Source organism: Hermetia illucens, chromosome 4, assembly GCF_905115235.1.
Source record: "Hermetia illucens chromosome 4, iHerIll2.2.curated.20191125, whole genome shotgun sequence".
Lineage (NCBI taxonomy): Eukaryota > Metazoa > Arthropoda > Insecta > Diptera > Stratiomyidae > Hermetia > Hermetia illucens.
Window position 1 is genome coordinate 97,529,393 of NC_051852.1, and position 235,839 is coordinate 97,765,231.

Genomic DNA, 235,839 nt, shown 5'->3' on the forward strand with positions numbered 1-235,839 from the left:
GCACGTGTAGATGAAAATTTTCGTAGGCCGATGACGTAATTCCGGTTCATTTGAATTTGAATGCAGTTGTCTGTTTTGGGGTGAAAAGAAATTCCGTTAAAACGGAAGTGCAGGAGTGATGTTTGAGGAAAACAATACTGGAGCTCGTTCAAAAGTGAGTAAGTTCTATCACTTCCTATTGTCACTTTTGATAAGGAGGAAATCGGACGCAAAACTATTTAGATTTCTCAGTTCACACAGTTATTCACTGGACAAATCTTTTGATCCATAGATACATAGAAACCTTACTAAATCGATGAAAATCGGAGTCTGCCACACGCACTTTATTGGAAAACAGCTAAACCTCTTTGCACAAAACTTGGTGGAAATTATGAAATTTTACGGATGAATGAAGGTTATGATTACGCGTTGAGTTTAATGGGAGCTTTCCATGCATGTGAAATACGATGTAATTGTTGTTTTCGAACACATTGAGGGCCATTTTAAAATGAGCATTTCACACTAGTTGAAAAAGAGGGGGAGAAAGTGGAAGGTAGTAACTCCCACATTGAGGAAGTGCTCAACCAGAAAATCTGAAACAAGTCCTGGTGGTGCTACGTATCGAGGCGATCCCAATATCAACTCGAAGGACAAATAATTTTAATTCACAAGTTTTGTCCAACACTTTACATTAGTGATATTTAGATTTTAATGATAAAGAAAAAAGGAAAAGGTTCACTTTTCAACCCTATCCCCGGTATGGGTGGAAAGTTTATAGAGCAGCAAGGGGAGAGGTCATCACTCTTCGAAGCCGGTGAAAATTTGTAGCGGTAAACTCCCTCAAAGGGTTATAGATCCTCAAATCAGGGTTTTAAGGTTTTGTGTGAAACAAAACTTTATGGAAATCGATTCAATGTCTGTCTGTCTGTCACCTCCGATTTATTCGGAAACGACTGAACCGATTGTCACGAAATTTAGTTAGACGGTGTGACCGCTGCATATAGCTGGTGAGGCCATTTTCTATTGAGTTTAGGGAGGGCCCATGCGAAAGGGGGGTGTAGCAATGTTTTTGCACAGAAATGAATCATGTGGGATATCAAATGAGAGGGCTCGGTTAGTACTTTTCGAAACCAATCTTATTTCTGATACTGAATGAAACATAGGGGAGCTTATCTAACCGAAAAATCTGAAAAAGGTTATAGGAGGTGAATGTTTTCGATTTCATGTGAATTTATTGCACTTTGAGATGTTGGAACATTTTTGGTTTTGCTCTTTAGCTTTTTTTAGTTATTTTTATATCAATATCAACTTGAGACAGACATACAGTGTCGCTCAAATGCTTTGCAACTTACTATTCATGAAAAATCAGATTTTTTCAATGAAATAATAACCTTACATGAATTTTTATATCAATTTATTAACTTCAATTAATCCTGATTATTGAACAAAAACAAAAATATTATTCCATTATTTGACAACAACAATGATTTAAACTAAACAAGAGTAGCGAATTCAGCAGCTCAAAACATGTGCAATTCATCACAAATCAAGAAAATTTATGAGACTATTCTAATATTCGTTTTGAGAATGATGGGGCCCTAAGTCCGCATCAACTTAATGCTGGACCGGACCAAATGGGGAGCCGCTACGGTCACGCTGCTCCCAGGGCAGAGGTGAGGCAGCGTCTGACGATTTGCCTTTGCCCTGGTAAGAAACCGTAAAGCCGTCATCGCTTGACTTTTTTATTCTAATATTGTTCGGATACCTAAGTGGTTAGAGAACAAGGTTGTCGTACGGAAGGTCGGGGTTAAAATCTCACTGGTGGCAGTGGGATTTGTATCGTGATTTGACGTCGGACACCAGTCGACTCAGCTGTGAATGAGTAACTGAGTCAAATCAGGGTAATAATCTCGGGCGAGCGCAGTACTGACCACATTGCCTCCTACAGTGTACTGTAGTGTACTGTTACGGTCTTGAATGAGGTGCTCTAACACACTTCAAGGTCCTGATCCAATATGGATTCTTGTGCCAACGATTATTTTCATTATTCTAATATGCAAATGCAAATGGAGCATAATATTGCTAAAAACATTACTATAGCCAACCGCCGTCATCGTCCCTTCAATGCGTTTAATGGGCCCAATTCCATTTCCCGAGAAGCCACCCCACACCATAACATTTCCACTTGCGTGCTTAAACGTAGCTGTCGTGTATTTGGGATTATACTTTGTACCCTGAGGATAGCATACATAGAACCAAAGGTTAAATTTCGATTCATTCGACCATAATACTGTCCTTCATTGCTTTTGGCTCCAATTTTTGTGAGCGTGAGCTGAGTCGAAATTATCGATTTTTTCTGAAACAAATGGTTTTTTCGTTCCTCTGTATGTATTTAAACCAGCCTCTATAGTTCTTCTTTTTGTGGTGCTGAGACTAACATCCAGTTGAATCGCATCCTAACCTCTCTAGCAGTTGCTTTAGGGGTTTTTTTAATAGTAATCTTTATTTGCCGATCCTGAGTAGAGGTTGCAGCACGAGATCTCCCTCCTCTACACCATTCAATACTATCACTTGCTAGGACTCTTGAAATTATTGGCTTGCGAATTGAATATTTATTTGATATTTCTTTCTGTGATAATCCATTAGAAAACCGGTCAGTATCATTGATCTTATCGAAGAGTTGAATTTATATCCAACCATTTTTAGAAAAAACTAATAACTTCACTTACGCCTTAAATAACTTCAAACTTAATGACAACAATTTCACAATTCACACAATTCACACAATCAAAAGACCAAAATGATGAAGTACAGTGAATTTCGTTATAAACAGAAATGTTAGAAAGATTAAAGTGTATGCAATTCTAAAACGGCGTACCTTCGATGGAGTATAAAACTTGGGAAATGCCTGCTGAACCAACACCAACATCTCTATTACAAAATTCTATCTCCACCTCCACGTGGTGATCGCTGGGAGTTCTTTCTTCATGAAAAACTGCAGACGGAGAAGGATGAAGTCGAGTCTCCTGCGCCTAAAAACGGGACAAAATGTACCAACTGGTCCTCCAAGCTGGGGGTTGGGTAGCGCTGACAACCCTACACGGAAAACCGATGTTACGAAGCCACGGAAGGAGCCTCGGGCAGCAATGACAACGCATTAACGATTTGCGCATTTTCGCATGGAACGTGCGCTCCCTGTACAGATCGAATGCTGCTGAACAGCTATTCGATACCCTGTTGCAATATAAGGCTGATGTAACAGCGTTGCAAGAAATACGATGGACAGAGACCGGTTTCCTGGAGAAGAGCCGCTACACCATATATTATAGCAGCCATCAATTAAACCATCTGCTCGGAGTAGGTTTCTTAGTCAGCCAAAAATCAAACCTGCTGTTATCGGCTTTGAAAATATAAGCGAAAGGCTATGCACTCTGCGTTTGCGAGGCAAATTTAGAAATATAAGCCTCATAAACGTTTACGCCTCTACAGGGGAGACTGCAGAGTCGGAGAAGGATACCTTCTACGAGGCAGTTGAGCGGACCCTCGAAGCCTGTCCCAAGTATGATTTCAAAATCATACCTGAGATTTCAACAGTCAAGTGGGGACGGAGCCCGTACTCAGGCGATACGTCGGCTCCCATAGCTTACATAGGGATACCAATGATAACGGACTGCGGATTATTCAGTTAGCAGTATCGCACGAAATGGTTGTTGGAAGCGATCCACAAACATATATGGGCCTCTCCAGACCAATATAGACTCGGACCACTATCTCGTTGGCATAGTGCTCCGAGCGCGAATTACGGCACCACCTACATTCTCCTCTGACAATCAGGTGAAAATGAATACTGAAGGTATTCACAATACAGCCCACCTATAAGGGCGAAATGGATGCCGCAATAACCGCAGTCAACAGAGATGCTGGAGATGAAGCATCAATAAATGATCTTCACAACCACCTGAAGAACGTTATCATAAATACGGCCACAAATATACTTGGCCCCAACCGCAAAAAAAATCGGAACGACTGGTTTGGCGATGAATGTAAGCTAGGAACAGAACGGAAAAATGCCACATACCGAGTAATGTTGCATTCTCAAAGAATGCGAGCACGCGTAGAGACTTATCACGAACTCCGTCGAGCGGAGAAGCGACTTCCCAGACGGGAAAAGGAAGCTTGGGAGAACCGACAAGTCTGTGAATTAGAAAAGTACAGGGAGCAACCGCACCAGGCGCGGAAGTTTTACCAACAAGTCAGCCGGATGAAGCCTTATACACCTCGATGTTCATCCTGCCGAGACAAAGAGGGAAATCTGATTTGCGACAGAATGGGCATATTGGAGAGATGGGTTGAGTATTTTGATGCACTGCTCAACAACCAAAATATCGGCGAGTTGGAGGTCCCGCCAAATGAAGATGACAGACAAATGCTGCCACCACCAAGCATAGAAGAAACAGTCCGTGCAATTCATCGGCTTAAAAACCATAAGTTGCCAGGAGCCGATGGAATTACAGCCGAATTGATTAAATATGGAGGCGACCAATTACACCAAGTGGACAGCGAATTAATACCTGACGACTGGCAACGAGGCATTATCTCATGAGATGTCTCATATATAAAAAGCGGGATATCACGCAGTGAAGCAATTATAGAGGTGTCACGTTGCTGAGTACCATCTATAAGATATTCTCCTCTATCTTGCTAGGCCGGAAAGCCCCATACGCCCACAACATTGGCCCATACCAAAGAGGCTTCACTCCAGGCAAATCAGCAACAGATCTGATTTTCTCCCTGCGGCAAACGATGGAAAAACTGTTGGAATATAGACAACAGTTGCACCATCTATTCAGCGACTTTAAAGCCATGACAGAATTTGATATCCCGATGAAATTGAAAAGACAGACTAGGCTGACCCTGACCAATGTGCGAGGGCAGATAAAAGCAACAGGATCACTCTCGAGACCATTTAACATCAACAACGGTCTACGACAAGTGGATGCTCTATCTTGCGTCCTCTTCAACCTGGCCCTCGAGAAAATGATTCGTGATGCCGATGTAAATACAAGAGGCACCATCCTCTTCGAGTCCACCTAACTACTGGCCTACGCTGACGATATCGACATCATGGGAAGAACAACCCAAGACGTACAGTCTACTTTCATCTGGATCCAGTAGGCGGCGCGAGATCTTGGGCTGCAGATTAATGAAAGCAAGACCAAGTATATGGTGGCAATGTCAGCGCCAAAACCAAAAGAACCAATAAAACAAAAACAATGAAGATAGGAGACTACAACTTTGAGACCGTTGAAAATTTCTCCTATCTAGGGTCGAAAATCACAACCGATAACAACTACGATGATGAAATTCGCGTCAGATTGTTGGCAGCTAACAGAGCCTATTTCAGCATACAAAAACTGTTTCGCCCGAAAGGTCCCACCATAGGGTCAAAGCTCTTACTGGACAAGACTATGATCTTGCCAGTCCTTATGTATTCCTCGGAAACTTGGGTTCTTGGCAAAAAAAACTGCGAACTCTTGGCCGCGTTCGAGAGAAGAATCCTCCGAAGAATCTTTGGTCCCCTACATGAGGATGGACGATTCCGTAACCTATATAACGACGAAATCTATGAGCGATACCACGAGCATCAGGTTTTGGATAAAATCCGGCTCAACAGGTTACGGTGGGCGGGTCACTTAATCCATATGGACGAGGAAGACCCAGCCCGGAAAGTCTATAAGGGCAATATCTATGGTAGAAAAACAAGACAAGGCAAACCCTGTCTAAGATGGAGCGATGGCGTAGGTCAGGACGCCAGACAGTTTTTAGGGATATCGAATTGGTGGACCTCGGCGAAAAACCTTGGTGTCTGGAGTTCCTTATTAAGGCAGGCCAAGACCGGATACCGGTTGTTGCGCTGCTGATGATGATGAAATCTAAAACATGTCTAAGCATGTGTGAGTTGCATTGAATGATCTTTTGAATTTTTATTTTGTTTGTTTACTTTGAATTAATTTTGTTGCTATGTGACAAAATAATCAGGAATAATCGAAGTTAATAAAATCAACATAAACCTCAATCTAAAGTTAATATTTCGCTGAAATCATTTCATGTTTCATCAAAGGTAATTTTATAATTGTATATGTGTACTAATGAAGTTTGTGAAACTTCGTCATGTTAGTTACGTAGCAGCTCAAGTCAAGGATGAGGGTTGGAGGCAACGTACTATCTATCGTAAAACAAAAATGAGAAATGATGCTAAGATTAGGGAAAGAGACAGTTGTAGTATAGTTGGAGTTATTCCACTAGGCTAAATCTCGCTTGATCTATCTTGATGACAGATTCTGCGACAGGCCGACTGAACAAATGCATTCAATGTCGTTAAAACTAAAACGATCGTGTTGAGAGATCCTAACCCTTGGAGAAATGCTAGGGCGTTCATCTCAGCCAACATGTCAGGATGGGACCCGGTTATGTCGAGAAATTGGTAAGAGTTCTTGGCACGGAGGGTCTTAGGACGTAAATAAATTAGTCCCAGCAAAACAATTACGTCTCTGCATGCTAAATATTGGGATCCTCACTGCAAAAGCCGAGGAAATTTTAAGAGGCTTCCAGAACACATTGATATTTGTGCTCTATAAGAAACCCGATGGCAAAATAGAACGGGGACCCGGTAGGTGTGGCTATAAACTTCTTTATTTGGAAAATGTACGCATCCAATACGGTGTTGGCATTGCCATATCTGAGGGTTTCTGTGATGCCATTAAAGAAGCCGAACAACTTGATGACCGCCTAATGGAGCTATATCAGCTGATCGTACGATTCACATTCTCATCGCGTACGCACCACAGACAGGTCGACCTGATGCCGAGAAAGGTGCTTTCTGGCGAATTCTGGATGCAAAGAACTGCAACGTGCCTGCTGAAGACTAAATCATCATTGCAGGCGGCCTTAATGGTCATGTGGGTGAAAAGACAGACGGCGATAGCTGTAATGGGGGGAAAAGAGTTTGGAGCATGCAATGAGGATGGCTAGCGTATAGCCGATTTTGCCGACACTCATGAACTTGTAAAACGCAAATCGACTGAAACTGACTGCAAAACTGTTCAATATGAGACCACGAATGTGGAAGAATCGTGGATCCAAGTTAAAGACACAAGGTGGGCTTTGCAACCCTCGGGGTCACCGAGTCAGGCAAGCGGTTCATCAACCGAGAAGCATCGCCCCCTTGACATTGATTTTCTAGTGGAGGCGTTTGATCGTGTGCTACATGAATTTATCTGGTATGCTCTACGACCACACCTAGTGCCGGAAGAACTCGTGTGTTGGATTAAATTGGTCCACTGGGATTCGATAGGTAAGGGTAGAAGTGTGGTTGTTGTATGGAAACCGCTTCCTGTTTCTGTCGGTGTTCATCAAGAAGCCGCCGTCTCACCACCACTCTTGTTCTTGAGAGAGACATTTAACGTGCAGCGCCCTATACATTGCTTCATGAAGATGATGTTTTCCTGCGTAGAGTAACTTGTCCAAAAATGAAATGATCGCGTCATGCAATATGGCCTCAGATTGAATCTGAATGAAACTGAATGAAACGACTGTCAGTGGCAGTGTCGTTCGCCTTGTCACCCCTTATCAGCGTTTCGCGGTAATGGAAACGTAGATTCCACCATAAACAGTTCAAAACCGCTAATGAATCATTTGTTGTTAGCGTCCATAATCGTTTCGAGAGCTCAGTCTAATCACAGAGCCTTGTTGTTTCAAATAGTGTGTCCTATTCAACTTTAGTATATAGGGAGTAGGGAGTATAGGGTATGCACACAGTATTTGTGGGTTATGGTCTTTTTTTTTAATGAGATTCTGCTTCAGTTTTATTATCATCACACTTAACACTGTGGAAATTATAAGCTCTCAGCAACAAGACAAATACATGACGAACACATGCACCAATGAGGAATGGGATTCGAACCTAGAGCAATGAGATTGAAAGGCCGAACACTCTACTCCCTCATCTATCGCGCCGTCTCCAATGTCAGCAGGTTTAATTAAGTTTGGTTAGTAACTGCACTTACCGAAACAACCAAAATCTATGGTTTTTCATCCCCTTTTGTGGGCGGCTTTCGATTTATCCGCCGTTAAGCCTGCTGAGAAGGACTTCGAAAATCCCGTTACTCTTGCTTCAGTTCAAGTGACCCGCCCACCGCAAGCTGTTGGGCCGGATTTTATTCACAACCAGACCGTTGTGGTGTCGCGCATAAATTTCATCGTTATAGAGGTTACGGAATCATTGATCCTCATTTAGGGGTCAGAAATTCTTTGGAGGATTTTTCTCTCAAACGCGGGTAAAAGTTCGCGTTTCGAGCAAGACAGTTTTTGTAAGCTGAAATAGGTTCTGTTGGCTACCAATGAACGTACGGGGATTTCATCATCATAGTTGTTATTGGTTGTGATTTTCGACCTAAGATAGGGGAAATTATTAACGGTCTAAGAATAGTAGTTTTCCATCTTTATTTTTCTTGACCAGTGCGATTTGATGTTGCTGTTTCTTTGGTTTTTGGTGCTGATGTTGTTCATTTTCATTTATGAGTAGCCCAAGATCTCGCGTGATCCAATGTCGTTGAAAACAAAATGATAAAATTATGATATGATAAAATGATATATAGTAAGCCTCAGTAAAATGCTAAGGCGCTCACCTTAGTCGACCAGGCAGGACGGACTCCGGACCGGTCGAGAAATGGTCAACGGTTCTTGACGATATCAGGACATAAATAAATTAATCTAAGCAAATCAAACACGAATCTGCATGATAAAAATATGCGCACCCTCATTGGAAAAACCAAGGAACACGCAAGAGTCTTTCGGAAAAGATGCATTGATTTTGGCGCTCTTCAAGAAACCCGATGGTTTGGTACTGCGAACGCGGTAAAAATGGCTATCAATTTTTCTATTTTGTTGCCCAGACACTCAGTGCACATTGGCATCCCTGAAGGTTTTCGTGATGCCATTAAAGAAATCGAACGATTTAATGACCGGTCGATGAAGCTCACCATTATATCAGCTAATCAGACTATTCCCTTCTTCACCGCATTCGTACCACGGACAGGTTGACAAAAACAGGTTGAGAAAAACGCCTTCTGGCAACTACTCGATGCAAGGACCTGTAACGTGATTATATCATTATTGTAGGTCACCTTGGGGGGCAGGGGCTTGGAGCTTGCAATGAGGATGGTGAGCGTATAGTCGATTTTGCCGACACCCATTACATTGCACTTATGAATACATGGTTCACCAAACGATTGCCTCATCTTCTTACATTTTATAGTGGGAATAGTAAAACGTAAATTGACTATATTCTTATAAGACGCCGAAGTTTAGCACCGAAGCCGAGCGGTCCATTACAAAGATTTTTACGACAAACTGGACACTTGGGATGCCGAGTGAGGTCTGCATCGATTGGTCAAAAGCCAACACGAACGCACACAGGATATCGAACAACAATGACAAAAATGGTACCTTCCCTACCGGCCAACGAGATGCGACGGATAGAGACGTGTGCTATACTAACTCAACTGGTATGCTCTACGACCACACCTAGTACCAGATCCGAAAAGTAAAGTTCGAAGTGTGCCGGGTGTATCAAAACCGTTTCGTGTCTCTGTTGCTATTCATCAAAAGAAGAGCCCTCTCATCACTTCTCCTTGTTCTTGTTATGGACACTGTCACACGGGACATCCAACGTCCAGCGCCTTATGCACTGCTTTATGCAAATGATCTCGAGCAACTTGTCCAAAAATAGAATGATTGCCTTATGCAGCACGATCTCAGTTTGAAGCTGAATAGAACTGAATTTTTGACGACCGATTCCAATGAAACAGGTGCACACTGTCAATGGGACTGACCTGCCCAGAACTGAACGATTTAAATATCTCGGGTTAATGCTATCAGCCAATGGAAAACTGCGTCATAAATTGCTTCACACATTAGTGGAACCTGGATGAAATGGCGTTCCACAACTAACGTTTTCTGGGATCGACGTAAGAACGAACGTCTCAAGTCGACAATTTACTGTTGAGTCGACAGCGCTGTCGTCCTCTATGGCTTTGAGTTTTGGCTGGCTATAAAAGACAATGAACGACGTCTTGTGGCAATGTAGACGAAGATGTTGCGTTGGACTAGTAATGTGATACGTCTTGATCGCATCCGAGATGGGGATATCCCTGATCGATATTGGGTTGCAATGATCGTAGAAAAAATGCGTGAGAGGCGTGTTTGATTTTATGGTCGCGCTAAGGAGAATTCACTTGCCAAGACTGGTCTGACATTCGAAATCGATGGTAAGCGACCAAAAGGCTGGCCGAAACAACGATGGTTTGATACGCTGGACGGTGATTATAAGGTTTCGCGATTACGTCCAGATCACGACGAGCCTAACCCTCCTGTGAACGGGACAAAGGCTAAAGAAAAAGAAGAAAAAGAACAGGTGTTATAGAGGGCTTTGTTGTGGGTAGCTTCAGTATTCACTCATACCGGATTCGAGTCGGATTGGTGGACCTCGGCGCAAAACCGGGATGTCTGGGGTTCCTTATTAAGGCAGGCCTAGACCGGATACCGATTGTTGCGCCGTTGATGATGATGTAATTCGAGTCCCGACTACTATGCCAACAAGATAGTGTCCCGAGTCCGAAATGTTACTAAGAAATGTTCTGAATAATTGTGAACAAAACTACGGAAGGACTGTTCTACGTATCAATTGTGACGATAGCTGTTCCTGGACATGAATGTTTGAAATAAGCTGGGAGGGAAATTTATGTACCACAATTTAAACTTCTCAAGCTCAAATCTTTCATTTTGCGTTTAACAGTCGCACTGTTCCCTCTTACAAACAATTTTTTAGAAATTTCGTCATCTGAATGTCAGTTCGAATTATGGCCATGACTTTGCATTAAGTCAAAAATATCTTTCGATTGGATCATGGAATTACGAAATTCCTATCGGATTTTATTACAATCAGTTCAGGAATTATTCATGATTGCTAACGCTCAAAAGCCAGATCACAGTTTCGGTTTGCATAAAACTCTCTAAACCGGCTGATTGCCACCAGTTATCGACAGTAGATTTTCCCAGCGTGCGAGCTTCAACTCCACAAAGACTGATTTTTGCAACCATGTGGACAAACACAAAAATCCAAATTTGTATTCATACATAGAAAGATGTTGAACTTCTTGCGAAATCCCACAGCTTCCTTTCGACCAAGTGATCATGGCCGGGTGGAATGATATCTTTCATATTATTTCCCAGCGTCATTCATTATTTATCCGATATGAATAAAAATCATTGGTTTTTGACCTTGGAAATTTTACCGGCCGTTGGATATTCTCTGATGTTACATTTTCAAAATCAAGGCTTGTCCCCCGTTTGTTGGTCATTTGAACCCGCGACAGAATGCGCTCCAAAGTGTATGTCAGTGGCATAGAGCACCGACCTCGACCTGATGACCTCCAAGTATTAGCCTCGAGATACACTTTACTTCCAATATTATTAACAGATACGGTGTACACTTCTCTGTTGCATCTTAGATTCACAATTTGAAATTATATCTTACATTAAGAGATAAATTATTTGAGGCCTTATTGCATACCGACTTTTTACTCATTCAAATTCATGTGACCGGGACTCGGAATAAACACAAGCGACAAGGAAACCACGCTAGAGTTGACGACATTGGTTTTCCCTATAGGGCAGGTATTCAAATTGATACCACTAATTATGCTAATTACTCCTAATTTTTTTTAAAGCAAACACGGTATATTTAGGGCTTGAATACGACGAATTTTATTATGCAGATGTCTCAGGAAATGAAACTGGACACTTATCTTCTCTTTTCTCTTATTCAAAACAAATTATGAGCTTTGGAAAATTATTATAGTGCTTTCTGGGTAGTCACGTTAGATTTCCTTGACATAGTAATCTGAACACGAGTTGAATGTTACTGAAGGCCCAGGACGGTGAGGACTATAGTGGTTGACTTTGCGGCACTCACAACAAGTAAAGCCTAGTTCCGTGTATGTAATTTTATGATGACGGACTTCACTTAGCTTAAAGTATAGATCGTTCAATCCTCTGAGTGGGGTGTATGTGGCAGACATCTGCTGTGGCAATGAATCATTCTAAATTCATCATCATCATCATCATCAACGGCACAAGAACCGGTATCCCGTCTAGGCCTGCCTTAATAAGGAAATCCAGACACCCCGATTTTGCGCCGAGGTCCACCAATTCGATCAAAAGGTAGTATAGGTCCCAGGGCGAAACGTGGATTGGTACCCACGATGGAGCATAAAACCTGGGAAACGCCTGCTGAACCAACACCAACAGCTTTATTACCAAACCCTATCTCCACCTCCACGTGGTGATCGCTGCGAATTCTTTCTTCATGAAAAACTGCAGACGGGGAACAATCAAGGCGAGTCTTCCGCGCCTAAAAACAGGACAAAATGTACCAACTGGTCCTCCAAGTTGGGGGTTGGGTAGGGCTGACAACCCTACACGGAAAACCGATGTTACGAAGCCACAGAAGGAGCCTCGGACAGGATGGATTCTAAATTGCGGAAGAAATTTGAACAGCGTCTGGACCTTGTGTTGAAAACAGAGCTATTCGGTAGAAATGAAATCATGGCAATAAACAGTTTTGGCATTTTCGTCCTACAATATGCAATCAACAACAACATGCTAGACTTTCCAGCACATAACTTCTGAGTGCAGAATGTTGAAAAGTACGGAGTACACCAGCCGTCATAGCTCCATCTGCAAGATTCTCGATTAGAATCTTGTGTTGAATTATAACTTGGTGGCACACTTCCATCCTTTACACCAACATAAATCAACAACCAACATACTCCGCAGAGAACATTGACAAGTAATCGTGTCAAACTATTGAGGGATAATACTTTTGCCACCGACCACAGTGTTAATCACAACAGACCCGATTTAGTTCTGCTTCTCACGGAAGAACGAGCGTACTTCAAACCAGAATGGATGGAGTCGTACCATTAGACGGGAACACTGTTGCAAACAACAAGAAACAAGTCGGGAAAGATTTATTTGACACTGAAGAGAAGCCAAAGCAGAGCAGAGACAGTGAAGTTTGGGTCGCGGATAAGAGCGGAAAGGTAGCGATATGGATATGCGGTAATCGGGCCATAGAAGGAATCACGAAGATCCTCGAAAATGGCTTCACTAGGGCAAAAATAGGCGGAATATCTATTTACAGCTGTTATGTGGCTCCAAGCCTTACGACAGAGGAGTTCCATTCTTTGGTGGAGAGGCTAGCAACAAATGCACACAATCATAGCTCTAAGATAGTGACTGGCGATTTCAACGCATGGGCTGAAGAATGGAACCGTCGAGAAACGAACGCAAGAGGACGTACATTACTCGAAGCTCTTTCTCGTCTGAATCTTGTAGTTGCTAACACTGGATGCGGGAACACTTTCCGTAAGACAGAAATGGGGTCCGTGATAGATGTCACTTTTGTTAGCGATGTTTTAGCTAAGGATCTGCAGTGGTATGTCAGTGACGAATATACACATAGCGACCATCAGGCCATCATTTTTGAAATCAGGCATGGTAAACGAACGAAACGGTCTCGGATAAGAGCTGAAAGGTGGGCAGATAATAAGTTTGACAAGGAGATTTTCTAAGTAGTTCTGCAGCAAAATACAGCGCTTGAAGGAAGCGCAGAAAATAAAGCTTTACAGATTATCGAAAAGTTGCGACGAGCATGTGACGCATCCATGCCAAGGTATGTTGTATCACAGAAGTGAGTTCCGAACTTTTGGTGGGATTCTGAAACCGGAAAATGCAGGATACGAGCAATTACATGAAGAATATAAAAACGCTCGGAAGAAATTACATGCAGAAATGAAAAGTAAAAGCGAATACTTTAAGCGACTGTGTAATGAAGGTGACACGAACCCGTGGGGTGGCGCCTATAAAACCATAATATCAAAAGTTAAAGACAAACGCACCCCACCGATCTTTTCCCCTAATCTGCTTGATGAAATAGTAACGGATCTTTTCCCAAAGAATGTGAGTACCGCTAACCTTCCTACTGTCGAGATAGACACCCCCCAAATTCCCATGGTAAGCGAAAAGGAGGTCCTCGAAGCTGCGGATAAAATTGTTGGAAATAGAGCACCTGGCTTGGATAGCGTCCCCAATAAAGCTCTCAAGGCAGCAGTCAAAATAGCTCCAAATATGTTTGCCAAGGCGTTCACCACATGCCTTGAAGAAGGAGCATTTCCTACACAATGGAAAAAGCAGAAATTAATTCTAGTCCCCAAGCCAAACAAACCTTTGGGTGAAGCTTCGTCCTACAGGCCGACATGCCTTCTAAATAATACTGGCAAACTATTCGAACGAGTAATCTGCAACAAATTAATTCGAATTGCCGAAAAGGATGGCGGTCTCTCCGAAAATCAGTTCGGTTTTCGAAAAGGGAGGTCTACAACGGATGTACTTGTCCTAGTAGCTAACACAGCTAAGACCGCACTTAACGAGGGCAAATGTTGTGCAGTGATTACACTTGATGTGAAGAATGCCTTCAATTCGGCTAGATGGAGCAAGATACTTGAGTCCCTAATCAACTTAGGCGTGGCGAAGTACCTGGTGTGTATCGGTGCCGACTGCTTCCTGCAGCAACCAAGGCATATAACATCGGAGCGCTGATTGCGAGAATGCTACCAAATATAGGTGGCCCAAGGCCGAGGCATCGACTCCTTATTTCGAAGGTGGTCAGTTCGATCCTACTGTATGCAGCTCCAATATGGGCAGATGCACTGAAAAATACAGCAAATAAGAGAAAGATTGGAGCTGCGTATCGCATAAGTATACTCTGAACATGTTTCCCTAACAGAACAATATCCATTGAAGCAGCTTGCGTGATAGCAGGGATGGTCCCGGCTGAAATCCTGGCGAAAGAAATACAACGACTTTACGATCGAACGTACCTCACAGGAGAATCTCCTGCCCGTCGGCGACAGTTCGCACGAACTGAAACTGTCGCGGAATGGCAAAAGAAGTGGGACGAGTCAGAAAAAGTCGCTGGATTTGGAATATCCGGAAATGGATCGAGCGACCCCACGGCAAAGTAGGTTTCGACATAACTCAATTCTTGAATGGACACGGAGGCTATGAGCATATCTGTATCGATTTGAGCGTGATGATTCGCCATATTGCCCAAAGTGCCCAAATATTGTTTTGCAAACAAAACCTTAAAAATCCACAACTATGGCCTCTTGGCGAAGTAGACATGTACACTACAAAAAGTCGAAGTATTAGTCGTAATTTGAGCCACGGGATTAGTCCCGCACTGAAAATGCTCAATCGAAAGGCAGGACTATACACGGACATGCAAAAAAGTGTCATTCTTGCAACCTGAGACTTTTCCTAGGGAGTGGAAGAAGAAGATGACCATCAAGATCCCAAAGAAGGGGACCCGCATTGAGTATGACAATAGGTGTGCTCCCTGTTGTCGCAAAGATAATAGCCAAAATAATCCTAGAACGCATCAAAGAACATTTTGAAAGCGCGATCGGCACAAAGCAGACTAGGTTCCGCTCCGGATCCTCCTGCATTCACCACATCAACACTCATCATTTTTACGGATCATTTTTATTGACCCCCCAACCTCCATTAGGCCAGGAAGAATCTCAACCTGCTCACCCAACACTCTTTCCAATATTTTTGAATACGTTGTCCACCCGACCGGGTCTCTGAGCCGATTAAGCATGACATTCAACACTATATCAACACTACTGGCTCTCGTCCATTTTCACCACAGAAACTAGCAGTTTTGCGGGCAAAGTTCAAAGAACTCATTTTACATAGTTCCTAAATGCAATGGTGAATGGAGACCTTTGTGGCAATTACGGACATCTAAATGCCCAGACGATTCCAGTTCGATACCCCATTTTACTTATCTACGACTTTACGATTCTATGGCAGACTGCTGTATTTTTTGGATCTTTCACTGAGTCAAGGCATATCATCGAATCCCTGTTACTGCTGTTCTCAGAATGTCTTAAGGACAGCAATAAACGCACCTTTCGGATGCTTTGAGTTTACTAGGATGAGTTTTGGACTGTGTAGTGCAGCGTAAAGTTTTAGGAGATTAATCCGCTCTGTGTTGCGAAACTTAGACTGTCCTTTCGTATATTTAGATGATGTTCTGGTGGCGTCCTTCTCTGAGTCTAAAAATTTTGAATACCTCAAGTTTTTCAACGTCTCCTTAACGCCCGTTGAGAAATGTAAATTCTTGCAACCATAGATGAGATTCTTCGGCCACCTGATAATCGCCACTGGCATCCCACTGGATTTAATCAAATTGGAAGCAATTTCGAGCTTCCCGCTTCTGAAAACAGTTCAGGATCGGAGCAGATTCGTGGCCGGCCCCTCGCAACATTCAACACTTGTAGGTATTCCTCGGGTTCCAAGTGTTTGTTTACTGCAAACAACTATATTTTTAATTAGATTGACGGCAGGACTTTGTGGAGGCCAATTAAAGTGTAAAACCCGCGGCGATGATCCTAAAAGTTCTCGATATTTTCGATATTCGGTGAAACATAGGGGAGTGAGGACTACGGTTTGGTTTGACATCAAAATGGAGGAGAAAGGGAAAACAATACGCGAGGTTGGCTTCCTTTTACATGAATGAAAATTATTTCACATTCAGCGGAAAATACTTCAAGACAACCTCAGGTGTAGCGATGGGCAATCCTCTCTCTTTCTTTATTGGAGGAGAAAATGGAGCAGAATGGGTTATTGCCAAATGTATGGTTGAGGTGTGTCCGGATGGCTCAAGTGGTTTGATCGCTGGGCTGCAGTAGCGGTTCAAATCCCACTGGTGGCAGAGGAATCTTCTATCTATCTATGGATATCGGAGACCAGTCGACTCAGCTGTGAATGAGTACCTGAGTCAAATCATGGTAATAATGCTGACCACATTGTCTTCTACAGTATATTGTATTGTACCGTTGCGGTCTTGAATGAAGTGCTGTAACACATTTCAGAATCCTGAGCTAATTGGATTGTTGCGGCAACGATTATTATTTCCGAGTTATCATAATCTCGGGAGATGCTGGATTTTACCTAATACTAGCACTAAGTGCCAAGCATTTAGGCTCGGACGATCCTACCTACTTAAAAACTAAAGGGGCGCTGGTGGTAGTGGCCGGTGGTAGGTCAATGGAAGAATCCGTCGAGAACTCTCCGCAACATCGAGCACGTATGCAGAATGGTGTACTTCTGCATGGTTTGAACCAGACTGTGCGGAAGTCCCAGGACATGAAGCGAAGCCGTGAGGGATTTAGGTACAATACCTGTAGCTGACAATATTATGGAAACCACAACCACCCGCTCGAGATGCCAAATTTGACTTTGGATAATGCATTCGGAATTTGGACATAGTTGTCCGTATCTGCCGCTGGACGTTTCCAGATCGGTCTTCGTCCACGGCAATATTCCGAATGCATAAGACAGTCAAGGGATAGCGAATACATTCAACGCGCTTATTTTATTCTTTCCCGAGAGGTGCGATTTCAGCACCAGCTTTATACGTCGCAGGAATTCGGACAGCAAAGCATCCTTCAGATCATCAACTCGAGCATGGGTTCCTTGCAGAATTCCTAGGACTTGCAGAAGTGTGTCTCGGTCATAGCTTCGATGTGGAGGTCACCAAATCTATGTTCGGCATGCGGCTCGTGACGACCTTTGCGGATGGCTTGGATCCGAGACTAATCTAATCCAAACTCCATCCGACTATCACGGCTGAACATGTCTGTTATTCGCAAAAGACTTCTAAGATGGTCGTCAGTCCCAGCATACAGCTTGATGTCATCTAAATACATCAAGTGTGTCAGTTCGTACTTAGCACGTAGGCCATATTTTATTGCAAAACCATGCCTTCTAGCTTCATTCAGTAGCCATGAAAGGGGGTTCAGTGCCTTTCAAAACCAAAGGGGACTCAACGAATCCCCCTGGAAAATGCCTCTCCGTATACGGATGGGCTCTGAGGTATTAGCACCCTCAGATGTACGGACTGATAAAACTTTATTAGTTTCGGATCAATGCGATACAGATGGTCAGCCAGGTATGCGGAACGCTATCAAAAGCCTTGGCATAATCGATATAGCAACTAAAGAGGTTTCTTTGGCCTCTAGTGGGCTGTTCTACAACTACCGAGTTCATAATGAGTTGCTCTTTGCAACCGCTTGACTCAACTCGGCAACCGTTCTGCTCCTCGGACAGAATGTTGTTGGTCTCGAGGTGCGCATTGACCTTTCCACTGATAATGGACGTTATGAATTTGTGGAGGGTTGGAAAGCAAGTAATCGGTCTTGTATCTGCGGGGTCCTGCACCGTGTCCTTCTTAGGAATAAGGTAGGTAATCCCCGCAGTGAGGAAGGGTGGAAATTCCTCCGGCCGACTCATGACCTCATTTATACTGCGTGCCAACCGACTGTGTAGACTGGTAAATTTCTTATACCAGAAATTTTGCACCCGATCCAGATCTGGGCCCCTCCAGTTCTTCGAGCTGTTTATGGCTCGCCGAACTCCTTTATTATTATTATTATTATATGGTTGAGGTACGTGGATCACATTTTGGCAGTGATCCCAGAAACAAATATCCACAATAAACTCATGAGATTGAAGTTAATAATCAATTGCCTTTCTTAGATATATTAATCAAACGTCACAATTGATAACTTTCTTTTCCTATTTACAGGAAACCCACCAATAAACAGCGGTCAATACCGGTCACTTCGTTCCATAGTTACCAGCATAAAATGGCAGCCTATGGCACGATGATCCACCGCCTTCTGACAATCCCACTCACAGAGAAAGACTACGAGATTGAAAAACACTACATCATGGACACTGCAAGGAAGAACGAGTACATCAGCACCACCATAGCTGCGATGATCAGGACGCACGTACGATAACTGCTCAAATAAAGCCAATAATAGTGTTTTACCATATTTTAAAAATTTGCCCGAAAACCTCACTCAAGTTCATTCTAGAAGTACACAATTTGTCGCGACAAATTGGCGACAATATTGGGCATAATTTTGGAAGAGTTCGAAGGCAATCCAACTAACAAATCTATAAAAGGTCAAAATTTTGCATTTCACCGTATAAAGTGAACTCGTAAGAACGGCTGAGCTGAATATATCAAGGAATAGGAATAACTATGTACAAATGGAAAAATATGAATAGGAAATTTCTCACGCATAACCTTTATATCCTCGTCCTGCGTCCTGCCTCCGGTATTCCGACTTGTTTATACACTTTATGTATGGGATAAGGGTAAGCCATTTTCTTAAACCTAATAATTGATAAAATTACTTACTACTGGCCCAGTATGCAGTAGCACCTTATTGTCATGGAAAGTGAACTGATAATTTGCCGTAAACATTTTAACAATTGAAGCGAAAAGACTTTCTTCTACTGTGAGTTATGGTACAATTTACAAAGGCAAAGCTAACCTTACTACATTTTCTAAGGCAACCCAAGACCATTACTCCAGTTTGTTGAGGGGCTTTTAATGATTGACATGAAACTGCAACTTAAATTTACACTCGTTAGAAAACATGACACGATCCCAATCCTTCTCGCTGCATCCGCTAATCCCGACTGACATTTTTTAACAGATCTACGTCCATGAAATCCACGCTCTCGAAGGCGTGCCAAACGCAAAAAAATTGTATATTTTCAAACGAAGCCAACTTTTTTTTTTAAAACGATCCCGACGCGACAGACTATGAAGTACCCGATATTCTCTTAGAGAAATTATTCTAGGCCGTCCCGACCATTTTTTGTAGCCAGGATCTCCCATCCGCTAATACTTGCAAGAGAACAAGGCAAGGAAGAAGACAAATCACATTTTCGCAATTACGCAGTTTTTTGTTCGGAACTCAGTTGTTTCATTTTACAAGACCAAATTGTCCAGTATCCCCCACTCAACAGTTTTTTTTTCTAACTGTAAGTTTAAATTTATTTTATTCTGAAAATTGCCACACAAAATCCGCACTTCCACCTCGAAAGGTAACATTTTAAAAAAATCTCCATTGTGCGTTTTTTACCCATTAGTATATAGTATATTTTATCCGATTTCCGCAAGGAAATATTTCACGTCGTTCACGATCTAGCGCACCCAGGCATCCGGACAGCTAAAAAGTATTTGACAGAACGGCGAAAGCCGCTATAACGGCCCAAGATGACCTTTTTTGGACGCAAGTCCTACTTGGCTCCCGGACGACCAATCGCGAAGAGAGAACCTGAGACTCCCGGGCGGTCCTGTATTAGACATTAGCACGAGTCTTACCACCCCCAGATTGTAACATCTGCTCAAGGACGCAGTACGAAAACCTAAACGGAAACTATCACCACCCACCAACTACGTAAAAAACGTGATTAATTAGGAGGGACGCCTGCTGGAGAACGCTGCCGACAAGAAGTCCTCGAGCGAGGCCCAAAACATATCGGACTCGACGTCGGAGGCACGCTCATGAGAGTCTCCCTACTTCGGCTAAAGTCTTTCTTTTGGGAAGAAAATGCAGCCAACAAGAAGGGCGCCCCACGCGTCTGTTTTGATTTGGGGTAGACGAGCTAAGAAAGCATGGGCCTGGTTCCTCGCGGAATCCCATTTGGTTTCTACTGGGGTTAAATTGGTCAATTTTGAACGCTCTGGTAAGAGTCAGACAAAGAGTCGCAATTGTTGTACATTATTCTGAAACCTCCACAGGACGTTTTTATTTTCTAAAAATAACAAAAATATAAATTAAAGAAGTTTACAGCATTTAAAGACTTATTTAGAAATTGCAGTAATTAAATATTTATAATAAAGGTAATATTTTATTAAAAACTGCATCATAAGTTGTACTTAGGAGAGCTTCTACTAGGAAATCGCATCGATTTTCCACTTTGGAGGGTTTTAACCTGCCTCACGATAGTTCCCTGGGATGAGATGAGTGAGTTAAAGTCCCATACTGTGGCGTCCGATGCTTTTCATCAACATAAAAAAATTCAAAAAAGCTTAATTACTTGTAATGAAGTTCTCCACCAAAATATTGTTAATTATAGTAATGAATGTAGGACCGCCATGTGGTTGGCATAGCATGCTAGGAGGCAATGTACTTTGTACTACCTTCAGTAAAACAAAAATAAATGGCTAAAATCAGGGAATGAGATAAATGGGGTTACTACACTACGCTAAATCCTACCTGATCTTCCTTGGCGACGGATGTCGAAATAGGCAGTATTCAATGTTGTTAAAACCAAAAGTAAGTGTGTTGAATTCAAAGCCTCGGAGAAATGCTAGGGCGATCACCCCAGTCGATGCAGCAGGACGGACCCCGGTCATAGCGAGAAATGGACAAGGGTTCTTGGCCCAGGGATTATGTTGGAACGTCAGTAAATTAGTCCGAATATTGGTATCCACACTGGGATAACGAAGAAACTCGCAAGAGCCCTTCCGAAGAGGCGCATTAATATTTGCGCTCTACAAGAAACTCGATGGTGTGGTGACAAAAGCTGTGCGGTGAAAATGGCTATAAACATCTCTATTTTTGTAGCCCACACACTCAATATAGTGTTGACATTGCCGTCTCAGAGGATTTTCATGATGCCACTAAAGAAGTCAAAAGATTTCACGACCGGCTGATGAAGCTTACCACTGTATCAGCTGATCACAAGATTCATTTCTTTACCGCGTACGCCCTACTGTCGGGTCGAGTTGAAACCGAGAAGGATGCTCTCTGGCAACTTCTCGATGCAGAAAACGTTTAATGTGAATGCTGATGAATATATCGTCATTGCGGGCGACCGTAGTGATCATGTGGGTAGAAAGGCAGACGGTAACAAGTGTCCATGGGGAAAACGGTTTAGGGCATGCAATGAGGGTGGCCAGCGTATTGTCGATTTTACGGACACTTGCGACTTTGTATTTGTGAATAGATGGTTTATCGAACGATTATCTCATCTTCCTACAAATTTCAAATCATGATATGCAGGCATTTTATCACCATCACTGACTGCAAAGCAGTTATGAGACTGCTTCATCTCAATATCGGCCGTTAATTACTGTCTCTCGAATCAAGCCGCCAATAAATTAGCGCAAGGAATGCCCTGGCCCGCCACACATTAAACGTTGGCGATTACGTGAGAAAAGATCTTCTCTGATCTCACTTACGAGATTGCCAACTATTACGAATGTCGCGAAGGCGTGGAATCAAGCGAAATGCTGATCTGTGTCGATATCAACGCACACACGATATCGAACACTGCTGTAGCGTTAATGACAAGATTGGTACTTTGTTTGCCAATTGGCAGAATTTGTTCATCATTCATTTCCACAACTATTGTCGACGTTTTGACTATGCACTCACTGTGGTTTACTGGCTGTGATTCAGTAGCCGAATGCGATCGCCTTATGCAACACAGTCTCAGACTGATTCTGAATAAAACTCTCACCGACAGTGGCAGTGAATTGTCCAGAACTGAGCGATGTAAATACCCCCAATCAATGCGTTGAAGCGATGAAATAAAAAATCTACCGCAGTGTCGTTCGGCCTGTTGCCCTCTATAGTTTTGAGTGTTGGTCGACTAGGAAAGATAATGAATGGTGCCTCGTGGTAACGGAGACGAAAATGCTGCGCTGAACCAGTGGCATAACACGCCGTGGCCATATCAGAAATGCGGACATCCGCGATCGATATGAGATTGCATGAATTGTCAAGAAATTGCGAAAGACACGTCTTCGATGGTATGGCCATGTAATCTATGCTGCTGAAAATTCACTTGCCAAGATGGGTCTGAAGATAGAAGTCAATTTTTGTTTGGGGTAGAGCAGGTGAATGCATTTACGCACAGAGCGTTGGACTCTCGGTTCGGTACGTCGTCGGAATACCAACTAAACACCTCCCAATCGTTAGAGAGCTAGCCTGGAACCGTTTGTCACATTACTTCGGACTAGTACCCGAACTCTCCCGCCTTGCGGAGCCTTCAAATCAGGCAATTTCTTTCACCAATGGGAGGGTAGAGGAGGAAGGGAACTGTCAGTTCAAGGAACCCCCTGCCAACCGACTCCTCGCCGGCCGAGCTCTATCTTCTTAGCAACGAAAAGGATTCAAACGTAATGGACAACACGGCTCCGCCTGTCAGCACTCCTTAGCATCTTCTCGACAATGTTGTTTGGAGAGAGATCTTCTGTGTCTGTGGGATGGGCGTCGTCCACAACTCCATTTCAAAACACACAATCCGGAGATCATGCCATAGAAGTCAATGAGAAACGACCAAAAGGCTTCAAAAAACGTTGCTTGGTAAGCTATACAGTAATTTGAGAGCCTCTTGACCCTATGCACATCAAGCACATGACCGAGGAAAATCGCGCATTCCGGAGAAGAAGAATGAAAAAAAACGCCAAAACATTTTTTGTAAACATTGCAATCCCATTAATTCTTCTTTTCATTATCAAAAACTCCAGCAAATTCATTTATAATTTACTAATCGAAATCTTTTGCAAGTAAACAAATGGTAAACGTATTTTGTACAACCTGGCTGTAAGATGTCCAGGATAAGGAGTCCAGATCACTATACCAACAATGACATTATTGAATATATTTATTAAATTTCCTGCAATGCCAACTCTGGTCTCACGGTCTGTTTAAAGCTTGTTTATATTTTGAAAAACGTTCTCAGGTACTGCATATAGCACACATACGTCGTGTATCTATTATCTGCATTCCATTCGATTCTTACTGGCATCATCATCATTCCCACCTTCCAGTAGCGAGCATATCACACTATTGTTCATTGCAATTAACACCCACCGCCCTCCATGCGGCACCCTGAAACCTGAAAGTCAGTCAGAGCATACCACATACGTCAAGTAATTTGCAAGATGGTTTATCCAGGGATCCTCTCCAAGAGCATATCTTGTGATCTCGGTATTTCCCAGAGTTGTTGCACAATGATGCTGAGGCTTTAGAGTTGGAGCGGAAAGCCATGCTAAGACCCTGCTTTGTGTCACCGTTTGCTGCACCTTTCCGCTGGATGCAACTCGCTGCAGTTTTCGTATGAGTGGTAGTTGGATGTAAGCATGTGTGATCAGTGGCGGCTGTAATTCCTAGCTCTGTTGAAATGTGTTCGGGTAACGAGTTTTTGCCGCAAAGATATTGAAAGTTCCATTATTGGTTTCAAGATACAAGAAACAACCGCCTTTGACCTCTAAATTTGAGATCGAAACAACGCTTGTCACGGTCGTGCATTCAGCCGCGAGGTTCAGATACAGCACTGCATACGTTCGGTTTAGATGGAGTCAAGTATCTATAACCAATTGATGGTCGTTTAATCCGAAATTCACTTCAACAACCGGATTTTGATGCGCCGCAGAACATTTATTTTATTGTAAATGGTCAGCCACAGACGAGTACCCCAAAACTAATAAGTCATTTTCAAATCCAAGTCCAGGGTAATCGCGGAGGTGCGGGAAGCAAGATTCGAGTGCAACAAAAAATAGTTATTTGACGCGAAACACTTCGATTTTCCAATTTAGTTTTTGCTACATCAAAGGCTGCGGTTTAATGCGAAATGTCTTCAACTTTCTAGTTGGCAAGAGTAAACGGTGCGAGAGAAAACTGCAAACACATCGAGAAATTGGAGATTCACGTATGTAAGTAAAGCTTATCAAACTCTATTTGAAATCGATTGACATTATTGGACCTGCTCATGCTTTCCTGAGTGTAGGCTTGAAGAGTAAGGAGATACCCACTCTCTGTTTGTTTGGCAAGATAATGGTTGTATATTGGTACTTTTTAAGATGAGTGCGTATTCACTGAAAGGAAAGCATGTGGTTACCGGAAAGATAGTTACTTTGGTCACGAAAAGTTTTGTATAGCTTTCTTGGCTGATACAGAAATTGAGATAACGTTTATTGCCATCCCTAAAACGTAGAAGGCTAGTCTGACTACCACAATGAACAACCACAATCCATTCCGGATTTCACCTAATACTAAGTGCCAAATATTTAGGCTCCGACGATTCTACTTACTTAAAAGATAAAGGGGCGCTGGCGGTGGTGACTGATCAGAGGGAATCCATCAAGAAGGCCCGTAACATCGAGCACGTATGCAGAATGGTATATATCTGCATGGTTTGAACCTGACTGTGAAAAAGTCCCAGAACACTGACAACATTATGAGAAACGCCAAATTTCTTTGATTTCCCGAACCAGTGGATCACAGTTCACCTTCTTCTCCAAGTATTTCCGTTTAATGTTGCTATTATGAAGGATAGCAACATCAATAATATACGCGGAGTGACCCGTCTTGTCAACTAACAGCACGTCAACGTTGTTGCGCAATATGTGGTGATCAATTAGAACTTGCCAGTCCCAATACATGCTGAAAGCAGAACTATAAAGTACTGCTTGCGGCTTATATCGGTAATCCGGGCATGTTCCCGTGATCAGACCATGCTTGTATGGAAGGTTTTGGTGAATCACCTTACATACAGCATTGTGCCTGTTTGTGTATTACACCGGTACCACTACAGTGCAGCCAGAAATGAGATGGTCCAACGTCTCTAACCCCTCGTTCTCCACCTTTTCTTTCATGGTGAACTTTTTATAAGTTCGGGTGGCGACCACTCCGCTGTGAATGGCACATATGAGTCCCTCCGTCTCAGCAAACGGCTCATCAGCACACAGCCATCTTCGACAAATGGCTGCCACAGACAATTAACGAGTTTACCGTGCCTTCGGCTTTCATTCATCGATCCGCTCTTGGTCTGACTTCACCCCACTCAGAGGAGGAAAGATCGACCCTTCAAGTTAAGTGGAGTCAGTCTACAGTTTGCCTTTCAAACAGCCTCCTCCCTGCTATAAAAATAAGCGCGCAACGAGTCGACTTGGCGGTGATGTTGTGCCGCCATATCAGCCGTGCCCCTACCTCCGATGTCATGAGGCAGGTTCCACGATAGCGTTTGGATGACGCATTCGGAATTTGGACATAGTAGTCTGTATCCGCCGCTGAACGTTTTCCATATCGCTTTTTGTCTACGGTAATATTCCAAAAGCATAAGCCAGTGAAGGGCATTGAATGCATTCAATGTGCTTATTTTATTCTTCCCCAAGAGATGCGATTTCAGTATCAGCTCTATACGTCGCAGGAATTCAAACAGCAGAGCACCCTTCAGATCACCAACTCGAGCACGGGTTCCTTGCAGAATTCCGAGGTATTGGTAGAAATCTTTCTCGGTCGTAGCTTGGATGTGGAGGTCAGCAATGCTATGTCCGGAAGATGCCTTACCGTATATGGATAGGCTCTCAGGTATTGGCACTCCCAGATGATGTCTGTCGCCAAAAACTTTATTAGTTGCGATTCATACGTAGAACATCGATTAGCCGGTGGTACACTGTACGCTTTCAAATACCTTGGCATAATCGATATAGCAGTTTAAAAATAGGGACTAACCGTTTCGTCCAGGGCAGAGGCAACTCACCGACGCTGCCTCACCTCTGCCAAACGTTCCTTTATATATTCGCAGAAACACCATAAAGGTACGAATTATATCCAATTGAAACCGCCAATAGTTTGAGCCTAAGCTAGACTAAAGCTAAATCATTGTTTAGAATAGTGCGGGATCCTAAGTTCACATCCACTTGATGTTGGACCGGACCAAATGGAGACCAACTTACTCTCACATTTTTTAGTCTACGGATCCCTGGTTTGGAGCATGGCAACCAAGCATTTAAAAATAGGGAGCGTTTTCCATCTTTTGCCACTTGCGGTCACGCTGCTCCCAGAGCAGAGGTGGGGCAGCGTATGATGAGTTAGCTCTGCCCTGGAAGAAACTGTTAGTCCCTATGTTTAAATGTTTGGGTGCCGTGCCCCAAACGAGGGATCCGTGGACCAAAAAACATGAGAGTCAATTGCTCTGCATTTGGTCCGGTCCAACATCAAGTGGATGTGGACTTAGGACCCCTCACTACCCTAAACAATAGTAGTTTAGTTTACTGGGGGGAGCTGCAGTTCCGAGCACTCAAGCCACTCTTAGGTCCATTGTGCTATCCCCGTAAATCACCAATGGCTTCGCGCTTACGGCGTTCGCAGGCTTCAGCGAATCTGAGAACATTCTCCAGAGGCACAGAGTGTGCAACTACTTCATTGAAGAAAACCTTATCCAGATGTCTCCGTCTGAGACCTGAGGAGGTTGGACATTGGCTGCACATAGCCGAAACCACCACACCAACCTTGCCCATGTGGTAGTTTAAGGAGCAGTGTCCTAGGCCTAGGCCTTCCTAGGCTTTTCCTGTCCCACTTCTTAAGGGACAACAAAAATGCCGCTCTGGCGACTCCAGGTTCTTTCACAAAGATTTTTGCCTGCCGCCAAGAGTTCAAACTACTCCACTCGGCCGCATGAATCCTTGAAATTTCACGCTTCATAGTAGACTTGACAGTGGATGGCCCGGTTCCAAAAGCTGGTTCTTGCCCCACCACTGTGGATAAGGACCCTCGGCGAGCCAGTCTGCTAGCCTCCTCATTACCAGCAATGTTTGAGTGCCCCGGCACCCACATCAGGAATGTTTCGTTCAGTCGGCGAAGTTTCAACAGCACCTGATGATAACTCCACACCAACTGGCTTGATATGCCGTAGCTGTTTAGTGCTGATAATGCTGTCCGACTGTTGGAACAGATTCGAATAGTGCGACCCCTCCATTTTTGTCGCAGATATTCTTCTGCTGCCAATGAAATGGCATATATCTCCACCTGCAATATGGTCGTCATTTTTCCGACGTTTATCGACCATTCTTCTCTTTTGGTGATTACGACAGTCTATGTCTTTTCAAAGTCGAATTTGTAAACCATATGATCGGCCGGTATCACGGCTACCGAATGTTTGTCAAGGAATTTCCAGATGAACGTATGATTGGCGGCCTTTCCATGCTCCAATCGTATCGAGTCTACATACGTCGTTGGCTGCTTTCCGTTTCACGTCCAAGTGAAGTGGGGTATATTTAGGATAGATTTAGATTTACCGCAGTTGGCGTAGTACTCATTGCTCCAGTAATACTTAGGCAACCAAACCTCTGAATCTGCTTCCTGCTGTTAGCAAAGTTCAGTCTCGGCCATCGATGCATGCATACATCAAAATGGGTTTTATTATGGGTGTATACATCCAATATATTCGTTTTGGTGAAAGTTCCCAGGTCTTACCTATTGCATTCTTACAGCACCAGAGCAATCTGCAGGATTTCTGATATTGCTCCTTGATATGGTGCTTCTACGTTAACTTGGAGTCGAAATGCACTCCTAAATACTTGAATCTTTCTAGCGTTCACCGTGAGTCCCTTGCGGAGGCATCAACTGTGGATTTCATGCTGAGTTGCACATACACATACTGTGTCCGCAAACTTGCCGGTAATTATTACGGCTAGATCGTCCGCAAATGTTTGCGCAAAGACTTTTTGTCCTCCAGGAGGCACAGCAGGGTATCCATTAGCAAGAGCCATAACAGCGGAGGGAGAACCCCTCCCTGTGGCCAGTCCCTAAGACATCTTGGCTGAATAGACTTCTGGCCGACCAATAAGTGGACTTTTCTCCATTCTAGCATTTGAAGGATTCAACTGATTAACAGCGGCGGTTCGATTCCATGCTGTCTGCATCATCACAAATTGCCGCGAATGAGGCATAATTGAAGGCACCTGCGATGTCCATGAATGCGTCAAAGATATCGCCTTTTCAAATTTTTGCCGTGAGTTGATGAAGTGCCGTTTCCGTGGATATGCCTTTCTGGTAGGCGTGTTGCCTATGGTGAAGTGGCCACTTATTTGTGTATTCCTTATGAACGAATCTACGAGTTTTTCTAGTCCTTTTAGTAGAAAGGACGTTAGACTGATCAGTCGGAAGCGTTTTGCATCCCTATAGGTTCCCTGATTTGGGAATAAATATCACCTTCACATTATGGTTAATTGGAATATAAACACTTGCTAGACATGCATGATATATATTCCGAATATATAGACCCAGAGCCCATTATACTCGCTCAAGTGATACTGCTTTCCATGCCAGATTCCAGTCTCTCGGTTGAGGGGTGTATGCACCTGTTAGATTTTGGATTATGTCTGGGAAGTGCACCTCAAGCAAATGGTTTGCCGTTTATTCATCACTTTCTGTGTACCTCTCGTTCTGTAAACGTAAATAACCCAGCTTCTGGCTACGCTCTTTAATCAGAATCCGCTTCAGCTTTGAGGTTGCTTCAAAAGAGTCAGTCTCTTCGCAAAAGCGTCTCTATGATGATCTTTTCTTTAGAGCCTTCTGTGAGTGTTTATAGCGATTCCAGCTAGCGTCTGAATCACACTGCAGAGCACGATTGAGGAGCATCCTTGTCGTTCTCCTCTCTTTTGCCAAATCCGAGTTCCAGTGTTTTGCCATCTTGAGTGGATAGCTTTCTTCGAAAGCTTATCTCATGTTTCTCAATTCCAGCAATGGACTTGATGCGCTTCCCAGGGATCGTGACTCGGACGCTCAGTTCTATTCTATACGTCGCCCAATCTGTCTTCCGCGGATTCCGAAAAGGAGTGGGTGGAGGTGAATCCATGCCCATTATGAAATTAATGCGTTTGTGATCTGAGAGTGCGATATCGTTTGATACTCTCCACTCTCCGACCAGAGCCGCAATGTCAGGGAATACCACCATGACTGACCATGTTGAAGAAAGTGGATTCATTACCCAAATTAAGGATCTGCAGATGGGTTCCTACTAGATACTCCAACCTTTATCTTTGGCATATTGGATAGTTCGGATGAATGGAACTGGGAGCATCTTCTGCGTCATATGGCAAATATGCAGAGCACCATAGTATCACACAACACAGTCGAGATGCAATCTCATCATTGATTTGAGATAGAATTCTCGGAGTTGCTGAAGATGTATAGAGCCTGGGAATAACTGGTCTATGAAAAGGATCCATTTCTGACGGTCTTTGGAATTCGTCCCAAACCTCAGCGAAGGCTTCAGCTAGGTGGAGAAGAATGCTTCTGCAGCTATTGAAACTGCTGCCTGTAGTGCGACGTGGCCTCTGCTCCAATCGACGCTTGGTCACCAGTTTCCGCGATGACGTCCAGTCGAACACGTCACTGATGCTATTATTATTAATGCAGTATTTGTGGAATTTCAACAGAAAACAAGTTGGGAAACCGGAGGCTAGACGAGCTAGAAGAGATTTGAGTGTGCATTTGTCCCATTAAATTGTAGCACGTAATATATGCATACATTATGTGAAAATATCCACTTTCAAGTGATATTGACATTCAAAGTCTTGAATTTGCACAGAAGCGACAGATTTGACCTATTATAACTTTGTTAGTAATAGTGCGATTTTCACCAAATTTGATAGGATCATGCTCTATGATGTAGCCTATATTGCTGCATGCTTCATGATTCTAGGATGAACTTAAGGGGGATTTTCCCGCCAATTACCGCAATTCGCGCAAGTGACTGTGCAGCGAGTCGCAAACCAGTACTGCTTTATTACTCGTACGTGTTCGACTTGAGGTCATCGCCCAAGCACTCTTCTCCACCGTCCAGCTGAGATTTCCGCTGAGGTTCGGCACGAATTCTAAAGAGCGTGTATAGAATTCTCGGATATGGATCCTTTGCATAGACCAGGTATTCCCAGGCTCTATGCATCTCCAGCAACTCCGGGAATTCTATCTCAAATCAAGGATGAGATTGCATCTCGCCTGTGTGCTGATATGTCGCTGCTGCAACTACAATCACTTGTGTACTGTGGTGCAGTTGCGGCTATCAGATTGCACGGTCAGAAGATTCGTTTCCGTGTTATTGGTTTGAGTGACCAAAGAGATCCACCATGGAAAATTCGTCTGGAACGTCGGCGGGACTCACTAAGGCAGGACATTGCTAGACTGATTCAGATCAGCACTGGCAATGCCAGCAGACGGGTGAGAAATAAAGTGCAGAGGGTCTATCGGAACTATGCCATCCCCAGTGAGACACCCGTAGTTGAAATTCTGGACACACTAAAACAGAAACTTTCTGTATATGCAGTCGTTTACGACGGTATGGCGAAAGTCATTCCATACGCGTCCAGAATACAACATACGCGAGGAACCAGCGGAGTTTTATCAGATCTCTCAACGAATCCCAACAGAGCGTCCAGACAATACAGTTCTCGGTGACGGAAGCGAAAGAGTATTGGGGTGGACTTTGGGGTTACTCGCCCAACATGCTGAGTGGATCAGCGCCGAAGGCACCCGCCATGCCAATACGCCTGGCATGAATTTTACAGATGTTACCGAAGAGGAAGTTCGACGAGCCATAAACACCTCCAAGAACTGGAGGAGCCTAGGTCTGGATCGGGTGCTAAAATTTCTGGTATAAGAAATTTACCAGCATACACAGTCGGTTGGCACGTAGTATAAATGAGGTCATGAGTCGGCCGGAGCAATTTCCACCTTTCCTCACTGCGGGGATTACCTACCTTATCGCTAACATGGACACCGTGCAGGACCCCGCAGACACAAGACCGATCATTTGCTTACCAACCCTCTACAAATTCATCATAATGTACATTATTAATGGAAGGATCAATGCGCACCTCGAGACCAACAACATTCTGTCCGAGGAGCAGAAGGGCTGCCGAGTTGGGTCAAGCGGTTGCAAAGAGCAACTCATTATCGACTCGGTGGTTGTAGAATAAGCAACTAGAGGCCAAAGAAACTTCTTTAGTTGGTATATCGATTATACCAATAGGCTTATAGCGTTCCGCATACCTGGCTAATCGATATCCTACATCTGTATCGCATTGATCCGAAATTAATAAAGTTGTTGGCGACAGTCATGGAAGGTGGTATACCACATTATCAGTCCGTACATCTGAAGGTGTTAATACCTCAGAGCCCATCCGTATGCGGAGGGGCATCTTCCAGGGGGATTCGTTGAGTCCCCTTTGGTTTTGTATGGAACTGAACCCCCTTTCGTGGCTACTGAATGAAGCTAGAGAGCATGATTTTGCAATAAAATATGGCCTACGTGCTAAGTGCGAACTGACACACTTGAATGTACTTAGATGACATCAAGCTGTATGCTGGGACTGACGACCATCTTAGAAGTCTTTTGCGAATAACAGACGTGTTCAACTGTGATATTCGGATGGAGTTTGGATTATATTAGTGTCGAATCCAAGCCATCCACAAAGGTCATCACGAGCCGCATGCCGGACATAAATTTGGTGACCTCCACATCGAAGCTATGCCCGAGACAGACTTCTGCAAGTCCTAAGAATTCTGCAAGGAACCCATGCTCGAGTTGGTGATCTGAAGGATGCTTTGCTGTCCGAATTCCTGCGACGTATAAAGCTGGTGCTGAAATCGCATCTCTCGGGAAAGAATAAAATAAGCGCACTGAATGTATTCGCTATGCCTTCACTGGCTTATGCATTCGGACTATTGCCGTGGACGAAGACCGGTCTGGAAACGTCCAGCGGCCGATATGGACAACTATGTCCAAATTCCGAATGCATTATCCAAAGTCTGCCGTGGAGCGGATGAACCTGCCTCGTGACATCGGGGCTAGCGGCGTGGTTGACGTGACGGCACAACATCATCGCCAAGTCGACTCGCTGCGCGCTTATTTTTACAGCAAAAGAGCAGGCGAGTCCCTTGCATGCGGCTGTCTGTAAGGCAGACTGTAGACTGACTCCGCTTAACTTGAAGGATCGATCCTTCAATCCTCTGAGTGGGGTGAAGTTGGACCAAGAGCGGATCGAAGTCGAAGGCAATGCACGGTAAACACGTGAATTGTCTTTGGCGGCCATTTGTCGAACAGGACGGCGGAGGGTTCATGTGTGCCATTCAGGACGGCGTGTTCGCCACCCGAGCTTATTGAAAGCTCATCATGAAAGAATGGGTGGAGAACGACCAGTGCAGAATGTGTGGTTCGGCGTTCTGGCTGTACTGTTATGGCACCGGTGCAATACATCACCAAGCATAATGCTGTATGTAAGGTTATCCATCAAAACCTTGCATACAAGCACGGGCTGATCACAGGAACATGTCCAGTTTACCGATATGAGCCACAAGCAGTGCTTGATAGTTCTGCTTACAGCATGTATTGGGACCGGCAAGTTCTGACTGATCGCCACACTCTACACAACAAGCCTGACGTACTGTTAGTTGACAAGACGGGTCGTTCCGCGTATATTATTGATGTTGCTATCCCCCATAATAGCAACATTGAACGGAAATACGTGGAGAAGAAGGTGAACTATGAGCCATTGGCTCGGGAAATCAAAGAAATTTGGCGTCTCGGGCGGGTGGTTGTAGTTCCCATAATATTGTCAGCTACAGGTATTGTACCTAAATCCCTCACAGCTTCCTTTGATGTCCTGAGACTTTCGCACAGTCTGGTTCAAACCATGCAGAAGTACACCATTCTGCATACGTCCTCGATATTGCGGGGAGTTCTCGACGAATTCTCCCATTGACCTACCACCGGCCACCACCACCAGCGCCCCTTTAGTTTTTAAGTAGGTAGGATCGTCCGAGCCTAAATGCTTGGCACTTTGTGCTTGTATTAGGTAAAATCCGGAATCTGCCGAGATTGTGATAACCGGAAATAATAATCATTGGCGCAACAATTCATATTGGATCAGGGCCTTGAAGTATGTTAGAGTACTTCATTTAAGACCGTAACGGTACGTATTGTACACTGTAGGAGGCAATATGGTCAGCATTGCACTCGCCCGAGATTATTACCCTGATTTGACTCAGGTACTCATTGACAGCTGAGTCGACTGGTGTCCGACGTCAAATCACGATACAAATCCCACTGCCACCAGTGAGATTTGAACCGCGAAATTCCGTACGACTGCCTTGCGCCCTAACCATCCAGCTATTCGGACACTATGTACTATTGTTGTACTATTATTAATTTTATTTGAACAGGTATCGGTATGGAGGATATTTTGGGGCCTAGGCACCATACAGTGGCAGCCTCCTGATTTTTTCAGATTTTTCGGTTAAGTAGTTTCTGAGAATGGGTCCGTTATGGAATGGGTCCCGCCTTTCCAACAAATCTCAAAACTAAGATCGGCTTGAAAAAGTATTAACCAAGATCTTTCATTTGATTCATTTGATGACTGTATTTGATGAAAAAAAGAATTTACACCCCCCTTTTGCATGTATGGGGACCACCCCACCCCTTACATTGGACATAAAAGGATGTAACTCTCTGTATGCGTGAGCGTTCACAGTTCCCACCTTTCTACCAAATTTGGTGTCAATCACTATAACCGTCTCAGAGAAAAAAGCGTGTGATGGACAGACAGGCAGACAGTAAACCAACAATTTACACAAAACCTTAAAAAATAGTCCATAACGGAAATTCTCTTCAATTTTTATCTTTTTGTTTAGTCACTAACAGATATCCTTCGAACTTCAACTATGATAACCAATTTTACAGCATCTGCTGGTTTTCACATGGATAGTTTTTTTGTGAAAAGAAGTACTATTCCAATTAGCCTTTAAAACGACATAAAACTACTTTTAAAATTAATGATTTATGAATTCCTTTCAATCATTTGTGCCCTCTTTGACAAAATAGTCCCAATGACAATTACACACAGTCCAAAACTTTTCCGGTCTCCTACAAGTAAGTAGAGCACGTACTGAAGTAACCTTGTCGGTAAATACTCTACTTTTTATGGACCTAAGTGGCGCTACACTCTTGTGCAAAGGAGTATGACTGGTTTGCTTTAGATAAATATGTAGTTAGTACCTCAAATGAATGAAGCAAACACACTGTACATACATCTTGTCCAAAATTTTCATTCGCGAAAAGCACTTGAATGATAGTGTTCGAAAGAAAACATCCAATTCATGGGGCGATTACGACATGTTTTTGTCTCTAAAATAACCAAATTATTCTCATGTCTTCTTACGAAATCTTTTAGTTTTAAGTAGTATCTGACGCGATTTTCCAAAATTAAAAAAAGGCAATGTCAGACGGGTGAAAAAATGAAAAATGGCCTTAGTCGAAAATGATTGGTACATATTTCGTTCTATTAAGCCACCACCTGGCCACCTTCTTTATGTTACATATGTCAAGGACCGATTTTGAACGTAACCGTCTGGAGCACTGAGGAACGCTCAACATCACATAAAAAAATTGAGTTGGTTGTTTATAAATTCATCAAATTATGTGAATATAAATCCTAACCTTGATCGATTTTCACTTATTTTTAGAAACGTACTAAAAAAAATGGAACCCGGTAACCTTTGCACCACTTCAAAAAGAGAAAGAAAATCAAGGAAAATGTGTTTATCAATCTTTAGTCTTTTTATAAAAAGCATTACTTTCTCTAGCTACTTATTTCCTAACGAACTATTCGGCTATTCACCTGAAGCTAGAATAAATCTCAACAAAGTATCAAAAAGATGTTGAGGCCGCCTTTAAAAAGATACGAGTATTTCAGCCTATCTCAGTGACGGAAATAATAGAGTGGAAAAACGCTAAAAATCGGTTTTATCCGTTTGTTATCATTAATTGCTAATTGAATTCGTTTAAATATTCATACAGTGGCGCAAACTGATGAATTTTATTATTCATGACACGTTTATTTTGCATTGAAAAGCATTTTTCGGTTTCAGGCAAACAATGCTGGGATTTAATTTATTTTCCAGTCGTCTTTCCTCCATCTCGTATTCGAGTCGCTGAGTTTGTTTTCATTCGCATCACATCTGAAAATATGGTCAAGATCAAAGTTATGAATGGATATGTGATGGAAATTCATCTGATAAAATGAGCACTTTGCCATCGTGAGCTTCATTAGGAAATCGTTAGCGTTCTTGACGGAAAGAATGTGAGTTGCGTTGTCACTAAGCCGATATTGCGTTGTCACCAAGCCACGTACACTAATAGCAGTCCTCATAATTTTTACAGAAAATATCTGCATGATCGGAAGGTGGCTTTTGGGGTTACCTTGTTTGTCCTCGTCTACTTATCATGGGCCCGTAATAATTACTGACATAACCACATATAATGAGAGTAAGCTTTCCAAAGCAAATTGGAACATTTAATTTATCAAGAATAGGTTCTTCAAGAAATCGGCTTGCGGTGCACATTTTCTGGGCTACAGGCAAGTTGCAACTGATGAAACAGCTATTGTCCGGGTCGTTTGCTAAGGTGAGCAACAAGTTTCACACTTGGGCCATTTCTTGCGGGATAGACGTAAATCACCTGAAATTCATTGATCAGTTTCGCTTGGCTCCTCTACGCTCCCGGGCATAAGCAGTACATACGAAGACACTGAGTGGGTTATTTTTAAGATTTAACCCTATGAGGTATTTCAGCCTTGCTTAGAAACTTTTGCCTAGTGGCCAAAATGGAAGTGCTCTGTGATATGTGGTTTAAGAATGCATTCAAAGTATTCCCTGTTTGTCGTAAAAGAGAACTGGAAGGAATAGAGATTTGTGGGTTAGCATCATATAGACTCTAACCTGAAAATTACGACCTTCATCTATCGTTGGCCATTTTGGGCTTCGGTAAAATAAGATGTTGGGACCCTGAAGAATATTCCTCTCAATCTTGCCTCACTCTGCTATTGTACTCTAAAAATTCGGATTATTGCTGACAACTATCACTCTTTGACCTAAAAGCCGGGAGCCAGTCTCCAGCATTGCCTTGATGTCGAGATCCTGGATGAGGTTAAGGGTGTAATATCCGGTACCTTGAGGCGCTTTGTTCGCGAAAATCAATTTGCTAATATGCAGAATTTTCCTATTTCCTGTTTTGTCATCCTATAGCTTTTCCAATACATTTCCTTCAATTTCCTGATTCCTGATTCCCGACATTCTGTATAAAAAAATATTTTTAAAATGATCGTTTTAATTTTCCTTTTCACAATTTTCTTTTTAGGAAACTTTTTCCCAAAACCCTAAAATTCATTTAAATACTTCCTAATATGCATACAGCAATTTTCAAACATTCCAAAACCGATCATTAATTCTTTGTTCTTGCTTTCTTATGTTGCTGCTCCTGCTGCATATCATCAAATGCATTCCTAAGATATACGACCCGGCCCGATCGTCCGGCTTTAAAGTGGCGTTTTCAGTTCAATAGGCGGCCTGATCGACTGTCCACTGTTTTGCGTATGCCCCCCTTAACGTTTGTTTCTGCTTAAAGCAAATTGATTTCACGAGGATTTTGTTGTACGAATGAGGTTTGTTGCAGGACGGCTTCGTACAAATTATAGAGAATTCATGACAGCTTTTGTTTTTGTGCCAGCTGACGGGGAATTTTGGTTTTAACGTCTGGGTTGAAAAATTAGGGGGCGTTAGCAGCCAAGGAAGGTGAACTGCGAGTGAGTTTACTTGTGGAGTTTGAATTTGCAGGTTACAGTGGGAGACTAGCGGATGTGGAAAAAATATAAAAATTGCAGCGAGAAATATGCTAAAAAATGCAAACTAACTTTTGGTTAGTCTGTTGTGAGTAACTGGAAAGGAGGTATATCAGAGGACCCGTTCGTGGCCAAACCTGGTGATCTATTGACTTCGAGTGCATATCGAAGTGATTGCAAAACACTGGCTAATCGGTTTGCCTTGCTCACATGTAGTTAACGTAGTCCTATAATGAATAATCACAACAAAATAATGTTGGACAAATAGTACCACCAACTGGATCTGTAGTCACGAAAATCGCCGTCATCCACGATTAAATTCAATATTGATAGGAAAGTGGGGACTATGATCTCACACATACAATGAGTTATATCGCTCTATGTAGAATTTAAGGGGGTCATCCCGTGTGTTGGATCCGTGGAATCGAATTTTTTTTTGCAGATATAGTGTAGAATATATGGGCAAAGTGATTTTTTGATATTAGGAGTCGTTCTGAAATCATAGTGTTAAACACGTGATAAGTCGCATGCTAGATTTATGGCGATCACCGTAATAAAGCTCGCATTTATCCGTCCGAATGACGTTCGAATGACGTCGCTAAAAGGACAAGAATTGAAGCCAAGCCCGTACATGTGTTTCTTCAAGAAACCTAAGGTTTAAGGACTAGGTATAGCAGATTAATGGTCAGTTAAGGTTTTATGGCTAAAAATCGTATTCTACTTTTTAAATGCGTTTTTCTCGTAACTGCATGTTGAAAATCGGCTGCCACCATAGCCCAAAATTTATCCAATGAAATTCTTTGAAATTTTCACGACTTATTCAAAACATATTTCTACGGTCCGGATAGCTGAGTGGTTAGAGCACAAGGCTATCATACGGAGGGTCGTGGTTCAAATCTCACTGGTGGCAGTGGAATTTGTATCGTGATTTACCGGCGGATACCAGTCGACTCAGCTGTGAATAAGTACCTGAGTCAAATCAGGGTAATAATCTTGGTTGAGCGCAATGCTGACCACATTGCCTCCTATAGGCTATTCTGTAGTGTACCGTTACGATCTTGAATGAAGTGCTCTAACACACTTCAAGGTCCTGGTCCAATATGGAGTGTTGTGCCAACGATTATTATTATTTATACCATTTATACAAAAAGGAGAATGTACATATTTTTCGGTTTCGATTGGTACTTTTCAAAACTGATCTTAGTTCTGACTTTAAGTGCACAAGAGAGAGGGCTAAGGCCGAAAAGTGGCTAGTACTTTCACGGATTCATTCTCAGAACCTACCCAACCGAAAATTCTGAAAAAAAATCACAAAACGACCACTATATAGTGGGTAGACTCTGAAATATGCTTCATACAGATATCTTCCCAAATAATACTATATTACTATAACTTCCCTTAAGTTCGTCCTAAAATCATGAAACGCTGCAATATAAAGCATGGTGCTACCAAGTTTGGTAGAAATCACATTATTACTATCAAAGTAAAGCTTCAGTGTAAATTCTAACAGTAGCACGTAAAAGTGAATATTCTGACATAATATACACATATACATTACGCACTAGATATTAATGGGACAAATATAAAAAAACCTTTCCTACCTGAAGCGTCCAGTTGCTGCTTTCCAGACTTGTTAGTTTGTTTTTCATTATTTCTCTTAAAAGTAATTATTTTTCTTGCTTTGTTTTTCTATTTTGTCATTTTGGACGAGTTCTATATTATATTCCCTTGTTCTCTCTCAATAACACGAAAATCAATAATGGATCTTCCCTCTTGATTGCGAGCCATAATATTTTTTGTTTTGTTTTTATTTCCAGTTTTAGTTCATGTGTTTACTTTCATTAGGTACGAGCAATATCCAAACCTTTGTTTGCTTTGCGGGTTCCGGTGCCCCAACGCATTGGTATAAGGACACGTGAAGTTTTTGTGAGGGACTGAAGTTTTCAAAGCTTGTGATGGGCAAACGTTCACAGTCAATTTCCTTTAATTTTTAGGTTTTTGGGATAGCTCTTCCCTTTTGATTGACTCCAACCACTAAGGGTGCCCTCTTGGTCATCGCTCAATGCATACAGTCATTACAAGGAGCGCCACAATTATGCAATGCCACGCATGAACCGAGGTTTACCTTATAGAGTTGATTTGGTTTCCTTTAATTTTTTTTTTTTTTTTTGGCCCATTCTACAACTTCTGTTTGGGAATTTATTTTTGTTCAGTAAGTGGTAAGAGTGGTGGGAATAGCAGTGTCATCTATAAATGTCGCTATTTTGAGCTTCATCACAGGAACGCATATCGCTATATAAAAGAAACACTGCCCTGAAGTACACCAGCTGCATTTTTCAGATTATATTCCTTCGTATTTCACTCTGAATAGGCGTTCGGATAAATATGATTTTAGAATTCCAGTAAATTCTTTCGGGAGGTCTCTATGAAATTTATACAGCGTACTTTGACGCCATACGTTATCCAAAGCCTAAGCGACATCGGGAAAAATGGCTGAGCACAACTGCTTTTTTCCCATAGCGTTAACAATCGGACTCGCGTTCCTATGCCCTTGTTGAATTGGTGAATGTTTTTCATGGAAACCGAATCAGTGAGTTGGTATAAAGTTTCGGTCCCTTTAGTTAAGGCTTTTCAAATAACGACAGTAGCGAGGAGCGAAATTGACCGATACGACTCGACTCTTCTTGGCTCGTTTGTGATCTAGAGGAACCTACTTCAATCTGAACGCTGTGCTGATTATTTGCAACAATTTAGTTGGCAATTGTTTTAGCATCTTCCCTGTAATACGTTCATAGCCGGAAAAGCCATTTAGTTTTACACGGGGTATTGATTAATGGTCCATTTTTCTTACTCAGTATTGTACTTTCTAGATGCTTCGCGAAGAGATCTGCCTTATCCTGTTCAGAACGAACCCATTCCTATTTTCATGTTTGATAAGTGAGATTTGTTGTTTTGGTCATTTTATTAGAACATTCGTATCTTCCACCGTGAGTAGCCTGTGTCCTTTTGTGTCAAATTTGAAATATAATATCTATTGAAGGACTCGTTTTTATATTTGTTAATTAAGACCTTTAGCTTGTTTGTAGTTGTTTCCTTTCCGTTATGTGGTTTCATCGCCATAGTTTGCGTGCTCTACGTTTCTCCGCAACTATTATATGTAGTATGCTGACCGCAGCAGCATAGTCAGTTCGTAACGTGCAGGATTGTCTTTCCAAGCTGTTTCTTGTATTATCATCGTTGACAGATCGATTTCGATTCCCTCGAGTTGACGAGAAGTGTAGTTAGGGTTATACGCGCAAACTGATACTGTCCATTCTGTTTGTATATTATAATAGTTTGCCTGGGAGGATAGTATCCATTATCATAACAGGGAAGGTATCGAACGCTATGTTTTCATTATTAGCATTATTGTATTCTCCTAAGATTCTCTTAGTTACGAAAAATGGATGTCATCTGGCGTTATTGTTACGTCAGTCGGTTAACATGTAAGCTTACCGCTAGAATGGTAATTGCACTTTTGCCCCGTTTCAAATAATGTTCCGCCTGTAGATTTTGTTAGCCTGGATCCCTGGAATCCATTTCTCGCGCTAAAGTTACTCTCTAAAATGAAGGAGCTTCCGGTAAACTAGAAGAGTCGAAAGAAGTCTTCTTTCTTCAGACTAAATCGGGGTGGAGACTGTATGTATTGTTAAATAGTTGTACAGCAGCTGAATAAAGTGCATTTGGTTGTCTTTAATTTTCTGTTCGTCGTGGTGTTTTGTTTTTTCTTTAACATACATAGATTGGAGCTCCCCCTCTAGTTTGTTTGGTGGAATGTGCTGCACGGTATGAGCAAAAGCCGCGGATTCTGGTATTGGGGATCACGTAAGGTGGTTTCTGTAATAAGGCATATGCTTCTCTTCTGAGCATTAAGAAACACTTCCACTTCTTGTAGGTGTTGTTGCAGTCCATTTAAATTCTAAGTTATGATTTCTAGGATATTTGTCATTTGATTTCTTTGTTATATTTTTGGTTCGTTACGTTATACGGTTTAAGTTTGCTAAAATTTTGCTTTTTTACTACCTGTTGTTCATCAAGTATTTTATTTACAATATATAAAATAGTTTCCAGTGATTGGTTACCATCGCAATTAATCTAGTTACCATACCTTGCTTTACTATTTTATAGTATTCTATTTTTCCAGATCTAACAAGATCTACTTCTTAACTTCTGTAATTGTTTCGCTACTTCACAACTTCTATAATTGACCGGGTGTCGGTCCCTACAAGTTGCCCGTTTTGCCGGGGAAGCTTCGAAGATTTAGGAATACCACTACATTTCATACAGCTTAGCATCTTTTCACTGGGGTAGTAGACTTTTTCACCTCGGTTATTAGACTCGCAAACTTTCTGCAGTTGATAGACAAGGGGTACCTTCTTCCACAGTTCATCATTTCTCTTTTCATAAGGTGTTTTCGCTTCATTACTGATTGGTTTTATAGCTTTAGGTTTTCTTTTCATTAGTGTCAGTGTGATGTTTTCTGTACTTTGGATTATGTTTTGGGTCGACAGTGGTGATCTTGTAACCTTCGAATTAAAAAGGTCGATCAAATGCAGCAAAACATCCTTCCCAGAATTTATAGCACCGATCTGGGGTGTATAATCCATAGTCTTGCCCCATTGCATATATGTGGGAGTAGTTTAAACCTCTTGTTAAGTTCAGCGGTCTCTCTATGAGGTTGTGCTGGGACACCGTTCACATTTGTTCACCACACAACGGTTGCCTAATGGTTACCTAGTGATAACTTAAGGTGTGAATCGACTTGATTCAGACAGGGGCTTGCTGAGATAAAGGCACAAAAGACCGTGATCGGAGATAGTGAGCAAAAAAATAGTCATGGAGGCCTAGTTTAGTTTCGAAAACTCTACAGTACGGTCTTTTACATGATCACACCCTTCGTCAGGAAGGTGTAAAGCAATACACCTGGAAATAAAGTTGACGAAATGAATTCAGCTCGCAAACAGAACCTTCTATTCGGTCCTGCCGATTTTAAATGCCAGCTGCATATAAAGTAAAGAAAAATTGTAAGAATACAAAATAATAATAATACTTGTGCAGTCTCACCTTTTTCGCGTTGAAGACACTAAAGCATGTCCTGGGCATCTACTTAATGGCTGTTATGGAGAGAATGCCTTTCTCTAAGTCCCAGTATGGGCACCTCCAAGGCAAATCCACAGAAACCGCTCTCCATGAGGTAATTGTCACGATTGAGCGATCACTGCAGTAGAAGCAGTGTACCCTAGCTGCCTTCTTGAATATAGAGGGAGCATATAACAACGTTAGTACCAACACCACCAAAGAACCCTTGGCCAGTATTGAATTGGAGGGGTATCACGCATGGGATTATATCCATGCTAAGTACTAGGATAATCCAGTCGGATCTGGGAGGCAACCACTTGACCAGAGCTGTGAACATAAGTACGTCCCATGGTGGCGCCATCTCTTCGGTACTCTGGTTGATAGTGATTTACGAAATTTTATTAATATTGGACAGCAGCGGGGTGAAGGTAGTGGCGTATGCCGATGACTTGGTGATATTAGAGCCAGGGATGTTTCCGTTTTTTATGAGCGACATCATGGCAGCCGCGAGTCTTAAATGGCGAAGATTTACCACCCATGACAAGTGAAGACAGATTTGGTCCGCTTATAACAAAATCCGATCACGAGAGCTCCTGTGCCAGACGCGTGCAAATGCGTACAAGATTACGGCGGTCTGCACGGGGCACTGGCCAAGTTCAGCTTACTCTAAAATTCGCTTTGCCGAAGGTGGGGAGAAGAGGGGAAACCCACGGTCACTTCCTCTACGATTTCCAAGCTCTAACTAGAGTCAAGGTACGGGCAATGGGTCAATCATTCTTTGGGGGCCTAAGAGAGATTTCTAGTTGCAGGGTGGGAGAGGTGCTATCCTTCGTGAATGCTCCGGGCTGACTTTGAAGATCTGAGCCAGCTGGACTCTGCTTCTGCCTCACCCTCATAACAACAGTCACGATCTTAGGAGTTTGTAGCATCAAAACTCGCACCACAGCGCTCACTGGGCCCTTCGGAGTGGCCACTGATACCTACCTACTTGCCTACCTGTGCTATGCAACGAATGTGAAACATGAACCCTAACATAAACTTAATATCGAATCAAATACAACCAAGAGTTGTATCAAATATTTGACGACAATGAAGTCTCCAAATTAATTAAATTTCGGAAGTTACAATGGGCTGGCTAGGTTGAACGTATGGACGTGACTCAGATATCTAAAAGGGCTCTCAAAGGGAAGCAGAAGGACGAAGACCGGTGGGGAAAACCCCGAAAGTGTCGGGCAGATTCTGTTGACGAAGACAGTACGTCACTGCTCGGATTTCAAAATTGGAGGATGCGATTGATAGATCGAGATGGTTGGAGAAAGGACGTTCTTAAGGGAAAGGACATAGGATACTTTTTATCCCGCTCGGCCGCGTTTCCGTGAAGTCCCTATAAAACGTGGTATAACAAAAACGCATCTGACATGGAATAACAAAATGCAATTGACAGCTAAACGTAATTTTGTCTATGGTTAAGTAGAAAATTTGATAATATAAATTTTCTCAGAAATATATAATCATCAGTAATTTGTATTCTCTTTGAATCATTATTAACAATGCCGCGACCAAGACGACCGAATCTTTCCCGACAAAGCCGTAATGCAAGAAGGATACGAAACATTGCGAATTAAGTGACTGAAGAAGCACCAGGAATTGCCCTGAAGAGCGCCGCGTTGGTATGGCTCGACTTCGTGCTTCTCAATGACAAGAGCAAAGCAAGGCAGCTCGTGAAACGGCTCGGTTGGCAATGCGAAATCATCGAGCGAATAACAGAGATCAACAAGTAGATAATTTTCGACGTACAAGAAGAGATTTATTAAGTGCTGATTTGAATCAAGCAGCGTTTCGATATTATCGACGGCAAGTATTCCAAACGATAACCACGGAAATTAACGGCGGAGACCGTCACTGGCAACGATGGTGATCCATCCATCCATCCCAATGATAACGGTCGAACTTTCACAACAAAAGTGAAAAGAATGGATTTCGTTTTTCGTCGATTTGGCATCCATTCCTCCAATACCAACGATGAAATTGCGCGCTATCAAGTTGGTCGTTATGTGAACTGCAATGAAGCGATTTGGCGATTTCCCTATTCACGAACGTCATCCTATTGTTGTGCATTTGACGGTGCATCTGGAGAATGGTCAACGAGTATATTTCACGACTTCGAATGTTGTTCAACGTGCTGAAACACCTCCAGCGATAATATTGACCAGTTTCTTTGCGATCTGCCAAAGCGATCCGTTTGCACGAACTTTGCTTTACTGGGAGGTGCCACGTTATTACACTTGGAATGCTTCATCAAAGAATTTTCAACGACGGAAGCAAGACGATACGGTTCCTGGTTATCCGGATGTGCGTTCTACGGATGCTCTTGGTCATATGTATACAGTTGATCCAAAGAATGATGAATGCTTCTATTTGCGGTTGTTATTGGTAAATATGCGTGGACCAACGTCACTACGTTGATATACCGTGCTGCAAGTGCAGAACTCAATTTACTAGAAAACGATGCCCATTGGGATGCGACTATCGTTGAAGCCATTATTTCTGCATCTTCAAGTCAGATAAGCACATTATTTGCTATCATCATTTCGACATGCTTTCCATCGAACCCATCTAACCTGTGGCATAGATACAAGGATAATGTGCGAGAAGATATTTGACATCAAATACGTGTCAGTTCCAGAAATCCCGATCTTGAGATAAATGAGGAGATACATAACCGGGCTTTACTCTTGATCCAAGACATGTGTTACCTTATGTGCAGTAGTTTATTAGTCAGGTTAGGAATGCCAGCGCCAAATCGCGAAATGAATGACGCATTTAATCGAGAATTGGAACGGGAACGTGAATATGATCACCAGGGATTAGATTTAGTAGTTCAAACGAATGTACCACTGTCGAATCCCGAACAAAAGGAAGTTTATGATACGTTAATGAAGGCAATTGATGATGGAAATGGTGGGGTATATTTCCTGAATGCCCCTGGTGGAACTGGCAAGACATTCCTCATATCAATAGTTTTAGCGACTGTTCATGCGAGATCCAACATTGCGCTTGCGGTTGCTTCTCCTGGAATAGCAGCCATATTGTTATAATAGAAGGATGCCGTATCGTTCATTCAGCATTAAAATTGCCGTTAAATCTTCAAACTATTGAAGAACCAAAATGTATAATAATATTTCAAAAAACTCCGCAATGGCCAAAGTTTTATCAGCATCGAAAATCATCACCTAGGACGAATGCACAATGGTGCAAAAACGTGCATTAGAAGCACTTAACCGAACATTGAAAGATCTACGCAATGACTCGAGATGTTTTGAAGGCGCAATGATTTTACTATCTGGCGATTTCCACCAAACACTGCCAGTAATTCCAAGATCAACGACTGCCGACGAAATAAACGCTTGCCTCAAATCATCGAATCAATGGCGCTATGTGAAGAAACTTCAACTGACAACAAACATGACAGTTGCATTGCTTAATGATACATCTCCTGAAGATTTCTCTGAGCAATTGCTGATTATCGGTAATGGTTGAGTACCTGTCGACGAATCGAGCGGATTGACTTTATTTCCTTAGAATTTCTGTAACTTTGTCTCATCGAAAGACGAACTTATTAACAAAGTATTCCCAAACATCATTACTAACTACAAAAATAATGAATCGTTGAGTTAGCGAGCAATTTTAGTGGCTAAGAATAAAGATGTAGATGACCTTAACTACATATTTCAGAATGATATCATTGGAACAATGCATTCATTCAAATCCATTGGCTGTGTAACAAATAAAGATGAAGCCACCAACTCCAATTGAATCTTTAAACTCCTTGGATGTGCTTGGCTTGCCATCGCACAATTTACGTCTAAAGGTTGGCTCCGTAGTAATCATGCTTCGAAACATAAACCCACCTAAACTTTGCAATGGTACACGTTTATTGGTAAGTAAATTGATGAACAATGTGATTTACGCGACGATACTCAAAGGAAAATTCGAAGGTGAGGAAGTCCTCATTCTGAGGATCCCGATGATCCCAACCGATATGCCGTTTGAGTTTAAAAGACTTCAATTTCTGATCCGTCTTGCATTCGCCTTGACCATTAACAAATCACAAGGTAAATCCTTGAAAGTTTGTGGTCTGAATCTGGAAAATCAATGTTTTTCACATGGTCAATTATATGCGGCATCTTCATGGATCGGAAGACCATCTGCGTTGTTTGTTCTTGCGCCTGATTATAAAACAAAAAATGTCGTGTATCACAAGGTGCTTAATTAAAGAGTGCAACCTATTAAAAAATCATTGAAATACTTGATAAATAAAAAAATTAACTTAATAAAATCAAAAATCTGCTTACTTTTTGCCTCTAAGGCGGAGCAAAGTTCGCAGGGTCAGCTAGTTATATATAAAACGACATCCATCCTCGCCCTTATGAAACACACATGAGCGAAATTCAATGGGGTTTACTATCTCCGGTACTTTAAAGTTCTCATGACATTCACAAATGTCGGCAATTTAATGTTATCATAAAACTATTTGCAGCCAATTTTGAAGGTCCTTGACTTAAATGTGAAATAAGTACTAAATCTAATTTAATAAGAAATCCAATGAGCAGCTACTCCGACCTTATATGCACTTGATCCAGCGATTATGGTCATTCTGGATATCAATAGATCTCCCGAGGTAACAATAGATACCTTCATATCTACACTTTGAATCTTAAGGTTAAATCGCCAATCTTTATTACTCTCCCGCTCTTCAGCAGACAGGTGCTCGTCATTGATCGACGATCCACCGCGGCATTCCGCCGTGTGCCCAGGTAAGAAAAATTTTGAAGAATGGACGTGGGGGATTGTTATGTTATTGAATTGTTGTAAAACGCTTCGACTTCGGCTTTTGTCTTGAGTCTCGGCACCAACAAAATCTTTTCTAAGCTTATTTGCTTCGATTCATCGGACTTGTAGGTCATTAAGTTTTCAAGACGAGCCCGAGATTGGTGCACTTTCCGATCGCTCCGTTTTCGATTGATTCTCTATTGTTACTGGGATATAAGACGTCGTTCAGGATAACGACGACGTTACCACTATCATCTTGCAGCGCGGGTTCTTGAGTTGAGTGCGATCCTTACTAAGTGATTCGAATCGTGTAATCTGTGATTGACAAACATGAGACAGTAGATCGTAATCTGTTGCTGAGTATTCCTATCTGCGATCGTTCCCGTTAAAATTAAGTGATAGTGCCAAATTTTTCGTTGAGTTTTTGCCATAGTTTCTTCCTAGTTACTGGAAATTCACTAACACATTAGAGAATTTTTGTGTTCATAAATAGCTTTCAGTGAACATCTTTGTCTCCAGCTGTTAAGATAATATTCCTGCCTAGTCAGTTGCACAAGGACTACACCGCTACAGCCCCGAAGACATCTACTTGGAGTACCCACATAAAAGCAGGTGATGAAATTTGCATAACCTTTCGACAAGTATCAAATGTGTATCTAAGTGCAAGTATCTTTATAATCAAGACACGTGCATTCCACCTAATGACTTTTTAATATGTAATATCGAGGCACGTTATGTAAATGAAGAATGCAAGCTAATATTCGGAAAAACGCGTGTTGGACGATGTATGTATTGCGAACAGGTCGAACTTTCGAACTTCAGCTCCAGACAAAACGCAAAGTTTGGGAAGTGACCAAGATATCGTGTATCTCTCAATCACTAAGATAGTAGGTTGCCTGATTTCCAGCCTCCCAAATGTACACATTGATGGACGCAAAAGTGAAATGAAATTGACTTTCATTATGAATTATTGAGGCTGGCGCTTTTATGCAAAACTGACTTAGACCCAAAAAATACAGGAAAATTGATGCTTTCTTGCCAGATTTGTTAGCTTACATAATAATACAAATTAAGACTTGATGTACGAATACGCTGGAAGACGTGTGCAAGCATCTGTAGAATGTATTTTCCGCTCAGGTGCTTGTAAACAGGAAATACCTGCGGGAACGAAGCCCCCGCGTATTCACATTCCCTAGCGTGACAATTGCTCGGTTTCACGCCTTGCTAATTATGCGTAATCATCTTAAGAATTGCTGGATTTATCTTAATGTGATTGGCAGCTAATTGTTGATCTACACGTCACGCTTTCACGATTCCAATAATCGGCTGGAAAATCGTGACAGTTTACACTAATTTGTTACCTTCAAACTGTTCATCGGTTTATTCACCCATCTATCCAGAATGCTCAGTATGTTTCCAATATGAGCTTTGGTTAGAAAAAACAAAATATGTGTTGAACATGACAGTGCGGTTATCTCTGTGTTTGGATGCATTCGTCCCCTTTAACAGGAAGAGGACCTTTTCGAGTTCTATAGAGGAAGCGTTTTACAAAAACAGATTTGACTATATTATTTTCCGAATTGGAGTGGAGATACCAATGTTTCGCTAACGCCTGCTCTATTGAACTAATGAATGATTATTTCTTTCCGGAACTACAGTTAGACTTTACATTCCGTCTACACGTTATAGGTATCAACCAAAGAATTCTCAAAGTAGTTTCCACACGTGCGTACAATTGTTATTTCTTTATTATTCGTGGACCGTGCAAGTGTCTTGAAATATTTCGGAAAGCTTGAAATACTCGTATCTGATAATACCGTAGTTCCTGTAACTTCTTTTTAGGACACCATAATTCTTTGATTGCTCGATTTTGAGGTGCATTTCCAGTGATAGTATTGCGAGCTCCGCAATGTGTCTATGGAACAAGCGCTTCGTAAATGATCAAACAGTTGAGTTATAACATGTCAAATATACCCTTTGAACCCTTTGAAGTTTTGTCAAAACTACAAAAAATTATAAAATTTCAGATAAACATTCAAAAGCCAAGTCACTTGTTTGGTAAAACCATGAGCTTTTCATATTTTGTCGTAATTGTTCAGTCATGTAATGTATCCTTGAGCTTCCTTCTTCACAAATGAATGTTTAAATGACTGACTATTCAATATTAAAGGCAAATACATATAGTATACCCTCAACATTCGCGAGGGTACCGTTCCAAATTTTGTTTGCGGATATCGAATTCGCGCAGGTCTAGTGTAGAAAAAGGGGTTAGATTCCAACATAAAATAAAATCATCGTCATCAACGGCGCAAAAACTGGTAGGTCTGCTTTAATAAGGAACTCTAGACATCCCGGTTTTGCGCCGAGGTCCACCAATTCGATATCCCTAAAAGCTACCTGGCGTCCTGGCCTATGTCATAGTTCTATCTCAGGCAGGGTCTACCTCATCTTCTTTTTCTACTATAGATATTACCCTTATAGACTTTCTGCGGGGGATCATCTTCATCCATACGGATTAGGTGACCTGCCCACCGCAATCTGTTCAGCCGGATTTTATCCACAACTAGATGGTCATGGTACCGCTCATAGATTTCGTCGTTATGTAGGCTACGGAATCGTCGTGGAGGGGGCCAAAAATTCTTCGGAGGATTCTTCTCTCGAATGAGGCCAAGGGCTCGCAATTTTTCTTGCTAAGAACCCAAGTCTCCGAGGAATACATATGGACTGGCAAGATCATAGTCTTGTACAGTAAGAGCTTTGATCCTATGGTAAGACGTTTCGAGCGAAACAGTTTTTGTAAGCTGAAACAGACTCTGTTGGCTGCCAACAACCGTGCGCGGATTTAATCAGCATAGGTGCTATCGGTTGTGATTTTCGACCCTAGATAGGAGAAATTTTCCACTGTCTCAAAGTTGTAGTCTCTTACCTTCATTGTTTTCGATTGACCAGTGCTTTTCGATGTTGTTGGTTCTTTGTTCTCGGCCGCTGACGTAATGTTAATGCTCTTGCATTTACGTCTGCATCGCGAATCACTTTTTCCAGGGCCAGGTTAAAGAGGACGTGTCATAGGGCATCCCCTTGTCTTAGACCATTGTTGATGTTGAATGGTGTCGAGAGTGATCCTGCTGCTTTTATCTGGCCTTGCACAATGGACAGGATCAGTCTAGTCTGTCTTACTAATTATCCCTCATGGCCATGTACAGTTTTACCATGGTTATGCTGTCATAGGTGTCCTTGAAGTCGCGGAAAAGACGGTGCAACTGATGTCAATATTGCAACAGTTTTTCTATCGTTTGCCGCAGAGAGATAATATGATCTGTTGGTGATTTGCCTGGAGTGAAGCCTCTTTGGTATGTACCAATGATAGCGGAGAATATCTTACAGATGGTACTCAGCAACGTGATTCCTCTATAACTGCTGCACTGCGTGGTATCCCCCTTTTTATGTATGGGACACATGATGCCTCGTTGCTAGTCGTCAGACATTGATTCCCTGTGCCAGACATTCACATTGCGTTTAAACGCACAGCTCCTTTCCATCTATGGTTTGATTTGCTGGGTCATTATTTAGTTTTAACAGATTTTCAACCATCTAAAAATTGGAAGAAATTTCTTTGCTGTTAAGTTTTACGCTTGGATCAATTATTTTTACGAAACTTTAGACTAAATATTCGAGGTAATTCTCCAGTTTCCTCATTAGTAGATCATAATTCTTCTTTCAAAATTGTCTGCAAATCTTCCTCTGAAAAGCATTTTGCATCAGGAGACAACAGTTCCTTTTGTAATTCTTCTTCTGTGTGATGAGTAAACTCTCCTCCTCCTCCTCTCCTAATTGTTGTGCAAGATCTACTAGACTTCTAGAATTTCATTTGAACGAGGAATAGAAATGTGTGTTTAGCTGAAGAAAGCTCAGGAAGAAACTTTTTCCAACAAGGTCGATTGATCAAGGTTGATTGTACAATTTCTTTAGTCGACTCAGCAATATCAACGATGCATTCGTTTAATGAAAATTTTTCCCAACATTGGATGACGTCTAACTCCCGACTATCTCTCAGCTTTTTGGCATCTTTTTCCAAAACAGTCCTGTCTCATCAGCGTTGAAAATCTAATTTCTCTCAAATTTCGAAGTTCTTCGGGAAATCTGGTAGCAGCTCCAAAAACGGCAGAGGCTGAGTTGAATCGCTTTCTAAATTTTTCAAACTAATCTTTTCTTGCAAAAAAAATCCTTGTTGCTAACAGTTCCATGAATGAGGTTGTCCTGTAAGAGGCACATTTTTTTTGGGAAAGGTTTCATTTTAATCGATCTCACCGTGACCCCATACATGCAAAATCGGGGTATGTACTTTTTTCACCAAAGATTGTCTTGTGGGTATCAAATGAAAGGTATCGGTTAGTAGTTTTGACACTTATTGAAAAGGTGGGGAATGCGGGAAGTCGAAAGTGATCATTTCTTGCACGGGCCCATTCTTATAAACTATTCACCCTATAAATATGAAAAAAAATGCTGCCACTATAATTTTTAGTAATTGACTGCAATACCCCCTTAAGTTCATCCTAAAATCACGAAATTTTGCAGCAATGTAGGCTAAAACATAGAGATAATTTGACTCAGATTTCTGACACTCTGTTCCTCTGAAGAGTTTCCTCCTATGTTTCTGATATGTCCTGAATGCATATCCTCCGAAGGCTATGTACGACCACATTATTAATGTTATTTCTATCTGCGAAATGCTTCCTCCGTACGCATTTCAGATATCATAAGAATTCGGATAGTCAAATAGCTTAAGGTTGGATACACAACAAAATAAATAGATACTTGAATTGAATTGTATCTTTCTCTTTTATGGCGCTGCAGCCTGAAGTCTCTTCGGTGCATTAGCCGCGTTCTTCAACTGGCAAAACTGAACAGCGTGGCTCGGATTGTCCACTGACTCTTTCCATATATTCAGAAGTGTGACTTCCACCTTTTCTCTTCTCTAGCTCTTCAAGTACACAAAACTATGGACTTATAATACTTATAGTTGTAATCGTTTAGTGTTGCATTTTGTCTAATTGGGGTGTTCCTCATGGTTTATGTCATGATTTTGGTCTTCTGTTGTTTTATTTTTGGCAAATTTCATTCGCTACTTGGTCAGGCTTCACCAGGGTCTCCTTCGATCGTGCCATCATATTACCAGGACATTTAAATCATTCGTAGGAACCCCGTTCTAGGGATGATTCGTACAGCGTACCATTTAGATTAAGTGGTATCTTTTAGATTATATAATCTAGAAGGTGTCAATTAATGTTGGGGCCAACCCATTGCCTTGCTTTAATCCAGAGTCTATGCCGAAGCATCTTTTTAGCTAGTTTTGCATCTTTACTTGAGTCAAACTTTAAATTCAGACAATATTTTGTACAGTTCGATGTACATTAACATTATATTCCCAAATTTCTCCAGTCTCTGCTTTAATGAGAATATCTTATCAATCGGAGACTTTTCATGTTGGAATCTTCCCTGATATTCGCATACAACTTTTTTAAGAAACATTCGATCCTTTTTTCAATTATTTTTGGCAGAATCTTGCAATATCTCTCTATAATTCTTGAGTTTATGTGGTTTTTCAATGAATGGGGCGAATGATTTGCGCCAATCTTCCGGTATAATTCCAAGCACTCAGGTCTTTTATTAGCCCCCCGACTGTTTGATGGTGTTCTTCCTGCGCCGTTCGCAGACTACTGCGAATCGGAGAACATCCTCCAGTGGCAGAGAATGCGCAGATTCTTCGTTGAAAAAACCCTACCGTCTGAGATTTGAGAGTTCCGGGCAGCTGCACATGAAGTGCAAGGCTGTGCCTTCCTCCTCCGGTTGAAGCTCTACCATGATTTTCATATTCAATGAAAACAAGGACAACAAACATGCCATTCTAGAGGTCCAGGATTTATTTACAAAGATTTTGATCTTCCCCTTACGTTACGTGAATCCTTGCAATTTCATCCTTTAGTAGACTTACTTGGTAGAAGACAGCCGGATACTAAATGCTGGCTTCAGTCCCACCATTGTGGATCCAGCCGTTGGCGAGCCAGTCTGTCAATTTTTTCATTATGAATGATGTTCGAGTGCGCTTGTATATCTGGGATGTGCCATTCACTCAGCTAAGTTTCAGCATCAACTGGTGGCAACTCCACCTACCACTTGGCTTGAAATTTCATGGATTTCTATTTTCGTGATAACAGTAGTGTATAATTTCTCAAAGACAAATCTGAGAACCATATGAGCTGCAGGCATCAGAGCCAACTGTTTTTTACCAATTTCAAACAGACCAATCAAAATGGGCTTTAGTATGGATGTATACATCGAATGAATTCCTGAAATTATGCCTATAAAAGTTATTATTCAATCTGAATAGCGCGTCAGATTTTGTCTGTCTCGTTTGGCTCTTGTCGATCACTCCTGATATTGTTTATATACCGCGTTTTACTCGTCGGTTATTTACTGGATCTACCTTCTATCTTCTTCAAATCACTAATTCCCTTTCCGGGGCATGAGCATACGTCTTGCATACTATATGCAGTTCACTTCTCAACGAGGACATGATCAATCTGGCTGAAATTCGTCCTGTCTGGTAAGGCGCATATTCCTGTGTGGATCCTGCGATGAGGGAAACAGGTCGATGACATTGCCATGTTTCTCTCCATTCTCGCTAGTTATATCATGGAGGTCATAACTCCTAGCAATTCTACGGTGGACCAACCCTTTTCGATTTTTACGTTGAAGTCACCGAATGAATCAAGGTGATTACAAAACTCATCTTTTAGTGAGTTGTCTTTGTCTTCCGTTGGAGCATATAGTTCATTAATTTTTTCATTTGTTGATGTTGCAGGCGAAATTCGATAAAAGCTAAGCCGCATTATTACATTGCTAACTCTTTTTCATTATTCAGTATATTCGATTAGGAATTCTTCTGTCAAGTATTGAACGTGGGAGTTCCGTCCCCACGTACTCGAGGAGGGCGACCCGAGTTTGCAAGGGACTCATCTGAAGTGGCTCTGCCACGAGGCCTCACTGGAGGTTATCTGGTACCATGGGAACTGGGATGGCCCTCTGAGAGCATATGCTCCTGGAGAATTCCTGAAGGATGTGTTCTCGGCCCGGTTATTTGCGGTTGGCCCCCTAGTGGGAGTTTGATGGTGGTTGTAGTTATGCCTACATCGCGGGCAGAGCTCCTCGGAGCTCAAGCGTGAAGTTGCGCTGTACAACTCGGGTGCCGTACTCCTTAGTTGTGGGAGAGGTGTTAGATAGGCCTCGCATCCACTGGTATGAATGCTGAGCCTGCACTCAGTATAAACCAGGACCGCTGTGCTTGCATGGCGGGGTTCTGATTGTGGTCACAAAATCAATCCGCGTCCGAAGAGGACCGTGGGATTATGCCTTCACGACAAGTACTTACGTTAAACCTCCCCAGGACTTTCATGTATTGAACGTGACCTGCCAACTTAAGCTTTCGAACCTAGTTAAAGGTAAAGACTACTGCTCCTTATGCTTACATAACTCGTCATAAGTCTATCACTCGATCTGAATAATAGTTCCATGTTAGTAGTATTGGCACCAGCCCATCAACTTGTTTTAATTTGGCATTTTGGAATAAATTTTCCACATATCGAAAGTCTAAACTTATAGGCTATAGATAGAAGACTTATAGGCTCTAGGTTGTTATTTTTGTTCGATGCTACGGTAACGATGGCTGAGGTGGAGAGACTGTGAGTTTTGATTGTTTTGAACCATAAAGGCAGAGCAATCTTAAACACCAGAAAAGTGGATAAAGTTGAGCATGCAGGCCTGTCAGCAGATAGAGGTAGCTTCAGTGAAATATCCCGTCAACACACAACTGCACCTCCATGCCAGATTCGGAAGTATGGGGACCCATTTGAACCCTTTAGCTCCCCTAACGTTATGCAACATCTGACTAACAGATTAACAGCCAATACCAAAAGAAAATAAGGCAACTATTATGTCTATCATAAAATTTCTCAACAAAGGCGGATTTCATTTCATATTCTTGTTTTGCACAGTTTCTTCAATTCTCGCATCGTCGGCCATCCTGGGATATAAAGATCCATTGCATGGTATAACCCAAAATGAAGTTGTCGCCCTTGCATAATGTGTGACTTATCTAATGTCACTTCCCCACTTTGTCAATAAGTCCATGGGTATCTGGCCGGTAGCCCGACCAAATTCTTCATTGGTTTTTGTCTTTGAATAGAATACTTCGATGGCATGACACAGGCATAAATGTGTCGAGCGACACCATGTTCGGTTCCGTCGTCAGAAGAGACGACACTTCATAATCTTCGTATATCCACTAAATTTCATTCTAATAGATGTAGTCGTTTCCGACAAAACTGTTTGTGACAGATGCAGGATTAACTACTCTTCTTTGCAGAAGCAATGTATTAACAATGGGAGACGTCGTCGTCCTAAAGACTGTGTTTCGAAAGCCTCAGAATTCAACTGCTCTTGCCTGAAAGCCATTCTTGATGGTATGGAGTGGCTCCTTTGTTTCGAAGGTACAAACCACCTACAAGCAGTCCCTAATAAGAAGAAGGGACATTCCTGGTACAAAATGGACACCAAATTCAAGTTTTGCGCCGAAAGAGAATGTCTAGTCTACATCACTGAAATGTTCTTACTAATAATGGTGGAAGTACTATACTATACACATCCCACAAGCCAAATTTTGCGTTATTGCAAGTCCATTTGGCTGAGGATGTGTCCGGATGGATTAGTGATTAGAGCGCTAGAGAGTTGAAGGTTATCATTCAAATGGGAACAATGGAATTTGTACCGTGACTAGATATCGAATAGCAACCGACTCAGCTGTGAATGAGTACCTGAACCAAATTAGGGTCATAAACACAGACGAGCGCACTGATAACCACATTGCCTCCTACAGGGTACTGTGGTCCTGTACTGTATCGTTACGGTCTGGAATGAAGTACCTTAACCCGCTTCAAGGCCCTAACCCAATTGAATTGTCGCACCATAGATTATTATTATCTTTTGCGCATCTGCACAATGGATCTGTTTTGGGCTAAATGTTCTTGCGCCATTTAAGGACTCCAAAGAAAATAAAACGGAAAAAGGTGAAATAAAGATCCGATTTTATGCCTTTTCTGTTGGCACTAAAAAAAGTCCACAAAAAAATCTAAATTCATTGGATTTTCCAAATATGAGCACTAGCGAAAAAAACTAACATGCAACTGGACCATTATTATTCTGACTTTTAAAATACCGAAAACCACACGAAAGGTAATGTGAAAATTATGACCTGCAACAGTTCTGTTATCAAGTTTTATCTTCTAATACCGGCCATCACACGAAAAAGTATTGAGTACCAGTATCAGGAGATATTTTTTTGGTCACTGAGTTTGCGAAATGTTATTGGTAGTGCTTCTTACATAATTCTTTTACATAAAACACACAAAGAAATCAAGCCTTTATTGATTACACCACTTTTCACAAATCATCTTGTCGCCTTTATTTAGTTTCTAATCCAATCTAACAGGCGACCAATCTTTTCGCGGACAAAATTATAACTAATCTTATTTGATGACAAGCTTTTCCGATTCTTCGAAATTCGTTTTGGATTAATTTAAATTTATTACTCTTACTACAAACTTACGAGCTTGCTCAGGTATCTTTCGGAATGATTCTAATTCCCGTACATAAAGATATGTCCACAACAGATGACATTTCTCCATGAATATCATAAATGAAAATGAGGTAACTAAATCAAATGCAAACCAAGCGGTTCTTGAATGTGTTTTTGTTGCCAAGGAAAGGTCCATAAAATTGCGCTACTCCCTTTCTCCTACCGGAGATGGATTTGCTAACTTTGTAAAAAAGGTTTGCGAGTATGTTTAGGCTATGATTAAAAAAAAAAGATTCAGACAGTCAATAACTCCTTCATATCTTTCTTCGGAATGCTAAAAGCAAGAAACTCAATGGACGCGTGCAGACGAACTTCCCTTTTACGTCATAAGCAACTCAGGTGAGTTTATTTTCATATGCCCTTGCTTAGGGGCAATAATTCCCCGACTGAATGGATACCAAGGCTAGAACCACATATCGTTATGCTAATTTAATGCAAATCAATCAATCTTGAGGAGAGATTGGGTAAGAATGTCGGCAAAAAAGGTGATACGTGTCAAGAACCAATCCCAACCGCATGATATTGTTTTCATTCGACTTTTCACGAGATGTAGATAAAAATTTCATTTTCGATTCAAATTCTGTATATAAAAAAAATGTAGGCCTGGAATGTGGGGACGTCTACACGTGGACGCTCTTTTTCGGACTTTTCTATAAATTCCATTAAAGGTCTATGACATTGATTGGTTTGCTAAAAATGAACTGAGATACAGATACATGGGTGCATACATACCCTGGTTCTTATGTACATGCTAGGTACTTTCAGCGTGAACATATTGTGTGAAAATTTGCATTTAAAGTTTGGACCAGCGTTGTGTCCACATACATATATCTACAATATAATATATCTATGGGAGAAGGGTAATGAATTCATATCCGACATACGAGGGGTCTCCTTTAAAATGTGTCTTCATTTTATTATGAAATCGATTGGTTGATGCTGATTAAAAAAATAACGCCTATATTATTGGGTTTGTGCAAAAGCTTGTTCAACCTTTTTTTTTAAAGTATAACTTAAAAAAATCTTTCTTTCTTTTTCACGTCGACCATTACATATTGCCAAATGTCTGATAGCAATAAAATCCCCTTTTTGTAAAATTTAAATTCCTTGTGTGAGAAGAAACTCGTAGGCCCGGTTTTTAGAGGGTCTGCGTTAAATGAAATGATCATTTCAAATGATTTCCTAAGGATAATTAAAAATATAAATAATATTTAAAGTGGTTTAATCAGTGGGTTAAGTAACAAACGAAAATCTGAAGGGCAAGGCAAGGGCAGTTCAGTCTTTAGAAATTCTAAAAAATGTATAGTATATGTCAGTGCCATAAATAATAATGCAGTTATGATTAAAATAATATAATTACCTGAATTTTTTATGTAAAAATCAATGAAAAGAAAACGTGGTTTTCTCATATAAATTGAAAATAAACCGAGAATCTACTATATTTAATCCCTCGCAACAAATTGTGAAAATTTGGAAGATACAGGGCGCCTAGTTTAAAAGAAAAATTTTAATTCATCCAAAAGGAAATTTTTTATTTTCAAATGAAAAAAATATTTTTTTTTATATATTTCAAAAAATGAAAAAGATAGCGTCAAAATACTTGGTGTAAAAGTCTGGCCTTTTAAGTTTTTCACTATCATCTTTATATTAAGGTTTTGTGTGAAACAAAACTTTATTAAAATCGATGTCCGTCTGTTCGTCTGTCACACCCGATTTACTCGGAAATGGCTGAACTGAAAAGGGGGTGCACATTTTTTTCATAGAATATGATCGTGTGGGGTATCAAATGCAAGGGCCCGATTAGTACTTTCCGAAACTGATCTTATTTCTAATATTGGGTGAAACGTAGAGGAAATAGGGCTCAAAATGTACGCTCCAAAAACTTAAACTGGTGTCGTTGACAGGACCTATCCAACCGAAAAATCTGGGAAAAAAATCACAGTAGCATTTCAGGTAAATTTATTGTACCCTAAGACATGTATGACGTCATCATCATCATTAGTGAACTTATATGAACGGCAGAGTCCATGGAACGTTTTGGTTTTCGTTTTTTGGCTTTTTTTAGTTAGTTAATATGTGTCAATTACTCGTGGGACACATGCGTATATACATACTACACATGTCCACATGTGGGGAATTCAATATTGAACTTCACCTCCAAAATAAGTATACCCCTCTTAGGAGAAAAAATAAAAGAGAAGCGTTAAAAAATTGCAGCGGTCTAAGGGGTGATGTTTATCATTGTAAGGCTTCATTCGTCAACCCAATTCCAGGAGGGGAAGAGGGTGAGAATTGTATGTATCAGGGAGGGGAAAGCCTTTTCTTTGGCCCAAATCACGGCTTACGGCTGTTGCTCCATCTAAGTTACAGCGTATCAAAAAGAGACTATTTGTGTATCATTAATATGCTTGGTGGGGGTGGTGGTATTGCGGGTGCGTCCTGATGGAAAAATTGTTAACGGAAATTCAGTTCACAGAACCTAGTTGCAGTCAACTTACAATACCAGGTCAATGGCAAGAGAAAAACCTCAAAGTTACCCCTGCTTACTTACCCTATAATTTTTTGTGTCCCACCGTCGCAAGAATTAAGGAATACAAATCCTAAGGGAGGGAAGCTGTTTGATTTTATCATTTCAGTTAGGCTGACCGTGGACGTAAGGTGCACCACTACGTTTGTGGGGTTAAGAAAGTGAAGTAATTGACCTAATGATCTACGCTCCAGTTAGAGTTGATTAGAGAATGGTGAGTGCTAGATGTCTCATCCTCAAATCACCGTTACTTAAAATTTAGTCAGACTGCTGCAGGTGACCAATCTGTAATACAAAGACGGAATCCTAGGAAAACGGGTTGGACAAAGTTCTATGAACTTCTTGGCAACAAAGGGCATAGTTGACTAAGGACTCCTTTGATAGAGGATGAATTGGAAACTCTGAATAGCATATTTTCAAAGTCCTTGGAAGAGGCTTGTCCTATTTCCTGAGACCAAAGCCATTACACGGTTTCATGGCCGAACCGAGCACTCTTAAGACTCTGGAAATGAATCAGACGACTTTTGAATCATGCTTGCAAAAGCAATAAGAATGAAGACTGATTAAACTTCCGGAACTCACAGCGCGAATATAAGAGGCTCGTAAAACGTTCGAAACTCCTTTAGAACATACTATGAAAAACTAGAAGGTGAAAGGGAGAGTTCCAGACTGTGTAGTGTTCTTAACAAGTATGAGTCAAGTTGCACTATTTTAAAAAAACGAGATGGAACTCTCGCGAACTCCAGAATTGAGTTTATCCAGACTTTCTTAGAAGTACACCATCCGGGTGAAAAAGTCTCAGAAGTGGGAGGGGAAAGATTTGGCTTTTTCTACAAACCCGTCAAAACAAAAGTATTGGAAGGGGAATTGGAACGCTGCGAGAGCGGTTGTTGCTAATGAAAACTGGAGAGCTGCTATTATATATTATCCTTTCAATACTCCAAAGGACCTGGCATAGGTGGCATCTATCCAGCCATGGTAAAGGAGGACATTGAGCCCTTAGAGCAGCTTCAAAGAAATATATTCCGGGGATGTCTTGCTTTGGACTACGTGCCTACCTCTTGGTTAAGGTAGTCTTCAGACTTAAGCCTGGGAAAGATGACTATTCAAATCTGAAGAACTTCAGACAAACCAGCTTAACGCTGAAATGTCTGGAGAGACTGGTTAAACGCCATATTCGTGAAAAGACGTAAGGTCGCACCCACACATGAAAAACAAACGCGTACCAGCGTGGAAAGTCTTGTGAGCCTGCTCTTCACTTTTTGATTAAAAAGATAGAGTACGCAACTCTGAAAGATGAGTACGCGATTGGGATGTTTGTTTACGTTGAAGGGGTGTTTGAATGTGCGTCTTTCCGAAAGCTCTAAGACACAGTGAGAGAGCATGCTGTCGGTGAAACTTCAATGATGGATTATGGTTGACGCTGCTATGCTAGTTGTTGGTCGAGATCTCGGAACGCGCCGTTGATTTGATTGACAATAGAGGCCTCAGGCATGAACTTTCAGTAAATCCAAATAAAACCACAATGGTTTCATTTACAAAAAGGAGGAAATTGAATGATTTTTGCTTTCCATAGATGATGGGTATAACCCTTCAAATCTCCAAAGGAGTGAAATATCCGGGAGTTATTCCGGACAAGAAGCTTCTTTGGAACAAACATGTTGAGGTAAAGATGAAGCGTGCTCTCACAGTTTATGGGTTGTCGAACCGGATCTCTGCTCGACATGAGGACTTAGACCTCACGTATTAGTGGGGATATACATTGCTGTCATAGAACCGATGTCTGCCTAAGCAACCCACCATATGGTTAAAGCGAAACAAAACAATTTTCGTTGTAAACTAGACGCACTGCAAAGAACTGTGTGTCTGGGTGCCGCCATGAGCACGACATCTGGGTGAGTGACGACCGGATAAAGGGCAGGCGTATCACGATCTGTAGCAATAGTCAAGCTGCATTCTTTTTTACGTTACCCCCTTTTTCCTTAAAGCCTCACGTTAGAATTATCCTACAATTACCTCTAGTACCTGTGTTTGCTTTTCTTTACTGTCTTCCTCCTACACTGCTAAATCCTGTTCGCTTTCTAGCGTAGTATTTTCGGACCAGTAATGCCCTCGTGGTATGAGTAGATAGGGTGTTTATGTTTGTCACCTATTTATTCCTTCATTGAAGCATCCGATAAACAGGCCTCAGTGGTCGTGTTTCAAAGATCTAGTCAGCGCTAGATATTCCCAGAGCCCACATCCAACCCATTCAATTGCCCATTCCGGGTATTTTATTTAATCACTTCACCAGTAAACTGATTATGACTACGTGTGTCGCGCCATACACCTTTCCAGTGGTTTTTATCGCAGAATCATTCAGTTCCTGTGTAGGTTTTCTTTGATTGTGGGCTCGCTCTAATTTCTATCCTCCATTATCGTCTCGTGTGTATAACATTTCACAGTTTACTCATCTCCTGAAATATTCCCAAGTTGACTTTGCATTTCCGACAGTTTAGGAGCCAGCCTAATAACATTGGATTGAAATACTCGGTTCATTTGCAGAGAGCGCTGCTTCCTTACTACCGCGGTGCGTCTCAGTTATGGTGACGTCCTGTGGGATGTTGTAAGTTTATTTGCCTCCATTGTCTTTCGACAGGATTCTTTATAAGCTCGTATCACGATTTTAATTTATCTATGTGCTTTATATCTATGCCCTCACAGGCAGTACTAACTATGCCGCTCATCTCTCTTAGGTGCTCCACCGTCTTTCTTACTTTTGTCTTTAAGGAGTAGGTTTGGATTCTTATCTATTCATTCAATAGTAAGCAGTGATAACTGTACACGTGCATAGGAACATTTTTCAATCATTAGAAATATCAGAATTTATAATATTACTGCTAAAATAAATACAATAAAGATACACAGAATGAGCTTCACAGCCTAAGTATGAACGTATCTATGGCAATGTTTGCTTAAAATGTTAGCTGCGGTCACTGCCATACCACCAGAAACTACTATTTGGATTATCAAAAGATTGACCGAATGGTGTCCAAAGTCATTGGAAGGAAAACACCAAATATTGGTTACACTTTATGTTGATCTTGACATCGAAAAAGTTGAGCAGATTTATGTTTTTTTTCATAGTGTCTCAGATACTTTTGAGAAATTGTTTTGTTTTCTGTAGCGTGAAGTAAAGTGAATGTACATAATTTGATGTTAAAATATATAAGATACTAGTAACAAGGTTAGCAGATTAGCAGACCAAAAAACGAGTGAGGCTTTATATTAAAGCAATGATCGATTTTAGCCAGGAAGCAAGAAAGTTAATTTTCACGGGACATGCTTTCTTCAATACTTCGATTCCACAGCATATTTCGCAATGGATCCATATGTTCACGAATGCTCTCACTTTTTAGGGCGAACTCGCCAATTTAATAATAAGTTAGAATATCTATATTCAGACTATTAGATATTTTGCAGACACAAGCGTTATTAATCGTGATTCTCGGTGTCAAGCATTTCGATGAATATTTTGTTTTCTTGGTATGGAACGCCTTGCAGTCATTTCGACCTTTGGACATATTGTTCCTAATTTGCCCTGGTTAAACTGGTTGCAAATATTTACTAGAGTGTACTTTAGTCTGATCTAAACTGGTTTTCCCGACTGGGGTTGTTTGGGATTTTCGAAGAATCATCGCTAGGTTTGGAAGAGCAGTTCGTTCATTACCCTTTGATGTAAACTGAGAGAATGGAAATTTACGGGTTGACGTCAGCTTTTTGTGCTCGCGTGCTATGCGGTTGTTAGCGTCAAAATTTTGGGTTATTTGAATAGAAATATGAGGGAAAATAGTAATATTTATTTATTTATTTATTTATTTAATTTAACGGACAACAAACAACCAGAGTAAATTCCAATTAATTATTGTCCTCAGCAGGAGGAGAAAGCAAAAAACTTATCCTACGTTTAAAACTACTTAAAATAGGGAAGTTAAAAGGACCAAGCTGTTCTGCGTTATAATTTCGGCAAAGGGGGAATGAAAGTAGACTTCGAGCTCTGTGAAGGGCACGTTGGAAGTGTCTGCGCTACGTGTGTTATAAGACGCAGGACGGCAGGTGATCTCGTCAGCGACGGAGCAGTCCATCAGACCCGAGGAAAGTGTGCATAGATCCAGATAGGATCTACGCTGTTGTAGTAAGAGAAGGTTCAGAAAGCGGAGGCAGGAGGAATAGTCCACACCAGGCAAGCTTTTCTTTAAGAAGAGGGAACGGGTGAATTTACGTTGCACATTTTCAAGGGCAAGACATTCACAGTTACGGGAGGGTGACCAGATCACGGAGCAATACTCGAGGGCATTCCTCACGAGGGAAATGAAAAGGGCTAAGGAGGGTTGGATGGAGTCAAAATCAGAGAAGGAGCGCAGTATAAAGCCTGACAATCTTGCTGCTCGATTGATGACATGGAGGCAATGGATGTCAAAGCGGAGCTTATTGTCGAAAGTGCCTCCGAGGTCTTGAGCGGAATTTAAGCAAGATAAGGATTGTCCGTTAAGGGAGTAGGAGAAAGAAGTGGGTGAGGATTTTAGGGAGTAGCACATAGAGAGACACTTTCTGACGTTTAGCGCTAAACCATTAGTCGAGCACAAACAGCTTAAGGTCGTCTGCACAGAGCAAACAGGGACAAGTAAGGAGGGGAGGAAGGTGGTTAATAAAAAATAAAAATAACAAAGGACCCAGAATGGATCCCTGTGGGACGCCAGAAGAGAGGGAGATGGAGCGGGAAGTACAGCCGTCAAAAGAGACGCGGCAGGATCGGTTGGAATGGTAAGAGGCAAGCCATAAAGCAAGTGGTATGGGAACGTTTAGGGACGAGAGTTTGGATAGAAGTATCTTGTGATTTACAGTGTCGAAGGCTTTAGCGAATTCAGTGTAAATGGTATGCATTTCTTGCTGTGAATTTAGACATTTGGCGACAAAGGTGGCAAAGTCAAGCAGGTTGGAGGTAGTGGACCTACGTTTAACGAAGCCGTGTTCCTCTTTCACTATGTGTTGGCCAAAGTGGGCCGACAACCACTCGCTGACATATCATTCCAGGATTTTGGAACAGGAGGAGAGAAGGGAAATGGGACGGTAATTCTCGGTAAGCGAACGATCGCCACTTTTGTGAATGGGGATGATGAGAGCCTCTTTCCACAAGTCGGGAAAATGATTCTCTTCGAGGCTTTTGTTGAAAATAAGGGATAGGGGAAGGGAGATGGACTTACCAGTTTTGAGCAAAAAGAGGTTTGGAAGACCATCGTAGCCAGGTCCGACATTGGCATCAAGTTTGCCAATGAGGTATTCGACAAGGATAGGGGTAAGAAGAGGAATAGTAGGCGATGCGGGGCAGACTACATCCACTATCGGGAGGGATTCGGAGGAAGGAGGGGGAACATAGACTGGCGAAAAGTAGCGGCAGAGTAAATCACTCAACATCAATTGGTATCCTGAGTTTGCCAAAAATTTCTATCGGGATTTGGAATAATCTCCGGGAACTACTTTTGGAGCTGCGTAACGTAAATTCAATTCATCCATTTGGCGTGTTGATTCCTTGTTTCCAACGTTTGATTTTCTTTTCACACTCACATCATCAACAAGAGCGTAACAAACAATCTGGTATAGCCCACTAATTCGATATCCACAACAGCTGCCTGGCGTTAGTATAGGCCAGCAATTGAGTAGGTCTCTAGAGGATAGTGACCCTGCCGTTAACCTTACCGGATTATGTAGCATCCCCTTGTCTTGTACTGTTGTAGAGAGTGAAAGGTTTCATCTGGCCTCAAACATTGGTCAGGGCTGTTAATTTGCGTGGCGCCTCTTTGGTATGGGTCGATGCAGTCCTGGAGACTATACAGCACAGCAGAGAATTTCTTAGAGGGTAATATCTCTATAATTGTCGCATTTCATGATATTTAATTATTAAGGTTTTGTGTGTGAAACAAAACCTTATTAGAATCGATTCATAACATACATGCGAATGGAGGGTGTAGATTTTTTTCGCCGAATGTGCTCATTTGAGATGTCAAACATTCATTAGTGCAACGGCCGAAAATGTGTGCCCTTAAAATGATTTCGTTCTCATAACTTATCCAACCGAAAAATCTGAAAAAAAAATCACAATGACGCATCTGTAAAAAATTCAGGCCTAAAAATACATCCCATTTCGATAACTAATAATAATAATCGTTGGTGCAACAATCCAATTGAATCAGGGCCTTGAAGTGTGTCAGAGCACTTCGTTCAAGACCATAACGGTACACTACAGGATTACAGTACTCTATAGGAGACAATGTGGTCAGCATTGCGTTCGCCCGAGATTATTACCCTGATTTGACTCAGGTACTCATTCACAGCTGAGTCGACTGGTATCCGACGTCAAATCACGATACAAATTCCACTACCACCAGGGAAATTTGAACCGCGAATTTCCGTATGGCAGCCTTGCACTCTAACCGCTTAGCTATCCGGACACACATTTCTATAACTGCTCAAATAAAGCTAATAATAGCATATTACCATAATTTAGAAAATTAAAAAATTAAATGTATGAATGGAAAAATGCACACAGAAAGTTTCTCACACAATGCAAACGCAAACACTGAAGCATCCAGCTTCCGGTATTCCGCCTTGTTTACGTATATGGCAGATAATGAATCGTTGTCAGTTGACCTACGATTTTTAAGACAATGAACTGCGCTAACATTTCCTCAAAGTCTAGGGGTTTCATCATTTTTTTCTCGTTTTCTATTGGGGGAACCACATGTTCAGAAATCAAATTTTCCACTTTATATAGGCAGGACGAACATTGATGTCTATACGAGGTTGGCTTAGTTGCTCCCTATATTTCCCGATTTCACTGACCTCGACTGAGTTCGTGATTAGGCTCTGCTTTTGCTAGCGTTCTTCGAGATTCGTGCACTGCCCGGTTGCTTGTTCACAATCAACATCCAACCATTTAAATTTTTTTTTTTCCAACAGGGGCCAAATATGTACGTTGTTTTAATATTAAACATTCTTCAAGTAGTTGTGAAACTCAATTGTTGTTACTTTGTTTGTAGAGCATTTGATAGCTGTAGCCATTGAGTGCGTAGTGCCGATCCGTGGATCTTGATCAGATCAGATGGCATTAGGCGACAGGAACATTGCTGGACAAACCACGCAGTGAAAGGATTATCCGAAGACGGCCGACGAGTGGGTCGATCCAATAACTCGACATAACCAACCAATAGAACAGACAGTTTTCCGCAACGCTTTCTTTTCTCGATTATCTGCAACAATTACACTACCTGTAAAACAAAACCCTAAAATACTATTTTTTCTTTTTTCCTATTCTTTTTTCCTTTTTTTTCACCTTCTGCTTTCATCTCTCATCTAACTTTGGGTGTCCAGTGGCCTTTTTCGAACTTATTCCACCTCTCTTGCCGCTCTGTAATCGTTTCACTGCCGCTGCAGATCAGAAGATTCTCTGACGACATACTTTCGATCATAAAGACGTTGTCCTTCTCTCGTTAGAATATCTTCATGTTACTTCTGAAGCCAGCATGTGTTCCCCGGTATTCTCAGGTAACAACAGTGTCCCGGCGATAACTTTCATCGTGGGCGTGGAAAATCTAGGGCATTAAAAGTGACATACTTCTCATCTTAGCTTGCCATTAATGAAGCAATACAGCCGTAGCTGGCTTTCATTTAATTCACTTTGAAGTCCAGCGTCCTTTAGGGGAATCATCCCTTTCGCCACTACAGAATAGATTCGGTTGGAGCTCATTGTCGATGACAGGTATGGGACTTACTGTTTGCATATGTCGGGCTATAGAAGCATCGATCCTTCGTCAAAATTTCAATCGAGCCATCTCTGCCATTGAACATGCTACTTTGTCGGATGTTCTACGGTAGGAACACGATGATAGCAGCACAATGAATCGGTATGGAGCTCCATTTTTTTCTCTATTAGATTTTTCTGTAGAGCCCAGATATAAAGCAAGATAGAACTAACCGAGATGAGGATCAGCGGGTTTACCTTAAGCCACCTATATTTGAAAACATTCTCGCCAGCAATGTATGTGCACATTGGTTGCTGATCCTGATCTTTATGCAGATTTCTGTTTTTCTTTTCTTGATTAGAACCACTTCAGTTTTATGCTCTGCGACTGCAAGGCCAACTTTTTCAAGTCAGAATCGAATTGCCTAAATAATCTGAGGATCACGGCCTTCTTGATGTTATGTGCTATGATAGCCATGCTGAAGTCATCTACAGAGCCAATAACAGTCCCCCTTTGGAGGAGCTGTAACGTCAAAATGCGTTTATGCAATATTATCCAGAGGAACGCATCGAGGACGTATCCTGGTGGTTGTCCGATAAGTTTTAGGTTCATTGTGTCAATCGTAGCACACATCTTCAGGAAAGATTCAATAACGATACGCACTAGACATTCAATGAAGCTTAATCTAAGTAAAAACTCAGTTATTTTACTACATCTTGCAGAATTAATGACACTCATCATTCTTCGATTTTCGTTACCGTGCTGGTCTCATTGACAATGACATCCACATATCTGAGACCACTTTGCTTTTCTGGACAACGTGGAGTAATCACTGCCAAGTATTCCACCATGGAGTGCCAGTCGCCTATCGATTGCATTCTCATAATCACGGCTGAGGGCAATGCTAATCACATTGGTATACTACCGCCTGTAGTGTACCGTTACGGTCTTGAACGAAGTAGTTTAACAGGTATCAGATCACAGATCCAATCACCATCCGTCGTCGCGCCAAGGGCAGTTATTATTATTATGTGATTAACTGCAGTACATTTCTCCTTGCGCGCAAACATTTCCCAATCAGATTTTCTGGAACTACTGTTCCTTCCAGACTCTTCTTTTCCTCTTTGAATCTAGGATAATAGAAGAAGACATGATCCGGATCTTCAAAAATATGAGGCAGGTAGTTAAGCCGTCCAGTTTAAACCCATACATATTATAAAACACCACGCGTTGGCTGCTCCCGCACTTTGATGCTGGTAATCGATCTGTGGATCCACCGACCCTTTTTCGTCTGTTCCTACCGTTGTTTCCACCTGCTCAACGATTCGTCTCTTTCTGTGTTTTTCATGTGCCGAAATAACCGGGCCATTCATCGATGCGTGTCATCCCGTTGGCCAAAATGTCGATCGGTATCATTTCTTCTATTGCGTAGGTCGCTTCGTTTGAGATGGTTCTAAAACCACGGCACACTCTGAATGTGGTTTTTCTATAAATCGCACTCATTTTTTGAGCATTGCATGTGGTACGCAGTGCAATTGCCCCAATTGGCGCTACATAGAGTAGTATAGAGCTCACCTCTGCAGCTATATCAACTTATGGGTGCACCGCGGGTACCCCACATTTGGCATTATCCTTGCCATGCCTTAATGCAGGCATGTTGTTAATGTTGCTTGAAATTACACCTCGTATCTATCATTACTCGACGGTATTTGATTGCTGGTTTTGAAGTGCTGATGTGGTTTCCCATTCTGATGCGGATAAACACCGCTTCTGCTTTATTTACTGCAGACCTGCATCTTTCAACTACTTCTTTATGAAAGTAATGGTTTCGGATGAATAGAACTTGATCCAGTTGAATGCAGTATTTTCCCTATAGTGTTCAATAGACATATAGGTCTGTAGTAAAATAATTCACCATGAGGAGTACCATGTCTAGTTTCGACTTAACAGCCAGTTTAGAGACTTTGTTTGGTATACCGTCGAAGTCCCTTTGTTTGATCCCAGCATACTGCAGATGCCCAATACTTCTTTCGTCATTACTGGGTACCCCATGCAGGGTGCTTATAATTTTTTTCAACGAACATAAGAAATAGACATGTCAGACAGTACATGAAATATCTCTCTTAGTTTGGGCATGGCTGATGAATGATAATGTCATCTCTATATGCCATCTGGGCTTCAAAATACCTTTCGTTACAGTAACATAGCTCATAGTAAACATCACAGCCCATACCTCTGCACCATAGAACAAAACAGACACAAGAAAATGTCTCCTAGTAATCTGCTAGGGTCCCCAACATTCGCCATTAGCCGACCCAAGGCCGAGACTCCAACTGGAGCCTTATTCGCTGCTGCTTTCATTTGCTCGAAGAAGTTCATCTGCGTTCGAGTCGAGCAATTAGCCAAGGTATTTAACAGCTAGTTTTGACTCTATAGTCAACTCGCCGATCGATATAGGACGCAGGGTTGACTACTTCGGTTTTTTCTTGCGCAAGACTGAAACCATGAGCAGTCATTCATTCGCTCACCCGTCGCATCATTATGCTTTGCGCCTGTTCATCAGTGCTTCCGGCAATAAGTACCGCAATGTCGTCTGCATAGCCGATCAAGCGCGACTCTTCGGGCATGTCGAGTCTTGGCTGACTATCGTAGGAAGCGTTCTAGAGGTCCCGCCCTAGGATGGATTGCTGTGCTACTCCCGAACTGATTTCCATCCTCCTGTGGCCCTCTAACGTCTCATAGAGCAGGGAGCGGTCTTTCACATATTCCCTCAATATCCGCAAGAGGTACCTTGGCACGTGGAATGAATTTTCTAATGTGTCTAGCATATCTGTCTATCTTACGGAATTGAAGGCATTTCTGACGTAGGGGCTCGACCCATCCGCATTCAAGGCCTCCATAACAACATCCGCCGTGAACCCAAACTGCCTTGGGGTATGTCCCCGGCAGCACAAATCGCCCCAGCGAGCGCTTTCCCGGTCGTGTCAAGCATACACAGCGGTCAGTATGCAGACGGGTCTATTTTTTGCTTGCTGATTAGCGCGAGTCTCGCTACTTTTCAGCGACAAGGAAAAATGTCCTCCTTCATGAAAGCGTTGAACGCCCCCAGCGGCCAACCCAGGCCGTTGGTAGAACACCAGTTTGTAAACTTCCACCGGGATATCATCAAAACCTGGCGCCTTTTTGCTTTTAATGGTGAGTACCGCTTCTTCGAGCTCTCTCATTGTAAAAAGGGGGCAATCCTCGATGCTTTTCACGCTATTGACATCAACCCGTACGGGATGTCTGAGGAATAATGCCCGGACAATGCGGTCCATCTGATTGGAGCTTAGTATGCAGGGCTTTCGCAAAGCCCCGATTTTCCGGGTTGCAAGTTTATAGCCAAGTCCTCACGGGTCCTTAGTCACCTCGTTGTCCAGGTTCTGCAAGCCGCCAGCTTTGCTTTTTTTTATCGCACTGCGCGTCTCCTTTTTGCTGACCTATGCTCTGTCTTTATGGCGAATGCCTCTTTGCTGGCGTGTAAACGTCGTGCCAAACGGCGGTGCTTATGACACTTCCTCCATAGGACGGCAATTTCTGCCGTCCACCAGTGCATAGAAGACTTTTCACGGCTGGGGCTCTTCCGGAGCACCGAAATTTCACACGCTGCCATCATCAGGTTCATCACTGAGTTTACGATAGTGTCAGCTGCAACGCTACCACGCCCTTCAGCGCGAGTTTGCCTGTTCCGCGAACTTTGACGAACTTCCCGATGTTCACCCTCGCGACGTTCTACAAGCAGGTAGAATGCCGGCAAGTAACGTCACTTCGAACGCGATGTACTGGTGATCACTTACCAAGAAGTCTTTCAGGATTCGCCACTCGTCCACCTATAGAGCCAGAGATTCCAACGCAAAAGTGATTTCAGGGATGCTTCGGTAATGAAAAATAAGAGCCCGGTTCTCGCCACCCTAACATTAAAATCACCGCCTACTAGAATTCGCCCATCCGTGTTCGAAACGGCGTCCTTCAGAGCATCAAGCCGGCTCCGGAAGTCCGGCATCGTCTAATTCGTCGTCAGATAAACGCTAAAAAACATTATTCCTAAAACTCCGAATCCAAATAAATCCATTTCCTCGGCCTCGGGCAAGAACACGAAGTTGAACGTCGTCCCGGACCTAAATGGCAGCGGTACCCAATAAGTCCAGATGCCCTGAAGCGGGGTTCCTGTTCCAGTATTGCTCGCTGATTAATACTAGATCAGCTTTTACCTCCGCAGCGAACTGCGCTAGCAACTGATGAGCGGTTGCACTCCGGTGCATGTCGATTTGTCATTCGCGCCCTAACATTTTCTAATTCCGCCCTTAACCCGTGTGCGACACTGTCACCAGACGCGCCACGAACCCTGCAGAGAACGCAACTTTCATTGCAGGTTTTGACTTGGTGGCCTGACCGCATCTGCTGTCTGTCGTGTCCCTTGCAATTTGCCGACATCTGTAGCACTTGATGGGGATTATCTACATTCGAACCCTGCATACTACCCAATTTTGATTTTTCCGCTACCAGAGTGTTTCAGCGCATCTTGCTCGGGGACTTCCACCACAGCGAGTTTTTAGTTGAAGCGGTGAACGACGCATTTTTGTACTACGCCCAAACGTAGTCAGCTCTTCCTCCTTCCCTGCTACTTCGCCGATTTTTTTTGTATTATGTTTGTTCTCCATGGAAATTCCACCAACGTGTGCGAAGGATGTGCGTGCCGCAATAGTCAGTAACGGGTATACCCTCGGGGATACATCCCATACCCGAGTTCCATGAGGCCTGACCTACGCTTAGCTGATCTCGGATCTTACGGACGGATCAGCGTAGGACCTGCTGCCGGTTTCGACCTCAATATTAATGAAAGAACAATATCAGAAATTAAGTGTATGCATATCCAATATAAAATTGCTTTCTCATTCTGAACAGTCGAAGAAAATATAAGGTCTCGTATTTATTACAGTCGTAAGTTCATTGCTCAATGTATAATAAAAGTATGTCTCCATTCGATCCTAGCTCAGCATAAATTGGAAACAATACAAATTTGAATGACTAAACAAAATCGTAGATTACTAGATTTATTAGCGAATATATGATTAACTCATAATGGGGTCATTATGACAACAATGCCAATTACCCAGTTGTGGATGTTTACCATTCACGAACACACATATCCATTATACTTGTGTTCACTTGATGATTTGCATTTCCGCAATTCAAGATCGGATATTACTGCTAGTACTGGAGTCACACCTAAGTCTCCTGGCGTTCTTTGTGTATACCGTAAACGCATCAATGTTGGTTCAAAACCGACTCATAAGTGGCTTTACTATGCATCTAACCACATTTATGTAACTTTACAAAGCAAATTACGAGCGTTACACAATCAACCCCGTACATAATTGTCTACTTAGCTCTTTACCTGTATGGGTTTGATAGAGTCAACTTTGAATAGGAGATGATTTCCTAGCTGAGCGAAAATACCTTCATTCACTCTAATAAATAGTTGCAATCCATGCTTAAAGATTTAGATACGTAAGGCGAGTTATTAACGTCTTCGTGCATGAACTCGAACCTGAACGGTGTAATACGTTTGACGCGATAGTGACCCAGATTTTGGGACCTGATCGAACGATTATGATTCAGCGTATAGCAGCATCATGTATCTAAATCCATGCCGTCACTGTGATTACATCGCCTGTTGATTCACTAGACGAGTTAACTCCACGCGAAGGCAACGTATATTATAAGTAGTAGCTTTCCTAGTCCAAGATAATACTCGCATGGGGGAAAGTTATCTGAATTTGACCCTGGCCCTGTTTTTGCTCTCTCCCATCGTTGTTCTCCAATTGCCGATTCAACTTGACGGTAAATCCACGAAATCGTTAACTATTACTAATTCATTTCTTCGATAGATACATAGGATTGCAGTCCAGTGAAGATTGAATGTATTAGATGCTGGTCTGAAAGAAAAATTAAGCAAATTCATCACTATCACATCGACATAAACCGGTATGGACCAAAGTAATTCCCGAACATTTTGCGTTGAAATTTTCATCTGTACGTTTCATTTTGAAATAGAGCTTTATTAGAAATTCATTGCAATAAGACCAGCTTCATTACACAAAGGCAGACCATATCTGGCGGTCTTCATCGCTCTAGTAATGTAAATGACTTCAATGTTTCCTGTTTTGAGAAAATAGTATATGAATTATTTTGTGATAATCGATGGAAACCATGCTTACCTAATATCCTTGTAGGGGAACCTAAATTTTATCAGCGAACTACCTACCCGCGATCGCCTTTTCTCTATTCTGAAATCGTTTCTGGATAACTATTCAATAGGGTGGACTCTTCTATTTTAATTTCCAGGGTTTTCCCGAAAACTTCTTTACGAAATGCATAGTAAAACTTGACACTGACAATATGGATACTTCCTCAAACTTTTATTTTTTTTCTTTCTGACACTCTACCACCAACTCTGTAATGCGGTTTCCACTTTACGGATTTAATTAGGTTTTTGGTTTTTAATCTTTAAGAACACATAAGAGCACAGAGGCAACGCCTGCGCAGGGACACAAGCAATCACGAAATCTGTTTCAAACATTTATCTTCATTTGATCTTGCACATGCATACATTATCAGAATTGGCGCCCAACGTGGGGATCCTAGTAACGACTATTCACAAGTAGTCAAGTAGTAACATAACAAATTTTTACTTGAAATATGGACATGCAAATAAGATAGTTGAAGTAATAAAAACTTGTTGTTTCTTTTTCGTTGGTGTGGGTATTTATTCTTGCAAATACCGATATTTCGGGAACCACTTGTTCCCTTCATCAATGCAAACAACAATCAGTGCAAACAACTCCAAGAATAAATACCCACACCAACGAAAAAGAAACATCAAGTTTTTATTACTTCAATTAATTAATCGTTGGAAACACCGCATAATTTCACTCCGAAATAAGATAGGTTTAGTGACTATTCGGGGGGCAATTTTCGCCGTTAAGAAAAGAGTTTACTTTCACAGCCAAGTACATTATTAGGATATTTAAGAAAATCAACCATTTTAATTGCTTAAGTATTGAAAAGCCATGGATAATACTAGGATAATAAGCTCGCCGACTGGCATATAGTATGTATTTCATATGAGATTACAGTAGTGCCAACTTTTAGAAGTTTCCTTATAAAGTTTGGCAACAAAGTGTTGACTTGTTTCAAAGTTACACTCGTTTATGTGAGGGAAAGATACTGTTCAAATCAAAAAATGACTTTAAAAACGTTACGGCAAGTCTCTCCCCTCGAAAACAATGATCTGTAAGTGATTTAGTAAATTTAAATATATCACTCAGATCATAGTGGCCCATTGTATTCCACTCCACCGTCTAACAAAATATCCCAGACACGTTTATGTATCGCAGGATTTCAGTTAGCATTTAGATGTGATACTACAAGTTGCAACTAATGTTTTCTCGATTAGGTTTCCTCATTACAGGATAGACACGTATCATTTGTTCAATTCCTATTCTGAACATATGTTCGACTATTGAATTGAGCCACTCAGTATATCTACAGTTCAGTTTGATTATTGCTGCATATTACGATGCGCCTACGCTTTAGCCGCTAGTCAATCACCCCGGTTGTGGCTTTCCAGCCTGAAAGACCGTTCCATTTTATCCCAAAAGAAAAGCCACTTCTAGTTTTTATTCGAGAGATAGACTGCTGTTACAGAATTCTGTTTTGCATTTGAGCTATCGGCGTAGAAGACCCCAGTATACCACTCAGCGCATTTTTCTAGTTCATCCCAGTTTTCTTTAAATTTCAGAATAACTTCATATCTTTTACCAAACAGATATATGGGGATCCAAAAATTAGAAAGCATTGTTAAAACTGGACTTAGTTCTCCCAATAACTATTCAGATCCTCTGTGCCCCTCACTTTGGTTGTTTCCTCATAGATCTAAATGATGCTCTCATTGTAATGCTTTGAAAATTTATATCCAAGGTCTGCAAATTGGGTAATGCGTTGCTGCAATGCCGCGCCAGATGTTGTGCTCATGACACCCATGAGCAGGCAATACCCAGGCATACAGTTTTCTACAGGGCGGCTAGTTTACAGTGAACACTCTTTCATCTCACCTTACCCTACCCTAAGTTAACATCGGAAACATGCGGTCTCAGACTCCATGTCGTAGCAAAGGTCCATCTGCATAACATGGTCAAATTTCGGAGTTCGGGTAGAAGTGGGTCGATCAGCATACTCAACAGAATTGGCGGCAGCACACTTCCTGGAAGGCAGCCTTTTGTTGCTTCTATTGCTGGTCAGCGACCGAAACTCACTTCAGCACGAAGCAAATTTTGCGTTTGCATAGCATACTTACATATTTAAAGTTTCATCGACATTATTTTCTCTGACGACATTACGACATAGTTCTAGTAATGCCAATACATGCGTCAATGATTCAGAAGGTTTCAGAAATCATCGACGAAATCCACCGTACCATTTTAAATAAATGAAAAATGAAAGTTCGAAAAAAGGCAAAACTTTCGAAAAGGCAAAAAACAGCCGAAAAGTTGTTGGCCAGTAGTTTTCGGGATGCCCATGATATCATTTTTAAAAATTATCTTAAAATAAAATAAAAAAAACAAAAGTTTTGCCACAAGAAGAAGAAAAATAAGTGCTTTATGACCGCAATAATGCACCAATTCACACATCTAAAAAAACCTGATCTGACTAAATTGGACAACCGCAAATACGAGAATCTTTCCCAACGGCCATTGTTGAATGATAGTTGTCAACTCTTGTTAATTCTTGTATCCACGTTAACAATGAAAGCGGTTTAACAAATAAGAGATTCAATTTTAACATCCTTGACAGAATTCATTTCTAGAGAGGCTACATCCGTTCGAAAATTTTGCCAGGTAACAACCAGGGTCTGCACTTCATTCGTAAAAACTAGGTTGACCCTGAACAGCGGTCTAAGACAAAGCTATGCCCTATCGTTTTCGACTTAACCGTAAAAGAAATGATCCGTGATGCTTATGCAAAAGCTATTCCATCCAACTACTGGCCTATGCTGATGATATGATATCGACATCATGGGGAGAACACAGTCGATAACAGCTACAACGTTGAAATTTGTGTACGATTGTTGGCAGCCAACAGAGCCTATTTCAGCTTACAAAAACTGGTCCGCTTGAAACGTTTCACCGCAGGGACAAAGCTTTTAACGTACAAGACAATGATCTTGCCAGCCCTCATATATTTCTTGGAGACTTGAGTTCTTAGCAAGGAAAATTGCGAATTCTTAGTCCCATTTGAGAGAAGAATCCTCTAAAGAATGTTTGGCCCCCTACATGATGATGGACGATTTCGTAGCCTATATAACGACGAAATCGATGAGCGATACTATGACGATCTCGTTGTGGATAAAATCCGGCTTAGTAGGTTTCGGTGGATGGGTGACTTAATATGTATACGTGAGGATGATCAAACCCAGAAAGTCTATAATCTCGAGTTCATTATTAAGGCAGGCTTAGACCCCTAGAAGACTATACACAGCAGGAGCAACTCCAGTGGCAAAGGGGCACGGAATCTCATTGTGCATCTTTCGGGGAGGGACGAGGTAGGTAAGTGGTACTGATGTGTCGGTGTGTCGACTCTCACTCGCCAGGAAACAGATGCATCCGAAAGATTAGTCTTGGATGCATCTACTTATTTCACCAAGCTTTCCATAAAGGTATTTTGAAGTATTATTCGCTCAGTGATTTCATCAAGATCCATTACTATTAATCCGAAATGAATCTTTAAGGAAGGTCTGCCTTTGTTTCCTGCTGGGATGTGACAATCCATGAACAACTGTGCAATGTTTGGTGAGTTAGGAAAGATCCTGATATGCTCGCGAAGGAACCGTTCTCAGCTCCGCGTGCTGACTGCAGCCAACATTGTAATGGAAACGGTTATGTGGAATCTGAGCAACCGGACGATAAGCTTATTAAAAAGTGTTAATGCAGAGAACAGACGACTTGCAGTGATCTACTGACAGCGAAGGATTCATCTTGCCGCTCAGTATCGGAGTGCGAGTGCGTTACGCCCGCCATCACTCGCAGCGATCAGCAGATTCTTCAACCTCTTCCGTTCATCGATCCGTTTCCACGATCCGCAGTCAGCCAGATCTTATGACACCCTTTCGGTATGTGGCTGACGACCTGTGTTGCACCCGAGAGAAGAGCACTTTAAATGGGGGGGGCAATGCTGATTGATATTCTCAGGCGAGTTACTCAGTATACTTGGGGTCCGTTCAGCAAGATAGCTTCTCCACTGTGGCAGCGGTGTCATATGAGATGTTGAACTTAGGCGGTCACAGCTCCCCAAACCTTCGATCCGTTGAAACCAAACTGACCTTATGGCATGTTCTGTGCTCGAACAATATGCCATCAACGACGAGGCTTAGAAGTTGCAAAAATCCACGAACCTCCCACCATTACCAAGACCGTGTGACATGTCCGAGCAAGGTGTTGTCAAATTTCTATCCCTCTTTATCGCCTTTTACGGCAAGCAGGGAAAACTTTGAGTGTATTCTTAAGCCCCAACTCATAGTTAATTTTTATTATATTCCTTTAGGACATTTCTAGTTTTGATGCGCTACTTGATCAGAATTTTGGTACCCCCGTGCACTTTGCTGTTAGATAATAATAACCTCCTGATTATGGTTATGGCGTATCTGCTGCTGATCCCAATTACGTTTTCACACTCCAGTTATTTCTACAGCCAAATGAAAATTGTTTAGCGCTACTTTATCGGAAGCAAACCATCTTCAGGAGCTAACTTCTTCGCAGAATTCGAAAAGGAATCATTTATTTTTGCATTTAGTATGTTTTTAGGATTGATATTAGTTGCTAAGCGAATGGATGAATATCTCATACCGACTCTTCCTGTTCCCACATGTTATCTCTCACATTTAATCCCTAATGCAGACGCCATTCATGAGGTACAATTAACGAAGTGCTCAATTCTATACTTAGTGCTTTTTTAAATAGGGATTAGGACACAATGCGACTATTTGTTCCATATTTCAGTCAGATACTTCCGGTATGCTAGCATCATGGCAACACATCAAAACAATGTCAATGATTGATTCATAATATAAAAATGCGACAAAATTTGACTATTCCAACCAATGATCCGCCATCTGTCTTGTTTCAAGTATTTCCTGAAATTCGAGCTTCAGTTATTGCATAGGATGCAGAATATTCGTTTTCAAGGAGAAAAGTTTATCAATCTTTGAGTATTTTAGTTCTAGAAACTATAATTCGAATTTTTTCTTCTTAACCCTTGTACAAAAAAAATCGGAAAACATCAGATTTAACTCGAAGGACGCCAATTTAAATAGTATTTATGTATAGGGGAGTAAGGCCGTCTGAATAATGTTCGGCGAAAGCTTTGTCTTTAATGATCGAATTGTTGATTTTCTGGTTTCATTGAGTAATATTTGCAAAATTAGATGGAGGAAGTGTTGTGAGGTTCAAACAAATGCAATGGATGTTACGACTATTCAGGGGACCGGTTTGAGGGAAAGGCTGAATACTTTGTGATGGTTAATTTATTTATTCGTTCGTTTCTGATAAATAACGATTGACTAGAGATTTGTGATTAGTTTAGATCTAAACTTCTTCAAGATAGAATTCCATTAACCTTTGAAGTTTTGATAGTATAACTGGGAGTGGATGAAGTGAATTAGTTCAGTTACGAAGTTTTGAAAGAGGATTATTTAAGTGAGTAGTGTCTTTTCCGATTTAATAAAAAATAAATTTAAAGTGTTTCTTCAAAATTGAATAGTCTAATTGTATTCTAGTTCTACTTTTATTTCAAATTACTGTGACGATGGTGACGGTGGCCTGGAAGCATTATTTTTTTATTAGTGATCGATTATCTTGCGCGACAAATGTTATTCGAACTATATTCACTAAAGCATAATGAATTCCTCGTTAAAAAAGCAGATAAAAAAATATATATAAAGGAATAAATAAATAGGTTTTTCCAGGATGTATTTGTTTTGTGGAATTGAAAAAAAAGACTGGAAAAATCAGGAAAATCACGGATTTTGTCTGACTAGAACGTCTGAAAACAAAGAAAAAATAAAATAAATTTACATTGGTATGGGATTGAACTAAAAGAAAAAATTTTCCTGGTTTTTAAAAAAATGGGTGTTTTTGACCAAGAAAAACTCATGAAAATAAGATAATTTTCCGAAAATTGCTGTATCTGTATTTTATTTTCCGTAAAATCATGTCTCAACTATCATCAAAGATTCAAAACGATCCGTCGAGCAGTTTTTTAACCATGCACGCCATCTCTAAGGACGTGTTTTTGAGAAAAACGATATTTTTTAAGGAAAAGGTTATAAAGGTCAATCATAAGAAGTTTCCTTAAAAATTTACGATAGTAGTACGGTGTGACGGTATGAAAAAATTGATTGTGTTTGCTTTACGTATTTCGAAAGTAAAAAATATTGTTGAAATCTCAAATTTAAATCTAAGATATTTTTAAAGGTATGGCACAAAAAATGAAACGCATCGTAGTCAATATAGTCAGTCAATATAGAGGCGGCCCCTTCTATATAATATTCTCTATCCTATATTCTTGTAAGGCATTATGCAACAATAGGACGAAGAATATTGATTCATCTCATCAAGAAACGATGTTGTGAAAAATTTATTGCGAAAATTTTAAGCGCATTTTACTCGAAAAAACAATTTCAAAGTTTAGAAAAACAAAACAAAACAAAACGATGAGTTCAAGGGGCAGTCCCCATCCATGCAACGAGAGGGTATACATTTTCTTATACCAAATATAGGTTTGGATTATTACTTTCCGCTATTGGTTGCAAAGGAGAAGAGTGTGGGGATCCGAAGAAGGTCACTTAGTTTAGGGACCCGTTCTTAGAAACTATACAATTTCATTTTCTGCTTTCCCGACTTGTTTGGAATTCGGACCACTACAAAAGGCAGTATACTTCCCCGAGTGGCGTGCTCTTTTTTTCAAGGAGTCGACTTTGACTAAAAAAAGCATAAATAAATTAATAGTTTTAGATTTCAACGAAATCGTATTAAGATTTCAAAACGATCATGAATTATTTTGTTGTTAAAAAAAGTAGTAGTAGCAGCCCTCTGTATGCTAATGAGTCTGATAACTATCCCATTAAGGATAAATAATGGATGCTTTATAGCGGAAAATTTTAGTTTTCGGCCTAAATTTATCATTTTGGCAGTTGCTTTACATGTTTCCAGACTTTAACCGGAATCATTGGATACTGGTTTCTATTATACAAAGATTTATGCATATACGAGCAAATCGCTCGCTTGATAAACCTTGCATTTTGATTCTACACCGGAACTAATCATGTAGAACGTTGTAAATTTTGGCATTTTGCTATCTCACTTAAATAGATTTTGAACGGAAGATTCCACAGCTTTCGTCGGAATATCAAGTTTCTTGCATTGCTCATTATATGTAAAACATTAGGTTTATCCATGCGAAAAGGCGACTTTTTTCTAAATTTGATATTGCTTCTTTTATCTTTGTCTGATTATTTTCCATGGTATGAGGATGTTTGGAAACGTCGACTTCCGCATTTATGCTTATATTTTTAAGGGGGTTTTTCTAGGTGACCCCCGATTTTGTAATTTTGTTTAGAATATCTTTTCTTGAATTATCATACAAAATGTTTATTTAACAAATCTGATATTCATGTGTATTTATTTCTTCCAGTCAAACTGTACAGACATATCTCCATTTTGAATATGGAATTTGAAACCAAAAAGTTAAACGGTTAAATCGTTCGATCGTTCGAAATATGATCATAATTGTACCTTACTAAACATTAAAATGGCTGTAAATGGTTGTAAAACAAAATTTTCAAAAATCTTTTTTCATTGATAATTCAGAATTAAAATGAGAAATCATCGTCATCATCAACGACGCAACAACCGGTATCTGGTCTTGGCCTACCGTAATAAGACACCACGGTTTTGCGGTGAGGTCCACCAATTTGATATCCCTAAAAGCTGTCCTGACCTACGCCATCGCTCCATCTCAGGCAGGGTCTGCCTCGTCTTCTTTTTCTAACATAGATATTGCCCTTATAGACTTTCCGGGCTGAATCATCCTCATCCATACGGGTTAATTGACCCGCCCACCGCAACCTGTTGAGCCGGATTTTATCCACTCATAAATTTCGTCGTTATGTAGGCTACGGAATCATCTATCCTCATGTAGGGGGCTAAAAAATCTTCTTCTCAAACGCGGCCAAGAGTTCGCAATTTTCTTTTTTTTTTTTTGCTAAGAACCCAAGTCTCTGAGGGACACATAAGGACTGGCAAGATCATTGTCCTGTACAGTAAGCGCTTTGACTCTATGGTGAGACATCTTAAGCGAAACAGTTTTTGTAAGCTGCAATAAGCCAACAACTGTGCGCGGGTTTCATCGTACTTGTTATCGGTTGTGATTTTCGACCCTAGATGGGAGAAATTATCAACGGTGTCAAAATTGTAGTCTCCTATCTTTATTTTTCTCGTTTGACCACTGCGATTCGATGTTGCTGGTTCTTTCGTCTTGTCTTGATTAATGTGCAGCCCGAGATCTCACGGCGCCTGCTCGATCTGGATGAAGGTAGACTGTAGATTTCGGGTTGTTCTTCTCATAATGTCAATATCGTCAGCGTAGGCCAGTAGTTGGATGGAGTTGAAGAAGATGGCGCCTCTCGGTCTCGAGAGTAATCCTGCTGCTTTTATCTGGCCTCGCACATTGGTCAGGGTCAGCCTAGTAAGTCTTATTAATTTCGTCGGGATACCGAATTCTCTCATGGGCGTGAACAGTTTTAGTCTGGCTATGTTCTCTTAGATGGCTTCAAAGTCGATGAAAAGATGGTGCAACTGATGTCTATATTCCAACAGTTTTTCCATTGCTTCCTGCAGAGAGAAAATCTGATCTGTTGCTGATTTGCCTGGAGTGAAGCCTTTTTGGTATGGGCCAATGATGTTGTGGGCGTATGGGGCTATCCGGCCTTGCAAGATAGCGGAGAATATCTTATAGATAATATCTCCCCTTTTATGTATTTTATATAATAGTAATCGTTGGCGCAACAATCAAATTGATTGATCCTTGAAGTATGTTAGAACGCTTCATTCAAGACCGTACGGCACACCCTATAAGAAGCAATATGGCCAACATTCCGCTCACCCGAGATTATTAGCCCGATTTGAATCAGGTACTCATTAACAGCTGAATCGACTGGTATCTGACGTCAAATCACGATATAAATCACATTGCCACTAGTGAGATTTGAACCGCGACCTCCCGTACGACAGCTTTGTGTTCTAACCACTCAGCTATCCGGACACCTGTATTTTGTCATATATGAAAATCCCATTAAGTAACACCCCATTTTTTGATTACTCAACTAAATCGGTTTACTATCTGTTTGTCTGCCGTTTTTGTCATTGGAAGGCGGTAACGTGCAGAACCTACACTGATATTCATAATTTTCTTTGTAGCTCCTCCTTACTTAGTACATTGTGAATCGCCTTCATGAAATTTTCCATTGCTGAATGTCCCTTGTGCTTAGGACATTCTCAGGTGATAACTTCACAAATCTTGGACGTTTATGACGGCATGCTCCACCTCCCCCGTAATCTGCTCACATGCCGGGCAATAGAGTCATCAAGCCAGAGGAGATACAAGTATACCAAATATCTGCTTATGAAATGCGTTAAGTTGTCTAGGTCGTTTAATCTGGGATAATTCTATGCGTCCAGTGTGCTTTAGGTAAATAGTCTTTTTTGCTACTCCTGAGGAGATTTAGTCGGCTCCATTTGGGTTATATAGATGTTGATCCTTATTTGCCATGCCTGCCATCACGTACGCGGCTGTGCCAGATATTCTACGGAATGGAAGATGTTCCCAATGCACTTAAACAATATGGAGCTCCAATTTTTTTCTATCAGATTTTGTCTGTAATTTCATAGCATTCTAGTAGGACTTGTATAGAGTAAAATGGAGGTAACCAGTTTGGAGATGAGGAGCCGACGGTTTTGCTTTGGCCCTCTATATTAGTAACATTCTCGTCAGAAATGTACTCACTCCCGATGCTTTTCTTGGTAAACTCTCAAAATGCGACTTGAAATTGGGAACTTATAATCCGCTCGCCAATCCTAATCGTTATGGAAGTCTGTTTCCCCGTTTCGTAATCCGAGCTACTTCAGTTTTATGCTCTGCGAGTGTAACACCAGCCAGGATCCATTTTCTCTTTGTGAGAATTTCGATCTACTTGGTATCTTGTGCCACTATATTGATTCTACTTTGAGGAGCAGTAACGTGAGAACGCTGTTATTCATTACTCTTCACAGGAGCTAATCGAGACGAATTTTTGTGGATCCCCGCAGGCCCCCACTATGTTTTAGATTTATCGTCCGGATCGTAACAGAACTGCCTCTTCGAGAGGAATTCAATAACCATACGCTCTAGATATGGCTAAAGACTTATTTATTTTGTTGCATCTTGCAGCATTTAAGGCATTCTTCACGTCGAGAGTAACTAACGCGCAATTTTCGTTACCATACCGATCGCATTGACTTTTCGGAATCTAAACTGAATATCTGGCAGCATACCCTATATTTTTACGATCGACAGAGATAGTAGATGACTCGTTAATTAGTTTGTCGATACCTTTTATAGGATGAACGATCACTCAGAGCCTTATCTGGCATCGGAACCACCACTCCCTTTTGTTGTTTCGACTTTGCTACCCTTCCTTCCAGTACGCCGTAATTATTTCGTTGAATCAATTTTGTACCACCTTGACAGCCTCTAGCAGAGCTTTCCTTTGGATCCGTGATTAGGGCATTAAATTCATTCGAATTTACTTGAACACCGCATAGGTTTGCCTTGCTCGGAATTTGTTGGAAAAAACTTAGCACATCAGATTTGGTAATCGCCGGTGACAATTTATCTTTGATTGACGATATGGCCACCTTTTATATGGAGTCGACTTTCTTACACAACTTTTTGTTACGAAGAGAATCCGGCATTGCATCAATTTTGTGCGAGATAACATGTGGAACCGGACGGCACATTCTGGAGCTTACCCGAATGCTAGAATTTCGGCGAAATGAGGGTCGGGGTTTGGTTCACAAATATTATCTCACGTTCCTAGACTCAATACTAAAAAAACTAAACCCACCCGGAGTAAACAACTCTGGTACAGACGTGAAGTCTCGAGGGTTGGTACCACCAAAAATTTCTTTCTCAAAGAAGCTAGACTGCCTCATTAGACCATTGCATAATAAGGGTGGGGACAAACTCACAAAAAAAACGAATGCACTCGAGATTGACGCGACGAGCGGTCCCCGTCTTCCTTTCTTCCTCATGGGGGGTCCGATGACATGGTGGCCCTGTGGCGACCACCTCAACCGAAATGTTTGCCCTTCAAACATAATGGGGGAACCCTAAGTACATGCGAGGACAGACGCTTCCCGAGGGAGGGCTAGAGCAAAACAACCTCAAATTAACATTTGAATATGATTTATGTATACAAATAAGGTATAATATCTGAGGTTTCTGCTTATGGTGGGAATAATGAATATTAGAAATGTAAGACATGATATATAAGATCTCTGCACAAAATCTTAAACAATTGACACTCAAATAAGAGCTTACATATTATATCTATAGAACTTATGTAATATAGCAGAGCTTCTGGTGGTTTTCTTCTATTATTTTGTTTGTTCGTTTTTTTTTTCGTATTCTGTATTTATTTATGTATTTCTCTTTTTATTTTCTTGTCTATATTTATCTCAATTTCGAAGTTGAACAAACTGAACAAATTCCAGCATTCATATCCCACAGATTTCTATAAATTAACAAATAGGTAAAAACTCATTAATGAAAAAAACCACATCTATTTCTTCCGTAATATCTCACCCTCTCACATGGTCGAAGGGTTCACCCTAGAATCATGAAATTTTGCGCGCAAAATTGGATATTCTGACAAAATATATTCTCATACATTACATGCTAGGTACTAATTAGACAAATGTATACCCAAATGATTTTATAAAAGAAATACACAATACCTTTCATACCTATGCGGCCTTTTGCAGTTGTTTCACGACTACCCCAGTCTTCGGCATATGAACCATGTATTATCGTATCATTGTACGTTCAGCTCAAAGAGGGGATGAGAAGGGGCGGGAGGTCCCCTCACATTTCCAGATTTTTATGCATCACCAAGTAAGCCTTGCTGCTCAACGGAACGATATTTGGATATGGGCGACCGTGCCGCTACCCTGTTGAAACCACATCTCGCCGGGCCTAATGTCATCCGTATTTACAAACAAAAATTATTGATCACCGTACGACAACGATTCACATTAACAGTTACGCGAGCTCCTGCATCATTTTTAGAGAAATAAGGTCCAATGACAACCAATTAACCACCCAAAACGGTGTATTTTTCTGGATATAATGGAGTCTGTTAGGTCTAGTGTGGATTAATTTCACTCACTATTCACACACCCGTTAAGCTCAAAATGACCCACATCGCTACAAATAATAATAATAATAATAACAATAGGACCAGTTTCCAACTGATTTAGAGCCCAATCGAGCCCAATTTTTGCATCATTGAATCTTAAACGCGTATAGATCAAGATCTTTACGTAGTAGACGAACAGAGCGCAATTCCTTCGACGACCGATGAATCCATAAATTTATATCTCTTACACATTTTGCTCCACAACTGGGATATTCTGTTCAGTACGCATATTTTTTGACGTGCTGGTGGTATTGAATCATCTAGAGAGAATGATCGATTATGTGACTGACTTTCAAACTAAATCTTGGCATGTTAATTTAGTGGCGCTACTCAAGCGTCAATCTGTTGATGATGATTTACCAGAGTATATTGATCATTAGCATAGTATGGCAGTTCGCTCGACCCTTAACCCTTTCCTGAGCTCCATAGGGCTTAAAGAAACACCCTATAAACATCCTATAATGATGAAAAAGGATACCTAAATTTCAGGCTGGAGTTAATCTTCACTCCACATACATATCTGTGCAGGCTAAACTGATGATTTTTTTTGCGCCTCAGGTCCACGGCAGAGAATACTCAAAGCAATAAGCCGTCATATTTGCTAGAAAAAATATATTAAGCTTTTTGTGTATTTGGGGTAAAAAAGGTTCAGGGTCAAAGATTTAAGCAGAAACCTTTCCAGATGTGGCACGATATTCGAAACATATTCCTCAAATTTTGTTCACGAGCACTACGATCCGCGAAAACTTCTGAGACAGCTCTGGCATACCCTTGTGAAGCTCGCACGCACACATAAACTCAGTTATATCACTTCTCTTTGCTTTCATTGCGAAAACTGTACTTTCAGTAAAAAGAGTGTGGAGCGAAACAAGAAGCGGATAGAGGAGTAATGGCTTCCATGTCTTGATGCCTCCGAAAAAGTTGACATCGCTACCGATAAAAAGCAAACAATTTTTTTTGCACTGCTATGGATTTTACCAGGATTTTCTATGTACTCACTGGCGTAGCTTACAGCAATTGTGACGTCCGGTTGTGCTGCCACCGACAGGCAAAATGGACTGACGACAGCGCATATCCGTCGCTTCTCTGCTTGCTTCTGTACGCATTTGCACAGTTGCAGTTCTTGTCTATGTCAGCCTACGATACCACCGCGTTTGCTTCCTTTAACTTGCTGATGCTGCTGTGTTCCTGTTCATTGTCGCATATATGTCCCGGTCTTTTAGAGGATTACCCCGAAGTGGCCGGTTAGCTAACTGAGTTGTTTATTAAAAATGCAAGGCTATTTTCGGACCACAGAACTTTGACGCCTATGTTGCCTTCTGGAGGAGATCCTTGGTGAACTTGGTTTCCCTACAGCGTTTAGACTTCGATTTAAAGCGAAGGCCAGCCAATGATTTTTTTCATTTACACAGTCTTCGAAAGAGATTTCCCTGTCTGGAGACATTTTTATGGACTAGTTGTAACATTTTTTTAAAGCACTGATTCGTGGCTTGAATGGCTCTAATTCTCATTCTGAAGAATTTTCCTCTTCTGACCGCCTTCCTTTTCGGCACATATAATGTCTGACTGTTCCTAATGAAAATGGATTTCGACTAGTTCTGATTAAAGCACAATATCATTGAAAAATTGTTGTCTATCTTAGTGGCGTGAAGGAGCTTTGCATCACCATTCGCACGTGCTTGAAATTCGTAAACTGTAAATTCCTTTGAAATCCTGAACCAGTGGTTTAGCTGCAGATTCGGGCATAGTAGATGTTCTCCAAATTAATTTTCGCCACTAAACATTTTAGCTATTCACAAGACACGTCGTGTCATTAGGTTGACAAGACACCACTGGTCTATTATAGATAGTGAAAGACATGCAGTAAACGGAAAACTCAACTACTAATCGCTGTCAATGACATACACCTTCCCCTAACTTAACGTTTTAAAATTTGTGAACTACGTTTTCAGCCAATGGTGAACAAGGCCGTAGAGAGAAAATCCAAGCCTGGGGTGAAAATTTTACCGAAAAGCGGAGACCGAGGTGAAAATTATGAGAGCCCCCTTATGACTTACCGCCCTCTCTCTCTTTCCACGTCCCTCTCGTCAGCCCTGATGGTGGACTAATGCCATGAGTATAATATAATCAAAGGAAAATGACCTAAACGCCGGTCGTCAGAAACAACGATGACAATGATTCGAAAACCTCTGTACAAAACCCAGATCAAACTTAGATGTATACGGACGAAATCCTTAATCGAACGGGGCAAAGGCCGAAGAAAAAGAAAAAAATATGTAATTTGATTAATTCGAGCTCTTGTTGATCGCGGTTAGAGGGGTATCGCATTTGGGATGTTGTTATGACTTGTTCCGTATTTTTTGCTAAAAGAATTTCTCAAAAGAAAACCTGTTAGATGTATTCCTTTATACTTTAACCGGTCTCGAAATTAAAATTTGGTTCGTATGGTGTAAACCTTTTATATCTAAGAAGCCTTCGCTCCAGGCTGAAGGTTCCATAGTCTTTCCTCCTTCGCCAAATCTGATGATAAGTTCACACGTCCCCAAATAAACTGTACGTGGCAAATAGACAAACGGGCAGATAGTATTTTAATGTCTTTTTTTCACAAAATGTTAACCCATTAACGGAATATATTCATCCGTATTTCTGTTAAGTACCCAGGATAGCGAATAAGTCACTAGCCAGCAAAGTAGCCGCCAGCAAGTTGAAGATACTATTTCTAGTTTAGTCAGATACTTGCGAAATTATAGATCAACTTTTTGATTTTGCATTCAAATGTATAAATAAATTGAAAGGCCTTGAAGGAGTTCAAACTACTACTGCAATCGATTCCTACATGTTTTCCTCCATTGATTTTTTCCAAATTTGTATTGCCCGGTTTTTGTGAAAACACGTTTTTATAAAGATTCGCAGAATGCTGTGACAAATGTATGCAAATTATTTGGTCTGTTTCTGTTTTCCGGTTTCCTTTTTTAGAAACACAATCGCACGATACGCAAATAATTTGAGCTGTTGATAGAGAGAGGTGTGTCGTATTCATATATCTACATTATCTGTATGTTTCTTTCAACAAAAGTATCACATGGCAACTAAGAACATAGACGAGATATTCATCACCTTACCTTGGCTCAAGAAGATTCCTTCAGATTAAATTTTTTTCACGATAACTTAAGTGAAACGAATATAAATAAAATAAATATGCAATTTATTTATAGATTAGTTTCTAAATAAAGTTTTTGAAAATATGGATTCATGTTAGCTCCCGGAACAAATCTGCATAATAAATCACCGGAAGCTACCTGCAAACTTTGAATAGAACTTTACAATTTAGTAAAAATCCCAGGTGAATTTATCAGGCAACTTTTTTAAGGAACTGCGGAAAACAAAACCTTATCGGTTTACTGTCCATCTGTCTGTTGGTCCGGCCATGTTTTTCTCATCATTGGAAGCCTGAAAGGTTCAAACCCTACAACCGGCATATTCCAGACGATTATGTGAGAATCTTACTCACAAAAACCACCTCCTCTCCTTCTACTCTTCCCGTGGGGTTCCTCTAAAGCATTGCGTCACGGGGCTGAGTCAGAACAGCGGTTCATTGTGGTTCTCTCCCTGCTTTGTCCTCTTCTGAAATCAATCTGCATAAACTGCTCATTAGTTGTTCGTGGAACCAAGTCAGATAAAACCCTCCGTTGTCTCCAGTATAAACTCTACGATATTTTCAGGTGTCAATCGCAGTGCTGACCACATTACCTCCTACAGTGTACTATAGTGTACTGTTACGGTCTTGAATGAAGTGTTGTAAGACACTTCAAGGTCCTGATCTAATTGGATTGTTGCGCCAACGATTATTATTATTATTATTATCTTGTTCGGTGTGCAAAAATCTTGGGGTAATGACTACAATGAATGAAATACAATATGAATCATTACCATCACCATCATCGGCGCAACAACCGGTGCTGATCTAAGCCTGCCTTAGCAAGGAATTCCAGTTTTCCCGGTTTTACGCGGGGGTCTACCAGTTCGATATCCCTAGTAATTGTTTAGCGTCCTGACCTACGCTATCGCTTCACTTCAGGCAACGTCGGCCACGTCTTCTCCCTCTGCCACAAATGTTGCCCTTATAGATTTTCTGGGCTAAATCACACTTACCTATTGATTTTATTCCCGATCAGACGGATAGCTTCGAATATAACTTCCCTTAACTTTATTCAGTCCATCCCTGGAGTCCGGAATGATGCGCTATGTCCGACGACCAGCGATGGAAGATGCTTTAGCCGTTACCCACTCAATTTGCTTTTTAAATTTAAACCTTTTGTCGATCATTACTCCCAAATATTGGGAATAAATTATTTGTTCGCCTATTTTCATTTTCAGAGAGACAACATCTTCTTCTCTTACTGATCAGAATTGCTTCTGTTTTATATTGGTCAAGTGATAGGGCAGAATTTTTTAACCCTAATCCCAATATAATCGGGGAAGCCTGTATCATATGAATTAATCATAGTAAGTGACCTATCACAGAACCTTGTGGCACACCTTCTGAGTCACAATGTAGTCTTCTCCCCAGAAGAAATTTGAAGTTTAAAGAATATATTTTCGGTTCTGTAGTTTGACTAGTATCTTGAAGATTTTCTTTCATTACAGCAAATTCACCCAAATATGGTAGTAATAATTAGAACTACTATATTTAAGTGAATTTTCTCCATATCAAGAGCTCGTTTTCTCCCATTTAATGCGTAATATTCCTAAATTTTCCACAGTAAAGCCCATCATTTTTACATGTCATTTGAAAGCTAACATAATGAGGCCACTTTTATTACATTTGCAGGTTTGTAAGTTTAAAGTGCTGTTACAATAATGCTAAATTTAGATAAAAAATCTATTTTGAAATTTCTTCAAAATTTAAACCGTTAGTTTTTGCTATTGAAAAAATATCCATTTATAAGAAATTCTATATAGTTTCCGAAAATGATATCAAATCTCATTAGGAGAGTGGGAAATTGTGATTCTTTTGAAAGGTAGGAGAAGGTAATTTTCCATGAACAAGTGGTATTATCCATCATTAAAATTTGTACATAGTTAGTATAAGTAATTTGTGAGGATCATTTATGATAGCCACCTGCAATTTCTTCGTTGCGATTTCGTATTGCACATTTAGCTCTTCGAATTCAGAGTGGTTGCTTCTTCACTGAAAGCGGCTCATAGCTTTGAGGTAGTTTTCCGATATTCCCCAATTTCGCAATTCCACCAGAAATTTGGATTTTCTGTTCGCAAAATGCTATTCCAGAGCATAGAGCAAAAACTTTACAATGTTTCCAAGATCCGTGAAACATTTTTTTAAAGCTTCCTGTTATACATATATAATGTTATATGTCTTACAGAGTACCTTTTTTGAACATTTCTGTGTCAAATATGTTAGATCATCATAATTCTGCTTGCTTATTTTATATTATTCTTATGTAAAATTGGGGGTGAAAGCTATGGCGAAAAATTGGAATCAATCTGCAAAAAAATTACATGGATCTGGAGAGAAAATTATGAATCCCCCTTATTATCTCTCTCTCTCATTGAAATTTATATTCCGGGCCTTTCCACTCCTCTCGCACGGCCTGTTCGTAAGAGGCGTGAGAATGTCTCCAGCAATATCCTCCCGCTTGTATTGGTTGCTCTGTTACTCCGTTCTTCTGCCCATATATCTTGGCACGCCAGAATCTGTCCTCTGGGTTTCCGTCCGTCTGTATGTATGTCTATCAAACCAAAAAATCTGAAAAAAATAAGGATGATGTATCTATACAAAATCTAGGCCTAAAAAACATCCCATTGCGCTACCTGCCCAAATAAAGTCAATAATAGCATATTACATATTACCATATTAGAAATTTATTCGAGAGTCCCCTTAAGCTCATTCAAGAAGTATAAAATTTGGGGTGCGTATTATTGATAATATTGGCCATAATTCGGGAAAGCTTTAAAACAATCAAACTATTATTAACAAAGTTATAGAGGGTGAAAATTTTGCAATTCTCGTGAATTTATTGCAGTCTAAGAAGTGTATGATGCCATCATTATATAAAGGGAACTCATATGAACGGCGAAGTTGGAGTCTGGAGGCATATTACGAGCAAACGCCGGTTATATCGAAATTGTTTTCGAACACGCTGAGAGAAGGCGGGTTTTCGGCTGCTCGACTATGATTCAAATTCACTTGCTACATAAACTTCATTTGAGCTTAATTTTAATCGTTTTTATGAACACTGTTCATTTACTACTTCCTGCAATATGGACGCTGTCACTATTTTTCATTTCAATGAAGAAGACGCATTGGGGTTTTTAATCTTAGCCCTCGCGAGTTCTTCTTCTCCATGTTTGTGACACAGATTGGACCTGTCTTGCTAGCAGTGCTAGCTTTTATGCGCTAGAATCTATTCTCATATCCGGCAGACCACCCATCCCGTACGTACTTGACTTGCTGCAATCGATAAGAACACTTATGGACGTTATCTGCAACGCATTATCTTCGTTCATTGATTCTAATCCTAATTAAAACTGCAAAACTTCACAAATCTGGGACTTTATAGTAACTTCTTTTAAGTTCTTGCACTCGATCACCAAGTCCTTCCTCATTTTAATCGCCGTAACATAATCTAGTGGCACTTCATCATCTTCACCCATTTTAAGCCCAAACAAAATGTGCCCTTCCTGTATTCGCCTTATATGCGTGACATTTCAGATCAGTCATTGAAACGTTCGGTATGACTCCACGTAAGATCTCGGCGCGAAGTTATGAGTATATGAACATGCTTCAGGCTAGGTTTTTAGTGAGCAAAACTTTAAATGTTTTTTTTTTTGAAACTTGTTATTTCTGAAGTTGAAAAATCGGCAAAAAAATCCTCTCTGGGTTATCTAGACTATTTATCGAGGCCCCTCCAAACGTTCACTGTCAGTTCAGTATTTTGCAATAGAAATTTCGCAAAATATTGCTCAAATGTTTAATTATTATATTGAAGTTGACCAAATAAATTGACACTATCTGTATCTGTATCTATCTGCAGCAAAAAAAAAATTCTTAAGAAATGTCATTTTTTCACCAAATTAATCTACATAGCTGAGACTTAAATACGAATTTTGGCAGTCGAAATTATAATAAAATTGTAAATAATTTATCTTGCACGGTTGGTCCTATGAGCACTATGCCATTTAAAAAGACGTTTTGTGCAGAGCTTTTTGCTTTGACTTTACAAAATAACGTGGGGTGGTATCCAATTCGTATTGACTTTTTTCATGTGACTTACATCGAAATATTCCTTCATGAATTTAATGTGTTGCTTTTCAGGTCCTTATTCTGATCCTTTTCAGGTTTAGCAAAGAATCCTTTCACGTTTCGCCCTAGGACCTATACTACTCTTGGCAGGTGGGATTGTGTCTAACAAATTGTCTCCGCCCTGGGCGAAGCCGTCTGTTAACTTTTCAAGAAATCTGGTACAATTTTCAAAAAGAGGAGTTCCTTTCATAAAATTCTTGGAACAGGCTTTCTCACCAATTACTATACCGCGCTATTAAATATATTTGGGTTCAGGACTCCCTTAATCAACAGAGGCTAATTGGCCCTATATTTGTATCTCGGATGATATCTGTTGCCTTTGCCTAGTTATGAAGATTATTTGGTTATTTTCTAGATTCATTTTAATTTTCCGGTAAGTTGATAAACTTGTGAATTTCTTAAGGAGGGAGCTTGTCAGTTTCTTTTTTATTATTTATTTTGTGAATCATTTTGAAACGTAATTTGAACACGTGTTTTTTTTTTGTGTCCATTCCATTCCATTTGTTCATGCTTCATCGAGAAACCATTTCTTTTGAGAAGAAAATCCTCACGAAATTATGTTCAGCATTATCTGTTTCCCCAAAAGCAAAAATACAATTCGAATCTTCTATTTTAATAGTATAGACTGACACCGTTGTTGCTTGTCACAGCGGGGTTTAGATCATTATCACAAAATTAAACAGACCGTGGGGTTAAGTCTGTACGATAGTTACTTACTTAAAGCCACCAGGACGTAACTGCCACAAAAGAAAGGTTTGATTTCGTGTCTCATTTACCTGAATTGTTGGAGCTTCTATTTTTTGGCACTTTAAATCTCTTGGGAGAACAGATCTGTACGAATGACGACCCTAATAACTAGAACTGCTGCCTCAGATCCTGTGTGATATGCTGAGGCTACTCTAAGTGCGAATATAACTCTGCAGTATCTTCAGCAAATATCTCTTGAAAAGTGCGCTGCCTCTATGATGTTCCGCCACCTGAGCCTATCAAATCCTATTTTTCGCGAGAAATGCTTCCTGTAAGTGATGTATTATTGATCATTGTCCCACTTTCCATTTTTCGAATAATACATATAAGCTTTCAGATACTGCTGTGATGTCTGAGAACCATATCATGAGGATCATATGCATCTTGATTTTCTGATGCTTGTAGGGTACCTATGTTGTCTACAGATTAGCCCCAGTCTAGCTACCTCATCTAAAACACATCTTCCTCTTGAATTCGTTGCCTGCATGCCCCATTCAGCCTTAGAGTTAAAATTTCTTGTTACTAGTACAGATCCTCCCAATTCAGCTGTTACGTCTTCAATGAGATCTGGTTTCTGATGAAATTTTTTAATGCGTCAAGTAGCAGCTTATCAGTGTGAAATCTTCGATTTTAACCCATACAAAAGCATTTCCAGCGTCGTTTTGTGGTGGAGTCAGTTTGCTGTTACTGGTCACCAAATCATTACCTTACCAATTTCTTTATTTTTCGCTTATTATTGCCACATCTATTTCTTTTCCTGCAACACGCTGCTCGGCTAATATATTTACAGTTTCTTTTTCTTCTTCGCCGCAACGGTAGCATAGCTTGTTTCTGTTTAGTTCTTTGCAGTCCATTCCTAGACGATCTATATTGAGGCACCACTTTCATTTTCCGGCTGAGCTACAATGTGGCTTTGTTTAAACTGATTTTCATGTCTCTTTGTTTGAGTAGTATTTCAGCTCCCTCACTGTAATTTTGCTCCATAACTTTAACGTTGGTTAGAGCCTCTCTTACAGTATTTTCCATTTCCATCTTAAATGTGAAAGGGACCAGGACCACCATGCTTCGTCGGCTTTAGTTGTTGCAGGAATTCGAGTTCAACCTAACCTTTAAAACCTCGTGTGTCAAACTTTTGCTATTCAGATGTTTTAAAACTACAGCGTTGCTTTGCCTTTCCGTTGATTGAACAAGCAATGCTTCTGTCCTATTACGCCGCCTTTGGTATCTCCTTTTTTCAACCCCTCCCTTTGTCTCCCTCTCTTATTTATTTAGCCACCTCCTGTGTTTTTAATAGTTTCTGCTAGAAACCAAATGCCACTTTTCCGATTCTTTATCCCTTGTCTCCTTGTAAGCGCAAATATTCACAATTTTTTTGTGCTCTTCAGCTATCGATACAAAATTTTATCCATGAAACAATTGAGAAAATGATATTTGCAAATTATCACATTTGACTCCGCACATTGCTAAAACGTGAATTATTTATTAGCAAGTCATGCTCATAGCTGGAGCCTATCACCGCACTTCATATAGTTTTTCACTGAATTTCTATTAACAAGTGTTCGCTATTTGGCTAACTCATTTCAGCAGAAGTGGTCAACATTGCAATACTGTTAATTCCTCCTTTAATGTTGGCGATTTTGTTTAAATTTACATTGCACTTAGACTACTCAGATCACTGAACTTCCTTGTAGGTGTTGACACCTTAGGTCAGTTATACGTGCTACGATATGCCAGGGTGATATATAACTTGCATATAGGTATAAACCGTAGAGAGAATGCGGTGTTCGACTCGGTTCACCTGTTTAGATGTCACCGCCTGTTCCATATCATTTGTCAGAGATGGAGCCTAATTTTTTGTTTATTTATCCCGGTCAATAAGTTAGCAGCTTTATCTTCCGAGTATACTGACGATTTTATGCCGCAAGTTATTATTAGGTTATTTGAAATAATTAGACGGTTTTTGCTTTTTCGCTGGTGTCTTCATATACCAGCACTAGAGACTGTTCTGTGCTAGTGGTCTTCCTTTTTTTTTTTTGAGGAGGTGGAAATGTTCAAAAGACACTGGTCTGGATACACCAGCGTGTGGGATTTTTACCCACTAAAACCACCCCCGACTCCCCCCCTGCCCCGCGGAACCACCATAAGGTATTACATCACGGGGCGGAGTCGGCTCACTCTAGCTTAATCCCATTTCTTCTATACGCGGCGCACGTGACCGCCCTTTTCTCCTTTCCTCTGCCTTTCGCAATTTAGTGCTAGTGGTCTTCCTGAGTTGCTATATGGGAGTATCACATAGAAAGTGCACTCCACTGTTACCCGAAAGGTCCAAGTATCATCGGAGTACGATAGCCTGAAGCTATCTAAAACGAAAAACTTTGTCGGCTTTGTAACCCATGCGCACTGTGATTGGAAAGTGAAAGTGGCAGTGGATATATCACACATTAAGGAGGGCGACAATTGTATTGTTCGCCACGCCATGCAGTGGAATTCCTTCTCCCAAGATGACTGACGAGTGGGCCGCTCCAAGGCCACTTGGCGCAGAACAGCAGAGGAGAAGTGCGAGCTTCTCGGGAAGTCGTGGGTGGTGCTGAAGGGCATTTCAGATAACCGCAAGCGATAGCGCGTAGGTGTGGTTTACGCGCTATACCCCACCAAAGTGTAAATGGCAACCATATATACTCGTAAATATATGTGTGTATATATATATATACTGGGGCCCGAAATAGAAATTTCAGTGGCAAAAAGCGGGATTATAAAGCGACATGCATATTTTTTGCTCCGACTGCAGTTTTCCCTCATTTTTATTGCAGACACAGATTTTCTCCCTATAGTCGTGGAAAACAATCCATTCATATGCATTGCAAACTAAAGCTTTCATCCCTGAAGCACCTAGCTACCGAGTTTCGAATTATTAAAATAGAGAAATTGGTTCCAATTTGGTTGCACGGAAATCTAGGCTTCAAAACGCATCCCATTCCGATATAGACTCAAATAAAGTTAATAATGTTATATAGCCAGAAAAATGGCATGGGTATAGATGACAAAACTTGCGGGCATTATTAACAAAGTTATAGTAGATTAAGGTTTCCTATTTCGTGCGAATTTATTCTCCCTTAAGCCATCATGTATTAAGCACAGAATACGTATATTCTATTCATATACTATAATAAAATGGATCGTCTCAGATGCTAAGAGCTGATAGATAGAGAGAACTACTTAGGTCCAAATAATTCTCTAATTTTAGTTTTTTAACAACATAAAGAGATTAGCAGTGGTCCATCCTGAGTGGACGTAGATGACCAAGAAGGGAGAGCTATCCCAAAAACCTAAGAAGTTGCTGAAATCGACCGTGAAGGTCCGCCCGCAAAATCCATCGATGTGCTTCGTAGAAACGTGCTTGCGTGCTTGCACGCCTCTGTACTAGACAGACATCGAAATATAGGAGGATCCTTTGAGCACTTCGATTCCTCATGTGTCATTATATCAAAATTCACGTAACCTTTCCGGTAGGTGGGTCCGGAATCCGGATCTTGCAAAATAAATAAACACAGGGGGTTTACGCGCGCACCTATCGAAATATTAACAAGCGAGCTAAAGCTGAAATTTCAAAAAAATTACGACTCGACCGGGCCGTAGCCGTAAAACTCCGGATTCGACTGTTGCAATCGAAAGGAATGATCTACGATGGATTGCATCCTCGATCAATGTGTTGGAGGTCAGGCCATTCCATTGGAGGTTTCCCCTTTCTTGTATGAGTTTTGTGGGAATGTATCAGAGAGTCGAACTTTTAGGAATAGAGGACCTAAATAGGTCCTCGGAATCCCTTATTTTTTGTTCACTCATATATATAAATGGCGGCCAACGTGGGGCCCGAATATTTCCTAAGTTTCAGGTGTCACACCTTTTTCCCCAGAAGCAAATGGTCCTAAGCTTCAGTTTCCCTTCCCTTCCTCGGTAGTATACCACAAGAACTAGTCGTTTCTTGTGTTTCTCGTTGAGACTTAATATTTCGTAGGTAATTTCCTTTCAGCAGTCTCCGAATCTACGGGCCTTTGCAGCTATAAGTTGAAAGATATTGCAGTCCGAGCTCCTGAGGAGTGCCTTCCCTACCTTTGTGTGAAACCGCTACCTGTTGGTTTCAGTAATTCAAAAGCTTAGTATTCTTAATATTCATCTCAGATGAAGTGACGGGTGAGATGAATCTTTGATGGAGTACGGAGGCAGTCGGCTAAATGCTGTGCCATTCCGTCCTCAATGATTGATCCTCACTTTGTTTTCTGATTTCAAACGACGAAGATTGAATTCTCGTGATCCCTTTTGTTTGATTTGGTTACCAAATGCCCTGCGAAGGGGAGCAATTCGGTGGATGTTTCCGTCGATAAGCGCTGTGGGCGGGAGTTTTCCCGCGCACAAGATGCAAACATTTTTTGTGGTTGGGAGTTTTGAGGGAACTTTTCAAAAAGTCGAACATTTAGGGGCAGAGGAGTCTTTAGAATTTACTATTTTTCTCCGAATGTCTGCTTAGTTGGAGGCCTCTAGCCACTCAGAATGACCTCAATCCTAATTGGTAATTACAGGTTTTTTAGTTCTTTGTACATCAGCCCCAGCTACTCGAATTACAAATAGATGGATGTGTATATATATACATATGTGCACGAGATGTGCGAAAAATATCTGCTTTAGATGCATATTCGTGCATATTGCTGTGCAAGTGACTACCACAAAGACGATCCTAACTCCGTTTGAGAAAGGGGGATGGACGTGCAGGACGAGGTACTATAGTTTGAATGACCGTGTAACATCTAGGCGCTTCTGAGAGTAGATGAGGCTTTCAATGATATTCGTTATTCATTTATTATATCTTTACGCCACTGAAATATTGATTCTCCTGCGGGGTGCGGATTAAAAGTTCACTTATTTAATTCCCTGCTTGTCGGAAAAGGCTAGTAAAAGGGATATGAATCTGTGAGTTAGCAACTTTTTGCTGCTATCAAAACGTTTTTCGTGCTTCGGAGAAAGGTACACCTGCTGGTAACATCCTTTGGCTATCGTATCAGGTTACGAGCTGGTTTTGGGAAAGTGTGTACGCGACGGCAACGGTATAAGTTAAATTGTGGAGCTATTGAGGTTATACCCACTCTTGCAGTACTGTGCTACTATAGTGCGAGAAGACTGATGGAAGTAAGTCCCGTTTCGGTCAGCTGACTGCAAGATTCTGGTCCAGTTGTGTGAAGCACTAACAACCCAGCGCAGGGGACAACATTATACTAGGAAATTTGATGGGAAAACACGGTTTTTGCCCGTACCGAAAATATTGACCAGTTGGATAATTCTGCCGCTTTCACCGCCTCTTCATTGATAGCACATTGTTCCTGCACGGAGGATGCCATAAGGAGTTTCAACTAACCGTTAATGTACGTGCAGATTGACCACATTCGGTTTACGAGATGCCTTTTGAATGTGACAATAACAAAGATGTTGGCATGCGCTTCGAAAGGAGTCAGCGTTAAATGGTCGCCTGCCTTCGCTTGCATGCTGCACTCACCACTTCTCGTAGGATTTAACTTTACAAGCTTACAATATCTTACTGACTACGGAATAATGCAAGTGGATGGATAAACGGAAGTAATGGAAGCAGTTGCAAGTGACGACTGTGGCGCGTCCGGGCTGCTATATCGTGCGAAATCCCGGGAAGTTCAGCGTAGTGTGAGCGTGATAACGGAGAATTTATAATTATGCAGAGAAGCAGAACCTGCCGCAGATAGTAAAACTTTAAAAAATAGAGCAACTAAAGAAGTGGAAAGAACACTACTGCGGATCTCAACCGTATAACAACCAGTGACCTCTTCTGGATGTAGAGAGCTACTCATTGCTGCTTCTGCAGGGAATAGAAGAAGGGGGCGATTCTTAAGATTTCAAACAAGTCCAGGAACCGGAAGCTGGACGCTTCAGGTATGAAAGGGTCTTTGTGTATTTTTTTTCAATGACATTTCAGTGTGCATTTGTTCCATTAGTACGTAGCACGTTATATGTGCATATATTATGTGAGAATATCCACATTCAGTCTTGAATTCGCCAAGAAGTGAAGACTTTGACCTCCATTAAAGAAATAATCACTTTCGACCTTAAACTCAACCTAGAACGATGTTACCCACTACATGCGAGAACTTCCCAATTCCCACCTTATAACTAAACTCACAGCAAATAGTAGTAATCGTTTCTGAGAAAAGTGCGTGTGACTGACAGACAGACAGTAAACCGATTCTAATGAGGTTTAATACAAAACCTTAGAGAGACACGCGCTTTAAGTGAGAAAATTGTAGGGATATTAGCGTGGTCCTTATTGCCACAAAGATAGTATCTAAAATAATCCTGAACCGCATCGAGGAACATTTCCAAGGTTTGATCGACAAGAAACAGGCTGGTTTCCGCTCTGGGTTAACCGCATTGACCGCGTCAACACCTTGCGGATGATTATGAATCAATGTACGAAATTCAGATCTCCGTTGATGGATTTCGGAAAAGCTTTCAACATTGTAACCAGGGAGTGTATCTAGAATGGTCTAGACAGGAGACACAATCCAAGAAAGCTAATACCGATTTTCACAGCGACATCTAATGACGCAAAATGTCGTATGGTACACCGGATAAATTTCTGAGGAAATTGAAGTAAAAAGTGGAGTTCTCAAATATCTCAACTTTTCTGATGGCATTTGTTTGCTCTCTCATCGGGTTATGGACTTTGGCCAAATGGTTTAGGCTAAAATTTGGAAATGCAGTTATATCAATTCCAATGGCAAGTTGACACTTTCTTGTGCTAATGTTCTTTCGGTGGTTATATAAGAGTAGAAGAGAGTAGAAGAGTAGAAGAGGGATGTAACACCACTGTTACTCAAAACTTCAAGCCTTGGTCAACATTTGGCTGCGCGGCATTATCGAGTAAATTCGGTATGACAGACAGACAGGCAGACATTGAATCGCCACTAGTTAGGTTCTGTTCCACTAAAAACCTAAAAAAAGTAATCATCTAGCTCTGTTGTACCTCGAAGTTTCCTTTTAGATATTTGAAACAGGTTTCTACAAGAATTGAACTATCTTTGTTTGGAAATTTGCATCGCCCCCAATAATGTTATTATAATACATATTAGCATCAAAAATTCAACATTAATACGAATTTCTCATATGAGCCGTTAATAATTTGAAAATTATTAAAAAAAGGTAATTTTTTGGAGCGGAAAAGAAAAACCTTTAATTTTCCAGCCAAACGAAAGAAGGCCATCACTTATGAAATTTCGACCTTCAAGTTAGTTCTCATGATTAACCTTGGCCTAAGGTTTCCGATTTTCATCGAGTGTACCTTAGAGGGAGGACCACAGTAGGAATGCTAATGAAAGAACGAAAGAAAGCCTTTTGTGGAGCATTACAAATATTTACTTTTGCCATGGCTATACTATTGCTGTAAACTTTCCTATAAATATCTGTACATATATATGTATTATAGAAGAAGAAGAGCAAAACAGGATGGGTGGAAAATTTTTTGATAATGGAAAAGTTCGATCAGTTTGTCGGCTTTTTATGTTCTTCATCATGATTTTTTTGATTCGTTTTAAATAAGAAGTAAACTTTGGTTATTTAAAAACATGTCGCATGCTTTACGCATAATTTTCTCTACTGGAACAACGTAGCTTAACCGATTCAAATGGGTAATTCATTGTGTACCAACAAAACGGATTCGGTACTTAACCATCAGCATCATCAGTGTCGATATTAAACTGCATTGAAAAGATACACCATTGATTACATCACGGCAACTCACGTGAACATTTATTACATTTATGGACATCACAACCTACTCTTATATACCTTTGGGCATCTCTGGCTTCGGTCCGATGCACTCCATCTTCAAGGTCAATAATGCAGCGATCCGTCTCCTATTTTTCTTCACTGCTTCACTCTTCACATTAACAAACGTTAACATTAACATTTACGCAACCACTGATTAACTGTAGACTTTTCCTCATTTATTGGTTTTTCTTCTGAATACCTTTCAAGGTACGAACGCATGATTGTTTAGGAATTTGTACAACCATTATCCATTGCTGGTAATTAGTGGATGATAGGCCGGCTTTCTTGTATCTGGGTAAGTTATGATGACTGTGACCTCGAATATTTTTATATGAACATACATATGCACAATAATATATTGTATGTACAGTATGTAGGGCCTTAACTGATGGTCGGTGGCACCGTTTTCATTTTCTTTTTGTACCCAGAAATATCTATTTGATTTGGTTAGTAGCTCGAATCGCTATTTAAATCTAGTGACATTGCATGATTAATTCCCTTTTTCCTGGGATGAAACTAAGTTTATAAATATTCATACTTAACGCATCTTCTGCAGACATTCCAACCTGTTCTTAAGTCATTTCCGCATGTCCTCCATTGAAATTTCCCTCAATGACAACACCACCAGTTGTTATAACTCTTTCCCCGCTCTTCTGTGCAGTCAACAAATCTCAAGCAAAATTTGGAATAAAATAAAAACGAATTAATTTGGTCTCCATAACAATAAAATCCATTTCGATCTGCCGGAAGAACGAAATACCACTAATCAATTAGAACTTATAAAGAATTTACCTCAACAGCTAGATTGCGAGTGGCATCAAGGTTAAAATTTGACTACTTTGTTTACTTATTTTGCATAAATTTCACATTAACTTGTTTAGTTGCGGTTTAAGCAGATCATGCAAATTTGGTTTCCGTTTTATTTCCGCCTTCCATTCCCATTGTGGATCACATTGGGAGCCAATTGTCTAATCGTCAGATGGAAAATGAAATTGTGCAATGCTTGGACACAGGTCAGATATGGGCTAATTTTATAAATATAAATTATGCTTTGGAACCACAATAACAGGAAGGAACTGCTCCACATTCTTCAAACAATTCAGTTGCTTAATATTTCGGCGGCATATGTACAAATTTGTGTTGAACGAAATATGACTCCACCAGAAGAAAATTCATGAAAACTCATTATGCATGCATACTTTTGTATATATGCCCTACAGCGAAGTACAATATGGTACAGAAACTCCTACAAACACATTTGGAAAAATAATGCACTTCCAATTCGACTGAACGTTTCAAGAAATTCAAATTGTTTCTTTTGCTGTAATGCGCTTTGAATTTTAATGGCGTCGAAGAATGCAATGAAAGCCATTAATTTTTTTTTATGTAGCGAAAGTGTTTTCATGACCACGTACATGTGTATATGAACGACATGTGAGTTTTTTAAGCAATAAATCATTATTTTCGGAGCGGAATTAAATGGATTAAAATGCAAATGGTTACATTAATTATGCATGTTTCTACATAAAACGTTTTAGCTAAAATTATTCTTGCAAATGCTGCCTTATTCATTGCATAGTATGACCTGCATCAGATAAACTCCTCTTTCTTAATGGACCTACATAACGTTGATACCAATTAATTGCCATCTTCATCGTCTACTTAGACCACCCGCCACTAGCTTAGCTTTAAGCGGATCTAGCTTCTTTATTCGTATATTGACAAATGACAGCAGCTTTGCATAATAGAGTAATAGTAATGAAAACGACATAACTGAAAAAAATTGGAAAGTTTTTAATTCTATGCAGGTGTAGAGCAAAATACATGCCTTTCGCACTTACATCATTATCATCATCAACGGCGCAACAACCGGTATCCGATCTACGCCTGCCTTAATAAGGAACTCCAGACATCCCGGTTTTGCACCGAGGTGCACCAATTCGATATCCCCAAAAGCTGTCTGGCGTCCTGACCTACGCCATCGCTCCATCTTGGGCAGGGTCTGCTTCATCTTCTTTTTCTGCCATAAATATTGCCTTATAGACTTTCTGGGTGAGATCATCCTCATCCATACGGATTAAGTGTCCCGCCCACCGTAATCTGTTGAGCCGGATTTTGTCCACAATCGGACGGTCATGGTATCGCTCATAGATTTCGTCATTGTGCAGGCTACGGAATCGTTCATCCTCATGTAGGGGGCCAAAAATTCTTCGGAGGATTCTTCTCTCGAACGCGACCAAGAGTTCGCAATTCTTCTAGCTAAGAACCCAAGTCTCCGAGGAATACATGAAGACTGGCAAGATCACTGTCTTGTACAGTAAGAGCTTTGACCCTATGGTGAGACGTTTCGAGCGGAACGGTTTTTGTAAGCTGAAAAAGGCTCTGTTGGCTGACAACAACCATGCTCGGATTTCATCATCGTAGCTGTTATCGGTTGTGATTTTTGACCCTAGATAGAAGAAATTGTCAACGGTCTCAAAGTTGTATTCTCCTATCCTTATTCTCTTCGTGTTTGACCAGTGCGGTTTGATGTTGTCGGTTGATTCGTCTTCGGTGTTGACGTTGCCACCATATATTTTGTCTTGCCTTCATTGATGTGCAGCCCAAGATCTCGCGCCGCCTGCTCGATCTGGATGAAGGCAGTTTGTACGTCTCGGGTGGTTCTTCCCATGATGTCGATATCGTCAGCATAGCCCAGTAGTTGGGTGGACTTGAAGAGGATCGTACCTCTTGCATTTACCTCAGCGTCACGGATCACTTTTTCGATGGCCAGGTTAAAGAGGACGCATGATAGGACATCCCCTTGTCGTAGACCGTTGTTGATGTCGAATGGTCTTGAGAGTGATCCTGCTGCTTTTATCTGGCCTCGCACATTGATCAGGGTCAGCCTAGTCAGTCTTATTAATTTCGTCGGGATACCGAATTCTCTCATGGCCGTGTACAGTTTTACCCTGGCTATGCTATCATAGGCGGCTTTAAATTCGATGAACAAATGGTGCAACTGTTGTCCATATTCCAACAGTTTTTCCATCGCTTGCCGCAGAAGGAAAATCCGATCTGTTGCTGATTTGCCTGGAGTGAAGCCTCTTTGGTATGGGCCAATGATGTTCTGGGCGTATGGCGTATAAATGGTACTCAGCAACGTGATACCTCTATAATTCAATTCGGCTGTAATTCCATCGGCTCCTGGCGACTTATGATTTTTTAGCCGATGAATTGCACGGACTGTTTCTCCTAAACTTGGTGGTGGCAGTATTTGTCCGTCGTCTTCAGTTGGCGGGACCTCCAACTCGCCGATGTTCTGGTTGTTCAGTAGCTCATCAAAGTACTCAACCCATCGCTCTAATATGCCCAGTCTGTCGGAAATCAGATTTCCCTCTTTGTCTCGGCAGGATGAACATCGAGGTGTATAAGACTTCATCCTGTTGACTTGTTGGTAAAACTTCCGCGCCTGGTGCGGTTGCTCCCTGTACTTTTCTAGTTCACAGACTTGTTGGTTCTCCCAGGCTTCCTTTTTCCGTCTGTGAAGTCGCTTCTCCGCTCGTCGGAGTTCGTGATAAGTCTCTGTGTGTGCCCGCGTTCTTTGAGAATGCAACATTACTCGGTATGCAGCATTCTTCCGTTCCATTGCTAGCTTACATTCATCGTCAAACCAGCCGTTCCGACTCCTTTTGCGGCTGGGGCCAAGTATGTTTGTGGCCGTATCCATGATAACGTTCTTCAGGTGATTGTGAAGATCACTTGTTGATGCTTCATCTCCAGGTCCTCTGTTGACTGCAGTTATTACAGTTATTCACCTCGTCCCACTCTCCAACTTTTTAAATCTCAAAACTAAGACCGGCATCGAAAAGTACTAATCGAGATTTGATACCCCACATGACTATATTCGGTGAAAAAAAGTTTTACACCCCCCTTTTACATGTATGGGGACCCCTCCTAAATCGCAATGTAGAAGGATATCACTCACTGCATGTCTGGACGTTAATTGTTCCCACCTTTTCACCAAATTTCATGTTAATCGGTATAGCCGTTTCTGAGAAAAGTGCGTGTGAGAGACAGACATTGAACTGATTTTAATAAGGTTTTGTTTTGCAAACAAAACCTGAAAAAGAGATTTTCCTGACATTTTCGTTCCTAGAACTAACGGTTTTTAAGGTTTTGTGTGAAACAAAACCTTATTAGAATCGATTCGATGTCTGTCTGTCCGTCTGTCTGTCTGTCTGTCTGTCTGTCTGTCCGTCTGTCTGTCTGTCTGTCTGTCTGTCTGTCACAGCCGATTTATTCGGAAACGGCTGAACCGATTGTCACGAAAATTAGTGGGAGTATGTGATCTGCCGTTCCCTTTACATGCAACAACTGCCGCCATTTTGTGTTAAGTTTAAGGGGGGCTCCCCATACATGTCAAAGGAGGGTGCAAAATTTTTTTTCATAAAATGTGGCCATGTGGGGTATCAAATGAAAGGTCTCAATTAGTACTTTTCGAAACTGGTTCAATATTTAATATTGGGTGAAACAGAGGGGAGTGAGGGCTCAAAATATGACCCCCAAAAAGTGTAACAGGTCTCGTTCTCAGAACCTATCCAACCGAAAAATCTGAAAAAAATCTCAATACTGCATCTCTACGAAATCTAGGCCTCAAAATATATCCGGTTCCGATATCTGCACAAATAAAGTTAATAATAGTATATTTCCGCATTTTAGAAATTTACCCGGCACCCCCCTTATGTTCGTCCCAGAAGTACAAAATTTGGCATGGGTATAATGAAGAATATAATGCACAATTTGGTCAAGTTTGAAGAAAATCCCACTATTAGTAACAAAGTTATAAGAGGTAAAACTTTACAATTTTTTGTGAATTTCGTGCATTCTACAACCTGATGACGTCATCATCAGATATCAATTCGTCAATATCAAAACGAAGTAAGTTCGTATGAATTGGGTGGAAAAGAATTATTTTGATTTAGTTCTTTAATCATTTGTATATGAATATCAATTATTCCAACGAGACATGTGTATATGTAGGTATATATTATATAATAGTATATGCGTGCTAATGAACTTTGCGGGTAGAGCCTAATTCAGATAGACATAAGAAGTAAATCGGAAATGTGGGTACGATCAATTTATATACGTGCCCATAAGTGTACAGTATTCGGAAATAGGCTGTTTGTTTGTTTAGAGTGAGCGTAACATCTACGGCTGTAATATGTACGTATGTCTCGTAGTTTTGTAGCTGTATACGTGTAGAAAAATGTGCGTTGAAATTTCTTAAATAAGATGAACACAAAACCTTTATACCCGAAGCACGAGCTTCCGGTATTCCGACTTGTTTTTTTTTGCGTAAACTTTATTTCTTTTCGTCTATATGTATGTAACTTCAACAAGCGAAAATTTAGAATTTTTTTCCCCTTTTTCGTTTGCTCCTTTGGGTCTTTAGGCTAATACAACTGGGAAAGCGCGTTGCATAATAGTATCCCTTTCATTGTTGTTTTATTTGACTTATTTTTTTTTTAATGGATGCATGTGAAAATTAAAAAGACGCTGCTGCGCCGGGTTGCAGCAGTGTGTGGGATTAACATTTACTAAAACCACCTTCTTTTCTGCGTCCACATTGCCATGGGACTAATATGAAGTATTACTTCCGGAAGAGGACTCTGCGGTTCGATAAGTACGTTAGGGCCATCTTTCAACCTTCTCAACCGGTCCTTGGGTGTAGCGGGACATTCGGAACTCGTTCCTTCTAAAGTAATGAAAATACTTCTTGTACTCGCCGTGCCCTGTAAGGAATGTGTTAAGTAGTAATTCAAGTTTCCGTCTTTTCGGTTGGCCCATCTTTCAATACACGTTATCTGTGTATGGATCCAGCTGCCTTTTCCGGATTTGTCTCACTATTGCTCTTCCTTCCTTTTTATTGACATTTCGGAGCTCCACACTCAAATCTGGTGGATTTGTCCTCCTTGTATCCTAGAAATAACGCACGTCATTCGCTAAAAGATCCAATGGCATCATTCTGGCGATGGCCCACGCTGCCGCACCTGATACTATCCTCTATCCGCGGCACACGCTTAGCGCGATTAGCCCGGATACTGAACTTACTCTTCTCCGGCTCACCGTGCTGTGCAGTGCTCTCACTTGTGCTGTCCAGTGCTTCCCCTCTCCCTCACTCACTCACAGCGGCGTCTTCTTCCACTATGGGTGATTCAAATAAACCTTTCTGCGGAATCACGTCCGATCCCAGAACAAGTGCAAGTGCAAGTGAATAAAAAAAATTCGTCCAGCTGCAATTATTTTGAGCAAGACTCGCGGGCATGCCACTTGGGCGATTTTTAACCACGAATCTTGTTCAGTACAACCTTGTAGCCAGTGTCCTATGGGTTCGTATTCCCCTCAAGACACAGCCGCTTGTAGCAATTTCGCCTAATTTCCTGTATGATCAACTCTTAATGTTCTGGCTTCCCTTTTATTTTTGAGAAAGTCTCCACGCCCGCAGACACGATGATCTCAGTAGCGAAATATCCTGGTTCCACCAGTAATTTGGTGTCCTACTGTGACGAAAGCACCCTCGCAGCATTGTAGAATTACGTGTCTCAGTTACCCGCTGACATAACCGCCTCCCTTTTTCCAGCGTCGTTTCCTTCGGTTAGCGAACTCCTCGATAGCTACAGTTGGCTGGCCAATTAACCTGGAAAATATCGTTTCCTCCGTTTCTATTGTCGAGAAAAACGACCTGATAGCATAGTATAGTATTAACTAACCTCGCCATCGAGGTACTAAAGTCGACGATCGAGCATTACTCTCTGACTCGAAATGTGTGCGCGAATCCAACGTCTGCTAATGCAATGTCCAGCTATGCGGAAGTTTCAAGTAGGATTTAGTGCCCGGTATTCGGCAACCCCATTCCAAGATCCATTTGATGAAATCGCTGTGGCCTCTAAAGTCCAACACCAAGCTATCTAGCATCTCTTCATATTGCGCTATTGTTACGCTAGGAGATATATATCTATGGATGCCGTTGACTTTTGCCCTTACAAAGCCGGATCCCGGAAATGTCATTGTTTCTCGTATGGCTTGCCTTCTGCAAGCCAATGTTGCCACGTTTCCAGATGTATCGTTCACTCATGTAACACTACAGTAATTTCGACAAGGCTCGCAGCTTACCATTATGTCCAGATTCGACCTTCAAATGGTTTGTAAGAATAGGCCTTAAGTTCGTTGGTCAAGGTGGATTTGTATCAACCTTATTTAGTCCGACAATTTAGCCTCCGATGCCGAACATCTGCCGTCACCTCCAACGCGTTAGTAGTCACCTCTTTCCCTTTAGAAAATATGCGTCGTGTATATCCAGTACAATCTTTGAAAAAAATACTTTGTCCTTCACACTTCCTGCACTGATCTATCGAGTTTGGTAGAGCATCTGTTGCAAAGTGACTGATATACAGATACTCGCCCGCGGTAATCAGTTTAATCCCTGATTTCATTATATGCCGTCTATATTCTCTTTGTTGCATTAAGTACTATTTCGTTGAGGTAAAATTGTTGGCTTAGCACGACCATGATGTATCCTCGCCTAAGTTCTTGCGTTATTATCTCCTGCTTTCCAGCTTAAACTACCCACTGCCTTCTCGCTGGATGTATTTTGTTCCAACATCAGATCCCCTTTTTGCGTTTGCCTAATATGAGTTACACTGCTTGGATGTATATTTCCGGCCGAATTTTACTTTGCCCCTTTTACTACTTTTTGCTAGATTTAAGAATTATCGATTTTTGACCTTCTCCCAATGTTGAGGCTGCGTTCACTAATGCCGTCTTTGCTCCGTTTCAATGCGTTCTTACCTACCTTATGTTGAGGAGGTATCATCAGCGTTTCTTGCGTTAGTCGTTTTTCTCCTCTAGTGCCCTAATATACTACAACTTGATGCACCATATCAGAGCCCTGATATTTTGGTGGATTTTCCCCTTGATGAAACAGGGAGTCCACTTATGCGTTTGCCGCCTTCTACGTTCGTCTGTTACAACGGCAGCATTCATGTCAATTAGCGGAGTATCCGTATTGTTTTCAGAGTTCCGCGGTAAATCTCGCCTGTCGAAGGATAACGTTACTCTTGGTGGTGACCTTCCAATCTTCAAGCTATTACGAAAAGGATACGGTGTAGATCTCATTTCCACCCCACTATTATCTCTCCTAGCATTAGATGCCATAGTAGCCAAGTTTCTCACTATTAAGACTATTAAGGCACTGCGATCGCTTGATGTCGAGCCCACTTTCCTGGGTTTCCGAGGCCGAAACACCGCAAAAAACTTTCTTTCTCATCTTCCATATTTGGTTCTGTTACTGGGTCTCCAACTCATAGCCAAGTTTTAACCAGGAGTAGGTGTGGCTTGCGATGAGCATGCCTATTCGCAGGAGACATCCGCCGGATGTTCCCTTATCTAAACGAAGCAACGCGCTTGATGGGAGATTTGACGTCGTTTTATGCAATGAAGCTTTAAAGCAAAGTAAAATCACTGAACATGACGGAACTCACCCTTTGCAGCCTACATGGTTTTGCTGAGTTATAGTCGCTTCTTTCAAAGTCCTGCTTAAATAACTAATGCTAAAAATCGACTGGTATTTACGTATTTCCTGTGATTGCGAAATTTAATATATAATAACACTAAAATACTTAAACCCATGTAACCCATTTGGACTATATCAAGATCCAGATGATGCTCGAGATTTAGATCGTTGTTAAAGCGATATCTTCTGCACCAACAAGGTATGAATTTGATCAATTCTGCATAAGATTTCATTCCGAAAAAAAACTATTATCAAAGCGAAAAACATTTGTTTACGGAGAAGTCAAATTTTAGATGGTAAAATCCAGTGAAGAATGTTATTCTGTCATCTTTTTCTTTGCAGCACTGGAGCTTCTTTCGTAACTTGATTTCCTGCAACATTTGCCTCCAATCATCTTGGTCGAGTAACCATGCCCTCCAATTTGCTACACTTATTCCACCGTTCTTTTTCTCCATTTTCCGGTTGGCCTGCCTTTTCCACCTTGAATACTCTTTTAGGTATTTCTACGTCGTCCATGCCCTGTCGATGACCCGCCCGATGAAGTCGTTGTAATCATGTCATGTTCGAGATTTCTAGCTCACTATAGGTTTCTTAAAGTTGGTTTTTGAACCTAATGTGCCACTTATCTCCCATGCAAACTGCAGCGTAAGATTTTCCTTTTTAAGGCATTCAGTTCATTGAGTTTAGGACCACATTTCACTACCAAAAGATAGCACAAGTCTGATCCTCCTGTTCGTATTTCGTCAGTTTTTTGCGTCCTTGGAAATTTTACTTCGTAGTTATGTAAAATTATACGCATTTTCAAAATTGTATTAATGAACTGCAATATTCTGTCTAGCTGACGTTTTTTCCCGGTTTACATCATAACCATTGTTCTGTTTTCATCTAAGTCCGACTTCCTTCGCTGCCGCATCAATATCGGGACAAAATGTTAATATCACCATCGTTGGCCACTATCTGGTCAGATTTAAATAGTAGGTTCCTTCTGGTATCAATGGCCAAGTTTATGATTACCTGTTCGAATACTAAATTGAAAAACATTGGTGCCAGCCTTCCTCCTTCACTTAAGCCAGTTTGAGTGATAGGGGGTCAGTGTATTCTGAAACCGGACGCAATATTTGGTAGACGCCAACATTATACTATCAGCATTTCTCTAAAATTCTCTGCTTCACCCTTAATAGTTGATTTATTGTAAATCGTCCAGTCCTGAAACTATCTAGATATTTGCCAATAAAGTTTACAGCGCAAAATCTGACACTCTCCTTCAAAATTTTGGTGAACAGTTTTTACAAACTGTTTAGTAGTGGTCAGACTTTTGATATATATATTCAAAGGCCTCAGAAATAATAGAGAATGAATGGGTGACATATCATATGACGCTTGATAATGGGCGACTTTCTATTGATTTATTAACGAAAAGGTGTCAGATCTAAAGTATTAAATCGACATTTTCCGGAAGTACTGAAACGCGTAAATTTAAAGCACTGTGGAGTTTGTAAACCTCAGGCCAATTAAGCCACAACTAAATAAGACCCCGAATTCTCAAGATATGCCTGAATGATAACTGACAATTATAAAAGCATTATAACTATTGAAGCGTCCCTGCTAGCAATTTCACCAATCCTGAGGTCCGTTGCCAACAAATAACACTAACAATTGGAGGGTGTCCTCAAATATTCGCTAAGTTCCGAAATCCTGTAATTGCTTTGCCAATGATGATTAATCGATGAAAGTTTCGTAGTGATGACGCACAACCAGGTGAGGGGAACTGCGGAGTCATCCGTTTTGGGTCTATGGTCTATTTGACGAAATTGCTGACGAATAATGACGGACTGTGATCTTGATGATTGAATATTTGAAAAGAACATAGCTCGATGTTTGCTCTTCATGATCACGCGCTTAACATGTTTGCGGGAAACATCTACGTGTACCCTGTTAACATCCAAAATAAGCAAAGGTGAATAGATACGATTTATTATAGTATCCGATAAATCTACTCGCAGAAATACATGAGTGAACGTGCTTCGATCCCAGAAAACTATTCTTGGGCTTCGATAAATGGTTGCTTTTGGTGACAATTTTCTCATTTTCTAATAATTTTTTCAGGAAACTAGACAACCGTTCCCATTATCCTTGAACCACTCTCTCCGCAACCACAAAGTTGTTCCAAAACCTAAATAGGCGGATCACATAAATATGCTTAGAAACAATTGAGTAGGAAATGCATTAAAATATTCAAAGTAATTCGTATCTTCTTATCCTTAATGAGTTTATCTAAGAGTGTTTATCTACAGTAACACGAGCAATGTTTTTGTACATAATTTAAGTAATACTATAATATTAATATGACTGCGATAATTTACCCTAAAATACCCAAGGCAGAATATCTACATAAATAAATACATGAATGCGATTTGATAATGGACATATGGGTCAAGTGCAAACAAAATTTCACTCAAAAAATAGACTAGTTGTCTAGACCTTGAATTTCACTAAGATATGCCGGTGAATATAAAGACGCATACTTGATGAGGTCAAAATGTTACAAAATCTCATCAGTTTTCTATTCACTATCTCTTAATAAAAAGTAGCAGTTTCTTGGCAAAAAAATATAAAAATATCATCAAGTATGCATTAATTGCAAATTTATTCCATGCGTTCAGTAGAGTTCGTTGCAAACTGTATTCAAAATTATTAATGATTTATTCGAATTATTAATTTGGCAGAAAAAAAGTGGCACTAACAGATTATTCGTCTAACTGAATAAATCCCAAATAAGTTACTTAATTTAATATTAAAATTATTATATTATCGATGGGAACTCATTTTCAAACTATTTTACATATGTTTTCGTGTGGCTAATTTCTACGAATTTCCATTCAAAAATAAAGTGATTGCCTGCGGTTGTATGTATAAGTACCAGAATAAACTTCGAATAGGAAGTGTCTACGAGTACAGTTGGCTCCTTTATATCAAACGATTGTTTAGTATTCTTTGAGTTGGGTATTGAATCATAGAGACATCTTTCTAGATTATGAGCTATTAAACTTTCACTTGTCCGGATAGCTCAGGGGTTACAGCACAAGGCTGTCGTACGGAAGACCCTGATCCATACTAAACTTTCAAAGCCACGGGTCACTCAGCTGGAAAATAAAAAGCTTCTAATATAATCTATGTACAATTATGAAACCTTATCCTAAGCTCTTCACGTAAAAAACAGCAAGACGTGAGAGGTGGATCTACTTTTATGATCAATAAACAAGCCCGACAAACCACAGATTTTAGTTCAAATTTTCCAAGTGACTGGGGGAAAATTTGTTGCCTGCTCCTATTGACTCTAGAAGCTGCAGAAAGGTTGTGTGAACATATCAACGCAATCAGTGCGACATCATCTGATAATATGTGGGACTCCCATCCTATCCCTCATCTCTAGAACGTATATACAGATGAGGGGAAGTTTATCAAAAAACTTTCCACATTAATACATAGTTTTATCATTGAACTTTGGAGCCTACTTGTTAGCCGGAAGCTGGACGCCGGACCGTCAATCGATACAACCGTTTATGAGAGAAGTGCGTGTGACAGACACCGATTTTAATAAGATTTTATTTTCTTTATTGGTCAAAGTTATTTGTTAGTAATTACAAATAATGTATTTCGGGAACTAACTGACCCTTTCATAAGTATGCGCTATTCCATCCCATAGCCGTCTCAATCAGTCTCCACCAAAGAAACCGTACCTTGCTACCCTCTTATATCTCACTGTGGACATAACCAAACGAAAAATTCAGAACCCAGTGGACTACGCACTACTCTATATAGATTAGGCTTCCTTGATCCTTCCTCCGATATTGCCGACACGATCATTGTCACTGACATGGGCCTATTAAGAACTAATTGCTATAAATGTCAGCGTAATAGATCTATACAAATTATATATAAATTCAAAGTCCTATAGGTCCTTTAAGTTTGTTTAATTGTTTTTTCCACACCGGTTAAATATACTAATCTCACAGAAGCCCGACCATATCAGTATTTTCACAAAGTAAAGGACATTGGTATGCTGAACAATAATGTTGAGTATCTTTGAAATAAATAATAAGTAGAGTTAGCCATTCAACCCTTGGTGGGGTAGAGCCCCTCGACTATACCTACGCGCCATCGCTCACAACTTCCCGAGACGCTCGCACCCCCACTCTTCTGTTCTGCGCCAAGTGCCATTGGGACGACCCACTCGTCGGTTATCTTGGGAGAGTGGATTCCACTGCATAGTGTAGTCCGAAATACAATTGTCGCCCCCTCCTTAAAGTATAACCTATCCACTGACACTTCCATTTTCCGATCAAAGTGCGTGCGAGTGGCAGGTCTGTGCGCCAACCAAGTTCTTCTTTGAAATAGTGACTGGCCAGCGAACTTCGATGACACGATGCAGACAGGTATTGACGAAAGCTTGGAGCTGTTGGCATATAGCAACACAGAAAGATCACTAGTACAGAACAGTCTCAACTTGATCTCGGTGTTGAGATAACTGTATTTCCAGATTTTAGACAGGGTAGCAAAAGCAGTTCTAGCGCTGTTAATGCGTCGGGCGACGTCCAGTTCGGTGCCATCGACCGCAGAAACCACGCTTCCTAGATATAGAAATTGATCGACGCTTTCGATGTTCTGCCCATTAGTGCAGATAGGGAAAGTGCAACGATTTGTCAGACTGAAAGCCTTGGTTTCAGTGGGAGGATGCCACCCTGGCGGACTCCGCTTTGGACCTCAAAATTCTCTGAGATTTTACCTCGGTGCAGCACGTTTGAGTGCATTGATGGCCAAAATGATTTCTCTTCTGCTTGGAGGAACAGTCCGTATTCGACTACGCCTTTTACAATGACTAGCCATTCTATCCACAAGAGGAGAAACTGAAGTTTTCTTTCCACCTATTCAGTTGTTCGTCATCGCGGATGAGAAGTCGACCGTTGACATCCTTCACACGACCATCAAAAGATTTGCGTCAACATGCAGGCTCTTTTGTGTTGCGGTATACATTCCTGAAATTATTGCGATCTGCGGCATCTTCCGCTTTCCTGACCAGCGCAATAGTAAACTATCTACTGTCTGACCGTACAATACGCCGAACTTCTCGGAATTTCGCTCAGTATTTGAGTTCGAACGCGTCACGCAGCCATCACTCGCAGCATTCAGTAGAGTCTTCAACCCCTTCCATTCATCGGTCCGCTTCCACGATTCTGCAGTCAACCAAATCTTATAACGCCCCTTCGGGATGTGTCGACGACCTGTGTAGCACCCGAGAAATAAGCACTTTTGATGGCGGTCCAATGCTCATCGATATTCTCACGCGGCTTACTCAGTATATCTACCGTTCGATCAACAAGAGAACTCTCCCATTGTCGAGTGACAGCTGGATCATACAAGTGGGCGATGTTAAACTTAAGGGATTGCAACTCTCCAACCTTGCGACAAGTGGCGGACGCAACACGCAAGCGAAAGTAAGCGATCATCTGGTGGTGATCACTTTGGAGGTAGCATCGGTCTCTCTTGTTAGGCACATCCAACAGACAACTCTTAAACCTACTACCGATCGCGAATAGGTCATCTAATTGGTCGTGCGGTGTCGATCAATTGAAACCCAACTGACCTTATGGCAGGCTCTGTGTTGGAACAATGTGCCACCAATGACAAGGCGGTAGAAGTTGCAGAAATCCACTAACCTCTCACCATTATCATTACGGTCGCCAAGACCGTATTTCCCCATCACATGTCCGTGCAAGGTGTTATCAGATCTCACCTTGGCATTCAGATCATTCATCACGACGATAATGTCACCCTTAGGAAGCCTCTCCTGAACTGTGTTTAATTTCTCGTAGAAAGCATCCTTCTCCTTCTCCTTCGGATGTGTCCTTTGGTGTATAGCACTGTGCAATTGTGATGCTCCTTAACCTGGACCGGAAACTTGCAGTTAGAAGTCTGTCAGAAACCGGCTCATTTAGTCAGTCAGAAGCAACCCGACACGGGATTCGCGGCTGTTACTACTTGGGTTTCGAGGGTACAAAATTACACATTGCCGCAATAGGGAGAGGAGTGCTCTTCAAAGTCCCACCATCTTACTTCGCTTAAGTCCAGAACGTCCAACTTATATCGCTGGTATTCCCGCTCAAGTTGGAGAAAGCGAGCATTCTGAGGACCATCGCTACTGTTATCGAGGAGGGTGCGCACATTCCACAAATCTATCATGTGTGTGTGTGTGTTTGGGGTGAGGGAGAGGCAAAGCCTCTGAGCACTCAGAACTTAGTGGTCCATTGTACACGATTTTCCCTTCTTACGGAATATCCCGGATTCGTTTCCGTATCGCAGGATTTCCGTTAGTGGATGTGATGCTACCCACTGTAGTTGGAGCACATCAGCACCAGAAATCTGATGCCTGATGCGTTCGTAGGCGGGGTACTCACATAGAAAATGTTCCGTGGATATCGCTTCCTCATTGCAGGATGGACACGCATCATCTTGGATAATACCTATTCTGAACATATGCCCAGCTAGTGAAATCTATCATAGTCCGTTTTCGATAGCCGCAGATTGTTGAAGTGAAGTCAGTCCCTATCCAAGGCATTGTTGATGTTTCGATAACAGTAAAATTTCAAAATTTGCAGGTTGCTAGCCCATAAATTTCTATCCCTTTTAGTCGCTTCAGACGACATAGCACGGAAGACTTTGAGTGTATTTTGAAACCCCAATTAACAGGGCATAATAGTGTTAGTTTGTGCTTGTGACGAAAAGTTGATGATCAACACGTGAGTCTCGTATACCTTTGATGACCCTTAATGAGAAAAAGAACCACCAATTACTACCCGGAAAGGAAAAAACACCAGCAGGAACAAATGTTCCTAGATAATGAATCCGCCCCGTACAATATGTGAAATTCAGTAGAAGGAATTGTGGATGGAAGCGCACATCGATGGAACAGCGAATAATTTGCAGAGGAAACCATTTTTAAGGTTTTGTGTGAAACAAAACCTTATTAGAATCGATTCGATGTCTGTCTGTCCGTCTGTCTGTCTGTCTGTCTGTCCGTCTGTCTGTCTGTCTGTCTGTCTGTCTGTCTGTCTGTCTGTCACAGCCGATTTATTCGGAAACGGCTAGACCGATTGTCACGAAAATTGGTAAGAGTATGTGATCTGCCGTTCCCTTTACATGCAGCAACTCGCGCCATTTTGCGTTAAGTTTAAGGGGGGGCTCCCCATACATGTGGAAGGAGGGTGCAAAATTTGTTTTCACAGAATGTAGCCATGTGGAGTATCAAATGAAAGGTCTCAATTAGTACTTTTCAAAACTGGTTCAATATTTGAAATTGGGTGAAACATAGGGGAGTGACGGCTCAAAATATGACCATCAAAAAGTGTAACAGGTCTCGTTCTCAGAACTTATTCAACCGAAAAATCTGAAAAAAATCACAGTAGTGCATCTCTACGAAATCTAGGCCTCAAAATATATCCGGTTCCGATATCTGCACAAATAAAGTTAATAATAGTATATTTCCACATTTTAGAAATTTACCCAGCACCCCCTTATGTTCATCACAGAAGTACAAAAATTAGCATAGGTGTAAAGAAGAACATGGTGCACAATTCAGTCAAGTTTGAAGATTATTAACAAAGTTATAGGGGGTAAAACTTTACAATTTTTTGTGAATTTCGTGCACTCTACAACCTGCATGACGTCATCATCACATATCAATTCGTCAATACCACAACGAAGTAAGTTCGTATGAATTAGGTGGAAAAGGATTATTTTGTTTTAGTTTTTTATTCATTTGTATGTGAATATCAATTATTCCAACGAGACATGTGTGTATGTAGGTATATAGTATATGCGTGCTAATGGACTTTGCAGGTAGTGCCTAATTCAGATAGACATAAGAAGTAAATCGGAAATACGGTTACGATCAATTTATATACGTGCCTATATGTATACAGTATTCGGAAATAGGCAGTTTGTTTGTTTAGGGCGTGCGTAATATCTACGGCTGTAATATGTACGTATGTCTCGTAGTTTGGAAAAATATCAAGGAGTATGTGGGATTCGTAGCTATATACGGATAGAAAAATGTGCGTTGAAATTTCTTAGATAAGATGAACACAAAACCTTTATACCCGAAGTGCGAGCTTCCGGTATTCCGACTTGTTTTGAGTTACACCTAAACTGACTTACTCAATAATGTGATTTGTTCCCTCCCAGATTCTTCTTCGCAGGCGCTCTATGCCTCAAAGTTCTTCCTAAATCCAGTCTATGGTTGGAAATGTAGTAAACATTTCGTATTCTCGCAATAATAATAATAATCGTTGGCACAATAATCCATTTTGGATCAGGGCATTGAAGTGTGTTAGAGCACTTCATTGAAGACCGGAACGGTGCACTACAGTAACACTCTAGGAGGGAATGTGGTCAGCATTGTGCTCGACCGAGATTATTACTCTGATTTGACTCAGGTACTCATTAATAGCTGAGTCGACTGGTGTCCGACGTCAAATTACGATACAAATCCCATTGTCACCAGTGAGATTTGAACCGCGACCTTCCATACGATAGCCTTGTGTTTTAACCACTCAGCTATCCGGACACCTTCTAAACAAAGCTAAGATTAAAACAATGTGAAGAATGTGCTGATCCTCCAGGAATTAAATGGTACTTTTTTACGCGATTTCCGACCACTGTCGTCGAAAAAAACGAAATGAAACTAAAAGAACGATCCAGAAAGCGCCTTATGCAACCCTCAGGGTCGCCAGGCCTGGTAAGCAGGCATTAATGAGAAGAATTGTGCTTTGCTTACTGACCGACGAGCCACGAGGAACCAATGATGGGAATATTTCCAAAAGATTTTAACGGAATCATTTCCTTATCCTCCACTTCCAGAAGGAAGACTTAGTAATCCCACCTTTCAGCGCCACAGAAGTCCATGAACCATTCAAAGGATTTTAAACGAAATCGGAGAAAATAACACTCACTGATGATCTCGCTCCTGAGGTCTAGAAAGCAAAGGGCTGGGAGCCAACAGTGTGGTGTGAGCATTCAATCACATTGTTGAGGAGGGTAGACCATCATCTGACTGGCAAGAAAACATCATCGGTCCAATATGGAGAAAGAAAATCAATCCAACAGAATGTTTATACTATCATCCGACCCAGTTGTTATCTCATAACATGAAGATTTTTGTACGCATTCTTGACATCGTTCAAATAACAATGAACCAGGCCGGGTTGCTCAAGAAATGCAAAACTACTGCTGTAATACACGTTGTTATTCGTGGAGAAACATTGTGAGAAGCATCTCCCACCTTACATTATATTTATGCATCTACAAAAGGATTGGAATAGAGATTCGAAAATCATTTCCTTTTGCTTTGCTAGTTTCTCATTTATTATGCAGTTATGCATATTTCAACGACTACTTATCGCCTTTCGCCGAAATAATGCACATCTGAAATTAAAAAACTAGTGATTCCAGGAGTAAATTTCGAAATGAGGCAGCTATATAAAAGTTCCTTCACGTTTGCCATGGACACTGTCACGCGGGGTATGCAACGTCCAGCATCCTAGCCTCTGACAACATAGCTGATCTCGAGGAACTTGTCCAAAAATTAAATGATCGCCTTATGCAGCACCGTCTCAAAATGGAATCTAAACTAGCAAAATGTTTGACAACCAACCCCAATGAAATGGATACTATGACTATCAATGGCAGTGACCTGCCCAAAACTGAGCGATTAAAGTATCTTGGATCAATGCTGTCAGCCAATGGTGCACTGCGTTATGAAACTGCTTCACGAGTCTACGCAGCTTGAATGAAGTCGCGTTCCACAAACTTCATTCTTTGGGATCGACACGTCAACGAAGGTCTCAAAACCCAAAATTACCGGAGCGTCGTTCGCCTCGTTATCCTCTAAGATTCCGAATGTTAGCCAACTATCAAAAACAATAAATGGCTTCCCGCGGGAATTGAAACAAAGATGTTTCCGTCGATCAGTAGCGTAACACGCCATAATCACATCCGAAATGAGGACACCCACAATCAATATAAAAAGATTTCCAAGGTTCTTGGAGAAACTAGCAAAGAGTCATCTACCGTCGATGGTATGGACAATTAAGTCCTTGAGGGTTTAAAGTGAGCACCTGCCTTCTTAAGACACGGATTGATTTTGTGACCACAATCAGAGCCCCGCTGAGACAAGCAACAAAGGTGCCAGTCTATACCTGGCATGGCTTAGCATTCATACTGGTGGGTGCAAGACATACCTAAATCTCTACCGAACTAAGGAGTACGGCACTCGTGTTGAAACGCAACATCACACCGAGGCCCGAAGGTCTCTTCTCGCTTGAGCATAAAAACAACCCCCATGAAACTCCCACTAGGGGGCCAACCGCAAACAACCGAGCTGTACTCACATACAACGGGAGTTCACCCGAAGTATGAGAGTCCGGGACTATCCCGGTTCCCATGGTACCAGTATACCCCTGGTAAGGTTTCGTGACCAATTTGCCACTTCAGATGAGTCCCCGTGCAGACTCGTGTCTAATCGCCCTGATTAGGCCTTTGGAACATTTGCGTACTGCATCGCGGCCAGCAAGCCAAAGTGAGTACAGCGTCTCCCAGTCCCACCACTATGGAGGTTCTTCTCGGCCACTTGGTTTTGGTTTGACCGACAGGGTGGACGCCCCGTTTTCCTCACCGCCACCGCTGAGCACCCGATGGTATGGACATGTAATTTGAACGCTTACTAACTAAGATTAGTCTGAAAATGACCAAAAACAACGATGACTTGATATATTAAAAGTTGATTCGAGAACCTCTAAATTCCACCGTAATATAGGCGGACCACTCTGAATGGAATAAAGACCAAAGCACCAGAAAAATTTAACTATAAGGTTAAAATTGATCGAAATTATGCTCATTTTTAATGGGTGCTGCTAATTCTATAAAAAATAACAAATCTTTTCGTTCACCCTAATGTTATTCCACATTATTACTTAGCTTGTTGACCCGTATATTAAGAATTAAAGTAGATATATCCGTATTTAACTTCCTCATGAAAATTAATAAAGATACTTTTATTTTTCCAGGCAAAATGGCTATTGCAACAGAAAAAGAAAATCAAGATAACAATAATACCACAATAGCAGATTTTTTCAAAGATAAAAACATATTTATAACGGGTGGCACAGGATTCCTTGGTACAGTTCTCATTGAAGGACTCTTAAGTGTCACACCCGATATAGGAACCATATATGTACTAGTCAGAGCAAAACACGGGTTTGATGCAGAGGAACGGATAAGCCGGATGCTGCAGAAAGCAGTAAGTTACGGAAAGCAAAACCTCAATTACATAAAACACTAACCTCTTTCTATTTATTTAGATTTTTGAAAAACACAATGAAAAAACCTTAAAGAAAGTCGTACCTGTCCTTGGCTCATTGAGCGATCCAAAACTTGGCTTCCCCGACGAAATATACAGGGAGCTGACCGAAAAGGTTAATATAATCTACCACGCCGCTGCCACAATTCGCTTCAGTTCACCTCTGAGGACATCAATTCTTACAAACTTAACGGGAACCCTTCGTACCATTGAATTCGCCAAAAGTCTGAAAAATCTTTCCGCTTACATTCATTTATCGACGGCATTTTGCAATAGTAATAATCGCGGATTAATCACCGAAACTGTATATAAATCGCATTGGGAACCAAAGGAAATGATCAGGATGGCAGAGGACGACAAAGCATGGGAGGATTTTACACCGGAGAAACTGAAGGAGATCATACGGGATCATCCTAACACATATACATTTACCAAAAATTTAGCAGAGAACTTAATACAGGAGGAAATGTCGGGATTGCCTGCAGCAATTGTTAGACCCTCGATCGGTAAGTTTTTCTATTTTCCCAATAAATCTCTACTTCTGAAGATTTTATGTAAACAAACCCCTATTTTGATTTCAACTTGGTACTATTAAAATTCTTCTGACAAATCTAAGAAAAGGCAAACCATTTCCCTCCATCAAAAACTCACGTATCGAACATTACCTTCCATTTTATTGCATTTCGATATCTTGACTGGGATAGTTCCCACGGCGTTTAACTTTTTCCCATATCGAAGGTAACAATTTTCGGGATTCAGGTCCCACTTGACTCCGCTTAGTCTTCGCACTTCCCCTAAATTGGAATGAATGCCAACGGATTCTTTTTATGAGTAATTTTATTTACGTGATGCAATCAATAGCATCGTAAAACGTACCATCAACTATCGTTGCATCGTAATGAAAACAGAATGTTCACTACGTAGAACTATATTGGCTGAGTCGTAAACCGGAATATCCTCATTACGAATTTCTGTATTGGTGTCAATTTATTGCCTTGCAGATTTCGGCGGTGTGAACATGTGTAATGTCTACTTTAATTGAATTTTAATCTAGTATTCATCGGATTAGCTACCATAGGCGAAATTTGCAATGTTCACATTATACAGTTGTCATTTCCAAATAAGGAGACATCCGCAGTTTTTTCATTGTTTTAAGTTACGATGGGGAAAATTCAAAATTCCAGAAGTGTGTTCGTTTTAATAATGCAATTAATATACGAGTCTATATTATACTCTTATACTTATGAATTGATTTGCTAGAAAGTATTGCAAAAACTTAGTAAAAAAGCTAAAATTTCTAATAAACAATACTAAAAGACAAAAGAGGAAATCCGAGCAGCGATATTGCGGAGCTGAAACTTCCTTACTGGATCACTAAATTATTAAATGCAGCATGTATACTATCATATCACACAGTGCAGCAATTATAGAGGTATCACGTTGCTGAGTACCATCTATAAGATATTCCCCGCTATCTTGCTAGGCCAGATTGCCCCATACGCCCAGAACATCATTGGCCCATACCAAAGAGGCTTCACGCCAGGCAAATTAGCAACAGATCAGATTTTCTTTCTGCGGCAAGCGATGGAAAAACTGTTGGAATATGGACAACAGTTGCACCATCAATTCATTGACTTTAAAGCCGCCTATGATAGCATAGCCAGGGTAAAACTGTACACGGCCATGAGAGAATTCGGTATCCCGACGAATTTAATAAGACTGACTAGGCTGACCCTGATCAATGTGCGAGGCCAGATAAAAGCAGCAGGATCACTCTCAAGACCATTCGACATCAATAACGGTCTACGACAAGGGGATATCCTATCATGTGTCCTCTTTAACCTGGCCCTCGAGAAAGAGATCCGTGATGCTGAGGTAAATGCAGGGGGTAAGATCCTCTTTAAGTCCACCCAACCACAGTGGATCTACTATAGGCAGTACCCATACTAAAATGATCCCATTTGTGCTTGCAGAAGCTTATCTGTACACATCAGAGACGCTAAACAAGGAAAAGGCATAATCTTCGTCAAATCGTATTGGTAAGAGAGAGATCGGTGAGCTTTTGCTATTCTGGTACTACGGCGTGCTCACCCATATAGCAAAAAGTTGTTTCACGTATTCACTTATGCATAAGCAAAAACTTGCCGATCTCACCAATACATTGGCAAGTCCGGGCGGTATGTCAAACACAGCTGATCGGATTTTCGTTACATCTCGCTCATGGTCAAGGGCAAAACAATTTGAAATCGTGCGTATTCGCACTGATTTCCCCCCTTGAGGGGCAAGGGGGAGTGTGGTCGCTGTCTAGTATCTAACTGTGCACCCAACTACTGGCCTATGCTGACGATATCGACATCATGGGAAGAACCATCCGAGACGTACAAACTGCCTTCATCCAGATCGAGCAGGCGGCGATTGACGCGAGATCTTAGGCTGTACATCAATGAAGGCCAGACAAAGTATATGGTGGCAACGTCAGCACCGAAAACCAACCAACCAACAACATCAAACCGCACTGGTCAAACGGGAAGAATAAAGATAGGAGAATACAACTTTGAGACCGTTGATAATTTCTCCTATCTAGGATCGAAAATCAGAACTGATAAAAGCTATGATGATGAAATCCGTGTACGGTTGTTGTCAGCCAACACAGCCTATTGCAGCTTACAAAGAATGTTCCACTGGAAACGTCTCACCATAGGGCCAAAAACTATGATCTTGCCAGTCCTCATATATTCCTCGGAAACTTGGGTTCTTAGCAAGAAAAATTGCGAACTCTTAGCCGCGTTCGAGAGAAGAATCCTCCGAAGAATTTTTGGCCCCCTACATGAGGATGGACGATTCCGTAGCCTACACAATGACGAAATCTATGAGCGATACCATGACCGTCCGGTTGTGGACAAATTCTGGCTCAACAGGTTACTTAATCCGTATGGATGAGGATGATCCACCCGGAAAGTCTATAAGGGCAATATCTATGATAGAAAAAGAAGACGAGGCAGACCCTGCCTATGATGGAGCGATGGCATAGGTCAGGACGCCAGACAGCTTTTGGGGATATCGAATTGGTGGACCTCGGCGCAAAACCGGGATGTCTGGAGTTCCTTGTTAAGGCAGGCCTAGACCGTATACCGGTTGTGTCGCCGTTGATGCTGATGATGATACTATAATAATACCCTCAGAATAAACGCAGCGACCAGATGTCCTGCGGATGAAGTATCGACAAATGATCTTCACAACCTGAAAAACATTATTATTATTATATTACATTATGCCTACAAACATATTTGGCCCCAGACGCAAAGAAAGCCGGGACGGTTAGTACGATGATGATTGTAAGCTAACACCGGAACAGAAAAATACTGCTTTCTGGGCAAAGCAGCAATCTCAAAGAACGCGGCCTTGCGCTGAAGTTCTTTATGAAGTCCATTCAGCAGAGAAGCGATTTCACACGGCTTTGTGAACCCAAGAAGTGCCGCACCAGGCGCGAAATTTTGACCAACAAGTAAGCAGGATGAAGCCATGTACATCTTAGAGATCTTCCTGCCGAGACAAGGAAAGAAATCTGATTTCCACACATATCTGCATCTTGGAGGGATAGGTTGATTATTCTGATGAGCTGCTGTAGGCTTACAACTGGGACAGCATTAAGTGTGATAATAATGAAACTGAATCACAGGCTCCTTGAAACCTGAAAGTGTGCGGATTCCCTATACTCCACAAAGGAGTGAACAGGAGATATATATATGGACAATTCCGTAGTCTATATAATGATGAAATTTATGAGCAATATCACAATCGTTTGATTGTCGAAAAAATCCGGCTCAATCGGTTGTAGTGGGAGAGTCATTTAATCCATATGGGAAAGAACATTCTAGTCAGGCAAATCTTCTTTTTCTTTAGACTCTGTCTCATTCTGCGCGGAGTCGGCTCGTTGTGATCGGTTACGCCATTTTATTTTTTCAAAAGTCTAATCTGTGTGTAGTTGTGAGGCCTTTAAATCGCGATCCAGTGTGTCAAGCCATCGTTGTTTCGGCCGGCCTTTTGCTCGCTTGCCATCGATTTCGATGTTCAAACCAGTCTTGGCGAGTGAATTACATGATCCTCTAAAAGGGCATATTTGTTGAGATTGAGATCGAATGGCGACATAGGTCAAAACGCTAGACAGCTATTCAGATATCGAATTATTGAACCTCGGACAAGCAGCGGATATCAAAAAAACACTTCTTAGTTGAGAAATTAACAAAAACACAAAAACAGATTGCATATTCCGCAAAAATTCCTTTCTATTTAACTTTTCGCACCAGCAAACGCTCAAATTGCATGTGATTATCCAAAGCCAGATCCAACTTCATATGTGTCGTATCCATAACACTACCCTAACCTTCGATCCCAGTGATCAAGATCATATGATTCTTCCGTGCAGCCGAACCTCACCCGAATAGCATTCGTCGTCGCTTACCTGAAACATTTCTTAGCTGCAATGTTCCACAACTTCCGACGGCGACACCTATCTAGCTACGGTCGAACTAGATATTAATGGCAACGTGTTTTTATACGCTGGGAAGCCGAGGGTAGTTGACGCAAATCCGATGTCGAGTTGTTTCTGACGCGCTTTCTTGTCTTGGGAGCGGGTTTCAGACAGGCTTATGAGAACCGGATTCCGACCCAGTTTAAGAAGCACCACAATTGTACAGTACTATGCACCAACGGCGAACTCCGATATAGTGGAGAAGGTGATTTCTACGAATAATTTGACGTAGTTCGGGAAGGGTTTCATGAAGGTGACATTGTGATCGAGTTGGATCACCTGAATGCTTTGGTGGGCTCTGACAACGCCTCGCTCGGACATATGATGGCAACTGTAACGATAACTGTGCGAGGTTTATGGATTTCTGCAGCTCCCACCGCCTCGTCATTGGTGGCATTGTTCGAGCACAGAGCTTCCGATAAAGTCAGTTGGGTTTTAATTGACCGACACGTGCGAGCAATCAGCAGTTGATTTAGGCGTTGTCTTCTGGATATGCGTAACAAGAGAAGTACAGAGTTGAAAAGTCGGCACGCCCAAGTATAAAATTGACGGCTTATATGATCCAACTGTCGCTCGATATAGGGATAGTTATCATACTAATCGGACAGCAGACACACTGAGTAGCCTGAGAATGTCGATGAGCATCAGGACGTCAGCAAAAATGCTCTTTTCTCGAAGAGGCGTCATAATATCCGAAGTTGAAGGCTCCACTGACGGCTGTGAGTGATGGCAATCGCGACGTGTTTGAACTGAAATACCAAGCAAAATCCCGGAAAGTTCAACCTAGCGTTCGCCGTGGCAAAATATATATATGGTTACCACTCACCCCTTGGTGGGTTACAGCACTTCCAGCTCCCACCACGACTTCCCGAGATGCTCGCTCTCCTCCGCTACTGTTCTGCGCCAAGTGTCCTTGGGGATACCCACTCGTCGGGCATTTCGGGAGAGTCACCTCCATCGCATGTAGTAACCCGAAATGTAGTTGTCGCCCTCTCTTAAAATATGATTAATCCACATCATCGTCTAAACCGCAAATATCATAGGAATAAATATGTCAATCAACAGGTCCTCCACGGAGATAGATGGATTACCATGGTGCATTGAATTTATCCACTATTGGCAATCTGCAAGCCATTAACTCATGATAAATAATATATTGAAAAATTTACCTTGAATTTCCGCTTGTCAGGACAGCCCTTCACAAAATTGTTTTCAAAATTAACCTGAAGTAAAACACCTTTGGAATCACAACCATACCTGAACTAAACAAGTCGGGATACCAGAAGATGGGCGCTTCGGGTAAAACATATCATATATATTTTGCCAAACTCCAAGATACGCATATGCACCTACATATCAACGACATAAATACTGTGTTCATCCTAAATAAACAAGCATTATCTATTACCACATTGATAAACTGATCTAACGCATCTTGATGCATTTCCACTTTACTCCGTATACGAAAGCACGTAAATTAAAAACCGCTGGTAGCCAGGTACACATATTATATTGGTTACTACCCGCAAGCTTTGTTACACATGCATATATGTACATTCACTTGTCTACTTCGAATAATTGACACTGATATGCAAATAACTAAAAAAAAAGGAAAGGAATGGTCTCCATAGACCCCCTCATTTAAGTTCACTATATATGACGATGACGAGTCCGGATAGCTGAGTGGTTAGAGCGCAAGGCTGTCGTACGGAAGGTCGCGGTTCAAATCTCACTGGTGGCAGTGGAATTTGTATCGTGATTTGACGTCGGATACCAGTCGACTCAGCTGTGAATGAGTACCTGAGTCAAATCAGGGTAATAATCTCGGGCGAGCGCAATGCTGACCACATTGCCTCCTAGTGTACCGTTACGGTCTTGAATGAAGTGCTCTAACACACTTCAAGGCCCTGATCCAACATGGATTGTTGCGCCAACGATTATTATTATATATGACGATGACGTCATACACGTCTTAGGGTGCAATAAGTTTACCTGAAATGCGAAATTTTGACCTTCTAGAAGTTTGTTAATAATAGTTGGATTGCATTCAGAATTATATCCTATATTATCACCTAAACTGACGCCAAATTTTGTACTTCTGGGGTGAAGTTAATGGGGGTTTCCCGGTAAATTTCTAAAACATGGTAATATGCTATTATTAACTTTATTTGTGCAGATATCTGAACGGGATGTATTTTGGCGCCTAGACTTCATTTAAATGCATTGCTGTGATTTTTTGCAGTTTCTTAGATTGGATAGGTTTTGAAAACAGGACTTATTTCACATTTTGAGGCACACATTTTAAGTCCTACCTCCTCTATGTTTCACCCAATATTAAAAATAAGATCAGTTTCGAAAAGTACTAATCAAGTCCTTTCCTTTGATATCCCGCATGACCATATTCTGTGAAAAGAAATGTACACCCCCCTTTTGCATATATGGGGAGCCCCCTTCAAACTCAACACAAAATGGCTTCATCCATGTAGAGGGCCACACAGACCTCATGTGTTCACCAAATTTTATGATAATCGGTTTAGCCGTTTCCAAGTAAATCTGGTGTGACAGACTGACAGACGGACAAACAGACATTGAATCGACTTTAATAAGGTTTTGTTTGACATGGAAGAAGGTAAACTGGGAGAGCGTGGCTGCGACATACGGCTTAAACCAGCAACTGATTACCTGATACACTGACGGATCCCTCACAGCAGAGAGAGCGGGTGCCGGTGTCATTGGTCCAAGGAAAATTTACTCCGAGCTAATAGGCAGGTACACTAGCATATTCCAGGCGGATATATACGCCATAGACAAATGTGCCTCCTTTAATCTCCAAAGGAACTACGGGGGGCAGAACATTGTTATTCTCACCGATAGCCAAGCAGCGATCAACGCACTTAGGTCCAACCAGGTGAACTCTAAACTGGTATGGGAATGTCTGGAGAAATTGAATACACTCGGCTCGTCCAACAAGGTCTGGATACTCTGGGCTTCAGGCCACGCTGGGTTGGAAGGCAACGAGGCAGCGGACGAGCCTTCACATGGATCAGAATCTTTCTGTGGAATCTGAAATGGTTTCATGGCTATGACACTAAGAAATGAAGAGGAACGGTTGAGGGAACTATACTGGGCGGGCCTACCAGGGATGGAGCAGTCCATGGTCCTTATTGGCTCATACACACCCATGCGCAAAAATGATTGCTTAAACCTCACCAAAAAAAGAATCTCCGAATCATAGTGGGAATTCTCACTGGTCACTGTCGGCTAAACTATCACTTAGGAAAGCAAGGGATATCTATGAATACTGCCTGCAAGTTTTGTGCGGAGTGTGGTGAAACCTCTATACACGTCCTGGTACAGTATTCGGCACTTGTGCAAAGTAGGTCGAGGCATCTGGGAGAACACTTAATGCCAGATGCAAAGTTGAAAGATCTGGAAATAAGGAACATACTCAAGTTCCTGACGGTTATAGGCTTGCTTGAGATACTATGATTAATGATTCTAGGATGAAATTGAAGGCTTTGCAGTCAATTACTGAAAATTATAGTAATATACAATTGTTAAGTTTATTTGAACAGATATCGGTACGGAGAATATTTCGGAGCCTGGTCTCCGTATGGTGTCAGCTTCATGTTATTTTTCAGATTTTTTCGGGTTGGTTTTACACAAAACCTTAAGAACAGAAGGAAAGTTCAAACGTTCTTCTCATAAATTCAATAGAAAAAAGGAGGATAATAGAACATTTAATTCCTTTTTAATATCTCAACTTTTAGGCATTTAGATTTTAATCCGATCATAATAACTTTTTATTTCAGTATACGGTACATGGGAACACCCAATTGAAGGATGGGTTGGAAATGCTACAAGTGGCCATTTAGGGTTCCTAGCAGGCTATATCAAGGGTAAGCTCTAAATTAAACGTTCTGTACGGTCTTTATAAAACTTTCTATGTAAATTCCAGGCGTGTTCCGAACAATGAATGGAAATGCATCATCTGCCATAGACGTAATACCATGTGATTACGTGATAAATTCGTCACTAGTCATGGGCTGGTATGTTGGCACACGAAAATTGGCAACACCTGAAGTGATCCACTGCACATCCGGCGAAGTGAATCCCTTAACATTAGAGCAATTTACAGATACTTTAAACAAATGCGTTAAATATAGTCCTGCTGATTACTACCTCTGGAAACCATACACTAAAATCCGCAATGGATGGCGTTATGCGTTATTCTTCTTTTTGTTCCAAATAATCCCATCGATCTTCATTTTGTTACCAGAAAAGATATTTAACTTGGGCATGACACATCATACGTAAGTAAAATTTACATATTAGTTGGTTTCTATTACATGGATTGCATAAAATTTACTCGTTATCCATTGTTTATCTAACGCGTAGCCATTACTTTTTGAAATTTTGTTCCTCGTTTTGGTACCCAGTAACTATGATTCATTTGGTTTTCTAGTTTTTAATGGAACAAAATTTTGTTAAAATCGATTCATTGTCTACCTATTTTGCACTGTGAGTTGGGCCTTAAGAATACACTCAAAGTCTTCCCTGCTTGTCGTAAGAGGTGACAGTGAAGTCCTCGGTGTTTAACGTAGGTACCTGTCTTGAGACTTAATCCTACGGTCCTCTTCAGACACGGATTGATTTTGTGACCACAATCAGAACCCCGCTGAGACAAGCAACAACGGTACCAGTCTATACCAAGTGCATGGCTTAGCATTCATACTGGTGGATGCAAGAATTATCTAAATCTCTATCAAACTATGGAGTACGGCACCCGTGTTGATACGCAACACCACGTCGATGCCCGAAGGTCTCTTCTCGCTTGAGCATAACCACAACCACCATGAAACTCCCATTAGGGGGACCAACCGCAAATAACCGAGCTGTCCGAAGTATGTGAGTCCAGGGGCTTTCCCGGTTCCCATGGTACCAGTATACCCCTGGTAAGGTTTCGTGACCAATTTGCCACTTCAGATGAGTCCCCGTGCAGACTCGGGTCTGATCGCCCTGATTAGGCCTTTGGAGCATTCGCCTACTGAATCTCGGCCACTTGGTTTTGGTTTGGCCGATAGGGTTGTCGCCCCATCTTCCTCGCTGCCACCTCTGAGCACCCGTAAGAGGTGACAAGAGGATATATAAATTTGTGGGCTTGCAATCTGCTACTCATGCCCCCGTCGTTAACAACGCCTCACCTCACGCCTACGACCCTTGCCTGTCGAAAACAGACTATGATTGGTTTCTGAAATGTGAACGCTCCTCAGCAACGGTCAACGAAGTAAGATGGTGGGAAGTATTCCTCTCTCTCTCTTGCATGCTTTTGTACGCTAGGAGGCCACACAGTATCAGACGCGAATCTGATGGAGTTGTTTCTGATAGATACTGCAAGGAGCGCTCTCCTAACCTGGGAGCCGGTTTCTGCCAGACTTATTGCTACAAAGAAGGATGCTTTTTACGAATATTTAAACGCAGTTCAGGAGGAGCTTCCTGAAGGTGGCTTTGTGATCGTAATGGGTTATCTGAATGCCAAGGTCGACTCTGACAACACCTTGCTTGGACATATGATGAAGAAGCACGATCTTGGTAGCAGTGACGATAATGATGGGAGTTTTGTGGATTTCTGTAGCTTCCACAGCCTTGTCATTAGTGACACATTGTTGAAATACAGAGCCTGCTATAAAGTCAGTTAAATTTCTACTGACCGGCACCTCATGAATAATCAGATCGACCATTTCGCGATCAGCAGTAGATTTAGGAGTTATCTACTGGATGTGCGTAACCAGAGAGTAATTGACATCGGTCTCGAAAGGAATTACCTCTGATGGCCGCTTATGTTCGCTTGCATGTTGCGTCCGTTACTTCTCGCAGGATTAGAGAGCTGAGACCCCCAAAGTTTAATATCTATCGTAGTGGGAGAGCTACTTTGCTGATCAAAAGGAACATACGCTGAGCAACCCACCCGCCTGAGAATATCCATGAGCATTTAGCCCCCATCAGAAACATTTATCGGATCGATGAACGGCAAGATTTTGAATTCATTATTGACTGCTGCAACAACCTCGAACTCCGCAACCCTGGGAAGCTCAGCATAATGTGTACCGTTACAAAAGGGATTCTATTGCGCTGGTCAGGCAAGCGGAAGATGTCGTAGAACGCAATGATTTTAGAAGTATACATCCCATCAGGAAAAAGCTTGAATATGGTCGCAAACCTTTCGATGGTCCTATGAAAGATGTTGTCATCCACGATGAAGAGCAACTGGAGAGGTGGAAAGAACACTTCGCCATGGTTCTTAACTGTGTCACATACAGTAAGTTTCCTCCTCTTGTACATGAAATGGCTATTTATCGTAACATACGGATACGGACTGTTCCTCCAAGCAGAAAACAGATCAATTCCAACATCACTGAATTCAAATGGAGAAAATCCGCTGGGCTTCAAGATGTTCCCGCAAAATTATTGTAGACTGCACCTGCAGTTACTACAGATCTGCTGCTTCCACTCAAACGGAAATCGTGGGAATCCGAGACCTTTCCCAATGAGTGAAAAAAGGGGTAATCATTAAGATTCCAAAGAAGAGCACCTGTTTGCAGTGCGACAATTTGAGAGTTATCTGCATGCTTCCTGCCGTCTAAGATATAATAGCTAAAATAATCGTGAAATCGTGCCATCAAAGAACACCTCGAAAGCTTGATTGACAGATAGCAGGCTGGTTTCCGCTCCGGATCCTCCTGCGTTGACCACACAAATCTCAGAAGAACTTGAGGTTGTCAGGGTTGCATCTTGTCAACGATATTATTTCTTTTTATTATTGGTATTGGTTTACGCTGCCTTATCCGGAGGACGTGGAGGAATTCAATATGATGACATCCTTGCTCAAACACCTCGACTATGCTCATGACATATGTTTGGTCTCTCACCGGCTCATGGACCTTGGCCTAATGGCTGTGGATTTGGAAAGAGAGGCAAGTACAGTTGGACTGAGCTAAACACGGATACCAAAGTTTTCAATCTGACGGATCATCGCGCTCTCCCTAACTGAATTAATGGACATAGTATCGAAGGCGTCTATCAATTTATACGAATATCTAGGAAGCGTGGTTTTTAACGACGGTAGCACGGAACTGTATGTAGCCCGGTGAATTAACGTAGGACTGCATGTCCTACGTAGATCCGCTTGCGCTACTTTGTCTAAAATCTGGAAATACAATTATCTCATCACCAATATCAAGTTAAGATTGTTCTGTGCTAGTGTTCTTTCTGTGTTGCTCTATGGGGGTAGCTCATGGAAAACGAACCCCACTATCACTCGAAGATTCCAAGCCTTTGTCAACGTCTGTCTGCGTCACATTTTCGGGGTACGCTGATCTAATACTATTAGAAACAAGGAATTTGGTCGGCGAACAGGCGCACCATCCGTGATCGGAAAACGGAAGTGGCGTGGATAAGTCATACATGAAAGAGGAGCAACAATTGCCTTGCTGGCAATGCCATGTAGTGGAATCCACTCTCCCAAGATGGTCGACGTGAGGAGACTTGGCGTAGAACAGTTGAGAAAAATTGCAGCTGTCTCGGGAAGTTGCTTACATTTTGCTCCGTAGGTTACAATCTTCAAAACACTCTGGCATATATAATACTAGCATTTGTGACATACCTACTAAAATCACAAGCATTTCTCCAACTAGACTTTTCGGTGCTACCGTTCTGCCAATATTTTTCCTATCCACTCCTTCATGCAGAACAGTGATCTCACTCTAGTTCTATGTTCCATTGCAAGACTTAGAGCAAGTGTGTTTTACTTGCTACCTGAGATTTAGTCTAGCGTCTAACTTCACCACAAGGTAGTAACTAGTTTTGAAATGATACTACTTTGACGCGAGGAGACCACTAGTTGACATGTATTCTCTCCTTTAGAGTTAATGATCGTCAACGTATTTTTGCTTCTCGAGACTTCTCATTGAGATTCTCTTCCGTTCACAGACACTGAGGTAATATGCACGTCAGCCGCACTTTTCGTCCGTTCTGTGTTCTTGAAAGTGGAGTCAGTTTACCTTTTAGGAGTTTGTTATCTTATTAATTTGCCAAAACCTATTCCCAGGTTTTTCGTGGTACTATTTCTGCCTCATATGCGGTACTTGGTTCATCTTTTAACTCATTATTTTTACGCTTATTTTATACAGGGCTTCCCCTTCGTCAATACGGCGTCTTTTATCATCATCATCATCATCAACGGCGCAACAACCGGTATCCGGTCTAGGCCTGCCTTAATAAGGAACTCCAGACATCCCGGTTTTGCGCCGAGGTCCACCAATTCGATATCCCTAAAAGCTGTCTGGCGTCCTGACCCACGCCATCGCTCCATCTTAGGCAGGGTCTGCCTCGTCTTCTTTTTCTACCATAGATATTGCCCTTATAGACTTTCCGGACGGGATCATCCTCATCCATACGGATTAAGTGACCCGCCCACCGTAACCTATTGAGCTTATCCACAACCAGACGGTCATGGTATCGCTCATAGATTTCGTTATTGTGTAGGCTACGGAATCGTCCATCCTCATGTAGGGGGCCAAAAATTCTTCGGAGGATTCTTCTCTCGAACGCGGCCAAGAGTTCGCATTTTTTTTTGCTAAGAACTCAAGTTTCCGAGGAATACATGAGGACTGGCAAGATCATAGTCTTGTACAGTAAGAGCTTTGACCCTATGGTGAGACGTTTCGAGCGGAACAGTCTTTGTAAGCTGAAATAGGCTCTGTTGACTGACAACAACCGTGCGCGGATTTCATCATCGTAGTTGTTATCGGTTGTGATTTTCGACCCTAGATAGGAGAAATTGTCAACGGTCTCAAAGTTGTATTCTCCTATCCTTATTCTTCTTCGTGTTTGTGTTTGACCAGTGCGGTTTGCGGTTGGTTGATTCGTCTTCGGTGCTGACGTTGCCACCATAAATTTTGTCTTGCCTACATTGATGTGCAGCCCAAGATCTCGCGCCGCCTGCTCGATCTGGATGAAGGCAGTTTGTACATCTCGGGTCGTTCTTCCCATGATGTCGATATCGTCAGCATAGGCCAGTAGTTGGGTGGACTTGAAGAGGATCGTACCTCTTGCATTTACCTCGGCATCACGGATCACTTTCTCGAGGGCCAGGTTAAAGAGGACGCATGATAGCGCATCCCCTTGTCGTAGACCGTTGTTGATGTTGAATGGTCTTGAGAGTGATCCTGCTGCTTTTATCTGGCCTCGCACATTGGTCAGGGTCAGCCTAGTCAGTCTTATTAATTTCGTCGGGATACCGAATTCTCTCATGGCCGTGTACAGTTTTACCCTGACTATGCTATCATAGGCGGCTTTAAAGTCGATGAACAGATGGTGCAACTGTTGTCCATATTCCAACAATTTTTCCATCGCTTGCCGCAGAGAGAAAATCTGATCTGTTGCTGATTTGCCTGGAGTGAAGCCTCTTTGGTATGGGCCAATGATGTTCTGGGCGTATGGGGCGATCCGGCCTAGCAAGATAGCGGCGAATATCTTATAGATGGTTCTCAGCAACGTGATACCTCTAAAATTGCTGCACTGTATGATATCTCCCTTTTCATGTATGAGACAGATAATGCCTCGTTGCCAATCGTCAGGCATTGATTCGCTGTCCCATACCTTGATCACAAGTTGATGAACCACTTGGTGTAACTGGTCGCCTCCATATTTAACTAATTCGGCTGTAATTCCATCGGCTCCTGGCGACTTATGATTTTTTAGCCGATGAATTGCACGGACTGTTTCTTCTAAACTTGGTGGTGGCAGTATTTGTCCGTCGTCTTCAGTTGGCGGGACCTCCAACTCGCCGATGTTCTGGTTGTTCAGTAGCTCATCAAAGTACTCAACCCATCGCTCTAATATGCCCATTCTATCGGAAATCAGATTTCCCTCTTTGTCTCGGCAGGACTGACTTGTTGGTAAAACTTCCGCGCCTGGTGCGGTTGCTCCCTGTACTTTTCTAGTTCATAGACTTGTTGGTTCTCCCAGGTTTCCTTTTTCCGTCTGTGAAGTCGCTTCTCCACTCGTCGGAGTTCGTGATAAGTCTCTGCGCGTGCCCGCGTTCTTTGAGAATGCAACATTACTCGGTATGCGGCATTCTTCCGTTCCGTTGCTAGCTTACATTCATCGTCAAACCAGCCGTTCCGACTCCTTTTGCGGCCGGGGCCAAGTATGTTTGTGGCCGTATCCATGATAACGTTCTTCAGGTGATTGTGAAGATCATTTGTTGATGCTTCATCTCCAGGTTCTCTGTTGACTGCGGTTATTGCGACATCCATTTCCCTCTTATAGGTGTCGCGAAGGGTTGTGTTGTGGATGGCTTCAGTGTTCACTCTCACCTGATTGTCATAGGGGATTCTAGGTGGTATTGTTATTCGAGCTCGGAGCACCATGCCAACGAGATAGTGATCCGAGTCTATATTGGCCCCCCTATATGTTCTGACATTCATCAAGGCTGAGAGGTGGCGGCGTTCGGTCAACACGTGGTCAGTTTGGTTGAAAGTGGTCCCGTCTGGAGAGGCTCACGTATGTTTGTGGACCGCTTTCCGCGCAAACCAGGTACTTCTAACAACCATTTCGTGTAACCCTGCTAATTGAATAGTCCGCAGTCCGTTATCATTTGTTTTTTCGTGTAAGCTATGGGAGCTAACGTATCGCCTGAATACGGGCTCCTTCCCTACTTGGCTGTTAAAATCCCCAAGTATGATTTTGATATCATATCTGGGACAGGCTTCGAGGGTTCGCTCTACTGCCTCGTAGAAGGTATCCTTCTCCGACTCTGCAGTCTCCTCTGTAGGGGCGTGAACGTTTATGAGGCTTATATTTCTAAACTTGCCTCGCAAGCGCAGAGTGCACAGCCGTTCGGTTATGTTTTCAAAGCCGATAATAGCAGGTTTCATTTTTTGGCTGACTAAGAAACCTACTCCGAGCACATGGTTTACTGGATGACCACTATAATATCTGGTGTAGTGGCTCTTCTCCAGGAAACCGGTCCCTGTCCATCGCATCTCTTGCGACGCTGTTATATCAGCCCTATATTGGGACAGGGTATCGGCTAGCTGCTCATCAGCTTCCTCTCTGTACAGGGAGCGCACGTTCCATGAGAAAATGCGCAAATCGTTGTTCCTTCGTCGTTACCGGGTCCGTCGTTTTAAAATCCGTCCTGTCCGAGGCTCCTGTTGTGGCTTCGTAACGAGTTGTAGGGTAGGGTTGTCAGCCCTACCCAACCCCCAACCTGGAGGACCAGTTGGTACAATTTGTCCCGTTTTTAGGCGCGGGAGACTCGCCTTCATCCTTCTCCGTCTGCAGTTTTTCGTCAAGAAAGAGCTCCCAGCGGTCACCACGTGGAGGTGGAGATAGGGTTTGGTAGTAGAGCTGTTGTTCAGCAGGCATTTCCCAGGTTTTATGCTCCATCGTAGGTACCAATCCACGTTTCGCCCTAGGACCTATACTACCCTTTGACCACCTCGTCTTTTATAGTAGCCCGTATATTCCGTTGAAAATTCTGCTTCCTCAAGTCAAATTCGCCCCTGAAAAGTCTCAATCACCTGTGTAATTAGCCATCTTTGTTGGATCCCTTCGATGTTCTGTACTGTAACGTAAACAGAGAGGGGGTGCGATGAGCCGTTTGACTCCTTGTCCTTGGCTCTTTTGGTGTTTATCTTCAGTCCGACTCTGCCTGCCTTCTTCTCCACGACCAGGGCCGTTTGGCCCAAGTGCAGAAGGAAGAAAATAGTTGTTTTCAGCATAGTCGAAGAAGAAGAAAACTACTGGCAACAAGGTGCAACCTAGTGGAGAGATTTTTTCCCGATAAGCGTGACACTTTGTATTGACTTGGTGGATTGCGGGACTACCAAGTGGTCTTTAAGGTTAGCCAAGGTCAACTGTGAAAGCCGAACTATTCCAAAATTGCCAAAATAACCAACTTCATTGTATTGTATTGTATCGAGATGTGTTAATGTTTAAACTTTGTTCCCGGCTAAACTGCACGTGTATTTGAATTAATTTCTTTAGATTTGGATCACACTGTTCCTTCCGAAGCCTCAGTGTAGAGTAGAGTTTCTTGGGCTCATCGTCTCGTTAGTGGTTACTTAAAAACGGTCTCTACATTTACGGGCCTATGCGGCTATAAGATGTAAGGTATTATTATACGAACTTCCGAGATGTACATATTGTTTCTTCGTCGGGATCCCGTGGCGGCTGGGATGAAACTTTGCTGGGACACGGAGGTAGTTGGCTTAAGCTGCACTTACTGCAATCTCACTTTTCTATCCACTCTCTCCTCCGATTCCAAAAAATAAGATCGGATTTAAGCTATTCCATTTTGTTTGTTTGTTGTTTGCGCACGTAACGCATCCATGATAACCGCCATTTGGACCCGGAGCATTGAGTTCGAGAGGCTAATGCTCTACCCCTCAACCATCGCCCCGTGAGAGCATTGTATACTCTGTGACAGGGAACAACCGATAAAATGTTTCCCTTCCGTTTATGCACTGTATGCAGAAATATGTATATCTATGTAGAAATTGCAAGCAAAACTGAGGATGGGTTTCCAATTACTAAGGCTGGAGAAGGCCAAGATGAGGTGGGGACCCCATGGTCATGCCTCCTTAAGATATGAGACAGGAGAGATATCTATTGAGGATACGATCCATTGGCACCCGGATCACGAATTTTCCGGTTCCATGCACACATTAGATAAACCTAGTATTTTTTTTTCTTAAATTTTCAAACTTAGCTTCGCAGATTTTTTCCCTACATTTGGGCAATATCCTCCATTTTATATGCCAAATTCTGGTGCGCTCCTATCGCACCGGATCAAACACATGCGAAATTTCGTTAATGATATATGAGGGACTAGAGTGACTATATTTAGCTGGCTAATAAAGAGCGTACAGGAGCGGACCAACGGGATACTTCAGAAGGTACTGGCGGAACTTCACACTCAATTTCAACGATGAACAGACCTTTAAAATTTTCCGTCGTCATGTGTCGCTCTGATAATTGCTATTAATTCCTCCAAAGTGCTCTCGTGGATAAAACAATCAAGATGTATTCCCTGCTCACGCTATCGAAAGCTTTCCCGAAATCGATGAAAAGCAGGTGTGCTGGACATCTAAACACACTGCCCCATAATAATCCGGATGGTGTTAATGAGGTCGGCATAGGAGAATCCAAAGTGGAAACCAGCCTATCCTCTGAAGATCCAATTTTTGAGGTATTCCCTGATGCGTTCCCGGACAGTTAAGGGGGAAGCCACATTAAAAGCCCTTTCTTCACTTACTTTGTTGAATCACCGCCAAATCTGGCCATTACATTAACTATATTCAGAACAGCTTTGGAGAATTTTTTGGAAAGTTTAAGTTAAAAATAAAAGAGTTACGCGAATTCTGTAACTGGAGTTCTCCAATTGCGGGACGTCTAGTGACCCAAATTTTTATCTGAAAACAAAAAGCTGACATTGCTCACTTATTTTCTAAGATTATGAACCTCAATGCAGCTGAAAATAATCAAAATCTAAAATGATGTTGTTCAAAAAAATGTTTCCACCTTTTTTCACTAAATACCTGGAAAAGCCACCCTTAAAAATATGATTTTATCCCAAACATTGGTTCCTATTCTTGATAATTTATAATGATCGATATTTTTTTTTGAGCTAGAATTTCCATAAATGTTAAAAACGTCGTTTTGAGAAAACGCGTCTAAAAAAATTGTTTGAAAAATCCCCTTTCGGATATGAAGACATTTATCATTCTTAATTAAAAACAAAATACAATTACAACAAACACAAGTGCACTCGTATAATTGACTGTCGCCAAGCATTTATAAATGGAAATGGTGGAACCTAAGCCTGTACCCCATAATCGCTGGCTTCTATCCCTATAAAATCTAAAAGACCACGAGTTTCCATTTGACATTTCTGCAGCGTATTCCGGGATAGCTAGACTAACAATATGTAATCAAAAGAGTTGATTCTGAAAACCTCCTAATCTGGTTTCCCCCTTGAAATCTTCCCGACAACAGGAAGTACCCCGCTAGTTGCCGTACTCAAGTTCGGACCCCTATTTGGATTCTTAACGTTTATCCCTTCTGCACTTGCTGAGAAAAATTTCAGATTTCTAACATTTACAAATGAGTAGAATTTCGGACGTGATCGACAACCGCACGCACACCAAAGATAAATACAATTTTAGATTAGAGTTTAAAGGCTGTTTGGACAGCAAGAAAGTTGTCCCTTTCCTGGACGGTAACTGGATCAGCCTTTGTCCCGTTCACAAGCGGGGTCGGCTCGTCGTGATCGGTTCCACCATTTGGCTCTATCGAATGCCTGATCTGGGTGTAATCTCGAAGCTTCGATACAGCGTATCAACCCACCGTTGTTTAGGCCTGCCTTTTGGTCGCTTACCATCGACTTCAATGTTCAGACCAATTTTGGCAAGTGAATTCTCGTTAGCACGAATTGCGTGACCATACCATCGAAGACGCCTCTCTCGCAACTTTTCCACGATCGGTGCAACCCTAACGATCGCGGATATCCTCATTTCGGATGTGATCAAAACGTGTCACGCCACTAGTTCAACGTAACATCTTCGTATCCATTACCGCAAGACGCCGTTCATTGTTTTTTATAGTTGGCCAATACTCAGAACCGTAGAGAGCGACAGGACGGACAACATTGCGGTAAATTTTCGATTTGAGACGTTCGTTGATACGTTGATCACAAAGAACACCAGTTGTGGAACGCCACTTCATCCAGATTGCGTTAATGAATGAAGCAATTTCATAACGCAGTTCTTCATTGACTGATAGCGTTGACCCGAGGTATTCAAAAATTCATTTTTCTTTAGATTGAATCTGAGACCGCGTTGCATGAGGCGATCACATAAGCTAAGTTAAAGGAGCATCAGACGATGGTCTCTTTCGAATTCGATGTCAGCACCTCTTTTGCTATGCCTAGTAATAGGGTTTAGAAATCTGAGGTTTCTGCTCACAAATTTCTACCCCTTATAGTTGCGTTATCCGGCAAATAGGGAATATTTTAAATCTATTCTTAAACCCCAACTTACAGGGAGTTAAATCCGCTTTGCTTTCTTGGTCCAAAATCTTGAAATGCAACACCAGCGTCTATCATGTTGTTCTACGCCAATCTTTTTTTAAAGGTTTGTTGAAAAGTGTGAACAAGCAATAATTGCGAACTAAATCTTTGGCCATTTTCCTAATAAGATTCATTTCTAATTTAATTCTGTCGGATGCTTGTAATGAATATCTTTTCAAAATAATTTCAGGACCCTCGAGTACATGCGAGTGTTCCACAATGGTACAAAAGCCTTCGACTACTTCCTCGACAAAGATTTCCGATATTCACTAACCAATGCGTTGCGGATAATATCGTTCCTGAATGAATCGGACAGAGCCCGTTACACATTCGATGCTAGTAACTGCGATTGGTCCAAATTCATGTCTAGTTGTCTCGTCGGAGTGAGGCGGTTTTACTTCAAGGAATCAGCGAAAACTACACAATGGCATCGCATCCATTGGAAAATGTAAGTTCTTATGTTATCACGGTTGGATAAATTCCAATTATTTAATTTAATTATCGTTACAGAACGGAGGTTTTATACTACCTTGGATTCATTGTTCTTTTCGGGATTGTGTACAGTATCGTCAGGCCTGTGTTTGGAGGCTATGGTCTTGGCATTTCATTGTTGGTGTGGGCGTTCTTGGTGTGGTTATAAGTGGGTTAAATTTTAGTCTTTTTATTTCAATTTCTCAATGTTTTTAATGTTAGACAATTTATGAGATAATAAATGTTTTTATTGTATTAGGATAGCTGGACGTTTTCCTTTCTTTTTATTAAAATCGGTTGGCTGTCTGTCCTTCTGTCTTATTTAATGACTAAAATTGGGAATCTTCTAAAGACGCTGTGCCAGATTACAACAATGTATGGGATTAACATCGAGTATGATCACGCATACACATATCTGGGCGAACTTATTTTTCGTCCTTGGCGCTTTTTTTACACGACTCACCTTGCCTTCATATCTCTCCGATAATGCTTTGTTATGTTAACCATCGAATCAAGGACAAAGGAGTAGAGCAAGCTATGAGTTTTCAGCAGAGTTACCATTATCAGGAGAAAGCGGAGAATCATCCACATCCTGCAGTCATTATATCATCATCATCAACAACGGCGCAACAACCGGTATCCGGTCTAGGCCTGTCTTAATAAGGAACTCCAGACATCCCGGTTTTGCGCCGAGGTCCATCAATTTGATATCCCTAAAAGCTGTCTGGCGTCCTGGCCTACGCCATCGCTCCATCTTAGGCAGGGTCTGCCTCGTATTCTTTTTCTACCATAGATATTGCCCTTATAGACTTTCCGGGCTGAATCATCCTCATCCATACGTATTAAATGACCCGCCCATGCCGGTCATGGTATCGCTCATAGATTTCGTCGTTATGTAGGTTACGGAATCGTCCACCCTCATGAAGGAGGCCAAAAATTCTTTGGAGGATTCTTCTCTTGAACGCGGCCAAGAGTTCGCAATTTTTTTTGCTAAGAACCCAGGCCTCCGAGGAATACATGGGGACTGGCAAGATCATTGTCTTGTACAGTGAGAGCTTTGACCCTACGGTGAGACGTTTCGAGCAGAATAGTTTCTGTAAGCTGAAATAGGATCTGTTGGCTGATAACAACCGTGCGCGGATTTCATCGTCATAGCTGTTATCGGTTGAGATTTTCGATCCTAGATAGGAGAAATTATCAACGGTCTCAAAGTTGTAGTCTCCTATCTTTATTCTTCCCGTTTGACCAGTGCGGTTTGATGTTGTTGGTTTTTTGGTTTTTGATGCTGACGTTGCCACCATATACTTTGTCTTGCCTTCATTGATGTGCAGCCCAAGATCTCCCGCCGCCTGCTCGACCTGGATGAAGGCAATTTGTACGTCTCGGGTGGTTCTTCCCATGATGTCGATATCGTCAGCATAGGCCAGTAGTTGGGTGGACTTTAAGAGGATCGTACCTCTTGCATTTACTTCAGCATCACGGATCACTTTCTCGAGGGCCAGGTTAAAGATGATACATGATAGGGCATCCCCTTGTCTTAGACCGTTGTTGATGTCGAATGGTCTTGAGAGTGATCCTGCTGGTTTTATCTGGCCTCGCATTGATTCACTGTCCCACACCTTGAGCACAAGTTGATAAACCACTTACTGTAATTGGTCGCCTCCATATTTAACTAATTCGGCTGTAATTCCATCGGCTCTTGGCGACTTATGATTTTTAAGTCGACGAATTGCACAGACTGTTTCTTCTATACTTGGTGGTGGTAGTATTAGCCCATCGTCTTCAGTTGGAAGGACCTCCAACTCGCCGATGTTCTGGTTGTTCTGTAGCTCATCAAAGTACTCAACCTATCGCTCCAATATGCCCATTCTATTGGAAATCAGATTTCCCTCTTTGCCTCGGTATGTCATTATACACCGGCGAAAAATGTGTCATCATTATCATCTTTGCAACAACCGGTATCCGGCCTAGACGTGCTTTAGTAAGGAACTCCAGACATCCCGGTTTCACGGCGAGGTCCAGCAATGCGATATCTTCTTCTTTTCTACCATAGATATTGCCATTGTAGAATTTTCGAACTGGATCACCCTCACCCATAGGTAACCCATCCACTGCAGCCTATTGAGATTTTTTTACATTTTTTTTTTTGTGTACAACCACACAATTGTGGTATCACTCATAAATTTCGTTGTTATTTAGGTTACGTATCTAACATATTATGTCAATGGTGGTGTGGCAGTTAATTTCATTGTGTTGTCGCTGAATCTACTTCTTAATACGGGAAATTAGCTACATCTTACGAGACGTTAAATTATTGTTGACAATATTTCAGCGACTCTTCTTATGTCGCACTTCAACATTCAACACCGTTTTCAAGTGCATTCACTGTCCTTATGCTAACGGAAAGCGTGCCTCGCTCACTCAGCAATGCACACCCTTAGTATCATTAAGCGTTGACTCGAGTCAATCTCCCTACCATTATTCTCATATATATGAGCATATAATATAAATAAACCTTTTAGATATCGGTGTACATTGTCTATGGAATGGCTTCAAGCCGATACAACACGGCATCGACTACATCCTTTCAGCATTTGAAGCATTTCTGACTGCGCAAGTGAAAGTCCAATGAGACTTTATTGGTGCAGGCATTCTATTGCGATCCTACCTCGTTTACCGATTTGGTTGTCGACTAATCTCTCACTTCGGCAGTTGGCTCACGATGGGATACAACCTCTGATGCACTCCTATTCCGACTGGACCTCCCAACCATGCCATCATCTCCGGCTAAGTACCAGGTGCTTGTCAGGCTCTCTGATCCGAATATGGCTTAGTTCTGCAATGAATTGGGCGAATTCAGTCAACTGCAGATTCTGCCATGATCGAGCATGGATATCATGGTTGCCCAGATGCTAATATATAGTCTACTGCTACAGTCGTCTATGTATATATCCTGGAGTACGATAATCAAATTTACAAGTTTTCCTAGCGCGTTTAAAGGCTGTCCCTCTGCGGTAGTGCTACAATCTCCAGATATACAACGTGCCTTCAGCGCTGCCCTTAACGGATATTGGACAAACTCTTAGGTAGTCCTTCGCTAGTATCGAAAGCACTCAACGGAGCTGAAATACTATGTTGCAAAACGTGTGAGGAAAATCTAGGTTCATCAGCGAATTCGCGTTATTTGAGATCGGCCAAAAATCTCGCTGACGCCGTGACTCGAATTCGGTGTTGTTCATCCTTCATGACCTTTCCTTGGCAATTTTACAATTAGCGCTCATGTACTCAACGAGGCACTGACCCTTGTGCTTAGAAACGAACAAGGAACGGATTTTGCAGCAAACCTCTAGGCACTCCGCGGTAATACTGGTTTGGCGAGCTCTAGTCCTCTCCCCTTCTTCACTTCTTAGCTGGATGATCAAGGATTGATGAAACGAACCCAATACTCTAAGCTATTACACGATCAGGCTTTCCGGTCATCTTGCCAGAAGTCAGCGTTTTTGCTTAGCTTCTCATTCATCAGGCGCCTCTGATCACTTCTCATGGTAAATGCAGCTCATGCTTCAGACTGGGTGTGGCAGACACGACAGGCAATTCGTACCTGCATTTACCACTGAGCAGTATGTCACCGCCATAGAAGGAGAACTTTCGACCAGCAGATAGCTCCCAGCAGTGTGCGATATTGGATACAAAAGTTGGGTCATAGTTGACGCAAATAGCGGTTGCTTTCGAATTTGTTCAGAATCAGCAGGTTTTGACTCACCTAAGAAAGGTTTGGTATTCCATCTTCAAACATGCACCTCATTAGAGAGGATTATAGGAGGCAGTGGTCAAGGCAGCTAAACATCACTTGATCAGCTTGATGAGAGGGTTGTCCATCTGGTTGGAAAAGTTATATATGGTTGATGTGGGCATAAAGCCTTACTTTAACTCTAGGTCTATCATATCTCTGCCGGATGGCCCTAACTGCGCGTCATATTCGATCGACTGTCTCTCTTCGAATTCGCAGCGGCTTTTTCCTCTGGGCGCAAATTTTGGAAATTGGTAGTTTCGAAACAGTGTTTCAGGCGGACAAGATTTTGGTAATGTTGGCAACACCACCGCTCGTAAATAGTTTGATATCCAAACCGACCCCGCCGGAGGTTACATTTCGATCTGAAGTTTCTATCTTTTTCTTCTTGTCAGGGTCGTATGATGTTTTCATTTTGTTGAGGACTATTTTTTAAACAAATGGTGTTTTAGAAAATTGTTTTCTCTATTCTGCTGGACAATTTGACGCATACCTATGAAGACTGTTTAAACATGATTCTTATTTTGGTATATATAGTATAGTATTTTAAAAGCGACAATCCTAATTGGTCCAAAATGACCTAGAGAGGAGAATTATCCTAAAAACCTAAAAACAAGTTGATCGTGAAGATCCGCCCGTAAATACTAAAGCTCCACTGAAGTGGTCCCCCACCCGTATCTTATCAAAGTGTGCTTTTCAAGATGTAACTATCTACGATCTTAATTGAGTAACAAAGGACACCTGTTTTTGCCAATCAGATCTGTTGCTGATTTGGCAGGAGTGAAGCCTCTTTGGTATGGGCCAATGATGTACTGGACATATAGGTCTATCCGACCTAGCAAGACAGCGGAGAATACCTTATAGATGGTACTCAGCAACATGATGCCTTTATAATTGCTGCACTGCGTGATGTCTCCCTTTTTAAGGTTTTGTTTGCAAAACAAAACCTTATTAAAATCGGTTCAATGTCTGTTTGTCTGTCACACGCATTTTTCTCATAAACGGCTATACCGATTTAAACGAAATTTGGTGAGAAGGTGCGAACTGTGGACGCCCAGACATGCATTAGGTGATACCATTGTACGTTGAGCTTTAGGAGGAGGGGGGGACCATACACGTAAAAGGGGGGTGTTAAAAATTTTTTACCGAATATAGTCATGTGGGGTATCAAATGAAAGATCTCTGTTAGTACTTTTCGAAGCCGGTATTAGTTCTGCGATTTGTTAGAATGGTGGGGAGTGGAAGGGTTGCAAAGTGATGGTTTCTTCAACGGACCCACTCTCAGAAACTACCCAACTGAAAAATCTAAAAAAAATCGTGAAGCTGCCTCTATATGGTGCCCAGGCCTCAAAATACTCTCCATATCGATATCTGTTCAAATTAAGTTAATAATAGCATATTACCAAATTTTTGGGGGAAATTGAGTAAAACCCCCCTTAAGTTTATCCCGGAGTTATATGCAGAGAGTTATGGTAGTAGTATAAAATATAATATGCAGCATATTATTCCCAAGTTTGATGAAAATGATACTATTACTAACAAAGTTACAGTAGCTCAAAGTTGACTTTACCGTGTATATTTACTGCAACTAAATATCAATGTCACACTAAAGTGGTAAGGCATGCTAAATGCATATACATAACAACCTTTCATACCTAAAACGCTCAGCTCTATACTTGGTAGTGGCAGTATTTGTCCGTCGTCTTCAGTTGGCGGGACCTTCAACTCGCCGATGTTCTGGTTGTTGAGCAGTTCATCAAAATACTCAATCCATCGCTCCAATATGCCCATTCTGTCGGAAATCTAGATGAGCATCGAGGTGTATAAGGCTTCATCCTGCTGACTTGTTGGTAAAACTTGCGCGTCTGGTGCGAGGGTTCATTCTACTGCCTCGTAGAAGGCATCCTTCTCCGACTCTGAAGTCTCCTCTGTACGGGCGTGAACATTAATGAGGCTTATATTTCTAAATGTGTGTCGCAAGCGCAGAGTGCATAGCCTTTTGTTTAAGTTTTCAAAGGCTATAGCAGCAGGTTTCATTTTTTGGCTGAATAAAAACTTACTCCGAGCACATGGTTTACTGGATGGCCACTATAATATATGGTGTAGTGACTCTTCTCCAGGAAACCGGTCCTTGTCCAGCGCAACTCCTGCAACGTTGTTACATCAACCCTATATTGGGACAGGGTATCGGCTAGCTGTACAGGGAGCGCACGCTACATCAGAAAATACGCAAATCGTTATTCTGTTGTCGTTGACAGGTGCGTCGTTGTCTAGTAAATCCACTCCGAGGTTCCTTTTGTGGCTTCGTAACAGGTTGTTTTCTATGTAGGATTGTCAACCACCAACCTCCTGGTCCTCCAGGACCAGCTGGTACAATTTGTTCCGTTTTTAGGCGCGGGAGACTCCTTTTCCTCCTCCTCCGTCTGCAGCTTTTCATTAAGAATGAGCTCACAGCGGTCACCATGTGGAGGTCGAGCTAGGGTTTGGTAGTAGAGCTGTTGGTATTGGTTGCGCAGGCGTTTCCCATGATTATGCTCCATCGTGTGTACCAATCCACGTTTCGCCTTATTCCTGCGGCGTGTAAAGCTGGTGCTGAAATCGCATCTCTCGGGGAAGAATAAAATGAGCGCGTTGAATGTATTCGCTATCTCTTCACTGGCTTATGCATTCGGAATATTGCCGTGAACGAAGACCGATCCGGAAAACGTCCAGCGGCGGATACGGACAACTATGTCCAAATTCCGAAGGCATCACCCAAAGTCTGCCGTGGAACGGATGAACCTGCCTCGTGACATCGGAGGTAGGGGCGTGGTTGACGTGGCGGCACAACATCATCGCCAAGTCGACTCGCTGCGCGCTTATTTTTACAGCAAAGAGCAGGCGAGCCCCTTGCATGCGGCTGTCTGTAAGGCAAACTTAACTTAACTTGAAGGATCGATCTTTCAATCCTCTGAGTGGGGTGAAGTCGGACCGAGAGCGGATCGATGAATGGAAGTTGAAGGCAATGCACGGTAAACACGTGAATTATCTTTGGCAGCCATTTGTCGATTTGCATTTGTCGAACAGATGGCTGTGTGCGGGGGAGCTCTTTGCTGAGACGGAGGGGTTCATGTGTGCCATTCAGGATGGCGTGGTTAACACCCGAGCTTATAACAAGCTCATCATGAAAGAATGGGTGGAGAACGACCAGTGCAGAATGTGTGGTTCAGCGTTAGAAACGTTGGACCATCTCATTTCTGGCTGTACTATTATAGCACCGGTGCAATACATCACTAGGCATAATGCTGTATGTAAGGTTATCCATCAAAACCTTGCATACAAGCATGGGCTGATCACGGGGACATGTCCGATTTACCGATATGAGCCGCAAGCAGTACTTGATAGTTCTGCTTACAGCATGTATTGGGACCGGCAAGTTCTGACTGATCGCCACATTCTACACAACAAGCCTAACGTACTGTTAGTTGACAAGACGGGTCGCTCCGGGTATATTATTGATGTTGCTATCCCCCATAAATTTGGCGTCTCGAGCGGGTGGTTGTAGTTCTCATAATATTGTCAGCTGCAGGTATTGTACCTAAATCCCTCACGGCTTCCCTTGATGTCCTGGGACTTTCGCACAGTCTGGTTCAAACCATGCAGAAGTACACCATTCTGCATACGTGCTCGATGTTGCGGGGAGTACTCGACGGATTCTCTCACTGACCTACCACCGGCCACCACCACCAGTGCCCCTTTAGTTTTTAAGTAGGTAGGATCGTCCGAGCCTAAATGCTTGGCACTTAGTGCTAGTATTAGGTAAAATCCGGCATCTGCCGAGATTGTGATAACTCGGATATAATAATAATCGTTGCCGCAACAATCCATATTGGATCAGGGCCTTGAAGTGTGTTAGAGCACTTCATTCAAGACCGTAACGGTACACTACAGTATTTTGTAGGAGGCAATGTGGTCAGCATTGCGCTCGCCCGAGATTATTACCCTGATTTGAGTCAGGTACTCATTCACAGCTGAGTCGACTGGTATCCGACGTCAAGTCACGATACGAATCCCACTGCCACCAGCGAGATTTGAACCGCGGCCTTCCGTATGACAACCCAGTGCTCTAACCACTGAGCTATTCGGACAGAGATATTATCCTCATCCTAAACAAACAAACTGCCTATTTCCGAATACTGTACATATATATGCACGTATATAAATGATCGTAACCATATTTTCGATTTACTCCGTGCACAAAAGCATACATATGTACATATATAGTGCGTATATTAAATACGGCTGGTTTAATGTACAGATGTATCTATGTGAATTAGACACTACAAGCAAACTTCTCTACCACGCATATACTATATACCTACATACATACATGTCTGTTTGGAGTAATTGATATTCATATGCAAATAACTAGAAAACTAAAACAAAACAATTCTTTGGGGCCCCGTTCATATGAACTCACTTCTTGTGGTATTGATGAATTGATATGTGATGATGACGTCAACCAAGTTATAGAATGCGCGAAATTCACAAAAAATGGCAAAGTTTCATCCGTTATAACTTTGCGCACTATGTTATCCCTTACGCGCATGCCAATTTTGTACTTCTGGGATGGACTGTATATACTGTTATTAACGTTATTTCTACGGATGTATTTTGAGGCCTCGATTTGGTAGAAATGCACTACTGTGATTTTTTCAGATTTTTCGGTTGGATAGGTTCTGAGAACGTGATCTGTTAGACTTTTCCATGGCCATATTTTGAGTCTCACTCCCCTATGTTTCACCCGATATCAAATATGGAACCAGAAATTACTAATTGATCCCTTTCATTTGATACCTCACATGGCCACATTTTATGAAAACAAAATTTGCATCCTCCATTCACATGTATGTGAAGCCACCCCTTAAACTTAACACAAACTGGTGTCACTTGCTGTATGTAAAGGGAACAACAGTTCACACACTTTTACCAATTTTGGTGACAATCGGTCTAGCCGTTTTCAAATAAATTGGGTGTGACAAACAGACAGACATCGACTCGATTCTAATAAGGTTTTGTGTAAAACCACAACACAAAACCTTAAAAACCGGGAACAGTTAATTATAAACAAAGGGCAGGGGATGCTTGTAAGTTATTTGCAAAAGGAAGAAAGAATGATAGTGAGTGCAATACGCAGAAAGTGATGTAAAACTAAGACTAGCACTAGGACGGTGCAAAGGACTCTAAACAAACACGGGAAAATAGAATAGCTAGGAAAAAGCCTTTCATCACTGGGGCTAAAAAACTTAAGAGAAACGAATTTGCTTTTCTACATAAAGACGAGGACATATCATTCTCGAAACAAGTTGTGTTTACAGATGAAAGATATTTGGTCACGATGGTCCACCAAAAGTTTGGCTGAAAAAAGGAAGTGCATTAGAGACAAAGAATTTATAGAGCAAAAAATGGTAAAATGGACCAGCATGCCTTCGCAAATATTTTGAAAAACAATTTACAGGAATTTAGCAATCTTCCAACAGGACAACGACCATACACCATACAACTCGTATGGTACGTAAGTGGCTACTGCATAGTTCCAAAGCAGCTGTATTCACCACCGCAGAGTCCAGACGAACGTTTATGGGACTTCCTCAAGAAGTATTTACACATTACTTTAAAGTATTCTCTAAAGACGGTTCTACAAGATGAATGTAATAGTATACCGTAAAGTATTACACAGAAACTCATCTATGTCGTCGCGGATGCAGTCACTGTTGGAAGCCAAAGGAGGCCCAATCAAGTACCGATAGACAAATATCTCAGAATAACAATAGTCGCACAATCACTTTTGTCACTTAGAATTTTGTTTTTTAAGGTTTTGTTTGTAGAACAAAACCTTATTAAAATCGGTTCAATGTCTGTCTGTCCGTCTTTTTTTTTCGATGGAAGGTGGAAAACTTCAAAAGCTACCGCAGGCTCCTGCCACACGGTTATGTGGGACTCTTACCCACTAAAACCACCTCCTTCTCCTTCCACTCTCCCCGCGGGACTCCCATTTGGTATTATTATACGTCGCCGGGCTGGATCAGAATTTATTCTGCGCTCATGTCAACAATCGTGTTCCTCTCGCGTTCATTCTTTCGGATGACTTCCTCCTGCCTGAGCTTCTTTCCGATGGCTGTAATCACTTTTCCAACTTCGGTCCATATCCCCTTGGCTTTCACCATAACCTCCATGATATTTTCGGGTGTAAAGTGCTCCCCGGTTGTAGCTTCTAATGTAGCCCTTTGGGTTTCGAATCTGGGGCAGTGAAAAAAGACGTGTTCTGCGTCCTCTGGAATGTTTGCACACTGTGGGCAATATGGCGAATCATCACGCCCAAATCGATACAGATATGCTCGATAGCCTCCGTGCCCGCTCAAGAATTGAGTTAGGTCGAAACCTACTTTGCCGTGAGGTCGCTCGATCCATTTCCGGATATCCTATATGATTTTGTGAGTCCAACGGCCTTTTTCTGACTCGTGCGAACTGTCGCCGACGGGCAGGAGATTCTCCGGTGAGGTACGTTCGATCGTAAAGTCGTTGTATTTCTTTCGCCAGAATCTCAATCGGGATCATTCCTGCTATCACGCAAGCTGCTTCATTAGAAATTGTTCTGTAAGCGCAACATGTTCGGAGTACACTTATGCGATACGCAGCTCCAATCTTTTTCTTATTTATTATATTTTCCAGTGCATCTGCCCATACTGGGGCTGCATACAGTAGGATCGAACTGACCACCCTTGAAATAAGGAGTCGACGGCTCGGCCTTGGGCCACCTATATTTGGTAGCATTCTCGCAACCAGCGCTCCAATGTTATATGCCTTGGTTGCTGCACCCTCCACATGCAATCTGAAATTCAACCTCTGGTCAATCATTACACCTAAGTACTTAAGTGCAGGCTTGGAATAAACTGTTTACGTTCCAACTTTAATCTTCATGGAAGTGCACTTTTTCCGCTTGATAATAAGTACTACATCCGTCTTATGCTCTGCGAGCTGTAGAACAGCATTCTCTAACCAGGATTTAATCTCATAGACTGCTTCATTTGCTTAGAGCTCGGCTTCCTCGAGAAGGCGTGCAACAACCGTCACACCAATACCGTCCGCGAAACCAATGGAGGCCACACCAGTAGGAACTAGGGTCAGTACCCCGTTATACATAATAATCCACAAGAGTGGCCCTAGGACAGACCCTTGTGCAACTCCGCATGTCGTTTGGTAGGATTTCATTCCTTCATCTGATTCGCAGCACAGAGTCCTATCGATTAGGAAGTCGGCAACAATACGCACCAGGTACTTCGCCACGCCTAAGTTAATTAGGGACTCAAGTATCTCGCTCCATCTAGCGGAATTGAAGGCATTCTTCACATCAAGTGTAATCACTGCCCAACATTTGCCCTCGTCAAGTGCGGTCTGTCCGTCTGTCTGTCTGTCTGTCTGTCTTTTTAAGGTTTTGTGTAAACACAAAACCTTATTAAAATCGGTTTACTGTCTGTCTGTCTGTCTGTCTGTCTGTCCGTCTGTCTGTCTGTCTGTCTGTCTGTCTGTCTGTCCGTCACACGCATTTTTCTCGGAGACGGCTGTAGCGATTGACTCCAAATTTGGTAGAAAGGTGGGAACTGTGAACGCTCACGCATACAGTGAGTTACATCCTTTTATGGCGAACTTAAGGGGGGGGTCCCCATACATGCAAAAGGGGGGTGTAAATTTTTTTTTCATCAAATATAGTCATGTGGGGTATCAAATTAAAGGTCTCGTTTAGTACTTTTCGAAGCCGGTCTTAGTTTTGACATTTGTTAGAAACTTGGAGAGTGCGGGGGGTTGAAAGTGATCATTCCTTTAAGGGGGCCATTCTCAGAAACTACCAAACCCAAAAATCTGAAAAAAATCAGGAGGCTGCCACTATATGGTGCCTAGGCTCCGAAATACCTTCCATAGAGATATCTGTACAAATAAAGTTAATAATAGTATATTACTATAATTTTTAGTAATTGGCTGCAAAACCCCCCTTAAGTTCATCCTAGCACCACGAAATTTCACAACAATATAGAGTATAATATAGAGCATGATCGTGCCAAGTTTGGTAGAAATCGCACTATTATTAACAAAGTTATGATACGTCAAAATTGTGGCTTCTTCGCAAATTCAAGACTATGAATGTCAATATCATCCGAAAGTGGATATTCTCACATAATGTATGCATATATTACGTGCTACGTACTAAGAAATATACAAAACCTTTCGTACCTGAAGCGTCCAGCTTCCGGTTTCCCGACTTTTTTAAGGTTTTGTGTAAACACAAAACCTTATTAAAATCGGTTTACTGTCTGTCCGTCATACGCATTTTTCTCGGAGACGGTTACAGTGATTGATACCAAATTTGGTAGAAAGGTGGGAACTGTAAACGCTCACGCATACAGCGAATTACATCTTTTCACGTTGAATTTAAGGGAGGGTCCCCATACATGCAAAAGGGGGGTGTAAGTAAGGTAAGTAAAGGTCTCGATTAGTACTTTTCAAAGCCGATCTTAGTTTTGACATTTGTTGGAAGGGTGGGGTGCGCGGGGGGTTTAAAGTGATCACTTCTTTAAGGAGGCCATTCTCAGAAACTACCAAACCGAAAAATCTGAAAAAAATCAGGAGGCTGCCACTATATGGTGCCTGGGCTCCGAAATACCTTCCATGCCGATATCTGTTTAAATCAAGTTAATAATAGTATATTACTACAATTTTTTGCAATTGGTTGGAAACCCCCCTTGAGCTTATCCTAGTACCATAAAATTTTGCAGTGATAGAGGCTATAATATAGAGCATGATCTTACCAAGTTTGGTGGAAATTGCACTATTACTAACAAAGTTATAACACCTCAAATTTGTTGCTTCTTTGAAATTTGAAGACTATGAATGTCAATATCAACCGAAAGTGGATACTCTCACATAATATATGGATATATTACGTGCTACGTATTAAGAAATACACAAAACCTTTCGTACCTGAAGCGTCCAGCTTCCGGTTTCCCGACTTGTTTTTTTTTGAGGAGGTGGAAATCTTCAAAAGACACTGGTCTGGACACACCAGCGTGTGGAATTTTTACCCAGTAAAACCACCCCCGACTCCCTCCCTGCCCCGCGGAACCACCATAAGGTATTACATCACGGGGCGGAGTCAGCTCACTCTAGCTTAATCCCATTTCTTCTATACGCGGCGCACGTGACCGCGCTTTTCTCCTTTCCTCTGCCTTTCGCAATTTATCTTGAATAGATGCGACCATGGAGTTAACCGCATCCCAATTCTCTTGATGTGCTAGCATTTTCGGCACCAGATTTTCTGGTACCAGCACCTCTCCTAGAGTCTCCTCTAGATTCCTCCTTTCTTCCACAAATCTCAGACAGTGGAAGAATACATGCTCTGGGTCCTCTGGGACTCCATCACAATTTGGACAGTCGGGTGAGGTCTCCAATTTAAACCTGTGAAGGTATTGGACATATCCTCGATGTCCCGTGAGAAACTGGGTGAGATTATAATTAATCTCACCGTGTCGTCTCTCCAACCACTCCTTGATGGCAGGAATGAGCCTGTGAGTCCACCGACCCTTTCCCGTGCGTTCCCACCGCTCTTGCCATCTATTTATGGATCTCTCCCTCTCAGCGTTCTTCGTCTGCGATAAGGGAGAGATTGGCTTCGCATGGTATATATTCGCCATCTCATCTGCCAAGATGTCAATCGGCATCATTCCAGAGATGACGAATGCTGCATCAGCTGAGACAGTCCTGAAGGCAGAGCATACCCTCAGAGCTGTCCTCCTGTAGACTGCATTCAGTTTGCTAGTGTTAACTGACATCCGTAATGCCTCGCTCCAAACTCCATAGAGCATGATTGAGGTCACCACCCTGGCTATAAGCAACCTAGAGGTATGCCGTGGCCCTCCCACATTCGGCATCATCCTCGCTAGGGCGATACTAGCAGTGGATGATTTATCACAAACATACTGTACGTGTTGCTTATAGCTGAGCTTCCTGTCTATCACCACCCCCAAGTATTTGATGGTCTGCTTGGTTGATCTGGCTTTTCGGAACCCATACTGCCGATCTGAAAGGCCGCCTTGGCTCTCAACAACCGGGAGTAATCTATTATAGATTATCCGCTCCAACATTTTCACCTGGAGGTTTACCAGGCTTAGGCAGAAGTACCAACTTCTGTCGCTTCCAAGCCGCCGGAAATATTCCTTCGAACACGCACGCTTCGAACAACTCCGCGAACATGTCCGGCCTGGATTTCACGGCAAGCTTAAGGGCCTTATTCGGTACCCCGTCCAGGCCCGGCGCTTTATTGTCTCCTATTCTGCCGCAGATCTCCAGCAGTTCGTCTCTGGTGACTGGAATGTGCCGTCACATTCAGAGGTGGTTGGAATATGTCGGTGCTCTCCTCTTGCTGGGGGAATAACCCCTGGATGATTTTCAGCAAGAGGGTGGGACACGTGATCTGCGGAGAGGAGCGGCCTCTGAATCGTCCCATCACTATTCTATAAGCACTCCCCCACGGGTTTATGTCCGCTTCTGAGCAGAGCTCCTTAAAGCATTTCGCCTTGCTTCGCTGGATGGCGAGCTTGAGGGTTTTGCGGGCTGCCTTATAGGCACACTCTTTCTGCCCCTAATCGACTCTACCTACCGCCCTCTGAGCCGCTCTTCTGGCTCGGTGGCAGGCTGATCGAAGACCGGTTCATCATTCCACCAGTAGTTTGGTTTTCTACTGGGGAATGAGCACCTCCTAGGCATAGACGCGTCACATGCTTTGGCGATGCATTGAGCCAGATGGACGGCTCTTTCCGTAGAGGCGCCTGCTTTATCAGGTTGATCTAACCACACCTGTATGAAGGTCTGCTCATCCAATGATTTTGCAGACCAGCCTGAAACCTTTTTCGGTTTCGGGCATGATAGCTCTTTGCCCTGTGTCTCGACACATGTCTCAAAGGAGATTGCCTGGTGATCGCTGTGGGTGTAGCGTTCACTGACGCACCAGGACATACCACGCGCCAGGGAAGGGCTGATAAAGGCCCCCCATTCTGAAAGGTGTTTACAGCACCTTCGTTAGCCAAAACCATGTCCATCTGCGCAAAAGCCTCTAATAGCATTTGATTCTCTGCTACCCCACTCTAGGGCCCAAGCATTGAAATCACCAGCAATCACCTTTGGACTTCGTCCCCTTGCGTCGAGAACAAGATTATCAAGCATTTGCTCGAATTCAGGCAGTGTCAAACTTGGTGGGGCGTAGCAACTGTATACATATACACCATTTATTTTCGCCCACACAAAGCCACTGGCTGCCTGACTTGCAGTACATTGTATGGCCTGTCGACCACAAGCCCATATCGCCGCTCCACCAGTCAAATCTGTGTAAGCCACCGTGACGGTTTCTATACGGACCACTTATGATGGCAACTTCCATTCTAGATTCGAACGTGGTCTGCTCAAGTAAATCCTGAGCGACCCTGCAATGATTGAGGCTTATTTGAATAAACCTCATTTTCTCATTGCAGTGAGCGCCTTCCTAAATTCCGGACATTTGCCACTTCCGGCAATGTGCCGGTTATCCTGTCCCTCTTTTGCTTCGCACAATAAGCATTTGGGGTCCCTATTGCACTCTCTGCCAATATGGCCTTTCTCCCCACACCTTCTGCATCGATCGGACCGATCAATGCTGCTGGTGCATGCCTTCGCGAAGTGCCCAAACATGAGGCATTTAAAGCACCTCTTTAGTGAAGTTTACTCCCTTAAACGGCAGACAACCCATCCAATCCGAACTCTTCCGGCAGCTAACAACATCTGCGCTGCCTCCGCTGGCACTCGTATGGTGGCCGTTTGAGTGCCACCATAGGCTTTCCGTAGACCGACAACAGACTCCTCTGTAAGTTCTTTCAACTTGAATTGCTCCTTCAGAGCAGTGCAAATTTCTCCTTTCAATGTAACTTCATCGAGATCCTTACATTGTATATAGATCTCATGTTTTTGGGCACGCACTGTGGCATTCTCCGCAAGTGAGTTTTTCACTTGAGTTCGAAAGTCATCAGTTTTGCCACCGCTGGATCTTTTCAGCTCGAACATGAGATCCCCTTTCTGGGTTCTTCGGATTCTGTTCACATTTCCGCTCAGATCTTTTAGGTCGGGATCTGCTTTGACCTTTTTAAGTATCTCCGCGTAGGACAGATTACCCTTACGGGAGATAACAATCGCATCTGGACGAGTTCGCACTTTTGCTTTTCGTTCCGCTTTTTTGTTGGTAACTTTAGTCCATCCATCGTTTTCGCTGGTCTTGGGCATCGCAACGCTGGTCGAGTTTCCTAGATTCGCTGTATGCTTTCCTCCGTCTGAGCTGTTGGTGTTGATTTTCAGGATGTCCTGTCCGCCTTTTTTTCTCTTAGGCGCCTGCTGATTATTTAAAGATCCCCCTCTTTTTCACGTACTCGCTTATTTCGCTGGGATTCGATGGTAGTACGGTTAGGCGTCACTTGGGTCGCTTGTGATACTGTTGGCACAGTGGGGTTCGGCGTGTTCTTATTATTATTTTCCTCCATCTGTGATTTTTTATAGAGGACTCTAATAGCCCTCACCATATTCTTTACGGCTTGGTGCACGTTGTGCTTGTCCTTGATAAACTCGGACAGCTCAACTATTTTTGCCCCAAGTTGGGTGAAGGATAATTCCTCCGGATCGGGACTCTGCTCCTTATAAGTTCCGGCAGGGTTACTCCTTTTACATGGTCCTTCACTTTTGGCCTGTACTTTATCCTTCATCGTCTTTGGCATTGGTGGAGATCTCAAAGTTGTTGAGCTTCTTTTGAATAGATCTCTTCCTTGTTCCTGGAGCACCTCCTGCTGTCGAGCATCTTGAAAATGTGCGGTGGCTGTTGTCACGGTTTTTATTGTCCAAAAAGCTGCTTTTAGTTCATCTTTGTTTGGTCTTGTTATTGGTGTTCTCGGTAAAGTCGTACTTCGCTTGAATACCTCCTTCTCCAGATCCAAATCACTTGTAGCATTATGTGCCAAGGTGGCCAAGTTGTCCACCACCGAGGCACTGCGGTCGAGGGATATCGACGACCGGGAGCCCGCTTGCTCACTCCCAAAAGTCGCCGGTACTGGGGTTCCGAGCCCCTGCACCGTAAGTTTCCTCCTCCTCTCGTCTTCCATGGTGGTTTTATGTTCTGAGTATCCTTCCCATAGCCATTTTGGTCCGCGCACCAGAGATGAGCAAACACTAGCCCATGCACAGTCAGAAAAGAAAAGTGCATGAACACATGTTTACACATCAATAGGTATGTCCCAATCCGCCTGCTGGGGTCGCGCCTGATGGGAGATCTGGCCACTCCTCACAGTCTGTCTGTCTGTCTGTCTGTCTAACACAGGCACTTTTCTCAGAAACGACTATACCGATTAACACGAAATTTGGTAAGAAGGTGGGAACTGTGAACCTCCAGACATGCAGTGAATAATATCCTCCTACGTTGAGATTTAGGGGGGGGTCCCCATACATGTAAAAGCGGGGTGTAAAAATTTTTTTCACCAAATATAGTCATGTGGGATAGAAAGGCGGGGAGTAGGAGAGGTTCAAAGTGATGATTTCTTTAACGGAGCCATTCTCAGAAACTACCCAACCGAAAAATCTGAAAAAAAACCGTGAAGCTGCCTCTGTACAGTACCCAGGCCTCAAAATACTCTCCATATCGATATCTGTTCAAATTAAGTTAATAATAGTATATCACCGTATTTTTGGGAAAATTGAGAAAAACCCCCCTTAAGTTTATGTCAGAGTTATAAAAGTTGGTAGTAGCATAAAATATAATATGAGGCAAATTATCTCCAAGTTTGATCAAAATCATACTATTAGTAACAAAGTTACAGTAGCTCAAAGTTGCCTAACCGTGTAAATTTACAACCCAAAGTACTAAAGCTGATATGCTAAATGCATGTTCTTAACGGGCTACGTACAAATGGGATAGTTCTACACTCAAATATACCCACACAAGAAACAAACAAAACCTCGCCCAGCGCCCAGTTTCCGCTTTCCCGACTTGTTCATTCTTCTATTCATTTTTCCGATAAGTGTAAGAAAGTATAAATTAATACAAAGTTTATTTGAGTTGTCTGTTTGTTGTTTCTCTTTTTGTACCCTTTATTCTGAGTTCAGATTTCAGATTTATTTATTGAGCAAAGAAAAGAAATGCATGTGCGGTACAAAAGGAATAATACCTAAAAGCTCAAGCGTGACTAATTAAGTATGTAATGCTAACCTACGGAAATATCCGACCTAGCCGGTTACGTATTATAAAGTGAAAAGGTGGTGCATGTCAATGCTCCTTTGACATAACATGTGCTTTAACCTAATTTATAACTTACAACTAAACAAACATAACACAAAATAGTACTCCGCACTGGAAAACGGGAAGAAAGGAGTTTTTAGGCAACGGTGGACAGGATTGATCGAGGGAATTGGAGCAAAACGCAGTCCTTTCTCAAGGGTGGTAGCATTCTGAGAAAGGGCTACCTTTCAATTTGGACCTGTGCTAAGACAGTGACCCAATGCGGGAGAGATGAAGAGGACTGTGGGATTGCGGGGCATGTATTGTGGAGTCTAATTGGTAGAAGGAGGGACCTTAATTTAGGGAAGAAGTTAATGCTTGGAGGTATTACATATTGTACAGGCTAATTAGTGTCTATTGTCTTAATCTGGACTAAGTAATGAAAAATAATGAAAGGTGATCTACACCTGCGCGGGGATTGACTGCCGGAACATTGGACTTACGCGTTTAGCCTCTGTGAAAGTCCGGGGAGGAGCTTTGATAAAAGGAGGAGATGAAGGAGGGAAGGGAGGCGTGATGGTTGAGAGGAGAGTTACTGTCCGAGGGGAGAGCCAGCCCTGACACGTAGTACCTCTGCTCGCGTAACAGTGCATTGCGTTTAGCGAGATTTTTTATCAGCGGGTTAGGATGGGATAGCCACTTTTTCAGTCAGACGCGCGACAATATGATCATGTGCGGAATTATGGGGCAAACCCCGGAAAGGTCGTACAGGAGAGAGTTTTTGTGAAATTTTAGGTTTGGCCTTCTGTATTTGGCCGTACATTTCCTGAGTATCGTCCTTTCAAAGCGTTGGAGGGCTTCTGCTACGTTCGGTGACATGGTAGCCCATGCTGGGAAACCGTAAGTCAGGATTGGACGAATAAGAGTTTTGTATAAAAGGGTTTTGGCGGCAGGGAACAGGGCCCGGGATGAGAAGAGATTTTTTAAGGCAGCTGAGGCCTTAGAGGCATAGCGGATCTAACGTGCGGGTTGGATTTGAGTTTGTTGTTGAGGGAGATTCCCAGGTATTTAATGTTTGACTTCGGCTTGAGAGTGTGGTTAGAAATGCGTAAATGCAGGTTTTTGCTTTTTGGTACTGTGCGCCAGTGGCACTTCCCACTGGGATTTGTGAAGCAAATAACCTCAGACTTAAGGGAATTAACGGTAAGGGCCCACCGGTTGAAATAAGCGATGATCCTATTGGTTAGGATATTGAGAAAGAGGGAGGCTATTGAGGGCCTGAGACCACTTGCGTATAGGATCCCTCCTGATGCGGGAGGACCATTTTCGTTGGGGGAAGAGGGCAGGACAAGGGCTGCCTGCGTTGCCGTTGTCGTGGGGGATAAGTTTACGGGAGGGAGGGGAATATCGTGGAGGAAGATGTTAAAAAGTTTGGCGCCTAGAATAGATCTCTGGGGGATTTCTGAGTTTACCGGGAAGTCGATGGAGCGTAGTCCAGCGAAGCGTACGTGGCAAGTTCTGTTGGAGATGAAGTTTGCGAGGATTCTAAATAAGGGGAGGGGGCAATTGGACTGGATTAGTTTGTAGAGCAATCCCTCTTTCCAAACTGAATCAAACGCCTTTTAGAGGTCTAAGGCGCAGGCTACGGTGCAATGCCTGTTTTCCAGGTGATTGAGGATATGGTCTTGCAGGTCCAGGATTGCCTGCTCGGTGGATCTGAGGTTTTCGAAGCCGAATTGATTAAGTGGAATGATGGTGGAGTAGTGTTTATTTAGGTGACCTAGTAGGATACGTTCGAAGATTTTTCCAATATTGGAAAGAAAAGAAATAGGCCTCATATCTTTGAGATCGCTCGAGCACCCCTTCTTGGGGATAGGTATGGGGAGGGCTGATTTCCAAAATACCGGGAAGTGGCCGTTGTTTAGGCAGTTGTTGAAGAGGATGGCGAGACGTTCAATGATGGTAGGCGCACACTTCCATAGAACAAAGTTAGGGATGCCATCGGGGTCCGAAGATTTTTTATTGTTGCCCCGGGAGATTGCAAGTTCGACTTCTTCTAGGGAGGTAAAGGAGGCGAACGAGTCTGTTCTGACTGTATCAGCCGGGCATCTGGGAGAGAAGAGGCAAAGGTAGGACCCTTCCAAGCTCAACCTTTTATCGCTGACAGCATTGGCGACCACCGAGTTCCAGATGGGGTCCGCTGGCGATTTGGCTCTGAATAAATGGCTGAAATAGTCTACGCAGGCGGATATTTTTTCCTCCGGGGAGTGACACTGGAGGTTACCTATTTTTATCGGGATTTGGTTGAAGTTAGTATATTTTTTTCTTCCAGTCAATTGATTAATTATTGAGAAAACTTGTGGGCCGGGTTTGAGGGATTTGAGGAGTTTCTTGTAAGATGCATTCAGTTCGGACCGAATAGCTCCGTTGATTTTGCTGGACAGGTCTTTAATGATCTCGGAGAGGAGACGGTATTCAGCGTTGCATCTGTTCCGTAACCGGTGAAATAAACGTTTCCTGCGCTGCAGTAGTCTGTGTCTGTCGCGGATTAAGAGGAGGGTTGAGAGGGAAAGGCACTCGTATTTGTAGTAACCAGGTTCTTTAACTGGAGCATGCTTGTCAATTGTAGTTTCGAAGGCAGAGTTCACTTTCCGGATGTATGTATCTAGCTCAATATTAGAGTGGATGCGCGATTTGTCCAGGGGAGGGTCCAGCACACTGTCTAAGTCGCGTTGGAAATCGTCCCAGTTTGTCAAATTGAAAGATCTGCATTTGTGCGGATGGTGAAATGAGGGGAGAATTTGCTGTAGATGTAGAGAGAGGTTGAGGGCATGATGGTCCGAGTGAGCTGCTAGGGAGGAGCAACTAGTGACACATACTGAGAGATTGGACGAGATTATAAAGCCGTCTAGGAAAGAAGATCCACGAGGAAAGGATGGCCGCGTTAATGATGTCCGCGCTAAGGAATGGGTCTGACTGGAACCAATCGAAGAGTACTTTGCCGTTTTCGTTGTTAACTGAGTCGCCCCAAGATACGTGCCTCGCGTTGAGGTCTCCGCCGAGGATGAAAGCGTCGAAACTGATCGCAATTTCCGAGATTTCGTCCCGAGTGGGAGTGAGGTGACGACCTGTGCCGCCCGGGAAGTAGAGAGAGCCGATTAGGACTCGCAAGGCGCCACCACCGCGGACAGGAAGTCTGACTACTGCTAACAGGCAGTTTGACGACAGTGAAGCCGATGGGATACTATTTGCCCTTAGTCCCAGTTTGACTAGTATGGCTGTGCCTCTGCCCGCGTCGTTGCGGGAAGTACTGTAACCGGGCGCATGTAGTTTTACGTTGGGGGCTTCCTCCAGTCTGGTTTCGTTTAGGAGAGCGAGATTAGGATTGGAATCCTCTAAGAGCTTGTGGAATTAGTGTTGAGTGTGAGCACCTTCATTTTGGTTGTCTAGCAATTTGAAGAGGAATTGTAGGTATGCTTCGGGTTTGTCTTCAGGGGGGAGGCGAAGATAGTTGTGATAGAAGTCGGAAATTGTGCTCCACAGCGAGGAGAAAGACATATTGAATAGAGACCTGGCTTCCATGAAGAAGCTGCTTGGAATGGAAGAATGTGCAGGCGATAAAGGGCTAAGGGTTTCGGGTCTTGCTCGACCCCGCAGTGGCGGCAAAAGACGAGGTCAGTGAGGGAGGGGCGGTCCAGTTGGCATGAGGCAGCGTTTTTGGCTGCGGGACGCGAACAGGTGAGGGTCTGTCAAGGTGGGGGAAGAACGAAGTAGATCGAGAGTGTGGGATGCTTTTTGCTCTTTCTTTACGCTGGATAGGTTCCAGCCTACGGGGGCGATTGGAGAAGTTGGCAGGGTGACCTAGTCGGCTACAGTTTGTACATTTGAGGGGTGCCGCCGACTTCTTTTCGGCGTTGTCTTCTACATTCGAACGGGGGCAGCCCCTGGAGGCGTGTGGCCCCGCGCACTTCACGCATCTGGGGTCGTACCCGCAGTTTGCGGATACGTGGCCAAACTGTTGGCAATTGAAACATTGGGTGACTTCCCCTTTTCGGGGCTTCTCCCAGCTAATCCGTTGATACAGTAAGGTATTTTTTTTGTGACTATGTTGGCGTCTGCATCAGAGTTGAAAGTCAAACGGAGGAGGCTCAGATTGGTGTCATTGGTTCGTGACCACGGGATGGAAAGCCTAGTTACTCGAACAGGTGTGATCTGCGTAAGCTCCTTGATTTCCGAAGCCACGTTTTCGGGAGTGAACTCATGGGGGGAGATTCCTCTGAGGATGAGGGTTGGCTTCCTCTCCTCTTTCAGCGTGAAGGAATGGTCTTCCAATTTGGTGATCTTAATTAAATGTATTAGTTTCCTATGGGTATTGGGGCAAGTGAGCCGGACTTTGGGCTTGTGGGCCGGTAGGTTGGTAATTTCAAATGTGGCCTTTTTGTCTATGTTCTTGATTAGGAGGTCCAGTGCCCTGGCAGTCAATCCTTACAAGAAAATCGGGGGGAGAAAGGTAATTATATTTTTATCTTTAACTGGAATGGCCGTGTCAGCGGATTTCGAGGTTCCGGGACATGCGTGCGTCGCTTCGGCGCGATGCTCGTTGTCAGAGAGGAGATGAAATCGGTTTTTGTCCGCTGGGGCCTCGTTGTCCGAGATGCCCGAGCCTATTTGTTCTCGTTTGAAGACAGACTTACCTGAAGCAAGTTTAAATTCATCTTGGAAGCCTTGGATGAAGTCCGAGCGTCGGGCTGGTCTCCAGGAGCGAAGCTCTGGTCGTCGTCGACAGTTATGACGGGGCAGTCGTCGCTTGTCGTTTCTTCGGCCGTAATGGTCTTGTCGGCCAGATGGAGGAATTGTGTGGAGATATTAGAATTGCCCAATCCATGGGCGGCGGCAGTGTAAGCTGGTTCCGCGTATTTTACACGCTGTAGTTTTGTGTCCCTCGAGTAAGGATGAGTTCCGCACTCGCGGCGCGAGGCTTGTACCGGCTTCACTTTGTTAACGCGAAGTCACGATTATTAAAACTCTAATTGTCACTGTTTTACCGTTAATCAAACAGTGAGTAACGATGATCGTAAACTTGGCAACAGCGCACAAGCCCGATCTGAACACAGTCGAGAGCAATCGTCAGAACGAACCATTCGCTTCGGTGGACACAAGCGAAATACAGTTTATAATAATAATAATAATAATCGTTGGCACAACAATCCATATTAGATCAGGGCGTTGAAGTGTGTTAGAGCACTTCATTCAAGACCGAAACGATACACTACAGTATACTGTAGGAGGCAATATGGTCAGCATTGCGCTCGCCCGAGATTATTACCCTGATTTGACTCAGGTACTCATTGACAGCTGAGGCGACTGGTATCCGACGTCAAATCACGATACAAATCCCACTGCCACCAGTGAGATTTAAACCGCGACCTTCCGTATGACAGCCTACAGTTTATAACGTTTTAAAATGGCATACGATGAATTATGCCACCTACTGTATGTATTGCGAATGACGGTGTCATTTCATTTTCGCTCACTGTAGATGGTGAACAATTCCTTCTACCGGATTTGATTTGCCAACAATCCTGTAATTAGTGGATTTACCTTTGTCCCAATAATCCTGAAATTATTGGACGTCAAGCTCCGAACATAAAAATAGTCGTAAGTACTTCTTCACTGATTTAAACTGATCTCGAAAAGGCAACGATGAGCCGAAAGAGACACCATTAGATCTTAAAAAATATGATAAATGAAAAATCGAATCCAGCGTCCCATCAAAAGAAACTGAAATACTTTACAATTCTAGGGGATTCCCAAAAATTCCCGACGAAGTGTGTATTTGAAAAGAACAGGAGATGGAAACAACGTGATTGTCATATAAGATAGTGATTGGTTCGTATCTCCGATGGGAATATTGTTTTCATCCACCACATATCTACACCAACTCAATTCCAAGCCCAAGCATGACCCTGTAAGCGGTCCAACCGGTTGAAGTGACTCCGTTGGAAGCCGGGAAAGTGTAAACAAACGACAAGATGTAACGGCCCGGTCGTTCGACTGCTTTTCCAGTAACGGCATGCGACAGCTTCCATCTCTGCCGTGTCTTCTTGGAATCTTTTGTGTGATCCGCTTAGATCTGCGTCTTCTCTTTCTACCTGTGTCTGGCGGTGGCCCCGGTTGGGTTGACGTTTCTCGGCTTACCTTCTACGCGCTCTCAATTGCCTTGGGTTGAATCCCGTTCGAAGTCATTATACGCAGTACCGTTCGCCGTGTTGGACGCGTTTGCCCTGTGTCGTGCGAAGAGGCCCGGATTAAATCTTTAACTAAAGTGAAAGCGCAGTTCTGTCGCGCCGAAGAATTCGATTCTAAATTCGTGTTCAACTGTCAGCGGTTAACTCCTCGATTAAGTGACATTTTGTGATTGTGTGGGTGTTGGAATAGTTTCAGCGGAACGATGGCGGAAAAGTGAGTAAAATTTTTCTTCTTATGACGATTTTCTGGCATTCCGTGCAGGCAAATACCACCTGTTGGTTAGTGGGCACATGTTTTGGGTTCATGCTGTAAGCAACTGGGACTGATCCTGGCGATTTTGTTGTTTACACCCCATTCTGTACTAGGCGTGTCTTCATTGCGCTCATTCCCAACAGTATCGCTTGTCAGTATTCCGACCCGTTTGCCAATTAGACTCCATAGAACGCAAATCCAACAGTTACCGTTTCTCGGAGTGCACCGACCCCAGGTGAATTGCGATAGAAAGCGGAATCCTAAGGTTGGCTTGTTCATAATTCAAGTGATGCCATGCCATCAACGAAATTTGATTTCATAATGCACAAAAAATACACGAAAGAGGCGAGCAAATAACAAATGGTCGCTAGGCACTGCGCCATCTCAGCTGTGAGGAAAGCGGAAAAACCGCAACTTGCTGGAGGGTCTGTGGTCGCGCATATCGCCCACTGGATGCCGACTAGCGCAGTCTCCACTTTTACACGGGCTCGTGCTTATAAGAGGAAGGGACTGTCTTCTTTGCGAGAGGTTCATTGCTCCGCGCAGCGATCGTGGATCGCATCAAGTATTCAACTTCAATCGAGGGCCAACTTGAAAATTGATGCCAGCATTACCTAACCCACACTGCAGGCTTGGAGCAAATTGCTAGCCGCCCGCATTACCTGCATAGGTAATTGCAAGTGCAAGCGGCGCGAAGGTGAGCAACATTTAATGAAACAATGATTATCACGCTGCGAGTAGCCAGTGGACTCGGCTCCATGCCTCCATCCCCCTTTCAGTGAAGCGTCTCATTTGTTTTGCTTCCACCGATCAAGAAGTCGAAAGTGCCTCGACATCGATTTGTATCTGCATTTGTTTGGAGCCACGACGGTCCCGCTTAATTGCTGTTGGGAAATGTTATTTCTTCTTTTTTGTCGAGACATGCAATCAACCCGGTTCGTTCTTGGATGCATGTGAATGCAATAGTCAACAATGTAAAGTGTTTCGCAAGAGCTACTTACGCGTACCGACCTAGGTCTCAGTCATTACGTTAAGTAATTTTGTCCAATATGCAAGAAATAATCTTATTTTTGTATCTTACGTTATTGCTTGATATAATCCTAGTTTTGCCAAGCATTCCTCGGGATAGGATATCTTTTTCAGCGTCTGTCTCGAATGAGACGATGCCGGATTTTCAGGGCAGGCTTGATACCGAGAAGAATGTTGTCTTAGACACGGAATAGCGGATTCTGGTTAGGGGAGACTTTAATGACAACATCCTTGGATCAGGTATTCAGAAGGAAAGAAGAAACAGATCCTGGAAATAACACTAGGACGGGACGTGCCCAGGCTGCGATGGAAGGTTCCCAGACGTAACCTTTCCTTCAGAATCGTTGGTGCCAGCGATTTTTGAAAACCTCAGGAAGCTACCGTCAATACACCATCCATCTCTTGGAACATACAACGGCGCAGGCTTCTATGAATTGGTGGGCGGCGGCCGAACTACAGGAGGATGCCATGTGACTTGCGGCTCAACAGTACTTCTCTTCTTGTCGTAAAGTGGCTGAAAGAGATAGAAATTTTTGGAGTAGCATCCTGCAAATTTTGAAACTCCTATTACCGAAAGGTTTGGCATAAGTGCACGCTCCTCGGCAATGGTAGCGCTGCATGTTGCCCGACGCAATAATAGCGCTATATCCGCTTTTGCTGCCTTATCTAGAATCTGGAAATGGATGGAAATTGAGTGATCCGTGCTAGTGTTCTTTCTATGTTACTATATGGGAGTAGCACATGGAAAGTGACTGCCACTACCACTCCAAGGATGCAAGCCTCACTGACAATTGAATTACTGGCTACGCCGTGCAGTGGAACCCACTCTCTCAAGATGTCCGATGAGTTGGTTGTCTTCTCTCTTGGTGCAGAAGAGTAGAGAAGGAGTGTGGACGTCTTGGGACGTCCTGTGGAGAGCTAAAGCGCATTTCAGGTAACTGCGAACGATAGCATAGTTGTGGTTCATGTGCTATACTCCCACAAGGAATAACTGTTGATAGGAGTTATTCGACGTGATGAGCAGGATCAATATAGATTTGATTGTAAATTGGTTACTTAAAAAATGTGTCCTCTGCAGAAATTCCTTTCACATGATACCGAACAGATGAATTATATTGTAACGACGTTATTCCTTGGGCATCCCGTTTGGGTTGATGCCAACAGTGTTAAGGACGCAGAAGATTGCCCACTTTTTACCATCGATGAGATAAAAGAGGCAATCCTCTCTATAAAAAATAGGGTTCCAGAAGACGTACAAAATCCTGTGTTTTATCACCGGCTGGACCTGTTGCTCGGTGCATTCGCCGCTTGTCTGATGCGAGGTATTTTTTCTGTCGGCAAAAAGTGGCAATGATCGCACTGATAGGCAAAGGAGACCCTGAGTAACTGCATACCAACTATTCTGTACACTTAACGCACCGGATAAAATGCTCGAAAAGCTCAGAAGTAGACCCGCCAAAGCGATCCGTCTTACCTGGGACTTAAACCCAAGCTCAGTTTTAGATTGGGGATGTTCAGTGAACGATGTCATGGAAGTCATAGTTTCCGTTCTTCGGTTTGTTCATTTCGTAATACTTGATGTAAAAAATTCCATGACTTCGTAAGATGGGCAAATATGCTAAGTACATTGGAAAGTTTTGCGGATATTGAAAAATTAGCTGCAAGATCAGAGGAGGTAGAGATCGCGTCGGAAGTAGCACAGGGGTCCATCTATATTCCTACGATAACCAGCTAAGTCTCGACATTCCACAAGAGCTGCGCTTGGTCGGTTATGCAGAAGATGATGCGGCACTTGTTGTCGGATATACTGTTGAAAAGACGCCGAACAGAATGGGAATATTCATGTGACGGGAAAGCGGATGGATGACTGCTAATGGCTTCAGCCGCGCGTTGGAAGAACCGAAGTAGTCATATTGACTAAAGACGGAATCTGCATCCTATAATGATCGACGAGATGGGTATAATTCAAAGTCACGGTTAAGTGCTTTAGATTGACGCTTGATTCGAAGAAGCGCATATTCGAGCAAATAAGAAGTTTTGCCCCCCTTAAGTCGGTTAATACCAGAGGTTAAGAGTCCTACCTTTAACAGGGGATCCCTTCTCATGTGTACGACCCAGATCGTTTTCTCTATGGGTTATGTGTTTTAGTGTTCTTAGGAGGAGGTGTATCCTATACGCCTTCTACAAATATAGAGACAAGGAGGTTTGCGGCTCGTTCTCAGAGCAGACTGTAGTTGTGATCGCAGAAATGATCCCTGTTGCCTTTTTAAGGAACGCAAGAATATCTGCAAGTACAAGAGGAGGACTCAAAAGAGGTCCTCGCTTATGAGGAATGGTTGCATACAATGAATGAAGCGTAACTCTCTTGGGGAAAACAACTCGAGATGGAGATGAACTGGGCAGCTAGTCGGATGGTTAAGTCCGTACTGAATTAAAAACATGGTGAGGCTAATAATTGTCATACCCTGCTTCAACAGGCCTGGAGATTTTCAGTGTTACGAACGGATTGTGTGTTTTGCAATGGTTTGGTAGAGACGCATTTTTTTTTAAGATTTTATATAAAACCAAACCTTATTAAAATCAGCTTATTCACTTTTTGTCCGTCGATCCGTCTGTCTGTCTGTCATCTTTTATCTAAGAAACAGTTATCTTATTGATACGGAATATAGTAGAAATGTGGGACCTGTAAATTCCATTGCATGCAGTGAGTAACAAAGTTCCACGTTGAGTTCAATGGGGATTAACATATAAGCAAAATGGGGGTGTAAAATTTTTTTATCGAATATAGTCACGTGGGGTATCAAATGGAAATCAATGGATCAAATGGCGACTAAAATGAATAGAAATCTGTGGACTGGCAACCTACAAATTTTGAATCTTTATTGCTACAATTGGATAGTCACTGAAGTCACGGCCACGACCTTTGGCTATCGTTTCTGGTTTCTGGAAAATGCGCTCTCTGACAACGGTGGCGACGGTCCTCAAAATGCTCGCTTTCTCCAACTTTAGCAGGAATTCCAGCGATATAAGCTGGACATTCTGAGCCTAACCGAAATAATATGGCGAGACTCTGAAGAGCAGACCTCTCCCTCCCGCGGCAATGTGCTTTTGTACTCTGAAAAACCAAGTGGTAGATATGAATCCGGCATCTGGTTGCTTCTGGCGGCTGCCGCAAGGCGCGCTTTGTTCTGGAATCTAGTTTCTGACAGACTTCTAGCTGCAAGATTCCGGTCCAGGTTAAGAAGCATCACAATTGTAGAATGCTACGCACCAACGGAGATTTTCGACATAGTGGAGAAGGATGCTTTTTACGAGCAATTAAACGTAGTTCAGGGAAGGTTTCCTAAAAGTCGTTCTAAAGAACGTCCCACCCACATCACTCATGTCGTTGTCGAAGAGCGTGCGTCATAAACAATTTTCGACAGGCAAACGTGCCGTAAGATCGGTCCCTATCCGGGTCGTCGTTGATGTTTCGGTATCAGTAGGATTTCAAAATTTTTAGGTTGCTAGCCCACAATTTTCTGTCATTTTTAGTCGCCTTTTACGATAAGCAGCGAATAGTTCCTAATCTCCCCGTAACCATCTCTTTCTCTCACGTTATTTTGAAGATTGAAAGTGTTCATGCGTGGAATTAAAGTACATTCTCATATATCGAAATCAAAACTGAATCCATACTTTTCATTATTTGAATTCAAGAGGGGAAAACAGAACATTCCCATATGATCAAATTGTTGACAAGGTGTTTGACAGTGGATGTTTGATGCACGAGCTCTAGATATAGCCCCATGTATGGTGAATCGACCCGGTAATAAAATTTCGAGAGACCCATTGTTACCACAATCTGGTAGAGAAAAAGGCAAATTTTGTTTCGTGAGTCCTTTGTAATGAATCTGGCGTGCAAGTGTGGTTTGTTATTTTCAGAACGACAAACACATCTTAATCCATCAAATAAAATTAAACTTAAACTTTCAGAATGTCAAATACCTGTACTATTTTGCAAACGTATGTTGGGTTTATTTTCTTTTTTAAAGACAAGAGGCTTTTTAGTTCTCCTCCGTCCAATCTAATCCATCGATTAACTACAATGATCGTACAAATGTGCCTGCTACTAATCTATAATTACCAACTTTCACTAACCTACGAAATTTACATATAAATTATTGACGCCAGCTATCAAAATGCAGTCCTCAATATAAGTCTTGTTTCCTAATCTTAGCAATCTTCAAAATCAGCGGTCGACTATGAGCATTCATTTGGACTTCCATTTTATGTGAAGAGAGCTTAAATCGGATTATTATTAAGCTTGAAGTAGTAAATTAATGAGTGATGCTTGGTAGATGTTGCAATCCCTAGTTGGAACAAAAAATTTCAACTGCATGATTTGGACTATTTGAAAATATATTGAAAGAAAAGTTCAAAATGGAGATTTGGAGGGATCATAATGGGAGCGAAGGCTGATTATGAGTTATTATGTCATTAACGGTGAAGATGCTAAAATAAAAAATATCCAATAGTGTTTCTCCCATAGACTTTGTGGACTATGCGATACCTTTTTTTAACACGTTTATGTTTTAGGAGGGCATTGGTCAAACTACAAAATGTTTTTCGATGTGAGTTTATCCTTTTTTCATTATTCTGCTTTGACCAGGGCTCATTGATTTATTTATGTTTACTGAAACGCTGAAGTTTTGCGAATGGGGCGGGGGGACATTATTTACCACAGTTCCTTGGAATCATCCAAGGAACTGTGGTAAATAATGCGCTTGATGATTTACACCATTTGGGCGGATAGGGAGCCTGAAGGGCAGAACGATAGTATATCTAATAAGTAGTATCCACATTCAATGGACCGGACTTGCGTATGTATTGGGTAAGCTTATCCGTACACATCATAGGCACTAAACCATATATAGATGCTACCAGATGTTGAGGGCATATGGTGTATACGTATAAGCTTCCCCAATACATTCACAAGTCCGGTGCATTGAGTGTGGGTACTGTCTACTAGATATACTGTGGGCAGAACTATAGCCGCCGAATGTGGTATGGTTCGTTAGACATTTCAATCCCTCTTCAACAATTAAAAAAAAATTCTCGTATGTTAATTATAGTGATTTGCACCAGAATGGAAACTTCCTCCATTCACGGAGGAAACCATGAAACATTGTACTCATGGCGGCATTTAAAATTTGAAACTAAAAAAGAAAGAAAATAGGTGCTCAATAGTACACGGAGCCTGACGTTTCGAATTTGACGGCGAACGAGGGGCAGGAGATCTACGACAAATCACATTCCCACGAAAAGCGTCTATCTAAATTCACATTTGTATGCATTTTCTATATTTATTGTTTCACTAATTTGAGTATTTGTTTAAGATAAAAAAAAACAAATCCGATTTTAATCATGCGTACAGCTAAGGATCCTTATATCACCAAGTTGTACATATTTATTTATTGTATTTCACTATTGCTTATATAAGCTACTTTATTTTCGCATTAATTATTCATTAAAGTATCTGGATGCTTATAGTCCTTCAGCATATACAGGGTGTGGCAGCATAACTTCCTTTTTTAAAATGCGCGCCACTCAGTTAGTTGATGTCATAGGGATACTGTAAAGTTTTGTCCCGACACGGTTCAGTCGCCATCATGCGTTGGAATAGTGAGGAGCGTGCCTTTGCCGTTGAGGTTTACTTTTCAAGCGGATGTTCGGTTATTGCAACACAGCGTGCATTTCGGAATCGCTTTAATTTTGGCTCCCGTCCCAGACCGCAAATCAATTGTTACATGGGTCACTACATTCAGACAAACTGCAAGTGCGACAAAAGGAAGAACTGGAGTCCCTCGGCCCGTTAGATTTTAACTTTAATTAATTTCTTTGTAAACCACACTTTTAGGTACACCGGAACATAGACTGGGTTTTTATTAATCAATACTCGATATATTTAACCATTAGACTTTATTAAATAATTTGTGTGACTTTATTAAATAATTTGTGTGACTGTGACTGTATGCTCGTTAGAGGCAGAAGAGAGTCTCGCTTCATGTGTTTCTTTTCTGCCCCTAATTGGAATGCTGCGAATCCTGCCGCGCCACATCACTCCGCCCCCAGATGGAACCTAGGGGTTTCGGCGACTGATCCCGGAACTTCGTTCGCCGTCAATCCACAAAACGGACACGACGCTGCTTCGGGGGGGACACGGGTTTCAGCCTGGACAGAGAGACCGCCTTCCTGCGTCCACCGATCTCGAGCTGGAAGAAATGTTCTCCCCGCTCGAGAACGCGGTACGGGCCCTCATATGGAGGCTGCAGCGGCTTCCGGACGGCATCCGTCCTGATCAGCACGTGCGTGCATGTGTCCAGTTCCTTGGGCGAACAAGCAGGTATGGACGAGTGTCGAGTGGGTGGTGGCGCTTTGATGCGTCGGAGATTGTCCCTCAGCAGACGCACCAACCCCGACTCCGTGAGACCCGATCTCTTGTCGAAGACCGGATCGCTTGGGAGTCTTGGGTTCTCCCCGTATACCAGCTCTACGGGGCTGGCAGCAAATTCTTCTCGTCGGGTTGTACGTAGGCCGAGTAGGACGAGAGGCAAGACTTGGGACCAGGACGGATCGTCACGTGCCATAATGGCGGCTTTCAGCGTCCGGTGCCAACGTTCTAGCATCCCATTGGATTGCGGGTGGTATGCAGTAGTCCGCTGGCGTTTAAAACCAAGGAGTTTGCCTAACTCAGAGAAAAGGGTGGACTCAAATTGCATTCCCTGGTCAGTGATGACCACTGCAGGGACGCCAAAGCGAGGTATCCACTCTCGACAGAGGGCTTCGGCACATGATTGCGCCGTAATGTCTTTCAGAGGTATTGCCTCAGGCCATCGCGTAAACCTGTCGATGATTGTGAGACAATACCTATAACCGTGCGAGTCTCGCAAAGGCCCTACTATGTCGAGGTGTATCGTGTGGAAACGCTTGGTAGTGCGGTGGAATGAGCCCACTTCTTTCCTTACATGCCTGGAGACTTTACACTTTTGGCATGCGATGCACTCTCTGGCCCAGGAATTGATATCCTTGTTCATGGAGGGCCAGAAGTATTTTCCGGTGACTAACCGGTTTGTTGTCCTGATGCCGGGATGCGCCAAGTCGTGAACTGCGTGGAACACTTCCTTGCGAAATGTGGCCGGAATGTATGGCCGAGGTCCCTTTTCCGAGTCTTCGCAGCAGAGAGAGAGGTTTGAGCCGAAGATGGGCAACTCCCGAAATTTGTATTTGGGGTTGGATTTGAGGCTCTAAAATGCTGCATCATCCTCCTGCGCCTTGGCAATAGCCGAGAAATCGAGTGAGGCGGGGATGTTAACCTCGGAGACACGAGACAAAGCGTCAGCAATTATGTTGTCCTTGCCGGACACGTGTTGGATGTCTGACGTAAACTGGCTTATAAAGCTCAGATGACGAAGCTGACGAGGGGACGCTTTGTCGGGCTTCTGTTTCAAAGCATACGTGAGAGGCTTATGGTCCGTGAACACTGTGAACGGCCTGCCTTCTAGGGAGAAACGGAAGTATTTGATGCTCAAATACGCGGCGAGCAGTTCGCGATCGTAGGTACTGTAGTTCCGTTGAGCGGAATTCAACTGCTTCGAGAAGAAGCTCAACGGCTGCCAAACTTGATCCACCTTTTGGTGAAGGGCAGCACCTACTGCGATGTCAGAGGCATCAACAAAAACGGCTAGGGGTGCATCTTGCAGAGGGAATGCCAAGAGTGTAGCGTCGGCCAATTGTTGACGGGATTTGTCAAACGCGCAGATAGCCTCTTCAGACGACACGATCTCTCGTGTGTCCTTAGTTTTGGGGCCACACAAGTACGCGTTCAAAATGGACTGGTGATGGGCGGCCTTGGGCAGGAAACGACGGTAGAAGTTCAGCATGCCCAAGAACCTCCTCAACTCCCTCACTGTCTTTGGACGCGGGAAGCTTGTTATCGCTTGCACCTTGTCTGGGTCGGGCTGTATTCCTTCAGGGGAAATGAAATGGCCGAGGAATCTCACTTGTTTTTGGAGAAATTTGCATTTCTCAACGTTTAGGACTAAACCGGCCTCAAGGAGACGTAGAAAAATGCACTCGAGATGGGCTAAGTGCTCAGACTCAGTGGAAGAAGCGACCAAAACATCATCCAAATATACGAAACAGAACTCGAGGTTTCGCAGGACTGAGTGAATGAACCTTTGAAAGGTTTGCGCCGCATTGCACAATCCGAAAGTCATCCGGGTGAACTCGAAGAGTCCAAAGGGTGTGCATATTGCCGTCTTTGGAATGTCTTCAGGGGCTACTGGGATTTGGTGATAAGCCTTGGTTAAGTCCAAGGTCGAAAAGATGCGGCAATTCGCGAGGTGATGCGCAAAGTCGTGGATGAGTGGAATTGGATATCGGTGAGGAACAGTCTGTGCATTTAGCCTTCTGTAATCCCCACATGGGCGCCATTCGCCGTTTGGCTTACGGACCATATGCAGTGGGGAAGACCAACAGCTGTTTGAGGGCCTGCAGATACCCTGTTGAACGAGTTGTTCAAACTCTTTCCGTGCAATAGCCAGTTTCTGGGATGGTAGAGGACGCACCTTCGAGAAGATCGGGGAACCAGTAGTGATAATGTGGTGCTGCACATTGTGCTTCACTGGTTTGGAGAGACTACACTTGGTAGTAATCTGGCTGAACTTTTGGAGAAGTGCCCGAACACGAGAGTCGGTAATGTCTTCTAAAAGAACGGAAAGATTATTGCCTGGGTGAGGTACAATATGTCCCGACGAATTAAGGTTGGTCGTGGAATCTATAAGAGACTTGTTTTGCAAGTCCACCAGCAATCCATAGTGACACAGGAAGTCTGCGCCTAGTATGGGGAAGCTGACATCCGCCAGGATGAAACGCCACGAAAACGTCCTACGCAAGCCAAGACTCACGTCCACTTGCCTATACCCGTACGTGTTTATGCGGGAGGAATTTGCTGCCGCAAGTTTGAGCGGTTGTGGGAAAAGTTGATGTTGCCGAGGTACGGGAAGAACCGAAACCTCCGCACCAGTATCGATGAGGTAGCTGCGCCCACTGAGGGGGTCGAAAATAGTTAGGCGACGTGGCGCTGCGTTCTGGGTGGCCGTCGCCAAGACCCCCCGCGGACCTAGTTTTTTGCGGTAGGAGCGAATCTACACGGTAGCGTACATCTTGTCGCTTTATCCCCGAATCTGCGGTGGTACCAGCAAATCCCTCGGTCCGCGGACTGTCCTGACGACCTGCTACCTGATCGCCCTTTTCGGGTGGCAGACCGCGAGCGTGCTCGCGATCTGGCGCCCGAACGCTGAGCGTCCAACGTCGCCCGCATCTCGGCCACACTGGCTGTTAAAGCGGCTATCTCGCGCCTCAAGTCACCCACCTCATCCGACGGTGGTTGAACGGCCGCCAAGGTTGGGCGTACGTACACCTCCTGCACCTGGTCGGCCGTCGCTGTCAGTTCCTCCAAGGAACCGGAGACGCAAGCGAGGATCGCCTGGGTGCCCTCCGGGAGCCGTCGCAGCCAGAGCGACTTGATCAGGTCATCGCCAATCTTGCTCCCACCCAATTGCCTCATTTCGCGAAGCAATTGGCTGGGAGTTCGATCACCCAACGTTAAACCCGCCAGCAAGTGGTCTAATTTTGCCGACTCGCTTGCCGACAGGCGCCTGATCAACTCGCTCTTGAGCTGTGTGTACGATGCCGACTTCACTACGTCGGACACCAGAAGAATAGACTCCTCGTCCAGGCCGACCACCGCGTAGTTGAAGCGGGTCGCGTCCGATGTGATGCCGGACATTTGGAACTGCACTTCCAAATGCACGAACCACAGCTCCGGGTTCCGCCGCCAAAACGGAGGAACGCGTACGGCGAGGGCGGTCACTTGCGGGTCCGATGGGCCTGCCGCGCCTTTACTGTCAAACGACATCTCGAGTAACAACAAAAAAAAGTAATAGTTTTCAATGAACACCCGGTGAGTTTATGATGAAACGCGGTGAATTTTGCTCCGACACGGCAGGCCGCACCCACAAATGCACGCACGAACAGAGAAATGTCGACCGAAGCGGACGCTCTCCAGCGCAGACCAAAAACACCACCAAGGAAACGGAGAACCCGCGATGTGAAACACCTAACGCCGTCTCTTGCAGCGATTTTCAATTATTATTATTGAAATATTATCACAATTTTAACTTTTAACAATTAAATTTGAAGATTGATTGCCAAATAATCTATAACCTAAGTTGCTGCTGCCAATGTTGAAAGGTGGTCGCGCTCGTTGAATCTCTGATGCGGCAATAATGCTGGTGTCAGCTACGTTTGAGATGGTGATGGCCGCGGCTGCGGCGGCAACGATGGTGGCTGCGGCAGTGATGCTAACGTCAGGCGCTGCGGTGCTGGCGTCTGGGGCTGCGGTGCTGATGTTTGGTTAACTTGATAAAACGCGCTCGAGATCAGAGGAACAGAACGAGTCATCTGAGGTATCGGCTGCACAGGTTGCTCAATAGTTATGTTTACAGGTGAGGGTCCAGCCTCTCTTTCTTCACTTTGGATACTGATAGTACTAGGGCTTTGTGCTCTTCGGGGTCACCAATTTAACTTTAATTAATTTCTTTGTAAACCACACTTTTAGGTACACTGGAACATAGACTGGGTTTTTATTAATCAATACTCGATATATTTAACCATTAGACTTTATTAAATAATTTGTGTGACTGTGACTGTATGCTCGTTAGAGGCAGAAGAGAGTCTCGCTTCATGTGTTTCTTTTCTGCCCCTAACTCATGGCACACTTTTCTCGCCGGTCCTCCACTCCCGTGGCGAGCTCCGCAAAGTGGATAGATCGGCGTCATCTATTCGTTCGCATTCGCAACATTCGAAATAAATTTCAAATGCTGCGAATCCTGCCGCGCCACAAGATCACCTGAGAACATTGAAGCAGTGAGAGCGTCAGTGTTGCGGTCGCCACGGTGTCCTGCGCGCAAACACGCATCTGCCCTTGGACTATCCGATCGTTCTGTGAGAAGAATTCTTCGTGATGATCTTCATTTTCATCCCTATAAGATGGCGATAGTGCAGGAACTTTCAGAACGTGACTTCAATTCTCGGATGAACGCGTGTGAGCTTCTTCTTGATGTCGTTCTCGAGGGTGCTATTGTTTTTTTAGCGATGAAGCCGATTTTCATTTGTGTGGGTCGCTTAACAAACAAAACATACGCTACTGGGCTGACACCAACCCTCGGGAATTGCATCAAAAGCCTTTGCATTCACCCAAAGTCACAGTGTGGTGTGCAATTTCCTCAGCTGGAATTATTGGTCCCTGGTTTTTTGAGGAAAATGAGGTTACAGTGACAGTGAATTCGGACCGGTATGTAAACATGCTACAGATTTTTTTTTCCCCACGGCTAGAAAATTTGGATTTGGGGGACACTTGGTTCCAACAAGACGGTGCAACAGAACACACTTCAAGAACATCGATGGCTGTTTTGAGGGAACACTTTCCAGAGCGCCTTATCTCAATTAGAGGCGATTTGGAATGGCCGGCACGCTCTCCCGATCTGTCCCCTTGTGATTTTTTTCTATGGGGTTTTTTGAAATCCCGTGTTTATGTGAACTGTCCAAGAACCCTACAAGATTTGAAGACCAACATCCAAGAAGAAATTGCCAACATAACACCTGCTTTGCTAACAAGAGTCATGACAAACGCCAGAAATCGGTTTACGCAATGTATGGAGAATGGGGGACATCACCTAACAGATTTGATCTTCAAAACAATGTAAATAAAAACTTTAGACATGTACCTACATTATAAAAAATAATTAAATATTTTCCAATGCATACAATAGTTTTTATTGAGTTTTGAAAAAAGGAAGTTATGCTGCCGCACCCTGTATAAATGAATGAAAGTATTTTTATCTCTTAAAGTTATGGAATAATAAAATAAAAGCTTTGCTCGCGAGCTTCCGGTGTCCCGACTTGTTTTTGCATCAATTATAATAATCATTGGCGCAACTATCCAATTGGATCAGTCTTAAAGTGTGTTAGAGCACTTCATTAAAGACCGTAACGGTACACTACAGGATTACAGTACCCTATATGAAGGAATGTGGTTACCATTGCGCTCGCCCGATATTATTATCCTGATTTCACTCAGGTACTCATTCACAGCTGAGACGACTGGTATCCGACGTCAAATCCCGATACAAATCCCTCTGCCACCAGTGAGATTTGAACCGCGACCTTGTGCTCTAACCATTGAGCTATCCAGAAACTTTGCATCCATCGCATCCAAATATAAAGAATATTTCGGCAATGTGATTTTTCGAAATTCCTAGTCGTTCCCCATACATGTGAATGGAGGGTGCAAAACTTTTTTTCATAAAATGTGGCCATGTGAGGTATCAAATGAAAGGGCTCAACTAGTGCTTTTCGAAACTGGTTCCTTATTTGATATCAGGGGAGACGTAGGGGAGTGAGGGTTCAAAATATGACCATCAAAAAGTGTAATAGGTCTCGTTCTCAGAACCTATCCAATCGAAAAATCTGAAAAAATCATACGAAATCTAGGCCTCAAAATACATCCGGTTTCGATATCTACACAAATGAAGTTAATAATAGTATATTTCCACATTCCTTATGTCCATCCCACAATTACCAAATTTGGCATGGAAGTAAGGAATAACATAATGCACAATTTGGTCAAGTTTGTAGAAAATCCAACTATTATTAACAAAGTTTTACATCCCATATCAATTCGTCAATACCACAATGAAGTAAGTTCATATGAATAGGGTCGGAAGCAATTATTTTATTTTAGTTTTTTACTCATTTGTATATGAATATCAATTACTCCAAACAGACATGTGTGTATGTAGGTATATAGTATATGCGTGTTAATGAAGTTTTCGGGGAGTGTCTAATTCAGATAGATATATTTGTACTTTAATGTACAGCCGCATTTAATATACATACTATATATGTACAAATTTTTGGTCCCCTACATAAGGATGGACGATTCCGTAGTCTACATAACGACGAAATCTATGAGCGATACAATGACCGTCAGGTTGTGGATAAAATTCGGCTCAATAGGTTACAGTGGGCGAGTCACTTAATCCTTACGGAAAGTCTATAAGGGCAATATTTATGGTAGAATAAGAAGACGAGGCAGACCCTGTTTAAGATGGAGCGATGGTGACAGCTTTTAGGGATATCGAATTGGTGGACCTCGGCGCAAAACCGGGTTGTCTGGAGTTCCTTATTAAGGCACGCCTAGGCCGGATACCGGTTGTTGCGCCGTTGATGATGATGATATATGTACATATGTTTGCTTTTGTGGACGAAGTAAATCGGAAATATGGGTACGGTCAATTTATAAACGTGCATATATATGTACAGTATTCGGAAATAAGCAGTTTATTTAGGGTGTGGATAATATCTATGGCTGTAATATGTATGTATTGTCTTGTAGTTTGGAAAAATATGAAGGAATATGTTGAGCGGATAGAAAAATGTGCGTTGAAGTTTATAAGTTATACCCGAAGCGCGAGGTTCTGGTATTCCGACTTGTTTAAGGTTTTGTGTAAAAAAACAGAATATATGGTCTATGAATCCGTTTATATATAGGCAGTGGCGCCATTTTGTGTTGAGTTTGAGGGAGGCTCCCAATACATGTGAAAAGGGGGAGTAGATTCTTTTTTCACTATATGGTCATGTAGTATATCGAATGAAAGGACTCGATTAGTACTTTTCGAAAATGGTGTTGTTTTTGGATGTACTACTACTATTATTAACAAAGTTATAGAGGGTAAGACTTGGCATTATTTATGAATTCCATGCATTCTACAACGTGTCATCATCACATATCACTTCGTCAATACCACAACAAAGTGAGCTGTTATGAATAAGGGGTCGGAAAGAAATATTTTGTTTTAGTTTTTTAGTCATTTATATATCAATATCAATGGAAAAATTATTACGTATGCTCAAAATATTAATGAATACAAGGTGAAAAATCACATTTCGAAAAAAACGTCCTTCACACGAGATGACCCTCTTAATACATTGCATTGTTTAATTCGCGCCATATTTATGGAAAACCAGGTATAGAATGAACGAAAATTTAGAAAAAAGTTCCTTTTTAGAAAGAAGTATAACATTATGGAGTATCTCCTAAATTTTCCTGGTGATAATTACAATTTTTCAGTTCCAAAAGTCATATGTGCCAAAAAGGATTTTCAGGAAACGCGAAAAACTGGTTCCCAACGCATGTGACTACTGATTCTGAAAAAAGTTTTTATACCATTCGATGCGACTTGAAATGGATTATCCAGTACCTTACTTAACTCATTTTCGATAATTTTGAAACATCTGACCTTAGGAGTTGGTACGTTGCTGCACCGAAGATCCAGCACTGGTTATTACATAATAGAACAACATGTATTAGAAGAAAAACATACATAAAAATAAATCATTAAAGATTCTTTTTCACAAAAAACCGGCCAGTTTGGTTTCAACAATTTGTATATCCATGCAAATGCTTCATATTTTTCAATTTCCTTGTTTGTAGTTAATATAATTGCCAATGTAACAAATAGTTTAGTGCTTATCAAAATGTAAACAATTTTTAAAAAGAAGTCGAAGAAGGGTAGCCTGGAAGATACTAAGAGATTATTGCTAAAATGAATGTTTTGAACGGTTTTTATTAGTAGTAGAGAGTAGTAATTTCAATTAAAATTGCTGAAGGCCGCTTGAATGCCTTGAAAAGAAACCAGAAATTCTGATGTTTCCCTGCCTTTCTCCCAGTCGATCTACTGTACTACGCTCAACGAGGTTAATTTAATTTATTGGAAAATGCATAAGATTAAAAAGGTTAATAAAATAAAAATATCTCATAGCCACATAGCAAATAGTGATTCATGGAAATTATGCGTCTAGCTTGCTACTTTTTACTCCATTTTTCGCCTCAAATTTGATGAACCGGAATTAAATAGTTAAAAATTGTATAAAGATGGTTGAGTTGCCGAGAGTAACACTTCAGTCATGTATTGCCAACGCACTAATTAGTCCTGTCTGGCAGTGACGCCGGCTCGTCTGGTTTAGGTTTGCTAGATCTCTTGGTTTTAAGCTTGCCTGGGTGGAACCGAACGATTTTTAAGTTGTTTTTTAGTCTCTCCATTTCGCTTCATAGCAGCCGCGATGTCTCCATTTTTTAGGTAATCGTAGCAAGTTACGCTTCTGATCCAGTCCAACATTTTCGGCTTGATAACCACTCGAGTTCGTTAGTCATCCAGCACTTGGAGCCATAAAAAAGAACATAACGAAGAGCCTTATGGTAGCTTTTAGGCCTATATTATTCATTGGGGCATCGGAAATAAAAGACGCTAGTACGAAACAACGCTTTATCCAGATTGAACGAATTTATTGGCCGTGTTCTATCACATGATGGATTCAATCGATAAACTTTGTTATGCGGAACTAAGAAAACACTATCCGGACGACATAATTATTCTTTTTGTCCCCTATATTTTCTCCTGCGAAAATCCATCTTTTCATGTTCTTGGGGACTCCCGAGTGTTTTAGAAATGTGGTCGTTGTTGCACCTTTCGAGTTTCTATTCGTCTTTGAATTGTCAGATATTCGCCATTGCATTAAAAAACAAGTCGGGAAACCGGAAGCTGGACGCTTCAGGTACGAAAGGTTTTGTGTATTTCAGCACGTAATATATCCATATATTATGTGAGAGTTTCCACTTTTGGGTGATATTGACATTCATAGTCTTCAATTTTCAAAGAAGCAACAAATTTGAGGTATTATAACTTCGTTAGTAATAGTGCGATTTCCACCAAACTTGGTAGGATCATGCTCTATATTATAGCCTATATCACTGCAAAATTTCATGGTACTAGGATGAACTTAAGGGGGGTTTCTAACCAATTACAAAAAATTGCAGTAATATACTATTATTAACTTTATTTAAACAGATATCGGCATGGAAGGTATTTCGGAGCCCAGGCACCATATAGTGGCAGCCTCCTGATTTTTTTCAGATTTTTCGGTTTGGTAGTTTCTGAGAATAGCTCCCTTAAAGAAGTGATCAATTTCAACCCCCCGCGCTCCCCACCCTTCCAACGAATGTCAAAACTAAGATCGGCTTTGAAAAGTACTAATCGAGACCTTTAATTTGATACCCCACATGACTATATTTGATGAAAGAAAATTTTACACCCCCGTTTTACATGTATGGGGACCCCCCCCCCTCAAATTCGACGTAAAAGGATGTAATTCACCGTATGCGTGAGCGTTCACAGTTCCCACCTTTCTACCAAATTTGGTGCCAGTTGCTATAACCGTCTCCGAGAAAAATGCGTGTGACGGACAGACAGACAGACAGTAAACCGATTTTAATAAGGTTTTGTGTTTACACAAAACCTTAATGATTGACTTAATATTGTTTTACAAAACGACAGTAGAAATTGCAGTACTTACATTAATTTCAGCTGACGATATCTTACTGAAAAAAATGTCCATTTCTTGTAGGATTATCATCAAATTTTATGAGCTCTACTTAAAAATTAAATAGAGATTAGCAGATATAAGCTAAATTACAGAGAGTCACAAGATTTTCTAATGTGGTTTTTCTCGCCCCATTCATTCGGGCAATTTTTTTATGTAGGGTTCTGGAATTTGATTTTATTTTATGATTCTAGGATGAACTTATGAGGGGTTTCCAGTCATATCAAACAAATATCTGCTCAAATAAAGCTAACTGTAATTACTATATTTCAGAAATTTATCAAAAAATCTTCCTTAAATACATTCTAGGAATTTTGCATGAGCGTAAATGGTAATATAAGGATAAAATTGAGTTTCATGAAAATCCATTACAAATCTGAACCGCTCATCGGTCATCTTGGGATAGTGTTCATTGCACGATGTAGGCACTGGGGAGCGCAAATCAGACTGCCTGTATCCGCCGAGCTTTCGAGATGTTTCTTAATGCGTTTCAGCGCAATTTTACCTATTATTTTCGACACCGCAGGAAGCACGCACGGTATTTTAACGGTAATCCCCCTGAATAAGTGGTTACTTCCATAAATATTTGCACAGACTGCAGAAACATCACGGAAGAGTTCCGCGGAGATTTCATCAAGCCCGTTGGCATTAGTTCGTTTTAGTGCTTTGATGGTAAATATAATTTCGCCTCACTTTGGATTATCATTACGGTGACTTACTACATCATACACCAGAGGTGAAACTTCACAGGATATTTTACATTGAGAACCATGGTGAAGTACTCCTGCCACCTCCTTAGCTGCTCATCAACTTGGATGACAAGCCTACCGTTAATGTCCCTTATAGGACCATGGACATGCTTGTGACCATCTCAAAATGTTTTCGTAATGTGGTAACGTTCATTCGTGCAAAGAATGTCCAAAAATCAATGGTAGATTAAAGTATGGCATTCGAAGAATATTGTGTAAAATTTCCATGAAGAAATATTAAAAAATAAAGCAGTGGCAGTAATTTCAATTATTCTTTTTTTTTTGGAACACTTGAAGTGAAACACGCGATTTTTGTAAAAAAAAAGGATAATTTATAATTACAGAATAAAAAAATATACACAGAATAGAAACAGTAATTTTGGAGTTATGAGGGGCACCAATTTCGGAAACGTGAGTTGTGGGAAAAAGTTTGAAGTTTTTAACACTAAAAATTGATTTTCGCTCCCATTCATGGACACTTGGTCCACTACTGATTCTCATGCTTTAAATAAAAGTTAATAAAGCAACTCCTCTTCAAGTCCACCCAACTACTGGCTATATTGACATTATGGGAAAAATAACCCGAGGTGTACAGTCTACCTTCATCCAGATCGAGCAAGCGACGCGAAATCTCGGGCTGCACAATAATAAAGGCAAAACCACGTACATGGTGGCAACGTCAGCGCCAAAAACCAAAGAACGAACAATATCGAATCGCACTGGTCAAACGAAAATAATGAACATAGAAGATTACTACTTTGACACCGCTGAAAATTTCTCTTATCTAGGGTTGAAAATCATAACCGATAATAGCTATGACAATGAAATCCGCGCACGGTTGTTGGCTGCCAAGAAAGGCTATTTCAGCTTACGAAAACTATTCCGCTCGAAACGTCTCACCGTAGGGGTCAAAGCTCTTACTGTACAAGGCTATGATCTTGCCAATCGATATGTATTCCTCAGAGACCTGGGTTCTTAGCAAGAAAAATTGCGAACTCTTGGTCGTGTTCGAGAGGAGAATCCTCCGAAGAATTTTTGGCCTCCTACATAGGGATGGATGATTCCGTAGCCTACATAACGACGAAATGTATAGGCGATATCACAACCGTCCGGTTGTGGAAAAAATCTGGTCCAACGGGTTGCGGTAGGCGGCTTACTTAATTCGTGTGCATAACGATGATCTAGCCGGAACAACCTACAAGGCAATATCTGTGGTAGAGAAAGAAGACGCTGCCTGAGATGGCGCGATGTCGTAAGTCAATAGACCAGACAGCTTTTAGGGATGGCGAATTGACCTCGGCGCAAGATCGGGGTGTCTGAAGTTCCTTACTAACGCAGTTCTAGATCGGATACCCGTTGCTGCGCCATTGATGACGACGACGAAAGCAACGAATCTTCATTGAAGACTCAGACTGCCATATCATCATAAGCTGTAATCTCAACGATGACAAGCTCTACTCAAGTGTTTTGGTGATATTTTCCAAATAAATTGGTTCGAACTCTTATCGTTGTTCTGTGTAAAACCCATGACACATGGCTCTTGGAGGACATCTTTGCTCAGATCTTCATAGATAAACTTGATGATATTCAAACCATTCTTGGGAAGAGTATTATACGCGTGTTTGAACAATTCCAATAAATTAGTAGCTGCAGCTTTTTGCCATTCGATACCAGCTTACACGGAATGAAAAGTTTAAAAATGTTGAAACCGGTGACTAAAATTACTCGGAAACTACTGACTTTTGCAAACTTATTCCATACATAAAAATGTAGTGTTTATTCGTGCAATTTTTCTTCGATAAAAAATTGCCACTTTATATCTCCAAAAACCACCGCTATTTTGGAGAAAAATAGAACCATTAACTTTCACTACCCGTGTTTTGTGAAAAACGGATAACTTTTTAAATCCTTGAATCAAACACTAGGTTTTACTGTTATTTAACTAAATCTATTAATAATTTTTAGTTCAGATGATGTGAGTTCGCCACAATTTTGGTCACAGCAAAACTTAACTGAAATGTTTTTCAATAATGTTTGCGTAGATATAAAATTTGGTTCACTTATTCACGCACATCTTCTGGTAAATCCAAATCCATCAGGCCGGTTTTCGAAGGATTGAACTTGATTAGGAAATAGCAAAGATATGCGCACTTCTACAAGCTTTATCTGTTAAGATTTTTTTTATATCTTAACTCTGATGGAGTTCTTATTTTTCAAAATTTTTCAAGAGTCTGTGTGTATCTTCCTCCATCTGGGACACTTTCTTAGGCTTAGTAATTTGATTCTAAGTTGTTGCTTTAACGAAAATATACTCCACGTTCCGATGAAACTTCAAGTTTTTAGGTGACATAATTTCAAGCACAAACTCATTTCAAATTAGTATACTTCCTTTGCTACAGTCTTTCTTTCCAAACTTGGTGTTCAACATTTTATTAACCAAACATTTCTATAAATTAATAAGGTTATTTATTGATGGTTCTAAGAACTATATTTGAATGATGCGCAACAGGTGAGATACATGCGACTGAAATTGAATCCGCTTAAGATAAGCTAATGTGGGCTGTGGTTCGATTTGCAAAAGTATTATTTACAGATTTTTTATACGTGCTTACGTAGTTAAGCTTTTGAGAATAAAAAAAATTCAGTTATTTAGGATTTATACCTGCATTCAAAATACTATAAATGTTAAAAAGTCAGTAGCGGATTTCAAATGACATTTATTCGAAAATAAATTAAGAATTTTACAATCCGTCATGACACTCGCCAGCTTCGCAAAAGCCATATTCGAGCAGAATTAGCTTTTGTGGGAGTAAAAATATGCACTTTCCTGGCATGATCATTCAAGAATTCAACAGGAATTCCAATTATAAAGTAATATATAAAATAAATTTGATTCAGAATATCAGTTAATATGTAGAAGAAGCTTTAGAGGGGCTTGTGCATAGCATGTATGTATAAAGACCTATGGTTTGCTATGTAAGATGCAATAAAAAATTGTGGGCTTTGCAAACAAAAAGTCCTTACAAAGGATGTAGGAATATAATAGTGCTACATATTAATTATAATAAAATAATTGAAGCATTTTGATAATTGATTCATTTAGTTCTGGAAAGTTTCCTCCCCAAAGCCCAAACTATAATGGTCATATCATAATGTCAAAATTTTAACGAATGTAAATTAGAGATCTATCAAAACTCATTTTCGCTCATAATTGCATTGACTCGTTTGAACACTTGACATTTAAAGTTGATGTTTCGAACATCTCGCTTCTCATTTGCTTATACTACTTCCCAAAAATAAATTTCGAATGACATTTACTATGACACCTGTTTGACATTTCCTACACTGAATTCGGTTGTTACCGAATTTTCTGTTTAACGGAAGTTTAACGAAACTCTCGGAGGGGAACATTTCACGACTTTCGTCCAATATAGCCAGTCACATTGAATTTTCATTGAGGGATTTCAAGTACATTGTCCCATACGCTTATTATAGTTCCGGCTTAAACTTCTAGTCTTATAAAAATGTTCTTCGTTCGCTACCAAACCCAAGACTTGCTCAACATTTCAAGCCATGTTGAAAGGCTTTGTAATTTGAGCAGGATTATTGCGTCCTGAAACGGTGAAATATATGAAAAATGTGTACTGTCAAGGGTGCTGCTGAATGTTTTTCTCATAAAACTCTGATAGCGAATACTTCGCTAAGTTTTGCCGAAAGCAAGTTCTTTAAGTGCTGTTGGCGTTGTAGTTAAACGACGCAAACATAATTCAAATAATGATGAACGGATCAGGGCCTTGAAGCGTGCTAGGGAACTTCATTCAAGACCGTAAAAGTACACTACAAGATTACAGTACCCTGTAGGAGGCAATGTGGCCACCATTGCGCTCGCCTGTGATAATTATACGCTTATTTAGCACTGAACTATTCAAGCACTCCGTAACTACTTATAGGATCCTGAATATTAGTCAGGTATATACTAGAGATCATCGTAAGTCCTTCGATAATCTAATGAAGGATTGTAACGATAGGTCCATGATGACGACCAGCTTAAATGATGGAAGAAATGTGACTCAATGGCTCTCAGATGACTCTGAATTTGGAGAAAGAAGCAACCAGAATCCGACTGAAAACAAATACCAATAAAGCCAGATTTTCAGCCTGGGGAATATATTATAGTAATCCTTCTGTGTACACTAGTTATCACAATTTGAAATCGTCGCTCGATTTATATATTTTGGTAGCTTTGTTTCTGCTGATTGTAATACCGAACTCGATGCTGCTTGACGCGTTAATATAGCTAACTTAGCCATTGTTTAAAATTCGGATGTAGAAATATCTCAACATTAAACATTAATTTGAAGTTGTTCCGTGGCAATATTCTTTCTGTGTTGCACATGGAATATTCGAAGCGCTGGCTACCATAGCAGAAGATCGCGATTCAAATCTCACTGGTGACTGAGTGATTTGTATCCCCCTGAATGTCGGATACCAGTCGACGCAGCTGTCAATGAGTACCTAAGTTAAATCAAGGTTTGTCTCCTACAGTGTATTGTAATCCTGTAGTGTACCTAAAAATTCAAATCATTTGTGGGGTTCATTCTAGTTCAAGGAGGAATTTTAAGATTTTGGTGTAAAAAATATATTTCAGATAACTAATAAAATAACTTAATTCTAGTGGAAATTGGTGTCGCTCAGAAGAATCTTTTGATGTAGTAAAAATGATAAGTTTATTTAGGAAAACGCAAGTTTTTATTCTGATATTGATCTATGAACTTCAATTCTTCTTATTTTTGAGATAATATAATAAAACACGGGGGAGGGTTTCTCTATATACTATATGTGAGATATTTGTCGGGTTATTTCTCCTATAAATCGTTTTTGAAAGCCGATTTTTATGAAATCTCATAGCGTCATTCAATCAATCTCTTCAGAAAAATATCGTAAAGTTTGAAAATATGGTTGTTGCTAAGTTCAATTAGAAATTGACGATAGACAATCCGACCATAAGAAAGTATTGTATCGCGTTCGCTGTATAGAGCCGTTATAAACGGGGGTTAATGTTGGAAAACTTAGATTTGCAGTTTTTTCAAATGATAGTACTTGCCATTGTCAGTTAAATTTCCATTAAGGATGATAAGCTCGGATTCACCATATTTAGGGGATTGGTTAACGATTTTCATTGTAGTCTTCGTTCCGACTTCAACTTTACCTCTGGTTCTCGCGCTATCCACAAAAATCCGCTACCTTAAATCGATGTTTTCCTTGTCGTAAATCCTGAATTTGTTGTCGGGTCTCTTTTGGCAATGATGAAGTACTACAGAAATAAAAATTCGCATAATTCAAGCAGACTAAACGCACAAAAAGAATCTCCTTTTCTCGACGCATTGGTTGAAATTGTATTTGGGAAAAAAGTCATTCCGCATGTTAGATAGTTTTTGGTACGTGCGCGAAAAAAAATCCGCGCACAAGGTATAGTATTAGTGCCATGTATATGATGCAGTGTTTTGGTGTGGGCCCACATGGTTGCGAGCGCAGCTGTTTAATGGCTTGTCACATGGAACAGGGAAACACATAAGAGAACGCTAGGCGCCATTGGCACGCCAATACATGCACTACAAGGAAACGAGCCACGTCGCTACCTCGCGTGTCCCCTAAGACCCTTGATTTGCGCCTCCTGTATGTAGTCTTCTTGGTGCAATCTTTAAAAAAATTCGTAACTGATCCCTAATTTGTATTTATTGTCTGCCCGGAAATATGCTTGTGATCGAATAATCAGAACAAAATTCAGGAGTTCCAGCTGTGTTCGTCATCAACTAAACTACAATTCTATATCAATATTTTGAGATTTAGATTGTCTAGATCGCATTTTTATAGTGGCGAGTTTCACATCATGGAAGGTGATTTCCTCTCTTCATCACGTTGGTTGCAGATGGATGTTCATACCTAAAGTCTGCGGTATACTGTTGTGAATTTTTTTATTTTTGACCAATCGCTTCATGGAAACATTTTATAACGCACAAATAATACTCCTTATTTGTTGTTTGACCTTCTGCCGACAAATCCGTATGTAATGTTCAAATCCGCCTGTTCTGTCACTACATTCATTATCGTCGATAGACTTACAGTCACCTCTAAAGAGTAATAAACAACTTGCCTTTAGAGAATTACTTGTTCAGCATTTCCAAAGTTTAGGTACCATTGAATTCGCTTTAGAACGAAATTTAATATAAACTCGTTGTTAGGGATTTTATTTAACCCAAAGCCCTGTGTTTGCGGTATATACTGAGAACAACTAATCGAAGATGTTAAGTACATTTTGTAACGATGTATGTATGTATATTTTCCTTCATCCCTTACACGAAACATCCAAAAATCATATCTTGAAGATTGTCATATAAGCTACATTCATTTAAAAAGTAGAAATGCACGAAACATCACACTAAGAAGTGATATGATATGAACATCACGAATATCAACTTTCATTACCCAAACCGTAAATGAGATGCTATATTACCGACACCACATATTGTGCTCAGTCGCCGATATAACCAAATATTATTCATCACTAGAGTGATGTTCCTAGTGTTTATCACATCAGCAGCGGAAAATGAACGACAACGCCAAGTTGGTAGTCAATGAAAAACAGACTTTCTTCAATGCAAGAGACGAAAAAAAGCAAAAGATATTTATATACTATATATAAATCATAATCATGATTATTGCGAACGGGCAGTCGTTTAATTTTGTGTAATACATTTCTCTACAAAGGACAGTGGGATGTACCGAATATGTATTTTTTTCGTTTGCTTTGTTCGAACCTATTTTTCCAGGCCAAAGCCAGCCAACAAGGGGAAATTATAACACTAACAGATTTGCAAGCGATAGTCGTCATGGACTTGGCACTTGATAGTCATCACCGAAGAACGGTGTGATTTATCGAATGATTCTTTACAATATTACTCAGTGATGTTTTGTAATGTGATATCACATTGGCGCGGACAGTACAAAACATTATTTATCAGTAAAGTATCATGATCATTTCTCTATTGGGTGGTGATGGGGTGATGTTTGGTGTTTTTTTGGATGTGATAAGATATTAAATTAATATGACAGCCGCCTATGATAGCATAGGCAGGGTAAAACTGTACATGGCCATGAGAGAATTCGGTATCCCGACGAAACTAATAAGACTGACTAGGCTGACCCTGACCAATGTGCGATGCCAGATAAAGGCAGCAGGATCACTCTCAAGATCATTGGACATCAACAACGGTCTACGACAAGGGGATGCCCTATCTTTAACCTGGCCCTCGAGAAAGTGATCCGTGATGCTGATGTAAATGCAAGAGGTGCAATCCTCTTTAAGTCCACTCAACTACTGGCCTATACTGACGATATCGACATCATGGGAAGAACCACCCGAGACGTACAAACTGCCTTCATCCAGATCGAGCAGGCGACGCGAGATCTTGGGCTACACACCAATGAAGGCAAGATGAAATATATGGTGGCAACGTCAGCACCGAAGACGAACCAACCAACAACATCAAACCGCACTGGTCAAACGGAGAGAATAAGGATAGGAGAATACAACTTTGAGACCGTTGACAATTTCTCCTATCTAGGGTCGATAATAACAAATAAGATAACAGCTACGATGATGAAATCCGCGCACGGTTGTTGTCAGCCAAAAGAGCCTATTTCAGCTTATAAAAACTGTTCCGCTCGAAACGTCTCACCATAGGGTCAAAGCTCTTACTGTACAAGACTATGATCTTGCCAGTCCTCATGTATTCCTCGGAAACTTGGGTTCTTAGCAAGAAAAATTGCGAACTCTTGGCCGCGTTCGAGGGAAGAATCCTCCGAAGAATTTTTGGCCCCCTTCATGATGGATGATTCCGTAGCTTACATAACGACGAAATCTATGAGCGATACCATGACCGTCAGGTTGTGGATAAAATCCGGCTCAATAGGTTACGGTGGGCGGGTCACTTACTCCGTGTGGATGAGGATGATCCCATCCGGAAAGTCTATAAGGGCAATATCTATGTTAGAAAAAAAAGACGAGGCAGATCCTGCCTAAGATGAAGCGATGGCGTAAGCCAGGAGGCCAGACAGCTTTTAAGGATATCGAATTGGTGGACCTCGGCGCGAAACCGGGATGTCTGGAGTTCCTTATTAAGGCAGGCCTAGACCGGATATCGGTTGTTGCGCCGTTGATGATGATGATGATGATAAGATATTACACTTTAAGCTGTTGTATTATATGCTTATTGTATTGTGGTATTAAATACATGACCTACCTATCTTTATTTAATACTAACATTCGGATAGTAAATTGTTGTGATGATCGAGTTTCGCCATGGATGTTAGTGGTACGCCTCTGCTGCAGATTCATCTCTTGCACAGCATTTAGATGGACGATGATGGGAATAAAACAGATTCTCGTTGAAAATCAAATAGAAAAAACGCAATACACAAGGGAAAGAGCAGGGGACATTGTTTCCTGTTCACACCTTAGTGGAGTATAGAGGGCACAGACTGTGCTTCAGTTTCACTATCATCACCCTTAACGCTGTACAAGTGATAAGCTCACAACAGCGAGACTAACACAGATACCCATGTCGACTGGGATTGGCATCCAGAGCAGCGAGATTGATAGACTCCAGGGGACAAACACAATATAATACAACATTGGAGAATTCTGCTTCGCCTTATATTCCGGATGCACTTTAGTACTAAGGGTTTACGTTTGGTAGAACATTCACGTAAAAATAGAATGTTCATGCTTTACCAAGGGTGATCATCGGACATGCATATACTTGAGGTCACTGAGAAAATTACTGTGAATGAAACTTACATGAATAAGATTCTTTCTAAGTTTCGGTGCCGAAAATATTAAAATATTTAAAAAACGAAACGGCGGCATTTCAAGAGCAAATCTTAGGATATTTTAGGCTGATCAGGAGAAATGTTTGACCCGGTTTGCGATCATAAATTGCTGATGATTTGGAGCTGAAGCATCACAATCGACACCGTGATGATATAATTTATCTGGGGTGTATAGGGATTTATCATGGCAGATTAATTATAGAACTTGGTGAAAGGGTAATAGATTCTTACTAGTACAAGAATTATAAATATATATTATGGGAAGCTATCAAAAAGAAATGGCGCCAAGGCTACGTACCAGTTCGCAAAGTCAAAGTCGCAAATCACGAATTGGACTTTCAACGGCTTGAGTGCATCTACCTCATTCTCAAGATCTGACCACGGGGAATTTCAATTGTTTTCTGATCCCATGAAACAGGTTCGAGGAGATAATAATGGGCAATGATTGCTGCATAAGCGTTTGTACATAGACGCTCAAAACAATTAATTTTTTAAATGGGCTTTAGAAAAAAGATGGACCAAATGTATTGACTTGTTGGGAAACTTCAGAAATATATATCAATTACCATTACTTTTGGGTTTCCCTTATGTGTTGAAATATTTATTGCAATATATGTAGATAATGGAAGTTTCTTCGATTATCTATATATTTCGTAAATGCTCAGCAACAAGCAGAAGTTTACTCGCTCTGTGCATAATATATGGTTATGGTATCTTTTCCCTAGTAGTGCAACAGCCTGAGGTAAATACATTTTTCCATTATGTAAATCCGTCGCGCAGTTAGTATTACATGTATAATTGACCTCTACACTATTCAAAATGTTCAGTGGATGGAAACGAATGCCAATATCTTTTTTACAACTTCTGAAGCGCTTTCCTCCGGAACAGAATCACCTTCAGCAAATCAATTTTGTATTATGGATTCGATTTTAATTTTGAAACTGTTTTGCATGAGGTGATTCATTTCAAATTAATTCTTTGTACTTTTACTGGTTTTCAGTTTTCGAAAAATCGTACAAAGTGCGCATCATGTGGTGTGTACACAATCTGTTAATAATACAGATGCAAAGTGGGCTAGCTAATGGTAAGAAGATTTTACCGTACGATCCATTGATAAAACCAATAAGATAAGTAAATAGTGTGATTCTCAGCAAAATTTTCTAGATAAAACTTCTGCTGTAGAATTACTTGCAAAGTGCGTAGATGGAAAATGATGTCCAAAGGTTGTCTCCTCTATTAGAAATGCTAATAGATATCTTCCGATCGAATTTCAGTCCACATGTATGAGATGTTAACATAGTTTTATGGAAGTTGTTCGTTTCAGAATAATCGATTCTAAGCGATAAACTGGTAAAATAAGCGTTGTGTGCTTGTAAGTGCTGGATACGTATTTTGAGTGCATTCGTAAATACTTGAGTTCATGGAAAACAGCAGTAACGTTGCTAGTATGTCGTTTAAAATCTTATTTACTACAAATACCATACATAGTAACATAAGTACGTTTTTTTTTCCATAGAAGTAAATTGTTTACACAAAATTATGTATCTACAGACACACGTCAGAAACAACGAGATTTGCGTAAATTACGGAACAAGTTTATTTACTTGTAAGCATAGAAATGATGTGAACAGGTGTGAAATTGCAAAGAAGTTCCAACAAATATGGTGAATGACGCATAGTTATCTTAAAAATAGGAGCGTATATTCTCGAAGAAAGTTAAAGCAGGTTACAAGCACCTGTGAATATCGCAAAGACCTGGAGTTATTAAACTGTCAATACCGTCTAAAAAATGATTTTGGATTCATGAAGTTGTTTTGCTCTTATTGGCATGTTCAAGGCAGGGTTAATTAATTAATTTTCTCAATCATTACTTTACTCGTATGTGTGTGTTTGTTTGAGGTGCGGAAGAGGCAAAGCCTCTGAGCACTCAAACCTTAGTAGTCCATTGTACTCAATTCCCCCGTCTAACGCAATATCCCGAATTCGTTTATGTATCGCAGGATTTCCGTTTGGATGCTATACTATCCGCTGCAATTGAAGCACATCAGTACCAAAAATCTGATATCTGATGCGTCCATAGACGGGGCACTCATATAGAAAATGTTCCGTCGATTCTACTTCCTCATTACAGGATGGACACGTATCATCTTGGAGAATTCCTATTCTGAACATATACTTACCTAGTGAATTGTGGCCTGTCAGAATGCCCACAATACTTCTGCAAGTCTTCCTGCTGATGAACTTTGCAGTGTGTTTATTTGGTTCTGACAGGAAAAGTTTGGTGTATTTACCAGCATTAAGGCTCAGCCACCTGTCATTATGGGGCGTTTGTTTCGAGTTTTTGATAGCACCATTAGCCGATGCTACTGACACCCCAATTACTGGTTCCGGTCCGGGCATATTGGAAATTGATCCCTCTTCTGCTAAAGCATCCGAGATTTCATTTCCCTTTATACGATAATGTCCGTGTACCCAGAGTACTTTCAGGGTATTGAGTCTAGAAAGAGATTTTAATCGATTTCTACATTTCTGAATGATTTTTAAAGTGATCAAATGAGTGCTCAACGCCCGCAATGCAGCTAGACTATCGCTACAGATTGTGATGGGCCTGCCCTTCAACCGATCGTCAATCATCCAGGTTGACACTGTTACGATCGTTTTCATTTCAGCCTAAAAAACTGTTTATATTGTCCCAAGGGAAAAACCCACTTCTCGTTTTTATTCGACAGAAAACGAATTCCTGCTGCAGAAGCCGGTTCTGTTTTTGAGCCATCGGTGTAGAAGACGTGAGTATATTTTGACACGCATTCGTCTGGTTTGTCCCTGTTTTCTCTTCTCTGAGTTCAGTTTTCCCAATAACTCTTCCAACGCTCTGTGCGCCCATATCCATTGTTACCCCATAAATCTAATCGAATTAGTCTATGAACTGCTCTCATTGCAGTGCTCTGAATAAACAAATTAATGGGCTGCAAATTGAGTAATGCAATCAGAGCTGCGCCGGATGTCGTGCTCACGGCACCGCTGATACCCAGACACACAGACATATTTGCAGTGTGGCTAGTTTACAGCGAAAACTCTTGTTTTACCTTAACCCACCACACTACATAAGGGAACATCGGCCTAGTTATAGCGTACTTATCCACATTACTACCTGAGGCCTAAGTCCCCACATCGAAGCAAACGTCCGCTTACATAGCCCATAAACTGTGAGAGCACGTTTCGTTAAATGGTTGTACCCCACATTTTTGGAAAGCAAAGGCGATTCAGTTTCCTCCTTTCTGTAAATAATACCATTGTAGTTTTATTTGGATTTACTGAAAGTCTATGCCTGAGGCACCAACTGTAAATCAAATCAAGGGTGCGTTGTGTATTTCTACACACCATTCCGAGATTTCGAATAGTAGTGAGTCGATCAGCATAATCCACGGAAATGGTATTAACACATCTCCTTGGGGGCAGCTTTTCATCGCTTCCGTTGTTAGGTAGCGATCAACACCCACTTCAGAACACAATAAATTTAAACAATTTATTACTTATAAAAGAAAACGCCATTATAAACGTTAGTGTCTTTTGACAACTCAACTTAAGAACTTTTACCAAATATTAGAAATCAATAATAAAACAGTGTCCGACTAGCTGAATGGTTAGAGCACAGGGCTGTCGTACGGAAGATCGCGGTTCAAATCTCACTGGTGGCAGTGGGATTTGTATCGTGATTTGACGTGAGTCTTTATAGACTCAACTCTGGAGTTCGTGAAAGTACCATTCGGTTTCCTAAGACGGTCCAACTTGGACTCATCCTTATTAAGGACTCTGCATAGCCTGGAAGTTTCCCTTTCACCTTTCAGTTTCTCACATTATACCTAAAAGAATCTCGTTTCGCACGTTTTACGAGCCTCTAATATTCACACATTTGCAAGCACGATTTAAAAGTCGTCTGGTGGATCTTTTATGTCTTTGCATTTCTTGGTTCCACCATGGAATCGTTTTACCACGTTGACCTCGGGGAAAAAGAACAAGTCTCTTCTAAACACTGGGAAAGTGTGGGATGCAGAGTTTCCAATTGATCTTCTATCGCAATAGGAGTCCTTACTCGCCTAGGAAGCTTCACTTTGTCGCAAAGAAGTGCAATGAGCCTTGTCAAATTTTTCAAGGATTCCGTTTTAGTTTTACACATGGTTCCCCTGCAATAGTCGCACTAAATTCTAAGTAACGGTGATCTGACAGTGAGACTTCTTCATCTAGCACTCGCCAATGTGTAATCAACTATAACAACTTTGAAGTGCAGATTGTTTGGTCAATTACTTCACTTTTTCTTGGCCCCACGAACGTACGGGCATACCCTACGGTTCGTGGTCATCAGACCAGGTGAAGTGATAAAGTCAAACAGCTTTTCTCCTCTAGGATTGTATTTGCTACTGCCCCAACAAATATGCTGAGCGTTCGCGTCACAGCCTTTTAAGAGTTCAAGGCCACTTGACTCTCCATACACTACCAAATTCCTTAGTACTTGCGCCGGCGGAGGACATAAAGAATCATAGGGTAAGTAACCAGAGGCACTGTGACGTTTTTCCTCTTACCATTAACCCGGTATTGTAAGTTGACCGCAACAGGGTCCTGGGAACATTACCTTAGTCCTATACGAAGCTAGTTAATTGTCCTTTATATATTTTGAAAACCTACTTTTGTGGGTATATATGTAACAACGAAGAGAATTCATACTTGACTTAGTCCAGATCACGCTGCTACCAATGATATTGTCTTAAAAGAGGCATGGTCCTCAGTTATTGCGGAAGAATTAGCGTTCAAACAGGTTCATATGAATGTAGAATCTCTAGGGGCTAGCAACATGTACATGTACATGAATGCTTAAAAGAGAAATACCGCAGCGGAAACCAAAGGCAGCGCTTCCTGAAAGATGCATCTTAGTGGAATTAGTGACGGAATTATGCTTCTCAATTTTTCTGTAGGAAGCTTGGTGAAAGCAAACACGCACGACAGTTTCGGCAATTGAATTTTTAAGAAGTAAGGTAATTCCATACCTTTTCGTTTCTGGTTTTCGGGCATGACTTTTTTGAAAAATTTTTGTTTGATCTGAGTCATTTTCTTCGGATGGCTCAAGTGGTTGGAGCGCTTAGCTGTCGTAGCGGAAGATCGCGGTTCAAATCTCACTGGTGGTAGAGTACTTCGGTAAGGATGGTTTCCTTCAATTCAGGAATAAATAATTAGATGCATCCAGGATTAATCTTTTGGAATCTAAGAGAAAGCAATATCAAAGCTTTTTACTGCTCCCGTACAATGACATGTAATGTTAAAATGAAGTTAAGGAAACACCTCTCGAAGCAGCAATCAATCATTGATCTTTGATACATCCATTTCCCGCTTTATAACTAAAATGCATACGTCCGAAACCGGAAGTTGGAAGCTAGATTTGAAGAGTTCGTGTATCTCTATGTTTCTTGTCCGTTGTTAAATTTTTGAAAGATCGGTCAAGTATCACTGGTTTGTTCCCTTTGCTTTTGTATTATAACTGGTTTTTGATTTAGTTGTTTAAGGACTCGTTTTCCCTGGTAAGGATGAATAACCTTTTACTCGGATGAGCTTAAGAAGAAATATACAAAACGGAATAAAGACTAACAAAACTTGGTTTGGAGACGAAACTGGTACGGCGGTGATTTGACAAAATGGGGCTGGAAAAGCCGTAATATATCTCAAAACCCAAGATTTCATGCTGATGGGCTGCTTGTCTGACATCGAGTGACAGAATTAAAAAGTTGTAACGGAAACTTGAACATCGAAAATAAAGCAGCAGAATTGAAAGCACATTTATGAAAAGCAGGAGACTTTAACTCTAAGGCGCTTGAATGTTGCATACAAACTATGAACTCAACGGGGCGACGTGTTTTAAATATGACAGCCGGACTGGGAAAGACCAGGACCAAAGCATTCCGAGCATCATGCTTTCACTATCATGTGCTCAAAAAATGGATAGTGTTTTAGGTAGAATTTTATCTATCGGAGCGCAAGAAAATAAAATTCTTAACTCTTACTAGCCGGCATAGATATAAACCACCACCATGTTATGACGCTTGTTAATGTTGGAACAAATCGTAGAAAACGTAAATACATTGGTAGGCATCACGCAATTAAGGGAAAGTTTTTTTCGGAAAAAAAAGAAGATTGACCAAGCGGAAGAATTCAAGCAAGCCCCAAACCTGGAAAATTGAACGCGAAGGCGTAGCACGTAGCGTAGAAAAGCTCATGGAAACTACTTTTCGACACAAGTGGTTCTACTTACAACGCTGGACATCCGCTTCGGATTCAACAGGTTCAGGTGTGGCGTTATTATAGAGGTGTATTTTTAAAATATCCCGGTACTATTTGCTAAAAATACTGAAAAATCGTTACCTTATATTTGCGACTAATGCTGGTTTGCGAAACAAATAAATATCATATCGGGCACGATTCGGTAGTTTCTGAGAATGGGCTCTTGAACTATAATTGCGCTCTTTTATCCTCTATCACCCATTCTAAAACTTTGTCTTCCATCGTAAAGTACTAAACAAGGACTTTCGTTTGGAATCTCACATGGCTATATTCGGTTAAGTAAATATTAATCCCCATTGAATGTACGGAGATCCCTCCTTTGTCAAATTTCATATCAAAGTTTTATAATTGTTTCTGAATAGATCGTAGAAACCGATTTTAATAAGGTTTTATTTGCGACAAAACGTTAAAAAGGCTTGTTTAACTCGAAATTCCACTGTAGTAGTTGAATTTTGTCAATGGCAATGTGCGTTGTTTTATCAAGAAGGATGTAGCGTTCAAAACATATATCAAATCCGTACTAGTTGGTTGATGCTGAACGGCATTTACTTGCATTAATCCTTCGATTATTTTCGCGATATAAACATCTATCACCACCGCTTTTAGTGAAGATATCGTCAATAAGACGTAGCAATTAAGATATCAGCAAAATGTCAATAGATCTGCTGAGGTAAGGTATTAGTATGATTGGAGTGAGTAGAGTATTTCCAATGATGCCGGAACAACTCAGCGAAACATTGGAGAAATAAATATTTTTCAAGGACGTATTAGCATCCCCAGGTTTTATTCCACGAATTCGATCACGTCTTGTCGTAGTTTCCCATAGTGATAAATAATGTTCACATAATATGTATTTAATTTCGGCGTAATCATGATTCCAAAGGGTGTAGTGTAGTGCGAACTCTCCACAAATGATTTCTTAAACGACTGACACCGTTGATCATTAAGCGTACTTTTATCTTTCGGTTTGTGCCAATCAGCATTTGACAAAATTTCCATTCACGCAATATAGCAGATATATTTATCCATAAATCAAAATCTTAAGATACAAGTCTAGGATCTGTACTGATGAAAGGAATAACTGGTTCCCTAATTCCGGAAGGCGTTGAAACAAAAACGGAAACTTCTATCTATTTTTTATATTGAGTATTAAAATATTACACCAATGTTATATTGTTTTTCTCAATGGCTGTACTCATATAATTAGAATTCATCCATTTGTTGCTAATCATAAGTTCTTAAACCTGTTTTCGTTGTTGGGAGCATTAGCTCTTTCCGCTAGAAATTTTCCACTGAACTAAAGGTAGTCGGATAAAAAATATGTTCAAAATTAAACTACGTTTTGATTTGTAAAAAAAATATAAAAAAGATTTCCATCCATGCATAATAATAGGGATAGTATACTGTTTATAGGTACATGAAATAAATAGAAATTATAAAATGAGCAAAATTAATTAACTTTCCTATGTAAATAGGACGATTTTAAGGAAAAATCTATTCATTTCTGGTCAAGGGGCATTTTTTCGAAACATGTATAAAAGTCTTTGGAAGCCTTCTGGCCGGTATTATTGCAAACCTGTTGTCTGGTCTCAGAGGAAACATTTGCTGCTAGTGTCGGTTATAGGAAATTTCAGTTTATATAAGGTATGTGTGTAAGTTTTTTGTTGTTTTTTTAAAAAGAGTAAAATTTAAAAAAAAAAAAATATTTTCGTTTTTATTATAACACTTAGTTTCCTCCGTAGTCGGTAACATACTTTCAACCGTCTGATAGTCATAAAAAATCCAAAGAACGAAACAAATAACTAAATTAATCAAGGGGGCAAGGTTAGGGAAGTACGCCGATTGAACCAACTGCTGCCAACCTAACTCTGCAATTCTTTTACCTGAGAGAGTGCAACAGCCTAGCGTTGTCATGGTAAAACATGACGTTGCGGTGTGAGGCCTAGCGTTGTCATGATAAAACATGACGTTACCAATACTTACCAGAGGTCACCGTTTTTCGATCAATGCTGCCTTGTGACACGCAAAGAATGCTTCTGTTAGGATTTGGGTGCATGGTAACAGCTCCCCGTGAACAATCCCATACAACATGCAGTAAGATTTTAGCCCTTCTCATCCCGACTGATCAAATAAGAAAGAAAACATTTTTCCCTCCTTCTGTCTAGTTCCCCCAACAGAATAGCCTGAGGATGTCAAAGCAGGGTGGGAACATCCAAGGCCGCACTTCACCATACATCCGAGGCAGGAGGAACATTGATCGAGGACGTGATCCGTCGTGGATCCTCCTTTTGGATCCCGCACGCCAATTTTTATAAAATTACGCGTGAGAGATATTATAGAATTGTTCAAAGGTATCAAATGAAAGGACTCGATTAATACTTTTCGAAGCAGATATTAACGTCGACATTGTTTGGAAAGGGGAGGAGCGCGGGGGCCCGAAAAGGGACATTCATTTCAAGAACCTGTTCTCACATACTGCCAAATCGAAAAATCTGAAAAAAAATAATGGCAGTCCGTGCACATGATATCTGGACTTCAAGATATTCTACGTTACGATATCTGCTCAAGTAAAATTAATAATAGTATATTGTATTTTGGATATTTACTGCGAACCTCCGTTAAGTTCATCCTAGATCCGTGAAATTTTGCAGTAAGGTAAACATTAATAAGAAGCATCATACTGGTTTGGTGGAAATTCTACTATTAATTATCAAGTTACAGTAGGTCAAAGTAGCTCCTTTCGCGTCAAATTACTTCTTCCAACCTGTCATACCTGAAGCGCCGAGCCTCCGGTTTTCAGCTTATGGACTGGAATGGCGTAAGGACTTCTTGGTAGTCTGATGATGCACCTATTTAGTAAGTGGGAGATTATGAACACGTACTGAGATTGGAGAATTAGAGTTGAATCGATCCGCTAAAAGTGTAGATGTGCTGATTTTCTCCTTTTATGGAAAGAAAACCGTAAATTAAAGTAGTTAAAAAAATCGCTACGATCATTTGGGCTTGTATAATGGCAATAATGAATGGCCAAGTGAAACTTCTGCGAAGGTTAAAGTCAAGCTCAATATTCTTACAAGTGTATGAGTTTCTTCCTGAGAAAGCTAGCAGTAATGATTGAAATAGCAGATCTCGAATCAATCAAAAATTGCTGGTAAGTTGTAAGGTCATAAATATGTAGATAAAGTTCTTGGGACGGTTGTTTACTGCTACTTGTGACACCGGACTTGGTTCCTCTGTGTATTTTTAGAGGGATTGTAAGTGGTCTTTAAGCTCTACGAGGTTATTAAAGTGGTTTAGGTTAGGCGAATTGAGCAGAAGTCTTCGTCCCGTTGGTCTTTCCACAATCAGTGTAGAGGTTCGTCCGTGATTGCTTCTCTAATCAGGTGGTGAATTTTTCGGCGAAATTGAGAAGGCCTCCTGCGGTCAAGTCTCATTTATTCTTTTCGTAGCTGAACCTGTCAGATATCGGAGAAACAAGTTAGTATAGTCGGTTTCAACGTTTAGTGCTTGTCCTGAGTAGGTGGTCTACTGATAATGTTGTACAAATGTTTGGAGACTGTACTGGCAAGTGGTATTTTATGCCATTCACTGTTTATATATTTAAAGTTGGCAACAGATTATCCTCCTCTTACGTCCATGTCTGGTTCACCTTTATGCATCGTGCCACCAGAACATTATTTTCCGCAAGGCTTGATTTCAATATCTATTGCGTTATGTTAAAGATAAACTAGGGTATCTATCGACTCCATTTGCTTGTACTAAACTAACGAAAAACAACAAGCCTGGTCGAATTATAGGGTCATTCAAAATATCCTACCCAGATGATTCAAAGGGGTTGAATCATCCGCCGTTTGGCCTTCTGGTGTTTTCATCAAGGATTTTCAGTGATAAATTCAGACTTTAAATTCCTGAAAGGATCATGGTTCATGGATCATTGTCACTATTTTACCAAAATGGAAGAAGGTTCCTCAGAAACAAGTTGCCGGGTATTCGATCCTCTTTATATTTGAAACTTGGCTCGACTCTAGAGTATACAATGACCGCAGCTCCTCGATGAAACTCCAACGGTCAGATAAAATCAAGAGGGATAGTGTTTGAATTACCGTTAGGTAACATGCTTCTTTTATCTCCTTAAATATTATAAGTCCTTCAATTTATTTCCTACCGATTTGCCATTTCTTAAAATCGATGCTTACCATTCGTCTTTTCTGAAAATTAATTTCTACGTGGTGCTCTAGAAAATTTATCATGCAATCAGACGGTTTGAGCATTTCATTACTTTTTGACAAATCTTCTACCATGTTTTATTCTCCTCTATCATCCTAATCCGCGTAAGTACTTTATCTGGTTCGTTATACAAGTATGTGATGCTCGAGGTTTGTGTCTCGTTTGAGATTCCAACGTTCCAGTAATGTCGAAGATAGGGCAAATTTCATACTTCTAAGTACCATTATGAAAATTTTAACCAAAAATTCACGTTTCTTATATTTAGAAAGCACCGAAGCAATGGAAATTCAAAATCTGCGGTCTTCGACTACTTCTGCCGCTGCTAATATAAAATTCGTTGATTGCACTTAATAATAATTTTCCTACTTTGGTCTGTGAGATTCTTCAGAATAATTTTTCTATTCTTATCCGAAGGTTTGTCCGGAAAACATGCGGAAGGAAACTTGTTTTATTCTTCAAATTTTTTGATGGAAGGTACATGAAAGAATGTCTTTCGTTCTGTTTCGGCTACCTCATTGTGAAGGAGCTGCGTGTTTCAACGCAACTGTATCTAAATTGTTCTAAATCTAGAACTTCGTTGCGAAGGCTCTCTTTAATCTATATTGACTACTCCAACGTTTTTGAACCTGAGTTAATATTTTAAGTATACCAATGCTCCATCCTCGGCCCATTTTTGTTTTAATTTTTTCATGTATGAGTTTCTTTATTAATATGTCCTTTCCTTTTATATGCAGATGATGAAAAAAACCATTTTCTGTTGTTAATTCAATGAGAGCAATCTTCAGTTAAAACTTAAGACATTATATCGATGGTGCACATAATGAGGAAATACTGGTCATTATGAATTAAAAAACTGTACCACGTCACCCGTTTACTATTTATTTGATTAGCCTTTAATAGAGGTGGCATCTTACAAGGACCTCGTTGTGACGTTTGGCAACAAACTTCGATTTAATCTTTCTTTATAATTTCTTCGTCCATAATATTTTTAAATACGAAAACCGTAATGTAGTTTCCTTACTACAATTACTTGAACTCTACTTTGCCGAGAATGTTGCGTAAACATAACCGCTTTCATCTTCTTACTCTGGCTTCATCCCTATTCACTCACCAAATTTATGGTCACTACATTTATTGGTGCGTTTTAACTCCTTTTTATGTGTTCAAGCGTCTTTGAATAAGTCCTTAGAAAAAATAAAAAAAAAACAAAATATTCGATGAGACCTTAAAAATTTGTTTGCAAAACAAAACCTTATTTTAATTTCCACGCAATCTCTTTCAGCTCTAAAAACTTTTCAAAACTCAACTAAGATGTATAAAATGTAAGATATTGGAGGATATTCAAAATAGGCCAAACTATTTAAGTTCAGAAATAAAAAGAGCCACTGAGAGCTAAGCCGATGTATACGATGGGTGTTTCAACAAATCGAACTGTAATTCCAAGATTTTGGCGATTAAAACTGCATAGGAGGATTTTTTTCAAATAAGAACGTTTATTCTTGATTTGTTTGTCCAACCGGTGCAATCTGGAAAAAATCAAGAAGCTGCCACTATATAGTGCCTAGTCTCCGAAATGCCTTCCATATCGATATCATTTCAAATAAAGTTAATAATAATTTTTAGTAATTGACTGCAAAACCCCCTTTAAATTCATCCTAGAATTAAATTTTGCAGCAATACAGGCAATAATACAAAGCATAATCCTATTAAGTTTTTGTTGGAAGTCGCACTATTACTACAAAGTTATAATAGGGCAAACTGGTTGTTTCTGTGCAAATTCAAGACTTTGAATATCAGTATCACGCGAAAGTGGATATTCTCACAGATTGTATCTATATATTACGTGCTAGATACTAATGGAACTGCAAAAAACCTTCCATATCTGAATCATCGAGCTTCCTGTTTCCCAACTTGTTTGTTAATCATTTCAAAGATTGTCATTTCCGCTGGGTGTCCTGCCCGATGATTATCTTTTGTAAATATATGATCATGTTTACATTTATTTATCCAATTATATATCATTGCAAATACGGGGGCGGATGTGCCATCAACTTCATCCAGTTCAGCTTTCATCCCTTTCGGTGTTAAGCCTTTGAGTTATAATTGTTTAATCACTGGTCGCAGCTCAATTTTTTTTTCCATTTTTCGAAATAAGCAAAAGTTTCTTCTTTCAATTGACAATCAAAATAAAACGGTGTGATATAGCTGAGATTTTGACGGCTATCTGGCGAGACATCACAGTTACTAAAAACAAACTCTTTTTGATGACATAGCCGCCATTTTTTAAGGTTTTGTGTGAAACAAAACCTTATTAGAATCGAGACGGTGTCTGTCTGTCCGTCTGTCTGTCTGTCTGTCTGTCTGTCACACCCGATTTATTCAGAAACGGCTGGACCGATTGTCACGAAAATTGATGAGAGTATGTAATCTGGTGTTCCCTTTACATGCAGTAAGTGGCGCCATCTTGTGTTAAGTTTAAGGGGGGGGCTCCCCATACATGTAAATGGTGGGTGCAAATTCTTTTTTAACAGAATGTAGCCATGTGGGGTATCAAATGAAAGGTCTCAATTAGTACTTTTCGAAACTGGTTCAATATTTGATGTTGGGTGAAACATAGGGGAGTGAGGGCTCAAAATATGACCCCCAAAAAGTGTAACAGGTCTCGTTCTCCGAACCTATCCAACCGAAAAATCTGAAAAAAATCACAGTGGTGCATCTCTACGAAATCTAGGCCTCAAAATATATCCGGTTCCGATATCTGCACAAATAAAGTTAATAATAGTATAATTCCACATTTTAGAAATTTACCCAGCACCCCCCTTATGTTCATCCCAGAAGTACAAAAATTAGCATAGGTGTAAAGAAGAACATGGTGCACAATTCAGTCAAGTTTGAAGATTATTAACAAAGTTATAGGGGGTGAAACTTCACATTTTTTTGTGAATTTTGTGCACTCTACAACCTGCATGACGTCATCATCACATACCAATTCGTCAATACCACAACGGAATGAGTTCTTATGAATTGGGTCCCAGAGAATTATTTTGTTTTAGTTTTTTAGTTATCTGTCAACCAGACATGTGTGTATGTAGGTATATAATACTTTGCGAACTTTGCGAGTAGTGCCTAATTCAAATAGATAAGGAGTAAATCGGAAATATGGGTACGATCGATTTATATACGTGTCTAAATTTATTGTAGAGTAAATAAATTAAGCGTTTCACTTGCTGTTGTTAAAGTACTCGCCATTTTCATGACTATTGACCGACTTTCGCGCTAAATCTCGGAACTAATGAGATATTCCCATATTTGGAATTAATCGTTTGCCCTAATTGCTTACAGAGGTCTAATCACAACTGCTATTGTGAATAACGGGTTGAATTGTCAACCCTTTTTAATAAATGCTAACTTTTTTAGTATGATCTGCAACCGAAAATGTAGTCGCGGGTTGAGATGGAATTCCTTTCAATATGCGACAAAAGTGTATGTTTCGATTTGTAAAAACGTGCACAAAATGTTAGAAATTTTCAGTGAAATTCTGATCTACCTCTATATGTATCATCACTCAGAAAACTAGTTGAATTTCTTGTGACACCTAAATTATTATCTTTTAATCTTCGTCTTGCTTCCACTCTTGTTTGAATGATGTTTCCAGATATTTTCCCCCAGCGTGATTAACTTTGAATTCGGATAATTCAGTAGCAAGAATATTCATCATCATCATCATCAACGGCGCTACAACCGGTATCCGGTCTAGGCTTGCCTTAATAAGGAACTCCAGACAACCCGGTTTTGCGCCGAGGTCCACCAATTCGATATCCCTAAAAGCTGTCTGTCGTCCTGACCTACGTCATCGCTCCATCTTAGGCAGGGTCTGCCTCGTCTTCTACCATAGACTTTCCGGGCTGGATCATCCTCATCCATACGGATTAAGTGACCCGCCCACCGTAACCTATTGACCCGGAATTTATCCACAACCGGACGGCCATGGTATCGCTCATAGATTTCGTCGTTATGTAGGCGACGGAATCGTCCATCCTCATGTAGGGGACCAAAAATTCTTCGGAGGATTCTTCTTTCGAACGCGGCCAAGAGTTCGCAATTCTTCTTGCTAAGAACCCAAGTCTCCGAGGAATACATGAGGACTGGTAAGATCTTGCACAGTAAGGGCTTTGACCCTATGGTGAGACGTTTCGAGCTGAACAGTTTTTGTAAGCTGGAATAGGCTCTGTTGGCAGTCAACAACCGTGCGCGGATTTCATCGTCATAGCTGTTATGGGTTGTGATTTTCGACCCTAGATACGAAAAATCATTAACAGTCTCAAAATTGTAGTCTCCTATCTTTATTCTTCCCGTTTGATCAGTGCGGTTTGATGTTGTTGGTTGGTTGGTTTTCGATGTTGACGGTGCTACCATATACTTTGTCTTGCCTTCATTGATGTGCAGTCCAAGATCTCGCGCCGCTTGCTCGATCTGGATGAAGGCAGTTTGTACGTCTCGGGTGGTTCTTCCCAAGAATAGTGCTCTATTATATTCAATGATGTCCCTATACTGCCAATTCAAGACTATACTTAGAATATTTTTCTATAATGACTAGCTTTTCACCCAAAAAAAAGAATATTTTTGCATTGTGGTCGTCAGTAATAAATGTGCAGGATACAGGAAGAGTGCTAAGATCTATTCGTGACTGCCTTTTCCTAACAAGATGTCGCTAAAGAATGTTGTGTTTGTGCTTCGCTTACTTCAGAGCCTTTGTATTGCCGAATTTGTTATGACGTAGGTTGATTGGTTTTGTGGAGTTCTTAAGGAGTAACATTACTGTACAGACCTAAATAAGTGTTTCTTTGACCTTTTTTTATGGTTGAAGAAGATGTCATAGAGGAATACAAGTGGAGGTAATTATTGGGATAAATATATGTCCATGTATATTTTAGTAAATTTTTTGAGCAATATATATTAATATATTAAACTAGCAGCGCTGCAGCAATTCTCCTGAAGCCTGTCGAATTTGAGATGTTCTTCGACACGCAGTATAACTGGTCCCAATTCGAAATTTAAAAAAATCAAACACTGTTTTAATCGAAATCAGTGTGGCTAGAAAATGACGTTCGGAATTTTAGATATATTGATGTTTGAAGAATTGGCGAGTGTTTGCTTAAAGTTGTTCAATTTGCATAAAAAACAAGTCGGAAAACCGGAAGCTGGACGCTTTAGGTATGAAACGTTTTGTGTATTCCTTTTATGTGTTATTTGAGTGTGAATTTATCCCATTCGTACGTAACACGTAATATACGTATATATTATGTGAGAATATCCACTTTCGGGTAATATTCACATTAAAAATCTTGAATTTCCAAAGAAGTTACAACATTGACCTATTATAACTTTGTTAGTAATAGTGCGATTTCCACCAAACTTGGTAGCATCAAGCTCTATATTGTACATTGTTGCAATTGGTGGATGGTATTAGGATGTACCTAAGGAGGGTTCCCCAGCCATTTATTGAAAATTATAGTAATATACTATTATTAACTTTATTTGAAGGGATATCGGTATGGAAGGTATTTCGGAGCCTAGCCACCAAATAGTGGCAGCCTCTTGATTTTTTTCAAATTTTTCGGTTGAGCAGTTTCTGAAAATGGCCCCCTTAAATAAATGATCAATTTCGACCCTCCGAACTCCCCGCATTTTCAACAAATGTCAAAACTAAGAACAGCTTCGGAAAGTACTAACCGAGACCTATCATTTGATACCCCACATGACTATATTTGGTGAAAAAAAAGTTACACCCACCTTTTGCATGTATGGGGACCTCCTCTTAAATTCGACGTAACACGATGTAACTCACTGTATGCGTGAGCGTTCACAGTTCCTACCTTTCCACCAAATTGGGTGTCAGAGACTGGAGCAGTGATTGACACCCAATTTGGTGGAAAGGTAGGAACTGTGAACGCTCACGCATACAGTGAGTTACATCGTGTTACGTCGAATTTAAGAGGAGGTCCCCATACATGCAAAAGGTGGGTGTAACTTTTTTTTTAAAATGCGTCTGACGGACAGACCGACAGTAAACCGATTTTAATAAGGTTTTGTTTTACACAAAACCTTAAAAGGACTTTGTCCGGTCATTAAAAATAGTGGCAATGAACTTACCAAAAATTCCTCTTTGAAATCTTGTTTTGAAAATATGGTTAAACTTTCAAGTAAAAATATTGAAAACTGTTGGAAAAATGCTGCGTGCCTTTTTGAAAAGCCACATTACGGAAAAAAAGTTTTGGCACGTCTTATTGACATGAACGAGGCGTTATAAGAGGAACTCGAAAATCGATCGAAAAACTATTGTTTTCTAAATTGCTTCACATTTATCAGTGTTCAAAATATTTTTAAGCCAATAAAAAAAAATCGATTCTTTAAAAGTTCTACAATGGTGTTAGCCCTTAAATGAAGTATCTTCCATTGGAGGCAACTTTTCAGATTGAAGCTCATCACAGAAAATTTGCACAAGACATGAAAAAATTCGCGAAATATTAAAGAGATATCGCAATATGCGATGCTTACATGTAATCTTATACGTAATCTGATTCATAGTTGACTTTTCAAAAAAAGATTAAAATCCCTCATTCGTGGATTTATATCAAATTTAGATTAAGCAAAAAGTCATAACTATTATAAGAAAACGAAGAAAGAAGTGAAATAAATAATTAAATAAAAATAAAATAAAGAAATCTTTCTTTCTTGTGAACATTTGATATGTAAATACTGCAACTGATCGACGGAGTTATATTTGTCGTGCGCCCACCGAAAAGATATAATATTTTGATTATATAACAGGCCGTCGACGTAAGACACAGAATTTATATTGGGGCGACCATCAGACTCTTTCTCCTTTTTTATTTTTTATCTATTGCGGCATTTTCCATTCTTCATTAATAAACTTTTTTCGGCCAGAGTTAGTTATATATCTGTTGGCTTTTCCTAAACTGATTCCAAGTAGCTTTCTGTAAATGGCGAATTTGGAATTCATGCAAATATTTAGCAAGTTAGCCACTCATTATCAAAGCAAGGTAAATTAACCGAGTACGCTTTATACGGCTTGCTAACATCAAAATTCCGCACATATATGTTTGCCTAAAAATGCATTTCAGGCATTTAGTTTTGTCTTTATTGTTAGTCTGACATTTGTTTCATAGTTAATCAAATAATTGAGCAATAACGAAATTAATTAAAAGAAGGCTTAGATGGCTAATATCATCAAATTTGGAAGTAAAAATAGTGACGAAAATTGTAAACATTGAATATGTCGAAATAAAAAATATTGTACAGTAGCTGGTCTAAAAAAACATAATGTTCCCAAAACTTCCCATTGAGGCTAGTGGTATTTTAATAGTTATAACATTCATAAAACATGTCAATAGCTCCGCCGTTTAAAAATCATCTCGGGTCAAAACAATAATCACAGTAGTCGCTTAGGTGACTAGCAAGAGATGATCAAAGCTAATAATATCCATTCTGAATTAATTTACTACTTTATAAGACAACTTTCATGGTAAAGACATTCCAGAGTAGTAACAGGTTGACCATAACACTAGGGAGAAGGAAATTTCCACAACCCTATTCATATTGTTAGAAGTTTCTTTATTATATTCATATCTATGCCTATATCAGTTCGAAACCAAGAATAAAACTCGTCTATTTTCCATATCGTATGATCAATCTGTCGTGAGCGCTGGATGTCGCCGGACCAGAATAAAAGACTATTTCGTTCTCCCATATTTAACACATTTTATCAAAAATATATTTAATAGGGTATTCTAACAGTTATCTTTTCTATATTTCACAGTGCTTCCAAGTCCAAAGTTCGCGAATTCTACGCGGGAAAAAATATCTTTATAACTGGCGGAACTGGATTCCTGGGTTTGGCATTGATCGAAAAAATTTTACGCGACATTCCAAATGTCGGTAATTTGTACCTCTTGATGAGACCAAAGAAAAATAAAACCATTCACGAACGCTTAGAAGATTTAACAAAGAATCCAGTCTTCGACGTCCTCCTGAAAGGCTCCTCTCCCGAAATTTTCAAGAAATTAGTGCCAATTCATGGTGATGTTGGAGAAGAAGATCTCGGCATATCAACAGATGATCGAAACTTACTCATCGATAATATCAACGTTGTCATCCACTCTGCTGCAACATTGGACTTTCAGCAATCCCTGAAGCCCACTGTCAATATCAATTTGTTGGGGACAAGACGAGTTATGGAATTGTGTATGCAAGCGAAGAATTTAGAGGTATGTCTGTGCTCAGCGATACATTGATATTACCGGTTTAGATATTTTGAGAGAGTTTGGAATCTGAAAACCAAACGTAATGGGTTAGAGTGTTTGTTGAGGTATAATGATTTTCGTCTTTCGATTAAAAGTTTTATTGGATATTTCTGCAAAAAATACATGCACATATAATGGCGTGACACTATTCACGACCCGAACTCAATGCATAGATGCATAGATAAGTTTTTGGAATACTAATATTTTGGTCTGAAAGTACGTTGACATTGTACGTGTACAGAGATTTTGTACCTAGAGTAGTTAGCTACCTCTTCTGCTGCAGCCAAAATAAATTTCGAAGAAATTTTTATTTACCAAGTTAACATCTAGTGGTCAGTTTTAGTTCAACATAATACGATGAAGTTTTAACATTAAAATAGTGTTTTTTTTTCTCCTCTGGTCTCACTCAAAATATTATACTTACACGATATCTTAAATTTTGCGTTAACTTTATTTACTTTCTATTTGTGCACAATATAAGGTTAGTAGGTTCTAATATGTAGCTATCTTCTTTGAAGAAAGTAGCTTCCTACATAGCGCTAATTTTGAAAATTACTTTTCGGTTTTTTGTCTAAAATTTACAATCACTCCATCAATATCGGGTTCCTACTTTCTAAAATTTAACGAAAAAAAGTTGATGTTATTCAAAAGTTAAATTACAAAGCGGTTATTCCAACATCTATGTACGGCAGAGAAATGAAGAGATTGTTGAAGATGGCCTAATGCCCCAAACGGCCCCTTTAGTAACACCAATTGGGCTTCTATAGACATCAATCATCAAGTACTTCTCACTCTAAAAAAATGCTAAATCACTTCCCACTCATTTTTTCCGCTTCATCTGTTGGAAAAAGCAGGTAAGTGCGAAGCGGAATGTAGAAATATAGAAATGCAATGGGAACTGTTTTTAAAAGCACTGATGGCATATATGCAGAAATGAAAATCAGCTTCTAGAAATTTGAAAGTGTATGAAGATGTGGAAGCATCATCTATCAAAGTTAGTAAAATACACAAGAATGCATCAAGATGATCACTAGAGCCATTTAGTTTTTGTCTGAATTAATGTGGTTCTCATTAACTTTTAGTAGCAGGTTTGAAATCAGTCATGGATATTATTTCCCAAACAGGTTTCCGGACTAAAATGTTGAAAATAGGTCACTTCAAGATCATTTTTTCCCCATTTCATTCATTTGGTTTTTTCCATTGTCTGAGACATAAATGCATCACGATTCTGCAAATGGAAATGTGTTTTTTAGGGGTGTCTCCAAAAATACTATTTTTATTTATATAAGATAGATATTTCCGGAACTGGGATTACTGGTGTGGTAAATTCCATAAAGTTGCTAAGAAAATAAGTTATTTTGACCGACAATGACATGTCCACACTTGTTTAATTATCGTACCTGGTAAAAGACCTATAATTTCACTCAATTAAGCAATTTATTTTTGGAGAAATAAGTTTTTATAATCATCCGCTTCGTAAGTAATTTGCCATAAAAGTTAGTAAGTCAAACCGTACGATTAGGGGATCCCAAAACACCTAATCTGTAATTCTTGGAACAAAAGATTTTGAACGGATGTATGCCGGATCTCTACTTCCTCGCTTCCTACTCTGGAAGAAAGATTCCTACTGATTTGACTTCTATTTTTTGTCTGTGATCATTTGTTGCAGCTCAAATGGTGTTGAACTGAAATTTAGTTTCTTTCGTTTAATCACTTTTTGCAGATAACCGTCGATATTTGGTTTAGTGTCAGTTCGGTTGCCATGTTGGTACGTACAAAAAAATTTCCCACTGAAGAGAAAGCATGTATTTTTGCATTTCGAGATGAGGAGCATAATTATAGGGAAATATATAAAAAGATTGTGTTTAGAAGCAAATAAATGAAATATGCTACATACCATAGTCTGTAGTAAAAAAACAGGTAATTGTAGCTCGCAGAAGCAGTCATTGCTGCGAGTATAATTGCAAAACAGAATCGCAATTGTTCCACATCTACGAGGAAACCTGCTGGAGGCAAAAATGGCACCGGTTATAGATCTTCGAGCTCAGAGCCCAAATAAACAAGCTCTACTGATTTTTTATGTAAGAAAATTTAGTTAACCTTGATTTTATTTGTACGTAATTCACAATGCATGCGCATGTACGCAATCTGGTACATATGTACTGATATTTTATGTATTAAGGATAGTAAGACGAAATAGACAACTTTAACATTTAATGACTTGGCTAATAATGATAGAATTTCTACCAAGCAGTACGATGGTCCATTTTTTAAGGTTTTGTTGTTGTCCGTCTGTCTGTCTCTCTGTCTGTCACAGGCACTTTTCTCAGAAACGGCTATACCGATTGACACGAAATTTGGTGAAAAGGTGGGACCTGTGGACCCCCAGACATGCAGTGGTTGATATCCTTCTACGTTGAAATTTTTTTTCACCAAATATAGTCATGTGGGGTATCAAATGAAAGGTCTTAATTAGTAGTTTTCGACGCCGGTCTTAGTTTTGAGATTTGTTAAAAAGGCGGGGAGTGGGAGGAGTGGAAAGTGATGATTTCTTTAACGGACCCGTTCTCAGAAACTACCCAACCGAAAAATTTGAAAAACATGGAGCTGCCTCTATATAGTGCCCAGGCCTCAAAATATTCTCCATATCGATATCTGTTCAAATTAAGTTAATAATAGTACATTACCATATTTTTGGGAAAATTGAGTAAAACCGAAAGTACTAAATTATTAACGGGCTACGTACAAATGGGATAGTTCTACACTCAAATATACTCACACAAGAAGCAAACAAAACCTTTCATACCTGAAGCGCCCAGCTTCCGGTTTTCCGACTTGGTTTTATTTTGTCTCTGTTAATTCTAAGCTGAATTTATTTAGTTTATTATTATATTATTTAAAGGGTATGCATGTTTCTTCATTGTGAAAGTGACGTGACTACACTTCGATTCGTTGGCGTTGATATCACAGTCGGCCAGCCATTGTTCAACTTCTATCTCGTTGGTTCTAATGGTCTCCGTATCATTTCATCATCATCATCTGATTTAACTCATGATTAAAAACAATGATTTCTATCAAATGATTTTTTAACAAAAAAAAAATATTTAAATCAAATTGCATCCTTTTCATAAAAGTTCTTGGATTACTTAAAATCATAATGATAATATTTATTCAAATGCAAAATGAATAAGAAAATTAATCAATAGTGACTGTCTTCTATAATATTTAAAGAAGTCGGAATCCCGCAACCTGGTGCTTTGGGTATAAAGGTTTTGTGTTCATCTCTGTGAGAGACTTTCTACGCACATTTTTCCATTCGTATATGGCTAAAAACCAATAATATTCCTTCATATTTTTTTTTCAAACTACAAAATGTACGTGTATATTACAAACGTAAATATTATGCTCACCCTTAACAAACTAAAATTGCGTATTACCGAATACTATACATATACCAGCACGTATAAATATTCGGTAAAAAAAATCTGCACTCCCCTTTCCCCTTTAAACTCAACGCAAAATGGCGCCCCCACACTACATGTAAAGGGATTCACAGGCCACATGTTCTTACCAAATTTCGTGCTAATCGGTCTAGCCGTTTCTGAATAAATCGAGTGTGACAGACAGATATCGACTCGATTCTATTAGGTTGTTGCACATGAAATGGCCGATTTGACAATCAACAATGAAGTTAGTTGCGATTTTGCAGTATCAAACCATCACCAGTTGGTGCTGTTGGTGTCGGATAATGAAGTATAGATACTCCTACATTTAGTCAAGGAGTCATTTCAGTTTTGACCATCGTTGTGATAACAGTAAATAGAAATGAAAAAAGGATGGAAAAGAGTCAAGAACGTATACTTTTTCTGTCTGAGTTCAAACTCGGTCATAAAGCAGCGGAGGCGACCACGAACATTAACAGCGCATTTGGAGCTGATACGTTAAGCGAACGAACCACACGGCGATGGTTCGAAAAATTCCGGTCAGGCGGCGTAAACCTTCAAAATGAGCGACGTGGACATCGAAGACCATCGACTCACAACGACGAACTGCGTTTGCTAGTCGAATCCGACACACATCAGTCTGTGGAAACATTGCAGAGAAATTAGGCGCACACTATTCGACAGTTTGCCGGCACTTCCAACAACTTGGAAAGGTGAAAAAGCTCAACAAATGGGTTCCGCATGCCCTTACGGAGCAAAACATGGCGCTTCGAATGGAAGTTTGTAGTTCTTTACTCACTCCCAACAGAAGCGGTCCCTTTTTGCACAGAATAGTGACATGTGATGAAAAGTGAATATTATGCGACAATCGTCGCCGATCAGCACAATGGTTAGATGTTGATGAGCCACCGAAGCATATGCCGAAATCGAGCCTCCATCCGAAGAACGTAATGGTGACTGTCTGGGGTTCTACAGCTGGAGTTATCCACTATTCTTTTTTAGCACCTGGGGAAACGATACATGCACAGAAATACTGTGCCCAACTCGAAGAAATGCACCAAAACTTGAGTATTCAACGGCCAAGATTGATCAACAGAGATGGTCTGATACTCCCTTACGACAATGCACGACCTCATATATCCAGAACAACGGTTCAAAAGTTGAACGAATTGCAGTATGAGACTGCCTCATCCACCATATACACCGGACCTTTCGCCAACCGACTACCACTTTTTTAAGTATTTGGATCATTTTTTAGCGGAAAAACAATTTAGGAACGAAGAGGCTGTCAAAATTGCTTTCGAAGAATTTGTTGGACTTCTACGAAACTGGCATACATGCTCTTAAATCTCGCTGGGAGGAGTGTTTTGAATCCTGGCCTCCAACTTGATTAAATAAATTAATTTTTTTAAGCTTTACAGTCGTTTTAAATTTTAGTACTAAAACGGCCATTTCATTTGCAACAACCTGATCATAAGGTTTTGTTTTCGACAAAACCTAAAAAAGAACACCAATTTTGCCGTCTTTCATAACAATGGACCACACCAAACGCAGAAAAAATCCTTTTTACAGATGCAGAGGAGGCTAGGACACAAATACGGGGTTAGTTGACCATCATCTGCAAACATTACTTGTTTAAAAGGATCAGATAGAATTAATCTAATAATTACCAAAGACAGTGGGCTTGATCTCTGATACTTTGAGCATATTCGAAAGCTTTTGTTTGTTCTTATTATAAATATTTCAACGGCATCGGATAATGACGCATTTGATTTTTGCAAGGCTGTGACAATTGGTTGTAGATTTTTAAAAAGATTCCAATTGACTTTTTCATTATAATGTTTGTTACTTTTTTATATATAGCGCTATCTATGTAGTTTCTATTACATTTTTTGGCCGTTCTGACAAATATATTTCGAAGCAATCTGAATGGTTCTTCCACTTCCCTTTCTTCGAGATAATAAGGGATCTGCCACCTTGTACTTTTATGTTTTCATTATCAGTTTTTAAGTCCGATTCTTCTCTTAGCCGGTGCACCATCCGTAACGAAATTTAAAGCTCAAAATGTGAACATTAGACAACCGATCTATTGATAAATCAGAGTTGGGCAAACTCGTAATCATGATTACGTGATTCTAATCATAATCAAGCTCTCGTGGTTATGATTGCAATAATGTAATCGTGTAATCATCATCCTGGATTTTCAGATGCGATTGCCTTATCGCGTTATTTACTTTTATTAACTTAATTTGAGCAGGCATCCAGATGGGGAATATTTTGAAATCTAGGTGTCATATACAATAAATGATACCATTCAGATCTTCCTACATTGTTCACACACTTTAAAAGGGAAAAATCTTGAAAATAATAAGGACCTATAATTAACACACCAAGGGTGACGTGGTCCAAGTGCAAGGATTTCATGCAAATGCACCACTCCAATATTACACACCTTGCTTGTTTAAACACGATATTCCCATGTTGTATAATCTCGTATTGTCAATTTTTGGACTACGCCCATTTTATATGGGAAAAGCGGTCTTGAAATGCCAAGAACAAGTATTCCCTCTTGAACAGAGCGATCCAAAAACGCTGTACTACTGCTCTAAATTGTACAATGTTTTCCGGTGTTCTCACAAACCTCTCTGGTCCTCTTCGTATTGATGATACATTCCTTGTTGTTTTGAATTCATTTACCCAGTCCAAAATTAATTGCCGCCCAGAAACACGCCTCTGTAGGGAACTGTAAATTGTAAACAAGAGACACTGCATGATCGTATTCCATATACCCCCCACGTCGCCATACCGTTGTAATAAGTATGAAAAAATTGTCTTCATTTTTTGTTTTTAATTCGTGCTGATAAATCCGGTAATTTAATACTGAATTTTGACAATAATACATGATACTTCACTTTCGCTGTACCGGCTGCCTCCTGCCTTTTCGATGATGATATAGTCGCCGATAAGGACATCAAAGGTCATTGTGCCGAGTGGTTGCTAAAAGTTGTGAAATTACAAGGCAATAAACAAACTTTGCCTATTACCCAATATTATACTTGTACATGTACGTATATAAATTGATACGGGTATGATCATTCGCGGTTTACTTCCTATACAAAAGCCAATATATGACCTTTTGAAACTTTGTTAATAATAGTTGGATTTCCTTGAAACTTCCCAGAGTTGTGACTTACGTTATCCCTTATGTCACTACTACTATTTTGTTCTTTTAGCATGAACTTAAGGGGGTTTCTGCTCTTATTTCTGAAATATGGTAATATAATATTATTAACTTTATTTGCGCAGATATCGGAACCGGATGTATTTTGAGGTCTAGATTTCATTGTATTTTGTATTTTGAGGTCTAGATTTCATTGTATTTTGTATTTTGAGGTCTAGATTTCATTTAGATACACGATTGTGATTTATTCAGATTTTCTGGTTGGATAGGTTCTGAGAACGAGACATGTTATAATTTTTGGTAGTCATATTTTGAGTCCTCGTTCCCCTAGGTTTCATGCGATATCAAATATGGGACCAGTTTCGATAAGAATTACTCAAGCCCTTTCATTTGATACCTCGCATTGCTATATTCTGTAAAAAAAGATCTGCACTCCTCTTTCGCATGTATGAGGAGCCTCCCTTAAATTCAACAAAAATGACGCCACTTGCTACATGTAAAGGGATTAACGATCACACGTTTCCATCAAATTTCATGACAGTCGGTCTACCGGTTTGCAAATAAATCGAGTGTGACAGACAGACAGACACTATCTGACTCTAATAAGGCTTTATTTATCACAAAACCTTAAAAAATGAATTGCGCATTCAGTTGAAATGATATTGATCTTCGATCCATCATCATATCTCCCGATTTCTTTAACGATACCGGCAACACAATTTGAGTGCATAGGTTACCAAAGTAAGGGGGTTTATAATCGTTTTGTCGAAAAACACATATGGGTACTTTCTTCGACCTTTTCTCAAGAATCCTGTTGCTGACTGGATGTTCATTTATCTCACAATATTCAGCGTTTTGTTCTGGGATCTGTCGTAGGGCCGGTTAACAGAAGGATTTAAAATGGCGGAGTTACCTCATCTATACCTTCTGTATTTTCCTCTCTGATCTTATCTATTTTATGTTTAGAAATTGCATTTTCATTTAATTAAACTCTAAACAAGGACCTTAAATGATAATGGAAAATCAAGAAAACTTCTATAAGCTTCTTTAGAAATGATCAAATATCAAAGTTCGTTCGCTGCGCGCTTGCTGGTTGCCTATTTCCGTTCACTCGGTGAGTAGGACCGGCGCACAGTGAATCGTCCAATAGACAAAAATCGAAACATAGTTTGACGAGTTTTTTTTGCTACTTGGTATTAATTAGGGTACCTTAGAAAATTGTTAAGTCCGAATGTACCATTGTTTACATTTTTAAGCTTTTGTGTAAACACATAACCTTATTAAAATCGGTTTACCATCTGTCTGTCTGTCCGTCACACGCATTTTTCTCGGAGACGGTTATAGCGATTGACACCAAATTTGGTAGAAGGGTGGGAACTGGGAACGCTCACGCATATAGTGAGTTACATCCTTTTACGACGAATTTAAGGGGGGGTCCCCATACATGCAATAGGGGGGTGTAAATTTTTTTTTCATCAAATATAGTCATGTGGGGTATCAAATTAAAAGTCTCGGTTAGTACTTTTCGAAGCCAGTCTTAGTTTTGACTTTTGTTGAAAAGTTGGGGAGTGCGGGGGGTTGAAAGTGGTCATTTTTTTTAACGAACCCATTCTCAGAAACTACCCAACCGAAAAATCTGAAAAAAATCAGGGGGCTGCCACTATATGGTCCCTAGGCTCCGAAATACCCTCCATACCGATAGCTGTTCAAATAAAGTTAATAATAGTACATTACTAGAATTTTCAGTAATTGACAGGAAAACCTCCCTTAAGTTTACTCTAGAATCACAGAATTTTGCAGCAATGTAGGCTACAGTATAGAGCATGATCCTGCCAAATTTGGTGAAAATCGCACTATTACTAACGAAGTTATACTAGGTCAAAACTGTCGCTCCTCTGCAAATTCAAGACTATGAATATCAATATCGCTTGAAAGTGGCTATTTTCATATAATATATGCATATTTTACGTGCTATATGCTAATGGGGCAAATGCACACTCAAACCTCTTTATAAAAGAAATACACAAAACCTTTCATACCTGAAGCATCTAGCTTCCGGTTTCCCGACTTGTTATTATATTAACTCGGAAACAATGGCGAAAGTTAATAATAATAATAATTGAATACAAAATTGTATTCAATGGGCTAGGTAAAATGATGCAAATCTACAGGATATAATCGCTTTGTAATATTTTCAGGGAAAGCTGTTGCGAAACAAGTTCTCCACGTCCTTCCCACTCTTTTGTTCGTCTTTACAAAAAAAAGTTGATTCGACCATTGCTAGAATTGCGTGTTTCTGTTATTTGCAATTTTCAAGAGTATGCTATATTACCAATTTTGGTTGTGGAGAAACATAAATTATAAAAAATAATAACAATAAATGTATATCAGTTTCAATGCCCTGTGTATCTTATAATGAAATGAAAGGGTTAAAAACCGGAATAAGTTCCAGCCGTTCAATGACCGTATACTCAAAAGCATCCAAAGTGACTCCATCGCCCTGAGGCTCAAGGTTATACTTTCAGGAGGTAATGTAAATACAATAGGATGACTGGTGTTTCCTTAAGTCAAATATTGTCCGTAATTCACGCTAAACTTTAATTTGAATCTGGCGTCATGTATTTGTGCCCTCCAAAACCAGTTCAAACGTTTCAATATGCATAATCGAGTCTTTGGTTCGAGATCGATCAATGTTTACGAAAGCTGCGTAATTAAATGATCACCATACAATGTATCAGTCAGATGGACTGCAGAAAATTCCATCCAACCTGTTTGTGCCAAAATTTGCTAATTTATTAGTCTCCTTTGGAGTGATAATGCTTTTATTGTAAAGTTTCATTATTTTTTATGGATAGCTAGAAACAAACAGATACAGCGTGTGTTTATGAAATACTGATGTAGACTATATCTATTTTTCTGAACTTGATTTTTCCAAAACTAAACGGATTGTTATTGTTTAATATCTTTACTTAATCGAAGAATTTGTCATTTTGACGTAATAACTAAATAAAATACTGTGCCTCAATACAATGAAACCCGTTTATTAATTAAAAATGACGGCACGTACTTTTTGTTAAGCAACTAGTCAAAATCTTCTGTGCATGTTCTTTTAATATTTAAGAGTATATATCACCTTGATTAAAAATTCCTATTGTGTGATATGAGAGTCAAGACTAAAAAAAGCGTGTAGTTTTTTGCCGAAAAAGAAGGCAATGTTCACAGGAGAATCAGTCAACGAAATTCCTCTATGGGAAGCTTCGTGGAAGCAAACATGCGCAACATTCTCGGCAATAGATCCATTTGAAGTGAGGGCAAATAAGTAGATGCATCAAAGATCAATCTTTCGGATGCTGGGATAGGATGAGGAAGCCCACACTAGAAAACTATCTAAGCGAAAAATTAGGCGATGACGGCTTTACGCCCTGGGAGCAGCGTAACCGAAGCGGCTCGCAGATATTGAGTGCTCCTTTATATAATTCGCAGACCACGGCATGACTACGAATTATATTGAGCGCAAATCCGCCTTATTAACCAGAGTTTGGCCAGAGCTGAAAATATTTTTTTGAGAATTTGCTCCATTTGGTGTGGTATGTAGTCTTCTTAGTCGGAGTATGGTCCTACATCTCCAATATGACAGTAGGTTTTCCACGTGAGATGTGTTCCGAAATAAATTTTCAAAATCTACAGTTCCCTGCAGGAATCGGTCATCTACCCCATTTGTGAAGGGATGGATTTTGCCCTCCAACTTGCTCCTAAAGAACCCACAAACACTCGAAGAAGATCCTTATTCTGAGCTTTTAAGAGACTTCCGTCTTTATTGCAGCGGCTGCATCTGCCACATGGGTGGCCCTGGTATCTCCTCTCCAGCAAATGTCGATTGTTTTGCTGCCTGCCAGCCTGGCAGTCTTAAGAAGTCTTAAGCCACCCATTCTTGAGTTCGGATTTGAATTTTTTAGGTGGGCTGATCTCTAGCGCTTCGCTCTTCGTTGGTTCCACCGTTGAAAACTCATCTCTCCTGAAACTATCCAGGACCTCTTTTGGTTTCAGACCTTTCTTTAGATATCGGGGATATAATATAGTGTCATTCAGGCCCCTGTCCTTGATGTCTTCCGATCAAAGACCTCAGTTTGTGACTTTCGTAGTAGGCCAATGTTGAGCTTGACTCCATTGTCTTACTACATAAAACTTGTTCTTGGATTTGGAAAGTAGCTGGAAATTTTTCTGCCTTCTGCCAATTATACGTGCTTTTCCCATTTGAATTTGGTTCGTCGTGTAAGAGATACAACTCGTTTGTATCTAAAACGCCATCTATTGTTCTTCTTTATTGTAAGACCCTTCTGGGGGGTCTTTTTTTCAGGCATATGCGAGTTCAAGAGTAAGAAAAACAAGTCGGGAAACCGGAAGCTGAACGCTTCAGCTCCGAAAGGTTGTGTGTATTTCTTAGTAGCACGCAATATATGCATATATTATGTGAGAGTATCCACTTTCGAGTGATATTGACATTCATAGGCTTAAATTTGCAAAGAAGCAAAAACTTTGATTTATTATAACTTTGTTAGTAATAGTGCGATTTCCACCAAACTTGGTAAGATCATGCTCTATATTATAGCCTACATCAATGCAATTTCATGGTGCTAGGATGAACTTGCGGGCCGTTTTGCAGTCAATTACTAAAAATTATAGTAATATACTATTATTAACTTTATTTGAACAGATTTTTCGGTAGTTTCTGCGAATGGCTCCTTAAAGAGATGATTACTTTCAACCCCCCGCACTCCCCACCTACCCAATAAATGTGAAAACTAAGACTGGCTTCGAAAAGTACTAACCGAGATCTTTAATTTGATACCCCACATGACTATATTTGATGAAAAAAAATTTACACCTCCTCTTTTGCATGTATGGGGATCTCCCCTTAAATTCAACGTAGAAGGATGTAACTCACTGGATGTGTGAGCGTTCACAGTTCCCACCTTTCTATCAAATTCGGTGTCAATCGCAATAACCATCTCCGAGAAAAATGCGTGTGACCGACAGCCATACAGTAAACCGATTTTAATAAGGTTTTGTGTAAAAACAAAAATTGAGACCAACCCCTTCCCTTATTCAATTTCGAAAACAGTAATGATGAACACAGCCGGCTGTATATTTACCTGCGCACTGAATTGATATATTTTTAGCCTGGAAATTCTCACCAGAGTCCCAAACCCCTACAATATTTTACATAGTGGCCAAGAATTCATACCATCTAATGCCACGAAATTTTTATGACGTAAAGGATTTGCGAATGGTTAATGACCTCCCTTAGTGATCAGAGACGACTAAGAGGAAAAAAAAAAGGGCTCACCCGCGCGCGTGGATATTTCATCCTCAATCGATGCTTCTCTTGCCAGATGTCACTGAGGCGTGCCCATCGATATCCTTCCTATTCGGGCTTGAAGATAATTTTATCTGTAAGCACGGACCTTTGTCTCATTTTTGCATTTTCCGAAGTGAAAATTTCAAATAACTTGGGTTGCTTCAATTTAACAATTCGATTTTATTCATCAGCAATAACTTTTAACATCTTGAAAGAAATGAGGTATTCTCAGATGAAATATTCCCTAAAAGTCATTTTTTCATAAAAGGGAGGAGAAATGATCGACTTTAAGGATATTTGAAGTCAAAATACCAAGCCTGCAACTTAATTCTAAGTAGAAGAATATTTTCGGTTCAACGTCCGCATCAGCAAAATTTTTGGGGATTTTGAATTCAATGAACGTGTTTTGGCTAAGTTCTGGGCTCGAAACCCAGTTTAAATTGTAGATTTTTGTGTATCTTAGAGTTTGTGTCGTCATTCAAGATACTTTTTTTCGACTTTTTTACCGTTTTATAAAAATATAATGCTGATGAAACTGATTTTCAACATATTCTTTTTTTATCCGAAACTTTTTTATGCAGAAACCAACTGATTATTAGAATAATTCTAAAACCAGTTTACATTTGGACATTTACTATTTAAAATAATATCAAATTTAATTCATTAAAATATTTCTCCGGCGTCAGAATTGTCTCTCATGCAAGAGGTGTCTCACTGGGTAGGTTTTTCGTAATATTTGCTTTTCAATCTCTTTAATGAGTGGGATTGTCGAGACTGTATGAATATTTGGGGGATGGTTCTTAATATCTTCGAATGCGCTTTTTTGAATGATTTCGAGGGTTTTAATTATCGTGTGGAGCCGCAGAGCCGGATTTCATTGGTCCAAATTGGTATTATGATGCCTATATAGATTAATAATAATCGTTGGCGCAACAATCCATATTGGATCAGGGCCTTGAAGTGTGTTAGAGCACTTCATTCAAGACCGTAACGGTAAACTACAGCATACTGTAGGAGGCAATGTGGTCAGCATTACGCTCGCCCGAGATTATTACCCTGATTTGACTCAGGTACTCATTCGCAGCTGAGTCGACTGGTATCCGACGTTAAATCACGATACAAATCCCACTACCGCCAGCGAGATTTGAACCGCGACCTTCCGTACGATAGCCTTGTGCTCTAACCACTCAGCTATCCGGACACACACGCTTCTCGGCCTATATAGATTAGCACTTTATATTCCAGTTGTACTTTGGGGAGTCTATTAAGCAACTAGAGTATAGTTTTGAATTTCGTTGATTTGGAACTTTTTTACTTCAATGTTTTCCCCAGAACACCTACGCTATGTTCCGAGAAATGGCTAAACAATACTTTCTTCAACTACGCCGTTTATTTTTCCGAGCAGGCATTGTATTTGTGCTCCTATTCAATGTTGTTTTCTGAACAAGAATTGATCTGGTGGAGTGATTTATCTCATATCTCAAGTATTGTTGAAATTCTGGGAGTAGAATTTTTCTCTAAAAGCTTCGGGAATAGGCAAAAAAACTGATTTGTCTTTACATTCTTCTTTCGGGATCATTATTATCTGGGATAATTTCCAACTTGTAGGGATGCTTTCATGTGAGGGTATACTATTGATCATGAGGTGGGCGACTGAGCTCTTCCCCCGTATCATGGTTAAAGGTTCTGTTTGTGGTCCTCAAATCAATTCGTGTCCGAAGAACACCGTGGACTGGGACGTACTACCGTAAAACGTCCAGCATATTCATTAGGTACTGTGTCAGTCCAAAATATTCAACAAGAATTGATAATGGTTTGGAACTTAGATCTAACAGTAATTTCTATCCGCTTTGCCCATAAAACTACTATAGATTGATCAAAGAAGCAATTTCAAGTCGACCTTACTAATAATCTAATTGGAAATTCTGATTAAGCGTAAGTTATGCCAGCGACATCGAATCCGGTAACGCCAACACCGGGACCCAAAAATTACAATTCCTAGAAAGATATATTATTCAACTACTCTGCAAAGTAAAGCATTGCAATTTCTTTGGTATTTTTCACCAGTTTTGCCAGGGTACTAGAATAAAATATGTAAATAATAATATACAAGTATAAACAAACAGGTTTTCCGAGAATCATGCAAATGACAGCTACTGAATAGACTGCTAACTGCAATGAGGTTAATTTTATTCATTGCTTGGAATGGACATGTGAAATGTGGCATTTGCACATGAATATCTGCTAAAAAATGGAATGAAAATGGTTTCGATTGACTGCTTTTTCAGTCGTTTTTTTACATGACAAGAATGTTTTTCTTCAGGGAATTTACTGAAGATCTTTTTTTTATATTGAACTCATTTGTTAATTTTAGCAGATAACTGATACTATGTAGTTCCATCCAAAAAATATTAATTTCATTTCCCAAATTGCTCTTTTGTTTCTTTGGCCTTTGTTGCATTCGGTACTGGGGTCAATTCATCTTTTCTCAGCCATAGATTTGGGTTCATATGGAGTCGAAAGGCTCTTAAATTACCACCTAGGGAATCAAGCTGTCTGGTCGACAAATGGCTGCCAAAGACAATTCACGTGCTCACCGCATCCCTTCTCATAATCTGATGGTATTGACGTTTCTTTAAATTTACTTTTTTGGCCCAAAAATCCTTATCGTAATGGTTTATTAGTTATCTAAGAACGTCTTAAAGTTAAAGCACGCGAGTTCTTGGTCCAAAGAGGCATTATCTGTCTCATACATAAAAAGGGAGATATCACAGAGTGCAGTAATTATAGAGGTATCATGTTGCTGAGTACCATCTATAAGATATTCTCCGCTATCTTGCTAGGCCGGATACGCCCATACGTTCAGAACATCATTGGCCCAACAGATCAGATTTTCTCTTTGCGGCAAGCGGTGGACATCAGTTGCACCATCTTTTCATCGACTTTAAAGCCGCCTATAATAGCATAGCTAGGGTAAAACTGTACATGGCCATGGGAAAATTGACTGACTAGGCTGACCCTGACCAATGTGCGAGGCCAAATAAAAGCAGCACGATCACTCTCAAGACCATTCGACATCAACAACGGTCTACGACAAAGGGATGCCCTATCATGCGTCCTCTTTAACCTGGCCCTCGAGAAAGTGATCCGTGATGCTGATATAAATGCAAGAGGCACAATCCTCTTTAAGTCCACCCAACTACTGGCCTTTGCTGTCGATATCGATATCATGGGAAGAACGACCCGAGACGTGCAAACTGCCTTCATTGAGCAGGCAGCGCGATATCTTGAGCTGCACATCAATGAGGGCACGACAAAATATATGGAGGCAACGTCAGCACCAAAACCAAACCAGCCAACAACATCGAACCGCACTGGTCAAACGGAAAGAATAAAGATAGGAGACTACAACGTTGATGATTTCTCCTATCTAGGGTCGGAATCACAACCGATAACAGCAATGATGATGAAATCCGCGCCCGGTTGTTGGCTGCCAACAGAGTCTATTTCAGCTTACAAAAACTGTTCCGCTGGAAACGTCTCACCATAGGGTCAACGCCCTTACTGTACAAGACAATGATCTTGCCAGTCGTCATGTATTCCTCGGAGACTTGGGTTCTTAGCAAGAAAAATTGCGAACTCTTGATCGCGTTCGAGAGAAGAATTCCGAAGAATTTTTGGCCCCCAACATGAGGATGGACGATTCTGTAGCCTACATAACGACGGAATCTATGAGCGATACCATGACCGCCAGGTTGTGGATAAAATCCGGCTCAATAGGTTACGGTGGGCGGGTCCCTTAATCCATATGGATGAGGATGATGCAGCCCGGAAAGTCTATAAGGGCAATATCTATGGTAGAAAAAAAAGATGAGGTAGACCCTGCCTGAGATGGAGCGGTGGCGCAGGTTAGGACGCCAGACAGCTTTTAGGGATATCGAATTGGTGGACCTCGGCGCAAAACCGGTGTATGTAGTTTGGTGTATTCGTCGCTTCCGACGTATATAAATTAATCATTGCCTTGGATACTCTGCCTATTTATGCAGATAGGAAGATTGTGATGACCCGTAAATTGAGAACCTTGACTCTGATAGCCTTTATCTCGAGTCCGACTATGCCTGCCTCTTCCTCTAAATTCAGAACCTTTACAAGCTTCACGACCCGACGGGAGATACTTTCAGTTCAGTAAAAGTGTTTTAGGAAAAATGGCATGGTCCATTGAAGTCTTCCACATTCTCCCGACAAGGTGGCATGAAGAACGTCGCGAATAACAAGAAATAATATCGAGGACAACCCTAGCGCCTCCGTTTTGGACCGCAAAATCCTCTAAGATTTTACCTCGGTGCGGCACGTGATATTTTGAACCGAAATATACTTGTCTCATAAAAGCCGTTAGTTGCGTAAAGCGCTCTAGATACACTCCCCGTGGACGTGTAAAAAGTTTTCTCGGATTTGATAGAGCACGTGAAGCAGAAATTTGAACTCCGCGTGCTGGTTCAAAATGATCCGAAGGGTATTGATATTATCATCAGTGCAGCAGGATCCGCAGCGGAAACCAATCTGACTCTTTGAGGTGTTTTTTTTTTGTTTTCGAAGTAACTCTGCTAAAACTGCACGAACTGCAATGAACAGTTCTGTGGTGAGATAATTAAGCTAGTGAATTGATGGCCCAGATAATTTTATTTCTATTTGGAATAGCACTCCGTATCCTGCAGAACTTTACCGGATATGAAACGGTTGACAGTTGTGATGAAGTGGTCCTTCCATTTGTTCATTTGTCCATCGTGAATGAAGAGTCAACCGACTAGAGACTTGCGATCACCCACAAGTTCTTTTGTGCTCCTGCTTCTCTGATCAATCACGATACCGGAGTTCAGGCGGGTTAGGTGAGCCACCACTTACAGCAATCAATATTCTTCATTTCTTTCGCTTCTATGATTCCGCAATCACCAGATCTTTTGATGCCCCTTCGTGACGTGACCAATGATCTAATTAGCGTCCGAATTGAACGGATTATAGCGTGTTCATCACGTCAACACCCCATCTTTCTCACTTCGACAATATGCCTCATTCGTTGATCACTCTATAGTAATAGATTCTGTTGAATAACAGTGACCTCCACATCCTCTAATCAACACAGCTATTTTTTATTTTTTTGTTAGTGGGCTAGGTGAATACGCACTGAATGTAGGACTCTCTCTGCCAAGAGCAAACGAAGACGTCTCCTGGTAGATGTAGGGTCTCAACATCGGTCATTAGTATTTAACCGTTAGTATTAACTCTATAATCAACTCGCCGGGGACGCTGTGTCAAGATTTTTTTGTGGTCAAGATGACTACTTTGGCAAAGCTGAAACCATGCGCTTATTCGTCACATCAACATTACAAATCTTCTTTCCGCCTGTTCAACGGTGTGTCTAGCTATAAATTCCGCAACATCTGCACAGTCAACCGGGTGCGAGTATCCTGGTATGCCGAGTCTTAGCAGACTATCGTTAGAAACGTTCCCAAAGGCCGGCCCTACAATGTGTCCCTTTCCTACTTCTGACGTTATCTCCATCTGGCCCCCTAGCATCTCATAAAACAGGGAGCGTAATTTTAGATATCCGCAAGTGATAGCTCAGCAGGTGAAATGATACATAATTAAAAATGGCCGATTCAGGATTTCGTATTCAACGCTATCGGTGACTATCATAGTAAATATGCCGTAAAAACAGCTTCCAGGTGGTTGAGAATCTGAAGGATGCTAAAATTAGGCAACATGAAATCCTAGTTTGGTTTGATGTGAAAGCATTTTTTCCGAGTATACCCGTCAAACAGGCCCTACACAACTTCGAAACGTGGCTCAACCAACATCGCACCGCAATCAAGGAAAACCTAGCGTCTATATGTATGAGTGAAAATTGTTCCACCTTCCGGAATGAATACTACAAAACCACCGCAGGCACGGCAATGGGTAACCGAGTTTCCCCTCTACTAAGCGAAATGTTTATGGCACGTTTAGAGGAACTAATGGAACAGCCTGGGATAATGCCCACTTTTTGGGTTAGATATGTTGATATACTAGCCATGGTGGGCAAATCGCTGTTGAATGGATTGCTAGAAAAAATCAACCAGCTCCATAAAAATATTATATTCACTATGGAGATTGCACAAATGGGAGAAATACCATTCCTGGACATCAAAATAATTAGAAACGGGGAAGACCTCGAGTTCGATATATAAGCCCACAACCACCCAACGAGTCATTCCTAGCAGCTCTTTCCATTCATACCAGCATAAATTCGCGGTCTTCCACAGCATGGTACATAGAATACTAAACATCCAATATATCACTATAGATATATCAAAGAACTGGCTTATAGAAAAGATACCGCGAAAAAGAACGATTATTGCACCGACACTATAGACGAGAGAGAGTATAATAAGGAAGAAAGAGACTGTAAATAATAGGAAACAATTGGTGTCGTTGACAGGCATCAATGATAAGACAACAGTGAGATCGAGCATTACATATATCTTGTTGTGGCCTAAGATTAGTAATTCGCTTAAAGGATTTCAAAAAGAGGCTGCCCCAACAAGTAGACATGCACAACTTAAAACACGACTTAGGAGTGCAAAGGACCCAAAATCCAAGGAGGAAGAGAGCGGGATCTATAAAATCACTTGCTCGGATTGTCCTAGTATGTATATAGGGCAGACTAAGCGATTAGTAAAAACACGATTCGAGGAACATACTAAAGAAGCGGAACTAGCGACAAAAAAAACCCACTACGGCAAGTTAAGTCTGCAGTCGCAAAATATATAGTAGACAGCGGCAATAACATTTCATAGGACAACGTGGACATTATACCAAAAATACATAAAGTCTACAAACTAGACGCCGCAGAAAGTCTAGAAATGTTTAAACAAAGTAACGCCAGGTTGTTGAACACCGATATGGGCAATTGTTCATCTAGTTTATTCCAGGTAATTAGGGTAAGTAAATAAGGGGGTATTATAATTTCAGACAAATTAGTTAATTATATATTAGTTATCATGTTAATTGGTCTAATTCGGGGGTATATAAGGCTTAGAGTTAAGTAAAACAAATCATTACAAAATAAGCACTGACGAACGACACATGTAGTGCCCGAAACATGTGTTTGCTATCTAAAAATAAATAAAATTCTATAGTTAAATTGGAAATCTTTCCTTTTAATAGTTTTATTTAAAAAGAACTATAGTAAACTAAGGAACTATTTTTATAAAACTTATATCATTAGGACCTGGCGCCTTCTCACTCTTTTATGGTGAAAATGCGCAGTCCACGACGTCAGGGTCGAAAGCCTCGCAATCGATGAAAGCCAGATGAAGCGGGGATCTGAACTCCGAAATTATGTGCAGGGTGTTAATGTGTTGAAGGCAGGAGGACCTAGAGGGGAAACCAACCTGCTCTCTATCGGTTAAACTTTCGTGATGTTGTTTGATACATTCTACGATTATTTTAATAGTACTTCTGCGATGACAAATGGGTTAATGCCCATTTTCGGAACTTTATCGACCATCATTTTGAAGGTTTTGTGTAAACATAAAACCTTATTAAAATCGGTTTACTGGCTGTCTGTCCGTCACACGCATTTTTCTCGGAGATGGTTGTAGCGATTGGCACCAAATTTGGTAGAAAGGTGGGAACTATGAACACTCACGCATGTAGTGAGTTACAGCCTTTTACGTTGAATTTAAGGGGGGTCCCCATACATGCAAAAGGGGGGTGTACATTTTTTTTCATTAAATATGGTCATGTGGGGTATCAATTTAAAGGTATCGGTTAGTACTTTTCGAAATCGGTCTTAGTTTTGACATTTGTTGGAAAGGGAGTGCGGGGGTTGAAATTTTTTTAACGAACCCATTCTCAGAAACTACCCAACCGAAATGTTTGAAAAAAATCAGGGGGCACCACTATATGGTGCCTAGGCTCCAAAATACCCTCCATACCGGCACCTCCTGTTCAAATAAAGTTAATAATAGTACATTACTATACTTTTTGGTAATTGACAGGAAAGCCCCCATTAAATTCACCCTAGAATCACAAAAAGGCAATATAGGCACAGCATAGAGTGTGATCCTGCCAAATTTGGCGAAAATCGCACTATTACTAACAAAGTTATACTAGGTCAAAACTGTCGCTCCTAGTAAATTCAAGACTTTGAATGTCAATATCACTTGAAAGTGGATATTTTCACATAATATATGCATATTTTACATGCTACATGCACAAATGCATACTCAAATCTCTTTATAAAAGAAATACACAAAACCGTTCATACCTGAAGCGTCTAGCTTCCGGTTTCCCGACTTGTTTTCACTTGCCAGGAAAAATCCGGGATTGCCAAAATTGTCGTATATAAGTGGAAGTAGCAGCTCTATAGCTGCAGGAGTTATGATTAATATGATTAATAATTAACGAGTGGCTTTACTCCGTTTGAGCAGTCAGTATCCCGCCCGAAACTGGTTTACAAGTAATGAGAGTGCGTTTTGCGGTTGTGTACTGTGCCGCAAGGGGTGGAAGATATTGTTGGTGGCACTCGATGCTGCTGTCGAGGAAGTTATCGGTCTGTGTCCTTATTCAAGGCATGGATAGTCTTTCGTTAGCAAAAGGAAAAATAATCGAAATTTCCAGATTGCTAGTCCACACCTTTCTATCCTATTTATTCACCTTTTATGATAAACAAGAAATAAATACATCAAATGAATTTTTAATAGGTGGAAATTAAGAAAGCCTTACCTTCATGTGACGTTTAGATGATACACAGCAATTCAGACTATACTACCTCGTCCCTCTCCCTTTCTCAAATGGGCCTAGGCACGTCTTTGGTGGAATTAATTAAAAATTAACGCAATATAAACACTTTAATCTCCGTAAAAATTTTACAAAATCAATGTAGCGAAACATTCCATTAAATTGGTATTCCAAAATGCTGTTGCTAGCCAGTCCCCTTTTAATATGAATCCACAATAAGCTTTTCTCATCATCAAAAATAATTGCATGCTTTTTTCTTATTAGGCTATGGTTCATGTATCGAGTGCATACGCAAACTCCTTCCATTTGGAAACACAAGAAATTCTATATGACCTTCTAGGCGATGCCGAGCACATTATTGAGCTTGTAAAGACCCTAGATGAGAAGCAGCTCGAGGAGCTAGAACCCAAGTAAGGATTTACACGTTTGTTTCGTTATTCCCGATTACCTAAAAATGTTTCAACTTCGTTTTATATCTTCTTAGACTATTGAAAGAACATCCAAACACATACACGTTTACAAAACACTTCGCTGAGCATGAAGTGAATAAATGTGCGGATCGATTGCCCTGTGGAATTGTACGACCTAGCATGAGTATGTTGTGACCATTCTCTTATAAGATAACCCAGATAAATTGATTGATTTACAAATTTCAGTAACGGCTGCATGGAAAGAGCCAGTCCCAGGATGGACAAATTCAAAGAACGGTCCTCAAGGATTCTTCATGGGGGCATCACGTGGTGTCGTCCGACGGCTGCCACTTGCAACCAACCTTATATATGATTATATTCCCATTGACGTTGTCATTAACCAAGTTTTAGTTACGGGACAATACGTAAACAGTTTGAAAAGGTATGTGTTGATAATTGCTAAGTGGAATTTATTTTTTTAATTTTTCTTCCATACAGAGAAGCCGCACCAAATACGCCGCTCCAAATTTCTATTTTCCACTGCACTTCGAGTTCATACAAGCCCTTCCGGTGGGAATCAGTTAAGGACAAAGTAAATGGCATGATGCATAGATATCCATTAAAATCTGCCATTTGGTGAGAATGTGGAATGAAAACTATTATATCGAACAATAGTTCATGTTATTGTTTTCAGGTATCCACATCTTAAGTTTGTCCAAAGCTTGTTCCTATTTAAAGTGTCGGCGATATTCATTCACTTCCTCCCGGGGCTCATACTTGACGGTATTACTAAAGTGTGTGGCGGTAGACCGATGTAAGTTACCGTCCTGTTACCAGCTTCATAGAAAGCGTCAAGTTCATACTGAATATGATCATCCATCCTGTTTTCAGTTTGATACGATTGCATACAAACGTTTGGAAATCTCTGAAACTACTGGAGAAATTCATTTTCACTGAGTGGAACTTCGACAACAAGAAAACTCTGGCCCTAGCGAAATCAATGTCTCAAGTTGACAAAGAGGTGTTCGGTTTCGATATTGGCGAGTTGAAATGGGAGAGTTACTTTGAAAGTATGATGGTAGGAGTTCGCCAGTATTTGAGCCACGAACATCCAAAAACACTGGAAGCTGCTCGAAAGAAGGATAAAGTGTAAGTAAATTAGAACCTCAATGGGAAGTTAACATTATTAATTAAATATCCCTTGGCAGTTTATTATTTTTGCACGTTTTCCTTCAACTGTTCATCTATTTCTTGATCTGGTGGGCGACAACCGCTTTAGTTGGATCGACGTTCTCAAAAACTGGACTGGTCGTACCAATCGCGTATGTATTGCTCGGGTTGTTGTAAGCGGAGACTTCGCATTTTTTTGTTTTGTTTTCGTCGTATTATTAACATGTACTTAAGAGGTAGATTTAAGAGTCTTTTTGTTCATGGTGGCGAAAAAGAATATTTGTACTACTTCATTTCGAAGTAAATTTCCATTTATACTTTGAAAATCTCATATTTACCGTAATTTTGTCATATAGAAAAGGGAAAATTGTTATTGAATAAATAATATGTTGCTTTACATAAGAGTAATTGGAAGTTTCATTGAGAGTAACCATCAGTTTGTTCCAGGCGCTGTTTGCAATCACTACGATGGGGTAATTTTGAAATATGACAATAGATAAGATAGAAAGTGTCAACATCAACGGCGCAACAACCGGTATCCGGTCTAGGCCTGCCTTAATAAGGAACTCCAGCAACCCGGTTTTGTGCCGAGGTCCACCAATTCGATATCCCTAAAAGCTGTCTGGCGTCCTGACCTATGCCATCGGTTCATCTCAGGCAGGGTCTGCCTCGTCTTCTTTTTCTACCACAGAGATTGGCCTTATAAACTTTCTGGGCTGGATCATCCTTATCCATGCAGATTTAGTGACTCGCCCGTCGCAGCCTGTTG

At 41.2% G+C, this 235,839-nt stretch overlaps 2 protein-coding genes across 4 annotated transcripts; both read left to right on the top strand.

Annotated features, from left to right (window-relative positions):
• The first annotated feature begins 24,040 nt into the window (after positions 1 to 24,040).
• LOC119655445 (putative fatty acyl-CoA reductase CG8303) lies at positions 24,041 to 142,294 on the top strand. 3 transcript variants are annotated; one of them, XM_038061340.1, is made up of 7 exons: positions 24,041 to 24,703; positions 121,601 to 121,833; positions 121,895 to 122,399; positions 130,237 to 130,323; positions 130,383 to 130,737; positions 141,751 to 142,008; positions 142,071 to 142,294. In XM_038061340.1, exons 2-7 carry the CDS (start codon positions 121,606 to 121,608, stop codon positions 142,198 to 142,200), a joined length of 1,563 nt encoding a protein of 520 aa, XP_037917268.1. In that variant the 5' UTR covers positions 24,041 to 24,703; positions 121,601 to 121,605; the 3' UTR covers positions 142,201 to 142,294. The 3 variants fall into 3 exon arrangements, with proteins under 3 accessions (XP_037917268.1, XP_037917267.1, XP_037917269.1); XM_038061339.1 differs by lacking the exon at positions 24,041 to 24,703 and adding an exon at positions 47,444 to 48,013; XM_038061341.1 differs by lacking the exon at positions 24,041 to 24,703 and adding an exon at positions 79,084 to 79,189.
• Positions 142,295 to 166,258: 23,964 nt separating this feature from the next.
• LOC119655112 (putative fatty acyl-CoA reductase CG8306) lies at positions 166,259 to 235,478 on the top strand. The gene is made up of 9 exons (XM_038060834.1): positions 166,259 to 166,597; positions 212,243 to 212,690; positions 233,755 to 233,900; positions 233,975 to 234,084; positions 234,147 to 234,342; positions 234,399 to 234,536; positions 234,595 to 234,714; positions 234,792 to 235,049; positions 235,109 to 235,478. The coding sequence occupies exons 1-9, from the start codon at positions 166,587 to 166,589 to the stop codon at positions 235,245 to 235,247; spliced, it is 1,566 nt and encodes a 521-aa protein (XP_037916762.1). The 5' UTR covers positions 166,259 to 166,586; the 3' UTR covers positions 235,248 to 235,478.
• The last annotated feature ends 361 nt before the right edge of the window (positions 235,479 to 235,839 follow it).

Coding starts and splice junctions, on each gene's coding strand:
- LOC119655445 (XM_038061340.1), top strand. CDS start 121,606: ATGGCTATTGCAACAGAAAAAGAAAATCAAGATAACAATAATACCACA. Junction 122,400..130,236: donor AATTGTTAGACCCTCGATCG/GTAAGTTTTTCT, acceptor TTTTTATTTCAG/TATACGGTACATGGGAACAC. Junction 130,738..141,750: donor TTGGGCATGACACATCATAC/GTAAGTAAAATT, acceptor AAATAATTTCAG/GACCCTCGAGTACATGCGAG.
- LOC119655112 (XM_038060834.1), top strand. Junction 212,691..233,754: donor TGCAAGCGAAGAATTTAGAG/GTATGTCTGTGC, acceptor TTTTCTTATTAG/GCTATGGTTCATGTATCGAG. Junction 234,085..234,146: donor AATTGTACGACCTAGCATGA/GTATGTTGTGAC, acceptor TACAAATTTCAG/TAACGGCTGCATGGAAAGAG.